Source organism: Melitaea cinxia, chromosome 24 (genome assembly GCF_905220565.1).
Source record: "Melitaea cinxia chromosome 24, ilMelCinx1.1, whole genome shotgun sequence".
In the NCBI taxonomy this organism is placed as follows: Eukaryota; Metazoa; Arthropoda; class Insecta; order Lepidoptera; family Nymphalidae; genus Melitaea; species Melitaea cinxia.
In genome coordinates, this window is record NC_059417.1 from 5409018 (window position 1) to 5616464 (window position 207447).

General features: G+C 31.8%; 5 protein-coding genes across 5 annotated transcripts in view; 1 reads left to right on the top strand and 4 right to left on the bottom strand.

Moving 5' to 3' along the window:
• LOC123665591 overlaps window positions 1-5144 on the bottom strand; it is a 6813-nt gene extending 1669 nt beyond the window's left edge. Inside the window, exons 1-6 of the mRNA XM_045599874.1 lie at window positions 5048-5144; window positions 4373-4604; window positions 2951-3140; window positions 2432-2531; window positions 1817-1930; window positions 232-356 (exon numbers count right to left, since the gene is read on the bottom strand). Of these exons, the coding sequence (XP_045455830.1) occupies window positions 232-356; window positions 1817-1930; window positions 2432-2531; window positions 2951-3140; window positions 4373-4604; window positions 5048-5144 (858 nt within the window). The remainder of the gene's footprint in view (window positions 1-231; window positions 357-1816; window positions 1931-2431; window positions 2532-2950; window positions 3141-4372; window positions 4605-5047) is intronic.
• Window positions 5145-13523: 8379 nt separating this feature from the next.
• On the bottom strand, window positions 13524-15620 carry LOC123665416 (vesicular inhibitory amino acid transporter). Its single transcript, XM_045599727.1, has 4 exons — window positions 15482-15620; window positions 14995-15154; window positions 14788-14917; window positions 13524-14708 (listed from the first exon to the last, which is right to left on the bottom strand). The coding sequence occupies exons 1-4, from the start codon at window positions 15618-15620 to the stop codon at window positions 13524-13526; spliced, it is 1614 nt and encodes a 537-aa protein (XP_045455683.1).
• Window positions 15621-20676: 5056 nt separating this feature from the next.
• Window positions 20677-24983, top strand: LOC123665426. Its single transcript, XM_045599735.1, has 7 exons — window positions 20677-20782; window positions 21712-21943; window positions 22192-22381; window positions 22845-22944; window positions 23434-23559; window positions 24143-24267; window positions 24790-24983. The coding sequence occupies exons 1-7, from the start codon at window positions 20677-20679 to the stop codon at window positions 24967-24969; spliced, it is 1059 nt and encodes a 352-aa protein (XP_045455691.1). The 3' UTR covers window positions 24970-24983.
• A 2529-nt stretch (window positions 24984-27512) lies between these two features.
• On the bottom strand, window positions 27513-36356 carry LOC123665330 (BSD domain-containing protein 1-like). Its single transcript, XM_045599643.1, has 9 exons — window positions 36268-36356; window positions 35119-35218; window positions 32724-32840; window positions 31896-31953; window positions 31586-31683; window positions 30899-31107; window positions 28755-28877; window positions 28290-28381; window positions 27513-28202 (listed from the first exon to the last, which is right to left on the bottom strand). The coding sequence occupies exons 1-9, from the start codon at window positions 36354-36356 to the stop codon at window positions 27886-27888; spliced, it is 1203 nt and encodes a 400-aa protein (XP_045455599.1). The 3' UTR covers window positions 27513-27885.
• Window positions 36357-77549: 41193 nt separating this feature from the next.
• Window positions 77550-192597, bottom strand: LOC123665610 (putative transcription factor SOX-15). The gene is made up of 3 exons (XM_045599889.1): window positions 192521-192597; window positions 176088-176476; window positions 77550-78799 (listed from the first exon to the last, which is right to left on the bottom strand). Exons 1-3 carry the CDS (start codon window positions 192595-192597, stop codon window positions 77550-77552), a joined length of 1716 nt encoding a protein of 571 aa, XP_045455845.1.
• Between the last annotated feature and the right edge of the window lie 14850 nt (window positions 192598-207447).

The window sequence follows — 207447 nt, forward strand, 5'->3', positions numbered from 1 at the left end:
GTAGAGGCTTGGGGGGCGATTTGTCATTTAATCTATAAGGACTCTCAACTACAACTGGTGAACATCAACTAATATTCATTTTAAGATTGCTCAAAGGGGGCCCTATAAAATAATTTATTCTCTTAGAGGGCAGTAGACAAAATAAGTTTGGGAACCTCTGATCTAGACCACGGTATATCCGTATTTTACTCTACCATTAGAAATTGTCTTTAAATTTATTATAATAATCACCTTATTTCCACCCGCGGCGTTACACGTAAATCTGTCGTCGTGAAGTTCAACTTGATCCAGATAACTCTTGCCAGCTATCGAGCCGTAGTTTGGTGGGTACATGAACAGACAACCATCCAAGACATCTAGTAGAAAAACACAAATATATCTGTCAGTTTCACAGTGGCTTCTTTTGATTTTTTTTTTACCATAAAATGGTAAGTCTCGTTAAATTTAGGTAAATTGAGGTCATTATTTATAATTCACAAGCGACCCGCCCCGGCTTTGCACGGATGCGATACTTTTACTAAATATAAAATAAAATAAATATAATAAATATATACGCAAAAAAGTTATTACTTACAACATCACATTAGAAACCTATAAAACTATCAGTGTTCCTTTACTATATTATGCATGTATTATAAGTACCCACATATACTTCCTCTGAAATCACTTTTTTTACTAAAGAAAACCGCATCAAAATCTGTTGCGTAGTTTTAAAGATCTAAGCATACAGACAGCGGGAAGCGATTGTTTTATACTATGTATTGATTAGTATATTTAGTTATTTTATAGTTATTAAAAGAAGTTACAATAGGAAATATTGATGAGGAATGATTAGTGAAATTTGATTTTGATTTATATGAAGTTTTTCTTATTTTTCTTGTAAAAACCGTCATCGTTGGGGAGTCGGGTACAGTTGTCAAAAATTTGACGGCCCTTGTTAGGATTTTGAATGGAATTAGGTTTTGAGAGTGTCTCTTAGCGAGAACTATAGTCGTCACAAAATAACAGGCCCGTTTGGACATTTGACAAATACCCTAGAACGTAACTTGGTACGAAACTGTAAGAAACAATAAAAGAATTATTAATAACATAAAGTGTTTTTAAAATATACGTACATTTTTTGGCGCGTTAAATAATATAATAGAATATATTAGGAGTATTCTTTTCGCGCTTACTTTACAGGAGCATGTAATTTCTAATTATTACGAAACGTCTCAAAAACAGTTACGTTCTATGTCTTTTTTTGAACACTAAAGCTGTAACGAATTAATTACTGAATGTTAACAGCTTCATTCGATTTTAATTGTAAATAAAATTTTGTGTCTTGATCTTTACTGAAAAAAAGAGCTTGGCGCTAAAAGTCATAAATTAAATTTTGATTTGGCTAATAAGTCGCGATAAAATCGGAAAAAATTGTTTCATTATAATGACTAAAATTCGTGTAAGCAATAGAAAACAATATAAAAATATAAATAAAACAAATTGATCTTTTGTACCATTGTATTATTTCAAATTACCTATAATATTAAAGTTTAAGTTAAATTTCTGATCAAAATTTTAATCAAATGCACTTTACATTGCATAATAAAATCGATCAAATAGTCATAAAAACTTGAATCGATTTATCCTGAGTATCAATACCGAGTCGTATGGTTATTTCGCTATTTACGTCCCGATGACATTTATGTCCAACGGGCTCCTTATTTTGTGACGACTATAGATGGTTTAAATCTTTGAACTTGGTCGGCAGGGGTGTTATACGATGCGCGTTGTTAAATTACTAGTGGAAAACACATTAGAATTTATTGTTACTTACAGGGAACAGTAATATTTTCCTCTTCTTGATGTTCATCTGGCTTAGGTGTAGGTTCTATGTATGGTGGTACTGGATCAATTCCTGTTCCAGGATCGCCCGGAATTAAAAATGGACCTAAAATAATTATATATTTATATTAAACATATTTTTTGGCTAGTCTTTAGATTAAGATCCGTCACTTTGAAGTTAGATATATAGACGTCCGAGCTATTTTTTTTTGTAACAAAATCATGTCAATAAACGTCTAATTTTGAAGATAGAAGATAGGTTAGGGTTATTTTTTTTTTTTTTTGTAACGAAATTATGCCGATAAGCGGTCAAATAGATAATTCGACGGGTATTAATTTAAAGACTTACCGATTTTTTAATTTTATGTATTTTAATTATTGCTCTTTTGAGGGTTTGTATTTTATGATAAATTATGTACCCAGCATTTTTCGATTTTAATCTTTTATATTTTCTTATGATGTAAGCTGACAACATAAGAGTTATTTAATAAAACTGCATTCATTTTTTGTAAAGCAATTTTTGGGGATTGATAAAACAGTCGAATTTAGTCAGTCTTACCAGCACCAACCGATTAAAGCCCGTTCTAAGGTTTTCTATAAAACTTACCGCCGTAATGGTTAGTATAATTCCACTCGCAGACATGGTGGTCGCACACTAATGGTGTATTATCCTCTTTTGTGTAATAAGTGTTCCCGTTTGGAGTTGTCTGTTGTAATAATAAATAATTTATTTTGATTTTTTTCATTTCAGATAAAAGAGACAGAAAGAATACGAGAGAGCTCACAATACTATATCAGTAACAAATTCATAATTAGTAGGTAAAATAGCTGAATTACCGAAAAGGTCTTATAAGTAAGAGATACAGTAAGCGTGTTTAATTCAGACATAGGTTTGTTTTTGATGAACAAGATGAACAAGACAAATTTTCAGTGTATTAGACATGTAATAATATTCGCGGTTATTTATTAACTTAAATACTTTTCATACAAGTCTTTCTAATTCTCATTCTAATATTAATCTTATAATTCAGTTCCTATGGCCTAAAGCTAGGCAAGGCCTCTTCTCCATATACGAGAAAGGTTGCAGCTTACTCCAAGACTGCATGTTGGCGGTAAATATACTAACCAGCAAATAATCGTAATGTCGATATCTCAACCCTTGTATGTTGAAGTCTAAGATGAAAGAACCGGAAGTGATGATACACGAAGTGGCGGTCAATGGCGGCAGCTTGTACATTACTAGACCGCATTTGACGATCGCCTTTGGCAAAGTCGAGACATCCCTCTCTCTTTGCATTAGCTTTTTAAATGGAAATCTAGGAACAATATACTGTATTATCTATTTAATTATTTTTCACCTGTTCTTGAAAAAGTTTATCTCACAAATAAGTTAGTGACAGGATTTATTAGCTGGGCTGTGGTGGTGTGGTGTACTAAATAATATAGCCACCCCCTCTCTTCGCGTGGGTATCGTAAAAGGCGACTAAGGGATCACACAGTTCCGCTACCACCTTGGAACTTAAAAAGCCAACCGGTGGCGGGATAACCATCCAACTACTGGCTTTGAAATACACAGGCCGAAGACGGGCAGCAGCGTCTTCGGTGCGACAAAGCCAGCCCTGTGGTCACCAACCCGCCTGCCCAGCGTGGTGACTATGGGCAAAACACATGAGTTCACGTTGTTTTTGGCATAATCTTGTGAAGGCCTATGTCCAGCAGTGGACTGTATAGGCTGTAATGATGATTAGCTGGGCGTAAAACAGGCCTCTCATTTAAATAATTAACTGTTACACATCTGCAAAACAATATTCCTTTCATCTACTTTGTTTACATACTTCGTTGTACTTTTTCATTAAATAAGTTTAATTTGCTTGTGTCGTTAATTTTTTTATTTATTTATTTGCGCAATTTAGTATATTATTACTAGCTGACCTGGCAAATTTTATATCGCCTTACCTTTTTCCTTAAATATAATAATTACATAATTATATCAAAATAAGATGTAGGCTATCTTTGGGTAAAACTGCACACGGTGTGCAAATTTGATTGAAATCGGTTAAGTAGTTTAGGTGTCCATCGCGGACAAACAACGTGACGCGTAATTTATTTATATTAAGATTATTTTTTCTATAAATTTCTAACAACCTACCAAACCTACATCCGTAGAATGGTTAAATAAACGCCATTATTAGATTACTAGCTGACTCGGCAAACGATGTCTTCCGCTAAACGCTATTTAAAAATACAGGTTGGTGGTAGAAGGGTGAAAATTTAGGGTTGTATGTATTTTTCAACGCCAAATCATAATAAAAGAAAAAATAAATCTAAAAATTAAAAAAAAATTGGCTTTGACTACCCTTAAAATTTAGGGGGATGAAAAATAGCTGTTGTTCGATTCTCTCAGACCTACCCAATATGAGAATCGGTCAAGCCGTTTCGGAGGAGTTTAGATTAGTTTTAGATTACGATAGAAATGTGTTTCTTAAAAAACTATAAATTTATTCGAGAGTATATAGCGTAATAGTAAACAGTTAATTTATTTGCTTACCTAAATATACAAATACCAATATGACATTCCAAGCCGTGTAAGTAATTATCAGTCGGAAACGATATACTGGGATCGTCTATCAAATAGTATTTCTGTTCATCGTGATAGTGTAAGAAACCCAGGAACACGAAGGATCGATCTTTGCAATATGGCGCTATACCTTTAGCCATGTTGTATATATCGCTGTATAGTTCGGAGAAGAATAAGTAAACATTCTTTCCGCAGTAAAACTCTGCAAACAAGGTAAAATTAAGGTAAGGTAAAAATGAATTAGAGAACATTCGCGTTATGAAACCTGTAGGTATATAACGCCCGTTGACCAAGTATGTTTATTAGTAATAAAAAGAAAGTCTGTCAGAATGATTAACTTCAACTGATACAAACATTTTATATTCAAAATTATCAAATTTCACTTTTATTTGTACGGAACTTATCATGATTTGAAATTCGCACTATTTCAGCGATAATGCAGACGCTACAATTACGGGTCACTTATAATATGTACGATTTTTATTTTTGTGTTACCCACACATTAGGAATTCTAACTCAGGGTCCTAAGTAACTAAGGGTCACTTTTAATTTAGGTAAGGCTCAGCAGGAAATATCATGTCCATAATTTTAGAGCAGGCCGACTGGGTAAGTACTGCGTAAGCTAAAAGTACTTCTTTTTCGTACCTTGACTTATATAAAATTCCATGGGAACTGGACCACCGGTGTAAGTAGATTTTCGTTCAGCGGCTATGGAGTTGTGATTCTCATACATAGTCAGCATATTGTCTATTACATCGTCGAGCGTTATAAGAAGTACCTACAAAACATATTTAAATACAAGAAATGTAAGTTCCTACTTGCTGATACTTCCTTCGATTAATATAATATTTGTTGCGCCTCGCGATGTCGCAATAAAAAGTAGCCTATGTATTATGGATTATGGATCTTTAGTTAGGTATTTACGTACCAAGTTTCATAACTATCAGTTCAGTAGTTTTTGTTTGAAAGAGTACAAAACAAATCCTAAAAAAATTTCGCATTTATAATATAATATCTATAAAAATGAATCGCAAAATGTGTTTGTAAGCGCATAACTCAACAACGCCTGGACCAATTTTATCAATTCTTTTTTTTTTAATGTTCGTTGAAGTCCAAGGATAGTTTTTATTGCGAGGAAAATTCGAATAGTTTCCGGGAAAACCCTAAAAACAACCCTTTTCTTTTTCCCATACAAACGTTTTCTAACTAAAATTTAGAGTCAATTTGAACTTTATTGCTATTCAATAAAGTTCATGTTAAATAATATATTAGGGCGTATTTTACGTAAGTTATTAATGATTAAATTTACCTTAATCGTAGACCGCATTTTAATTTAATTTACATACAGTAAAAATGGTATTAACTAGCTATTTCACATTACTTATTATATTCTTGCGGGGGCGTTAACAATGGAAAATTCCCGTTTTTAAGCTATAGCTCCTATCAACTCCAAATTTGCTACGAATCTCCTATATGTAATGTACAAACGATCAATGAGCTGATTTTAGAATAACTCATCCCCAATAAGGATTGCGGGGGTGTAACTCCGAAACTACTGAACCAATTTTTATCAAATTTTTTTAACATCTGTAATTTGGTCCAACTTGGGAGATAGGGTAGTTTTTATCTCAATTGGACCCGATAGGTGGCACTGCTATTGGTATGTAACTCTGAAATTACTGAACCAATTTTTATCAAATTTTGTACGCATCTATAATTTTGTCCAACTTGGGAGATAGGGTAGTTTTTATCACAATCGGACCTGATAGGTGGCGCTGCTATCCAGTATGTAACTCCGAAACTAGTGAACTAATTTTTATCAAATTTTGTAAGCATCTGTAATTTTGTCTGACTTGGAAGTTATGGTAGTTTTTATCTCAATTGGACCCGGTAGGTAGCGCTGCTATTGGTATGTAAGCTATCAAATTTGGTAGCTGTTTTCCGGGCAGGACAACGTCTGCCGGGTCCGCTAGTAACATAATAAAAATATATACAACACTTAAATGTCTGTTTAAATCTAAGTCAACTCACTTTTAGTTCTTGTATGTGTAGTTTAATAAAACGCCCCAAATGGTCGGTCGCTATGTGAACTCTTTCGTTTATCAAATACTGAAAATATATATTTTTAAGTAGATATATAAAGTTAAGGATAATATAGTTATATACTTATTTTAATAAGTTTTTTACTGATGAGACTTTGTAAAGTTAATTTATATTATCATTTATAAAACGTTTTAGTAAAAACTAACATAAGAAGGGTAAGCTGAAAGAAATCTGAAATTCTCCTATTATTATTATGTTAGTTTTAAGTTCACCGTGAAAAATAAAGCATTAAAGTTCAAATAATACAGAGAAAGTTTGATGTAGTACTTTTTTAGCCAATTTCTCGTTATCATTTACCATTTTTGATATACTTGATCTGTTGATTGTTCTGATTACCTTTTGCTTTATTTTTTTTTTAATAGGGAAGGATAGAAATTTACTTCATTTTTAAATACTTCATTTTTTATAGTTACGTAAATAACGCAAGAAAAATTTATAAAAATCGACATGTGTATGAGCTTAAATCTCTCTTTTACTTCACAAATGAGTAAGAAGTTTAAAAATTTTAAGTCAAAAAATGTGTATCTAGTGTATATACTTGATCCTCAGCCGTCTTAATCCTCATCATCTCGTTCTGGTAGAGCCACAAGTTATCCAGCTTGTCCGTGGGGTCATGGCCATATATCTCGAAGGCATCTATTATCATAGCCAGAGTCAAATTTTCGTTTGGTTCCAAGCAACAGGGATGGTTGCGGATGTTGTAAGGTGTCTGCAGTCATAGGAAAGTTTTATCCGAATTGATTATCTTCATGTTCATTTACTATTTGGTATTATGTACTTACCCTGGTTTTATTTACAATTTTTATAAAAGCGTTTGCACATATTATATCTGTTGGTCGCGAATTCGACTCCCACTCATGAAAAATATAGGATAGGTCATACAAATTGTTGTGGTTTGGTATTTGTGCTGTATCCAGACCAATAAGTCGACGGTAGTTTGATCTTTTAGTGGCGTTGAGTGAGATGTGTTCATTTATTGTTTTATGTATTTTAGAAGAAAGTTAATTACTGGTCATTAATGGCCTTGTTCATCAGCTGAGATAAGATTGAAATCCTTGTTTAAGGTTTACATTTAAGATTTTAAAATGTTGAAGCAAATAAGCCTATAAAAGTTAGCAACTAACTAGTAAACTTCATATTATTAATTTTCAACAATAATTTAAAAAATTAAAATCTATATATTGTTATTTTTTAACCGACATCAAAAAAGGTGGAGGGTACTCAATTCGACCGTATGTATTTTTATGTACGTTCAGGGATAACTTCGTCGTTTATGAACTAATTTTGATAACTCTTTTTTTTGTTGGAAAGGAGATATCCCAAGGGCGGTACTATGATAAGGCAACCAGGATATGATGATGGAATCCTAGAGAAATCGAGGCGAACCCTCGTAAATCGTAGTGACGACTAGTGCGCTTGATAATTTTTTTCGTCAACTTACGTTGTATTACTTGTCGATGTAATTGAAGTCGGTTTTTTTCGTTTGCTAAAAAACACAATTATTTAGACCTTTGTGTGATTTGTACACGCTCACGTACATTTTACTTACAAGCAAATAAGGGGAAAGATATGAAAGACTACTCAATTCTTATATATATACTAGCTGACCCCGCAAACGTTGTTTTGCCATATATGTTATTAACCCCCTTAATCCCCCCCCCCCTATAACTTAGGGGTATGAAAAATAGATGTTGGCCGATTCTCAGACCTACCCGATATGCATACAAAATTTCATATATTCGGTCCAGCCATTTCGAAGAAGTTTGGCAACAAACACCGCGACACGAGAAATTTATATACTATATTACTTACCAAACGTTCAATATTACATAAAATAAAAATAAATTTTACCGTTATCTGTAACATGGCGATGCATATTGTAAGCAAAAAGCGCACGTGTGTAGGACCGTCCATTTTGTCGTCATGGCGGAGACCATATTGCATTTTCTTCAATTAACTAATTAGTCACAACATATTTTTATTGCTCGTTTATTTTAACAGTTCGCTTTATCAAAGATTTGTTGTTTTAATTTTTTTTTAAACATCATTGCTCCGTCGTGTTGATAAAATAAGTTTTAGTTATTACTCAGTACTTCATCGAGCATGTCGTTCGCGACATTATTCGGTACTATTTAAAATGTCTAAGTATGACACACCATTGAGTCTTCCTTTGATGAAATACGGCTCTAACAGATATTAGTTATTTGAAACACCAGCCCACACGTTAACACTAAACCTGTGTTGATAAGCGCTCTGTCGCGTAACATATGGATTGCAATGACTCCACCAATGTTCATTGTGTACGTTAAAAACATAAAGCTTAGTAAACGTAGTCTCGTCCGTAAACAATATGTTTTTGTAAGTGTATGGCAAAAACCGCCGACAAAAATTTATTCATGGCTCATGATCGTTGGCACTGAGTTCTTCAACATGTCGAAAGTGATACTGTGTATGATGATTTTGTTTTGCTTGGTATTGCTGACATGGCTTTTATGTGCTTTTGCCTTAAAGAGTGTAATTAAACTCCATAATATTCTGAAAGATGATCCATTTCATACTCCATATTATATGTAGGGTGGATGAGGATTGCGGAAAACCAGGATATCTGGCGCAAACTTGGGGAGGCCTATGGTCAGCAGTGGACTGCAATAGGCTGAACTGAACTGATATGCTCAATCATTTCGAAGTCACAATCAGTGCACCTGGCCTAAAATTATTTTTTACCAGGCCCTATTTAGTCCTTAAACGAATCTATTTTTAACCGACTTCCAAAAAAGGAGGAGGTTCTCAATTCGACTGTATTTTTTTTTTATGTATGCTACATCAGAACTTTTGACCGGGTAGACCGATTTCGACAAATTTTGTTTTAAGCGAAAGGTGGTGTGTGCCAATTGGTCCCATTTAAATTTATTTGAGATCTAACAACTACTTTTCGAGTTATATCTAATAATGCGTTTTTACTTGACGCTTTTTTCGTCGACCTACGTTGTATTATACCGCATAACTTTCTACTGGATTTACCGATTTTGATAATTCTTTTTTTTTGTTGGAAAGGAGATATCCCTAGTTTAGTACCGTGATAAGGAAACCAGGATCTGATGATGGGGTCCCAGAGAAATCGAGGGAAACTCTCGAAAATCCGTAATAACTTTTTACTGGGTGTACCGATTTTGATAATTTTTAATTTAATCGAACGCTGATGTTTATCATGTGGTCACATATAAATTTTATCGAGATCTGATAACTACTTTTTGAGTAATCTTTGATAACGCGAAGTTGCTTGACTATTTTTTCGTCAATCTACGTTGTATTACTTGTCGATGTAATTGAAGTCAGTTTTTTTTTTTCGTTTGCGAACAAACACAATTATTTCCCATTCATGACGGTACTTCTGTGCCCTGTGTTTATCTCTCTGTGGTGTAAAAAGATCTCCTCTTTTAAACTAATTTTTTTTGAAGTACCTGGCGCTGGTCGCTTTACTACACTTTCATCACTCATTCTTGTTTGAAGTTAAACGTATTAACACAAAAAAGATTCAATATACAAATCCAATGAGGTATATAATCCAATATACACAAATGACGTACAGATCGATTTGAGACTGATTAGAGAAACAGGTTTTTGACGAGTTATCACCGAAAGGAAATAATAGTTTCGTAAGAATTCAAACAAATACAGCATTTATATGATGATTCAAGTAAAATATCTAGACACGTGTTGGGTAGTTGGGGAATTCCCCGAAATTCATGCTTGCCGGTGGATAACGTTTGTTTCATTATGAAATGTTGCCAAGTAATAGGTATATGCAAATCGTACATTTTGCGTATGATCTTAAACAAACGATTATACATGAGTAAAAATGCCAAAAAAATCGTTCAAGGACAATTAAAATCGTACATCTAGCAGGCGGCTAGGCCTGGCGGGAATTAGAATTAGTCACGGGGTCGGGATTGCGGGTGGCAAGCGGTACAGTGCAACACTACGCCGCACGCGCGACCTGCATGGCTGGAAATGTGTCCACACTTCATTTATTTAAATTGAAATGAATGGAAATTTTGCCAAAAACTAAGTAGGTACATATTTTTTTATATAATTGGAATGAGAATCATGTACCGGGTATTCTCCTAAAATATTGATAGTACTTTACCAGTAAGGCTGTATAAATATAAATTGAAAATTGTTTACTTGTCGAGATGAACTTAAAACTTAAATTATAATATTTTTGCCAGTGTCGTTGCATACGATACTTATAAAGATGTCTTTCTGTTTCAATATGCTCATAGTCTATTCGCGTTAATAAAATAGTAAATTATCGCTTCATCACTAAGCTTAACCAAGCTTCTTGACCAATTAAATGGTAGTAAATTTGAATGTCACGTTCGAATTGACAAGTTGAAGTAAGCCATTAAAAAGGCAATTATGATCCCATTTTTAATATTACATGTATTTTTTAAAAAAAATACTAACAGTATGTGGATTGTAGGTATTAATGTAAAATGAAACACGATGTAGAATAACATTTTATAATATTTAAAATACACACAGAATTTATTTCATCACAATACATGCGTAATGCGTATCGAGTATTTATATATAAAACATTATTGCACTTTATTACATTACTAATTAAGTATATGATATTATTTTAAGCGTGACATAAAGTGTGGGTATCATTCAACTGAACTTTTTCTTTAAAAACTCCTTGACCAAATACATTTATAATCAGTAGCTTTTGAAAAAAAAAGTCAAATTTGAATATAAATTTAACCCGTGATTGTTGACATTGTAATAATCAATTCCATTAAAAGTATACACATTTTACTTAATTTTTTTTTTTATTTAACAGGAAGACATTTTGGAATAATGTATAATAAATTTAACTATTTGGCTACGTTTGTCCTATATGTTATAAAATAATGTATGTTTGAAAGTTAATCGTATATTTCCCATTACTATAATATTATTGTCTCTTTATAATATTTGGCTATAAAAGATATTCAGCTGTAAAAATAAAATCAAATTGTCAAATATATTTAGAAAATATAATTTTGCAATATTCTCTAAAAGATTGTCAATTAATAAAGAACGAATTAAAAAATAAACTTTTCTTTTCTTAAATAATACACGTTTAACTGAAATGTAGTTAATTAATAAATTTTAATCGCATTCTTTACGTAAAACATTATCTGACTTATTATTAGCCGTAAATAGTCAAAATTCTAATTATGACCACATAAATATGACCTACCTAAATTTAAATCTATAATGTATAATCAACAACAATTAGGTATAGATTATGAAAATCGGATATAAATATTCTAATATAATAACACTGAACCTTTATTATACTTGATTGGAAGCGATGTTTTAAGTTCTTCTATAGCAAAAACCTTTTTTACTTCAAACTATTTTTGTTGTGTGTGTTTGTGTGTGGGTGTGTGTATGTATGTGCGAGGTTGTGTGTTGTGAGATGTATTGTGCCTGAGTCTATATCTGTTTGAGCATCATTTGGCTTTTAAATTTTTCTTAAACGCTACAATATGCCAATAGTGCTGACCGGTATAATGGATATAATGTTGGTGTTCTTCAAAAAATATTGGTTTTTATTAAATTCATTTACAGCGTGTTATTAAACTGTCCTTCCGTATAGGCCAATACAGAGATACTTGGCACGTGTAGGCATACCATAGTCGAAATTATACGTAAAAAAAATAAATAAAGCACTAGTATGTACAACTCATTACTAGGTCACTTTCAAAGTGACAAAATTTTATAAATAATAATTATTGAATAATTAATTTTTGGAAGTTCCTTACAGCAGGCTTGACATTTGACTGGCCAATCGCAGTAAAAAAAAGTGATACTAAAACCGTAAGATAGTGTGATACTAAAATATTACTGGTAAACTTTTTTTTAAATCATTTATGTAATTTTATACCGTCGACAAAAATAAATAAAGCCATATGTTTTTTATTTCACTTAATAATTTGAATTATTATTATTATTATTTTGTTTGATTTATTTTATTTTACGGTATTTGTTATTTTCTAAAATACTAAATTTCCTAAATAATTTTATGTACTTAATTAAAAAACAATTAACAAAATTTAAAAAAAATCAAGAACAAGAAAAAAAATAGGTATAAAATTCAACATTTTTTTTTTCAAAATGTGTTGCTTCTATACTATCCGGAGGAACTTCGTTTCTACCTGGTGTCCCATGACACCACATAATTTTTTTATTATTTTTATTAAAACGTTAGGGAATTACGGATATTAAGGTATAATATCGAGTCGATATCCCAGTTAATATGGAAGGATGGCAGTTTAAAAACATGTTGTATATTTTTAAATGATGGAATATTGCAGTCAAATACGCATTAAACTCTGACATATTTTAGTTATTTTTATATTTGGTTTAAATATCAGTATATGGATATGCTCTTGAATGTCTATAGCTATAATATTTTAATCCACAAAAGCTAGTACTTGTGAATTACAACTAAATCACTTTTAATGTAAAATTAAAAGCAGAAAGAATATCTATTATCACAACAATAAATGTTTCATAGAATTTTTGTTATTTATCATTAAAATATTATCACTCCACATTATTACAGTAAATGCACTATATCTTTTTTTCAGCGAATTTTCTTATAAGTTTATAAATTACACTTTTACAATGGAAGACTTCGTTGTCGAAGAATTTAAAACGTTAATTCTATTTGGAAGACATTGGATCCTTTAAATATATTGTACATATTACTTTAACCATCTAATGTATTATATATATACATAAAGGTATATAATATTATTATTGGAAGACATTTTGAACATCATAACGTAACAGCTGTTATCATTATTTAACATCTAAGAAGGAATAAAAGAAAAATCACATCAGACTAGATATTACTTGGCGTTTAACATTTTTAAGATATATCGCATCAGTGACGAACTTACACGAAGTAAATGCGTTAATCTAAAAATAGTTCAACAATTATCTAAAACACTACATATATTTAAAACGGCAAACCGATCTTGAAAGCCTTTACAAGAGCTGATCCTGAGTCGTACATTCCAATGATACCGAATAGTATGCCGAGGGCTATGATGAAGTAGTCGTAAGCTATTGTCGTACTTTCCAGTTGGTTTCCCTTCAATTTAAGATGGAAGTAAGCGGGCCATATAAAACTCAACATAGTACCAGTGAAACTGCCAATAAATCCCATGAGAATAGCGAAATGGGGAATAAATATCGCCATTAGAATCGTAAACATGATAACACCAAGTCTCCAAGCCAGACCCCATACTTTCAACTCTCCATCTAAAGCGTAAATTGTCGGGAAAATCGTCTTTGGTTTACCCCTAAATAGAACTCTTTCCATAAGATCGCATGCCGCATAATATGGTAAAGGGTAACTTAGCACCGCTTTAACTACCAAGAAAAAGTTAACCAACCCTTTAAAGCCAGCTGAACGTAAGTTATTTGTTATAACTTGTTGCGTATCGTTTTGGAAGGTAAGGAAACATAGATACCCAAAGATAGATTTAAATGCAGCGGCCGCTATATGCGACCAATTTAGCATCCACTCGAAACGCGATCGATCTTCCATATTTCCTTCCAAAGTTGGCAAAAAGATTTGGGATGTATACGAAAATACAATAACTCCCAGACTAATTGGAAAATTTTCAAAATCTAAAGACCATTTGACTTTCGACCAACCCCAGTCACCAATATAGAGAATGCAGTAACCAAGAACAATAGCGTTAATTATCAAGTGACTCATAGTACACCAAAATGATAACATACTGACACTTTTAAGCGATTTCAGAAAAGCGAGTGGTAACAAGAATATACCAGTCAACATCATCCAGGAGCGGGTATCAATCAAGCCACCAGGGAAGGTGCCAATCATAAGGTCACCGCATACAACGACGTATAAAATACAAGTCATTAGGAGCTCGATGATTTGAGCGATGTTAACAATTTTTGCACCGTATTTTCTTCCAAAACACTCCTTAGCGATGCTTACGTAAGAATCACGAACACGTACACGCTGTCCTGATACTGGGTCATCTTCATAAAGGCATTCAACGAGTATCTTACCAGTGTAGCAACAAATATGAGCAATTCCTATCATAGCAGCTATTGCCCAGTATCCGCCCTGCAGAACTGCGAACGGCAACGATACCACGAACATTCCCTGGAAAAATTAAACAAAATGTTTGTTTAATTATTTTCAATATGGGATTGTTAAATTAATCAATAATTGATATACATACCTGAATCGCATTGGTGACATTCCAGGCTGCTTGAAATTCATTAATCTTAGCGCCCGGTTTTCCACCACCTTCTTCAAAACCGCCCTCTTCAGATGAAGCATAAAAGTCGACACTTTGCATACTTTGAGTCCTGAAAGAAACGAAACTCCAATTTATCCGTCATTTATTTTTCTGGTTAAACTTTGTATTCTGCAGCTAAAAATGTACCTTGCTCCTCCATCTTGTTGCGGATAAGTGTTCTGGTAGCTGGTAAAGGAGTCCTCAGCCTGTAGTTCTCCACTTAAAAATGGGTTAGTGGGATTGGTAGATTGGTATGTGGGTGAGGTTGTCTCGTTCATAGTCGACAGTTCACAGCTCTCTCCCATATCTGACAGAAGACGTATGCTATTATTTTCATTTGAAAATAATATTATTAGCAGACTTAACAATGGTCTCACCATTAACTTGTATATTTGCTTTGATTTATCCTTATGTATTACATAATGAAAACCTAACATAGATAGCAAATTTGTTATTTTTCAAGCTATTCTGAATTCTCATGTATTTTTTGGAAAGGCTGTAATAAAAAACCCAACTTTTTTGTGTCTTCGAATATTATTCTTGACAGACAGAAAACTAAAATACTTTTCATAACTTGGTGATAAGGAAAAATTAATGTCAATATGTAAAAAAAAATGAGTTGTTAAGATCTTACCCATATTAGCAAATCGAACATTTTGCGGAGGGCGCGGTGAGGGTCCAGGTTTCTCAGGCACCTGCTGTCTCACAGTCTGCATCGCTACATCCAGCACATTTTTCAGGGGTGGAATCTTAATACGCCCGAGGTTGAGCATTTTTAAAACTTTTTTGAAAACCGAATTATAAACTGTATAGCGAATACTCTTATAAATATCAATATTCGTACGTTAATCCTATGTCAAAATTGACGTAACAGGAAGACATCGATTTTTAATAATACTTATTTTATCTTAATTCTAAAATGGAAGACTTCTTTACACTAAACTATACAATTTTTTTTTACATTATTGCTTAACCGTGCCGTTGGTTTGATCAGCCATTTTAACGATGATAATTTCTTTCCCCATTGTTAAACATTTTGACTGTTTTACTATTTGATTGGAGCACTCGTTTTTTATCACTTAAGATGTTAAATGTTGGGAGTTTTAGACCATTTTTAAATGGTTTTCTTTATTGTAATGGCTGGCACGGCTTTACTCGTATAGGTGACTAAGTTCGACGCGAGTGTGATGCGCGGTACGGCGATCGATACGCGTACCGACTTGGAACAACATTGTTCCTATATAACGTGTATAAGATGCCTAAAGGGCATTAGGCGAACATTTGTGACAATTTTTATTAAAAATATATTACAAGTGTAGGTCTACCTCATATATTATAGCTTACAAAACAACGAATATATTGAAATTTGATCAAAGTTGCATAAATAAAAATTGTTCATGATTTATTAGCGATTCTTTGCACTTTAATATACGTTAAACTCTAAAATAGAGATGTATGAAATGTTGAAAATATAGTCGCCCGCTTTTTTAATAATAATAGCAATGTAAATTTTTTTAATTTTTGTATCATTTTATTAATATAAGTATAATATTGTAGTATGATAAGTTCTCAAAAAATGTCCTGATATTGAAAAGTCCAATCAACATTTTCTCGATTACATAAACTATAAACGTTTTTCTAAATGATTGTTAGCGATGGTTAATTGGTTTTCGTAACAATTTTCTGTGAGTTACATGGTTGTTTGAAGCGATATGGGCTTACGTATTCTTCGACTCTTAGAAATATTACTGTTTTTATCATGTTTACACAAAATTATAGTAAGTAAAACCTAAAATTAGTAAATGTAACTTATATTGATACATCACTTATATTTAGTGTATAGTAAATAATTTATAAACACGTGGAAACTTGAAATGATTTCGTATTTTAAGGTTAGACTACCTACTAGTTAGTTACCTACTAGACAAATTAACTAGATCACATATATCTTTTCTGTTCCTATATTTTTAACCGACTTCCAAAAAAGGAGGAGGTTCTCAATTCGACTGTATTTTTTTTTTTTTTTTTTTTTTTATGTATGTTACATCAGAACTTTTGACTCGGTGGAGCGATTTCGACAAATTTTCTTTTAATCGAAAGGTGGTGTGTGCCAATTGGTCCCATTTAAATTTATTTGAGATCTAACAACTACTTTTCGAGCTATATCTAATAATGCGTTTTTACTTGACGCTTTTTTCGTCGACCTACGTTGTATTATACCGCATAACTTTCTACTGGATGTACGGATTTTGATAATTCTTTTTTTGTTGGAAAGGAGATATCCCAAGTTTAGTACCGTGATAAGGAAACAGGATCTGATGATAGGATCCCGGAGAAATCGAGGGAACTTCTTGAAAATCCGCAATAACTTTTTATTAGGTTTACCGATTTTAATGATTTTTAATTTAATCGAAAGCCGAAGTTTATCATGTGGTCACATTTAAATTTCATCGAGATCTGATAACTAATTTTTGAGTAATCTTTGATAATGCGTTGTTTGATAACGTGTTGTTGTTGCGTGTTTTGATAATGTTGTTGTTGCTTGACTATTTTTTCGTCGATCTACGTTGTATTACTTGTCGATGTAATTGAAGTCGGTTTTTTTTTCGTTTGCGAGCAAACACAATTATTGATATTTTTTATCTTTTCAAAATTTACTTAGTAGGATTTAGTCAGTAGGATTTTCTCCTGTGTCGGGGGTCCGAAGACACACAGAATACACAAGCACAAACGCCCAGACCACTATGTCTATACACATATTTGTCATGTGCGAGGATTGAACCCGTGACGGCCAGCGCATCAGGCAGTGCAATGCTCGCTGCGCCAAGGCGTCTTTAATTCATATTTTTTATCTACACAATAATCTGTAGAGAAATGAGATACGTGTTATTTCAAATAAATTTTAACTTATTTATAAGTGAAAGAAAACACTTAACTAGCTTTAAGGCTGAGGTGTTACTTAGTTTTTCCGCTCTAATCTAAGAGTAATTGTAGTAGTATTGAGTAATTTACTTCCGGTGCCTGTATTGAAAAGCCCTTATATTAGTGTGTCTACGTATTAATGTAATGTCTTCTAGCCCATATTGGCACCTAGAAACAAATTGATATTCGATATGTTACATAGTCGATCAATAAATTATTATATTATGTTCTGTCGCCATTTGCCATTCTAACTTCGCACTGTAATGTCGTCGCAATAATTAATATTGTAAATTATAATATTACAATACATATATCCACACTTAATTGCCTTTCATTATATCAACCTACTCAAGACAATTAAGCAAATTAGGAAATTCTGTTTTATAGACAGTTTATAGACAAAGAAATTATGTTAGAATTTATAGGAAATAAAAATGACCTACTAATTTAATAAAGACCAAATTTTCGTCATCAAGATTCAACAATAAAGAATTTTATGAATTGAGCTATTTCTTCTTGACAAAAAAAAAAAATGAGAAGGTTCTCAATTAGACTACGTATATATTTTTTTATTTTATTCACCTCATTACTTTTTGCAGGACGCACTGATTTTGATAATTATTTTTTTTAATTCTAAATCTGGTACTTTGTCATATGAGCCTTTTTAAATTTGAGCGAGATCTGACTAGTACTTTTTAGTTTTCTCTAATAACGCGTTTTTAATTGACTTAACCCTGTGGTCATCAAACCGCCTGCCCATCGTGGTTTTTTGCGCGAGCTTGTGGAGGCCTATAACTAACAGTAGACTGCGATTGGCTGAAGTGAAGTGAAGTGAATTGATTTCGATTACGTTGATGATGACATTTTATTACTTGTCGACTTGTGTTGTTGTTGTTACAAATACATATACATAATCATTAATAATTTACCTCTTAGAGATTTAGCGTCACGTTGGGGACTCGTAGATATCGTTAGCATCACGCCAGAACCGCAAAGAACCTCATTATTATGTTCAGTTCTTCTGCATATAATAACCATTGGACACTGTTTTATCCTTTCAATAAAACATACTTTACAATAACTATTTTATAACTCAGACAAGTTGTAAGAAAATTGTATTTTTCTAGAAGGCCTACGATATACGCAGACACCCATGTTGTCAAGAGCCGACCGAAAACATAACGCTGGCTATGATCATCGATGCTTATGAGATCTATGGCCACGACCCCACTGATAAGCTGGATCATCTCGCTCACTATCAGATCGAGATGATGAAGATTAAGCGAGCCCCTGATCAGGTTCTGTTCTATTTATTTTTAGTGAGAGTTTTTAATTGATTCAGCTGTAACATCCCGCTGCTGGGCATAGGTCTTTTTCCGTGTAAGAGAAGGGCCTAAGTATAATCTGATGGATCGACTGATCCACTGCATATTGGCGGAAACTTAAAGAATAAAGAGATAAAGGAACAAAAGCTTTAACTACAGTAAGTGAGAGATGATTGTGCTTAGCCGTGAAGAAGTACAACACATTTTTTTTTTTACATTCGGCAAACTTTAGTGGAGTGGCGACGCAGACAGTTTAAATTTTCTTGTGATTGAATCTAGAATCTTTTTCTTATTTACGTATCGATACGTCTCAACATTTGTAGTATGGTAAGAGACAGTGAACGGTTGTATGCGTTTTTTATTCGAGGAAGGGATATTTTTTTATATTACTAGATCGGCAAGCAAACTTACGGATCATCTGATGGTAAGCGATTGCCGTTAGCTTATAGACATCTGCAACACCAGAAGCATCGCAAGCGCGTTGCTGACCCTATCCCCAATTACCCCCAAAAGCTCTGGTTACCATACTCACCAACCGGAACACACCACTGCTTGACAACAGTATTATTTAGCTGTGATCTTCTGTAAGGTCGAGGTACTAACCCCAGTCGCGCTGCTCCATATTTTGAGCAGGAAATTTCCTGCTGCCCTACCTCAGACGAACCTACATTGTAGAAAACCGGTAAATTACCTTTTATAATGAAACAACTTTTTCGGATTTTATCAAGATTTATTAAGTTTTTTAATACCGAAATAGTTGAAACCAAAAAAGTTGTTTCATTATAATGAGTAAATTCGCGTTAACATTAGAAAATTCCCTTTTGTTCCAGACAATATATATCGTTATCGTATCGGCAATACATTTCGTCTAATGAAAATATATTATTATATTATATAAGCATCCGTACCGACCATAATTTTATTTTATATTTTTACATAAGTGTTTCTGTCTTCTAGTTCATTATCAATGAACATGTTCACATCGCAACGGATCATCTTGGAAGGTTTATCAACATGCACATCAAGGAATTGAAGGTAAAATTAATTTATTAAAAATACTAAACCTTCTTTATTGTTGTCACAGAAATCTTTAAGAGAATATTCTTGTTGGATTTTGCAAAACTGGTATTTTCTCATTTTCATTCCCCCCCAAACCAAATGAATATTTAGATATTGCGGACAATAAAAGTGATTAATGACCATTATGGTTTTTTTTTAAAGCTGTCACTATCGACCCCGGGTACTTACCGACCACATGTCAGGGGTGGTTGTGACATTTTCTCTTTTATTTCTAACTTGCTTTAACGACTTATGTATATAATAGAGAAATGAAATATAACTATTTATACGTAGCCAAATGTATGTTCACAGTAAAGAATATCTTTCGTATTGCAAATTTAATTACAAACGAAACTATTGCCGTCAAATGAAAATTGTTACTACACTCATCCAGTCTACCCTAACTATTTTTATAGGAAAAGCCTCTACATTAATATTACATAGGTAACACTCAGTTGTTCTGCATTAACACAAACATTTTATCCAGGTATTGTTGATCGCTCTGGATGATGCTATAGACAATATGCTAACAATGTATGATAATCACAACGCGATAAAGACTGAAAGAGTGGCCACATTCAACTCAGCTGCTGGCGGTGCAGTACCATCCGAGTTTTATTTAAGTCAAGGTAAGCAAAGTATCTTTTTGTTTGGAAAAAAATATCAGTGTCGCGTTCCTGTAAATAATGTCGGCGATGCTCCTTATACTTGAAGAGGAGAACTCATGTATATTTACTATCAGAATATTTTTAAGGGACACTCAAATATATATTTTTTTGGATTTTTTTCTATTATGCGACACAGATGATCACCCCACTGCCATTTCAACTTGCTGATTCTGTGGGCTATATCGGTTACTTTCGTTTTCTTTGATTATGTATGATCGGCATTTACGCACGACTCATCTAAATAATATATAGTAGTTCCGTTTTGTCTGGCTGCCTTTACTGCGTCTAAATATTTTCGTCACCATAAAACTTTATCCGGCCTTTCTACTAAAATACTGTTTCTACCTCTTTTATTATAGGAAAATACCCAAAGTTTTTAGTGATTTGTACAATGTTGATCTGGAAATAAATGTGAAATCAGAACTTTCCTATATGATACTCACGATTTTATCTAATAGGCATTTCATTTTGAAAATAAAGTTTGTGGACCACATTTCGATGAGAGCTTTTCGTAAAATCATTTGTTTATAGCACTCAAGCGATTTATTTTCTTTGCCGCTACGACTGATTACACAAACAATATTGTCTGATTCATTCATTAAAATATTACGCACAGGTTGTCGCTGAGTCAACTGAGTGTGCATGTAACTACAGCCTTTGTGTTGAACGGACTCTATGTTTATTACTTGGACTAATAACAATGGAGTCAAAATTTTCGGTACTCTTTTGTAAAAAAAAACAGACTATAAAACATGAATTCACGCTAAAATTTTCTTGGCGTTTACTAGCACTTCATAAAACCTCGTTTTCCATATATTTTTTTTATAAACCCAATAAATATATCATTACGTTACTCGTAACTTTAGTACATAGTTTTAAATTAATTTCAGAATTTTACTGCGGTAAAAACGTATACCTTTTCCTGTCTGAGCTCTACAGCGATATATACAATATCGGTAGAGGGATCACCCCTTACTGTAGGGGTCGTGGTTTCTATTTCCTCGGTTTTGTGCATTTCATGGACGACAATAAGTACTTCCTGGAAGAGGACCCGAGCGTTGCGTTTCAAATGGACAATTATATACACGGGTTGGAATGCCATCTTGGTATATGTATTTTTAGGTATGTAAATAGGTTTTTTTTTTTTATTTCACCATCAAATGGGTGGAAGCTAAAATGCTGTAGAGATTAAAAAATTTATGATTAAACGGGTGTGGAAAATTGTTCGTTAATTTGTAAAACAAAAATATCATCTATAATAAATAAATACTTTTTTATTCTTTCATATGTAATAAATTACAAAAAGAAACAGATTATCCTATATGAAAACAAAAAAACCATGCACAATAATTCGTTTCTCAACACTACAGATTTCCGTTTAAAAAGAGCCTGCAACACGTAAGAGACGTGTCAACACTGCCAAAGGCGATAGTCAAATGCGGCCTCATAATGTACAAACTACCGCCACTAACTGCCGTGTCCTGTATTATAACATCCGGTTCCTTCATATTGGACTTTAATATACAAGGGATTCGGTATAGACATTTCGATTATATGTTGGTAAATAAAATTAAGTATTATTTTGTAAATAGTACGCTTCAGCCTGTAATATCCCACTACTGGGCATAGGCCTCTTTCTCCATGTAGGAGAAGGATCAGAGCTTAATCCACCACGCTGTTCCAATGCGGGTTGGCGGATATATTCCCTACTATGAGTAACGATCGCTATCATTTTGTAAATAGTAGTTTGTAGTATAATTTTTTTTTTGTATCTCGGTCTGACAACACGACAAAACTGCTGAATGAATTTTTGTGAAAATTCACTTCATTTGAATCAACCTTACGATCTAGGATACTGGATACCTACTTTTTATCCCAAAATATTTTTAGGAGAGGTTGCAGATCACTTAATTATGTGTAAATATATTATGAGTAACACGATATTTATTTTTGTCAACATCGTTAAAAAAAGTCATCATCGTTAAAAAACGATTTTGATCATAATTTAATATATCTATTCTAGTTTTTACCAAACGGACACACCTATTACACGAAAGAGAAGTTCACACCGCTAGTATGTGATCACCACGTATGCGAATGGAACAATACTAACTTCTATGGAGGTAAATTTTTTTTTTTTTATAAAGTACCTACTGGGTGTCCACCTCTATTTTCTTGAAGTCATGTACATACATACTTATGCAGAAAATAACGAAGTAATCCTTCAAGTAACCTACGTTATGAAATAATATTTTATTTATACTTACTAGAAAACTGGGGTTCTATATTTCAGTTTCTAAAAGTAATTGTATTTGATACCTGTGATTGTTTTAGATTGACACATAGGTCATAAATCATAGCTCTGACTGTTTCGGCTTCGATTCCCGCCCACGGCAAACATTTTTACTGGTCATACAGTTGTTTTCTGTCTGGACGTTTGTGCTTGTGTTTTGTGTGTTTGACAGAATTTGTTTATTGTTGTTTCAATTGTAAGTAATAATAATATTAATAAATACTCTTTATTGTATACCACAAAGAAACATTACAAAAAAGTAGCAGTAGAAGTGTAAATTTAGCGTGAATTATATTACTAACAGAAATGTAAATTCCAGGACCATTCATAATTCCGGGAGATCCCGGCTCGGGACTATCTCCAATCCCACCGTTCATCGAGCAGACGACAGAGGCATACACCCTTGCCTCCACGGAGCCTCCTCACGACTACGCTAATATAACTTGTAAGCTTTTTTGCTAGATATTATAAATTAGTATCAATTTCAATCCGTCATATTAACAAAACTTGTTTTTTGTTACAATTGTTTGTTAATTTCTTTTTTACATTTTTAGTTGATTTTAAAGAAATAATTTGAATTAATGTTTCTTTTTTTTTAATCGAAATCAGCGGAGAAAATATCGATGTATAAGATGATTTCAGAAGTATATAAATTGATTAACTTATTTATTTTATCTATTTTTACTATTATAGATTAAAAAAGAAGAGAAACAAATCATTTCTTTAAATTTATCAATATCCACGTATATATCGATTTATCCAGAGGCCTTACATATAAAAACCCCTAAATATCTAAGCTTATTCTACGTTCTAGGCATAATTATTAATGACTAGCTTTGCGCCCGCGTGGATAGCCTTTCTTGGTAAATGGGCTATCAAACAAAAATAATTTTTCAATTTTTCGCTTAAACAAACAAATAAACTTTTCATCTTTATAATGTTAGTATAGAAGAGTAACGCCAAATATAAAGCGCATAAATACATTGTATACGAAATATTGTTTTCTAAAAACCTGTTTTCTACGATAGATACACTGGACGGGTGTTGGTTCATGTTCCCGCCCAACTACGGCTCCATTGCCGGCATCAGCTACCTCGACCCTCTTTCCGTCAACGAGTACAGATACACGTGTTCAGGCTCAGGGAATAATAAGGTAAAGTCTTAATACTTATTCAAATTAAAATAATTAAACTAAAGTCTATTTGTACACCTGATTTTAAAACTAATATAGGTATATCATATGTGCAACCGAATTAGTTGTAAGCTAGCATAGTAGTGTATCGTGATATTTACCGATCAACATAATATTATAGAAATTTTGACTAACCCGTTGGGGTAATTTGTAGTGGCCCTGCTTGCTGCTCCGGGTGTCATCATATCATTTCAACCTATATCAGTCCACTGCTGGACATAGGCCTGAGCAAGTTCGCGCCAAAAATGGCGTGAACTCGTGTGTGTTGCCCATAGTCACCACACTGGGCAGGTGGGTTGGTGACCGCAGGGCTGGCTTTGTCGCACCGAAGACGCTGCTGCTCCGGGTGTCGGTCCGATATTATTTCTATGTATATTTATTTATACCTGTCAGCTGTTACCTATAAGACAAGCATAAAGTTGCTTACCATAGAAACAGATGGCCGAGAGAACATACATATGTTAAAGACATTTATTTATTTAGGGTCTATACTGGTATCCGCAATGGATGGGGGCACCCCCCCACCATCCCTACCCACGTTCCGGGGATGACACGTCAGATCTACAAGAGTCTATGCAGGGCGCGTTCTACCCTCACATACAAGGGCAGATACCGCCGGAACTTCAACTACCCGTTAAAAAAGTTTTTGTTGATAATGAATAAAATGTATAACTGAATTTAGTATTTCATTTATTAGCGGAATTTGAAAAAAAAACGTATTCCAAATGAATAATTTTAATAGACCTATTTACAGAAAATAAATTTTCAGCTGTCTATAAAAGTGGCTAAATAGCCAGCTATCTTAAAAATGTAATTGTACGTATTTCATGTCCTTGTGGTGTACAATAAAGTAAAAAAAAAAAAAAAAACAATATTGTCAAAGTAAGGAGATCTACAACTTTGGCAATAAAATGATAAGCGACTTATAGGAAGATACAAAACAAATGAAACGAAAATTACAATTTTTATTAACTTTTATTCACATTCTTAATTTAAACAAACATAACGAAATCTAATGTCAAATGAAATTGACAACTGTGACGTAGCTATATTATTATATATTATATAATTTACTTGATAAGAATAAAAAAATCCACAATCTCGAACAATATTTCTAAACTATTTCCCTTCTGCGATCGACGAACATAAGCTAACAAAATTATGAAGACAACTTAATATTATAAATAAACAAGCTGTATATCACAATCTTAATTTATTATTATTATATTATAGCAAAATTTTTATTTATCGATAAATAAAACTAACGTTAACGCTATATATTAAATATATTATATCTTTTTTCGACACCTTCTATAAATACTACGAAAACTCGATTTATCGAAAGTAAGTAGGAGCATCTAGAGAAAATATATTCATGATGGCTATATTATTAGAACGATTTTAATAACATTGACAGGTTTTAGTAGTTGAAGCTAGACATTTATGTGTGATTTTTCCCTCCAAAACAGGAAATACGAATCAATACGTTCGTATATTATATTCCTTTAGAGGCATATAAAAATACCTAAAGTTCATTTAGCATAGTATTTATATGAATGTGTCGATATGCTAAATATTCCTGTTATTTTTTTTTATTGCATAATGGCATGGAATGGTTAGCGTTGCTTTGTATTCCGACAAGATAAATAGACGATATACTTTTTTACAATTTATGACATTTAATTTTTTTTATATTGATTTCATTATCTATGGTGAATTACATATGAATTTTATATAATTATCAAAAAAAAGTATCAAACATATTTGTCTAAGCATCATAAGATCAGTTAAAAAAATTAAAATTAAGAACCTTTGTGATTTATTAAGAGACCTTTAGTTTAAAAAAAGGAAAAGCTTAAACGACAAATTGGGTCACATAGTATTTTCATAATTTCAAATTATGTTCTATATATTATATAAGAGTGTTTTTGTCTACTGTGCATTGTTTAATGTTTTGCTTGCATTTTTTACAATTGTAAAAGAAAAAAATATGGCGGCACGTAAAATATAAAAGTAATGCTTATAAAATAAATACATTATTGTCATGTGTGTTTGTTAACAGTGGATATAATAGATAGATAAACATTTAGTTTGAACGTAAACTTCATTGCAATAGAATTGGTACGTAATGTAGATTTTTTTTTTATTTTACTTGAAAAACAACAGAGACATTTGGAATGGTAAGTACATATAGTTATTGGCAAGGATATTGAGCGCTGACCAAGATAATTTTACTTTAAAATTTCCTTGATGTATGTAGATAAATATATTTAATGATTGCTAAATACTATAACACTTTTTTTTATTTCACCGCCTTTGTACCTCTTTCATTCTACATTTCTTTCGTACAATAAAGAGTATTATTATTATTTTTGTAGTAAACAAAACTATTTTCTGTTTGCCATCCACTCTATCGCCGGGTGCTCAATAACTCATAAAGTACTACAATACTCAAACTAAATCCATAGAATGTTGAAGTAAATTTGAGGGCTAGCGTTAAATATCCATGCTAATAACCATAACCGTGTGTCGTGTGACACACAGTTCTTGGATGTGCGTGTGTGTGTGTGTTTTTGTGTGTTGTAATAATTGTAATAAGAAATTAAATATTTAACTAGTATGTTAAATAAAATGTAGTGTCTCTAAGTGATTTTATCAATTTTAATTAGTGTAATGTTACAAATAATAGTTTAGCTAAAATGCAATACTTAAACTACTGTAAATACACAATTATAATCATTTAGCTAACTATATTAAAATTAAAAATAAATTTTTGTCAATATTAAGATGTTCCTAATTGAACCTATTCCTGAAGTAGACCTTTTGAGAAAATAATTTTTGTGTAAGCTTTAGCTGTCAATGGTATAAATTCGTTCCAATAATCGATGTCAATACATTCTTTTAAAAGTAGCAAAGATTTGTCAATTGTACTAAAATTATCTTTTACACTAATAAAAAAAAATACCAATATATTTTTAAAATAGTATTTATAAAGCAGTTCATTACTTTATGTGTCTAAAAAATTTATATTATTAAAATATTCTCTAGAACGTAAATCTGACAATTATTGGTAAGTGTACAGTTAATAGTGTGTAGCTTTGAATATTGAAAAGAATCATTTCTAGAAATTTTCATTCATCAAGTTAGAAGTTTGATACAGATTTGATTATTTGCTGTAAAAAATATTAAAAATAAGAAATAACACATAACCGTTACGCAATTTATATTATTTACTTACTTAACTTTAATTTACATATTACACGTCAAACTATTTACCTTATGTACTACCTAATCATCATCTACATTTTTATTATTATATTATGTATATAGGTTCTATATCACACACTATAGTATGGATTTAGCATAAGCCATGAAAACTTATAGGCAGGCTGAAAAGGGCGTTTTATTATAAATTCTCAATATTGCCATACGTAAAAACTAGTGTTGAGCTCGAGCTGCCGGTTACATTATTTTTAATATGTTGTCGCCGTCTTAAATCTGTTTTTTCCTTTTTATCTTGAAATGGTCTCAGTAATATTGCTATTTTCTTGAATATAGCGATGAGATGTATGCCAACAATCAGGCTTTCTGTTCGACTGGTTCCTCAATTTTTTCCCAACTTTCATCTGAATTAGCACTAGCGTCGTCTTTTACTTCTTTATCATCGAAATAATCTTCTACCAAATTATTGCCACACTCATCTAGTTTTTTTACTGGTGTTTTAATTTTATTCTGTATTTCATTTGTCTTATTGTTTTGTTTACCTCTCGCTTCCTTGTTGTTGTTTGTGTTATCTTTTGATTTATTGTTTTTCTTCATTGCTATTTCCTTTTCGTATTCTTCTAGAAGTAGTATTTGCTGTTCTTCTGTCAGTTCTACATCATTCGCGAAATCTTCTGCGAAATTTAAATTTTTGTTGACGGTTTTGAATCCTAATGCTACGTGATTAGACTCAATTTAGATTATTTTAATAATCTACTTACCATCATCCCAAGCGACGACGTTGTCTATTATAACCTTTTCTTCTGGATTAACGTCCTCTGGTGTTATACCGGATAAGACTTTTTTAGGACTTCTGTAAAGAAAATTACTACAAACTTAGTAAGTTTTTATGAGAGTTACTATAAAAGACATTTATATCATTTAGAGTAACCAAATTTTTATTGTTAAAGTAATTTTTTTCTGGTAAAGATACCATAACAAATATTTGGTAACTATTACTGTAAAAATTCCTAAGAGTCAACATACTTTCTTTTAAATTTATTTTTAATTAGACTTTGTTCATTTCGATAATTGTTAATTAACTTTTAAAGATGTAGCAGAAATGTTTTTAGTTTAGAAAACATGTTAAGTCATTATTTACGTTTATTTCTCTATCTGGAACAATTTTATTTTTTGACTACGTTTGAAATAACTAAATAAAATAGCTATTATATCGATATACTGACTGTTCAATGGGAGTCTGCATTGGTAGGTGAGCGAGTACGGGGTCTGCGGTAGTTTCTTCAACAGGTTGTTTGCGAGACGCGGCTGCCAGACGGTCTTGTAGCAAGGCCACTCGGAATAGGTATCTGGAAATAATTATTATAATAGAAATTTGAAAATTTTATTTTATTATTTTTAGGAAAACTTACAACTAGACAATTATATTATAGTTTTGGAATTACTACTATAAAAGACCAATTACAAGTTTTCACTGTTAGGTAGACACTAAATAAAGTGTAAACTTACAGGTGTTGTGCTACAACAATCACTTAATTGAGTATAGATCAGTTAATGATATAGTTAAATGATTATAATTTGGTAAAAATATTTGTAACAGTATGAAACTTATTTAACTTATGAACTATTAATAGACTTTTTCAACAAAACATTATTAAATTTAACCTAACAATGTAAAACTAAACTTCGTTAAAAAAGCTGTTAGTAAAAAATTTGTTTTAGTTGTCTAGGTACACAATAGGTCGAAATCGAACTGCGTAGAAACGGCATTATTAGTTGGTACTTATTTTGCCTATAATTGGTTTTTAGCTTCAGGTATATAGTGTGGCTGATCGTCTACAAGAATATGGAAACCGTAAACCAACATCATGCAAAAGTTCGGAACAATCGATCGAACCATTAACGATCTTAATTAAATATACAAGGTCAGCTATACGCCGTCTCCTCATATAGTGGTAATATATGAAACTTTTTGCAAAACAATCGTAGTTACGATAAATACCGATTTATAATACTGACGTTAGGTAAACGTTTTTAAAAAACATTATTCAACGATACGCAAATAATAAAATTAAATAGATATTTAATCATTAATATAAAGCTGAAGAGTTTGTTTGTTTGAACACGCTGAACTCCGCAACTACGGGTCCGATTTGAAAAATTCTTTTAGTGTTTGGTAGCCCATTTATCAAGGAAGGCTATAGGTGATATATCATCACACTAAGACCAATAGGAGCGGAGCACTAATCAAGAATGTTTAAAAAAAAAACAGGTTTTTTCCCTTTTGAGAGCTTCCGTTGCCTGCCCTGTGTAAAACAGTAAAACTTTTGCAAAAATCATGCATGACAGAATTGTTCTTATTCCACGCGGATGTTTACTTCAGTCGTGTAGTCTAAGGCAGACTGGTTTTTTGTTAATAGTTTGTGTTTATGTTCCCATAATATATCTTGTTGTGTAATATAAAAGAATATTTATATTTGTAACGCGAATCATAGCGTAATATGCGTAAAATGTACATATACACGTGTAATATTAAATGTTCAAAGAGTTGATGATTCACTAAAAATAGGGTAATCTCCTTTTACTCTATAGCGTAACATAAGACAATAAAACGTACTGATGAGACAGCCACTTCAATTAGTTTAAATATTGTGATATCTCTAATATATAAAATTCTCGTGTCATGTTGTTAAACATTGAACTCCTCAGAAACGGCTCGACCGATTTTAATAAAAGTTTGTGGGCAGATCGGGTAGGTCTGAGAATCGGCCAACATCTATTTTTCATACCCCTAAGTTATAGGGGGGGGGGATTAAGGGTGTTAATAACATATATGGCAAAACAAAGTTTGCGGGGTCAGCTAGTTATTCTATAAACTAATCTAGACTCCTATACAATATACAACAGAAATCAGCGTAAAAATAATTAAACGTGGATCTAATTGATTAGCTTCGGTATTGTGGAATGATGTAGCTGTCACACATAATAAAATTATATTTTGTGACTGTAAAAACAACAAAGCTCTTTAAACATACAAAATCGTCACTTTGGTATCAAACATACAGATGAAACGAAATTTGTGACTTTAATGTAGAAAATTTTAAAATGTTAATACGTTAATTTAAAGGTTTGGATTCATTTTGACTAATGCCATTTTTAAATTAAAAATAAATTATGACAAGATGTCGACACGTCGCACGATTGAGTAGTAGGGTTCAGAACCGGGAAATCCCGGTTCTTTCGGTGTCGGGTTCTTTGGTCAAAATTTTCAATTTGTACCAGTTGTTCCAAAGATTAGCGTGTTCAAACAAACAAACAAACAAATAATTCAGCTTTATATTAGTTAGATATAATTACTCTTATTGCATACCTCTCCCAGAACTCCTCATGAGATACAGCATCCGGTACAAGTTTCTCATACTGTGCCTTTAACAAGGGACTGGATTCCAAACGTTTCACCGCTGACGTCGGCTTTATGACCTCCGAGTCTTCTAGACTGGTTCGCCAGGCATCAAACTCTGGACTGTAGGCTGGGACTATGTATGTCGCGTCAACACGTTGGAGGGCTTCTAGTTCTTTCTGAAGAAAAGTATGGAAAAATTAAAATCAAGTTAGTTATTCAATATCAAAAATGACATTGTTCAAAGCAAATTCCAATTTTATAAAATTCAATTCAATGTGTTGTGTGTGTCCAAAATTTTGTGTTTTTAATCACTTTAAAAAAAGAAGGAGGTTCTCAATTGGACTTTATTTTTTTATGTGTGGCAACTCATAACTTTTTAAGGGTAGTTCGTAATCTCGTTTGTTACCTTTAGATACCCTTTCATCTCTCCATAACTTTTTACTGGGTGTGACAATTTTGATGGTTCTTTTTTAAACAAAAAATGGTGCTTGTCGTATGGTCCTATTCAAATTGGATTGAAATCAGACTCGTTATTTTTTCGACTTCCAATGTTGTATTACTTGTTGATATAAATTGAAGTCCTTATTTTTTCGTTACTCAATTATTACTATAATAATTTGGAAATAACATAAAAGTACACATTGATTGATTTACCTTGTATGTAGATAACATAGTTGTATCACCGGATGAAAGTATCACTTCTGTGTCATCTTCATCGTCAGGTTCCGGATTCAAGACAGTGCTAACTTGACCTATTATTAAAAATAAATAAATAATAAGTATATTCATAAACTTATTAATTTAATAGTAATTTTAAACAAAAACTAATAAAATGGTTAAATCGACTCTAAGAATATAAACACGACCAGCCATTTTTATTTTGTCTCAAATTTGGATTTAAATAGCTTTAGCGAGTCACACGTCATCACTCGTCACATGTGATGATGTGATGATTAGTTCTTACCGATAAAACTGCTAAAACTTTTCTTCATAACATTGGCTGGTGACTCTGGAACATCCAACTGAAAAAAATTCATTCAATCATCAATACATAAAACATGTTTCTGAAGTTAGAAGAAAAATTATTAGTCATGAACAAAACTGACACCCTGAAGTTAGCTAGTCAACGAAGAAGTTAGCAACGTGAAGTTAGCAAGCCATTGAAGTATAAATTCTTACGTGCGTACATAAGTATACAACTATACACACTTTTTTTTTCTTTGTGAATAATAATATATTAAATAAACTTAAATATTAACGTTATAGATAATTAATAACACACATATGACGTGAAGTTTTGTCACATTCTATTTGGAAACCTTTGTCACACAAATTACTTTCCTTTTCTCTAAATGTGACACGTAATTTTTGATGTTTACTAAAAATTTACACAGTTTGATACTTTTCCTACTTAACTAGCGACTCGCCCCAGCTTTATGCAGATTATGTACATTTTGTTCTTAGCAAAGCTTTCATATAAGATCCCATTTGGTTTCACTAATTCATTCAAAATGATCATTTTCAGCAAATTTTTGCACAACTTACAAATTACACATTCAATGAAAGAGTCGTTTTATTGAATCAGTCTATATAGTATTAGTGAAAGCCGCATGAAAATCTGTTCAGTAGTTTTTGTGTTTTAAATACTTTTATGGATCTTTTTAGCAAAGTGTTGTGCATGAGCCTACAAAGGTTTCTGAATTGGTACGACAAAAAAAAAAAGCGTAGCAACGCGCGCAGTGTATAAATTGTGTAATATTTTCTAATAAAATTATGATTTTTTAGATTTTACCTTAAGAGTCTTGCCAATAACATTAGATGTGGAACTGAAGACATGACTGGCTTCACACTTGACAGCCGTGCCGATTTCATCGAGATCCTTCTTGACCATTGTGTAGACTTCAGCTGACTATAGAGAGACAAAAAAGCTATTAACATAATGAATAAAATGAAAAACTATAAATTTTTAGGTAAGTTTTTATAATTCTGGTATAATATCTATACAAATAAATGGAGAGCCGGTTCAAAATAATGGAGAGCATACTTATAAATAATACATAATATAAATAAATATACATACAATAGTCATCCGAAACTGCTGAACTGATTTTTATAAAATTTTGTGTGCATATCGGGTAGGACTGAGAATCGGCCAACATCTATTTTTCATACCCTAAGTTATAAGGGGGAGGATTAAGGGGGTTAATAACACAAATGGCAAAACAAAGTTTGCAGGGTCAGCTATTTAATTTATAACATCGCTACTAGGATAACCATCATATTTTATGATAGAAAAAGCATTGGCAATTAAGAATCTGTAAATATCGTACAATAAAAAAAGTTACAGACCTCCTCAAATAGAAACAAATAACAAGTAGGTATCATTAATAATTAAAAACAAAACAAAAAAACCCGCCTGCGTGAAGAACAACTAATAGAAAATCAACTGAAAAAGCTGGAACAAGATAAAAATTCAATATGCACACAAAGTCAGCGAAATAAATAGAAACAATATCAAACATTTTGTGCTGTACATTTAAAATATATTAATACGGTAGTCCTTCGAAACTTTATGCAACGTCGTACATAACATGCAGTCGGAGACATGCACAAAGAGAGAATGATTTGACTTATCCTTCAATTTCATGCCTCCGACTGCATATTATCTACGACGTTGCATAAAGTTTCGAAGGACTACCGTATTAATATATTTTAAATGTACAGCACAAAATGTTTGATATTGTTTCTATTTATTTCGCTGACTTTGTGTGCATATTGAATTTTTATCTTGTTCCAGCTTTTTCAGTTGATTTTCTATTAGTTGTTCTTCACGCAGGCGGGATTTTTGTTTTTTTTTTTTAATTATTATTTTATTTGTCTTTTTAGTCAGACAAATTACGTAATCGGTTCAATTCATTAAAACAGTTTACATCATGTGGTTGATTAAGTAATTTTTTAGGGTCAAGAGAACTGATAGCAAGCCCGGAGAAAGATCTCACTCTGCTCAAAGCAACGTAAGCCTGACCTTTAGCAAATAGGTGACTGCTTAAGTCAACAACTATTAGTTTTAATATAATGAAATTATTATGAAAATTATTTGTTTGTATTTGGTATTATGTATTTGTTATTGATTTTATTAATGTAATTGTAAATTGGTGTGACATTATTTTATTAATTTTTATTTGTAATTTTAATTGTGTTTTTTTTAACCATTGTATTTTATTAGAAAGGCTACACCCCGAAGTTGATCGTCGCCTAGGAGGCGAGTTTGGCATGGCATAGGCGTGGGAAAGAGCAAAGTTCACATTTTTTAAACTTTAATATTGTATTTCTTTATTAGTATTGCGGTAATAATAATCATGATATACCTTTTTAAAATCCTTGTATTGTGCCCTTCAATTTGATATCCATATTGTAGTATTCAAGAAAAAAAATTTTTTTTCATTAACTACAATGGCTTCGCGCAGCCGCTATGTTTGATTTTTTTTTAATGTCACCTATCTAAGAACACTTGGGCAGCTAAGACGAACCTAACGATACCTCAATTATGTAAATCCGTTCAGTGGTTCTGGAAATATGAGGTAGTAAAGAATATTACATACAAATATACATACATACAAGATACGCGCGAAAAACATAACCCTTCCTTGGCAGTCGGGTAACAAACAGTATAATTATATACATTAAGTGTGCATAATTTTGAATTAATTTATTTTTAATGTTACAAGTTTTATAAACATTAAATGTTTATGAAACTTGTAACACTTACACAGCTTGCTGTTCTTATTATCTATTAAAATGAATTTAATTATAATAATGTATTAAATTATATATACTATTTATTTAAAAACTGCTTTATGCACTATCTTGTTTATGCAAATACCTTCTTTCCTAAGCAAAAATAAAGTTAAATAAAAAACTCAGATCTTTCGTCTCTATAAAAGTTTTTAGAACTTAAATTATAATTCCTTTAAACACTTAAGTACAGATTGTAAAAAAAAAAAAAAAAGTACAATTGGAAGAAATCATTAGGTTAGGTTTGTGAACAACTTAATACACATTACAGCTTCACACATATGTCTTCATTTTAGGATGCAAAGGTTACATTTTTAATTTTTTACAAATAAGTTTCTACAATTTACAAGGTATAAATGTCTACAATTTTCTAATCATTATGTGGACTGTACCTTGGTTTTGGCAGAGGATATCCAAGAATCCCACCAGTTACCAGAAGGCTTGTCATCTTGTGTCGGTGAGCTGGCACTATCGGTAGGATTTGATTCACACCTAAAAAGTAAAGTCTATATATAGAAGTGTAGGAATAGTTTCTTATAGTTATTTATATATATATATATATATATATATATATATATATAAGGTTTGCCAATACTGAACAATACTGATTAATGATCAATTATCAATACAGTTATAGTTTAAGTTGGAAGGAAACACAATAAGTAATCGAGGTAGGGCACACAGGAAATTTCCTACTCAAAATATGAAGCAACCCGACTAAGGTTGTGCCTCGATCTTACAGAAGATAAGCAAAAAGCTTAATAATACTGTTTACAGGCAGTGTTGTGTTCCTGTTGGTAAGTAAGGTGACCAGAGCTCCTGGGGGGGATTGGCGAAAGGGTTGGCAACGTGCTTGAGATGCTTCTGGTGTTGCAGACATATATAAGCTACGGTAATCGCTTACCATCAGGTAAGTCGTACGCTTTTTTGCGGACCTAGTTGTATAAAAAAAAAAAAAAATGTTATGAGAAAAGAAATAACCATTTTTTTTTATATCACTAGGTCGGCAAACAAGCGTACGGCTCACCTGATTGTAAGAGATTATCGTAGCTTATAGACGCCTGCAACAGCAGAAGCATCGCAAGCGCGTTGCCGACCCAATCCCCAATCCCCCCAGGAGCTCTGGTCACCTTACTCACCAACAGGAACACAATACTGCTTGAAAACAGTATTATTTAGCTGTAAATTTAATTTAACTAATTTGTAGGCCATGTTTTAACTAGCACAACAGTGCAGTGTGCAGTGACCCTGCTTTCTGGTTTGGGTGTTGTTAATTATAATCCGTATCTAGTCTGGGTGTAATATAATAATAATAATAACGATCTTTATTGGCACGAAAACTATACAATGTAATTAGTTTTAACGGCATCTGCACTAAGCTTGTATCTTAGGTTCTTTAGACACAGATCGAGCCGATATAAACTATTTTATATACAATTACTAAACAAAATGAATTAAGATAAAATAACAAAAATATAATATTAAACGTCATAATAACATATTCTCGTTGAGTGCGTGTGTTTATAGGTGTATGTGTGTACGTGTGCGTGTGAGTGCGTGTATGTTTGAGCGCGTGTGTGTGATTATAGAAGTTTTCCCCTGTTTTATTGTAAGTTTTCTGTTTCTGCATAATCCAGTCCTAACAACCAGTGTTCAAGTACTTGTCTCAGTTCGTGAGAAGAGAGAGCCTTTTTATTTTACTATGTACGCGGTTATATAAGCGCGGTAAAAGGTAGTACGGATGTCGTTTAGCAAAGGTGGTTCTTGAAGAGGGAACCGGAATTCGGTATACTCGCTGCACGTCTGTGCTCGTGATCTGGTGAGGCTACTGCAATTTTATGCATAGACATTAAACCTCTTAGTATGAACAGTTCCCGAACTCTCAACAATTCGCAATCTTTGTAGAGTAGATCCGAACTACACCTAAAGGGCTGGTCAAGCATGACCTTAAGAACCGATTTTTCTCGACTCCGATCATAATTGACTTGACAGCACCACCCCAAACTTCTATGCAATAGAGGATAAGGGACTGACACAGTGCCCTGTACACATACGACATGATGTTTTCGGGAGCTGAGTGCTTGAGGGACTTAGAAACAAAGGTAGTTTTGCGAATTCTCGATGCCATATCGGCTATGTAGTTTTTATAGGACAAGTTTTCGTCTATTATGACACCTGAATATTTTGTATTGATTGTGTGGGTTATCGGATGAAAATCACAGTATGAGGGTATTAGGCTGCAGGTATGTAATTTTAAATATGCCGTCGCAGAGGTTGTGAAATGCGCGTTTTGTGGAAGGCTATGTGCTTAGTTTTATTAATATTTAATGTCAGCAAGTTTCTCAATAGCCAATCTGCTACACGTGACATTCCTTGTTCTGTTACTTTGTAAGTTTCCTCCCATGTAGTACCTTGAAAGAATATTGATGTATCATCGGCGCAACAAATGATGTCTTTATTCCGGATACGCCTTCAACCATGTCGCTTATGTACACAAGGAACAGTATAGGAACAAGAATGCTTCCCTGTGGCACGCCGAATCTAACTGGTAATTCACCGCTAACATCCGAACCCACTCGTACACGTTGATACCGCGTCGACAAGTAGCTGTTAAACCACTCCAATGCCAATCCTCTTATTCCCAGGCCCTCTAGTTTTTTAACTAGAATGAGTATCGAAACAGTGTCAAATGCCTTGGCCCTGTCAAGAAACACGCCGAGACAGCACTTATTTTGATCCAACGCAGTCGACACTAATGTTAGCGTATTTTCTGTGGATCGCCCACGCCAAAAACCGTATTGTCTATCCGGGATCATGCTATTACTTTCAAGGTAAGAAGTTAGTCACCGGTCCAACCAACCAACCAACCTCTCCAGCCATTAAAAAAATGGGAGCAAAGAGCGAAGGGTCGATAGTTACCCAAGTTCCTTTTGTAACCATTTTTATGAATGGGTGTCACCCTGTTTTCCAGATTATTGGAAAAGTACCGGATGATCGACTTAAATTGAATAGCTGCGTTAGAGGTTTAACTATGAAATTCTTGTTTTATGAGTATTGGTGGACACCCGTCGATTTCAGGAGAACTCATCATTACAGCCTTTACAGTCCACTACTGGACATAGGCCTCCACAAGTTTACGCCAAAAATAGCGTGAACTCATGTGTTTTGCCCATAGTCACCACGCTTGGCAAGCGGGTTGGTGACCGCAGGGCTGGCTTTGTCGCACCGAAGACGCTGCTGCCCGTCTTCGGCCTGTGTATTTCAAAGCCAGCAGTTGGATAGTTATCCCGCCATCGGTCGGCTTTTTAAGTTCCAAGGTGGTAGCGGAACTGTGTTATCCCTTAGTCACCTCTTACGACACCCACGGGAAGAGAGGGGGTGGCTATATTCTTTAGTACCGTAGCCACACAGTCAGGAGAACTATGAGGGTAAAAATCACATATAAGACTGTTTTCTTCACCTTCATCAGAAGGAGTTAAGAAGAAAGAATTAATAGGAGAATTGGTTCCTTTAATTGCCACTGTAAGAGACTCCTGTGTGGCAGCCAGCCTAGTGAGGGATTTGTGCACTAGGTCTTTTCCATCAATGATGGAAAACTCATTGTAGTGATTAAGGGACGAAACTTTATCTAGTTCGATTTCTAGTACGCATACCATACCCACAGCCTGTCTTGGATCCCTCACAAAAACATTGTCAAGGCAGGCCGTGCCTCTAATTATATATATTTGGCTAATTAATGGCTGAAAACAACTGGTGTTCAGTCAGTAACAAAATATAGTTGTTCCATTGGTCTCCAAGTGGTATGGAGCACATGTCCAAGTTAAAATCTCCTGTAAGGATGCCGTTTCTCTTTTTGTTTTTTAAATATATAGACTAGCGCTTGACCGCGATCTCACCTGATGGTAAGTGAAGATGTAGCCTCAAATAGTGCGCGCTTGCCTAGAAGATGCCTATTCACTCTTGATTTGAAAATACCCAAGTTGTAATTATTTGGAAAAACCGAAGCCAGAAGGGCATTCCAAATTTTTGTTCTCTTTCTTGTTTCGAGCTTTGGTCAAAACATTATCTAAAGATGATAAAAAATTGTCCACATTGTTAAAGGATGGAGACCGGTATATAGCTACAAGAAGTAGATTTGGATCAAAATTGATCTCTAAACAATTACTATCCTCACAGGAAGACTCTTGCACTATCGCACTCCAGGAGTCCCTGACGTAGACAACTACTCCCCCACTCTTGTTAATATCTTGTGCGTACGGAAGGCACTGAATCCAGGAATTTGCGGTATCACAGTATTCTCGCTTAACCAGCACTCTGTCAAAACTATGATATATGTACATATACACAAGCATTAAGTTGGTTATTTTAGGAACACACAATCTTGTGTGTCGATGTTAAAGATATTTACTTACTTATAATACCCATATAATACATTTCAGTAGAAGAAAATAGGCACAAAAGTTTAAAATAATGAATGATAACCTAAAATGATATTAAAATAAACAAACATGTTTTAACTAAGAGATTAGGAATACATTTTTAGATTATTATGTTTATGTTGATAAATGATTGCAATTTTCACTATAACACTAAACATTAAATATGTAGGATGTACAATGTTTAATACACAACATAGAAATAAAAAAAATAAAATTATACATAGTTAATATACACATTATGTCTGTCAGATCATATGTCCATAAGGAAGGCAACTTAATACCCGTGGTTTATGTGACAGCGGAATTGATATATAAACTAATATAATTTCTTAAATAATACAGATATTTAAATAAATAAATAAAATGCTATATATAATAAAAAAGGCTATTTATTTAATACAGGTATTAGATATAATAAACATGATACAGATATTCACTCAGATCAGAAATAAAACACATTAATTTCCCTTTTTCCAAAGTGGAAAAGAGAAGAACAATTAGTTTTTAAAATTATAACATAGTCTGTAAATTTGGAAAGGGATCACTTAAATAAATAGATGAAATTAGATGTGGTTTTCAGTTATTAAAATTTTGGATTATACTGTAAAGGTGGCGTACAAGTCTGTGGACCACCTGATGGTAAGCTCGTACCTAAATCATAGGCACTGAATCCCTATAAAAACTATTTTTAAGCATTGATGATGTAATATGGGGACTTAATAATAGTTTATTACATTTTTTAGTTCATACAAAATTTACCAACTCATTAAATTTTTTTAGATATTTGTTTTTCTATAGGCCAAAGAAAAAAAAGCTAGGGAAAAGTGACAAACTTTTGAAAGTACGACTACACAATCGATTTCATTAAAAACAAGAAGATAAACAGTTAGAATGATCTAGATAAACTACACAGAGTTATTTGATAAGTTTATATACATATTTTCTAATATGAGTCGTTAGAATCTAAAAATTGGTACCTAAATCTGTAGGTCTGTTCTCCCGTTACAGGAAGTAAAGTTTTTACTGCGACTAAATAGAGGTCATTAAAAATCGTTGCTTTGATGATAAGAAATGTTTAGTGACATGAGAAAGAGGAGCAATCAACTTATGCACTGATAAACACAAAATAAGTTTTGTTTTTTGGACTTTCAAACGTAAAAATAATAAATTTAAAGAAATTCGTTAACCTATTTCGTTGTTTCTGGTTTTATACACACGAGCACTCGAGAACAATGTTTATTTATATAATACCTACTTATCTAAAAACTTTGTTGTCATAAACAAATATATAATATAGCAACTTACTTTTCAGCCATTTTGTTTGTGTTTCGATAAACAATTATATTAAAAATTTACATGGATTAAATCGCAAATATGATTGTGTGAATGTTTATGTTTTTACACGAAATTTAGAAATATTCTTGACATAGTTTTGTTTGCGTTGACATAAGACTATATTTTTAATCTAGAATACCTCACCACAGATAAAATATACAAGAACGTTAGCATCAAGCTATGAGGATAGCATCCAAACGAGTAAGTATAAGACTAATATATACTATTTACAATTAAATTTTTTTTAGTTTTTAGTACTAATTAAAAATGTTGTTTAATAAAACTAACTCCAGTCGTTAATAAATATAAAGTAAATTATAATAGATATGTGGTTACAAAACGAAGCTCTTTCATTGGTTTTAAAAGGCGCTTATTTTGAATTTTTGAATATTCGGACTCAATTATTTTATAATACTGAACAGAAATAAACAAATATATCATTTTATGAAGATTTATGATAATTATTTTATGTAGAAAGATAAGAATTGTATTAAGAAAGAGAGACATCCCTTTGTTTAATTTTGATCGTCATTTTTACATACATTTATAAATACATTTTTGTTCCATGTATCAACTTAAAATCATCAACAAATTTTTCTCAGAGAAAATGATTAAAACAACATGTTAAAGCAAGGAGTAATTATTATAATTTCTCTTGCAAAATATTAATTTACGTTGCTGAGCTTGGTATCATCTCAATCTCGTTCGTGGATTATTATTGAAAGAGGTATTACAGAGAATACTTTTATGTTTCGCGAGCTTAGCGGTAAGATATCGGTGTTGTGATAGGTATAGGAGTGGCGTGTTTGTTTTAAACGTACCCTAGGCTGAATATGTTGTAATAAAAAATAGTTTTTTAACGCATCAATGCCACATTGATATATGTACACATTCATATTGATTATAAGATTTTTATCTCTTTAAATATATATGTTGAGTTATTATTGTAAATTTTTTTAAAATTTATTTTAAAATGTTTATTTAGTTGATTTATAACCTATTTCATAATCTATTATCAATTTAAAATAATTACTAAAATTTGTTAAATGTATATAAATATTAGTCATGTATCCTATAAGTTATAACTTTTAGTACTTATTTAAAGAAAAAAAGTATAGATGTAATTATATGTATTATTATAGTTTATAATTTTATGCATAAACTTGCATAACTTGTGTGGACCATTATACAGAATTCAAGCATCCCACTGTTAGTTTTCGATCAGATTTGTTTTGCCTTTCTTCATGTTATTAATAAGAGCTTGCGAACCAAGCTTCAACGACCGTTATATACAGTCTGTTATGAAAAAATATAATTTTGAAACAAAATACATAAATGTTCTAGAAATAACTTTAAATAAAGAAATTACCAAAACTTTATTTTATTAACCGTCGATTAATCTTCAAATAAAATCAGTGGTATATAAATTATTTCGTAATGTAACTTTGCAAATGTACTAAAGGATAGTTTAAACATATAAAAATTTACATATTTCGCAGAAGTATTTATTTTTAACTTTTAAATTGGGTAATTATCTAATCGCTTATAATGCGTAACAGGCTGTATAAAAAATCTGAATGGATAATCCCTCTGCTGTAATAATACTCCGTGATCGACACGGGCGAGTTCATCGCTCAATCAGATGACGTCACACTCGTGACGTGCCCCGCCTCGCCGAGAGATGGCGTTCAAGCTAACGACTTAACTTTACGCCGCTGTGTGTGGTTAGTTTAGGGGTGGATAACCCTTTGTCAGTTGATTTTCTTATGATGATTGTTTGCTTACTAACGAAAAATAAACCAAATTCAATTACATGGCCCAGTAATAATACAATGCAGGTAGAAGAAAATAATATAAATAGTCAGTTAAATGCACACTATTAGAGATAGCTCAAAAAGTACTCGTTGGATCTCGATTAAAATTAAATGAAACCTCGTGTCAAGTACCAGCGTTCGATTGAATAAAATATTATTAAATATTGAATAAATTATTACAAATTTGCTAAGTGTGAGTTGTTTTGGCTCTATATATATACTTTATTGCACTTAAAAACAGAATATACAGAAAATTACATATATAGTTGATGGCAAAGGTGGACTTATCCCTAGAAAAGATATCTTCCAGTCAACCAGTGGTCATGAGAGAGACTGTCATATAGCGGGGGACACAGTGCAAGAAATAACAACGAAAAGAAAATAGTTGAATAACTGTAATATATTACAAACCTACAAGTATAAATACATACACACATACATATCATATATACATAAATACATACAAATACATAACATAGGCAATAGATAGGTAATTATATACTTACATATTCATTAAGTAGATGATTGTAAATTGACTTGAGAAATAAAGTGCTCCTTTAATTTACGTTTGAAGGAAACAAGGGAAGGACTTTTTTGGATGCTTTCTGGGAGTTTGTTCCACAGTAAAGAGGCGCGTACCGCAAGTGAATTAAGTTTGAATTTGGTATTGCACTTTGGTACATCCAGCAGAAGTGAAAACGGAATCGAAGATAAGAAGGAGAGTTTGGGTCACGTAGGATATTAAAGAGAGTAGATAGGATATGCATATCACGGCGAAGGCGAATAGGGAGCCATTTGATCTTAGCACGGAAGTGAGAGATACGATCAAACTTTCGCAAGCCAAAAATGAAGCGTACGGCGAGATTCAGAAGACGCTCCATATCTCCTATTTGGAAGAAGAGAAGGGAAGCTTAACGTTGATTTTATTATTTTATGATTGATTTCCTAAGACTAAACAAAAAACGCCAACAAAGACCTTTTTGTTTTAATTTACATATTTTTTGAAAATCTTTATTAGATGCCTATCTCTATTAAAGACATATTGCTTGGGTGAATAAATGATGGATGATCGCGTAATTGGCAGGAAAGCATAGACTTAGAAATAAAGTTCCGTTGGCACACATTAAACCTTCCTTCAGAGCAGGTATGAAATTTTCATTGTTTTCATAAAGATAATATATTGACGTAGAATAATTATGTTTGCTAGCAAACGAAAAAAATAGACTTCAATAACATCGAAAAGTAAAACAACGTAGGTAGACGAAAAAATAGTCAAGTAAATACGCATTAAGATCTATAAGTACACTAGCTGACCTGGCGAACTTCGTATCACCTTATTTTTTTCTGAAATATAATAATAACATAATATATCAAAATAAAATATAGCCTATCTTTTAAGTTGGATCAAACTGCACACGGTGTGCAAATTTGACTAAAATCGGTTAAGTAGTTTAGGAGTCCATTGAGGATAAACATTGTGACACGAGATTTATATATATTAAGAAGATATAATAAAATGGTTGTGGTCTACAATCGATACCGAAGCCAAAAATATAGTTTATAGATTTTTTTTTTCTGTTTGTCTGTTTGTCTGTATGTATGTCCGGGATAAACTCAAAAAGTACTGCATGGATTTACTTCAAATTTGGCACGAATATTATTAAGAAGTCGGGTCAACATAAAGGCTACAAATTATCACGCTATCACCTACGGGGAACGAGCAGTGAACCTTTATTTCTTCAACGCATTCTGTAACAACGTGTAATCTAACGACGCATATTTGAATGTTATTATTATGTTAATAACCATGTCATAAGCTAGCTTCATACTATAAATAGACATTCTGTAGTATATTTAGTACCAGCATTGCACCCGTGCGAAGCCGGGGCGGGTCGCTAGTAATTAATATAATTCGAAAAGTACGTGTCAGATCTCGGTTAAATTTAATCGGGACTACATGAAAAGCACCACCTTTCGATTAAAATAAGAATAATTAAAATCGGTCGACCCAGTAAATAGTTCTGAGGTAACATATATAAAAAATACAGTCGAAATGAGAACTTCCTCCTTTTTTTGAAGTCATCAGAAAATATCATGAAAGCAATTTTAGGCTCATTTGTATGAGCCTTAAATTGCAGGATAAAAATCGCAAGAGAAAGAGCTAATGTCAAAAACGCCATATACTACGGGTATCGACCGGATATGCTTGTTTAATGAATATATATATTATAATATTTTATAAATTAAATACTAATAGTTAATATATGTGTAATGTCAGAGCTATGTTCGTAGTTAATACATTCAATTCTCGTGTCACAGTGTTAGGAGCAAACTCCTCGGAAACGGTTTGACCGATTATTATTAAAATTTTTGTACATGTACACTAAAAATCGGTCGTAAGATATTTTTTAAGCTCCCTAAGCTATAAGGGTGGCTCACTCCAAAATAATTTTTTTAAATTTTTTGTGACAAATTTTTCATTTTAATTTTATTAAAATTTGCTATTTAAAAATACATACAACCCTAAATTTTCACCATTCTACCACCAACCCCTATTTTTAATAGCGTTTAGCAGCAAAACAACGTTTGCAAGATCATTAGTATAAATATTGTTTATTTATTTATTTAACAATTTATGTACACTAGGATAGCAAAAAGAAATAACTCTTATAAACAATGCTGGTACACAGGTACTACTTATCCCATGATGGAATCTTTTATAATATTATATACATAAAATAAATAAATAAATTGTGAGTAGCCCACACTCATAGAAATAAAAAGTTGTATGATCTACGTACATATTTAAATAATAAGTCCGAATAGATAGTGGATTAGATGCAAACATTTTCAATTAAATTTTATACTTATCAAGTTAGGTCACCAATGATATAGTTCAATATGAAAATATTTTTGTACTCGTACAAATAATAGGATGATTCAGATATTTAAACAATAAATTCGAGGTTTGATGTCCTAATATTTGATAGCCCAGGTACAATATTTATTTTTGTGAACAATCAACTTTTTCATGTTTTGATATTTACGTTTTAAAATTTGTATTCAAAAATCTCAAAAAGAAACTTATTCCGAAAGTGTTAAAGGTATCTTTTCAACTCTTATCTCTATTGTATTATAGTTATATATGCTTACAAGAAAAACAATATTAATTTTCATTTCAATATTAATAAATCTTAGCTTAAATAATAGCTCATTGAGAGCAAGGTTAAGCTGGAACGTTATATTAAGTGCAATGTATTCCGATTGTTCCTTGCACCGCGATCGTTTTATTGATTGGCAGGAAAAATCGTGCTTAGTTGAGAAGGGTGGGTATGATTATTTGCCTCATTTATCAATTTAGATTATTAATCATTGAAAATTATGCGGAAATAGTACGGAAGATTTCACTCAACTCAAGTAGAATGAACAAGATTTATAAGTCTCAATCTTTAAATCGTTGACAGTTTTTGAAGCTCGATTATGATCGTTATCTAACCATAATAATGATTACTTACACCTTTTTTATTAAGAATTTGTAAACTTTAATGTTAACTTTGACTAGAGCTTCTTTACGCACCCTTGACTTGGGGATTTGGTGAATGCGTGACGAGAGCATTACGAAAAGTATTATCGGGCGAGGCGAACGGAGTAAGAGAGAAAGGTGCGAGCACACATTTTCTCCCTTTCTTTCTTTCATAGCCAGTTACGTTTCGTATATCTAAGACACAGTGCAGGCCTATTGTGCAGAAGTCTCACTTTAGTCGTGTGGTCTTAAGCATACACGTTTTTTGAGAACTTTGCAACTACAAAACTTAAAAACACGAATGTAAATTATTTACATCTTGTTTACACCTTTTTGTGATATGTAACTCACGCTATCTTTTCGATTACTGCATTTATTATACTTGTAACACCGTGACATAGAAACTGGTAGCTTGATTGAATTCAGTTATAGTTATTCCACCAGAACCATTTTTACGAAAAATGTTGCCAAGACGACACCGTAAGGCTAAGATTGTCAATATGTTATCGGAACTCATGTAAAGTTAAGTTTCTAACTATACGCGCCGTTACCAACATAACTATTTTGTAACAGAATACTAACGAACAGTGAATACATTTTTAAAATTATGCCCATGTGGGGCGGTAGTGAAGTCTTTAAAGCACGTTATATTTTTATATCTGCTAATTTCTGGTGTTTTTTGTCTGTTAAAGATACTAAATGAAAATACGCATTATAATTTTACAAAAAATTGTGGTTACACTACAACGTGGGCGCAACGTGGGTAAGCGCATCTCTATGCGATGTACATTAAATTTGATTGTTCCTGCAACCTGCGCATTCGAATAGATATTTGAACTACACAATTTAACATTATTTTTGCATTACGCGATTATAATGCGTTTTGGATTATCATTTATTCGTTCTTCTTTTCTAATATAACACATAATAATCTCATGTGTATGTATGTATGCTTATATACATTTGAATAACATGTGTTATATAATATATGTAATGTATGTGTCATTAATAATATCAAATTTCGTAGTTTTCCTTGGTAGCTTATTTTTGCTGGTAGCTGGGTTATTTATTTGAAAATATCGTCCTAAATACACATTGCTCAAGAATGAATTTAAAATGCGTAGAAAAAAAAACTTTAATAAAAAATTATGCATAACAAAGAAAAGCCTGTCTCACCTGACCGGGTACCAGGAGCACAGAAACGCGGCGGCGGTGGCCGCAAAGAATGTCGTCGTCAGATTTATGCGAGTGTGCGCAACCGATGACAAGTGGACAGAGGCCGGCCACTTCTCTACGCGGAATGCTCCCCTGGTACTTTTCGGTATTTAAAATCATAATAGTTTTCTTTAAAAGCTACTTGTTTTTGATGTTTATTATTTTACATTTGTTTTACACACATCCCTTTTTTATTTTGTTTTTTTTTTCAACATATACAATAATTATGCTATATTCAGTGAAATTTAAATTTAAGTACGATACGGTCTAAGTAGCTACGGACGGACTTATAAAACATACACTGAAAGAATCTTGAAACTTCAAATAAAAATAATTAAAGCCATTTTAAATTTTAAAGATAGACATAAACACTGTGATGATGACCTAAATTTTTTTAAACATTGTAATATCTTACCAGTTAACATTCAATATATAATTATATTCAAGTATATAATGTTAAAGGAAAATTATTCAAATCAAAAATTCTGGCAACATGTTAAACACCCTACTTACACCCGTGCTATCGCAAAAAACCGATGGTGGACTACTAGGTGCATACACAACACATATGGTGAGCGAACTACCGCTTATTTAGTGCCTAGACTAATAAATGACTTACCATCAAAATTGATTGAAAGTATTACACCAATTAACTTAAAAAATAAACTTAAAAATTACTTTCTTGATACTATTGTGACTTGACATATTTAGTGGTGTGCATCTTTTTATTTGAGTTTGCCAGCTTGCTTCTAATAGAAGGGTGGATAATTATGTAATTATTTTATATATATATTTAGTTCATTGGTTACTTCATAGCATTGTCATAAACCTGCGTGGTTTTTAATGCTATTTATATTAAATATGTACAATATTGTTTATTTGATGAATAAATTTAAAAAAAAAGTAATGACAACAACACACTATTATAACAATCATTGTTAAGTAATGCACTCGTCACTAGATGGCGCTACTTCAGTTACATCACGCTATCAAAGTTATACGGAATAATGAATATACCTTCCCAGCATCCAATTTTTAATATACCTTTCTGACGACGTTCTAAGCCGAGGTGCTCGCTAGGAGACGCTCTTAGAACAAGCATCTTACGTGAGCCCTCTAAAAGGGCCATCTTCCTTCGCGGCCGGAGTCTATAGTACCCGGCCCCTCTCGTCGGTCACGCTATAAAGGCCAATAGGACCAATAGTAATAATCAATCAATAGTAAAAATTATTTGGAATAAAAAAAAGCTGTCAATATAAGTAAGGTACTCGTAGTTCCGGGAGTACACTAGCATCTTCATTATGTGTAGTCGTATACTCGCATCTTCATCCTGTCGTCCGTGTCTTCGTGTCGTCGTGCCGCAACTGTATCACCGGCGTCTATCCCTCTACGACACTTTGTTAAACTATTAATTTTGACCACTATTTATAAGCAATGTAGGAAATAAAGTGAAAATTTTAATAAACATACCATTAATTTTATTTGTTTAATAGTTAACCGAATCATTCGCGGATTGTCTATGTGTAAGGCATACTTGAATAGTTACATCTCCACCAGCATTCAAGCAGTCAGCCTTATAGTGCGTATTTATGCTAAAATGGCGCGCGGTGGCCCTTAATAAACAAATGATGTTGGATTTAAGGCCGAGCATCGCAATTATTTTGCTATTTCGAAGCAGCCGAGGCGGCTTTTTACTTTACATGCTTACATGCGCCGGTGATAGCTCCTGGAAGTTAAAATCTACTTTATTAGGGAAATGCTACGGGTAAAGCATCTTAGTCGGTTATTTGGTGTTTATTGTCGCTCAATTTTATATAAAGCCCCGCGCAATTAACTAATAAAGTAAAATTAAAATTGTGCTTCACAATGTTTTTTTTTCTGTAAAAATGTACTTATGCACTTGACTTCCCATACCTGAATTGCTTTGCTCTAACAATTACGAACTCTGTCATCGTCTTTGGGTTGACTTAAATATTGAATAAAATGGACTCTGTTCTCTTGGTCAGAAATTTGTACTAAAAATAGCATTGATCTATTTTCTACAGGCAATAAAATTATTCCTGAACCAAAACCAGATGTTTTAAAAAATTTACATTTCTTAAAACTAATAATTACGCAAACTCATTCTGTTGTTGCAATGTACCTATGTTTACAGGTGGTCTATTTGGAAGTAGTGGTCAACATAAGGTGGTAAATTTCATTAAGATACATGTACTGTAAATATTCCCCTTTTGAAAGTAACGAAGAAGAAAATGATAGATTTTGTATTTTACGTTAGCCTACATTGAATTATTTACCAATCAATGAATTAATATGTGATGGCTATATTTGCAGAGTTTTTCCAAGTTCATTTCCTACAGTAAAACTTCTAGTATTGAATATTGCAAATTCATATGCGTTGAATGGCTTTGCAAAACGGGAGTATTTGTCGTACCATAAACTGAAATAAACGTCAAGTGAATTTCTTTTAGAAGGAAAATTGTTATTTACATCAAGTATCCAAAAATATTTCTTTTTAACCATATCACATAGACAAAATGAATCACAGTAAATTTTCTGATACTTACTTGATGGCACTAGTAATGGTAAGAGTAGGTATACCTGAAGATTATGAAATATTAGCGACACGGAGTATTCATGTATTATCACTAAATGATATTCATTTTTAAGGTTCTTTTCAGAAATATGCTTTACTGAAAGCAAGACCTAGCAACCTCTTTTGTATGTCCTAAGTTTGGTTGGTCAAGAACGCTAATATCGTTAAGCCCACCTTTTATGAAATGTAATTAATATGTATAATTGTCCAACAGAAATTTCAAAATAAATAAATGAAAGTCTATTGAAAATAAACTTAAAAAATAACTAAGCTTTAAGTAGGTATTTTTATATACCTTTAAGTATGATTAAAAAAATGATTGAGATAGCAACAAAAAACATAAGCGTGACATTGTTAAGCTAAGCAACAATAACTTTTAACCATACTGTCTCAGCTTCTACCGCATAATCATTTCAAAATAATAAATTGCCTGCTACAACCCAGCGACTCATCAAAATGAACATATTTGTCAAACTTAGATGACAGGAGTGTGATAACGTAGGCAGGAAATTGAAATCTATATCACTGGCCGAAAATCTGACGGCCATCTTGGATGCTAATCGTCGCGGTCACGATTTGAATATGGAACAATTTATTCGTAAATAGTATTATTTTTTTCTGTGTCATTTAGTGATGAATAGGCACCGGAAATTGTTATTACTCTTACTTTAAATGTTGCTTACAGGTGAAATATTGTTGAAAAGATTTGATAACTTTTTTTATTAAAGTCATATGCCCACATCAGTATATTTAAGTGTTTGAGGAGTACGAAAATAGTATTCTATATGTGTACAATTCCCTTCTGTTTTTATCTATGTAGACATTTATGGTTTCTTAATAGTTTAACAGGAACAACACGATAGCACGACAGTGAGTCGTACCACGATGTTTTAAAACCTATATATGTATGTCAAGGCCTTATATAAAGCCTATGTAACCTCTAGGTAACTTAGTTTTCTGTTTTCTTTTTACTTTGATTCGGCGATAATTTTTTTTTCTTCATCATTATTGTTTTTGCATATGTCAATATTTAATATCGTTTTCAAACTACCCAACATTTGAAATTACATTTTCCAACCAGCTGTGGGCAAGTATTTTGATTTATATATTTGTCAGATATTAAGAAGAAGAAGGTATACTTTTCGGCTTGAAGGTATATTTATTTCTCGTTCTCATCGTCTCAGAGTACTTAGTTTACTGTGGGCTTCAGTGGGTAATGTTGACTCAACAAATAAACACAATTCAATGATATCACCAAATTATTATAACACAGGATTCACTTAACAGAAAGATAACGCAGCACGGAAGGCGGGTAGTTATTAGTTAAGGGGGCGAAGACTAACTTCTTAGTATTCGATGGTTTTACGGTTCACCGTGCGGGTGCCGAATCCATCGTGTGACAGAGGGAGTAACTCAGAGCAGTGCCTAGGACTTGCGACCCAGGTGTAGGTTTAAGGAGGCCTCCTTTGAAATACGTATCAACGCTCACCTTCACTGCTCGAGTTATACGCCTCGCCTAGTCAAATTAATCGTAATAGGTAATAATTAATTCGATTGCACAAATTAATTATTTAATGAGTCTAGGTTAAGCTACTACCAGGATACAACAAGTGTATCGTGCCAAGCCAGAGCCAAGACTGCCTTAGCCGAGGTGACACCGTTCGTTTTATACACGTCAGAACTATTCGAGTAATATAATAATTGAGGGTAGGTGACTATCGAACGATGTGCTAGGTGGCGCGTCGATCACCCCACTACTCTAACAGCTAATAATTGACAACTGACATTATCTGAATACACCCAAGTCAAACACTTGACGTTCCGTATTCATACTCTGCGACATATTAATTTTTTTTCTGACTAAAATAAAAATAATATTTGAATGAATTCTTTAACAGTAAAACCAATAAATTGATTATAATCAAAGTGTAAATAGGACTTTAGTGTTCATAATTATTTTCAATTGTCATCGAATGCCCATTAAGCTTTCCATGATACTGAAAATTAGCGTTACTTCGTTTCAAGGTCTTCTCGAACAGTAAGTTAAACAAATGTACCTTCGATTGCTCACGTCTAGGTTAAAGGTCCTAACCAAATAAATTATTCAAGGAAAGATCGTCTTTGTGATTTATGCATAAAGTATATAATCATTTGCACATAATTTCAGTTACAAATTAGTTTTGATACACTTAAAATTAAGTTCTATAATGAGCACAAAAAGGTCGAGTTTCTATTGTACTACACAAGTAAAGTAAAGGGATTAGATTAGATAGTGGTAGAGATGTACCGTATAAGGTCTGTAAAATGGCCAGAGAGCTGTAATGTTCGGTATCATTGCGTCTGGTGATGGTTTAAAGTAATTTACTTAGATATATATGGCTTGTCGATTAGGCAAATTAAAAAGTTATACGAAATAAATTACTGCGGTGACCGTATTTGGTTAAAGTGACTCTGTATGCATTAGTATGGACACTTTCGTCATGGGTGCAAAATGTTTACGGAAATAAGGCCTTACATGTTGTTTTAAATTATCTTAAAGGCAAAAAATATTTCGAGATTTTTCTGTGGCCATATGGCTACATTTCTTACATTTTTACTAAGGTAATTCCCGATTTCTTGGGAATTACGGGATAACAAATAGCATATTTGTTGATTTTATCTCTTTATAGTTTATACGTAGATTGTGTTAGGTTTCATCGTATTGGGTTTACAAGTAGATATTAGTGATCGCATATATATGTTATTATAATAACATCTATTCTATATTATTCTATTAACAATTTTTAACATTCATAATATTAGGAACGGCGAGCGAACTATACGAGAGGCCTATGTCCGAAGTGGACTGTTAAGGGCTAATGGATAGACATTAAAAGCCGTAGTTAAAGCTGCAAGAAGAACTAACTTTTACTGCAACAAGTAACTAATTTATTTCCTATTTATCTTTTTTTTATAAATTAAAAAACGTTGGAATATGTTATGACATAACTTTGCCTTCTTAAGACAATACCTTGTTTTGTAGCACGTCTTATTATTTAGTAGGTACTTATTTAAAATTACGCACATATTTAACCTCATTATGCAATAAGATGCTTGATGTTCGAAATAAATCTTATATTGCCCCAAAATACAAGTGCATGCAAGCAAAGGGCATGACGGTTCAGATGGCATTTAGGTAGATAATACAAGAATAATTGATTTGTGTACACACAAGTAGAATGGGTAAGGTATGTCGAATACTTAATTAAAATAGTAATAATAGTATTTAACATAAAAAATCTATACAAATAAATAAAATTGGAGTGTCTGTTTGTAATATTACAATAACTTTTTACTTACTTTTACTTTTTAATATGCTTTTTACTTAATGAGTATGAATATATACACGGTAAATATACCAAAATATTTTATTTTTTACAATTTTTGTCTGTCTGTCTGTTTATTCCGTCTAATCTCTGAAACAGCTGGACTGATTTTGACGGGACTTTCACTGGCAGATAGCTGATGTAGTAAGGAGTAACTTAGAATACTTTTATTATAGTTTTATAACCGACTTCCAAACAAGGAGGAGGTTCTCAATTCGACTGTATTTTTTTTCTTTTTTTAAATGTATGTTACATCAGAACTATTGACCGGGTGGACCGATTTAGACAATTTTTTTTATTCGAAAGGTGGTGTGTATCAATTGGTCCCATTTAAATTTATTTGAGATCTAACAACTACTTTTCGAGTTATATCTAATAATGCGGTTTTACTTGACGATTTTTTTGTCGACCTACGTTGAATTATACCACATAACTTTCTACTGGATGTACCGATTTTGATAATTCTTTTTTTGTTGGAAAATAGATATCCCTAGTTTAGTACCATGATAAGGAAACCAGGATCTGATGGTGGGATTCCAGAGAAATCGAGGGAAACTCTCGAAAATCCGCAATAACTTTTTACTTGGTATACCGATTTTGATAACTTTTAGTTTAATCAAAAGCTGATGTTTATCATGTGGTCACATTTAAATTTTATCGAGATCTGATAACTACTTTTTGAGTAATCTTTTGAACGCGTAGTTACTTAACTATTTTTTCGTCGATCTACGTTGTATTACTTTTCGATGTAATTGAAGTCGGTTTTTTTTCGTTTGCGAGCAGACACAATTATTTTATTACTATTACTTTTTTGTTAAATTTCACGTAGACGAAGTCGCGGGCGCAGCTAGTATATATAATAAAAGCGTTCATTAAGAAACTAATCTGTATGATTATTTTATTTTCTTTGATATCTTGTTACTTTTCGTACACATATTTTTGGTTACTTAAGTAATCAAAAGTTGCTCTAATATCTGGAATACAACAAATAAATTACATTAAAGTCGCCAGTTATTAATTATAATCATTATACGATTTTCATATCAACGCATATTTTAATTATTTATTTTTTAAGAAATACAAGTGCAGGCATTTAATTAGATAGCTTTCAAAGTACCGCTTAAGTGGTCGAATCGGAATTAGCAGCCGCCGTGGTAACATTACCACCGCATTTGGCCTGGGACAAGTTACACTGTTGGCTTATAAACCTTAACGTTTTGTTTTAATTGGTGGTTAAAATATTTTAAAAATTATGGATGATTGGTTATTATGTGTAATTTAGGCATGTAATATTAGTATCGAGATAAAACATTACCCTGCCTTAAAATTAGAAAACTAAAGACTTCGAAAACATTGTCTTGTATTTGCCTCTTTGTTTTAGTTGCTCGAAAAATATGTCAGGCACTGCCTACAATTTTAAGAAAAAAAAAAAAAAATCGTATTATCTTCAATTAAACCAGTTTTTTTTTTGTTCCTAATAAATTCTTACCTTTTATTCTTTTAATGTGTAGGGGAGAGAGGGGCTTGTTGTAACATTTTTCATGAAAACTAATATATCTTGAAATCTATTGATTATATTGCTACTAAATAAAGATGGATGGATGCTGTAACTCTTCCTCTACCCAATAAAGTAAAAATAATACCATAACTATTAGTCATTATTTTACAATCAATTATTTTCTAGAAGAAGTGCGGTGTTACAACTTACCTCGAGCTTGGGGCAAGTTGTAACATCTACCGGGGTAGGTAGTAACGACAAAAAAAACGACACTAATACCTGTAATCATTTATTCTTTGTTTATTTTTAACAAAATTGACACCTTTTTAAAGTAGGTATTATGTAATTCTTATCAAAAATCAACTCAAATAGACTTTTAAGTAATCAACGCCTAAAAATTAAATAATTAACTGTTTTATGTACTTAAACACTACTTATAATCATCATTGCACTTTTATATCACAGTAAGTAATTAAATTATTTATATGTAAGGTATGCTTCGTAATTATCTCTTTTTAATATCTATCTAACAAAGTATTGTACTTATATAAGAATCAACATTTGGTAGGTTTCATTATAATTAAATTCAGTCTTCATCTGAGCAACAATGAATACAAATAAAAGAAATAGTGTCTCCTGTAACACATCCTACATGTGCCCACATCTTACAAATGATACACTCTACCCAATCTTCTTTATTTGAATCTGTGTAAGCTTCACCACATACCAGACAATATGTATCTATAAAGAGATACGTGACATAATCCGAAAGTCTGACTAGCTTTCCGAATACTGCATTTTTTTTCTAAAACTTTAGCTGCCGCTAATTCGTACACTTCTTGGCTTTGTTTTGCCCGGTCTGACTTTCTTTTATACACCCTCATTCTAGAAGAACATAACTTGGGGCATATTGTAACACGCTACATCAAGCCTGGAATTTTGTTACAACTAGCCCCGGGTTTTTGTTACAACTAACCCCATGGTATGATTTTTAACATTTATCAACATAACTATTTAAACAATTTAGCAACCTTAAAAACTGTTATACATTATCAAAGATAGATAAATTTGTATGTAAATAAGATATAGAAAGTCTGAAATTAGTCGATATTAATAATGCAAACCAAAATTTTACGACAGTAAAATTTTATATTACCTGGCAAAAATGATGCGCGTGCACAATTTCGCTCATTGCGCCAGCTGGCGGGACACTGGCTATGGCAACATGATGCAGCGCGGTTTATAGGTTAAATCGAGTCAAAGAAATGCGTTGATAAAGTTTAAGATCCTAGTGAAAAGAGCCTGTTACTACTTACCTCTGTTACAACAAGCCCCTCTCTCCCCTACTCTTTTTTACTAAGTAGATAATAATTTAAGAATATATTGTACGTGAGCACGTAAAGTCATATTGTCAATTATATATTATATAAATTAAATAGTAGTCGTCTGTTTAATACTTGTAATTCCGTAAAAGCAAAATGAATGATAGCTGCCTGTCTGTAGGTACGATTAATGATACGATGACATGATTTGTACAGCAATTATCTGTCCACTTTAAATTGCACTTCTAACCTATATCCTAGTTACAATATTTAAAAACGTTAAATGTATACATTTTTTGAATATACGTTAAATGTACATTGAATTATAAGTTGCATGTCGAAGAAAATTTTATGGATAAAATACTGAATAACGATGATGTTTCGATTTGATTAGTGATTTAATTTAACACGAAGCGTTGGCGCAACAGTCTCAGCACTGGTCTGTGACTGGCGGTTGCGGGTTTGATCCCCGCACATTAATGGGCCATAAAGATGTTTACCGTGGTTTGGGTGCTTATACAGTCTTTGTGGGTCTTCCCACCGTGCCTCAGAGAGCACGTTAAGCCGTCGGTTCGGGTTGTTATCATATATACCTAAAAGAGATCATCACTAATAGTAGGAAATATATCCGTCAACCCGCATTGGAACAGCGTGGTGGATTAAGCTCTGATCCTTTTCCTCCTGTGGCTACGGTACTAAAAAATATAGCCATCCCCTCTCTTCCCGTGGGTGTCGTAAGAGGCGACTAAGGGATAACACAGTTCCGCTACCACCTTGAAACTTAAAAAGCCGACCGGTGGCGGGATAACCATCTAACTGCTGGGTTTGAAATACACAGGCCGAAGACGGGCAGCAGCGTCTTCGGTGCGACAAAGCCAGTACTGCGGTCACCAACCCGCCTGCCCAGCGTGGTGACTATGGGATACAATATAATATGAAACACATGAGTTTACGTTATTTTTGGCGTAAACTTGTGGAGGCCTATGTCCAGCAGTGAACTGTATAGGCTGTAATGATGATAATAATTATTGTAAAAGTCCACTATTACATACCAGGAATATATATAGTATTCCACTACTAGTCTGCATATTATATTTTTTTATAAGTATTTTATTACATTGGTTAGTTTTGTCTAACCGCACACGTCTGAACCGAGCCTAAACTCGTAAGTAGTTCCGTTTAATTAGTTCTATCTAATTATTTACGTGGCCGCGCACGCCAGCGACCTTTAGGCGTTTGGAGTATTTATTGATTTATACCTACTAGTAACTTTTCCGTTTTCGTATTACTAAAATCTAGATAAATGTATAGAAAACTTTTGACTATAGAATTTACTCCAAAATTAAAAAAAAATGAACACTTTACTGAGTTATGTTGAAATTATTATATTTTCGTAATTAAAAATATAGTTAATAATTTTTTAATACGGTTTAGAAAGATCGCGTACCGTAGTAGATTCATAGGTCGTAATTCCATCCCTGTACTAAAGCATTACAATAAAATACTAGAATAAAATCCAGTTACTTCTTAGATTAGCTAGAAATACAAATAGGGTTTGTTTTGTTTCACGTTGTTCAGTGTTCTAGCTATAGTATGAATTAAACGTTAGCAAAACGCTATCGTGACCTATGAAATGGCTGTATTTGGTCATCGTTTGTTCCTCGGTAAATGTTTTGAATTGCTTCTTTATTTTTAAACGTTTAGTAATAGTAGAATGTTCTAGAAATTTAACTGTAGTCTCTACGGTCATGTAGATATTGTTGGCGATTAATGAGATAAAATTATTGAAAAATGTGTAGTTTTATTTTATAGTATAGTCGTGTAATGTTTTGAAACTTTTTTTTAAGCACACGACTTCAAATATGTACTTAATTAAGTTATTGTTGTCAAATGTGCCACTAATTTATTTTATGAGATTTAATTTTTTTCTTCGTATTTATATGGAATTAAATGAACCAATGTACGTTTAGCATATAGATGCTTTTAGTCTAGTTTTTTTTTCAGATTTTACATAAAAAATGCCACATTATAGCTTGTTGTAAATGGTTTAAATAAATATAAATATATCTTTAAATTTTTTATTATTATACTAAAATCGATGGAATTATTTTACTTTTGTTATAGCTTTGCTGTACAAAAATATTTATTTGGCTACTTAATCTTATCATATTAGTATGAATCATGTCATGTAATTTGCTAAAATTTATATTTAAGCGACTTAAGGCCGATATAAATACCAATTGTCGTAATAAAGTTCAAATTGTTCTAGAAATAACTGGAACGTGTAAAATTAGGTTACACTTTTTAGTATTTCATTAGCACAAAAGCGAAGTTTTGCGAGCGGATTCTTTATAAGTTAAGGATTGTGAAACCGTTCAACAAAATATTTAATTGTCTACGAAAGAATACGGTTGACGCGATCTTTTTCATTAATTTAAATTGAATTGAGGGAGGTATTTGCTGTAGTATTTTACTTTTACAATAAATATATAGAATTTTTTTGAGGTTGTTGTAATGATATTCTGTATTATTTCGTTTTATATTATTCGAAAAAAACATGTAGAGGTAAGTACAAGTTGGGTGTTACTTATAACAAAAAAAAAAGTTTCTTATCTTACTAACAGACGAGGTAACAGAGAGGTCTTTATTATAATATAAAGGAAGATCTTTGTTTAGTAAATAAGATGTCCACAATATGTATGTTGGTTCATTCACCGTCTCTTGTGATCAGCGCGACGATCTTTCATGAAGGGAACGAGGTATACAGATTCGATCTCCGTTGATACTTATGTGTAATTAGTGGATCGAACACAGAAAAAAAAACTAGTGGTCACCAAAGTATAAATTTATTTTATCGATAAAAATCAAAAACTACTTTACAAAATTATCTTAACTTTTATTTTATTTACAATGATGTACGAGTATAAATAATAATAATAATAATAACAGTCATCACGTACACTATACATTAGACACTGTTTGCCATTTTCGTTACGGACGTTTTTTGCCGGCTAGGGTACCCCTCCGTATCGTACCACACGGAATTTCGTTCCAAAAAAAAAAAAAATCGATATAAATAAAAAAAAAAGATTTGTAGCTTGTAAAAATATAATAAGACTTCTGTCTAATAAGTTCTCTATAATAAGAATTAAATTATAATCTAAATTGTAAATATAACATTACAGCGTAACTTAAAATAGTAAAAGAATAGTTATAAATGTAATAAATTTTTAAATAAAATAATTTAATTGTTTATAAGTTTATTTAAATTTATTATGGCCTTATAAAACTTAAAGGATAATCTATCATTGTTAGGATTCTAAATTTTAAGTCAAAATTTATCACTAATAATATTAATAATATGAAATAATTGTAACCTTTTTCCCGACTAGAAAAAAAAGTCAGGCCCAACCAGATCATGTATTTGGACCGGATCAGGATAGAATGAGGCATGCCAGATACGGCAAGCCCTATCAGGACTAGGTCTAGTCCAGACAAGGATAGCCTGATGTAAAATATAATCAAGCATGGTAAGGCATACTGGATTAGGACCCGGTCCGGTTCAGATAAGGATAGCCTGATGTAAAATATAATCAAGTATGGCAAGGCATAATTGCATCAGGACCAGCTCTGGTCCAGATCAGGATAGCCTGAAAGAAATTACGCGAACTCAAAGGAAATCTCATCTCATCCTGATCAGGTGCAGACAAATCTTCTGCGTTACATACCTTATCCGGTCCAGATCGGGCATGCCCGGTCCGGTCCTTCTAAGGAACACGAAAAAATTTCTACTCGGGTTATTGATTAAGATTAAGAGTCTATAAATAAAACCCAAAGACGCGGATAAACAAATAAATGTAATTGTTACCTAATACTGAATAGTCTTACATTAATTTTATACAAAGGTTTATCAATTTTAATTAAAAAATTTGCTTTTACCACTTTGTTATGTATGGCTATTGTTCTAAGAATCATAGGAAGACAACCTAGTAAATTAACTTCTTATACAGGTGAATTTGGCAATATAAGGTTGTGCTTATCTAAGGTCGAGCGGATTTTTACTGAAATTATTGTTGACTTTATCCCGATTTGTCATTTTTATATGGCTAATATTTCATTGTTAACGTGTAAGACGTAGCACGATGTTTATAAGCTTAAAACCTAATTAAACTGGTTTGAAGCCTATATTTAAGAATCCAAAAACTAAAACTATTGCCAATATTAGATTATCTCATTAAGGAAACAACAATTATAATATAATATAATAAAAATGGAATGTCTGCTACATATCTAGCACTGTGTCGTTAAAAGTCAGGACAACGTTAGGGCTACAAAGTCCACAATATCAGAGACAGTTCGCAGGCATTGGGCCGCGACAGGCGTGTGCTACCGGTCGCCGATACTAAATAAGAGTGTCACACTAGCCTTTGCGAACACCGCCGGGATGGTTTAATACGTAATAGTACGATTCAGGACTTTATATTTTTTTAATATGAAAAACCATTAAATAGCAGGTAATAAAAAGATTATTATAATAAAAACTATACGTGCATTTCTTTTTAAAATGAGAGTTCCTTTACTACATCTAAGTTTTTTTTTAAATAATTTGACATCGAGTAAGTAACTTTATTTTACTTAACACAATTAATGATTTGTGATAAATGGCAAAATATGCGTTAATAAATTATTTGATATAGTTTTTGAAAAAGCTTGTAATTAAATAGAGAAAAAATAACACCAAATAAGGATTAAAAAATTATACCATTATTACCAAATTCTACGATTACATCAAAGTTTACTAAAGAAACAGTAACTTCGGGTATATGTGTAATGTGTAATTATCAACACAAGTTTTTAACAGTAAGACGGTAGTTTTTTGTAAAGTGACTCAAGACTTCTAATAAACGTCTTGAAGTTAATACTCGTCTCAATTAGCTTTTTTCTAGCCTACCTTATTAGTATCGAACCTAGTTATTCATTAGAGACATTATACTCAGGGTACATAACTCGATTTATACAAGTATGGTGTTATATTTAATTAAACCCATCTTTATCGATATCGCATAAGACTATCCTGCGCCCGCGCACCTTTTTGTTCGATTCCGCCGTATTTCGGCTGCGCTCGTCCATTTATCGCTATCATCTGAGATACGGCTATCCGCAGCATCTTTATGCGCTTGTATCAGATAGCGGGAGATACTCTCAAAAGCTCACTGATTAGCCGATAGGTATTGATAGTGGCGTTCATATTTTATAACGATATACTTGTGTCTCGTTAATACGATATCTGGTGTATGGGCCGAGTCTTACATAGGTCGCATTCAAAGGGAGCCAGGGATAATGACAATTGTGTTAGAATAGTGTTATGTTTGTATTACTTCCATAGAGCTACCGCAGTTCTTTCTGTACTTCGAACTTCATCCAACTGATGATAGATCACTAAAGTAGTCTAAAGAAAGGCAACGAATACTAGATTTTTCAGAAGATTCTCATCAAGTTATACTTTTACCCAAATAAAGATAATATCCAAGGGATGTTATTGAAGAGATGGAACTTTTACTATGTCATCAGCCTTCTACAGCCTGGTCACTTCAGTTTCGCGAATTACTTATTTATGAAATCTGTATATTTATGTATCCACGTAAATATTGACACGTTCTTACTTCCGATTCTATTTAAGTAAAAAATAGTATTATTATTTTTTATGTATATTATATTTTATCAGTCATTAATTAATCAAATAAAAAAGCAGTTAACTAACAATAAAATGACATCAATGAAACGTTAAAGATTATGTCCAACAAACGTTTTTTATTACGTGTGGTCGTTTTAAGAGTAAGCAGTTGAGACAATGCGATCAATTTCATCCCGTATCAACAGTTTAATACCTCTTCAATCTACTCGATCTGACGAGCACAATCAAACAAGAATTAATTAACCATACAATCGAGATAAGGATTAAGATAAGAAAGGACAAAGTTTCTTAATGTTTTAACTTGTATTGTTTTTGTGGAAACCGTTTTAGTATCAAATGAAATGTTTTCTTTAGCAATCAAAAAAAAAAAAAAAAAATACGGTTGGTACTCAATCTTTTAAATAAATACTTTTTTAAGAATTTGGCGAGTGAAATATTGTAGATAAAATTAATTAAAACAGTTTTTTCAATATATGAAAGTATCTTGGCAATATGTTAAAATAATAAAATAAATAGTGAGACGTAAATAAAAGCTCTCATTTAAACTGAAACTCCTTCGAGGTTACATATTATTATCTGTATATTTTATCTGTGCGGTAGCTTGTCGGCTGTCGCGCTTTGTGGGACGGCTCCCACAGTGTATGTGCCCATACGTATTCTGAAGATTTGCTATCTGCATATCTGTTTATAGTATTATATCCATACTAATATATATCTGAATCTATTTATTTGTTCGTTTGAAATCTTTCACGTTAAAACTCTTTTAAATACAATTTTTCATCAAAAAATAAGAGTGAGTTAATGAGAAAGGACGTAGGCTGTTTTACAACACGCTAAAACATAAAGAAGCGGACAAATTTATCCGGTTAAAACACCTGAATGATTTTTTTTTTACGTTTAAAATGCAAACAAGATGATAGATTGTTTTATGTAAAGTTACCGTCTCCATTCATAATACTCTTAGGTTCATTCCACCTATAAATTTGTTACCGGCTAATGGGTGAAGGGAAATAGGAGGAGGTAATTGTGACTCTTTTCCCACTTTCCTCTTTAACGTTGTGTTGGTGCACTTTTTTTTTGTCGTCGCCTTTATGACGACGACGATTACGAATTCTCAAATAAAGGGTAAGAAACTTTATTTACATTTGTTATTTTTCTACTCTTTCATTCGCGTTGGTGCACTGGGTGTGTCAGTTTCAAGTTTCATCACCGCTTATGTACAGCAAACTCTTGTATAGGTCTTACAAAAATTGTGTCGCGTGGAGCAGCGTAATGGATTTACCTACGGTCCTTCATGAAGAAAGAGGCCTATGCCCGGCAATGGGATGTTACAGGCTGAATCGTGATTGTGTTTTCCGACTACTGACACAGGAGTAAATCCCGATTGAGAACTCTTTTGAACGCTATTTGTAACTTTATTGTATGTGGTACGTAGCAACATATTTGGATTGTCGTGTGATGTGTAATAATACAATGAAAGTGTTGTAAATATTTATTTATATATTTATAAACTTATTCTCACTTAGAAATAAATATTTGATTCGTCAAATCGGTGTCACATTATATTAATCGTTAGTCCTTCGGATTTCATCGTTTAATAATAATGAATGATTCTTTTTTAAGAAATTCTAATTTGAAGAGGATAGGGATTTTGTTACAGCTACTTTTGCTGTTAAGACAATTTGTTCAGCATATCGATCAGCATTGAGTATCATAATTAAAGGTTTTAGCAGCGTGTGCGAGTAAACATTTTTTCATTTATTTTAATTTTGTGACGGGTATTTAGATTTTAGAGCAGTAATGATGAATTAGATGCAGATTTTTTGTTTTATCGTATTCGGCATACGGTCGTGTGTTCCTAAGTGAGGAAAATAAATGTTATAAATGTTTCAGATAACAGATCGATAGATCTATATAATATTTTTTAAAATATAATCTAAAATTTATACATAATTGTGTTTGCTGGAAAACGAAAAAAACCGACTTCAATTACATCGACAAGTACGAGTAATACAACGTAGGTAGATGAAAAAATAATCAAGTAAATACGCATAATCAAAGATTACTCCTAAAGTTGTAATCAGATCTCATTAAATTTTAAATGTGACCACATGATAAACATCGGCTTTCGATTAAATTAAAATCTTCAAAATCGGTACACCCAGTAAAAATTATGTGGATTTTCAAGGGTTTCCCTCGATTTCTCTGAAATCCCATCATCAGATCCTGGTTTCCTTATCATGGTACCTCATCTGGGATATCTCCTTTCCGACAATAAAAGAATTATCAAAATCGGTTCTTATGACGAAGTTATCCCCGAACATACATAAAGAAGAATATATATATATATATATATATATATATATATATACGGCCGAATTGAGAACCTCCTCCTTTTTTAAAGTCGGTTAGAAAATTACCTCAGACTTAAAACGGGTATGCAAACCAAAACTATAAGAGCTATAAGCAGCTTAACGACAATAACGATAATAACATTTTAAAATTAATATCTTTTTAAGAGTAGTAATGTCCAGTGACGTCACAGGTCTTACTAATTTTATAGTAGTAAAAAGTTGGAAGCTAATAAGTGTAGTATAAATCAGTGTAGCCTCATTTACCTGCGTCGGCGCTATCGGGCCCCGATATCGTCGATAGGGTGCGACGATAAATAAAATAATGACGAGTACAGGCTCACGTGAAATACATACAGTCTACTTGGAAATGTATACATTTTAAATTTAGAAAAATTACCGCATAATGTATTTTTATAAAATTTATGTTTTTATTAAAAATATAGTTTGAAACATCTTTTCCACGCACCTATGCATTTGTTTATATTTTTGGATGGAGTGAGAAATTTAATACAACTGATACAGAGTGGTTTCATTTGCCAAAGTGATATCTTTAATGATGGAAAGGATAAAAAAAAAATATATGATTTTTATAGTTAAGTTGGACAGAAATATTTGTAATTTTTGCTTGCTTTTACACGAGTTGCAAAAAAATACATAAAATAAGTTTCAGTAAGGAAATTTAGCAAAACATATTCAAAATCATTTTAATAAAACCATTATTTACAGGAGTTATGATACGGTTGGCTGTCACAATGCTTTCCGATCCAGGATCGTGTGTCTAATTCTCACTTCTAATATGTACGTCTATAAGCTTTTAACTAAATCAAAGTCTTTTTACCTACATTAAGAATATATGACCGTGTGTGTTATTACAATATATTTTACAAAATAAATATCGTTTCTCCTACGCCTGTACGTCGCAGCATCCAGTTTAAATTAGCCTTCGCTACGCAGCGGAATCTGCGAGTAACCATTAACATCTCTCCGGGCTAAGAGCCCTAGCATAGCCGGGATTCACTTGCAATTAGGCTATTGATAGGACTAGCTACTGAAGCTAAAATAACGTATACTTGGTATTTATAGAGGTACGGTTTTAATTTACTTAGAATATATAAGATAAGTAAATATGGGGTTTAGAAACAAAAGAGAAGTGGAAAACTCTACACACATATGAATGGTATCTATTAATAAAATTAGTTTTTATTGTAACATCAAATAGTTGGTAACCTAAAATAAAAAACATAGTGCTTAAATTAATTTTTAATTTAATGTAAATTAATTTAGTTTATTTAATTTGTTTTTTTCTACTACTGTTTGCGCGAATTTCACTCGGACGGGAGGTCTTCCGTGACCACGGTTGCTGTAAAGTATCCGAAATGTCGGGCATTCAAAAAACTCAATAAAGCGCGATAAAATCCGAAAAAGTAGTTTCATTATAATTGAGTTATTAATGTTATTAAATTAAAAGCTTAATTATTTTAATAAATTATTATTATCAATAAATTAAATATTAAATTAATTTAAATTTTACGCAATTAAATTATATTTAAAAATGTATGATAATTTTAATGCATTTTTTGTCATAGTTGAGTGTTCCTTTATTTAAAAATTAAATTAAAAAAAGTTTTGTTGTTGTTAATTGTTTCTTCAACAATATTCTACATGCCTTGTCTTATTTTATAATTACAATACAATAAGATTTTTTTAACGAAAATAAAAATAAAAGAAAGAATAGGAAAAGAACAAAAGAAATAAAACGTTTCAATACGAATTATTAGGTATAACTCAAAATTAGTCAAATTTTGATCAAATTTAAATATGACAACGTGACAAACACCAGATTTTGCTTAAGAAGAGGATCATCAAAATCGATACGTACAGTAACAAGTTATGAGGTAACACACATAAAACAATACAGCCGAATCGAGAACCTCTTCCTGTTTTTGAAGTTGTGTAAAATATGTTGATAGTGATAATAATTTATATTTCAATCCGTGATAAGCTTAAATAAAACCAAGCTAGGGGTGGTCTGTCTGTTTTTTTTTATGAATACGTAATTTATTTATGAACACAGTGTGTCGATTTATGAATATTAAAAAGTTTTGAGTGACTATTCGAGAAATGTGTGAAGTTACTTGAAGAGTTTCTATGTTAAACGATTTTTTACTTTAACTTTTTAATCCTTCGTTTTTGGGTAGTTTAAGACATAAGTTTTTATCGCCGATATGAAATCATTAACGCTAATCGTCCGTAAATAATTATAATGCATGATATTTCAACAAAACTTATGGGCAATTTAAAAACCGGTCATGTTGGGATTTTATTGGAAAACGAAATTAATATATGTACAAATTATTAAACTTTGACACTCTAAACTCCTTTTTCTCAGTAAACAAGCGGCCTGATCCTCAACTCCTCAAACTGGTGACCCCGACGTGATCATACCCTGTCCTTACGCACCCCCAAACTGGTGACCATCAACCTGGTGAGCATCAACGTAGCCTTCGTAAGCTACGTCAACACAGGTATACAAGAACCCGACAGCATCCGTTGGGGCCAGTAGCCCACCAGACACAGCGACCGTCTGATCGGAAACTCCTCCCTTTTCAATGGAGGATGAAGGACTTCACACCCTGTTCCTCGCACCATCAGGTGCGTTCAGAAGGTCTTTTATCCATATTTTTCACAAATACAAGTAAATGGTACGAACTTGGTCGGGTCATCTAGTGTAATATAAATAATAATAATAAATATAATACCCAGTCAATAAAAAAAAAACAACGTAACCTAACCCAACAAATTAATTATCTGATTACACGGTAACAATCGCCTTGTAATGTATCTGTGCATTAGGTATTTATCAGATTGCCTGAAATCCACGTGGTATTTGATAAAGGAGTTCGAATTATATTTATGTATTTCGTCCTAAGTATTATTTATAATATGCTATTTATGACTTAATCAATGACACCTATAAGAAATAATGCTACACCAAAACATATAAATTCACTGAGCTTGTCATTTGAAATTATAAGTATTTTATGTCCAGCTAGTTTTGATATGCTAATAGGAAACATGCTGCAAGAATAGTTATTTCGGCTGCAAGAATAGTTCATTTGCTGTTCAATTAGTGTATTTTATATGAAATTATTTTATTTGCGTATAAAACAATTAGTTTGTCTTACATCTGAGAAAAAAATACAAAAAAGTTTTATAATGAAACAACTTTTTCGGATTTTATCGCGGTTTAATAAGTTTTTTAGATAACCGACGTTTTTCCTCCTCCAGTGACCATGGTTTCTGTAAAGTATTCGAAACGTCGGGTAAAATGTGAAAAAGTTGTTCTACTATAATGAGTTAAATTCGCGTAAACATTAAAAACAAGCAACTTTTTATGCTATTTTTCGAAATGTTAGTTTTAATAATCAATTGGTATACTTGCTGTAAAATAATATATTTGATGTAAAAATAATTCAATTGATGGACATATAAAGCTGAGTGATACTTTTTAGACGTGCAATTAAAATATCTAAAAAATTCTTTAAGAAATGAAATTAATTAAAAGTACACAATTTTATTATTCATACATACGTACAAACATACACATATAATGTATTTAAAAACGTGAGCAGGTAGTCATTTCTTTTAATATTTCACGGTAAAAAAATACCATAAGTCATAGCTTATGTTAATGAGATAGGCTGTGACGGACCGAGACAGGATGTCGAGGTGACGGGGCAAAAGCGGAGTTTTTGTAACGTTCTACTGATTGGTACTGAGACCAGAGTGTTATGTTCAGATATGCCAAACTATAGATATAATTTTAATTTATACATTTTAAGGTAAACACGCTTGAAGATATTTTATTTATTTATTAATTTTAAATTAAGTTTTAGGTCCATGTTTTCACTAGTGCCCGTGCCTTTGTTTTGTTACTTTATTATTGATTTGTTATAATATATTACATTATGTACGCTACACGGAAACTCCTATCCTTATATCTACTTAGCGTATCTACGTTTTTTTTTTCTTTTTTTATATAACTAGGTTAGCAAACAAGCGTACGGTTCATCTGATGGTAAGTGATTACCGTAGCTTATAGACACTTGCAACACCAGAAACATTGCAAGCGCGTTGCCGACCCTATCCCCCATTCCCCCCAGGAGCTCTGGTCACCTTAGAATAGAATAGAATAAACTTTATTGCACACCACTTGGAAAAAAAATACATAAAACAGTTAATTACACAAAGAGATAGTAATGTACAAAGGCCTTACTCACCAACAGGAATACAACACTGCTTGAAAACAGTGCTATTTAGCTGTGATCTTCTGTAAGGTCGAGGACCTACCCCCGTCGAGCTGCTCTATATTTTGAGCAGGATATTTCCTGATATGCTCTACCTCAGTTACTACGTAGTTTCTAAGTGAGGATCAAACTTCCCTCATTAATAAATATATTTTTTGGAACGAAGTTCCTTACGGCAGGCTTGACATTTGGCTGGGCGACCGAACTTAAAAAAATATGATATTAAAACCGTAAGAAAAATATATAACGGAATTGACGTAATATCAGTCACACGACTATATAATATGACGTTTGTAAAACTAAAATATTACTAGAATTTCATACAATTCTTGCGATTAAATTAGTTTAATCACTACTTAAATTTTAATTTCTTTTCGTACAACTCGGCGTTAGTGTTACAGGCGTCCATAGGTTCAAGTTTCTTTGCTAATCTAGCGGTAGAAAAAATTACCATCCGTCGTTAAAGTAACCTGTTTAAATTTATAGGTGTTTAACCACATTCGAAATTTCGAAGTACCGCGATTGTGAAAGTATCTCAATAATGCTCTGCATCAGTGTAGACCTGTTTTGAGTTAGGTAGCTAGAGCTCTTGTGCTAGAGGATACAGTCGACAACACGCTAGCAATGCATCTGTTGTTGCAGGCGTCTATAAGCTCGTTCACTTTTTTGCTAAGCTAGTGCTATAAAAAAAATGTAACCGTCAGTCGTTCAAAGTAACGTGTGTTAATCCATAAGTCCTGAACCACGTCGCTGCCACGTGCGCTATCGAAGATGTCTTTTTAACCCACATGCATATCAACCAAAACAATTTATTAATCACCCATTGTGTTAAGCGTAATACGTGTTTCCAAAACATAGGAAAATAAAAGATTTTCGATAAGGGACCGATAACGTTTGTTGAACATTCCGTTTAGGATTTTATGTGAATTAATATTAAGAAATTGTTTTAATTTTAAAATTATACTGTGGTTAACATATAAATACTTATAATTATAACAAAATTGTGAGAAATGGCATTGAGATTGACGGTATAATGAGAACAGATTTTTGAAAACAATCTAGCCAAAACATTTTCGTTCATTTTTGTCTGTCTGTCTCTATCTTGGAAGCGATACTATAATTATAATTCATCGTTATATATTATTATAATTTCATAGTAGTATGAGCTAGGACTCTAAATACTATTTATTCCTCAATTCAGTACAATTCCCTTGGGAGAAGGAATGAAAGATAGAATGCGTACTTTAGTCACTTAACGAACTTTCCTAATAGTAAAATGCTGTGTCTGAGTCTTATCTTATCTTTAGTCTATCTGTCTCCAGTCAGAGATGACGAATAGGACAGCTATATTAGTGGTTTTTGAGGATCATCTTTTATATAGCTTGTCTTATCGTTTTTATAATGAAAATGTTGCGAAGTTCAGTCTCCCAGTCAGGAATGACGAATGGGGAAGCGATAAAAGTGGTTTTTAAGGATCATTAGGGTTTTAAACAGCCTGCCTTATCATGTATATAATCTAAAGGCATTATTAATAACTAAATTAGAGAGCAGACGGATTTTACTAAGTACACCCGCCTTCTCAACTTACTTAACTGCAAATATGGCGGTGTTCAGTTTTCCAGTCGAGAATGACAAATGGGAGTTGGGACAGCGATAAAAGTTGCTTATCAGGATCACCATACTTTTATATGTGTTTTCTTATCATTTCTATAATCTAAATACATTATTAATATCTAAATTACAGGCGAGCGATTTTATTAACTACACCCGCCCTAAAAGCCTTTGGCAGTAACCGCATCTGACTGGGTGGTATTAAAATATTGTCGCTAAAATTATACACACGATATTGAGAATACAACTTACGGGAGTCTAGTTGAGTTGTTATATGTGTAATGTAGTAGTGTGTTTCAATAAAATGTTATTTTTCATTCTATAATTACCAATTTATGGAGCGGCTACAATTGTACGATATGTTATGATTTTTGGATTCTCAGTTATGCAGGCTTTACGCCATTCACTCATAGAATAATAAATACTTACGTACGCAATTTTTCTGCATATATTCACAAGCCATACTTGAGTAAGCTAAGTGAAAATTCTATGAAATTAAAGCTTTTATTAAATGAAATTATAATACCTTTAATATTTATCATGATGCTATTTTCCGACTTCAACGTTATTATATAATAAATTAGGATTAACTTTCTGACTACAAAGATCACAACCTTTTGTTTCTAGACCTGTTATATATACATTTAAATATCAAAATAAAAAACCATTCAATGTATATAATTAGCGGATTAAAACTTTCGGATTGTTAAAAGTCCGACCATTGTAGACTTCCAGAGCTCGCTATGCAAAGCACCGTCGGTAATAAATGTATCGGCGCTATCTTCAAAGAGGAATCGCTCTTTGCGTGCGCCGCAGCTGTCGCGTGCGCAGGCGCATGCGTCGAGGATCTGTGAAGTAGCTCGTGATATGCTTATGAAAACTATATTGCAGATTTTTAGAGATTGCTTTTGTGTACGTATTTTTGTAAGTCTTTTTTATTTGTGGTATTTTTTATATTTTTTACTATCGCCGTTAAGTAAGCATTCTAATTGCTAGGTAATAATAATTAATGTATCGAGTAACGAGTTATAAAACTCAACGAATTAGTGAAAATTTATATGATCCAGGGTTCAGAAGACTGTATTATTCAGAGTACCTACTGTATTATTCGGTTGATATCGATGTCTTTAAGCGTCAATAGTTTCAGCGTTTGAATACAAAACTTCCTGTATAGATCTCGTTTGACAACAGTCATATCACGACACCAACCAACACCATAGGAAGCCAACATATTATATCGCACGCTGTAGTCGCGGTGACTAGGCACACCAACACCTGTGTCTATTACACCGACGACCGTGACGACGCAATTGGTCGCTTTGTGGCGAAGGCAGCGGAAACCTCTGAAAAAGACATCCTCGAGCACAGCCTCAGGATGGCGATTCACCACAGGGATGCCGCCGTCATTGAGGGTGTGCTCGAAATGTTAAAATTGTAGCACACCTTATTTGTAGGAACAAATTGTAAATTAATGTAAGGAAAAAACTTAGGAGTAAGTTAAAAAAAAAAAAAAAAAAAAATTACTAATAATAACATAGGTTAAGTGTATATTGTAAGTAGGCCAAGTAGGCCATAAGTGTACATATACGTTAACTAGACAATAAGTGTACATATATTATAGATAGCAAGTAAGTTTATATATAAACATAGATAATAATAATTATTATAATAATGACAACAATAATTAAAGAAAGGCGCAATATAATTCTATGTCTTTTTGCATGTAAGATATCAATTAAGTTTAGCATAATTTTGGTCGGTGGACTCACGTCTGCATTAGGGATACTAAGACAGAATAATTAGGTCTCTTAATGTAAGCTGCAGTAGTGTAACAAGTAAACGATCAGTAATAAAACTAGAAATCGGAATAACAAAAGCATGGGCACTTTAAGCCTGTGGACATAAATTTATTTATAAAAAAAAAAAAAAAAAGCCAACATATTATGAATTGCAACGTGCTTTTCTTTTAAAGTTTTTCGTCAGCCAAGTATAAAAACAAAAAGGTCCATAATAATTAGTAATAATGAATTAATTAGATTAATTTAGTATAGCTGATTATTTTTCATTCTTTTTAACCGACTTCCAAAAAAGGAGGAGGTTCTCAATTCGACAGTATTTTTTTTTATGTATGTTACATCAGAACTTTTGACCGTGTGGACCGATTTCGACAATTTTTTTTTAATCGAAAGGTGGTGTATACCAATTGGTCCCATTTAAATTTATTTGAGATCTAACAACTACTTTTCGAGTTATATCTAATAATGCGTTTTTACTTGACGCTTTTTTCGTCGACCTACGTTGTATTATACCGCGTAACTTTCTACTGGATGTACCGATTTTGATAATTCTTTTTTGTTGGAAAGGAGATATCCCAAGTTTAGTACCATGATAAGGAAACCAGGATCTGATGATGGGATCCCACAGAAATCGAGGGAAACTCTTGAAAATCCGCAATAACTTTTTACTGGGTATACCGATTTTGATAATTCTTTTTTTGTTGGAAAGAAGATATCCCTAGTTTAGTACCATGATAAGGAAACCTGGATCTGATGATGGGATCCCAGAGAAATCAAGGGAACTTCTTGAAAATCCGCAATAACTTTTTACTGGGTGTACCGATTTTAATAATTTTTAATTTAATCGAAAGCTGATGTTTGTCATGTGGTCAAATAAATTTTATTGAGATCTGATAACTACTTTTTGAGTAATCTTTGATAACGCGTAGTTACTTGACTATTTTTTCGTCGATCTACGTTGTATTACTCGTCGATGTAATTGAAGTCGGTTTTTTTTTCGTTTGCGAGCAAACACAATTATTTCTTGATATCGATAATATATTTGCTTTATAAGGGGGTTGTGTGTAAGATATCAATATTAGAGATAGGACCGGCTTTGCACTTTTGTAAGTTAGAATATTGTAAATTTAAAAATGTGTTTTTTTTTTTAAAGTGCAATAAATTGTTAAACAAATAAATAACGTTTCAAAATTTAAATTTGAAATAGATTGTGACATGCAAATAATAAATGATACTAACTTGTATTTATATATCCGACCAGTCGCTGACTATGACGAGTACGTAGAAATTTAGACTTGTAGTTCATGTGTTCACGTTTGTGGATCTTATTCAATCGTGTCTTGTTTGAAATCAGTTGTCATTCCACTATCGTTTTTGAGTGATTTTGTATTTAGGACTTGACATTTATCGGGGCTATCATTTAAGAAAATCTCTATGAAGAAGTTTTGTATGTGTCTGGAAGAATTTTGAGATATTTGTTTTACTATTCACCTGATAGCTATTGTTAGTCAAAAAAGACCTTTGCTCAACTGCGAAACGTTTATAGGCTGATTATTCAGTTCAGTTAAGTATTATAAATTTTCTCATAATATTTATTCACTTTACATCCGTTCATTACAGACCATAAAATTATTAATCGTTTTTCCGACTTGTAAACAAAAAATACTTAGGTTAGGTTACTTTATTAAGACATATACAATATTTTACAATAGATATAAATATTGCACTATTCATTTAATTTGCAGTAATGGTTTAAGCCATCAAATGGTTACAAATCATTCAAAATAAAAACGTGAAATATATTTTAATACCTATATTACGCTCCGATCCTTCTCTTACATAGAGGCTTATGCCCAGCGGTGGGATGTTACAGGCTGAAACAATTAATCAATGAAATAAATTTTTATACTTTATATCGTTTACTTATCCTAAAGAAACTTTTTCAAGATTTAATAAAAGAAAAGCAAATTATTATTTCGTTACTAAAAGGTCTCAGGCTTGTGGCAGTATCCGCTTTGATTATTTTATTAATTTAAAGATTTAATAGCTATATGTTTATTTTATAAATATTAATGTAATTATAAAATTGCTGACATCTTCTTTATAATAAATTATTATCAACGTAATAAGTCTGTTTATAAACCCATTAGTCTTAATTTAAATATTTCTAAGGAATATAATTCACTATTCCTATAAACTCGAATGTTGTCGTTTCATATATTTTACCTTATAATTATAGTAATATATTTAGACGATTTTCATTTTATCGCTATATATTTACTGAAGTCGTATTAAAATCATAAACAATTCAGACTTATTTATGAATGGGACGGGTAATACAACGAAGTTCAGTGCAAACGGTAACAGGTATAATCGATTAAAACTTCTAATTCTAATGAAATAAGAGCAATTTTTGAATGTAGTCATGTATTGTGCATTTGAGTTGTGTGTGATTTTAATGGTTTTAGAACGCTTTGGCTTTATAAGAATATACTTTTTTTTTGTTTTCAAGTTTCTAGTCTATAACGATGCGTATAGAAGCAGTAATATCTTACAACTCAAGATAAAGAGTACCTCATTTATTTGTCAAGTATTTAACTTGAATAAAGACACTATTGTAAACTCTACTTACTACGTGACTTCCTACGTGACATTGGGAAAATCATCTGTGCTCATTTGGCACTATTGAAAGCCATTAACCCTAAAGAAGCAGTAGAAGAAATTTACTTCAATATTTTCTGCGGATATGGGCCATTTTTAAGATTGCTTGTTTCAATACGACTTAGGTACAAAAGTTAAATTATTAGTACTTAGCAGATCTACAGTTTTATCAGGAGTTGAAAGGTTTGTTGGGATATTTTTTTGCTCGATTATATCTATTTCTTCTAAGTATAATTCGTTTCTATATTCTGTTTCTTTTAGGTGTAATTATTTGTTACGTTGTTAGGTTTTTGAATGCCCGACGCTTTGAATACTCTACAGTAACCATGGTCACTTTAAACAAACCTAATTAACTGTGAAAAAAATCCGAAAAAGTTGTTTCATTATAAAGAGTGAAATTCGCGTATACATTAGAAGATATTTAGTTATTTATTATATTGAGGTAAGTTGGCACCTTTTTGTTTTGCAATGTTAGTATAAATAATATATAAGTGTATATAATTATATATTGGAATTTATTTAGTACGATTAAATACCTTTGAGACTTGTTGACAAGTCGCCCACGAACAGATTTTATTGTTTCTGTTAGTTGTGTAAACGATGAAAAACAATTGCCTTGGTATATTATTTTGTTAAGGTATGTTTCGTTTTAGTTTTAGAAAAAACTAGCTGCACCATGCCGTTTCATCCGCGTCCGATACGTGAGAATATCGGGTTAAAAAGTAGACTGTGTTACTCTTGATCTCCAGCTATCTACGTAACCAGTTTCTTTATAATCAAATCAGTAGCTTTTGCGTGAAAGACTAACAAACAAACATTCAACATCATAAACTTTTGCATTTGTCATATCAGTAGAATTAAATTTAATAAAACTTTTGCACCTAGGTGGAACTATTGTATTAGATCTACTCTTTGGTATATAAATTATAGTTGTATATTATGTACTTATAATAGTTTTTTTTCTAAATCTGCTTAAACTGTATTCATTGTAATTGATATCAAAAATAGGTCTCTATAAAGTATTTTTTTATTCATTTATTTATATTATACTTTCACAGAGTTGGGCCACCAAGTACCTAACCAAGGTACCTATTTAAGGTCCTAGGACGTCTTAAGTTTTTATACATTTGAATGTTTAAATAAATATTTTATCAGTCAAATTTCATTAAATATTCAAAATTTGTTAAAGAATGCTTTAACAAATTACAAAATAAGTAATGTAAAATAAAATGATACTTAAAGAATTAGTTCCTTTTATTTTCAATAACAAATTCGAATACAAAAGGTTCATTCAACTTTAGGGCGTTAACTACTGAAATAAGGGCACGATCCGGGCCCATAGCGCACAAATTACGATTTACAAACTTAAAACATTGTTTTTGCATATATCCTGTTTTGGACCTTCGATACATCAATACCGGCGAGGGCGCAAGGGCGGGTTTCGGTCCGATAATTACAGCGCATGCGCCGCGGGCCGGCGTACAACCGCGCCAAACGAATTATTTAGTAATTTTAAACTTATTTCCATTTATACCCTTGTCTGTTCGACTTAACAACTCTTTTCGCGCTCTCCGAAGTATTCGCGACTCAAACCAAGCGATCGCGCGCGTTGTACTTCAGGTATTATGATGATTAATATGTTTTGTTACTGTGTAACTAATAATTACGTACGATTTGAATTATGGCCGTATTAAGAAATTTAGTAACGTTTTGTGAATTGATTTTAGATTTTATTGTTGTTTTATTACTTACTTATGTTCTCGCCCGCGGCTCGTTACTGATAATTTTGTATTAGTGTACCTATTGTAGTATAAATTTCTTTTGATAAAGTTTGTATCTTTAATAAAATTTTAGTAAATATGTACTTTTGAGGATAATTGATGTCAAAAAATAGACTGCCATGGTGAATCTCTTGAATCTAATTAAGTAATTATTACTATAACCACTCAGTCCAGTCCAACCAGTGTCAGGGCTTTTAGTCCTGAGTATAGCTGAGGTCCCACCTTTTTGAGAGACACACTGTTGCCACGCTACTATCTTCTTTTATCGTCTATTTTTTTTTATTACTTACATATTGTATTAGACTTAAGACTTTGATTGTAATGTCTGCCTCAGACGTTATATGTATATCCATATATTGTGTGTGTTAGGATCAGTATGTTTTACAAATAAAGTTATTATTATTATAACTATATTTTTTACTGTTTCAATTAGTATCAATAAAAATTAGTATATTTTGAATCAAGTTATACCTAGTTTACTCTGTTACAATAATTATAATTGTACATAAGAACTATAAATAAGTTAGTTTCAGAAGAAGAAGGTAGTTTTTTTTTTTTGGATAAAAATAAGTACAAAAACGTTAAGAATATAATTTTTATTGCGTCTTATAAATTCTCTTACAAAACAGGAAGATCGTAGTTTCGCAGTGCGAGTTTTTTTTTTATTTGAAATAAAACTAAAGAATCGCTTAAACTAAATAATATTTCAACTAAAATTTTAGTACAAATTATATTAAAAACTATGAGATATTTTCATATATGCTCTTACAATTTATACAGACAATGTTATGATAAACTAACACTAATTTAAAAAATTTATATCTACAGTCTTACTGGAAGAACTAAGTTTTGTTTAATTTGATATTTTAGTTTTCATTTCTAAAAATATACAAAAATAGTATACAAATAAATAATCTTTTACATAGGAAACTATACCTCTTGGAGGATATGTAGGCCTTGTATATAGGCACTGTTGTGTTCTTAGCACCAATTACATCCAATACGGTAATTATTAGTTATTAAAATTTATTAGATGTAAAAATATGACAATTTTTGCACGAAAATAACCTGTAAAGATTTTAAATTCGATATTCCAAAATGTCTACATTTATATATAATTATCTTCAAATATAAACATCTATAGAATATTGGAAAAACGCATTACGCAGTTATATTTACAGTAACTTCTTAAAAAATAAACGATCACAACAATCGGACATTTACTTATAAAATACCAATAGATTTCGTAATACAATCACTCGTATATCAAATATAAAAGGCAGGCTGAAACAGCCGTGAAATAGAGTTACTATTGTCCAATTCAAATAATTTATAACAGCGTTGACCAAACTATATTATAATTTGTTTTATTTAAACATTTTTTTTGGACGAAGATTTTCAATGATAACAAAACTTATATATTTATAACGATAATACATCACCGATCTCAAAAAAAAAAATAACTCTTTGGGCTACTTTAAGAGTTTGTTACTTTCTAGTAATTGTTATAGTCAGTTGCTGTAGCATGTCTGTCTGACACCTGCCAGAATGACGCTGAACTCATCATCAGGTCGCACATCGGTGCCGGGCGGCGCTGGAGTGTAAGGCCCCGCAGGAGGAGCTCCTGATATCACAGAAGCGTAAGGAGATGGGTACATCCTGTCTGAACAGTATTCAGGCCCTGGTCCCTGTTCTCCACAGTACGGAGGCCTGTACTGCTGTTGCTGTTGCTGTTGCTGTTCATATCTATACTGTTCCATAGCTCCTTCCGTTCCGTAGTCCAAATACTTATCAAACTCCCTCGCGTCTACGTCCGACTCTGGAGACCCTGTCCGCATCTCTGAACGAGGGTTCATCATACTTTGATCCGTTTCTTGTTGCTGATTAGGTGGCTCCTCCGCAAAGTAAGTCCCACTCGCATTATACTCCTCGTACTCAGTTTTAGGTTGCTCGGGATAGTGTGAGACATAGGAATCCTCAGTTTTATACATCTGCTCGTACTGCTCGTATGATGGATGGTACTGAATGCTATATTCTGTAGTCAACGGTCCACTCGGGGCGGACGAAACTCTCGGCGCAGTTGATCCCAACGCTTGCTGATCTTGAGATGTTGCTACTGGTGGGAAAAATGTACCCGTTACCAGTGGTGGCTGCTCAGCTAATGTCCTTTGAGTGCACATCACGTACATGCCATTCGCCATACCCATGGCAGCGACCGGAGCTGGAGAAAAGGATCCAGGTGTCCGATAAGATTTGTAAGAATATGAGTCTGACATACTTGAAGCGTTTATCGCTCTTCGCCTTTCCTCGTACTGGTAATTTTCCTTTTCATTTTCTACTGGTGAAGCATCTGGGGTAGGCAAAGGAGCTTCGGCCGGTGCACTTCTTCTCCCTTGTGGTTCAGGAGATCTGGCAGGCGAGGATTCAGGAGTTTGAACATGGCCGTTGAATTGGTTAGATTGGAACGAGTCGGACGCCAGGGGTGAAGTTCGGTATGGGGAGAAACCAGCACCAGGGTTGTGTGAAAAACGTGTATCGGGTGAGTCATTGGCGGTGGCATAAGGAGATCCTAGGGTCGCTGAAGCGGACGAGGGTGCGCTGGAAGGCGTGGCGGGTTGGTTAGGTCTGGCTTTGTTTTGTTTTCGCCTACGAGGCCTGTACTTATAGTTTGGATGCTCTGTCATGTGGATAACGCGAAGTCTCTCGGCTTCCTCAACGAACGGTCGCCGATCTTGCGGTGTGAGAGAACGCCATTTTTTACCTGAAAACAGAAAAATACATTTAATCACTTGCCAATTTTTTTTGAAGCTTCATTAAATAATTATGTATATATTATTTTAAAAATACAGTAGGTATAGATTTTACGTTTGATAATTTTTTATCCAAATATCTAGCAGTGTTACGAGAGTCAAGATGGATTTTTAAAAAATCCCAACCATCATTACTAATAAAACTAGACAGTGTCGAGATAACATTCTTTAAAGTAACATTAGTGGAATTTTATGAATGCAAAATAGACACCACCAGTCACAAGTCAGGCTAAATAATCACGATAGTGTTTATCAAATAACTATAAAACACCTACCGCGAGTGTCTCATAAATAACCTTACACTTGGTTACGAGCATCTACAATTGGTAAAAAGGATATTAAACTCTATGGAATGAAGATTAAAGTATTTTTTTCATTGTAATAAAATGTATGAAGTTAGCGGAGGCATTATCGGGACCTTTAACAATCTTTAAGGATATTTATCAATGAGACGCTACTTGCTACTGTCATACAGCTTTAGTGAGGCACCGTGTCGATAAAAACTATAAATTATTTAAATTGCTGAATCATTTCTCTTTATTTAATTATTGCAATTTACAATATAAGAAATATATTTTTATTTTTAATTACTTCAGTTACTAGACAGTGGTGCTTAATATAATTTATTTAAACAGCACTTAAGAATAATTAAATTCTTATCAAATTGTGATAGTACGCTTCAGCCCTACCTTTCCCCATGTAGGAGAAGGATCAGATCTTATTCCAAATTGTGATAGTCGATGATAATTATTTAAGAATCGAGATTGTTCAGGTTTTTTGCCATTAACTTTTATTTGTACCATATTTACTGGTTTCATGCTTTAACGTTAATTTAGGGGTATGTTTTTATCATATTGTGTGTATAAAATAAACATATTCTTTATATATAAAAATATTCGAAAACATAACTGCATTACAATAATGTTTATGGAAACTTTGCTCATTGAGTCAGTATAGACTTCATGTATATGTCTGTCTGATTGTTACAGACAACTACTTCCGAAACGATTTGATTGATTAAGTAAATTAGAGTTAATTTTATATTTGTATAACTCCCTCTCGGATTCTAATTTCGTAATAATAGCAAAGTAATTTGATATTTAATACAACATAAGGAACGAATATCAGATATTTCCACAGGTTTAAAGAATTTAATAAACAAATGAAATTACATAATATTAGTACACATTGTAATTAACATATTACATAACATTATATTTTCATTTTTTATTTATTTATTTATTATAATTATTTCTTAAAAAAGGTTTAACAAAGGTAATTGACGTGACTTTTAACAAGATGAACAAAAAACTTCAACCAGGTACTAAGTTGAACCCGCTTGACTGATGTCAAATGTCAAGTTGACAAATGAGTAAGGGCTTCCTTGGTTCGAACCATTAGTGCTGCCGATCATCGATTTTTCTTTATCGATAAAACGTTAAATATTGTAATGATGTACTCATATTAATTCGATAAATAATATTAATTAACAGACACAGCGTACGTCTGTATATTTTTAAAACATTTATGAGTCACTTTATTACCAATTATATTATAGAAAATTTTTTTAATCTTCTCTGTCACTTACTATAGAGTTGTAAGAACTACTTACTTACGATTTAGATAATTATGAAGATTAAAAAAAATTCTTTTAATGCATTTTTATTACATTTCTTTAGATTTATTCTATTTTTTTTAAATAAATATATCCTTTGTAATATCAGCAATCTATACTTCTAGACGAAACAGCTGTTAAATGATTATTTTCACACAGCTAATCACACCAGCTAATCAGATTAATAAATGTGAGCTAACATTATTTTTTTATAACTTCACTTTTAAAACACCATAGTGAATAAAAAAAAACACATTACCATTTTATTAGTCCTCGATAAATAAAATTCTAAAACTTCTTGAAGGTAGGAAACATAACCAGTCTTAATCATTACATATAATCTTTATTTCCATACGTAATATAATTTGTCCGTGCGTACGACCACCGGTAGCGCATAGAAACCTAATACTCCTTATCAGTGTAATAGAGTGTCGTTGATAATAACGACGCGTGCGCTATAAAGTTCTTTCGTGAATAAAATGGTGGACCGTCTTCCTTTTTAGGAACACGATTTGTATTGTCATATGTGTTATTATTTGTTGTGTTCTTGTTTCTTATTTGTTGTTTTGTAACGTATAATAACAATTAATTACACGTTAATGGTATTGTTGGAATCTTTTTGAAGATGATGGTGTTTCTTTGTGTTATAAGATAATTTAGGCATTATTGATTTTTGAGCTATTAAATTTATATTTTAACGTTTAGTATTTTTCTTATACAAATCTAATATAGTAGTTTCCAGGATGTTCAGATGAAAATTATACAAAAAAATATCTATTTGTATTATACCTACTTAGGTTTACTAAAATATTTCTCAAAGATATAACAGCCTGCTCAGCAGCACTGTTGACAACTTGATGTCTACCTACAAAAGTCTGCTGTGATAAGTTCTAAGGTTAACTAGTAGAGAATGCTTTTAGCAGTCCGCCTTTTAAACCATTTAATAATATATTATGTAACTAATTCAATAAAGCATTTTATATTTATATTTAAATTAACAAATCCGTGTATATTAAAGATAATAAAGTTAATGGCTTATTCTTTTACAAGTATTTTATCAGAATTTACTACCAAATTACTTAATTGAAACTTTTACATTTCAGACTTGTAATGTTTGATAGTTTTATGGTAATTACGCTAAATTTTTTTAAACAGATGAAGAAATATTTATATTTAGAATTATGAGATCTAATCAAAATATTACAAGATATACGACTTGCCGTTAATCTTCTGAGATATTGCAACCATCTCAATCATATCGATATCCAGTCGATTTCAAAGAAAAAATCTTCACAATTTTTCTCGAAAACCACAAAAAATAAGGTTTATCGTAACAAATGACGTCATTAAATTAGGGGTGGGTCGATATCAGGTGGGTTAACTTAAATGATAGGAATCCGTCAAAGTGACATCTTGTCAGACTTATTTTTAAGAAAGTCGACTAAAATAAAAATTTTAGTCGTAAAATAGGTTTGTATGCCTTATTATTATTATGCGTATTAATTTTTTATCTGTGTATATGAAATATTTCTGTAATTTTCCTATATATTTTAAATATAAAATAATTAGGAAACATTTTTAGTTCTTAGACTATTAAAAAGACACAAAAAGCTGTATTTTTTTTGTATTACTGTTAAAATAAATGCTTCTTTTAGGCTTTCTTCACTGATGGCTGTTAAAGTTTACATCGCAGTTAAGTCATAGCGAGGCTTTATAAGCTATAGCTGAAATAGGCGCTTAGATATTTCTTTAACCGTAATTAATAAGCTACATCCTTTGTTTTTAAATAAATAGAAATTTAGCGTGAAATTTAAGCGTGGCAAAACACATGAGTTCAAGCCGTTTTTGGCATGAACTGGGGGAGGCCTATGTCCGACAGTGGATTGCGATAGGCTGAAGTGATGAGTGAGGAAATAGAAATTGTTGTAGAAAAAAAGAAAAAAATTCATCAAATGAAATGAAAATATTTATTGTGTCATAAGTTGATTATGCACACTTAATGAATATAAAAATATATATATATTTAAATTACTAACAATAAGTTAAAAAAAAGTAAGTAAAAATGACTATATTTTAAGTAGGTACATTACAAACTTAAGGAATATACCTAACCAGCTTTCCAGTTCCATTGTATCTCATTTATCTGTTAGATACGAAAATTGTTCGAAAAAAGGATATTTACCATGTTTACGAAAATAATAAACATGGTAAATATCCCCCGTTTTCGAATAATTTTCGTAATAGAAGTAACCACGTTAATTTAAAATCTTATCTGTTAGATACTCTCAAACATCTGATATTTTATCAGCACCGATGAAGCAGGCTTATTAGATTATAGGTTGAAAGAAAACAGAAGCAATGTTTGAGTTAACGATAGCGTATAATGATTCAAATCAATCACGCGTGTTATGACGTGCGGTGGTCCGGCCGTATCATTAATTAAAAGGTATCATTAAAAAGTTTAATGATGTTAGCGAAAGATGTTGTTTTTTTTTTTAAATACATACATCAAGACTTTTTTGAGTATTAGATCGATGTGAGAGATGCTATTTTTTATATATTTGAAATCCCGTCCTAAGCCCTCCTACGACTACACATACAATACAAATTCAAATGCCCATCCCGAGCGGGAATCAAACTCGCAAACCGTCGGTGTTTTAGGCTACACGCACCACTACACCAGAGTAGTTGTATCTTCTAAATGACTGAATTGTATGTAAAAAAAGTACCAATTGATTTTTTCATAAATATGACTGTATCAATGTTTTGAGTACTTTTGTCTTCACCCTTATATACGTATCGCACATATTTCTATATTTATTGTTTCTGCTATATATGAGGAAACTTTTAAAAACAAACAAAACAAAACATATTTTATTTAACAAAATGTTAAAATCGATAGTGTCACAAAGTGCTGATAGATGGCAGCCCAGATTTTTTGCCACAACGGATGTCCAACGCACGCGCTGCATTCTAAATTCGAAATTTCTGCCATTCCACTCTATCATCTATCTGTCTCACTCTATCTCTATAAGTTTATATACCCATTTCGCTCTCGCGGTATTTTTTTGCATTTCGATTCCAAGTGCGTTGTCATTTTTGTCGTTTTTTTAAGACCGCTTTTCTTTTAGTATTGCGGTGGCAGTGGCAGGACTCTTTTGTTTTTTTTTTTATCGCTTATAAAACCTTCGCAATAAACTATATCGGCTCGGGTTATTAATCTATCGGTAACTTTGAATATGTCGACTTGAATTTAAGACTTGTTTCACTTTAAACTTTCATTTTTTTTGTTTTATAAACTTTAGTTGCTATACACCTATAGCTTAATATCATGTATGGTAAATAGCGATTACGTACAAGTTATTTTATTATCCACATATATAAATAATAAAACAAACGTGCAAATGAATCATTTATAAAGAATAACGTTAGTGACGATTTCGCGGTAGTAAAAAAATTAATAACCAAGCTTTCATTCCTCGTCGTAAACGAGGTGACGTCAGTTCCTTTACACGTACTTAGAAAACCTCGGCAAGTATTCAAAATATTATTAGAAACGAACATTGCCTCCCATGAACGGTAGTGCCAACGTTAAAGTTACTGTCCACCATAAAGAATTCCTTTATTTTTTATCTGTGCATTCCGCGAAGTGGCCAGCAAAATAAAATTGCTGCCGAAATCCATAAAGGAGGCTTTATACGGAGACGTTTATTGACGGAAACGAAAATTTTATTTTACGCCATGAATTATGACGAAAATTAGCATTTCATTACAGTATGTAAAGAAAAAAGTAGACATTACAATGTAATTTAAACGTTTTAAAGATTTAATTATATAACTAGTTAAGATGTATTAGTTATGAAAACTAGTTAGTATAGGTCGATACGAATATTTTAATAAGGTTAAAGTTCAATTGATTTATCAGTTTAAAAATCTGATTCGCTGTCTTATAATATGATTATGATTGTATTTTAATATTATTTTTATGATTCATAAGTAAGATTATCCGGAAACTAAAGAAGTCGAGTAAATAGCAGCAAATTTGGATACATACCTAGGTATGTCTATGCTTTAATATTGAACGCGATCTGGCAGCAGTTATTTCTTTGGTTAATTTTTATTTAATGCGCAGGTTTGCTAACTTAAAACTACTATTTTAATTTCATATTTTAAACATAGCCTTTGATTTTTCCGTAAACTTGCACCAAGCATCAAAAGCAGTACAATATCTTCGACAAGTAATAAATGTTTGTTGCACCGTAAATTCTATGCCCGGAGCCGGTATTGTGCCTAGGCTGCCTAACTCCACCGCCCTAGGTTACTTGCGGACTATAATCTGTTTTATGTACTACATGAATACTACAGAAATTACGCGCTAAACTATGTATTGTATGAGTTTTTGTATTGTAAATATTTTTTGAGTTGAAAATTATTGTTTCGTTTCGTTTGATTGTATGTGAAGTGGTTGTAAAAGTGTTGGGGTTTTTGTTTTATTGGGTTGGTTATTTTTATGTTTGAGTCTTTCTATGTTAATAGTAAATAGCAAGTTTTACAGATATAGAGAAAAATAAACGGAACGAAGCCTTCAGGATCTATGTTAAAAATGGGTGTTCCGTGGGGATTGATTTTAGGTGATTTTCTTTTTTTAATATATATATATCATTTATTTATACAAGTTACTCCTTACTATATCAGCTATCTGCCAGTGAAAGTCCCGACGAAATCGGTCCAGACGTTTCAGAGATTAACCGGAACAAACAGACAGACAGACAGACAAAAACTGTAAAAAATGTTATTTTGGTATATACATCCATATGCATTTAGTAAAAAGCGGTTATTTTAATATTACAAACAGACACTCCAATTTTATTCATTTGAATAGACGTTTCATGTTATTAAATAAAAGACTTGACTGAATAAATTGTTTGCATTATTTCAATGCTGAATGTTGGCTATACATTATAAGTGTATATCTCCAAAGGTTAGGTTAGGCAGTTACATACAATTAAAAAAAATTGTCATTCGACTCTAGAATCAAGGATTTGAGTTAACAGAGCTTATTTAGCAACTTTTTTAAATTCATCTTCTGACCGAAGGTCTAAGAAGGTCTTATGGTTGAACCCTCATATATTGGAAATAGCGCTAAGCAATGTGTATCCGTCGCTCTGCTGTGAGACAATATGATGGCTAAAGCAGCAATCATTTGCGCAATCTCTTACGAAACAGTAGATTGATATGTATACTATAATTTAACCTCTTAAATAATATATAAAAAAGATTATGCTTGGTCATACAATAATGGATCATTTAACATGTATGAATATACATCAACAAACTTTTGTTCTGTAGTTTCTTGTTGCGTAACTGTGAATTCTTGTTATTCATTTAGAGCAAAAAGTTAGTCATTATTATTTACCATTTTACTGTGGGTGAAAAACAACTGGATGAAGGCAAATAACTAGCGCATATGACTAATATCATAAAGATACTTATCGCGGTATGGGGTATTTGTGTATGAATTATACGTATTTTAAAATTCCTGACTCAAGAGTCCCATCCTACTGGAGGTTGTTGAGTTTGAGGTGTATATTTCTTTAGATAATTGTATAAAGTAGATGAGTTATCACTCAATTCCAACTAATAATCTTTACGAAGTTGATCAATATACGTAAAATTGTAAAACAATATATAAGAGTTAGCATATCTAATCCGACTTTTGCTGATTCCTGTTTTGTCTAAGAAAGAAAGTTTTAATTACATTGTTTTGACCTATATCGTAAAATTCCTACCATACGTAACAAAATGTTACGTGTTCCATTCAATTTTTCGCTTTAACTTTTGACTTAGCTATATCAGATATTCCGTAGTGTATTGTATCGATATTTATTTCTCCTAATTTGACTGCATTTCTCGGTCACTGGTCGTGCCCATTAATCATACACATCTCGCTCTGACACAGAGAAATTGTATACATATCCATCCCTTTCTAAGAGTTTAGGATTCTAGCCGCGTACGCAGACGGCGACTCCGCGCGTGCCCCGACGTTCGTTTTTTTTTTTTTTTTTTCGATTGCAAGAAAAAGCATAAAATGAAGTGATTGTCGAAAGCTAGTCGTTTAAAATAGTTTCCGCTTACTTATATAAACAAAATTGATACAGATGATAGCTTCTCGAATTGAATTCGAATCGATTTCGATCGATTATAGAACTTAATCGATTCTCTGTTTCATTTAGACAGATAATAAATAACGATTATCTTGCCACCATCCCACGCGGTTATGATTTGTACATTAATTTCTCTTTTATTACCAAAATGTGTATTTATTTATTTAATGTCTGTTATATATAAGTATGTAATTAGAAAGATTTTTATTTATTTTTTGTAAACAAACAATCACATATACAAAATTTAGATGTTTATTTTAAATGAAATAGAATTCGAGAGAGCTTCTCTATGGACTCTACATTAAATACTACAACTTATTATATTTACTTCTTAACCGCTTTTCTATGCTCTGTCTTATACCCAAAGATTGTCTGGAAGAAATCGCTCTTTTAGCGATAAGACCGCCCTTGTACATCTTCCTCTAATTGTACTACTTTTGTTTGTATCTTTTAATGGTGTGCAAAAGAATATTATTATTATTATTATTTTTACAATACTATATTACAGTATCGTATACATACATAAGTACATTTATCAGAATATTTAAATATATAGGTAAATAGTATATATAGTCAAAATTATCTGAGAAGTAAAATATACTTAAAGTAATTTTGTATATAATCAAGTAATTAAGTCTTAGATCTGATTATAAGACTACCTTCAAAAATTCCTACCTACTATTTTAATAAAGCATGGGTACGTTTTTATTTGACCAATATTCATCTTATAATCGTGACATCCTCCTTCGAAATCACACCTGCATTCGATTTCAGATCGATTCCCGTTTGTCGTAGCGTAATGTTTCATAGCCTACTCCAGTAAGCACACTGTTGGACATAATAGTATTTTATAAAGTGAACAAATTTCGAGTATCTTAAAAAAAATCTTTCATCTGTATTATATTAGTACAGATATCTAACAAAAGTAAGGACGTTATTGTATTGAAGAGAGGCGCGTTCAATCATTAGGTGGGTAGTATTCGCGCCGCGTGTGTCACGTCGACAGCACGCGCCGGCAACCGTTCCCATTGTGTCACGACGAGACATATGTTGATTGATATTGTTCGTCTGTTCCTAAGATATGCATTGTAATGCCTGTGTTACAGGCAACAGCCAACAGCCAACTGAAATAGATGCTACTTTTTAAATAATTGTATATATAAATAATAGGTTTGAAATATGTAGCCTCAAAATATATAGTTGCAAGGCTGGGGGTAATGTACTGTCATTTGGTTAAGGAATTTTCATTGCAGATTGCTCTGTAATATTTCTGGAAAAATCGAATACATATATTCAGTGTACACGCCCTGAATAAATATGGATATAGTTCCTATCCTGGGCAAAAAATTTCCTCTATTATAACGAAAGGTTAAAAAGGTAATCCATCACGGTACTCCAGTACAGATTGGCAGTCAAAATGTTTTTCTTCATCAGAGAATTATAAAATATTATATAACACTACACTTGTTTAGATTAAATCTTTTTTGTTGAGAATATAAAGAGTTTATCCGAATGAGCTAAGATAATACTCTATATGTATCGAAGATTTCACTGCACATAATTGCAGCGTATCAGGTGCAGATATTTACTTGAAAGCGTCAAATCAACTTATAAGTATAAAGTTTACGTGGTTGAAGTCACTCATTATGCCTGCGATATATTCTAAATTTAAAATCTGTTCAGCACACTTTGCCACAGATCAACTCCGGATTGTTCATATAAATTATTTCAATAATCACTTAATACAAATTTAAGAATATTTATATTTATATTAACGTATTTTAGGACAATGGAAACGCGTGTATTTCGCATAGCGGCACGCACGATCCAAGCGTTATTATAAGTTATTATTAACATGTCCATATGGCGACTAATGTCCAATATTTTGCTGATAAGTTCTCATTTGATAGTTTTATTTATCAAAAACTTATACTTTATATATGTATGGAATGTATTTTGATGTTTGTAAATTTATTATAGTATTTTAACTTACATTTTTAAAATTTGAAATCGATCTTGTCGAAGTTATTTGTAGTTTGTTTAAGTTTTCGAGTGCACAGTTACATATTAATTAATGTTACTACATCATCAATACTTTATTTTTAATGTCACATAATCATCCTAAGCTACATAGTAAAGTTATACAATAAATAAGTAAATAAATAAATAAATAGGTATCTTATAACATACTCACACGAATATCTGTGCCTATGGTATGGTGGTTAATGCTTGTGTTATAGGCAACAACCGGCTGACATAGCTATTTTTTTTTAATATTACATATATTAATATATAAATACAAATATTACACCCAGACTCAGGTGGGAATCGAACAAGCAACCCGCGGAGCAGAAAGTATGGCCACTACAAACTGTGCCAACGAGCTAGTCAAGTAATATACTGTCGTTTGATGTATAAGCGACAACAAAATTTCGGTAGCTCGTTGAAATCTTTTCTATGAGTATGTCATTGCCCTTAAAAATAAATTATTCGGGTATTTATTTTGACATCAAATTTAGTATTTTTTTAACAAAATATTGTATACTGTACTATAAAAATAACGTTGAATATATGATATCCGTAGATACAATTAAATAACAACAATTTATTAGTTATATGGTTTTTTAATATAATTTCAATTATGTTTCGGCTAATTCAATATCAATTTAGTTTTTTTTTTAATGTATATATGAATACATAAAATTATTACATTATTACAGCATATAAACATATATTAATTTACCTGTGTTCGTTTAAAAAAACAGATATTTAGCGAGTATTTCACACGTACAACACATCGAAACTTTACTAGATCAATATTCGCCGGTCGCTTGTTCCCAGAAGTAGCGCGGCGTAGACAAAGGCGGCATTAGAATGCTATGTGCAACACCCAACCCTTCGTTACTGGTGGTAATCATCCGATTGCCCTTGAGAATTATTTTACTGATGTAACTGTTATATAAACTTTTTTATATGTGAGTAAAGAATCCACGTGGTTTCTCTTGATATTATTATTAATTTTTGTTTCATATTAGAGTCGTGCTTGTTGCTTTTGTGCAATGGGTGTAAACTGTAGAGCAATGTATATATTTATCTTATATAAGATATTAATTTACCTACTCTGATTAATAAAAAAAATCTGAACAAGTTGTTTCTTTTTTTTTTTTTTGAGAAGGTTCTAGTCTTCATGTATTAAACATTTGTAAACTTAATTACACTTTGTTAAATTAAAATGTAGTATAATTATAATAAGAACCGGTTATATTTGATGTTGTCTTAATGTAGAGGTGTTTGTATATACTTATTTAATTTATGTATATGAAACAAAAAGTATAAGTTACGGATGTAAAGAAAAATATAAGTATGTTTTTATATTTCCAGGAACTATTTGTCTCGAGCTTCATACTATGTTTGCAAAGTAATATTAAGCCAATTTCAAAATATTTTGAAATAGAAAATTGAATTCGTAAATTGAGATATTGTCTATTATAATAACAGATTCTCTACCATGTTAACAATACTTATGTGTGTCGCCAAATTTCAAAGACATAACAAGATAAAGAAAATTAAAAAAATTTGAAAAACAATTGAGTACTTCACTTTATGTCCTTTAGAGGGCGCCACATTCAATATAATGTAAGACCATATCCCCATAACCAGCGGACAATTAAGACGTTTCTAGTGATACCTCATTTGTCTAAATATGACAAGTGTTTAGGAGATATGAGGGAACAGATGAAAATATGTATGTGTTTACATACAAATATAAATAGACTGCTAAGATAATAACCCTCTTTTTGGCTTTGCTGTAATCGGGTAAGAATAGCGACACATTGCCAGAAAAAAAAGGGTTGAGAATAACAGGTCTATGTGGTCTATGAATAATATGACTACTGGCTTCGTAAAAAGGTTCAGCCAGCGTTAGGCAGCTTGAAATAAAAAGAGTTGTTTTCGTTGCATCCACATAGGAACAAATCGTAATCAAATGGAGCTCTAGGATAATTACTCAGCCGATATAACTCAAAACTTCCAATAGCTGAAATCCCAGTAGCAATGTCTGTCTTGTTGTCTCTAAGCCGAGTTGTCGAGGTTAATTAGAACATATGGTTATAGGTATGTTAAGGTGCTGAAATTATACTAGCCAATGGAAAGCGCGTTTGTAATAAAATATTTATAATTTAATAATGAAAGATGATTTTAAAGTGCGTCACAAGAATTTAATAGTTTTGACCATCGAAGATCAAAAATGTTTGAAAATCTATAAGGAAAGACAATGTACCAAAATAATTTGTAGCAAATTAGCTAAATTTAAAATCATTATTACCTATTTATATCGTATATGTGATAATTAAACGTATTTCTCGAAACATCCATCTGAGTTTAAATTCAGTTTCTAATATCATTAATTATGTTACAAGATTACAACAAAACAACATAATTATACAATACTTAATAAATTGTAGTTGTTACTCGTTTTAATTATATAATTACCTATGGGTACAGAAATCTTTAACATATAATTGTGTTTTCTAGCAAACGAAAAAAACCGACTTCAATTACATCGACAAGTAATACAACGTAAGTAGACGAAAGAAATTAACAAACGCAGTAGTCGTCACTACGAGATTTTAGGGTTCCCCTCGATTTCTCTGGGTTTCCATCATCAAATCCTGGTTTCTTTATCATGATACTACTCTTGGGATATTCCAACAAAAAAATAATTATCGAAATCGGTTCATAAGCGACGAAGTTATCCCTGAACATACATAATATGTATAATGTACAGGTATACAATATCTATAGCTTTTTTTTGGTATCGCAGGGGGTATCCAGGACGCCCGGGTAGGCAGATCTAGACCGTATATCGGTGTCAACACTTGGGGTTACAATACCGACCAAACCCCTGCGGGAGCCTTCAGCCGCTTTAATCGGAGGGTCCCGGATCTACAGGTAAACATGATCCCTCCAGCGACAAGCTGGCCTTGGCGAAAAGGCCAGACTTCTCTTTCGTGGGGACTGTCCGGCTCACCTCTGAACAATCCCAACGATGCCGTGTCTAGCAGGACCGGGTTCCCATCGCGGGCTGACACAGGCACAGGGGCGTTACTGGAGGCGCATTAATTAGTGCCTCCTACGCACCACCGTTCGTCGCCTGCGAAGGGAGGCCTCGTCGGCGGTCTCCCCTCTCACCCGCTGGTCATCTTCCGTCTGGGACATTACATTGTCACCGAGCATCGCGGTATTAGCTTGTTTTATATATTGAAAAACCATTATATTACGAGTAGGTATACGTTTGCTTTTGATAACTAACTATAATTTACTACATTGTAAAAACACACTGTTTCATAAAATATATTTAGAAAAAGTGTGTGCATCAGCTCTGAAGCGACTGCGACTTTACTCCTTACTGTGATCACCGTCTTCTTCTCAGTCATTCACTCTTGACAGAGTGGTCGTGGTTGACGACGATTCATTAGCTAAAGCAGCCCCCGCTATACGTCTCCACTTGATGCGGTTTTCAGCGTCTCGAGAACTCTGGACTATGGAGGTCTGTGTCGCAGCTTTGATGAGGTCTGTCCAACGCGTAGGTGATCGACCGCGTGACCGCTTGCCCTCTACCTGCCCTTGGACAACGAGTCGCTCTATGGATTGTTCATTTCGAACAACGTGTCCGAAATATTTCAGGATACGAGTTTGCACAGTCGACGACAATCTCTGCTTGATTTTTAATTCCTCTAGGATGGAAATATTGGTCCTAAACGCTGTCCAAGGGATCCGCAGCAGTCGCCGCCAGCACCACATCTCGAGTGCATCGATTTTGCGTCGGTCTTTAAGTCTAACCGTCCACGTTTCTGCGCCATAAAGAAATATCGGGAAGATTAAGCTTCTCATTAGGCGGACTTTCGTGGCTTTGGTGATATTACGGTTGCACCAGACTCTTTTTAACTTGCCAACGGCAGATCTTGTGATAGCACATCTCCTTCGAATCTCGTCTTCGCATCCTCCGGTGTTTGCAATAGTGGAACCGAGGTACACATAAGATTGGACAACCTCACAGTTGCCAATCATAGAGATGTCAGGATGGTTTAGTTCAGCTCGATCCACTATCATCATCTTGGTCTTATCTCTGTTGATCGTAAGTCCAAAGGAGAGGCTTGTTGTCTCTAGAAGTGTCAGCAGATGTTCCATGTCCTCTTTTGTTTGAGTGAGAAGAGTAGTATCATCGGCATACCTTAAGTTAGATATTTTTCTACCTCCCACTGAAATTCCCTTGTCCCAATTTTCCAGAACGATTCTCATAATACACTCCATATAGATGTTGAACAGGAGCGGAGAGAGTATGCACCGTGATCACCGTGGTATTTAATAATTTAAAGTCGCTCTCAGCGTCACTGCTCAGCATTACTTTTATATTCATTTTCACTCATAGGTAGTGACAATTTCCTTCATATAAATAACCCTACCTATAACTAAGGTAGGGCAGGTAATACCTTGTTCAAAATCTGGAGCTGTCCGACTGGGGAAGGACCTCGACTTTACAGAAAATCAGAGCTAAATTATACTGTTTTCAAGCAGTGTTATGTTCTTGTAGTGAGTAAGGTTACCAGAGCTACACATAGGATTGGAGGTAGAGTGGATAACGTGCTTCCAATGCTTTTAGGTTGTAGGTCTATAAGCTACGGCAATCTCTTACCATCAGGTAAACCGTACGATTGTTTGCCGACCTAGTTGTATAAAAAAAATCTTCTCTAGTTTCTTAACCCATATGTGCTCAACTTTTTTTTTTCGTAAAAACTGATATTTTTTCGTTTTATTCTAAGTCCAATAAGCATAAAAATAAAGGTATTCTGAAAATTAAATAAAAAAAATATGCCGTTTTGGACATTTTCACCGCCCCAATTTTGGGGCGCTGAGCACGGCAGATCACGTCTATAACCACTCCTTAATTTTTTCAATTGCATTTATTTTAAAGGGTAATATGAATAAAATAACTGTTATAGAGGTTGTAAATAAATTTTTATTACATCTAAGAACATTTATACACATCCCCACATCAGAATAATACCACTTTTTTATTTATGCTATTGCGGTAGCAGCCTATATTTTGATCTAGACGATCTACTCCGCCCATATATTGATTATACATTTGAACACAAAAGGGCTGTTGAATCGAGGGTTTTTTTTTCAGCACTTGACCATCGCTTGCGGATCCAACTGGAGAAACACCTTCACAGGTCGAAGCTACGGTAACGACGTTACTGACGTTGTATCGCACTAGGGACACGCCTGATGTTTCATCAATGGTTTGATGAAAAATCAGGCGTGTTGATCATAGCTCCCACGCTGTTTTTTTTTTTATGTCGTCGATTGACTCCAGAAGCGCATTTTCGACCCTTTCGTCCGTATTGTTCATGTCACCTGGTGACCAAAATCCTTCAAAGCGATAAGCAATCTAAACGATGTAAAGAAATTGTCTATGTAAACATGAACTGGAAAATCTGTAGGCAATTTGGCCGCCAAGTTCGTAATGACAGATCCTCCAACACCTAGATCGGGATTAGTATTACCTGTGCTACCTCTTTTTGGCGCAGAAGTGGATATATCTCCCGATAGGGATATCTTGTCGTCATCAATCGAGTCCACTTCTATAACTTATCTTTGTAAAAGTGAACCCGATTTGCGCACACATACAAGCAGCGCCTCGGCTCGTAGTTGATTGCCTGTCAAGTGATTGATATTACCTACAAGCGCATTTACTTCGTCACTATCGCAGTCTCTCGTCAACATTTGGTTGCTGGGCTATGTGTAGATAGTGTCCTCATCTTCCGTCTCCAATAAGTCGATAATTTCTGCCAAACTCAACCTAAAACAACATAATAAATATAAAAGCATAACATATAAAGTACCAATATAACTGAAAGTTGCTTTAAACAATGTAAATAAAATATAACACATATACTATGAAGTTTGAAGTCAACATGCAAGTACGTGCCCAGCGCCCCAATAATGGGGCGCTATAAATAATGCCTCTAAAAAACTAAATCTCAACCGAAAGAATCGATTTTTATCACAAAACTAATCAAATATAAAATAATACATATAAAAAAACTGCTTTACACGGTTTTACTTATAAATAAATAAAAAATAATCTTACTTTTTATTCCCGCCATCGTGAACACCACACTTGCACTTTCTATTCTTCCAAAAATCAGAAAAAATGGCGCCAGCAACTTTTCGTTTTTTTTTTTTTTTATAATGCCAAAATGTAAACAAAGCGAACAGTACCATTCAATAATCAAACCACAGTTTTAGTTCGACACAGAAAATTAAAAACCTGCCGTTTTAAAAATGGGGCGGTGAGCACATATGGGTTAAAGAGTAAACTCCAAATACAATTTTAAATAAACTCCGTGACTAGGTTAGACTAGACTCGTATCGTTATTGAGACGTAAACGCTATTGAATTAAATATGAGCGCTGAACTTCGCCCTTATATCTTCTATTCGTGCTGATAATATTGTTATTGCAAATTAAGTACAATGTTGTAAATTATCTTTCAAAGAACATCATGACTTTTATCAATGATAATACTACATTATAATCTCGAAGTATTAAACGTATAACCTAGTAATATAATTATACTAAATACATAAATCTTTAACGTTTTATGGCCTCAATTATCATCGATACATTCTTAGTGTTTTAGTCCTAGATCTAATTTTTGCCATTCTTAAAACACTTTAGTATTTTATTTCTATGTAAACATATAAAACTACGCATATAATACATACACACGTACACACATATAAGACATACATTTGCACGTAAATAATAATAGTGAGGATCTAGTGATCTGTAATATTAGATTAGAGTCTTAGATTAGATTTATAACAATAATATACACCGATTTCACACAGAAACAGAAGTGTATTTTTAATATTGTTTTACTTGAATTTCTGTTTTTATATATAATTGGTCTTATATTTGTGAGGAGAAAAAAAGAAATACTAATGATATAAAAAAATGCAAATATGTTATTAGACCGATTGATATTAATTCCTTTTAATGAGACATGTTATTGCTCATACAATGTCAGTTTACATATATTCCCATAAAACAAATGTCGATGACCTCAAAAATTCCACGATTTCATACAAAATTACAGAGCAATCGTTCGTCGCCCAAATGACACCCCATGACAAGCAAATGACATAATTGTCAAAATAGTCACTGCGCTGACTTGCACGTGACTTGACGAGTACGAGACAGACCTATACGACTAGAGAAAGTCGAAAAGGGACAGAGTAAGGCGAGTCGGTGTCAATTACAGTCGGGAAAAACTGAATTAGAGACTACAAGATGGTCGCTTACAAATTTGGAAACGTTTTATTCTAAAATCGATAAATCGATCAATTTTGTGGTCGATTTCGATTGCGTGTGGTCGGATATCTAAGAATAATTGAATATCAACATTCAGTTATAATAGTATACCATTTAGTTGATTAGTATCTGTGAACTCATGAATGAAATCATTCACGACAATGAAGTAAAATATGGTTGGAGCAATATTTCTTAATAAAGCTGCTATGGGACGTTATTATTAAACGCGTGATTTTATGAGCACATTTTATGTGTGCTATAAGAAAAATCGGTAATATATTTGCGAGGCGCGAGCCGGCCCTTTCGACGCCTGTCGTGCATAAAATCCGTGATCATTCTTCCTAATTATACCTGTGGGGACGCGATGTGGGTGTTCGAAATATGAAATTACGTTTAAGCGCGAAAGTGCGACTTTTTATTTATATATTATGCCAGTTTTATAAAAGATTTTCAAGAAGTTTTCATTATTTAAATAAAAAAAATTAAAGTTATTTATTGCGTTAACTGGACAATATTTATAGCAGGTAAAAATGTAGCGTTAAGCAGATGTCACACGTTTTTGTTCGGATCGTGAAAGCGGCGTAATTTTATTTATCGTTTTTTGATTAGCTCGCTTATACGCGGTAATTCTTAGTTGATTTTTTACCATAAATATTTTGAGGTAAATAAATACAAATACGTTAAATATTAATATAAAATCATTAAAGGAAAATAATCTTAGTAAAATATACATAATTAACTGGGCAGAATAAATTGATGCAATGAACAGCAATTAGAAGCCATTATTTTTCTATAAAAAACATGTGACACGGAAGCTACCGATAATTGCATAAAACCAATTATTGATTAATGGTTTCTGCTTTCGTCATAAATATGGAGGCGGAGTATGGGAAATGTCGGGTCAACTTTCTTTTCCATTATTTTATATGTGCGTGTCGTTTAGCACTTTACGATTTTATGTATGTGGCTTATTTTGTATTTTAGTTGTGTGTGTGTGTGTGTCTGCGTGTGTTTGAATTTGTGTGTATGGTGTTGGCGCGCGATTTAGTAACTATTTTAAAAATAAAGATAATTGAATAAATCTATACTAATATTATAAAGAGGTAAAGTTTTTAACTTTGTTTGTTTGTAGGGGGTAGGTAATCTTCGTAAATACTGATCCGATCATGAAAATTCTTTCACTAACAGAAAGTTACATTATTCAGGAGTGGTATAGGCTATATTTTATTGATATTGAATTAAAAATTCAGTGAAAAATAATAGTACACGTAAATCAAGTCGAAAAAATGCGAGCGAGATGAAAACTACTACGAGTATATATTTGCATCACAAAAATAATTAACGCCCAACGAAGTGGGCACGGGTCGGCTAGTATTAATAAAAAGGTAAGTTTTTTTGAATTAAGTTTAATTTGTTTGGTAGGTTATGTATGAATGAATGTGTAGTAGGTGCAGTGAACAGACATATATGTTCAAAAATAATAAATATAAATTCCCGACGTTTTGATACGGTTAAGGTACAAATTAACTGAGGTAGAGCACTGCAAAAAATTTCCTGCGCAAAATATAGAGCAGCCCGACTGGAGTAGTACCTAGACCTTACAGAAGATCACAGTTAAATAATGTTTTTTATTCTAAATGTTGTTTTGTTGTACTAACCCAATATGGACTAGTCTGAAATAAAGTATTATTATTATTATTATTATTATACTACTTTCAAGCTGTGTTGTGTTCCTGTTGGTGAGTAAGGTGACCAGAGCTCCTGAGGGAAATTGGGGATAAGGTCGGCAATGCCCTTGCGATGCTTCTGGTGTTGCAGACGTCTATAAGCTATAGTAATCACTAACCATCAGGTGAGTCGTACGCTTGTTTGCCAACCTAGTTATATTATTAAAAAAAAAAACAGAGTATTTATATATTTGATTGAAATAAAGTACTTTGTTTAAATTCATATAATTATCAGTACCTGGGTGACCGAGCCTAGCTCGGTATTTTTAGTAAATCGTGTTTTTTGGAATTCATATTTAAATTCGAATTACATATTTATAAAATATGAATAATATTTTTTTTAAAATAACGAGTGCAATTAAAAAAAAGGAAAAAAATAATTGATCAGGACATTGGGATTTGAACCATGATCTCCTCGGTTGATCCCGACCGGCCGATTTCCCACCGAGCTATTACAACTTTAATGACAGTTGCGAAATTTACCTTCGTATTCTAACGATATTGTAGCTATTTTTTCACTCCCTAAAAACAGGGATAAAACGTCATTTTCTAAAAATGAATCCTAGTTAGATGGATTTATCTCCCCCGAAACCTCCTATATACTAAATTTTATGGAAATCGTTGGAGCCGTTTCCGAGATTCAGATTATATATATATATATATACAAGAATTGCTCGTTTAATAGTATAAGATTAAGCAAAACGTAAGCTACTAATTTATTAAAGTGGATTTTCGAAATACTTTAGTCTTAGTGGACGGAAATAATTTGCGTGTGTAGTTCTAAAACATTATGATTAATCAATCACAAAAAAATTAAAATATAACAATTTATATATCGTTATTACAATATCCGCACCAGATGCAATGCCATCGTGAGAGAGAAAGAGAGAGTTTACAAAATGCATGCAAAAATGACAAAATGTACACTAACTGATTAACAATTTTAAAGAGAGTAACAACGGAGTTTCTTACTGATTCTTATCAGCGAAATCTTCATTCCGAATTGGTGGTAGCTTCATTTTAATTTTAATTACTGCTATTTAAATTTTAATTTTTATAATTACAATTCAAGAGTTTTTTTAAGTGTTTTTGAATAAAGAGGTTTTATTTTGGTTTTAATTTTGATATAATTATCTAATTTGTTGAATATTATTAAATACTTGCTTTTATAGATATTTTTTTTTAACAAGGAAAATATATTTTAAATATAATTTTTAAGTACAAAGATAATCCTTTTTTATTTAAAGTATTAATATAAGAACGTCGCGGTACATTACACTAAGCGTATAGAAAGAATTATTTTTCGTAAGAGTCGAGCGCGGCGACCCGTGACGTAACTTCCTGTCGGGTGCTATGACCCCAAGAAATGTTCTACACTATGGAAGAAGTTCGCTTTTATGTTATTTTTTTTTTTATTATTTAAACAGGAAATTACTCGATTTTTGGTACCCATTTAATGCTCCACTGACATTCGATTTTTTAATCGATACAATTAATGCCATCGAAACGTGATTCCTGCCATTTTGCTCATGTGAAGCGGTATTTTATTTTTTTAATATTTAACATTTTAGACAAGGTTTGATTTATTCTGCCAGTTAAAATATTAAACAAAAATTTTTAAAAATCATTTTTTTTTCAGTTTATAACAATTTTGAAAAAGCACTATGATATTCAACCAGTTAAACAATTATTTTTAAATAGGTAATCTTATGATCTTTTCACATTTTATCTCTACAATCGGCTTAACTGTAATTGCAAATAGAAATTAGGCTCTGTGAGAATTATCGGCTAGTTTTCATTCGCATGTTAGAAATTACATACAACAATTAAGAAGCATTGTTTTCTCTCTCTAAGGATATCGTTAGCGTTATAAGTTTAATTGAACTATATGTAATTTAAGTTACTTTAAAATACATTAAATTTCTGTAACTTCTCGTACACATTCGTAAAATAATTTTTAAATTTGTTTTTTGTTTTCTTTTTTATAATATTTCCTGTATATAATCCCTATGTGTACAGTTTATAAGTTTTAATAGGATATTAAAATCAATGACCAACAAAAATTGGCGCTAATTTTCCACATATAAAAAGAAAACGTTTCACAGATAATTAATAATACATATTTTTTAAATAAAATGTATTACTCGCTTCGATGGACGATACTTTATAATTATAGCAATAAATGTGTAATTTAGCATCGAAGTAGTGCAATATGCATGAAAGTCAGTTCCCATGACCGTAACTGTAAGCCGTGATTGAGTTTCATATTTCTTTTTTAGCATTAATTAGTCAAGGTTAGTGATCTTTGACCGTGCTTTTTTACAATCGAGAAAATCTTTAAAATTATAAGACAATAAAATGAATTTATATGATTTTTATATTTTAATCAGCGTTTTAATGGTTTAAGGAACTGCAGACTAGGTTTTTTCCGCTTTTTTTTATAAATATTTGGGTATTTTAAATTAATTATTTTTTAAAGTGTAAAACGTTTTATCACAAAATTAATATACTTCACGGTAATTAAATAAATTAAAGGACATCATATCGTATTTTCCAACAATATTATCAACCACTCAAAAATAATATGAATAAAATAATAGTTCAAAATTATTTACTTGATACTATTAAAAAATAATCCCTAATAAAAAAATTTAAGGTCACGTAGCACAATAAAAAAGTCACGTAGCAGGTTTGATCCCCGCTGGAACGGTCGATTTTTGATATGATATTAAAAAATGTTAATAAAAAAAGGCAAATTTCACCATTTCCATAATCAAATAATAATAAATATTAGTGTTGGTTGTCATCAAGTGAAGTGTGACCCTACGAGTGACTTTGAACCCGGGACTTCCGCGTTAGTTCACAATGCGTTCAAATATGGCCACGCAACGTGTGAGAAAACTACTCGCTATCCCGTTACCTTACCTTACTCCATAAATGTATGTGCATTTGTAATTCTTTAATGCTATTTTGATTAATCATTTGAATTTAAATATGTTCTGTTTTTTTTCGCTATTAAGGGATGTTGGATTATCTGTGACTTTTGTGAATTGACAATTAAATGATTGCCAATAAATTAATTATTTAAAAAATATATATTTCTACGCGACATTGGCGAAATCATCTGTGCTCATTTGGCACTATTGAAAGCTATTACCCTAAAGAAGAAGAAGAAAAATTGAATATTTTTAAATATGACAAAGGTACGAACCCTATTAAACGATTAATAGCAATATTTATCTGTTGACAAAACACGTTTCAAATTCAATAAAGAAACGTCTTTATAGAATTCTAATTTTTCAGTATTTTTTACTCTAACGTATGTATGAAACATGGGAAAATGACTAAAGTGTTTCATGCATGACTAAAATGTTACTCTATCCAGATACATTGTATTTAATTTATTACTATAGTGCGTAATAAAAGTATATAAAAAAAATTGTTTTGAAGTTTTATATAACTTAACATTATTACCAATTTAATAATATTATTATATTTTAAACGTAAAACGTAATATACATACTTTTGCAATAAATATTATAACCCGCTAGTCTGAAAAAAAAAATAATGAAAGCAAAATTCTGCTTAAGACAAAGCTAAGCTCTTAAGCTACAATTTCCTACAAATATTTTTTAATACAGTTGCTCAAAAAGTGGCGTATTGCAGGGACGTATAGCGTTCGGGATGTGGGCTATTACATACTCGTACTTTTTTTTTACCTTTCCCGAACTCGTGCGTTCTCTTTTCCAACTGTCAAAATAATGTCTATTAAAAAGAAAAACCAACCATGAAGTTTTTACTAAAAAAATTCATAGAAGTTTTTATGATTCATGCAAATACGTATATTTCTAAAAAGAAACTACTAATTTGTTTCAATATCAGATTTAATAATGAGTTTGGTTAGGTTTCATTTCATTTCATCTCATTAAATTTCATTCTCATTTTATATCAATAAAAAAATACTGAAGACTTGGCTGTATGGGCATAGTTCCCTTTGCCTACCAGAATGGGTGAAGAAAAAAAAAACTACTTATATTCTACGGTTGGCGCCATTTTTCAGAAATTTTCTTTTTATTATTTTATTAAATTGCTTAATTTTTTATAAATAGTATATAGAAATATACTATAACAGGAAACGAACCACATAAATGGTACATAAATAGGATATTTTGTATTATAATCAAAAACACACCACAACTAATTGCATATATGTCATTAATTCACTTACAAAGTCATCATCATCATCTCATATTACACAGTTTGATTACAGTTTGATCTGCTGGGCATAGGCCTCTGTCTACATGTAGGAGAAGAGTCAAAACTTAATCCATCGCGCAAAGATTACGATTTAAATCTTTGCCATCATGCCGTTTCACAGCGGGTTAGCGGATAATTATGTTTATTGTTTATTTTGACGTGACAACGTCTAATAAATCGATGAACGCCAGCGGCATGCACGAAAAAGGATGAGTCATTGCGTTACGCTCATTGTCCCGTTACGCTCAGTGATAGTCACTCGATTGGCCTATACGTCCGAGGAGATGTTTTGTTATGACGTTGTCACGTTAAACTATCGTCCGTAAACCGACTTTACAGATAACCAATTTTTTAATATTAATTTCTATTAAAAATATATTTTTTAAGAAAACGATTTTGTGCATACCTACAATATTATCATTATATAATCAGTTAGTTCAGACGCCGCGTTGGCGCAACGGTTACAGCCATGGATTATATCTGTTGCGCTGGCGGTTGCGGGTTCGATCCCCGCACATGACAAACATTTGTGTTGGCCATACAGGTCTTTGCCGTAGTCTGGGTGTTTGTGCAGTCCTTGTGGGTCTCCCCACCGTGCCTCGGAGAGCACGTTAACCCGTCGATCCCGGTTGTTATCATGTGCACCTGATAGCGATCGTTACTCATAGTAGGGAATATATCCGCCAACCCGCATTGGAGCAGCGTGGTGGATTAAGCTCTGATCCTTCTCATATATGGAGAAAGAGGCCTATGCCCAGTAGTGGGATATTACAGGCTGAAGCGTAATCAGTTAGTTCCAAAACCTTATATTATCATCATATCATTTGTTCAAATTTACCTATATGTATAAACATTAATAAAACAATAAAGAAACATTTTTACAAACAACATCATAATTATTCATTTATATAATATGTTTTAATACCGTGAAATTTATACAGTTTGAAGTAGCAATTAAAATTACTTTTAACACCTATATTACATGCATAAAATAAGCTATCACATACTAATTATCATATATCACAATATTTCTTACAAATGTAACCATTAACACCACCCAAGCGACTAATTTAATTTACCACCACAAAAAACATCAAACACATGCCAAGCTAAATTCTATTTTATAGTCCATTAAATATGGTTCAAATTTTGTAAAATTAAACGTGCGTTATGGATATCTGATAATGAATTAATTCATTAGTATAATTTAACGCAAATTGTGTGTTATTAACATGATATAAGGTACATTTTGATTTGTCATCGATATGTAATGAAATTATGGAAATCGATGGGCGTTTCCATTAGCTAGTTTTTTAAGAGTAACGCTAGAAAAGACAGTTTTTTATTAATACTTTTCTGATGGTAAAATAGTTCTTATAACTTTAAAAATAGAGGAGATTTTTTGTTAAGTAACAAAGTGTAGAGTCATATTCGTTTTGATGTTATCTGACACTTATTTGTTGTGTCAATACGTTTTGTTAGATAAATATCGTAATATTTAATTAAACGCCGTGTTAACTCTGTGTGATTCTAATTTATAGATATGCGTCTATTTTAATGATGAATGCTTTCTGGTTTGATATAAAAAGGTTTATATAAAAAGGTTTTATGTGTTTTTTGTTAGCTATTTATGTTGAGTTTAAATCTCGTGATTTTTGATGTATAAAATAAATAATATATTGTGGTATACTTTGAAATCTGTGCTAGGAAATGTAAATGTAAATTGATACATAGAGATACTTTTTTGTTGCATATATACGTATGCATGTAAGGTTTATTTATTTATTTATTATGATGTTTGACAACCCTTTATTAAAAAAAAAGAATTGTTTAAAAGTAAGTTCATATTTGTAGTAATACAACCGTACAATAGAGTTATGACATTTTAGCATGTGGTTTGAACTTAATTTGTTATATGGAAAACAATCATATTAATCCGCTAAGGTTATGATGTTTGCTACCCTTTTTAGAAAGAACCTCACAATAACTCCACATAAATTATATATTATCATTTTGTAGATAATTGCTTGCTCTATCGGCATCAACAACTAAACAAACTTGTTTTTGGTTTTGTAAATTAATTCATTATTAAAATTATATATATGACGGCTTTAATTTTGAAACGACGTCAACACAATTGACATTTATTATTATACTTTTTTTGTGTTTGTTATTTTGTAAAGTGATAATTATTATCCTTATTTAGTGTGAATTATTCGCACGGGTAATAGCTAGTTATTTTTAAACCTCGTTATACATATTTGACCAAGATAATTGATATTTACATCTAACTTTCTCTTTAAAATAGGTACATAAAATTACGAAAACGAAAAAACTCTTGTTGCCAACTTATTACAACTATTATAAACACCTTAGTACATGTTACAACTAGCGTAACGCAACTAAATTTTCACAATTTCGACCTGAATAACCCGAAAAAAAAAATTAACGGTAAAATCTAATTAAAGCTCAGATAGTTATCGTATTAATAACCATTACGTTAATTTGAATTGGCGACACACATAATTAAGATATTCGAGAAAGTCGCCACAATAGTGGGAGAGTCCCACGGTGGCATCACCCACTTCTAACTGGATCATGGTCTTTGCAAAAAAATGAGAGAAAATGTGAATGAGCGCGTTTGATGGTCTCGGTAGTAGAGCGTTATGGGTTTTGTAATAGTTTTTGTTTTAGTTGCTCATGTATTTTGTTGTTTTTCCCGGATTTGTCCTAATTCCTTGTGAGTTTCCGGATAATGGCGGCTAAAGGTTAATCGTAGCGTTTAATTATGTACGTTATTGGGAAGTTAACATCATTACAACAAGTTAATCGTAGTGGTAGAGTGTTAAAAAGGCCCATCTATACCCTAATATGTATGTATGTGTGTAGGCATATCTGAGTGTATGTATCATATGCAAGTTCCAGGCCTGGGTTACATATTACTGATTTTTGGAATTAATTTAATTTTTTTTTTTTTTACTTCATTTACCTGAACTTTTTCTCTTGTAGTCTTTAATTTCGTCTTTCGATCCACATATCTTGTTCTTACAGTAAAAGATTCCCATATTTATAACTATGCATGAAAATATATTATAGTGATCCTGAGTTAAAACCTGTAGGTATAATATTAAGATGGCTAAGATTGTTAATTCACCGTATCTAATATGTAATGCAAGTGTTCCATCTTTGATTAAAAGTTGTTGTTTGTAAATTAAATAACGAGAAAGAAACCACAATGATATATTGATTTAAATTATACACACACCAAAATTTTTCTGTAGACTCATGTATAAAAATCAGCTTAAGACATTAATATTCGAACGGAAACCCTACTACATATGAGAGCAATTTGTTGTGATCACCCTAGCGAAAAATATTTTCAAGGAAATATCATACCTATCTGTATAATTATAAGGTTTAAAATTGTCTGAAGATATATTATATGTTTGTACTGCGTGGTCGCGGGTGGGTACCCAACTAGAGCAAAGGTGAAAGAACAGCAAAATTGTTGTTCGAAAAAGTTTTTAGATTATTCTAGAAATTTAATTCTCTTAAATATGTTTTTATTTTTTATTTTTATTCAAACGAATTAAAAATGCTTACATAAATAACGGTTATATAAAATAGTGTTAATTTTTATCGTGAGTAAAATGTTCATGTGAAAGTTTAATGAATTATTTTTATTATTAATTATTTCGTTTTCTTGTTTTTTGTTTTTTATACTTTAATGGTTACCAACTTTAAAAAAGTGAATGTTTTTTTAATTGGTTTATTTTATTATATATTTTGAAGTTACAGAACGAAAGAATGAAAAGTAATACCAAAATATCATTTTAGAAAGTTAAGCTTACAATAAAGCAGTCATCAACACATTCAGATAAAGTACAATGACAAATAATAAAGATGCAAACTCTTTCAAATAATTATTAAGGAAGTGTTAATAATAATACACGTTACTTTTTTATACCATATTTGCGACAGCTAGTTGTAGTTTAATTAAGTTAAAGATATGTAGACTTTTTGCACAATGTCAAAAGTAATTCAATTTAATTTTTAATCTATATATTCAGTTAAATAATTATATGAATATTCTATTTCGTAAAATTTACTCCGTTATGATATAATATGATGAGACCAGCGCATAAGCCGTTCATTGGATGAATTTTAATGAACTAGTGAAAGGTTCATTTTGCAATATCTACGTGAGGTGCAAAAACTTTGCATCATAAATTCGTTGATTCGTAACGTTATATGTATAATTTAGAAGCAATTTCAGAAAATTAGAAATTTCATTCCTATTTATTACACACAAAATATGTACATAAAGATTACGCCATATTTTTTCTGTATACTTTTAAAAATGGCTTTCAGTTTTTTAAAAATCGATTGCTTGTAATAGTATTGTCATTTGTTAACTAGCACTAACTCTTTTCGCTTTAATAATAATATTTGTACAGTTTAGAGCGAAGGACTCGAATCCAGCTCTCAATAAATAAAAATATAAATAAATAAATAAAAATAAGTACTACACTAATTAATTAAGGGTACATTAGTGTTGCTTGTGCGAAAGATACTTCTATAGAGGCAGTCACAACGGTTTATTAACATCTAGCTGACGCAACAGACTAAATCCTGTCTTATGAACTGTCAAACCCCTATTGTAATATTATAGTTTTCTACACATTTTTCTTATTCTTCGTATTAAAAAATAACTTTAATAAAATTTTTACCTAATTTTAATAATAAGCTATGACAAAAATTTGAGTTTCAGAAATAATTTACAAAAAACATTCAGTACTGAGAAGTAAATATTTTTAATGGAATTGTTTTATATATGTAAAAATATTTGAAACAAACCAGGTCGGTTCGCGACCTATGTTAATACGTTTCCCAATTACGAGACACATACTGACATGAATACTAAATTATTTACTTTATTCATTAAAACGACCCTCTTGCCATAATGTGTCAATATTATTTTTTTACTTCGAACAGTACAAACTGGAAAATATAGTAGATATACATAATAGCCATGGCGCGTCTATTTGCTTACGAAGTTATAAGTAAAACCACAATATGGTGATTTCACGATGTACAATAGTAGCGTACATGTTGTTTCAAGCCTTCATCAAACTAAAAATATATGTATAATTATCCTTTTAACAAAATTTGCGGCAGTTTTATTTTATATTATCTATAATGGGTATATAAAGATTTAATTTAAAATAACTAGCAACACCCGTGCGAATAATTCGCACTAAATACGTATAATAATTGTCAATCATATTGAAGTTGTTAAAAAATTTAAGCCGTGATATATATATATATATATATATATATATATATATATATATATATATATATATATATATATATATATATATAATTTTAATAATTAATTAATTTACAAAAACAAAAGCAATAATATATTTTTTAGTTATAGATGCCATATGCATGCATGCATATAATTTCCAAAAAGGGAGTCAAACGTCTATTAGCGTATTGATGATATATACCTATGATGATTATTATATAAAAAATTGATCACAGTACACCAAAGTACTTACTATCAACTGAGGATCGAGACACGAGTTTTAGGAAGACGACTGTAGGGAGATAAATGGGCGTCTTTCTGAAATTCAATGCTTAAAGAGGTGAATAGGAAAAAGATTGTATTTGGAAAAAATAAACCACGAATTTTTCTTTTCTTATTTTGTTATGATTTGTTCTTCGTAATCTAAATTAGCAAAAGATTTATCTTCTAACTGTGCAAAAATTTAATGCGTACCGGCAAATAATAATTATTTTTTGAAATCGATTCTTACTTAGGTAAGCAACAAAACATTCGAAATTACCCAAACAAAAAAGTAAATACCCAACTTGTCAACTACCCAAAATCAAACTAAATTAAACCTACCTCAATTTCAACTTACATAAAAGTTTTAAGTTCACAATCATGATAGTGGCTGCCAATGAACCCTGAACAATCTTAGACGGTGAATTAACAATGATAATTAAATTTCGCAACAGTAATCACGGTCCAATCTAAACAAATGTTCGAACATGACAATGATCCAGCAAGTACCATATTCCCATGTTATTGCGCTATGTACCTATGCATGCATACAATACATGAATTTCGCAAAAACGTTGCACCACGTAGGGCTGGATTGTTATTTCTTGCTGTGCTTTGTTGGACCTAATGAGATATGCCATAATTGACTATTTTTTGCCATTTAATTTGTTAGGAAACGTATTTGAAGGTAAACGATTAATCGGTTTAAGTGTATTTGGTTTTTCTTTCCAATCATTGGTATTTAGGGCGTCGAGTCTACCTACTTCTTTATATATTTTGTTGAGAAATTTAAAGGTCAATACTGTGACATATATATACAATGTTTATTTCATCATTACATCATTACAGCCTATACAGTCCACTGCTGGACATAGGCCTCCACAAATTTACGCCAAAAATAACGTGAACTCATGTGTTTTGCCCATAGTCACCACGCTGGGCAGGCGGGTTGGTGACCGATGTTTATTTATTTTATGTTAATAACGATTTCGACGTGTTGCGTAAATAATTAGTAAAAGTACTAAAAAAATGTTGAAATTTGATATTTAGATGTCTCTAGCTTCGGTTTTTATCTAAAAGGAAACAAACTAAGCGCTACTTTCACAGCTGTTTTTGAGCATTTCACTTAAAAATAATAATTAATTGAGCTAAATATAAAATTCTATGATGACTGTTTTTGTTCGACATGAAATATAAATAAAATTAAAGCCACTAGTGACGTAGATATAGTCAATGAAATAAAACTAAAACGTCATCAACTACCATTACGATATTAAAATACTCCATTCGGTATGGCGTCAACTAATGACGTCACTGACAAGTAAAGTACGTTATACTTTAGAACATTTACATAACGCTTAAACTGATTTGATGTTTTCGATTATTTTACAGTAAAAAGGCCTCATAAGATAAAATAAAAAAAAATTGATATAGTTTTGAATTGAAAATATACCTTTAACTGAACTTTACTAAAATCAAATACCATGTATGTATTAAGATGAAAAGATGAACTCTTTAAGGTAATTTCCTATTTTGATTCAAGATAAACAGAAGGTACAGGCTTTTGCTCGACTTTGGCAAATTTTCATTTAGTTAAATTACATTGTTTTTTTTTTTCAATATTTTTGTTTTGTAATTGTTATGTTGGATTATTGGCTTTTTGGAGATTGATCAATTTGATAAAAAATTATTAATCTTATTAGTTCAATAAAAGTTTACCTTAAACTATTAATATTGTAGCCACCATAACACATTTTTTAAAGCAATCTAACGAGCTATTTAGTATATTTAAATAATTAATCAAAACGATCTAGCAGGTTAATTAACAAATATCTCATCCTAATTCGCGAACGACCTCTAGAATTTAGAAAGGTTTACGATTAAGAAAACGGCCCATATGGCCCGGCTATTGTCTGGGAAAAAATATTCTTATACATACATAAAACTTATCAGATTTTCGCACGGTTTGCTTGCAACTGTATTGTGTACGGGTGTTCTGTTTTATAGTTATTTTAATTTTAAACGTTTGACTTTATAATATATTCCATAAAATAGAAAATTAAATTAGTTTATCTTACTTAAACACAAATACATAATTACTATAAAATTAGATGAGGGTTTAATTTAGAATTTTCTAGAGCTTTATATAAATGTTTTAAATATATAATATAATTTTTTAACGTTTTAAAATGAATTTAAAAAGTCGTAAGAATTAGCACGAAAATTTTTTAAATGTCTTAGTAAGTAATTCGTCTTTTTAATTATTTCGTTAAGTTCAATACCATTTAATAGTACTAATTCGTGTTTTAATGTAATCGTATAAGTTTGTACAAATGATTACATTTTCGTTACTTTTTAGAATTTTTATTTTTATATTTTATTGTGCTAATAGGACAAATAAACAAATCTTTCAATATAATGCATACCTATAAACTTAAGATGTAAAATAAGACGTATTGAGAAAAAAAAATTAACAGCCTGTAGAACTCAATCTCCAGTGGTGTAATTAATAAGTTCGCAACACATTTGAGGCTCTATAAACCTTGAGTCTCTTACCTAACAGCTTCAAATACAACATTACCAAACAAAAAAGAAACATTGGTTAGTTTATTATACATACATTATTTAACTGACTCTGAAATAACACTGCTCTCAATCATTCTAATTGTGTTCAAGGCAGCTAGATCGCCTGGAGAGGATCGGGGGTCTGGCAACGCGTTTGCGATGCTTCTGGTATTGCAATTGTCCAAAGGTATAGTATCCGCTTACCGTCATGCGGGCCGTTCCTATGCTTGTTTGCCATCGTTAAAAAAATAGACTACGTATTATTAACTTTTTCATCTTTATTTTACGCTTTTTTATAAACTTTAATTTTCTAGTGGATAATTGGTCGTATTTAAAAATGTAGTCTAATAAAATTGAAAAATATGAACAAAAAAACTAATCATATGTGTGAAAATTTCAAAAAAATTCAATTATTTTTGCTACTATGAAATAGAATTAATATTTAATTTAATATACAGGTTAAGATAGTAATTGAACAAAAAATGGATTTAATATTTAATTATTAAAATTCTGTAAGTACCGTAGCTGTAAATAGAACTACATAAATTATTAACTCCGCGTTCTCTTTTTCAATCTGTCTGTCTATCACAAAGTTCTACATTTGTTACCTCAATAGGTAAATTCTAGAAACATTTTTTTAAATTTGTCTGGCAGTTTTTGACGTTCGTTCGAAAATTTAAGATTAAAGAAAATGAAATTTAAAAAACGTAAAAGAACAAGTCACGAAAGTGTATGCATTAAGTCGCCCTTCCGTGCACGTGCATAGAAAGGAAATAATACATCACTTGATAAGTCAATGAATACTTGACGAAAAAAAAAAACATATAAACGTTCAAAATCAGCAAACGAACAAGCTCCGCTAAGATCCGCTTTAATAATTACGTTTTTTTTTTTTTAAATATGTGTAGATTTTAATGAGAACTTCTTGAACGTTCTAATTTTTTTTTTTACTTTCTGATTAAGTAGTTTTAGTTAGGTACCTATTATATTTTTGTGATGTTTTTTTAAATTGCAAAAATTTAAAAGATTTTATTATTTGTCGAATATTTTAGAACGAAAAAACAAGCAAACTTTATTAAACAGATTGTCGTCAAATACTATAATTACAACAGTTTAATCGTTGCCTTCAAATATTAGGTATACGCCCTTAAAGTAATCTGCGTCGCATGCATACAAATGGATGAGAATGACTTACAAATTATAAATACCTATACGTAGGTACTATGAAGTCTATATAGGTATATATTAAAAAAAAAAATATTTGACGAGCAAATTAATAAATCAAATAAATTTGTACACGTTAAATCAATAATAATTTAAAATTGTAGAATTAATACTCAAATGATGATTATAAGGCTAAGATTGTTTATCTCAGTTGCATAGCCTGATTTTACAAATTCTACTTTCAAGCAATTAAAAAGAATGTTCATTGACTAAGATTCGAATACTACGATTTTTAAGGGTTTACTTTAACCAAAAATAATATCAATTTGGTTAAGGCCGCGTGGAAAAATTACTATATTTTATCCTTTGAAATTATCTCATTTAAATGTGTATGATAATAACGTTTTAGGTAAATAATTTAATATTTTAAAAATCTATTAAAACTATTTTTATTTCAAATATTTGTACCAGGCTATCATAAAACGTTAACAGACTTAGTATATAAAAGAACAAACAACTAATACAAGAACTATACTTTATCATAAACTTTTTTGGACAATCTTTCTGCTCGCAGTCTACTATACTTGATTTTATTCATAAACTTCAAAAGCAAGGTTTTCATAATGTTTCTGCATCCTTTAAGCCTCGCACATACTCCCGCGCATACTAAGCGTCGCTGATGCAACTTCCGTCCGCTGGGAACTTTACGCGTTTTTATTTTTTTATATATAAAATTCCATACAAATACAATATGTCTTGACTTTGCATTTAATTGCTTAAATACCGATAGCAGCGCCAACTACCGGGTTCAATTGAGATAAAAACTACCCTATCTCCCAAGTTGGACCAAATTACAGATGCTTATAAAATTTGATAAAAACTTGTTCAGATATTTCGGAGTATATCGCACACATACACCGTGATACGAAATTTATTTTATAGTATATCCATAGATATTATATATATATACATATATCTCACTTAGTACAAGACCTTACAATGTTATTACTCTAAACACCGTTAATATCACATCTTATCAACAACTTTAATCACAAATTAATCAAAGTAAACTAGCATTTAATACCACGCATTAGAGTCGGTGGTATATGCATAATTATGTGTGTGATTTTCTACAGACATGCATTGTGTGGTGTGGTGAAAACGGCTGTATTTCCCACGAAAAAAGGAAAACTTACGGTATACACGTGTGTCGAAACGTCTTGCGAAACGTTATGATTGCGTGTCACGCGGCGAGTGGAAGGTCATTGATGTTGATTTATCATTTGTTTTAATTGTAATTATTGCTTAAACTTTGTCAAAAGCCTGGTCCCTCTATACTGCGATTATGTTTCGTTTTACTAATAACGAATAGTTAGTCAAGTAGATCCCAATTCCCATATTCAGAAAACGATCGGTTAGCTACAATTTGTTTGACGCGGCTTTTTTGTAAGGAAAAAGCAAAACGAAGCCTTTTTTTATTTTGTAACAGAGTTACTTAACTGATTATTGGTTAAACTATACTGTATGTTTAAGTTGGACCAGGACATTATTTCTGATATCAGACTGGCGATACAATCTAAGAACTCTTTAGCTATTGAAGTTCGAAACTACTGAGTCAATTTTAATAAATCATTAGAGTCAAATTGAAAAACATGCAATATTTACTATTTGTTCTATTAAGTTAATATACCAACAATAAACATTATATCTGTATAGTTATGTTTCTTTGAAAAACTCATTTCGGAATCTAGAAAAAATACTTTTTAGACCACAAGAGAGCAGTTGCTACGAAAGATAATACGAAAGATAGTAAAAAGATATATAGTTTTTTTTTTCACTATCCATCCATTAAAAAATATATATTTCCAACATAATTCAATACGAATTTTCAATCATTGCGATCGATTGCGCTAAAGGCGAAGAAAAAGCCTGAATATTCAATGTGTCTGCTATATTCATAACCTCAAATAATTCCGGTTCTCAAGAAGATAATTATAATTTCAGATTTTATTAACGAATCGAGTAAAAAGTTTTAAGTTGATTTTCTTCCGCTGATAAAGATGTCAAAAACGATCAGGCACGTGTTTGTCATTTTAATGAAACAGATACTGGTTCTGGTTCGGTCTAGATTTTGATGTTTCATTATAACTTGGCTGTAAAAACTCGATCTTCGTTTATGGTATCGCTTGTATGATATTAGGAATAAATTTAGAAAAACTATTTTGGCGGTACTTTTATGACGCGAAACTTGAGCGAATTAAATTTTAATATTTTATTTTATATTTTATTTTATTTTGTAGTTTTTACATTGACGTCTTATTATAAAGGCGAAAATAGTTATATAAAAATAATAATGAATAATGAACACACTAAATAGTAAAATATTTGCTGGCCTTAAATAAAAAGAAAAAAAAATGTTTTTAATGAAAAAAAAATACGTACGTCATACTTGATAAAATTCAAACATCGACAATTAACATATATATATATATATAAGCAAATTTTTTACATATTTTATTTATAGTTTTAGCTTTTATAAAAAAGTTCGTATTTTTGTCATTGATAATTAATCTTAGGGATTTGATTTCTCTACCATTGACGGTTACAATTGATCTCTAAAAAAAAAAACAGAAAACAGAGATAAATAATATAAATCAAAGCAAATTTTTCCACAGATTAATATGTAGAAAATAAACAGTCACGCCATGTTTTTACGTTTCAAGCGAGTAGTTACGCTGACGTCTTTATGGAAAAAAAAATGTAATGATAAAGAATAAATTTGTAATTATGCTAATTAAAAATGAACATCAATACCTACAGAAATACGTCTTAAGTGTCACGAATCTCTGAAACTATAAGATATATTTATTATAAACTAGCTGACCCGGCGAACTTCGTATCGCCTAACACAAACTTTATCGTATGGTATTAAAGTTCAAATTGACTTTTAAGTATTATCACAAATCTTTTGTATGGGAGTATAGAAAAGTGTTGTTTTTAGACTTTTTCAGGAAATTTAAATTTTTTTTTCTTTTTTTTTTTTAGATTTTTTCTCTCCGTTAGAACCATCCTCGTACTTCAAGGAATATTTTAAAAAAAGAATTAGCGAAATCGGTCCAACCGTTCTCGAGTTTTGCGCTTAGCAACACATTCAGCGATTCATTTTTATATTATAGATATAGATGATATAAGCAACTTATTAAATTAATGATGTGCTTTTTTTTTTGACAGTTGACGGTATCCAACAGACAAAAATTTATTATCATTTTTCTTTTTATCTATCGAATTGTGAACATTAAAGTTGTGATTTATAAATTTCAGTTCACGTTTTTGGTTACTGCATCACTTCTACGAATAATTTGAATGAATAGGCTTTTTAAACCGAAAAAAAAACGTATTTGAAATTGATTAATATTAACTATAAAAGGAAATTTTAATGTCTTACTTTGTTATATATTACTACGAAACAAAATAATATTATATTTCTTTCATATTAAGTTATTTATAAAAAAAATAACCCGTCTTAAATATTTAATTTGTTAAGATATTAATCGTTCGATTGATTGGTTAATTATTGGTTAATCAAAGTTTCCCAGTATTGTCGACGTGTAAGTTTTTCGGTGAGCTTTTTTGCTTATCTCCCAAATCGGTCAAATTTAATGGATATGTCGCCACTTATTACGGCACCCTTCGTTTTGCGGACATGATTTAAATAAATTTAATCGTTATGTATTTATCATTTTGCACGTAATATTTTTTACAACTTCGTTTTAACCTTTTCGACATACCTGGTACATTGTATGTATTATGGTGCTGTATAGTAAGTAGTATGGCAGAATAAATACTTTTAATAAGGTTTAATATAGATCACATCAATACCAGGTAATCCTAGGAAAACGTAAACAAAGTTTGACAACATACAAGTAACAAATAGTTTTGAAAGAGTTTGCATACCTTTGATTTGTAAGAAATATATTACATATAGATTGTTTTATATATAAAAAAATGTTTCGTCTTATAAACGTATGCAAAAACAAAACGTATTTATCGGATACTCGTAGCAGTGTAAAACAAATCTCGCGATGCGCTCGCGCAACCGAATCGACCGGATCTTGCTTCAGCCTCATTAAAGATTCTAGGTCGTTGCAATCGTTAATTAGTTGAGATAAGTGTGGTATTAATTGTGTACGCCATTGGAGCGACTATCGCGCCATCTCAGAGCGTTTCGTTTTTGCTTCACTTCATTTTTACTGTGGTTTTACTTGATTTTTGTTTGGAAAATTCTTGATAACCTTCTAAACATTCTATTACCTTCGTCCCATACGTGATGTACGTCAACTTACCTGTAAAATAAAAGAATAATTTATTAGCTCCTACCCATATGGTTGTAAATATTGTAACTGTGACACTAAAGAAATTAAAATTTCTATTACAAATGTACGAACATACATTCATTGTTAAATAAAGTCTAGATTCAAATTTGTATCTTAACTTCTTAAAACAGTTAACTAAATAAATATATGTAGGTATAAGAAACACAAATATTTTGTTTCAAAAGTAAAAATATATTATTCTTAAAGTATAAAGTTAGGTTAGGTGATGGTAGTTTCATAATTTTAACAATACGATATTCGATTTCCAAAATTCTTAATCCACCAATAGCTATTCAGGTCGATCAGAACCGTAGATCCGAATGCAAATTCTAAATTCAAACCGTACTGAAACGCATCAGCGCCTATTGCGAAAACGGAACGGATATTACCCGCCATTGGCTCGTTTGAATTTTGCCGGTTAACTGGCCACTTCCGGTCGCTTTGTTTCTCGTCTCAGTTGGGCAACCGGATTGGGTGGTTGAGGCGTTAATTTATTAGTGTCAATTTGCATTTATTTACACTACTTATAAATGTATAATTAAAGATGTGTGTTATCTTTTATGACCTTTTGTATCTTGTGTTCGGTTTAATAGCGCACAGAATATTTTAGGCATAAGATATCTATAGAAATAAATAAAATTGGTGCCTGCTTGTAATAATAAAATAACCGCTTTTTACTAAATGTATATGGATGTATGTATACACGGTACACATACCATAATAACTTTTTTTTTAATTTTTGTCTGTTTGTTTATTCCGGCTAATCTCTGAAACGGCTGGACCGATTTAGACGAGACTTTCACTGGCAGTTAGCTGGTGTAATAAGGAGTAACTTTCACTACTTTTATTTTAGATTTTTTTTATTATTTTATAACTGCGAACTTAACATTAACAATTTTTTTTAATTCCACGAGGACGAAGTCGCGGGCACAGTGTGCACACGTGTGTATAGTCTGTGCTATGATATATTAACTATGATATAATATACATATATTTATAATAATAAATGTCCTACGACCATACCTTTTAGTTTCATGACGATTTATTAAGTATTAAGTTATATGTTCAATATTTCATACTTAAGGCAGTATATAATGAATGTTAAAAATTTATTGTTTTGGGTTTGAGAAGCTTTCAAGGTGTATATCTACGTAAAAATTTAGTCGCTTTCAATACTTTTGTCAGTGCCTTTCAACCTTTACAGTTTTAAGCATTATATTAAAATACTATATAATTTGTATTATGATTCAATGAAATCCCTTGAAAGCAGTGCCGGTTTTAATACTATCAGCGCCCTGGATGAGATTTCAAGGGCACCCCCTGATTGAAATTCAGACTCATATTTAAAAAAGCAATTGATTGTATTTACATAACTGTTCAGTACAATATCTCAATCTATATTGACAAAATTTGTCAATCCAGATTGAGATGTTGTCGACTGCAAATAGGTTTTTTAATATAGTTGCTCAAAAAGTGGCGTATTGCAGGATGTATAGCGTTCGGGATGTGGGCTATTACATACTCGTGTTTTTTTTTTACCTTTCCCGAACTCGCGCGTTCTCTTTCCCAACTGTCAAAATAATGTCTATTAAAAAGAAAAACCAATCATGAAGTTTTTACTAAAAAAATTCATAAAAGTTTTATGATTCATGCAAATACGTATATTTCTAAAAAGAAGCTATTAATTTGTTTCAATATCAGATTACAAAGTTGCAGAAAGTTATATTGGTGATTTATTAAACAACAAACTAGAAACTGGGAAAAATCACACACTCCAATCAATCCATCAAATTAATGAATTTAAGGTCCAGTCCGTCTCCTTCACATGTTGCAGAGAACGTTCGTCCATCTACCTTCGTTGATAATGATAATTCATCGGATCCAACTCCATCAACTAGCAAACGCCATTGTATGACAAATAGGTATACATGAACAATCATACGAAATTAATAATAGTTTATCTCAAACAGTAAATATGCAACCTAAAACTTCCCCAGTTAGTATAAAAAACTGTACCAATTTCAATGTATATGTGAATTATAACTTTTTTGTTAAGTTAGTTGAGTTTATTGTGTTTTTATTATTTTATTAAATTGCTTAATTTTTCGCAACTGTATTAAAAATAGTCGTTTAGTACACGTGCGGAACCGTCATTGCAACTTGTTCTGACTGTCAAGTAGACAATTGTCGGAACTCTTTGCAATGACAGCCTTTCCATACTTGTAATGAAATATACTATTTCCAAATGCTTAAGCTTAGAAGAACTCTTCACCTCACTAAAATCCGTTGCAGGTATAGTTAATAATATTCACAACTCAATTCATACATTTGGATATGGTTCTAATTATAATTTGCCATCTTTTATAAAAAAAAAGATTGGGTCAAACAATCAGATAGACTGTCGCCCTGACGCCCTCGGTCCTGGCCTGGCGTCCTGGCCCACTCGAACGGCCACTGTAAACCCTGAAAGTATCCCACAGGTATGTATAGACGTCTTTGTCCATCAATGAAAAGGACGTCTTTGTCCATCATCTTTTTTTACAAGGACTGCTTAGCTTACCAAACTACTTTACCTACTACAGTATGGCGGATATCTCTAAGTAAATTTAGAATAACAATAAAATAATTGTATTTTAATTGGAGTGGACGGAAGTTAATTTAAAGTACATTGACTTTTGCAGGCGTTAAGGTGAATTTTATGTCTAATGTTCTCTTCGTGGTTAAATTACTAAAAGGAATTGTCTTATTATTTTTTAACCGAATTCAAAAAAAGGAGAAGGTTACTCAATTCGACCGTATATATATTATGTATGTTCGGGGATAACTCCGTCGTTTATGAACCGATTTTGATAATTCTTATTTCGTTAGAAAGGAGATATCCCTTTTTTGGTACCATGATAAGGAAACCAGGATCTGATGATGGGATCCCAGAGAAATCGAGGGAAACTCTCGAAAAGCCGCATAACTTTTTACTGGGTGTACCGATTTTGATGATTTTTAATTTAATCGAAAGACGATGTTTATCATGTGGTCACATGTAAATTTCATCGAGATCTGATTACAACTTTTGGAGTAATCTTTGATAATGCGTATTTACTCGATAATTTTTTTGTCTACCTACGTTGTATTACTTGTCGATATAATTGTAGGCGGTTTTTCTTCGTTTGACTGCAAACACAATTTTGAATAGGCCATTTTGTTTTCTCTGTTTGTTCTGTTGTTGTCTGTCTGTTCTGTTTGTTCTGACGTATACCCACTGATTGGTTGAATGGTCAAAAATAGTGTTGACATTTGGTTGACAGTTATTTGTGTGATTTCTAACCTATATATCTACTATAGTCGTAACAAAATAAAAGGCCCGTTTGGACATTTGACAAATACCCTAGAACGTAACTTGGTACGAAACTGTAAGAAACAATAAAAGAATTATTAACAACATAAAGTGTTTTTTAAACATACGTACATTTTTTGGCGCGTTAAATAATATGATAGAATACATTGGGAGTTTTCTTTTCGCGCTTACTTTATAGTAGCATGCAATTTTTAATTATTATGAAACATTTCAAAAAACAGTTACGTTCTAAGTTTTTTTTTTAAACACTAGTGCTGTAACGAATTAATTACTGAATTTCACCAGCTTCATTCGATTTTAATCGTAAATAAAATTTTGTGTCGTGATCTTTACTGAAAAAAAAAGAGCTTAGGCGCTCAAAGTCGTAAATGAAATTTTGATTTGGCTAATAAATCACTATAAAATCTGAAAAAATTGTTTTATTATTATGATTACAATTCATGTAAATAACAGAAAACAATATAAAAATATAATATAAAGACAAACTGACCTTTTGTACCATTGTATTATTTTGAATTACCTACAATATTAAAGTTTAAATTAAATTTCTGCTCAAAATTTAAACAAATGCTCTTTATATTAATAATCAAATTAATCAAATACTCATACAAACTTGAATCGATTTATCGTGAGTATTGAAAACCGAGTTGTATGGTTGCTTCGCTATTTACGTCCCGATGACTTATGTCGAAACGGGCCTATTATTTTGTTACGACTTTAATATGTTTTATAAAGTATTCTTTATGAAACCTTTTCTTAGAAGAGATTCTTAATTTTTGTTTATTTTTTCAGTGCAAAGCGTAATTTCAGATTATCAAGAACACAAGATCACGCTACAACATAATATACACATGATAGGTACATGACAAACAGTAAGTACCATAAGCAATATTTATTTTATTTTACCATAAGCATATATTATATTACCATAAGCAATATTTATTTTACGAACAAATCGCAAATGAATTTGTAAAAGATTTAAGATTTAAAAATCAGTATTTGGAATCATTTTTGCTATTACATGCAAGCACAATGTATGATAAAGGGAATCATCTGTACAAAGTAAGAGATTTTTTTAATTAACAAAAGCCTAAACGAAACTGGACGAATTGTCTACAGCTTTCGACGCATAAAGTGTCAAGTAAAAAGCATTATGACGCGACCTCGTATCAGAACACCCAAATAATTTATCCGACTTCACCGTAACGAGGTACCTCGCCGGCCGCTCCCGCCTAACTGTCGGTCACGGGTCGCGGCTCGCAATTAGACCGCCCAGCCACCCGTGACGTTGCCCTCGCTAAGCTTATCTTTGCTTGGAATTATTTCATGACTGAGGTTATAGCTGTGTCTCTATATATTCTAAACACAAAATACTTTTATTAACATTATTTTTAATAATGAACTGAAATAATATTATGGATTCCAATGTCGAATTGAATTTAGATTTTGGTTTAGGACAGTACACCATCATAAGCATATTCGATTTAAGCATTTTTATATCAATGTATCAACTTTTAATATTATGGATTTCAAGACTTACTACTGTTATAGTTGGTATAGCTTAAACAATTTATCCCACAAAAACATTTTCATGTAAAATGTTGCCAAGACGAGATCATATGACTCGCACTGTCAAAAAGTTATCAGATCTCATGTAGAGCCAAGCTTCTAACTCTACACGCCCTAATTCTACAAGCCCGAACTTCACAAACTCTACACCTTAGTCAAAATATGTGGCTTGGCCGTTTCGCTACCGTCACGTGGGCGTAAGGTGAAAAATTTTTTCACTGTTTTTTACTTTTCTGTCATACAATAGTTCTATTAAAGAAAAAATAAAAAGAAGAAGAATAATTGATATACATATAATACAAATAAAAATAAAAATAAAAAATATATATATATAAATGAGACAGGAAAGTCGTCATCTACAACATCGGCAGCCGGTAGTAACGAAACGGCCAAGCCACATATTTTGACTAATGTGTAGAGTTTGTGAAGTTCGGGCTTGTAGAGTTAGGGCGTGTAGAGTTAGAAGCTTGGCTCTACATGAGATCTGATAACTTTTTGACAGTGCGAGTCATATGATCTCGTCTTGGCAACATTTTACATGAAAATGTTTTTGGTGGGATTTCACTTCTTTTTGTAAGTTGCTTATGACAATATTATAGTTGCATTTTACCCCCGACACATTTTATACCATAAATATCATCCAATCTTCACCATATTCGGTTTAAGCACGCTGTTTTTGATTTCATGTTCAACTGATATGCAAACGGTAATCTCCGCCAAAACTTAAATACCAAAATTACAAAATGTAAATTTTCGACATAAAATAATAACCAATTTTTATTTTTTATGTATTTTATTATTATTATTAATGACAAGGAGTCCCTATATCAATTTTCAGACCTCTAGCATCAAAATTTGCGGAAGTCTCATACAAACTTCCATCCCCTAGTTTAAGGGGTTGGGGGGTAAAAGTTCCAAGTTTTAGAATTTTTTTGTTGTTTGTGTACTAATACTAGCTTACATACCAAATTTCAGCTTTCTGGGACTTCAGGAAGTACTCTAAGAATTTTGATGATCATCAGTGAGTGACGAAATCGGGGTTTTTTAGATATCAATAAAATCTAAAGTATAAGAGCTATGCAATAGAAACTTTATATGTTTAATAAATTCACTATTGACATCATATCCCCAGAATTTTGTTTATCTAGTATAATCCAAACCCAAGTTATGAGGGTTCAAAAAAACGACGAAGCACTTCGAGAAAAGATAGGTAGTGCTTTTCGTTTTTGTTCGTCTTGGCGGGGGCACTACCGTGCCCCCAGATATTGATATTTTAGTATATCTTTTTTTAAATCTTTTATTTAATGGGAGTTTAATCACTTAGTGATTATGTCACCTCCGTTAGTATATCTTTGTAAAAGTTTCTTTACAGTATTATCTATTGTATCTAAGTATAAAATGAATTACTAAAATAAAAATTTTTATGCCGAAAACAGTGTGATATTAAAAAAAAATCCAAATTAACCGTTTCTTATAAATTTGCCTAAAATTCTACACTTCGTTATGGTTGAAGTAATTTTAAATATGGAAATCTTTAATCCGGTTCGTTTTTATAAAAGTATCGCAAAAAGTTTAATTCAAAAATACCTACTTGTATATAAGAGATAGTATAAAAAAATTCAACATGGCGGCGTATCATTGAGTGTCAACATCGTTTACTAACCACACTTACCTCAAAGATAATTTTATATTAAACTGGCTCAATTTCTAAGAACCCGTTGCATAAAAACTAGACGCGTTTATAAATCTACAGATCAGCCAACCACGGATAACTACGCTCTGACAAACTGTCCAATCATGTAATCAAGATTTCTCTTCTTATTGTACCATATAAATATCTAGAAGTTTCATAGTATTTATTTCAAAATAATTCTAGATAAAATCAGTCTGTAACCTGAAAAATGTATTTCATTATATAATTTAACTATAAATTTTTATGTATCCAAAATAGCTAAGATGTTTTATATTTTCACGAATACAACATAGGATTGAGAACATATGAGATATCTATGAAAACCCTGCTGAAAGTTCCAAATAGATCCAAATAAAAAACGATGATTGATGGGAAGTTATTGTAAACTATTGTGTGTTTGAAATAGGGATCTCCAAATACTTTATTCAAATTTGATACGTTAAAATACAATTATTATCTGGGCCTTTTTCGATCCATATAGATCTATCAAGATCCCCAATAGAACTTAACATTTTATATCGGAGTTTTTCCACAGGGAACTCGTTTAAAAACTTAGTGTATATAAAACTAGATTTTCAATTAAAAGTTCGCAAAATTATATCCAAGCTGTTTCCGTTTGCGAATTTAACAGATTATATTTGATTCATTTCTTATATCGTACTTGGTTATGAATGTATCCTTTGTAAGGAAATGTGCTTCTAGTTTTAAGTTTATTAAACCGCCAAAATGTAGAATGGTTATGCTTTATACTACGAGCATATAATTTTCACTTATGCTTGCAGTGAGTTTTCATTTTATTAGGAAAAGAATTTATCGCATAAACCGTACATTTTAGCACTCATATACTTTTTAAGTGATAAAAGTCATAGGTGACACTTATAATCTACATACATATAAATAAATTTACAATTAAATATTAGGTACATATATATATCAATTTCCATATATGTATAAACAACGCCACGCGTGGTTAGGACCGCACCTCTCAGGATGTTATGGTAGCGTTATGGCTTTTTTGTAATTTAGTTTGATGAGATCATACTGGTTTTATTTACATGTAAAGTACAAAGTTATTAAGTTTGTTTATTAGAAAGAAGAAAAAAAAGAAAGACGTTTATTCCGGACATCACAGAAATCGTAGATATTTTCTACACAAAAAGAAAAACCAGTAATATATACTACAAAAAAAAAAGATTCAAGAAAAGAAATAATTGTGTTTGCTCGCAAACGAAAAAAAAACCGACTTCAATTACATCGACGAGTAATACAACGTAGATCGACGAAAAAATAGTCAAGTAACTACGCGTTATCAAAGATTACTCAAAAAGTAGTTATCAGATCTCGATAAAATTTATATGTGATCACATGATAAACATAAGCTTTCGATAAAATTAAAATTAATCAAAATCGGTACACCTAGTAATAAGTTATTGCGGATTTTCGAGTTTCCCTCGATTTCTCTGGGATCCTATCATCAGATCCTGGTTTCCTTATCATGGCATCAAACTAGGGATATCTCCTTTCCACCAAAAAAAGAATTATCAAAATCGGTACATCTAGTAGAAAGTTATGCCGATTAATACAACATAGGTCGACGAAAAAAGCGTCAAGTAAAAACGCATTATTAGATATAACTCGAAAAGTAGTTGTTAGATCTCAAATAAATTTAAATGGGACCGATTGACACACACCACCTTTCGATTAAATTTTTTTTTATCGAAATCGGTCCACCCGGTCAAAAGTTCTGATGTAACATACATTAAAAAAAATACAGTTGAATTGAGAACCTCCTCCTTTTTTGAAAGTCGGTTAAAAAAGTCAATATTATCAAAAAAAAATATTAAAAAAATTAAAAATCCAAAATCTCAAAAAAGTTAAAAGGTAAAAAAAAAAATATAAAATAAGTAATTATAAAAGTACAAATGCGTCCGCAGCTAAGTGCTACTTTTACCTTCTTCACCCCACAACACGGGAAGTACATTTAAAATACTTGGTTGTCCGGCAAACTTCATACCGTCTTATATTTTTTCATGAATATGTTAGTATTTCCAAAATATTCTTGTATGCAAATATTGTCCTGACAATAATAAAAACAACAAAAAAGGAATTATCCATTTGCATGCAGTCGTTTGGAAGTTATGCGCGTACATAGGTACATTTCAGCGATTCATTAGTATTTATGAGATAATTATTTTTCATTAAGCACATTTAATGTAACGTTTCAGATATAGGGTTCACGTTATTATTAACTATAACTAACATTTTCATTACAATTACAATTGAAAAATAAATTAGAAAATCGAGAAAAATAATTGATACAAACAAGTAGGTACCTAACCAATTTGATCACTGATTCGACAGTGGGTGGAAACTGTCAGATAGATTCGTTTTTATCTAGCGAATTGACAATCATTTAAAATTTATGATGAATCATTAAATACACATCATAAATCATGTTTAATCTTTTAAATATCTATTTGTATATTACTTTTTACTTACAATGCTGATGATTTTGATTTGACTAGCTTCGCTTCTTGTTACCAGTAACTTTATTTATTTATTTATTTACACTTTTTGCACACCAACACAAAAGTAACATAAGTTTAATGAGGTTAAAAAAAAATAATAAACTTTCGATTTATGTCAAGTTTAGTAATAAAAAGGAACTTATATATGTTACTTTTAAGCCTGTATCTATTTACGTACCAAGTTTAATTGCTATCAGTTGACAAAAAAATATATGTGAAAAAGTAACAAGCACTCCTTCAAAAGTTTCACACATACAATGTATTTAATAAGTACGATTGAAGGTATGTTTGTAATAATGAGTCTTATAGCTAATGTCTACTTAAAGTAACCTCATGATATTACATCTGTGTTAAGTAACACTGAATGTTGTGTGGATGTGTGTATATTTTATATAAGTGTTAAAGAGTTAAAATTTAATATACAATAACGCTTAGCATAATAGTAAGAAAACGTGCGTGTATTTCTATACGTACGCGCACGAAATAGAAAAATGATAATAAAAAAGTAATCTTAAAAATAGTATAAACATGACAATAAAATCAATCTGTCAAATAAAAGTTTAAATAGCAAACGTTAGATACGTTTCGTTTTCTCTATATCTGTTTATTATTTAATCTGTGCTCGTGTCAATCGCTGGTGAATGAACTGCTTAATATTTTTACATACAGACTTTTTTGTACGCCCATACGCAATACTTCGATACATTCATTTATCATTCAATATCAATGAAATCGCCTAGCTCAGTACAATTATTATGACAACATATCATTGACATGGTTAAACTTTTACAATAAAAAATAACGGCTTATTTCCATGTAATAGAGTTTAGGTTCGCTTGTTTTTCGTTTTAGTGATAGTATTACAATGTGGTAGTAAATGTACCGGTTTGTTCATTCACAGCCCATAGACACGTGCAGAAGTATGGACGTAAAAAATTTGTGATGTTTGATTGAATTTTATAATATCATTTAAAGTTAATATTTATCTTGTAAATGTTATTATTATTAAAATAGTCAATCTATGTTGAAATAAATATTTAAGTGTGGATTTCAATAGTGCTGTGTGGCAATGGCACTAAAGAATATAGCCACCCCCTCTCTTTCTGTGGGTGTCATAAGAGGCGACTAAGGGATAACAAGGTTCCACTACCACCTTGGAACTTAAGAAGCCGACCGATGGCGGGATAACCGTCTAACCGCTGGCTTTGAAACACACAGGCCGAAGACGGGCAGCACGTCTTAGGTTCGACAAAGCCAGCCCTGCGGTCACCAACCCGCCTGCCCAGCGTGGTGACTATGGGCTACACAATGAGTGCACGCATTTTTGGCGCAAACTTGTGGAGGCCTATGTCCAGCTGTGGACTGAAATAGGCTGGAATGATGGATTTGAATAATCATCAATATCTTGGGTAATTTTTATATTCCGAAAATGTATTTAAAATTACAAATAAGTACAAATAAATGGTAATACATGTAAAAACATTGAACTGTGTGTAGATGTATGAGTTGATAGATGTGTGTTTGTTGTGTGTACTACAATTACTCTACCATTAAGACTACTTTCGATCAAATTTCAATCCCGGATTAAGATTCCAATTACCGCATAGTCTTTTTTATCCCTAAATTACTACGTAACGGTAATGATGCTGGTAAAACCACGAGCTACAGATAGTAAACGTATAAAAAATCATTTTCGTTTATCTCTGACGTGGGCGGTGAACGTTCAGTGTGAAGAGAATTAGAATTATAATTTGTACGAGAGAAATTATGTCTTCGAATTGCTATTTTTTTCTGTATACCATAATTGTAACGGGGCAGTACATATCAAATTGTAATCGGATTCATCCTTGTAAAACTTTAAATATTAGTAAAACTTAAAACGCTAAAGATTATTCTATAAGAATATACAATGAAGACTTTTTTGTATCTTTTTTACTTTTATTTATGTTTATTTTGCATGTCTCTTTACAACCAACAAATCGTTTTAGGCTAAACTTCATTAGATTTCTCTGAAAGCGTTGCTATACACTTAGATTTATATACAAATAAATTTGTCAATCGCAATCAAACTATGTATATACATTATATGTATATAGTAATATGAAAATGCATTTAAACTACTATTGCATGTGGCTGTATTAAGTACATAGTAAATCATATAAATGTTTTAAGCGACTACGCTCGGGTTTATTGCTTCGAAGTACAGTCAGCATTTGAATGGTAATAATGTGTGTAGTAATGTGTGTATTTTAGGTAACAGATGAATGATAAATATACATAATTTATGGTACATTAATGGTTCCAATTGAAATAAAAACTACCCTATCTCCCAAGTTGGACCAAATTACAGACGCTTACAAAATTTGATAAAAATTAGTGCAGTAGTTTATCGCCCATATACAACGTGACACGAAATTTTAATATATATATATTATTTTTAAAACAAATGTACATAAAACAATGGTATTTGGTGATCATGTTAAGCTTGCTTAAATATATTCGGTAGGTAGTTTACGACTTCATGTCTCCCTACCTTATAAGAACAGTAAGTATATTATTTGACGTAAATAAAAACAATATTTTTCAAACAGTTTAAAATGACGCGATGATCTCATGAAATGTCAAGTATTTAAACATTTTATTTAATAAATCATTACCATCAAGTGCGATGTCTCTTGTGACGCAATCGAGGAAAACCTGAGATTATTTTAAAGGTTGTGATTAATAAAGAATTTTTTAAATTGATAAGTCATATTAAAATTTAAACAAAGAAATGTTTTTACCTTAAGTAAATTTATCTTTATATTTAATGTAAAGAAAATAACGTAAAATACGTAAAATTTAACTAGATGTAGAACTTAATTAGATGACTAGCTTATGTGTTTTTATATACGGGTATATATAATTTTCACGATTTCTGAATGGTTCGATAAACATAGCCTAAGCTATAATGATAAAAAATGAAATAAAAATTTAATCATTTTCAGCGAAAGAAAAACAACGTTTAAAATGAAATCTTTGAATACATAACCAAGTTATTTCTTAGCTTTTTTGTTATCAAATCTTGCAAAATCTTTCGTTTGGAAATTCACCCGCGACTAGCTATTAGGTACTTTACTTTTAAATTTTTTAAATCACACTAGAAATTCTCTTCTACTTAAATGTATCACCCTATCTTTCAGTTTTTAAAAAGAATATCACCTTCTGACTTTAAATTAACCTTAAAATGTACCTATTAAATGTATTTACATTATTATATATATTTCTGCTACCATTACTACGTTGGAAGGCTGTGGTTAGGTTTCTGCGTAACATTTTTCCTTCATCGGCTCCAAGGCTTTGTATATAAACGCGGTTGACGATTTGGTCTTTAATTTTATTACTCTACGTGGAAGTAGGGAAGGGTAATGCGTTTACTAATAATGTTATGTATGTTTGGCTTTACACTTCATCTATAAAATATTATGAATTTAAAGTAATTTTGTATGTCTATCTGTAGCGCTTTCAACGTTGTTGTGAAGTCTCGGAAGGGATGTAAGCTGTATAATAGGGAATAACACGAAAACAAAAAATATTGCAGGCGTATTTCCTGCCATAATAACTTTGAGTTTCTTAAGCTGTATGCGCTTAAAATCATAATGTAGGTTATCTTAAACACTTTTATAAACAAAAATATAAATTAAGGTAGACATGGCCACTTAAATTAAAAAATCTTTTTCTGGCTTCTACAAAAAAGTTTTTATATATTATATTATTTCAATGCACAAGTAGGTATTTATAAGCCGATACTGTGCATTCATAAGAGTATAACTATTAAAAAAAAACTGTCAAACACATCATTCTCCTAAACACAACAAAGGGAACATAACACTTATTAATATTTTATCCAATTATTTCCATATAAAAGTCGACACAAAAAAAGTTAATTCATAATATTGTCAGTCATCAAAAAAAGATATTGGGCACACGTCGAGTCACGGATATGAAAGTCATGCTCAGCTCATAGATAGATAGATATAGATACTTATAGGTATAGATAAGATACATTCGAGCATCTGTCTTTGGTACCGTATGTTTATTATATCCTATAATTGTTTCCTTGCAAACTAAACAAAAACCGACTTCAATTGACAAGTAATGCGATTGTAGATAGTCAAATAAATATTTAACTAAATAGACAATTTTAGGAATAACACAAAAAGCATTCGTCAGATGTCGATTAAATTTAAATGAGACTATTTGACAAATTTTTGATTAAAAAAAAATCATCAAAATCGGTACACACAGTAAAAAGATATGAGGTTATAACACACATAAAAATACAGTTGAATTAAGAACCTCAAACTTTTTTTGAAGTCGGTAAAAAAGAAACTTAAAGATGCCTTAACAACAAAAGTTGCTTTTATTTCAATTATTTTTTCCCAGACTTGTTACGTGGTTGAAACTCGTATATTGTGTATTATATAATTATTGGTATTGTTGTTACAAATCTACATACTTCATACATACACATTATTTGTAATACAAAAATTACCCGGAGTTTCTTTATGTTTTTTTTTTTTTTGTATGAACATAGGAAGGGACCTCAGAATTTATTATTTTATTTTATTTATTTAACAATTTATTCACTTCGAAGATTCCGCAATGCTTGAAGACAAAAGTTTTCGAATAATGCGTCCTGCCTGTGTTAACATACGGAGCCGAGACGTGGACACTGACGAAGGGACTGGTCCACAAGTTTAAAGTCGCTCAACGTGCAATGGAACGGGCTATGCTTGGGATCTCTCTCAAAGACAGGATTAGAAATGAGATTATCCGCGAGAGAACGAAAGTAACCGACATAGCCCACAGAATTAGAAAGTTGAAGTGGCAGTGGGCTGGTCATCTGTGTCGCAGGACCGATGGCCGTTGGAGTAGACAGGTCCTGGAGTGGAGAACGCGTCTTGGCAAACGTGTGGGACGTCCCCCGGCCCGTCGGACCGACGATCTACGTAAGATTGCCGGTGTAGGCTGGATGAGGATTGCGGAAGACCGGGATGTCTGGCGCGAACTTGGGGAGGCCTATGTCCAGCAGTGGACTGCGATAGGCTGAAGTGAGTGAAGTGATTTAACAATTTATGTACACTAGAATAAATATAGGAAATAGCTCTTATAAAACACAGCTGGTACAAAGGCACTACTTATCCCATGACGGAATCTCTTCCAGAAGTCCTGCCACAGGAAAATTATAAAACAGTCGCAGAATTAGCGTGTACAACCTCAACATATTGAGAATAAAAATGTAATATATAATAAATATATTTTTCTTTTTGTTTCACTTTTTGCTTCACTTCAAAAAGTATTAAGTGTTTATTGTAAATATAAATGAATGAGGGATTGAATGAATGATACTTTAGCGTTATTAAAACTTATGAGAACCTTTTCAATTGAAAGAAATCTCGATCAGACAATCGATTTTCATAAACATGATGAGATCTTAAAAGATACAAAAAAATCTCTGGTTCAAATAAAGTTTGAACCTTGAATAAGGATAAGTGTCTTTTCGACGTTGTGTCGAGAAAATAAGATACGAAATGAGTGAAATTATGATTGACAAATGATATAAAAAACTATGATAACTTAAGTAGTTGTTATTTACGCTGTTAATATGAACAAAATGAAAAATGAAACTATCGACGTTGCAGACGCCTTAAACACGGATCACACCGATGTGTCCAAAGTGACAGTGAAAATTTAATTGTACCTATATTTAAAAAAAAAGAAGTTAGACCCAAAAATGGTACAGGTAGATATAATTTTGAGTGTATAGAATAAGATACTCAAAATAATATTACCCAGTATGGATTTATCGTCAAATTAATTTATATTTTGTAAAAATATTTCGATAAGTAAAAGCAACAAATATACAAGTTATTGTATACCGATTATTTATTTCAATCAATTATTCGTACCGGTTCGAAAATCATAAGTAATGTTACTTAATATCAGTTAGTAAAAGGCTGTTACGAATGATGGAACGCAGTGGTTAATATGGTAGCGCGTTTATCACTGAGAGAACAGTGATGGATACGCGGGAGGTGCTGATACCGTCGACAAATAGTTAGCTAGTGATGTACTTACCGGAAAAAAATGTGTAATGATGTCGATATTTCTATATATCTATTTGTTTTAAAATGGACAAAGAAAGTTAATTTCAACTAAATTGACTAAATTATATTATGGTCTAGGCTGGAAACAAAATAGAGAGTAAGAGAATTGAAATAATATTTTCATAAAATAATTGATTCCTTTTGTTGTTGTTAACATAAAGAACGTTAAAGTTTCAAAAGTAAATATAAATATCACAAAGAACTAAATGGCACACAAAAACTGAGTTATGATGCACTAAATTACATTATTTATTTAAATATAAACAGGCCATAATATTAAAAATAATATACAATACGCAAACCAATCAAAAGAGTCCAGTAAATTGAAATTGTCTCAAGTATATAAATATTCAAAGATGCTTATTGTAAATATAAAAATATCGACAAAAATGACAGCACTAGTACCATACCGATACAATTACTCGGTATCAAGGATCAGAGCGCGCTAACTCAACAGTTGGTACATTTGTCATGGCCGACACGGATGGTGTCCGGTGTGATTCTTTTATTTTATATTATACTCATACACTAACAGATGCTAATAACATAAAGTTTTGTTAAACTTTTTCTCTTGTATAGGTATTGCGATTTAAATATAATCTTTGGTAAATGTATTATCTGTTCAAAATAAAAAAATATAAAAAATTCCTAAATAAGTATGTTGTTTGAATAAATTTTCTACAATATGCTCTACTTTAGGTACCAGAGATACAAATGTGTATCACAATGTTTACGAAACATGCCAATCAAAACAATAATCTCTTCAAATCCTCTCCGCTCCCTAGAAAGCTATTACGTGGAATTGTTATCTCAACACGGGTCCATCTTTCATATTTGGACCGCACGGGAGGCAAAGGCGATAAGGGAGAATTAACTTGAACTATTTATCATTCATTCGTTCTTTTTCATTCACTACCGTTTGACTAACCAACCTCCATGGGCGCGACACTTGGTGACAGATACGAAAAAATAAATCAGATTTGAAATTCGAACACACTGCTTATTAAAAAATCATTGGCTCAAATGTGGTTTTCGAATTTTATAAAATACTTTGAGAATTAGAAAATAGACAATAGTACGCGATTAAGACATTAAACAATTTGAACGAAACAGTCACAGACAAACGTTTAAATCTAACGATAAACGAGTGAGAGACATCTACATTACGTAATCCGAAACAATACAATTTAATACCCGCTCCGTAGTAGACAATGCTTAAGTTCACTGTTACACCTCTCACCGATCAATGGTAGATAGAATCTCCTGAAAACAGCTGATCTTAACAATGAAAAACAAATGAACCTATTTAAATGAAAGCTAGATGTGAATGAACCATCAGTTGTGCACCTTGAGGGACTCCTGATGTTCGCGCAAATATAAAAGAACAATGCCCTATTGTTGTCGGATACGTCATAGGTCGGAATATGGGTCACAGGCCCGAATGTGGCGATCAGCTGATCGTGGGAGCGGGTGCCTTTTGTATAGCCTCCCGTGCTATTTTACCGTTTTTATAGTGCAGAGGTCATGTCGGGTTGAAGGTTCGGTTGATGGTGACGTATTTCGATTTGTGTAATATTTGTTGCTGGCTTACTGAAATTTTAATTTCAATTTCTTAAAATAATCTAAATTGCTTATACAATTCTGATCATATTAAAAGTTGAAAATTTGTGAATTTATATACTTGCAACATCATAAGATGGTTATAAATTGCCTTTGTTTTCATTTAAACCTTCGTACTACTAGTGTAACCATATTTTTAATGTCAGCATTGAAATTGTCCAAGGTAGCTTAAATATAAGCAGCAACCGTTTTCAAAACTAAAGGGTGGATTGTTTAATTTCGACAAGCGTAGTTTTGAAATTGAAATCCGCAGGTGACACTGTCAGCCTTCTCAAGAATGTCGCTTCCTTTCGGAACCGTCGGATGAATGCTGAATGTCCTCAAAGAATTTTGCCGACGGCGAGTCGTTACTGAGTTGACACCCGCGCTATATCTATATATAGCAGATCGTTTTCATCAATAAAATGTACAAGAAACTTCGCTAAAATATGCCCAATTATAACTTTTATTATTTATTTAGATTTTTGTACTTCTATTGATAATTTCATTAATCAATTTTTAGTTTAGGGTTTATTTCTAGTTCTTCTAAATCCGTTATGTCATTCAGAAACAGTTTCAAATTGAGAAGAATAATTTTTATATTTAATATCTTATTATAAATATCATCTATCAGTAAAATTTCGTAATTCCTCCAAATTATTTGGTGATCACTTTTCCGTATTTGGGTATGTTACTTGAGAAAAACATTAAGACAGGTCCGGTAGTGAACAAATGCGTCCATTTCTTCAATGTGAACGCCCTGCAGGATTCCCAGACAATGCACATTGTTTGCTTAGACCGGACCGCAATTATCTCCACGTGCTCATGTTTACCAATTGTTTTTATCTCCATCTAGCCGTCCTTGAGATTTCAATTGACATCAGACGTTTCAATTTACGTGTCTCGCTGAATGGGTGATTAATATACGTTTTATATGGTATACTTTGGTGATTTTTGGGAGTTTGAGATGTTAGTTTTAAGACTTGACTCGTAATTATTTTAAAGTCTAGTTTTTGGGATTACCTGCATTATGATTATCAGTTTAACTGGACTAAATTTTAGTTTCTATGGGTTTCTTCTTGTTTCATATTGTATATAATATGTCGGAAGTAAATTTAATTTGTAAATATATAAATAACTGTTTTTCATTACGCTTAAGCAATTTCGAACTATTCATTCTGTATAATTTTTTTAACAAAGTGAAGGGCTCCTTCTTTAAGCAATAACTTTAAATCTCACGGATAAGAAATATTCTCGTAAGATTCGACACAGTCATACATTTTTTTTTAATTTATTTATTTAAGGTCGTTTTCTAACAACTAAGGTCATTAACGACCACAATTTATAACAAACAAAATATTATATTATACTAATTTATAAACATTAATCATTTTTAAGAATTTTAATGTTTGGTTACAACCATTTTCATTCAAGCAATCTTTAAGACAATTGGGTAAGTTACATACTTGTTTTTCATTATTATATGCTGTGCATTCTATTAAAAGATGAGTGACACTTATATCCTGCCCACACTTGCATTTATTTTTTGGAGTTTTAGTTATCAAATGTATGTGTGATAAGTTAGTGTGTCCAATGCGTAGTCTTGTTATTATAACTTGATCTTTTCTGTTACTGAATGAAATTGGGGATTTATCGAAAATAGAATTTCTTACATGGATTAATTTACTTGTATTACCTGTTTTCCAATATTGATCCCAAAAACTTTTAATTTTCTGTTTGCAATATTTTTGAATTTCTGACGGGGGTGATTTTATTGTTGTGCAAATATCATTTTCATAAGTTGCATTTCTAGCTTCTAGATCAGCTTTTTCGTTTCCAGATATCCCTTGATGACTTGGGATCCATATTATTTGAAAGTTATAGTTATTACTTAGGAGGTCTAACATTTTTTGTTTAATTTCAATAATTAAGGGATTTGTATTATTTCTATTTTGCAAGGCTGTAAGATATGATTTTGAGTCATTTATAACTGTTATTAAAAATGTCGTATATTGTTAAACTTTTTATTTTTTTAAATGTACAATATAATGAACTGTCTTTTTAATAACAATATTTGTAATTAATTTTTGAACGTATATTAGGATTTCGTATTAGAAATAGCTGGTTTTTACGACAAAGTGAAGAGCTTCATCTTTAAGCAATAATTTTAAATCTCACGGATAAGAAATATTCTCGTAAGACTGGACACAGTCGTACATTTGTCACAGCAAATAATTACTGTACACTTAAATACTGTGACAAAGAGTCAAAGGATTTATTTAGTCCCCTTTATTAATGATCAAATATCTCTCTCACTGTTTTTTCCTTTCTCTCTCTCTCTCTCGAAAAAACCGAAAATGAACTTGGCTCGGAATAAGATATAGATAGATCTGTATTCATACTGTCAGTTAAATTACTAATCTTGGTTTTTAATTCAATAATTACGAATCAATTTAAGTTTATTTCAGTAAACATCACAATTTTTTTAAGTGTCAATACCCTACAGTAAAATTTTTGTAATTTTTATATAGATCTTGTATAACATTGTGAATGGCTAAGGGCAAATTTACTCATAAGATTACTATGGTTACTCATAAGATTTATCAATAGATTATGATAGGTTTTATCAGCAGGATATAAGTTGAACTATAGAGCCGCGAGAACTCACAGATAGCGAATAGAATTACTTGATATTTGATGGTGAAAAACTACATACTGCCATACATAACATAGCCACAATCAACAACCTACAAAACAAGCATTTGAGTTTTACCTGCAATGAAGTTCCATACCCTATATACATTACGTAACAAAATATAAATATGTAACCTTTTTTGTGTCACGTCAATAAAGTAACAATATATAAAGTAACAATACTAAAAAATATAGCTATAATAAAATAAAAAAAAACGATTATTTAACATATTTATTTCTACAAAGTTCTGTTACTTATCCTGTTCAAAGCGATAGGGTCACAAATACTAGTAACGGTATGCGGTTACCGGCACGCTCATGCGTTGTGTACTTTATTTGAACGTTTTGACACTTACGCATATAAGAAAATAGTTTCACAGATTATACGACATGCTATTTCAAAATAAAATATGTTAATTTTGAACGTTACAATTTATTAATTTGTCTATTTCACAGTCTGACTAATTTGTTTTATTTAGTAATACGATATTAATTGTTTTTGATTATTTTTCTTGAAAGAATGTGCTATTATTAAAAATACCTAAAAGTATCACATTTAATAGTTTCAGTTGGATTATTGTTTAATAAAAACCTTCTCAGTAGAAAATACCATGATTTTGAATATCATTTACACTAGTGTAACATAAGTCTAATGTAGTAATACCATTAATAACTGTAAAAAAAAACTCTTTAAGATCAACATGATTTATGCATTTGATAATCTCGGTTTGAAAATGCTTTTATTAAAAGTAACAGATTATAACTATAACCGTTCCTTAAAGATGAGATGGTTATATTTAAAAACAAAATAATGTTCATGAATTTTTTGATTAATATGTATAAAATTACTGAGAAAAAAAATACATTTTATATTTTTAAAAACTTCCAATCGTAAAAATATCTCAAGTAGGTATATTACATTGTAAATTTAAATTTTGTTTCCACGCCAATGATATTGAAAAAGCGGCAAGAGGTGAAAAACCACGTAAATGTCGTAGTCTGATGAATTTATTCGTACGTCAACTGCAACTCGGAATAATCACGGGATTCGGTTTTACGATCAGGGTGTGTGACTTGACCTCTTAAAACTTATTGGCTCCACGTAACTCAACCTTCATGATGTTTATTTTGTTTTCTTTTGAACGTGTCATTTGTCAGTTTATACGTCAAAAATAAGTATTTTTTGTTAATTTTTTAATATTCAAATTTGGATTTTATTTTATTCGTAGATATATCATAATTTATAACAGTTATTTGTAAGACATATTCACGAATAAAATAAAATACATTATAACATACATTTCTTTTCTTTTTTTAAGAGGTAAGGTGTTAAAGAAGTAACCTAGAACGCTTTTAAAATTCACAAAAATTGTTCGCAGAACCGATCGAATTATCTCCATGGACTTTACGTGTACTTTTTACGATGGCAACACTGTTGCTAACTTGATTTATAGGGAGTTTCATGCGCTAACGGCGCGATTTTGAAATGGCAACATTCTGTATGCATTCTGACGATTTCGCTCGGCACTTTGTACGATTATGAATAAGTTTTATTGTGAACAATTTGACTTGAACGGTGTAGGGATAAATCTTTTAGAGTCGTATATTCAGGTAGAGACATTTTTATATACTTTTACTAACTGACCTGACACACATCGTCCTGTCTTGCGAACTGTCAAACTTATGAAGTTCATATAGAGATTTTTTCACATGGTTTACCTAACCGTATAAAATATAGTTTACGACGTATTCACATATCTATATAAATACAGAACACTTAATAAAAATCGACCGAGCTGTTTCGAAGGAGTGCCACCACAGACACCTTTACCAGATATATTTTTTATATTAGACTAAAAAAATGCAACCTATACTGTAAGGACTAAACGTATTTTTCCATAACTGAAATTGATATTAGCTACTGTTTCGCTTCTACTATAGTCTGATGTTTTATAGCCTATAATCTTATCCACTAAGTAAATTATCTCATCAAAAAAGGTAGTAAACGACATAGGAGATCAAGTCAAGAGTCAATCAAACTAATTCACTGAATAAGTATACAAATGGCATCATGTTAAAAAAATATAAATAAAATATATTTTAAAAAAATACAGTCGAATTGAGAACCTCTTCCTTTTTTGGAAGTCGGTTAAAAACGCGTATGTTTCGACGCAACATTAGTGAGTAAAGCAAGGTGAACGGTCATTAATTATATAAAGTTATGTCTATACAATGTTCGATATACGAACTGATGTCATGTCAAGCTTTTAACAGATATTTTAGAATATCTTCTGGAGCCGTTGGAAGCCATCAAAAGCAATGAACGAAAATACTGCTTATAATCAAAATAGTCGTGTAGAATAAACAATATTTTCAGATTTTATCGCGCTTTATTAAGATTTTGATGCCCGTTTCGGATACTTTAGAGCAACCATGGTTTCGGGAGGGCTGTAACTACCATGTATCTATCATCTGTACCATGGTCGCTGTAAAGTATCCGAAACGTCGGGATTCTAAAAAACTTAATAAACCAAGATAAAATCCGAAAAAGTTGTTTCATTATAATGAGTGAAGTTCGCGTAAACATTAGAAAACAATATATAATAAGCGTATTTAAATGATTATAAGTAGATACTGAAATTAGAGATACGAATTAATTGTGTATAATAATGATATTAAGTGGTATAGACATATCTATAACACATTCATAAGCAATGGTGGTAGTTATGGTCAAATACGTATCATAAAGCTACATCTCTTCAGGTTCCATCTATGTTGAACTACTGACTAAAAAACTACTAACTTAACTACTAACACATCTGTCATTAACTAGTGAGTTTGTTTGATAATGCGTTAGTTTTGTGGTCATCACAATGGCTATTCCACTGGGGCGGTCGTGAGTTTGTTTTGATTGTTTCCTGATTTGGCGTTTATGCTTTTGTTTTGACAGTTTCCGGAATCCTGACAGAAGTAAATCCTAATGAGAGTGTTCAGTGGTCTTATTTTTGGTATCTCGAAAATCGTCGTAATAAAACCTACAAAGTAACACATTTCTTTGGAAGTATAGTAAGATTTAAGATTGAAAATGCGACATTTAAATAAAATAATTTATATTTTTGTTGCTTGTTCTGTTACTCGTTAAACTATCGAGCCGTGTGTCCACTTAGTGACCGGTGAGAAACTTGACGCCTGCCGTTTTTGAGCAAAATATTGCACGTTAATTTAACACAGAACGCTCACTCATTTGTGGCATAAAACTCGACACCTTAGGGTCAGCCTTTGCTAATATATTAATAAGTTTTAATACCATTAAGTATATTTTTGTTTCTTTTATTTTTGTTGTAAAAGAGTTATCTTAAAAATGGAATACGGTTGACGAATTATAATAGATATGCTTGCTACAATCTGGTCTTGCATTGAGGTTTAATATTTATGAATTAGTGTTTAACTTTTTAGGCTTAAAAAGTCATAAAATGTGAAAAAGCTTACACGATCATTTTCTAAGTAACTAATCACGTTTAATTATGTTAGTATGTATTATAATTTATTGACTAAATTGATGGTTTATATTTAATTTATTTTAAAACAACGAATCGCCAGCCCTATAAAGGCATCCGTTTTACCTTTTATAAGTCTTTCTTGTGGCACGTTTTGACGATTCGTCGATGAAATTCATAACTTATATACACAATACACATATAGTACATAAGTTATGCTTTAAATATATATTTAGATGTTTCAAAGCGTCTGCTTCGCGTATTAAAATAAGTTTTTTATACCCTTAATTGGAAATGTTGTTATAAGTGTTGAATTATTTAGTTTTAATTTTAAATGCAACTTCTTTAACGTAAAGACACGTAACGTAATGTCTAGAAAATATTGGTTAAATACGCAGTACTTAAAAAAGCCTATAACTCTATGAGAATAAAAATGAATTATTATCTTTTTGGGTCACACTATATATAAGTTGAGTAAATACAACTACCGATTATAAAAACCTTATTTTGGTTCTCTAATACTTTTTAGAAGGGAAAAATTAAGAAAATTGCGACGAAAAATTGTAAAATTTGAGAGAACTGACGATCAGTTAAATTTTAAGGACTTGGTAGTTCGCCAGACGTTGCAACCTCTGTCAGTTCAGCGAAACTACACATACTACGTGACCCGTTTTTACAGTGCTTCAGTCTCTTCCCCCATCTTGGTGACCACCCGTAGTATTATTTAGAGCCCCTCCCCCTCGGGTTTTCACGTAGTAATTCAGTAACGGTTTAAATTTTTTTTTTGCAAACAGAAATTTATAAAAATAAACTTTTGGCTCACGTTTGTCTTTATTAATACCGTTAAAGCAACACATTTAAGTGTAGCTCGAAATATGGTGAGTTTTTCTACAGGTTCTACAGGAAAACCTTAGACTCCCCGCCCCTGTGACTAAGCATGGTACTTTTAAAGACCCTTCTCCTGTCCACGTAGTATGGGTACGTTCTCTTAGCTATTTAATAACTAATAAGAATGATAAACGAAGAACACTATTTCAAGCTATATTTATAGTATGATTCATATTTAAAACATTTCGAGTCTCGATATTTCCGCACAAATCAAGCGCCATGATCATAAGCGGGCACAAACATGGCAAATATCCCGTTTTATATAACATAGTGATAATAGCCATAAATATTTGAAAAGTTATACTGATATTACACTAACTTAAAAAGGTCCTGTTTCACCGATTGCCGATGAAGTTATCTAACGTATTACGGTATCCAACAAATAAGCGTTTTCGTTTATATTTTTCTTTTCAGCTATAAATTACAATTAAATTATGAGATGATTCTATTCGCAACAGTGAATCTAAAGGTTATAATTTACTAATTGAGATGAAACAGGCTGTAATGGTCTTTTTTCTGCGGTTAAAATCTATCAGTAATTTATGCGCAGGATTAACATTATCCGCAACCGATGTAACAACTAACTGTAAAAAAATAATAATATTAGCGATTCATTCATAAACCCGTAAATGCGATAAAAGTTCTCGCATTACATTCATTCATCTCGGGAGTCTAAACAGGCGTCGTGTTACCGTCCGTGTTATGTGTTATTATTTAAAACAACGATATTAAAATAACCGTGAGAAGGTGAAATCATTGAATCACTTACCGTAGTGATATGTTTTTAAGGTGACTTCGTTTTAATTGATACAAAAAGTTATCAAAATATGTCGTTACAGTAACGTGACACCACTGACTAATGATCGGTTTCTATATTTGGTAAACGAAATATTTCGCTCACTTTCAATGGCGGTTCGTAAAACTTGTCCGAAAATGAACGGTTCGTAACAAAAACGATTAGTTTTTTAAATATAGGAACTGGGTCGGAGATATCGACAAACATACAGACAAATATAGAAACTTGTCATATTTTGACGATTTGTTATAAAACTATAATATATAAATTCAATGAGTCTCTCTATTAACTCTGTATAAATGTCCTAAGCTTCATTTGTGCTATAAGTAAGGTATTATACTTATGACACTTATTAATTTATCTACTATCTTCTACATTCAACTTGACATTGGCAAAATCATATGTACTATCTGGTAGAACTGGAAACCGTTAATGTAGATGAATACATAAATTTATGAGAAGCATTTATTTATAAAATTGTGGCATTCCTTGATATCCTATGTAAGAAATAAAATACTAAAACATATATGATTTATAAACTATCACATTTGTTAAATGTGTAATATAATTTATATGACATTAATATCATAATAAACTGTAATATTAATAATTCAGTAGTAGCAATAACAGTACTATTGAGTTAGTTATAAATCTACATTTGATCTGTCGACGACGTATAATAATCGAAATTACACAGTTATTACGATAAGATTACTAAGTATATTAATCAATTCCGTACGGCTTGATAACTCGACGCGAACCTTTATATCTTACTATTGAAACTCGAAGGGATTTTTTAAAAATATAATTAGAAAATTTTGTTATATTAAATTAACTACAATATATACATTAAACCCGAATTGTTTAGTTCACAGCCGTGAGTTCATAATATTTGACTTTCTGAAAATCTCACCGCGAGGTGCAAAAATTATACTTGAGTTTGTTTTTATAACTACCTCCCATAGCTACCTACCTACTTATTTAAAGTTTGTGTTTTCGGTACTTTTATCAAATGGTATTTGCAAGTAAACGTCTGCTTGCACTTGTGCTAATCCATTGTGAATAATATGTGTATCTTCAAAAAAAAAAAAAAAAAAACAAATAAAATGACAAGATTTTTTTTATAAAACTATTTATATATTTATATTAATTGTATATATCATACTCTAACATAATCCCCATATCAGATAATAAATCTGTCATCCTCTTTCATACAAAATCGGTTAAATAGTCACTCAAACCAATAGTAATAAAGTTTTTATCGTTTCAAAATATCCCCGAGTGTCACTAACGAAGCGTGTGTGATTCAAATGTTACAGATAATATTGAACGTGTCAATTATGAATACGCAAAATATGATTTTACGCGCTAATTTACTACCGAACGTAATAAATTGCGTTTTAATTTCATATTCATAGACTTATATTATCAAAATTACGTAAATCGTATACCTATTTTATGTAATTATGGACGTAAAGCTTCATTAGCGTTTTTAGGTAGATACTTTCCTAGGGGATGATAGGTGAACTAGTTTTTATTTGTAGTGAAATCAATTAATTCAATCAATTTTTATGTTTTCAAAAGGCTTTAAAGGCATTTTTCAAACGAATTTTTATATAATAATTTTGTTAATAAAACCTGTTTTCGTGAATAAAACGAAATAAAAAAAAAACAATATACTACGCATTAATTAGAACTGGCAATATGAGATCAATTCATTCATTCAAAGCCATTCAAATAAATTTCAATAGCAAAATAAACGTAAATTCACGAATAAAACTGATTTCCCAACAAATAAAACATATGCATATTTAAATATTAATTAGTAGTTAAGGCCATCTAGCTATTCACGACATGACGCGCGACGCGTGTCAGACGCACGGCGCATCGTGAATGGCGGCTCTTTGTACCTAGTAGGGTGACAGGAACTTGTGTCAGGCGCCGTACTATCAATATGAATGGGTATGTCATGTCCGCGTCTGACGCAAAAACAAACGCTTGTAATGGTTGGGAGATCGGACTTTAAAGAAGATTCACGTTTGGAACTTTTTTTGTCTGTGTTATGATGTGTATGCAATCATAATGTATTAAGTAGTATTATAAGGTAAAAAGTTGTTCTAAATGTATTAGGTTATAGTTAATTTTGTTTTTTACAGTTTGAGTTGAAGCATTGTAACTTTGTTTATACTAATGTGTAATAGAGAATAAAAAGTTAGTAAAAAATTTGTACGACTATCGAGCAGATTCTAATAAAATAATTTTAAATTAAACTTCGGTGGTTACTTCAAGTAATCTTTTAGAAAAAAAAAAAAACGATAAAGTACTGAAATTGAAATTTTCATTGAAAGATAAACGATTTCTAATTTATATAGTTATTTTTTTTAGCCATGCTATAATTCTATAATACTCAGATATATACAGATGCAATGAAAATTTTTACATGACATTTTAAGAAAAACTAAATTCATTAAATACTCACTTTACATTCTTGCGACGCGACGAGAAATTTAAATACGTAAGAGTTTTGTAACATTAAGCATTGTCGTATGATTAGATCGGCAAACAAGTGTACGGGCCACACGATGGTAAAGGGTTACCGTAGCCTATAGACGCCTGCAACATCAGAAGCATCGTAAGCGCGTTTTCGACCCTACCCCTGATCCTCCTCAGGAGCACTGGCTATTTTACTCACCACAGAGGCACAATACTACTTGAGTGCAATATTATTTAGTTGTGATCTTCTGTAAGGTTGGGGTACTTTGCAAGACGGGCTGATCCCAATTTTGAGTAGGATATATCCTGCTGCACCTTACCCTCATGAAATCAACGTCATATACAACGCTCTTTACAGAAATTCCGGATCTAAATCTAATTAAAACCATAATATATCTACTATTATTATTAATCATTAAAGTAAAATGTTTAGACTTTGATTTTTTCAGACCTAGCCGGCCTATCAAAAGGTAAACTAATCCAAGACGAAGGGATGTGTTTATGTATGTGTATGTTGTTGTGTGAGATCTTGATTGTGATCAGTAGAGACTTTGTGCTTCACTTAATTACGTTGGTGATGGTGATTTAAGTAAAGTTCTAATGTACAGTTTTTAATACATAATAAAAATTTATTGAAATTGAACTTACGAATTCCTACAATATATAAATTCAAACAGAATTACAGACACGTACCGCAGTTTTATTAGACACATTACATGAGGTACATTACAAGTACTTTAGGTAGTTAGATATCTTTATAAATATAAGGAAGCAGTATTATTTATTTCTTTGCTTGTAAGTTTGTAGGTACATAGAAAACTTCTAGAACGGTTATGAAAAGTATTTTCCCGGTAACAATTTAAAAAAAAATGAAAATATAACGCTACGATTGATAGAAGCATATTGAAAAAAAAACCAAACGCGAGTGAAACATAGTAGGCTGTCTGTAGTATGTAATAAATGTTTCAATAAAATAAAAACTTATGTCATTGAACATCTTAATGCTTATTTAATAATTAAATAAGTACCTATGCATTTTTTTTTGCATCGAGGCAAGGTGACCTTTATCACAATTGTAACATTATAAATTATGGAGTTTCAGGTCACGCGATCGTAATGATGAAATTACTGTGTAATTACACAAGGTATGTATTAAAAATTTTCCTAGCAATGACGTGTACAGAGTAGAAGCTATAAATTTGAAGAAGTCTTAAAATAATTGCAGCAGTAATCAAAAAATGAATGTTCATATATTTAATCAAACATACTTACTAATGTCAAAATGTCATCATGTTATCATGTCATCATGTCGTCATAATGTGACGTGATGATATTATCATATCATCATGATGATAATGACGTGAAAAAATCTGTTTGATTTATTGAAAAACTAAGCATACTCGTAGTTTCTTTCTAAAATCGTGAGTTTTATGAGAGTTTGAAGTGTATGAATGTCGAAGAAAACGTAATATATAATAAAAGTAACAATTTCGTGCGTGAAAGTTCTGAGAAAATTAAATAGCCTCATAACAATTTATAAAGTTTGTAAAAGTTTTAATAAACTAAAAAAAAAAAACCTTGAAATCTTCTTCCTCAAAAGTTTTTTTGTTTTGTTTAAAAAAAACACAAAAATTGAAATATAACTTAAAATAACAATTTAGGAACTGTTTGAACTTCAAAGTGATTCCTCAATACTTTTTTTACGTAACTAGGTCGCCAAACAAGCTTACAGCTCACCTCATGGTAAGCGATTACAGTAGCTTATAGATGTCTGCAACAACAGAACCATCGCAAACGTGTTGCTGACCCTATCCCCAACTCCCCCAGGAGCTCTGGTCACCTTACTCACCAACAAGAACATAACACTGCTTGAAAACAGCATTATTTAGGTGTGGTCTTCTGTAAGGTCTAGGTACTACCCCAGTCGGACTGCTCCATATTTTAAACAGGAAATTTTCTGCTGTGCTCTACCTCAGTTGTGTTTTTACAGTTGAATCATCATTCAGACAAATGTACTTGATAAAAATTTAAATATTAAAAGTTGTTGACCCTATCCACACTTGACTATAATTTCCAATAAGTATCAAATTTTAACACAAGTAAAAGGTCGCCTGATACCAATATACATTACCGTTGAAAACAACAATAATTTTTACGAGTAATTGCGTAGTAAATTTAAAATTAAATAACGAGGTATCCTAACCTATCGGTCGAATACATTCTATTAACAAGATTATCATACAATTTACTCCAAGCAATATCCAATAGTTGGCATGCTGTAAAAGTTTCTGTAATTACTGAACATAACGATCTAACCAGTGACTTGAACCCAACTGACAACGCATAAAATATGTAAGAAATGGCCTCTTAAAATATTAATTACTGTACACGGAGTAGGTGTTCGCGTTGATGAATAACTACGACGTCTGTGTAGGTAAAAAAAAGTATATAATATACATAATTATATTATGCATTAGAAATATAATAGAGGTTTGTAAAACAAGATGATGATAATTTATTTTTGTCGAATATTTTAGAATATTAATTAATTTGAACTTGAGATGATGTTTTCAGTTTTAGTTACTTACAATAATATATATTTATTTATGTGAGAAGAAAATACCTGAAACAAACAAAAAATTAATTAGATATATTACCCTTCAAAAAAACAAAGTCACAAAAGTTTTACTGGCAATACTTTTATCAAATAAAAAAATTTGACAATTAGCAGCTGTCATTTCTCAAGCAAAAGCAAATGTTCATCAAATCGAAACGACGTAAACCAAATCGACGAAACATTTCGATATTTATAAATGGGGTTTCAATTTGTGTTCTAGATACATAACAATAAAGAATAATTATTTAAATGTCATCGTATCATCGTTGTAAATACATAGCGGAGTTCTTCGAACTCAAAATAAATAAGTTTCATTAAAGAGGGCCATTCATGATCCTCCCACGTATAACGGTACTGGTTTTATTCCGTCTGGAATAAATAACCATCCGATGACATATAATTTTGTCTTACATGGTGTTTATCTTATCTGTTGTTAGTATTGATTAATGTAATGAAGGGGAAAAGGAAATATATACAAGCTTTTTCAAGATTTTCAAGCTTTGTTTCAATACGTTCGGAATATATAATTTGAAATATTTTTAATTACAGCTAAAACAACAAAATTGGGTTTTATATTGTGACATTGAATGATCGACACTCATTACGTTTGTTTAATTAAATGATTAAAATATATTAATTCAAATTAAAGGTATTTTAGTTTTTTTAATGAAGTATGTAGTTATGTTACTTTTGACTTATTGGACACAAAAGAACTACTAAATAAAAACCTCGCTTCGCAATTGCTTTATTCGTTTAAACATAATAAAATAATATTCTTTATTAAAATTTTAATTTAATATCACTTTATATAAAAAAAGTTGATTTGCTCATATTCCACGCCTACGTAAGAGGCGTTCGAAAATTCAAAATCTGAATTCATTTGCAATTCAAAATGGACGACCAGGTGACGTAGCAGGAAATCGAGTTTATTCCTATGCTAATATTATGAACGATGTCAGTGTTTAATTATTAATTTAATTTTAAATTCGTATTAATATTTAACCGGCTGTGTAACTCAAGATTCTTTGTGTCGAGTATAAAAAAGTCATAATACGTTTCTTTGTACCTAAAACACATAAGAAATAAAAAATATATTTTGTTATTATCAAATAAAGATTCGTATTTTACGTTTTTAACTAATTAAAATGTACGTGATTATGCCTTAATAGTAGGTAGTCAAAGTTCTGATTATAAAAGACAATAAAAACCCAGGTCCTAAAGGCAAAAAATTTACCTAATAAATGACGTAAAGAAAACATGTTAAGAGTATTAAACATTAATTATTGTTCCATATTTCGTCACTGTATGAAACAAAATAATCCATGCTTATTTATTATTGTTGCATTTTTCATAGAATTAAGTTACTTATAGTTTTTTTTTACTGTAATAATCGTATTCAGAAGTCAAAAAGGTCAATGAAATAAACGAACGGAAATTCTATATTTAAAAACCTAGATTAAGTTAAAGATAATCCTAAATTTAAAATAATTGAATTCCAAATATTAAAAATAAGTAAGCATTAGGGCAAAAAGTCGGCAGCGATTGTTGTCATAGGCATCTGACAGAAATACTCATAGTGAGAAATATACCCGCCAACCAGCGTGGTAGCCTCTAATCCTTCTTCTATATGGAGAAAGAGGCATTTGCCGAGCAGTGGGGTGTTACAGGCTGAATCAAACAAACAAAGACATTGATCTATAAAAAACCCAAAGAGCAAAAATTTTGCAGTAAGGCAATGGAGGGATTTTATAAAAAGATAAGTCCTCATTTGCATTTCGGGTGCCCTTTTCATCGATATATCGATAAAGGACACAATTATAGTCGGAAACCGGACAGTCGATGCCGATATACGAACGACATGCAGAAACAAAACGCAATACTATCGACACTTTTATTGGATACAGGAAATTAAAAATTCCGTTTTCTTTGGCTTATATTTAAATAGGTTAGGGTTTAGGGTTATCCAGTATATTTCTGTTGATAAATTTCATAAAAACTAATGTAACAAAAAATAGAGATATACTTGAATTTGAACATAACTTTGTTAATTATAGTTTTTATTATATTTTTTTCTATCATATTCTTTTTTGAAAATTCATCTCTCAAATAATTCTAGGTACTATTAAAAATACAATTGGAAAATAGGATAGTCAATAGGATAAATCAACGCTTATGATATCAAAAAATTGCGGTGAAATTATCAAAAAATTCAAATTTCGGAATCTAACAGCGTAATTACTCTATCGATACAGTTTAAGCGGTTAATTCTTGCGCGGGCGCAGATCGGCCATTGGTTGGCCAGCGGCGTCGCCATTGGCCGGTCGGCGCGCGGCGATCACAAAGCAACCGAGAGGCGGCGTCCGGCACAGAGGCTGTAATTGTCAGTTTACCTGTCCACTGCACAATATGAATATACATACGTATACTTTATTAACGTATAGCGTACCTATCAGAGTCTGATCTTGCATGTTTATATATACGAGATATAACTGAGAACGTGTATTTTGTTTTTTCTTTCAGCTCTTAAAATTATTATTTTAAAATTTAATCTTAATATATTATTATAGATATTATAAACTTTAATATTCCAGTACAGAGCTAGGACGTCTTTCCCTATTGAGAAGTACTTTATAAACTCGTAATATTTTCGGATTCGTTCAGGATTACGTTTACCTAGGTCATACTACGCGTGACACGCGTTGGCACAACGGTTACAGCCATGGATTGTACCTGTCGCGCTGGCGGTTGCGGGTTTGATCCCCGCACATGACAAACATTTGTATTGGCCATACAGGTGTTTGCCGTGGTCTGGGTGTTTGTGCAGTCCTTGTGGGTCTTCCCACCGTGCCTCGGAGAGCACGTTAAGCCGTCGGTCCCGGTTGTTATCATGTACACCTGATAGCGATCGTTACTCATAGTAGGGAATATATCCGCCAACCCGCATTGGAGCAGCGTGGTGGATTAAGCTCTGATCCTTCTCCTACACGGGGGAAGAGTCCTATGCTCAGTAGTGGGATATTACAGGCTGAATCGTTTTAGATATTATTCCCTTTAATATTCCAGTACAGAGCTAGGACGTCTTTTCCTATTGAGGAGTACTTTATAAACTCGTAATATTTTCGGATTCGTTCAGGATTACGTTTACCTAGGTTATACCACCCAACTAGGCCGTAACAACTTCGAGCAGGAGGCCGATAGGAGGATTCGGTTGGGGTGGGTGGCGTTTGGCAGACTTTGTCGAGTATTCACTTCGGAGATTCCGCAAAACTTGAAGACAAAAGTCTTCGAGGAATGCGTCCTGTCTGTGTTTACATACGGACCCGAGACGTGGACACTGACAAAGGGACTGGTCCACAAGCTTAAAGTCGCTCAACGTGCAATGGAACGAGCTATGCTTAGAGTTTCTCTCAAAGATGGGATAAGAAATGAGACTATCCGCGAGAGAAAGAAAGTTCACCTTGGAGTGTTCACCTGTGTCGCAGGAGCGATGGTCGTAAGAGCAGACGTGTCCTGGATTGAAAAATACGTCTTGGCAAACACAGTGTGGGACGTCCTCTGGCTCGCTCGACCGACAATCTACGTAAGATTGCCGGTGTAGGCTGGATGAGGAATGCGGTAACCGGGATGTTGGGTGCGATCTTGGAGACGCCTATGTCGAGCAGTGGACTGCAATAGTTGAACTGACTGACTGACTGAATATTTTGTGCCCTAAACTCTAACAAGCCCCAGATCATAGTGGGTGTTCGTTGGTATCTTGTGTGATAATTAGCTTAAATATGCCGAGCCAAGCATTCACCAACTCAATCGAAAGTTGATATTTATGCTATCGAAGCCTACATGCTTGATTCAGCCTGAACATCCCACAGCTGAGCATAGGCCTCTTTCTCCACATACGAGTAGGAAAAAGAATTGAGTTTAATCCACCACGCTGCTCCACTGCGGGTTAGCGGATGTGTTCCCTACCATGAGTAACGATTGCTATGAGGTATCTATGATAACAACCAGGACCGATGGCTTAACGTGTTCTCCGACGCACGGTGGGGAGACCCACAAGGACGGATATCCAAACCGGGAAGAAATATTTGTACAAATACATATAACCAATCTGAGCAGGAATCGAACTCGCAAACCGTCAGTGTTTAGGCAACTATAGACACTAATACACCAGAGCGGAAACCTTCTTGAGTTAAGTAAATTTTAATTTTGATTTAATTGATACAAAGATAATGTATGGGTGTCAATATAATACGTTATAGATTGCTTTAAAATGAACACAACCGAAAACAATATAATAAAACAAATAACAACACCATAACAGAAAAAAAATCGCAATCAAAACGCAATACAAAATTAAAACTGTACCAAAAAACTAGACTATATTATTATTTCATTCACGTTCACGACATCCGATGCCCTACGTCCATTAAAGAATGCATGAATCAATTTGGTTCGCTTTGTTCAGGCAATTACATATTAATAGTATTATAACATTATACTAAAACAATGTCAGAAGGTATGTGTGACACGGGGTTGCTAACAATGAGCGTGATTCTTCTGTCAGCTGTTACAAATTCTGTATTTTCGTTTAGAAATTATTTGTGTTAATCTTTTAAGTTACCTAAATATGAGAAAAATTGTGACAAAGTCAGCTTTAAATTCTGTTCGCTAGAATTTTTAAATTATTATAATTCTTACTAACTTAATCAAGAGTTATTAGCTCTTCTGCGGCCGTTTCTATTAAGAAAAATTTGATGAGAAATTGAATAATTAGGTAGATACTAACTCTATAAATAAAAAAATTAATTGCCTAAATGTATGTACGCACATAACTTTCAAACGACTGCACCAAATTTGGTAATTCGATAGAACACACTTGTTGTTATATCGTTATAAATTTTTTGCCTTCGTCCATAGGCAGTTGCCACTTTTATATATATAGGCGTAAGCGGTCGACGTTACTAAGTTAATGTTTATAGATCAATTTGACAAATCTGACTCTCGTGTAGTCAGTCACTATTACCAGTACAATGTGTACAAGTAGTACTGTGACAACGTGACTTAGGCTGTTGGCCTTTCGTGCGTTACGATTCAATAGTAATTGTATTTGAAATTTTTATTAAATTAATTCAAACGTCAGCTATACCTCTAAGTTTAACTGTTCGAGCTCTGACATTTTCCTGCACCTGTTCTTATTATTATGGAGCCTAAAATAACAATATAAAGTAGTAGTTGCAACATGTAAATATTGGTAACACAACTAATTGATTTTACATGTTAAGAACAACTACAAAAAAGAGTAGAAACGCTAAATCAAAAGGATTGCTTAATAGGTGTAGGTGTGCTACCAAACTTGCAACCATGCAAGCTGTATTATCTTTGAACAAATACCTATTTACTTTGTGCAGAAATTTTTATCTAACTTTCATTTTATCTGTTGTAAGATTTAGCGCTCCTTTTAGTAACGGTTATTCACAAGAAATGAAAAATAAATAAACATCTATTATAATTATTGTTTTATAAGCCTTTGCAAATTTTAGCACAATCAATAATTAATTTTCAAGTCTAGGCAAATTCGACCATAAAAAATCTTTGAAGCTTAATTATAAATATAAATATCTTGACATCATAAAATTCCGTTCACAAATGGACAAAGTACCTGTGAAACCACGTGGTCATGCGCTCAAGGAGATATCTCCAGGATTTTCCTCTTGCTTATTGATGACAAACATTTGTATGCAGTGTGGCATGAAAATTACAATATGGTTATACATTAGGTATGTTGTATATTAATCATATTTGTGTTATAATCGTTATACATCGCACAGTTTCACTTTAGAATGGCTACTATTAAGGCTTTTCATTCTTCAACTGAGAGTCTAAGCTATAAGGCTGGAGATTTTATAGCTTTAAAAATAAATTAAACTTCTAGTGCACGAAATACTTTGTTTTAATATCGGTGCTTGACAGGTTTGAAAAAAAAAAACTTTTTAGCTTAATAATATAAGTGCCCGAAAAACAGAAATAAAGACATTAATAAATTCTTATTCATAATCCTAATTTTATTACGTTCTAAAGAAATAGGAAAAATAAATTCTTATAAACGCTTCTGTTGTGAAGAGCATTGAAAAAGCATTTTAAAATCTGTAACATAGGTAATGAAGTAAATATTAATTTATTTAGCATATGTGTGTGTGTGTGTGTGTGTGTGTGCGTGTGTGTGCGTGCCTGTGTGTTAAATTCAAAATTATAAATTTTACCACTACAAATACCTTCACTTACCAAATATATGTTTATACAAAAATAAAGTTAACTAATTACAATTCAAGGTAAAATCACCATTAACAGTTTTGACGGAAAAACACTCAAGTAACTTGAAAACTAAATTACTAAATTTTTAAATAATATTCAGAGGTATGCATTGCTATACCAAATAGAGAAATCTTGCTATTTAGGTATAACTTCTATTCGAGTCGGGTAAGACAAGTTTTTTACTGATTGAAAAATAATATTGTTACAATTTGACAAGTGTAACGTTGTACATGGCTAAATACACACGATACTTAATTCAATTAACAAATTAGGACTGACGTGATATTATTCATGGGATAACAAATCAGCTTAGCAATTATAGATATCTAGACGTAGCCCGCGATCATATCTGCTTTGAAATTTAATAAGTACTCGGTTATAAAATAACCACGATGAGCTTTTAGTATACCTATAGGGATGGCTTATACCAGTGACGTAGCGAGCTTAACTCGAGCCCGGGGCACAATACCTTTCGACATCCCCCCCCCCCTCTTTCGAAAACCATATAGTGCGTCCAGAAATGTTTTTGTTTTTGCGGACCATTTGGCGCCCTTCGCTATGCCGCTGGCTTATAGGCTTATAATCTATGAATGAACAGGCTTTTTAGCGCAAAAATACTTCTCAATAAGAACAGCTATCAAACAACAATATATTGAATTATTCCTCACTTTTGCACCCTTCAAAGTATTATTTATAGGTTATTTTTTAGTAGACACTACGAAAAAAATAGATCCAAAGCATTGTAGATGGCTTAAGCTCTATGGGGCGATGTCAAAGGGGATTGTATTGGGGGAAGGGAGAATGGCATTCTTAATCTAACCTTAGAAGACATTAATATCTCACTACAAGGATAAACAAAATACAACAATATTTATATCATCAAAATTAAATATATAAACATTCAATTAGATACAGAAACAAAATACTACAGTATTTACGTCATCCAAATTAATCGCCAAGAAAATGGATAGGAGAATCATGAACATCTTGTAAGAAAAACTATTCGAAAGAAAAAGAGCTAGGATTTACATCCTTCTGAATCTCAAGGAGAAACGGAAAAGGATTCATCTAAAGAACAAGCTAAGAAGAAAAAGCAAGCACTCAAAACAAAAAGAAAAATAGGTCACAATAGTCAGAGAAAAGTAAAAAGAAAAAGTGTCATTTTTTTAATGAACATTATACAGAAGATGTAGAAGATATAGATATTAAGAAGCAGCAAAACAAGTAATGTAGGATTTTGTTGACTTTTCTTTATTGTTATTATTCGAGATCGTCCTGTTATTGATTATTATTATCATTTTCGATATTTTTAATATATGGCATTCTTAACACACCGCTTGGGCAAAACGCTCTTTTATATACTTTTAAAAAATTACTTGTTAAATGACCAAATAATAGAGAGCTGATTAGTTTATGTAACAGATGGCACCTAATAAAGACATATAATGTTATTTTAAATCTATTTAATTTAACAAAATAAAAAATATGGCGTATTTAACTAGTTTACCCTATGAATAGTCGGCTATATTCAAACCTGGTAGTCATTCGAAATTTGCATTGACAACTCATTATGCAAATTAATGGGTAATCATCGAAGCATTGGCGATAATCGGCGAATAACAATCTATTATCACCAAACAATTTTCCTGATGAATAACGAAATGACAATTTTCTTAGAAAAGTATGACAGTAACATACGTCAATTGTCACCAAAAGCAGTAACTGACAGGAGTCGAAGATGTCCGAATAAAGCCGATCGAATTCAAACATGGCCGCACGCATTCCGATTGCATCTAATAACCTCAAAATCGAATGCAAAATGGCGTATTGAAATCACGCCGCTTCGTTTAGCATTCCGACATGCCATAACAGAATACGCATTTTCATTTGGGGCCATTGTCTTGGCAGATATTAGTAATGATTTCAATAAATAAATTAATCGTATGCCTTTGCGAATAGCATCGGTTTGGCACGCGTCGTTGTACGGTCGATGAATCGATAAGTTTCCGATTGTGCGTCTATGGCCCGTCTCTTTATTACTGATTTTATTTCTTGACTCATGTTCGTACGTGAGCTAGGGCATTAACTTCTATGCAATTTTTCATTTAAAATAAACACTTTTTATTCCTTACTTGCAATTCACTGTGTCGATATACATAATTGCAATGTTTTGTTTATATTCAAATCACTAAATGTGCAACTTCTGAATCTATTTGCCGGACCTTAGCATATCAAATGGTGATTTAAAATCAGCAATTGTCTTTTATTTAAAATTGACAATTGAATGGCTTTAAATATATATATGATAAAACTAAACTATTTCTACGACGTCCTGTACGTACATTAAGAAATCTTTACCTCTATTCAAAATACGATTTAAATATGTATAATTTTAATTGCTACTACACCATATATTTAGGAGGATGTCTCAAACTATCAGACGTGATGTGAATAACGCAAAATAAAATTATCAACAAGAAATATGCTAAATACCTTGTTTTCCATACGAAACATGACGTTTAAATTGTATTGTTGACTAGCCCATTGGCGCAGTTTGTAGTGACCCTGCTTTCTGCTCCGGGGGTAGTGGGTTCGATTCCCACCCCGAGTCTATGTGTAATATATATATTTATTTATAGATGTATTATTTATATGCATGTTTATGGAAAAAAAATATGTAGCTATACCAGTTGGCTGTTACCTATTAACGCAAGCATTAATTTGCTTACTTTAGGAACAGACGACCGTGTGTACATGTTGTAAATATTTATGTATTTATTTCATTTTAACCTAGCTGATAGACCGAATATTTTTTTTTTCGTTAAAATATATATTTTTTAATTTTGTTGTATACATACGTTGCCCTGACAATAAAGAATATAAAATAATGTCTAATTTATTGCTTTCGTGTTGTAAATTATGCTCGTAGGTAGACACATTTTGGCGATTCGTTATCCATATAAAGTATAATCAAAGTTTGGTATTATTCATATTCATCTATTAAAAGTTGGTTAAGGACTAAATGATAACGATTGGTATAGCAAGGGTAATCTGTGTGGTATTGTTATCGACAAGCCCTTGATATTGACGACGCTCTGCATACTAAACTGACGCGACTTCACAGCTCTGTGCATATAGGTTATAGGTATCTTCTATACTTGTTAATGTAACCAGCAAATAGGTTTAATAGCTTAAGAAAAAAAAATGTGCTTTATTATTTATAGTAGCAAGACTATTTATTCGTTAGGTTAACCGAAGGAAGATATGCATTTCCATAGAAAGCATTTTATAAAAATGTAATTGCTAATGTGAAACAGGTTCTATCATTGCTTTTGTTTCGATAACAAGCGACTCTCACTTAGAGTCAGTACGAACAAACTTATATTTGGTTTCCTATAAATATACTTCCAATCACACTTTTATATTTCTGAACATATAAAAAAATGCTAGACAAGTGTCAATATAGCAAAAACATTGTCGCTAAAATCTATTATTATACAACTTAGCAACAAGTCTTAAAATGTTACATAATCTAAATGGTTTTTCAAACATTATGGAAATTTCCTTACAAAATATATATTTGTATACTTAAATGTGCAATTTGTACATATTTCCCGAACGTTTGACGATATATCTCTCAAGACCAGGTTAATGTGGTTTAAATAATGAGATTTTTGGTAACATTTCTGCTGTGACACATACACTACAGTGAGAATAATTTTAGTATATCTACTAGTCTTCTTTACGATCTCTTTCATATATTTTTATCAAAGGTTATCCACTTTTCGTCACCAGTGATCAATATGTTCAAAAATGGTTCAATATCATCACGTCTTGAGAGAAACTTAAATGAGTACACGGTATCTTAGGTTTCTTGCAGTGAGTTCATGTGGCACCCATTTATTGAGCTTTTTTGTTCAGCCAGCCTTTTTCAAAAGGGTCAAAACTGTTTTATGGTCAATTATTAGATCTTCAGCTATATCACAACTACTCAAATGTCGATCTAACTCCACTTTATCAAAAATGTCACATTTATCCGTAACTAGGCGACCAAAGTGACATGCATTTTTGACATCAAAATTTCCTGATTGAAATCGTTACTGACACTGCGTTAGGTACATAAGAGACAAAATATTTTCGCGGCTTGACTCACATTTTTTTTGTAAAACTTTAAAATGTACTGAATTTCTTAGAATTCGTTGGATTCACCTATTTTGGCGGACAGAAAAACAAATGAAAAGTGTCGGAAATATGTTTTTTTTTTTTTTTACTTTTAAATTTCATTTTTAAAACGTCACCTTTTCGTGGTATCAAAACCAGTCAGTTACAAACAACACAACCAAAAAGATTTGTTGCAACTTTTCACTAAAAAAATACGAAAAGACTTTTCCTCGACCAATTACAAATATCTGTCTCGAGCGAGGATCGAACCAGTGCTGTGACCGTTGCACTAACGCACCGTCAAACCAGTTGAAATATTCAAATAAGCGATTGGACTAAGCAAAATCTAAACGATCGTAAACTTATTATAAGACTAGTTCCAAGATTTACGCTTGACTGAATTGTCCTCCAAAGATGTTTTATGATATTCGCACAACAAAATGACATTACGGAGTTATAAAATAGTTGGATTTAATAGTCTCGACCTACTCATACGTTGGAAATAATTATCGTTTAAACTTACTGCAATATAAAGTTTAATGATAGGTTTTAATTGCTGACAAATATGATTTAAGGTAATCTGTGACTGCTTTATTGTTTTAACAAATTAATTTTTCGGTAATAAATATGTAACTGTTGAGATTTATATACCATTTTATAAATAACCTTTCACTAGAAACCTTCCCACGTTATTAGCAAAATACTATTAATCGTAGGAACTAACTAATGTTATAAGTGGGAAAGTTTGTATTCATGTTTGTTACTCTTTTATACAAAATTTACTTAACAAACAGATTGGTTAGAAAACTCATTTTTTGCCTGCGAAAATTCGATCGCATCTCTCACTTTCGTGCTCAGATAAAATGGCTTCCTATTCGTCTTCGAGGTGATATGCACATCCTGTCCACTCTCTTTAATATGCTTCATAATCCAAATGCTCCGTCGTATCTTAGATCCTGATTTCACCTACTACCTTCTCCTACTCTTTCCAGACGCCCTGAACAAAATTCAAGCTATATTCATTATTAGTACGAGCCTCCATACTATAGAACAAACTTTTAAGAGTCATTCAAACTTGTCCTTTCCTTGTTTCCTTTAAATATAAAATAAGGAAACACTTGCTTTCACTAGCTAATGTGTAAACATCTGTATAGAATATGTAGGTATTTACTTATATACTATAGTGAGTATGTATATGTTTATGTATACGTATAAGTGTATTTGTATATTGGTACGTATCTTTATATGTATTTGCTAGTATGTAGTATGTTACATCTATACAAATAAATAAAATTGGAGTGTCTGTTTGTAATATTAAAATAACCGCTTTTAATTAAATTTATTTATATATATATATATATATATACACACTACATATATATATAAAAAACATTTTGTATAAAAAAAATAAACGCTTCACACTCAACGGCCCCTAGTAGGATTTTGTCTGTCTGTCTATCTGTTTCTTCCGGCTAATCACTGAAATGGTTGGACCGATTTTGACGGGACTTTCTCTGGCAGCTGATGTAATAAGGAGTAACTTGGGTTACTGTTATTTTAGATTTTTTTATAACTGCACCACGCAGACAAAATCACAGCTAGTTTTTAAATATACATAAATTTTATCTTTTTTTGTGTTAGTTTTCTTCTTCTTAAATAAATACTTCTTGCACTGTTTGCCTCGCTATATGAAACAGGTACTCGTGACCATGGGTTGACTGGAAGAGATCTACCCACCTTTGTCATAAACCTTATTCTTTTATATTTCTACATGTATTTTTGAGTGCAATACAGTATATAATAATTAAGCAGCTGAAACCACATGGTGCAACTAGTATTATAAATTTTAATCTTCGAATGGATGTTTGTTACTCTTTCATACAAAAATTGTTAAACCGATTGCAAATAAAATAAAAGCACAAATATAGATAATTATGTATATAGATGGGATCCCAGATCAATTTGTAGATTAACAGCCATTTTTAATATTCTCTATTATCTATCTCGAAATTTGCTTAGGGGACATCCATAAGTTACGTCAACAGTAAGAGGGGTCGACAAAGAGTGATGTTGTGTGACAAAGGGTAAAGAGGGCTCATAAATTTTGTGATATCACATTTAATAATGTAATATGTCTAATTATTAGTTAAAATAAAAATAAAAATTATATCACTATTGATGTTTTCACCAACCCAGCGTGATGACTATGGGTAACACACATGAGTTCGCGCCTTTTTTGTTGCGAACTTGATTTGGCTGAAATGATGATGATGATGATGATGTTTCAATTTAATAAATAAGAATTTATAGGTGTAAAATTTTTAAATATTTGACGTCACACGAGGTAAGCGGGGTCACATAAATGTGACCATCTATGACACGGACGATAAAGTGGTCAAAAATACGTGAAATTCGTGTGACGTAGTTTATAAATGACCCCTTACTAGAGATAGAATTTTGACGTAATCTCCATACAAATTGTATCAAAAACCTATAGCTAGCTGACAAACCAGAGATAGATAAAGTTCTCCCGGAATTAGGAGTTAAGCAAACAAACCCGCAAGAAACAACTAGTATTAAATATACAACTTGATCGAACCAGATATTAGGAATCGTTTTAATTGGATTATGTCGATATTATTATTATACTCGATATTATTACACGATCACATTTATAACGCTATAAATCGATTATCTTCCGATCAATCGATTACTAGAGCATCGATTAATTTGCAGTAACAATTTGTCGTCGGTCATATCTATCGATTCGCCTACTTACAACAAAATAATGTATTCGACGCTCGAACCTCCGTAGCGGCGCAGCGTAGGCGAATACGTACTACAAATGCATCGTTTTGATATTTGACAATTATTGACTAACTCGTTGGCGTAGTGTGCAGTGATCCTACTTTTTGCTGCGAGGGTTGTGGGGTCTGGGTGAAATATATGTAATTGTTTATTATATGTATTTATTAAAAAATAAATAAATATGTAGCTGTATCAGTCGGCTGCTACTTATAATATAAGCATTAAATTGCTTACCGTAGGAATAAATGACCTTGTGTGAATGCTAAAAATATTTATTTATTATTTATTTTTATTTGAAGTCAAAAACGTGTTTTATCATAAGTATTTACATTTAACTTAAACCCTTATGACAATATACTACGTACATTTGACTTAAACAAGAATACATTAGAAAGACAACGTTTTTAAATATAAGTAATATATTATTCCTAGCCAAAAGTGTCAGGTAATACACAATATGTTCAATAATTTATTATTATATACGATATTTTTACAAAATAAAAAATTAGGGGAGGAAAGTCTTACAATTGAAGGTACGATCAGTCACTATACAGAAAAAAAGAATAAAGGAAGATCTTTATTAGATACTTTGCATTCAGCCTATAACAGGCCTCTTTCCCTATGTAGGAGAAGGATAGAGAGAAGAGTAGATACTTAGAAAAGCATAAAATCTTTGTATAGTCATAATCCAAACGTTTGTATCATTTCATTAATTTAACAGTTGTTGTACAAAACTATAACAATAAACTTATCCATGAAAATGGGCAGATTTTCGAAAGGTAACACTCTTAAATAAATTAGTGTAAATAAGGAAATAGTAGCCAAGGACAAATTTCCCTAAATTTTTTTACGACAAAGATTGTTTTTTATTTTATTTTTATTTTTTTTTTGCCTACCGTACAGGCAACTAACGCTGAAGTAATAAATTCTAAAAGTGTTTTATCGTACGGTTTGTAATAACCAGCAGGCACAAAAAACTGAGCTGATTTTGTTGAAACATAAACGATAATTTAAAAATAACTATAGCCATTATAACAATAATAATTTTGGTTACGAAACACCATGATATGACTAAGAGGATAAGCAGTCATTAACCACAAAGCGGGTCAAACAACGCGGGTAATCTAGTAACTTATAAAATCCATCATATTGCCTAGTAGGCATTTACTATTAATTTTATATAGGCATCACGTACGTGTTGCCCTTATTTAGTTAAATAATGTTTATATTATTTAAATATAGTCGTAACGTCCAACAATTTTGGTGGTATTAAAATCAATTTATCACTAAGCATGAGTACTCTAACACGAATTCGGCATACAATGGCCACCATCATAAATATAATTTAAATATTTTTTATTTGAATTACTCACCAATAGTTGATAGAATTTGCGCTATATTTTACAAATATTTAATTAAAATGTTTTAAACGAAAAAATAATATTTACTTATAATATATTTTTATTAAAGTATCAAATGTGTTCTTGTGTAGTAAATACATCGTAATCAAAACTCGGTAAGGCAGTATGAAGTATGGATATATCGGTATAGTAGGCCCGAACAGTCGTGACCCTATTGCGTGTGTGACTCATGGCGCGTGCGCAACTTTAAAATTTCAAATTTCGTATTTTATTTTGATTGCCAACGGTAGCAACGTACGTGACGTTAGCTTATTGTTGATTCCGTGAAAATAAATAGCTTTTTATATTTTGTTCCTAGTATTTCTGTACATAAATACTTCCTGGAAATGTTTTAAAGTAAATAAGAAAAAAAAGTGCTGTGTGGTTACGGCACTAAAGAATTTAGCCACCCCCTCTCTTCCCGTGGGTGTCGTAAGAGGCGACTAAGGGATAACACAGTTCCACTACTACCTTGGAGCTTAAAAAGCCGACCGATGGCGGGATAACCATTCAACTGCTGGCTTTGAAATACACAGGTCGAAGACGGGCAGCAGCGTCTTCGGTGCGACAAAGCCAGTACTGCGGTCACCAACCCGCCTGCCCAGCGTGGTGACTATGGGCAAAACACATGAGTTCACGTTATTTTTGGCGTAAACTTGTAGAGGCCTATGTCCAGCAGTGGACTGTATAATGGATGAATGATGATGATGAAGAAAAAAAATACATAAAGTCTGCATAATTACATAATACGTATATATATAGATTTTTTTTCTTTCTCAATTCAAATATGTTTTTATGTCTGTTATCTTATGACTTTTTACTGTGAGTACCGGCTAATCAAAAGCTAGAGTTTGTCATGTGATTCCATTTAAATTTGATCGCGATCTGACTAGAACCTTTTGATAATCCCTAATAATGAGTATTTAATTGATTAATTTTTGACTACCTTCGTCGTATTACTGATCGATGACATTTCAAGTCTATATATAAGGTACCCTACAGATTACACCACAAAAATCAAAGAAGTGACAGTCTTTAGCGGGTAATGCTTTTTACTAGATGTAACTCTCGCATTATCATTTGAGAATAGAGTTATATCAGTATCTTAATATCTTTCGTAATTTCGTCGTATTGTGAATCTTGATATCCTTCATCATTTCTGCACCTACTAATTATGAATACGTAATTAAAATCCGTTTAGTACCGTCAAAGTTTATCCATTACAAGCTATTACTCTTTATGTGGATGCTAACACTATGCTACTGTGTAATTGTGACAGTTATTTGTATGAGTCTACCCTGACCATCTCGAGGCATTTGCTCATTCATTAATTTACATTAACGACTTTCAATAGTGCCAGAATAGCACAGATAGATAAAGAAGACACGAAAAAAAAAATTGGTAAGGTCGAGATTACAATCTCAAATGAGTTTTAAGGTCTTAATGCATGGATTAACTGACGTAGCTTCAATACGACGACACTTGCATGTGAAACTAGATTTAAAAAAATATCATGGCACATGAGAAGCGCTCGATTTCGTAACGACAGCTCTGCGTCAATCGCTGTAAAGTCGCAAAACTATCGCTTCCATCTGCGTCTTCGCAACAAGCGATGACGGTTCAGACTACACCAGAACATTAGCATAGATTTCCTCAGACAACACTAATCATAACTAGCTGTAATTATCTACAAATATTACTAAAATTAATTCACACTTGACTAGACGTAGCGGTGTTAACGATGCTATTATACAAGAGCGTGGGTACTGTCGTATTATTTGATAATAACTCCTAATTGTCTAGTTAACAATCACGCTCGCAACGTGTCTCTCGAGATATGACGAAATTGCATATAAAAATTTGACTAATTTTTCATTTGATTGTAATCTTTATTACCTTTAAATTTAAGGTTGTTTTTAAGTGCTGCATCATTTCGTAACGGAGTGATAAAAGACGCTTTTGTTTTTAAAAGCTTAGATCTGTGTATGTATAATTGAAGAAATCGCAAAAGATAATTTTAACTAAATGAACTTTACTTAATTTATTTATATTTATATAGCTTTATTTTGTTACAGTATACTTAATTATTGAGGACAAGACCTGTCTCATTGAACAAAAAAAAACTCAATTTGTGCAATTTATGGATATAGCATTCTGTATAAAACGTTTTTCGTTCAATAGTAGTTGACTCGGGGAACTTCGTACTACCATATTTTTTCATGAATATATTGATTTTTTTAATTTTCTCTTATCAAAGCCTTGTCCTAACAATAACGAACACAAAATAAAGAAATCGTAAAACGCTTACAAATAAAAATCTATACATAGCTTACTACACGGTGAAAGATTCTCTTTATCCAATCGAATAAGGAATTCGTACATACCACACAAGAGTTAGCAGGAAATATTAAATTAGATATATCAGAACCATCTCCCGCATCCATCATACTTTTTCTCTTGACGTGAACTTGACAAGGATATCGTATGATCTGCGCAGATGCGATTTTCCTCAGGGATCACCTCCCAAGTCGACTTGACCCCCACTTCTGATTTTCTTATATAGTCTTACAAATTTATTGGAAACACCGCATCAAAAGAATTTAATTCTTATCTCATAGGATATAAAGATGTTGTCGACGTAGTTGCTAAGTTTGCGGCTTCGTTATCAGATGTGACAACGGAATTAATTGTATTATTATAGTCGACCCGTGTGGAATATTGATAAGCGCGTCGGTCTCTTTTTGTCCCGTTTCTTAGAACGGTTTGGTGCTATTCCGTATGGATTTCGGTACGTAACGTTCGTGGAAATCGATTTACCTGCCTAGGTTTCTTAGCTATTACTAGAAAATGCTATTTGTCGAACAGAACGCGTTCCAGGCTAGTTTTTTTTTCGTCTAAACCACGTAAGGATTCACACGTTCTTAGTGTATTTAATGACATAGTTTAATGTATTTTTAAGATCACGTGTATCTTGATTTAAAATAGGGTATTTATAACAAATTATAATTAAATTAGTAGGAAATTAATGCTAAGAAACTATTGCTACATAATTATTAAATATATATATATATATATATATATATATATATATATATATATATCACAGACACGCCAGCGACTCATCATAAGAATATTATGAGTATAAAAAGTTTAAGTCTGACTATTTTTTTTCTGTCTGCAATAATCAATGTAGCTTACAATCTCAACCACACTGAGCATTCTCCTTCATGTCTTTTCTATCCGACGTGACATTGGCGAAATCGACAGTGCCCCCTAGCACAACTGAAAGCCATTAAGCCCAAGAATAATAAAAAGTTTGACAGTAATACATATAATTAAGTATTTTTAGTCTTTACATGTATCACACGATTAATAAAAAAAGAAAAAGTGAAACCGTCTTTAATAAATGTTTTCGTGATGAGTTCAACCTGTAAGTAAGCAGTATCATAAAAGTCACTGTCCATACGTATTAAAAGTTAAATACTCGAAATTAATCGATAAAAGTTTAGGTTCTGTCATTTGACAGATAAAAAATATGATTTATCCTTTTTATTATACACACATCAAGATAATATTACCATAAGTTGACGTTGGCTATATTGGGCGACGTGTAAAAAGTTGTCTTTGGCCAAAAACGTTGACGCTTACCACAGATAAGCCGAAAATAGTCTGCTGTGGGAAATGTTTGAGATATGCTACTTCGTTTTAATTACCCAACGAGTTACCGTTTTGATTAAAAGTAAAAGGTAACTACTTAACTACGTAACTAGGCTTTAAGGAAATATAGTCGTGATAATTAAATATATCCATTTTTGTTAGAACACCAAAATAAATATTTTTTTATTATTTCAATCATGTCACTTATTTAGAAAGTTAATTTTAATTGAGGTAAGAAACTGAAACATTTTTGGCAATACTTTTTCGACGTTTTTCTTAATTCCCTCCAATATGGCTTCCATTATTTTTTTATGATAAAACGTCACAAGATATCTGATTGAATCACTTAGGCAGGTGCAGAATATCTGCTTCGTCATAATTCAGTGTCGCATTTTAGGTTTGATATATTAATATTGGAAGAAATCTTTTGTGGCTTATTGAACATTTAAGTGCTTTTGAATTTGCAAAAATTAAAAATAACAAATTTTTTATAGTGGACACTTTTTGTGTATTTCTTGCATCGGATTGGTTAATTTCATAAATATTGATTTCAACTATATATCACTATATTTATACGATAATTCCAAAACGATTATACATACGTATCATGCCTCAGTTATGTAAGTTTCAAATCGAACCAATTTTTTTTATATTTCTAAATAGCAAAAAATTAAATATGAAGTTAAAAGGGGAAAGAAATTAAAACAAATTTCTGATATAAATACCGTATTAGGAGCAACGTTGTTATTACAAAATATACGTAAGTTGTACCACATTTACTCCATAATAAATACATTTACGTTAAAATTTATTTGTTGTTTAAAGATTTAAGCAATCAATAATTTATTTGAAAAAAATAAATAAAAAAAAAAAAACATTCTCGAAGACTAGTATGTATTTAACCTATTTTTACTAAACAATAAGTCTACCAAGCTATCAAGTATCGAATAAAACCATCAGCAAAAACAATTAAGATAATCGGGTATATTATAGTTTAAGAAAAGCACTCAGTACTGGCCGCGATAAGCTACCGTCGCTGCTTTTCGTTGTTTAGATATTTAATTATTTATTTAAATTTTGATTGAAAACAGAGCATACAATAAAAATTATCCATTAATATACATTCATTTGTTTCATGAGTAATTGCTACTCTAATTATAAGCAAAACTTCATTCATAGATACAGCGACTAATAAAAACTTGAAAATGAAAACCAGCAAAAACAACAATGACAATTCAAATAAATGAGGATGAATTAATATAACTTAAAGATTATTAAACAAGTAAAAAAAAAACTAGGACAACCGATGGTGACATTAAAACTAATGTAATACACAATACAGTAGTAAATTCTGGTAGAGCTTTTGATTGTTTGAGTAACTGATTGTTTTGTCCACGATTGTCATTTTAAAATTCCCAATACTCTCGACTCTTTTCGACTCACCTAGTCATCTTTGACCATGTGGCTTCTGCAACTTCGACGAAATATCGGAATCAAGTGTACATACACCGAATAAAAGTTTCGACAACGCGTTGGCGCAGTACTGGCTGTTGCACTAGCGGTTGCACACATTTGTATTGGTCTTAAAGATGTTGGTCGTGGTCTGGGTATTTATGTATGTTTGATGTATGATATGTATGATGCTTGTGTATTTTGTATGTTTTGGAGTGAATTCTAGTGGTGGCCGTAGAGTGCGAGGCGTTTATTTATTTATCTATTTCTAAAATAGCCTAGCAGTTAATTATGTGCACTCAGTATGATCGGACGGACGTGGCGACCATCATACACCGCCGCTCCATACATGGTGTGCAATTTAACCAATTAACAGCAAGGATATCCCAAGGCCGATACGTGTATGCCTTGACTCTATAACATCTCGATTGACACTACACTTCCTATGAGTAATTTAATTATTGGTAATTGAAAAAATAATAAGAATTATTGCTATTAGAGTATTGTATGAAAATACTACCCACTATACAATAGTTTAGTCGAGAACGAACACTTCCAACTAAATCTTAATTATATAGTTCACGTAAATTGATGATTAAACCTAAAGATGTCTTTTAAAAAAATGATTTTACATGGTACTTATCAGTCATACTTACTCTAATAGCAATAAACACTATAGTATTCACACACAGGAGCAGAACAGTAAGTAACATCTGCCTGTTATACTCGTACGTAAAATAACGCATGCGCATTAATAGCAGAGTTTTGTTTCGTCAAAATTTGAAAAACTGTCAAGGCCAAAAAGCTTCAGAGCCTTAAGCATATATATAATGAAACAAGTTTTTCGAATTTTATCGCGGTTTAGTATGTTTTTAGATTGTTCACGTTTCGGATACTTTACAGCAACCACGGTCACGAGAGGTCCAAGAGTGATTAATTTACGAAGGTAAATTTATCGTTTCTGTTATTTTGCGTCGGTCTGTGTCAAAATAATTATACACAGACTAATTTGTATTTACAAAAATTGTATGAAAAACATAAGCTACATTCAATATTATGTACCATACGTTAATTGATAACACTTGGGAAGTCCCTAACTTTGTTTATAACGGACCATAAGTTGAAAATTAAAAATAACAATAAATTTTTCATTAAAACATATATTAATCCCCATATTTATCGTATAGTCGGATGTCTGTCGCCAACTATGTTTAGCAGAGGACTGCGATAAGCTGAACTGACTGACTTATATACAAAATCTAACTTGTAGCTACGTTTTTGTATACTGTATTCTAAAGAAACCATATTCTGAACTTTACTGAACTTAAATAGCCTGTAAATGTCTCATTGAACAAAGGTCTCTTCTCTCTAGAAGAAGAGTTCAAGCTTAATCCGCAACGCAACTCCACAGAGGGTTTGCGAACCTTTTCTACCATGAGCAGTTTTGTCATTAGGTGTTTAACTTAACAACTGGAATCAAAGGCTTATAGGCTCTCCAGGTAGGTGAGGCTAGAGTTAGGAGAGATAAGAATAAAAATTTGAAGAATTATAAATGAATTCAAATCAAAGCAAAAACCGAACCCTGGACAGATAAAAAAACGCCACACGACTGAAGTAAAACTTCTTTAGCTCCATCCAACTTATATCTGCCGCTCAACCTCCGTTCGCCTCACCCCATCACACTTTTTGTAACGCTCTCGTCACGCATTCACCAGCTCACTCCCCAAGGCAAGCGTGCGTAGAGAAGTCTTACTTCAGAAACTTAAATCACCACTACATTAGAACGGTTGTTATGACAGATTCCGAGCACCTACTAGTTATAAGTTTATATACGTCACATAATACAATTGGATTCCAGAATTCCAGACATACAATTATATTTATTTTATAATATGATTTAACTCAAGTAAATGAGAATACCGACAGTGACGTAGATCACATTGGGTTTATTTTTACATTGCTCTCCGTGTGGTTTTAGAACGAATTTATCATTAAAAACAAACATACTCTTTATAAATATTTTATTTGTTTAATTAGTTTTTTATTATTATATTATTGTACATAATTATGTTTTTGTATATTTCTAGTTATTGTAAAAAACTTACTAATTATTTATTAAATATTATAATTATCAAATTTTTTTTCTTTGCATTAATATTTTTTTAAATAAAATCTTTACCAAAAATCCCAAATATCACCTTAAACTTTTTATAGGCTTTTTAACTTATAGTTATAACTACGACTATATAGACTCTAATTATTTATTAACAAGCTGTGCCCGCGACTTCGTCCGCTGGAATTTTAACAAAAGTTAGTTAAGTTATTGTTCAGTTCGCAGAGTTATAAATTAAATCATTTTCTAAAATAAAAATAGCCTAAGTCAATCCTTACTACATCAGCTATCTGTCAATGAAAGTCCTATCAAAACTGATCCAACTGTTTCAGAAATTATCCGGAACAAACAGACAGACAGACACAACTTGTAAAAAATGTTATTTTGGTATATGTGACGTGTATGCATCCATATGCATTTGGTAAAAAGCAGTTATTTTAATATTACATATAGACACTCCAATTTTATTTATTTGTATAGATATATCTAAAAAAATACACTCTAAGGAACGAAAAACAATAAAGATACATTACGCAACTTAACTGTGCTGTAATTGAGTAAAAAAAATAAAACCTCAGGAAAAAACTCCTCATTGTTGTCGACAGTTAAAATAAAATCAGTTGTAAGAAAACTAACCATAAGCGTTTCGAATACAAACAAATACTCACAAATATTAAATAATAGCGCGGAGTGATTTCACGGAATAAATTAATTCAATGGATATAAATAAACCACAAATGTTTATATTGTTAATAATTATATACTATAAAAACAAAATCTAGCCGCAACGTCTAAAATATTTATTATTTCAATATTATTTTAATTTTTATTGTTAATTACTAAGTTTTTTAAATATTTTTTACGGTATTATAAGTTATTCAAGAGACCAGGGGTGGCCAACCTGCGGCTCGCGAGCCACATCACACACGCTTTGAAGAATTATTTGTGGCGCTCGATAAATGTTCCCTTTTAATTTTTGTGATATTTATTTTTTTATTATCATTTTTATTATATTAAAAATATTCACGATTTTATTTTTGTGTTACCCACACATTAGGAATTCTAAACATTTTTGAATATCATATCAAAAATTGACCGCTCCAGCGGGATATCCCGCTCCCGCTGGAGCGGTCAATTTTTGATATGATATTCAAAAATGTTTAAAAATATTCTTTTTTATATGTACCCTTTAAATGCGTATGTAATTACGGGTCGCGAATAATTTTAAATTTTGAAAAGTTTTTCTCGGACTATCAAGAATCTTGGCCTCCCTGGAACAGACTTCAGTACGCCAAGTTGGCCTCTAGCACCAACACGTTGTTCCAACACTCAACACGTTGGCCCTAAAAACACTTGGTCACTTACTTTTTCACTCCTGCTCCAGATTTTGAGTGATACATCCTGCTGTCCCTAACAGTTATTGTTAGTCGGGACTAGAAAAAAATAACTAAGTGATATTGAATTCTTTTATCAACGAGAGCTATCGTAGGAATGCGATCGCGATACGAAGCGACGCGAATCGTTGCGAAGTGACTCGACCGTGACGTCACTTGAATTTAAGCGATAACGTATCTACATTTACAACTATCTATTAAAAAAAACTGACTTTTGCTGCCTTTAGTCTTTACATATAAATATTAAAACCAATTAAAAATTTGAAATGGTTAAATCGATTTCTTTTATTTAAGTATAAAATGATGATTTGCAATTAAAGAATTACATAATACACACTAAAGCAGTATGCAGCCGAATAAGCTTTTATTACAAACACAAAAAATATAGTTGAATTCAGTTCTAACTTCACATTTTTTAAGTCGGTTAACAAGTACGATATTTATCTTGACTTAATATATATTTATTTATTTATTTGTGCATTATTTATAGGTAACTATCAAAAAATATTAAGTACATAGCCATATCAGTCGACTACCAGGCTTAGTCGGTACCTACAACACAGGCTTATCTTAGGAACAGACCGCATGTGACCTATAGTAAAGTTTATTTATGTAACAACTTGTTTTCTCGAACACGAGAATGACATAAATATGGCAAAACCATAACATACTATACACTACAACATAAGTATCACGACACGTAAGCCATCGGTAATTCCATATTTTGGCCGATAACTTGCACACATTACTCATACTCATATGAATAATAGTGGTCTACGACAGAATCGACTTGTAATGTTGCATCTAACATTTCCAACCTTATTCCATTCAAATAGGTCTCAATATTTTGTGATGTATCATTCTCTGTGGTAAAGTTATATTTGCATTTGGCAAATGCAAGCGAAACATGACTCTTGACTCTACTAAACGCTTCAAGTGTAAGAGAATTAAATCTATGTTTGAAATTATACATATATGGAAAATAACTACAAATAATTTTGCAGCAACTGTAAACATTTTTGTTGATTTTTCTCAACGAGATTTACATTGCAAGCTGCTGGTAGCTTCAAATTAATTGTAAATTAATAAGTATTCAAATAATAAATGATTTTGCGCGCGTTGCTACGCCTTTTTTTGGTTGAACCAACTCAGAAACCTTTGTTGGCTCATGCTCAACACCTTGCTAAGGATCATGACTTGGCCAAATGCATAGTTTTCGATTTTATAAAGGACATACAGACAAACATTAATTTTATATATATAGATAAGGACTCGTAATTTTATTGTACGAGAGTGCTAATTTACTTTAACTATTTATAAGTCACTAAAGCTAATGTGATAGTGCGTCATAGGGTAATGTTTTATAGCCTCTGTGACGATAACCTGTGATGATGATAACGAAATTTTTCAGGTAATTGTTGAAACTGATTCAGAAATTTCAGATTTTATTAATAAATAGAATCAATGAATGAATAATAAACTGGGACCGTAGGATTTTCTCCTGTTTCGGGGGTTCGGAAACATACATATACAAACGCCCAGACCACGACAAATATCTGTGTATACGGCCAATACAAATGTCTGTAAATATAACAATTATAGTATCAAAAGAATATTTGGCGGTTTTATAACAGGAGAGATAAATCAAATAAGGAAATTACTTTCAGGCACTGTTCTCAGTCCAAAGGGTAAATTAATATCAGAAATCATCCAAATTAGTTATAGTTTTATTTAGGTCAATTGTGAATAATTAAAATAAGATAATAAACAAATATTAATCTGAAATGTATCTCAATTTACAATTATCAAAACCTAGTAGTAATCCCATTTTAAAAAGTATTTAAATGATACTTAGAGTAATTCCTTCAATTTTGAAAAATTCTCGTGTCACAACGTTAGTTACAATACTCCTCCGAAACTGCTGAACCGATTTTTATGAAATTTTGTTAACCGACTTCCAAAAAAGGAGGTTTTTTTATGTATGTTACATCAGAACTTTTGACCGGGTGGACCGATTTCGACTTTTTTTTTTTAATCGAAAGGTGGTGTGTGCTTATTGGTCCCATTTAAATTTATTTGAGTTCTAACAACTACTTTTCGAGTTATATCTAATAATGCGTTTTTACTTGACGCTTTTTTCGTCGACCTACGTTGTATTATACCGCATAACTTTCTACTGGATGTACCGATTTTGATAATTATTTTTTTGTTGGAAAGGGGATATCTCTAGTTTGGTACCATGATAAGGAAAACAGGATCTGATGATGAAATCCCAGAGAAATCGAGGGAAACTCTCGAAAATCTGCAATAACTTTTTACTGGGTGTACCGATTTTGATAATTTTTAATTTAATCGCAAGCTGATGTTTATCATGTGGTCACATATAAATTTTATCGAGATCTGATAACTGCTTTTTGAGTAATCTTTGCGAGCAAACACAATTATTTTGTGCATATCGGGTAGGTCTGAGAATCGGCCAACATTCCTCATTCATATTTTCATACCTCTAAGTTATAAAGTAGATTAAAGGATAATTACGTATATGGCAAAACAACGTTTGCGGGGTCAGCTAATTTATTAATATAATCTATGAATTTACCTTGTAATTTTTTACTAAAATTAAAAGTAAATCAATTTGGATAAGGTTAAGGCTGTGGCTGAAAATGGCTTAGGGTTGGTCGCAGATTGGCTCAGATGTAATTTGCTAACCTTGAATACCTCCAAAACTAATTACATGTGCCTTACAGTAACTAACAGAACCCAACCGGATTGCAATTTCGATATCAAAATACACAAAAACCATCATCCTGAAAATACTTTGTGCACTTGCCCCTCAATCAAAAGAGTGTTTGTTACTAAATACCTGGGTATTATGGTCGATCATAGATTGTCCTGGCTACCACATGTAGAATTAGTGTCTGGTAGACTTAGAAAGCTTATGTGAATTTTTAAAACTCTCAGGCATGTGGCTTGCCAAAGGCTGTTGAAACAGATCTACTACGCCTTAGCACAGACAGTCATTACATATTGTATTACAGTATGGGGTGCTGCTTCGAAAACTCATTTAATTGTGTTGGAGAGAGCACAGCGAGCACTTTTGAAGGTTATTTATTTTAAAAAACGCCAATATTCGACCACTAGCCTTTACACAACATCGGAGGTATTATCAGTCAGAAAACTTTACATTCAGCATACAGTTTTAAGGAAGCATACCTCCTCAAATTACAATATAGTAAATTTTAAGAAGAGAAGAAAGGATAATGTTTTTGCCACTAAACGTACTCACTCACAATTCGCTCAGTGTCAGTTCGGATATATGTCATCGTTTTTATATAATACTATCAATAAATTCCTAAATATTCATCCGTTGACACTTCGTAAATGTAGAAATAAGTTATCGAGTTGGCTTAAAACCTTAGATTACGACCAGACAGAAAATCTTCTGAATAAAATAAAATCAGGCTGAACCATGTACACGCACACGCATACGTTCAATTACGCACATACACACACGCACATACAAACGCGCACGCACGCGCACACGCACACAAACACCCATACACAAACACACACACGCACACACACGCGTACACACACACATGTATATTTATGTATGAATATTTAACTACTTCTTTATTTCTTTATTGTTTATATATGTATTGTATGAATTAGCGCTAAGTACTGTTTTTCCTTGTATTTAGTTTATAATGGAAGAGCGACTCCATCTGGCTCAGGTGCTTTCTGCGCCTAATTGAGGGAGTCAATCACAATGTGTAAAATAACTCGATGGTACTGAAATAAATATTTTTTTTCAAAAAAAAAAAAAAAATTTAAAGCTATACAGCCTTCTCTCCTAGCCAAATTTGAGTGTGTAATTAAAAAGCATAGATTGACGATCAAGATGTTTTATTTTGGCAATGTCAAATATTCGTCACATAGAAAAAAAAATCTTTCGTTTTTAAACTCAGTTTGTTCCTTCGAATCTTCTGACCACACTTTTTTTACCTCTGATCCTTCAAATAAGATTTAACTTTTTAAAATTGGGCACCGCATAAAATTTGTATGGTAATTACATTTAGTCTTGAGCGAAAGCTCGATCCAGTTACCGAATATGATACTACTATTTAGGGGTACAGCTTTTTGTACGAGTTTTATTTCATTAAGTATGATACGATCAGCCACCCACGCGGTACGCCATAATGACTTGCCATATCTAACCTATGGTGGGACATTCGGCTACAGAAGTTACCGTTACCAACCTAATTCGAGCTATGACAAATGGGATCAGATGTAAAACCAGTTGATTGTATTTGTTACATAGTACTCGGATTTTAACTTTTTTAAATTATTTAAAAAAGTATTTACTATAAGAAATGTTACTGCTTGCTTGACACTAAATGTAAATGTTTCGTTAACAAGAGTTACAATATGTTGTTTTATAGCCTCAAACCTACATCCTTCGTAGATAAACAAACTCTTAAGTAATTAATAATACATTTAACATCCTGGTAGTTTTTACATTCAAATAAACAAACGATTCACATGTACTTAAGATTAAAACTAATATTTTTTTAAGGTAACAATTATATTGAAACAAGTAGTATGACCTGTAATTAACAGCTATAAATATGCTGTACAAAAAAATAGCACATACAATGACTGATTAATTAAATTCTTGACTACAAATACAAAAAAAAAACAGTATCAATTGTTATTAGGTTTTATATTATTGTTAACCCAAGTAAAGGTTTTGTTAAAATCATTAAGCAGATATAGTAAAAGCTGTAGCGTAACCTAACCTATACAGTTTATAAATTTGAGTTTAAAAATGCAGAATACAAGGGAACACTTACGCGCACGACTGTTCGGATTACATTACAGACGTTGCGTAGCTGAGTTCATGTCCCGCTCGGAGAAAGCTATAAAGGTCGCGATAATTATAAATATAACTATATCATACACGATTATAACAAAATCACTTCGGTGTATAGAAATAGTGCGTTCAGTACTGTCGGTTAAAAGTTTAAGACTTAACATTGGGTACCTTGAATAGTAAATTAGGCATGGAAATTAACCATTTAAAAAGAAAAAAATATTAAAATTTACGGAAGGCATTATTTTTTTATAGAAAAGTAGCTCACGCAGGTAACCTCTTTTATCTCCAAATATAGGAAATACACCTTAGGACATAGGTCTCCCAAGCTCGCGCTACACCCGCGCACCGCGCCGTAAATCCTCATCTAGCCTTCACCGGCAAACTTACGTAGATCGTAGTTATACGTATAATATAAGATGAATTTATTTTTATTTTGATTTTGTTATTAAAATTCTTAGCAGCAATTATTTTATTTTAATTCTTATTTTAAGGATTATAATCAAAAAAATTCATAAAACCTGGCCATATTCAAGTAACCAATCTACAAACAAAATGTTACTTGCGTTACTGGTTATTATCTCTATATCTCGCCTTACCTACTCAAATATACATATTTTGAAATACCGGAGCCATCTTCCAAATAATAAAAAAAATCCTTCACCTTTTTCATATTAATATAGATAAAAAAATCATAAAAATACCGGGGATATAACAAGCAAGAAGTATTTATATATTTTATTAAAAATATACCTCACTCTTGACCAGTTCTAATAGGCGCATACCAATGACTCTATAGTAGATTTTAATTAAGTTGTTAACGTAATGTCGCTTGGCCATGTAAGTGAAACTATGTGACTAAGTTATTTAAGGCCAATAAGGGATTACAAGACATCTCTTACAGCCTATTTTTTCAACATCGTATGTATAATTAATTTCAAGAGAATTTCTATCAAGTGATTACCGTCTGCTGTAGTTATTGATGGTCGTACTTTCGATTCTTATGACTGAGTAATACATACTTATATATTATAGAGATAAAAGATTTGTTTGTGGTCGTTAAACTGTGACATTTCTGAACCAATATTAGCTTTTTTAACATAAAGTATTAAAAAAAGTCCTGCAGTTGATATTTTCATGGGATATTTATGTGACTAAACTAATATATATATTCTGTAAAAGAAACATGTTTTTCAGCGATTTAATAGGCATTTAAAAAGTATGCTCATTTAATAATTTTACGGTGGTACGGAACACTTATAGAACCGGCATGCTCAACTCGCACTTTATATGTCCTTACTTTCTTTATGAAGTGAATTACTATCTCGATAAAGTTATTAAAGTTCTTTAAAGGTCGAGTAGAGATAAATTGCCTTGTTTGTATGTATAATTTGAACATTTTACGTACACATCTACTCTCTCACACACACACACACAATCGAATGCATACATTGGTAATAATTAAATAAAAGTGTACGTTACTAAAACTCGTCTCATGTAAATTAAATTTTTCAATATACATACGTTTTAAAATAACATTATGCTGATACAAATAACTCGGTGCGATAGATGTTACACGTTTGGGAGTATTTTTTTTCAAACTAGCTTCTAATTTGAATTTCAAATGTTCTGTAGCGAAGAGTGACTGTTTGTGCTGACTCATCAGACGAGGGTTGGTTTCCTGTGACTTTTTATCCCGTTTACTATAACCAGTTATTTGATAGTCTTATTAATATTATAATTGGGAAAGTCAGTGAGATTGGACGGATGTTGTAATAAATCTTGTGGTATATAGATATTTAGCGAATAATAAAATGCGAGACTACCACCACAGCCACTAAATCATAAATATGTAATGTTTGTTGCTTCAGCCTGTAATATCCCACAACTGGGCATAGGCCTCTTTCCTCATGTAGGAGAAGGATATGAATATAGGAATATGTAATGACCAGACATCAATTTTAATATTTACGTATACATACATATATACATATTACGTATATATACATAGGCACCCATTAGGATTTAATCCGGTTTCGGGAGTCCGGAAACATACACAGTACATAAGCACAAACGCCCAGACCACGGCAAACGTCTTTATGGCTAATATAAATGTATATCATGTACGAGGACCGAACCCACAAAAGCCAGCGCAATAGCTGTAATCCAGTGCTGTAACCATTGCGCTAATGTGTCAAAATTATCCATATATAATGCTTGATTTGATTAATTTGCTAATGTTTGTTTCGTCGTCTTCAAAATGAAACGAACGAGTTGATTATAAAAAAGAAATAAATCCCTTATATTCTGATTTAGCAAAGATAATAAGCTAAAGTTGTTACCCTGAAAATATATATTATTTACATAAATCACTTACCTAGCATTTTACTTAAGTCAGCATTATGAAGATCTGGATTCTCATCAGCCAGTTTTTTCCGCTCCACTTTCGCCCACACCATGAACGCGTTCATAGGTCTTCGTATCCTGGCTTCCTTCAACGCTTTGGCCTGGCCCATCTTGGTTGTGAATGGCGCTCTTGCATACTGCTGTGAGGAATAATCCCTTGAGGTATCATAAGGGCTTCTGTAATCATACTGCGCCCTGTAATCCAGACCGTATGGTAGTGTAGACCAGACTACCAGTTCTGGACTGGTCTGGTCTTGGACTGAATCAGTACTGTTCTCTACAGCGCCTTGGACATATTGCTCATAGCTCCGGTGATAGGTCGGTGGAGATTCAATGCCAGCGCCCCCTGAGTCCATCATGCTGTTGACAAAAAATGTGTACATTTTACAAACAGAACAGATAATAAAAATTTTACCCATAATTCGAACTAGTATTTAAATAATTTTTGAATTATATTATAAAAAATTATCGCCTAAAACCTTAGATTAAAATTTAGATATTCATCATTCAACCTTAGATTAAAATTTAGATAATCATTCATAAACACATTGCAAGTAGAAATACCAAGTTAGACACAGGTACAATAAATACAGTATGATTTGTATTTTAAGGTGTATACAGCAATTAAATATTTATTAATATATTAGATTATTCGAAATTGTAGCATAATCACAAAAAAAAAACATAAATACAAAAACCTCCAGAACAATAGGTATACTTAACGAGCTGTGCCCGCAACTCGATCCGCGTAAAACTAAAAAAAAATATTGTTCAGTTTGCAGAGTTACAAAATAAATAAATTTCTAAAATAAAAGTAGCCTAAACTACTCCTTATTACATCAGATATCTGCTAGTAAAAGTTTCGTCAAAATGAGTCCAGCCGTTTCAGCGATTATCCGGAACAAACAGACAGACAGACAGACGAAAGTTGTAAAAAATGTTATGTTATATGTATACATCCATATGCATTTAGTAAAAAGCAGTTTGATATTTCAAACAGACACTCCAAATTTATTTATTTGTATAGACTTAAAATGAATATAAGATTAATGCTGAGCTCAAAAATGCATGAGAAAAATAAATCTTCCACTTGGTTCAACTAGATAACTAAAGGCTTATCATACTAAGCTACTAAGAATCAAGTCTACTAAGAGTCAAGGAATATAAGCGTTCTATTACACGATAAGGAATGGGAAGGAATAACGACGTATTTGTGAAATCTATCAGGTGTCAGGTACATGGTGACGAGAACATAACGATATCAGGAAACATTGTAAAACGAACTATATCGTCGGCAATCGATACGCGTTATTGGAGCTCAGTTACGTCTACTGGAGTTAGCCATTAGCTCTGGCAGGGCTTGACTTAGAAAAGTTAGTAAAAAAGAAAAACGGTTCAAATATTTCTTTGGAAATGTAAGCAAAAATGATTTACGAACCTTTTTTTGAAGAAGAAGACGAACAAGATTTTATGCAAAAACATCTTTAAAGTAATAAAAATGGTAATTATTATTAGTGGGTATTATTCTATATCGTGCATATGATGCTGCCAAAAATATTATCAAATATTTTCTACTATTTAGGTTAAATTAAATTAAAAATACCATTGATTAGAAATTAAGGATTTGGTTCATAGGCTCGTACTGTTTCTTCAAAATCAAAATTTTTAAATCCTATAAATAACGTCTTAGTCAACAGATATATTTAATATCACAATTTAAAAAATACATATCCAGTTTACTGCAGTTTGTAATAATGCCTAGATTAAGTTAACACAATTTCTAGGAATAAAGGCCACACATTACTACATACCTACCACATGTTACTGGCAAACATTGCCACACATAGAGTAACTTGAGGCGATACGCGATTCCAAATTTAAAGGAAAGTGCGCAGGCGCCGCATTTGACACCGTGTTTTCTAAGAACGCCGCTAGCGGCGCCACTGTGGGAATCAGGTATTGTTAGGCCGTTTTCTCTTTGATGTTTCTTCTTGTAGCAGAAAGCTGCTAACTTTTTATAGGATGGTATATAGACTTTGATAATAAGGTTTTTTTTTTGGTGTTAGTTACATAATGTAAGATTAAAAAGTAATGTTGAATGTCCCATATTATTTATGTAATTATTTAATTGTTAAGGTACTAAAAATTCCTTATTAATTATTAATTTACAATTTCTACACTAACCAGAAATTAATTAAGTATAAAATAATCTTAATAATTCTTACAATCGGTTTACATAACTGGATTTGAACCGAACGTTTCCATCAAAAACTAAGTTTATTGACCGATTCTTAAAATAATTAAACTTGAAATAAATAAAATGTATAAAGTATTAAATCATAAGTTTAAAATTATTTCACTTAAATTGAACATCATATAACCTTATTTTGTAAGAAATGTCTAAGTAAGTACTCATTTACATAAATGATCGTACGTATCATCATGAGAAATATTGTATTGTGAGCCTTGCATTTTTCTTTTCGTTACAGCCTATACAGTCCACTGCTGGACATAGACCTCCACAAGTTCACGCCAAAAACAACGTGAACTCATGTGTTTTGCCCATAGTCACCACGCTGGGCAGGCGGGTTGGTGACCCCAGGGCTGGCTTTGTCGCACCGAAGACGCTGCTGCCCGTCTTCGGCCTGTGTATTTTAAAGCCAGCAGTTGGATGGTTATCCCGCCACCGGTCGGCTTTTTAAGTTCCAAGGTGGTAGCGGAACTGTGTTATCCCTTAGACGCCTCTTACGATACCCACGGGAAGAGAGGGTGTGGCTATACGTATTCTTTAGTACCGTAGTCACACAGTACTTGCATTTTTCTTTAAAGTTAAAGCAATACTTCTATGTGGTTTCAAGCCGATAAACTGTCGGCGCAGTTTGGCGGGTTAAGAAATTGTAAAGTATTTGGTCCAAATAAAGAATTTATTGTTATTTATTTATTTATTTATTTATTAGACGTACGTCGATGCTTATGACATACATCTACACGTGCTTCTGTGAACGATATTTTTATTTACAACTAACAGATAAACAGTTTATCATTCAAGATTCCATTGTTTTTCTCTATTCTTGTGTAAATATAAATAAGCGTACAATCGCAACGATTCATTAGAAAACGCATTCCGCACTCTCTAAACAAATAATTAAAAAAAACATAGAAACATGTTTATGTTAACTAATGGTAACAACACTATTATAATTAAAATATTATTTTTTACATAATAAAACATGCGTGATATATAAGAAATAGTATTTTTTTTTTCAAATAATCTAGAAATTATTGATATTTTATAGTCGTTAAAAGTTCTGCTGTTGAGTGAAAGGAATTTTTCCTGCCAATGGTACAAACTTCACTAAACTTTTTACTAGGTGTTATAGAGTTAGGGTACAGCAGGAAATATATTGACAATAAAATAAAATAAAAATCGAATTTACAACAAAGTTTTTTGAATATATATTTATCCGTAATATAAAACGGCGCTCATTCGACAAAATAAAACAAAAATTTCACTTGTTCTAACATAAAAATAAAGTAACAGACCAAAACGTAAAAATGTTAATACATTTTCTACTTTTTTTATTTAATATATTTGTAATTACAAAATTCGTAAATTATAACAATCTATAAGTTATGACTTGCTCTCATTAATAAAAAAACGAAGCTGTGCTTTAGACCAAACGACTGAAGTAAAATTTCCATAGCAATAGGCCCTCACAATAGGTCTGCCCTGTGTCTTAGATACGAGACGGCTATAAGAGAAAGAGAGAAAGAAAACATGTGCTCGCATCTCTCTCTCTTGCTCCATTCGCCTCTCCCGATCACATTTTTCGTAACGCACTCGTCAAGCGTTCATCAGTTTACTCCCCAAGTCAAGCATGAGTAAAGAAGTTTGACTTCAAAAAATCCTTTTTCGATTCCTTATTTAATTACTAACAACAAAGCAATATAGAACATAGTCGATGAGAAATCGACATCATTGATAACATTAAAAAAGCGATAATTAATTTCGACTGACGTAAACAAAAAATCTATATTAAAATCGCAACATCGAGATGATGTGACGAATATTTTCAAATATCACAAGACAATACCCATTGTAAACGGCGCGTCGTCAGCGTTCAAACTAAGAACGATACATGCTTCTCTCACAATCGATTTGATGACCGTTTCCTACTTCCGAAGATTTCGATTTCACGAAACGAGATGGGAATATGAATCATTGATGAATTATTTAATTGACAATGATTACAATTTTTTTTTTATTTCATAAATAAAATGATAAAAGTCTGTTGTGTGCATATCGCTAATAGACTTTTAGATGCATTCAAATTAAGTCTTCGTTTTATTTCTCTTAGTAAAGTTATAGTACTTGATCTTAATCTGAGTCAATAATTAATGTAATTTTTTATTAAATAAAATTATTAAAAAATATACGAAATAACGATTTTTAAAAGCATTATAGGTTTTTTTATACAACTAGGTCGGCAAACAAGCGTACGGCTCACCTGATGGTAAGCGATTACCGTAGCCTATAGACCTCTACAACACCAGAACCATCGCAAGCGCCTTGCCGACCCTACCCCCATTCCCCCCCAGGAGCTCAAGTCACCTTACTCACCACAGGAATAAAACACTGCTTGAAAGCAGTATTATTTAGCTGTAATCTTCTGTATGATCTAGGTACTTCCCCAGTCGGTCTGGTCTAAATTTTGAGCAAGAAATTTCCTGCTGTACCTGACCTCAGTTAATTATATTATGAATATTTAACTAAAAAATACTATTCGATCTCCATATTACCACCTCAGTGAAATATAATTACAGCGAGTTATACATTTTTTTCCATTTAACATAGAATAAATTTTCGGGTTGTCTGGAAGAAATGGCTAACTAGCCATAAGACCACCTCTTGTACTACACATTCATAAGTTGTCTGTATTATTATTATTATTTTGTATTGGCAAATTGTGGTGTACAATAAATTGTAAATAAATAAATTTTAACATAATAAGTACACAGATGAAGTCACTCTTAACTTTAAAACTTTATAAATGCAATGCTTTTTATTGAACATTTCAAAATTAAAAAAATGCAATATTCAAAAATTGAAAAATGCAGTCAGTCTTATCACTTCAACGAGATTCTCCTAAATGATTAAACTTATTTTAAGGTGAACCCTTTTTAGTTGCCATTTAACAAGTCATAGTCAGATATTTTATAGCCTAGTTCGTTATACAGCCTTGGTTTCATACTTCAGGATCAGTATTTCAGGCTCGCACAATGTCTTTGTTATGAAAGTCAAAGCTGTAAAATAAATTTTAAAAGTAAGTCAGACAAGTATAGATTTCCATGGGATGGGAAAAATTACGCAGGTAAAACTGAGACGAGCAGTTATTTAATAAATGAATGATTAATTTTTGGCTCAATCGATTACGCAAAAAATTTACTGTTCCTACTTTAAATGTGTTTTTATTTGTTTATTTATTTTTAAACCAGCGAACCGCCTCGGTTTCGCACGGTTGCAATGCTGATACTAAATATAAAATAAATATAATATATAATATATGCGCAAAAGATGTGTTTATTTACGACATCACATTAGAAACGTCTGAAACTATTAGTATTCTTCTACTTAAATTATGCATGTCTTATACCATCCTCTGGAATCCTTCTATTTACTAAAGAAAACCCCATCAAAATCCGTTGCGTAGATTTAAATATCTAAGCATACAGACAGCGGGAAGCGACTTTGATTTATACTATGTAATGATGTTGTTAGTTTTCAAGCATTCAAAGCGCTTAAACTGCTTAAGCTGCTAAAATATACTCATGATTGATTGATTCAGTCTGTAACATCCCATTACTGGGCATAGGTCTCAAAGTTTCGGAGCTCAGTCCACCATGCTCCACTACGGGTTGGCGGATATTTTCCCTACTGTAAGTAACGATTAATGTGATGTGAATAACTACCGGGACCGACAGCTTAGCGTACTTTTCGGGCACGCTGGGAGTCCCACAAAAGCAGAAAACCAGACCAGGAAGAAATATTTCTATGCTTCCTGTGACAAGTGATACAAGTCGTTTTAAGTGATACAAGTTCAAAAGAAATTCTTGTTCGTGAACTAAGTGGGCAAGAATTGATTAGAATATCTTCCTTTGTAGATTAAAACACTCTCTTTCAATATACTTTTAAGTTAATTTGGTAAATTTTTCTTTTTAAAGGTGGTTTACGAAAAAACTTTTGGGTTGTATTTTTTATAGCAATTATGAAGTGTTGTACGTGATAAATGAAATTTGTACTTTACACCTATAACTTGTCTTTATATAAACTCAAAAAAATCATCTTAAGGAAATCTGCAAACAAAACATAAAGAGATATAAGGCTCTTTAGACTTTTTTTTTTGTTATTACTCGCCTATTCACATAATTTACCTGAATTTTACCAGTTTACGAAAGTTTTTGGTTTAAAAGGATATAAAAATGCACTGAAAATTAAATGTTAAATTCAATATACTCGAACTTAAATCATAAATACGAAAAATATTGTTGGATACTTCAAGTGATTTATTACTGATGAAGGGGGGGACAACTTGACAAATATGGATATTCAAGAGTTATATCAATTTGTAAAAAAAAATCCATAACTATAGCAGATATAAGAACGTGAATTAGTCCAAAAAATTCGCTATTTTTGTCCCAAATTTTTTGATATTGCCCACATTAAAATTTAAAAAAGGTTATAATTCGATTTATATAACTTATTACATGAGGTACAGGTTTGAACAAAAGCATATAATCCATCCCGAGCGGGAATTTAGCCCGCAACTGATGGTGTTTAGGCGCCTAAAAATACTGTTATTAGAATAATATCAAAAGGTATTTCTGTTGACTGCGCGCTCCGCTGCATCCGATAAAGATCGCTTATCAGATACGTTATCAGCGCCGGCGCATGTCTACATTGGTTTAGTTTAAGACTAATTTACTGAATAAACCGGCTTTGTGTACTTGTGTACATTTCCCTTTCAAATGAGTACCTATTTTAATTTTAAGCATTCAAACAGACTACTTATTTTTTTTTTTTATTTTTTATTTGCACACACAAAAAAGAAGATACATTTTAGAAAGATTAGATACAAAAACAAATAATGTATACAAAGGCGGCCTTATCGCTTATAGCGATCTCTTCCAGGCAACCTTTTTAATATTTTTAATGAGGTAATTAAATTTTATATAATTATGAAAATGGACGTCTTTTATACATAAAAATACGTATACAACGTACACATTTATACAAGTACAAGATTGGATGATAAGCAACAATGTACTGTAAATTTAGCAGCGTTTCATCAATCGTTTTATTTAGGAAATATACGAATAATATATATTTAGTAGTAAGAATTACTTTATATTTCTTGTTACTCTCGTATGTTGATGGTGATGGTGATATTTAGATGAAACTGTTACTTATTAATTTGTTTGTTTAAATACGCTGATCTTAGTATCTTCTGGAACGCTCTTCCAAACTCTTATCAAAAAGTAAATGAAACGCACAAATCGAAAAAAAAAAATTAAAAAATCAGTTTTAAATTAAAATACTTAAAATAAGTTGGCTATACTACATTTCATTGTATTTCATAGGAGTGGAACCGAAGCCACATACTTTGAACGTAAAAGTATAAAATATTAATATTTAATTAAAAGCATACTATTCGATCTCCATATTAGCACCCCAACTTGACCCTAAATATTTACAAGCCGACATGTTAAAACACGAAACATTCGCGCAACTAAAAATAAGCACCGCCGTGGAAACAAGGCATTGTCAACTATCATCAACATCGAGCTGAGAGAAAACAATAATTTCTCAGTATGAATACGACCACGTTACGTGGAATGTAACAAGGTGTAATGGTTGCAAGATTTTAGCGAAGTTACTTGTTGTTACTTTATTAACATTTTAGTTTTTTTTAAATAAAACTTCTTTATATACGCTTAACTTGGGGAGGAAGCTGGTGAATGCGTGACGAGCGTTACGAAAAGTGTGATCGGCTGAGGCGAACGAAATTTGAGAGGGAAATATAATTTAAATGGAGCTTAAAAAGTTTTACTTCAGTCGTGTGGTCTAAAGTTCACTCGTTTTTTTTTGTATCACTATGATGAAAAACAAGCATATAATCCGACTTGGTAAACATTGACCGACCTATCAATGGCTGCAACATCGCGCATTGCGAGCCATTTCTCAACCTTTTGAGAAACTGTTCTGTTATTCCATTTGAAATATTCCACTCCATATAATCTCCAATATACAGTTCTTTTGAAGAATCTTTTACAGCAAAACTTTTTAAAAAGTTTCGAGTAGAAGATGACGAAGTATCACACTAATAAAATGTTGAAATTGTTAGTAGCATATATCCATAACAGCTAATTTTATAAATTTTTGTACAGCCAAGCACATAGAAAAATAAAATCGAATTTTAATAAAAATCAAATAAATTCGTTTACAGTTTGAAGTTATCTTACAAGAACTGAGTTGTACTGTAACAACTTTTAAATGTCCTGAAAGGCAACAAAGAAAATGTTTGCTAATACGTGCTTAATAGAAATTTTATTCTTCTTTATAAACATATAAAAGAACGTCAAAAAAAAGGTTATTGATGAATGAGTGCTAATATTTGTAATTGTGTATGTAGATACATGTGTGTGTGTCTGTGTGTGTGTGTGTGGTAATGACAAAGTAATTAAAATTGCATCAAAAACATAAAATGCACACGTGCGTTTTAGATGATTAACACTACCTTTAATATATTGCAAATCTTCTTATCGGGCGTGGAAGGACGACGCACTTGCAGTGATAATGATAAGTATGCACTGATAACGTATTACCTAACAAACGAGCTGTACTTCTACGATGGTTTTAATTAATTCTCTTTTACAACATCTTATATCTACGCCATATATCTATCTACAATTAATATGAATACAATAGTGTAAGTACAATAGTTAGCCTTTATTGTGCATGAAAAAAAAATTACTGAAACAAGAAAATGTACAAAAGGTGGCTTTATCGCATAAAGCAATTTCTCTCAAACAACCTTTGCATGAACTGAAAATTAAGACTTTAATAGCTGTATCGACCGCAAAAAATCTAATATTTTTACAATTTATAATACATACTAAAATATTAAGTATGAAACACACACAAATTGTTCATAACAATAAATTGTTGACTCCAATACAAAGAGGATGTTCGAGTTATGTTTTATTATCACATTATGACAGCTTAACGCTACTATAAAAATAATTATAGGATCATATAAAAAATTGCGTCGTATTCGTCGACAATACGTTTTTTATTTACGCAATTACAGGAATCATCAGATCGACAATAATTACGAGTATATACGCGAATCACGTTTGTATGTTACATTTCATATAAATGCGTTTGATAAAGTTACAAGAATAATCTTAATATTATATTAAGATCTATTTTCTGATAAATGGAAATCATTACAGCCTATACAGTCCACTGTTGGACATAGGCCTCCACAAATTTACGCCAAAAATAACGTTAACTCATGTGTTTTGCCCATAGCCACCACGCTGGGCAGGCGGGTTGGTGACCGCAGGGCTGACTTTGTCGCACCGAAGACGCTGCTGCCCGTCTTCGGCCTGTCTATTTCAAAGCCAGCAGTTGGATGGTTATCCCGCCACCGGTCGGCTTTTTAAGTTTCAAGGTGGTAGCGGATAAATGGAAATAATAATCCTAAAATTGGCTGTCAATCGATGCTAAGACGTCGAAATGATTGTTTTGGTAAAATAGCTTGAAAAATAGTAAAGAACATATTTTCCTATTAACAGAAAACAACAATGTACTTGCTGTATTTTATGTATAACTATAACTTTTTTTTGGCTCAACCTTACGTGAACAGATTTCTTGCTGATATATCTTCGATCAAATATTCTCGACGCTAATTCTCGACGTTTCATTAATTTTTTTTTTTTTTTATATAGTAACCAACCATGTTAAAATGTAAATGTTAGTCGACCGTGATATTAATATTTCATTTTAAATAACCAGTCAAAGCTCGATAAGGACAATATCAATAATAAAGAAAGCTATAATATCGATCAGATCCAACTTTAAATTACGTTTTTTCATTTTTTCAATAAACTGGAAGTGGAACCGTGTCGCAGATACTTAACATCGAAAACTCATTACGATCCTTAGCTACTGTTGTGATAAATTAATGTGACATAGTGCTAAAATATTGCCTTGAATAGACTGGTAGGTGGGTTCTAATAGCTGGCGATTGAACGTTTATGACTATTGGACTTGCCTGATAAAACGGAAACAGCTTTAGAAGGAATAGCGAATTGGATCTATAATTTTTATTTAAATTTCATAACTTATTAGGAAAGGTTAAGGATCCTGTCAATAAAATATAAATAATTAAATTTACGTTTTTTTTGGGAAGAATTTTTTTATTCGACAAAATTATTGACAAATTGATAAAACTTGACAATAATGAATGGGGAACTCTTTTATTTTTAAATTAATTTTATAATAGACGATACGCCTTATGTCTCACTAATAGAGTTTAGATAAGTCTGGCGATATATTTTTTTGGATCTCTATAAAATATAAACACAGTATTTACTAAGTTTAACTTTAACACATAGTACTTCTTCAATATCATAGATATTTCTAGTCTACAGAAGTATAAGAAATAATGGCAATTAAAATAGTTGCTTTAATATACATCTGCCGCGTTAAGTATGAATTATTTATCTATTTGAACGCAGGATGCTCCGATCTTATCTATGATCTAGGACAGTTGTTTTGAAACTGTAGCTGTTACTTGAAACACGTTTTCTCGTGTTGTTTTATCATTAGCGCGTATCATCAGTCTTATATCAAGTTATTGTTTTATATCAAAATTATTAAATTTCTATTCTTCGGTATATGCCTTTTAGCTGTGTTAATTAAACATATTAAGTTACTTAGTAAATGTCATCTGAGGATCAAAAATTAAATTATTGAACATATGTTCGCGCCATTTTTGATACTGACATGTATAATTTTTTAAAATGTGAATAGACAATAAATACCCATTAAATAATAAAAAACCTAGTTTCAACGTTTATCGATATAATGTCAAATGGGTTGGGTAGATTTTTTTTTAATCATATCAAGCTAATTGTGCTTAAGTTATAATATATATATTAAAAAAAAATTAATAACAAATAAAGCCTTAAACTTAAATCTAATTAGTACAGATAATGTAAAGTCGAATTAATCTTCTAAATTATTATTTGCTGTTCGTTTTGTTTTGGAGCGTTGTGCTTAATATATGGTCAATATTGACTGGTATTGCAAAGTAATCTTGAAGTTATATAAATATTAATATACTATTTATTTTATATTCTTTTTTAATTTTTAAAAATTAAAATTATTATAAGTTTATTCATAGTTTATAATGAAATAACCAATAACTTTATTTTAATATAATAACTAACGCTTAATTACCTCACATAAACGTCTCTTAAAAATGTATAATTATAGGTAAATAGTTTTTACTGTTAAAAATTAAAATGCTTTTGTCACCATTATTGAAGGTATACAAATACCTTCAATAAAATGTCAACTATGCAAACATTCGAATTATGAAACGTATATTTTTCAGCTTAAGAAATTTACAACTAATACCGACAGCGTGTCCCATAACTTACGAGCTGAAACGAAAAAAAAAATACAAAAAAAAATGCAAAACGAAAAAAAGTTTGCAAACGCAAAATTGAAAGTTACCAGGCAACGATGTTATCGCGAAATTATTTCCAATTTCACCGTTTTGCGTCTCCAAACCGTTTTTTTATTCAACCGATGGCCGTTGGGCCGCCCATAAATTATAGTTCGGTAGCTCTCTTAAAGGGTTTTTCTGATTTTTTATTTTGTTTAGCCTTTGAAGAATTTATGTCCCGTCTTACTTAGTAGCGGTCAGCCGACTTGTCTGCCTCGATTCGAAATGTTTTCTTGCTTGCCCTTATATTGATATACTTATGTTTCTTAACTATTTATACTATTATTTTTTATTTAAAATATCAAATTGCAGAAAACATAGGGACATTAACCTTTAGACCAAGCAATCGCTGCCTATGTAACGTCGATGTTTTAAAAAAAAGCATAAACTTTTGTGTTAAATCAATTTTCAGTAACTTTCGCCGTGTTTGTTAACATTCATGGGTATGTGTACCCGCCTGCCCAACGTGGTGACTATGGGCAACACACATGAGTTCATGCCATTTTTGGTGCGAACTTGTGGAGGCCTATGTCCAGCAGTGGACTGCGATAAGCTGAAATGATGATGATGATGATGGGTACGTGTGTGTCTGTGTTTGTGGGTGTGTGTGTGTGTTCGTGTGTGTGTGTATGTGTGTGTATGTGTGTGTGTGTGTGTGTGTGTGTGTGTGTGTGTGTACTGAACTGGCAACGCTAAATTTTAAATGCTATTCCAAAAGCTACGAATAACAGGTATCGTGAGAAATTATAACCTATATCGACATCAGAAGTGAAGCGTTGAGACTTAAGGACTTTGCCCAGCTGTGGGAGGTTAACAACCTTTATAATTCAATGCAATATGTTCACCAGTGCTATGTATTGCCATTTTTAAGCACTTAGTTTACACAAGTCTTTGAACCTTATACATATTACACTGTATTTACCTTATACACACTGAGTTAACGAAATAAACTTGCAACATCGAAAATGAAAATACCTACTTAGTATAGTAATCTCCTGGGCATTTTTTAAGTTACATTTATGCTTTATAAACGTTATTATGGCCTGAAATAATAAGATATTGCTTACAAGTAAAATGCAATAGCTTAAGAGTCAAACTGTGCGTGAAGAAGTTGTAGTAGGTTAAAGAAGAATGTAATAACTTCATAAAAACATAACTGATTTCAGCATTGTAAAACTTGCATGACATTTTCAAAGCTCTTAAAATGAAACTAGCTAGAATAAAGAATACGGGCAAACACAACTAAACAGTGTTTTAGTGAAACAAAATCCTCCGTTTATTGTTAGATATTTCTGCAATCTCCATCAATGGTTTTTGAAGTGTAAACTCTAATGTTCGAGCACGTTTAGAAAAAGTGAGCCAAACTTTATGGCAGACAAAACGCATTCCGTACGCTGGCAATTGGAATAGTTTTCGGTTTTTTTTTTTTCATCTTATTTTAGGCCCCGCAGGCATCCTAACGGTATCCACCAAGAGACATAACTCCAGACGGACCGCGAACACGACTTTTTATATTATTTTTCCGTTGACCTCACTTCGTTCGTTCGATTTTTCGAATGTTAACTTTTTAATCGAAGTTTTATTATATGCGTTCAAGTTTTAGGTAATATTACTTTTAATAAATTATTTATCAGTAGGTACATTTGTTTTTTTTATTTCTTAATTCAAGAAATTTCGAATGAATGATTCGAACTAATGCATCGAGTTAAAGTGATAACTATTCACTACATTATTTAGAGTACACATTTTTTAAAATTATAACCGATGTAAATCAGCATACCGAATAGGGTACACGATTCAAACAAGAAATACCTATCAAATTTCAATTTTAATGACAAGATAAGGATAAACTACCATTATTACCCTATAAAGTCTAAATTAATTTGTTGAATGATGTCCATGCTTAGAAAGTTCCTTACTCTTGCGATCAAACTAGTCAAAGATTGTTTTGTTAATTAGCTTATGTTAAACAGATTTTATAATGACTTTTATCGTCAGAAACGGAATTAAGACAAAAACAATCCTGGCAACTCTAATTGCGTGCAACGTCGGCCAAAATTAAAAAGAAAAGTCGCACGGCAAGAATCCCGCCTATTTTTAAAAATGGAACCCGACGATGATTCGCCTAATTAATAAACCAATCACGTACAGTCGAGACGCGGCGTCGAGGCGCGGCGGACGTGCGGGCGCGGGGGATGAACGCTCGGAAATTCGAATACTATATTTTTTTCTGAACTCCAAGCATCATAACGATACATGTAATTGGCTTAACGGCAAGGGACAATGAATTTAGTATTAAATTAATTACCGATCATTAATAATATCTTACCATATCTATGCTAGAAGATAATTCGACAAAAACCCCTCTGAGCTATTAAAGGAATCATTAAGAGATACCAGCGCACGCCCGATCTTTATCTACAATACAAATGCATCAATTAAGATGTTTTGAGTACCCAAAATAGAAATTGCACCGAACAGTGGCATAAATCATTAAAATAATTCGACGTTTCATTAAAAAATTGAAAAGTCAAAACATAGATTATATTAACAACATTTTTTAAATTGAATCTACGTGAATGATTCCAACAGATTACAACAAAAAATAACCTTTCAATTTTGACACCGAAAAATTATATGAAAAAACCTGTGCTTTGGTTTCTAAGAAAAAAAACATCATTTATCAAATAAATGCATTCCCGGTTATGTCCTTGCTCAGCGTGACTGCAAAAACTAGTTGAATAATAAATGCTTCGGTTGGCAGCACTGAGTTCCGAGGAAGGCCGAAGCGACGCGAAAGACGGCGAAGATTAGCGAGCGCGCGTTTTTTGCTTGCATCAATCGATGCGCTCGCGCATTCGCACGATGAATTATTCAAAAATTGACATGAAATGGCGTATGGTTCTTTTTTAAAATGAAAGGTGCCCGATTGAGGACTGTAACCGCCTGACGAATTCATTGGTCAACGGCTTTTTACCGTCCGTAATTGCTCTGTGTTTATTTACTCGAAATCGCTAAATTAATTGATACATTTGCATTACTGAACGAATTTCCTGACCTTTGAATGAGTGTTTATGTGTCTGAGCTCATTTTGTACCGACCGTGAACAGCTATAAGCAGTTGGCTATAAAATGTATTTACTGTCAAACCGCAAATAAAGTTCCCTTGCGAACGATTTAAATCTTAAAGGAGCTATTATTGCCTCTTGATGTACAATTTTAAGGAAATGTTACTGTTATTATAATACTATAACTGACTAAAGGAATTTTTAAAGTCAATTTCGTAGTTTTTTACCCATATACAAGAGCTAAGGGAGACTGGTTGACTGATATATCGGGACATAGTGCAAGCCGTTGAATAAATGAATACAAATTTTTGAGAAAACATTTACGTTTAGATTAATATCTTTTCAGTTTTGAAAATTAGTTTTTTCTCAAAATGGTTGAAAGTTTTGTTACTATTGTTACAATATGCTATATATAATAAAAATGTAATATAAAATTTGAAAAACATTTAAGTATTTAATTGATTAAAAAATCCCTACAAAATAAGAACTACGCAAGCTAAAGTTTGTAGCTTGCAGAAATATATTTTTTAACAGTTATTTAATATTAAAACTGCAGAAGTTTTTCTTGAGTAATTATCTTACGGTACCTAAAATATTTCGCAGACGTCAAATATTTCGCAAATTACTTTATTGCAACAAAAAATGAATGCCGGATGTAAACCAGAATTTATTACAATTAATAAAATAACATCAGTATTATTAAGACAACAATTCAAGACTAAAAAGTAATTTCGTTTATCAGGAATTGAGAAGATGAAACGTGGAAAGCGATTTCACTTATTATATTATGTGAACACATGGATATAACAGTATTTAAAATGAAAAAACTAAAGATTTAGGGGAGAAACCGGGGCCTCATCCTGGACATCAAATTTCAGAAGGCGCAAAAACTATGATGGTTTACAGAAAGGAAATATAAGAATCAAATTTCTACGTACGGAAAAATAGATCTAGGACTGTTAAGCTTACTAATTGATGAAAAAAATTGCGACTACTTACCATTATAATTAATTAAAACCCGATTAATTAATTCGGATAGTGATGTTAATTACGAATCGAAATCCGAACGCGATTTCCAAGTATAAGTAATCATTCGAATTCTGCATCGATTAAACAAAAGTTCTTGTCTGCGCATTTTCGTAATGTCTTCATTCGACCATACGGTAATGTCACTTATGGATATGATGACTTTACATGGACTTTGCCGAAAAACAAGGCATTCTATCAATTAATAATATTATATGTAAAAGCAGATATTGTTTTTTCGTCCACGATCATTATAATTTGGGTTATCTTAATCAGGTCCAATATGGATTTAGATGTGTTAGTATGTTCTGTTTAATTTCTTATACATGTTTAAGGGAAAGAGGCAATGTGTTTTATGGAAGAAAATTACTGCTAGTAAGGAAATAGTTGGTAATTTAATGGAGTGACTTTTAATCATCAAAAATTTTATGAAATAAAAAATCACAAAATTGTGATGAATTTCGAAAACATTCAAACAACTAAATGAAATATTAATTTTAAAAGTTTACTTACTTGTAAGAAGAAAAAGGCATATTGCCGTCCATGGGCTGATCTTCCACCGTACCTGTCGTCAGCATGAGTGTATTCATTCGTTATTTATTCACGATTTTATGGACTATCGATATTTTCCTCAATTGCACTTCACTAGTTCAACAGTCCGTTGCGTCTGAGTGACGCGACACCACATTATGTACGTCACATCACTAGTATTCGTTTTGTCCTTGTCCCTTACCTGTAATAAAAACCATAGCTGTAATAAATATTCAAAGTAAATTTAAGTAAATAGAAAAAAACGTCAGATATATAAAGTCAAGGAAAAAAATCGTTTTTAAGACTAGTAACTGCTTAATTATTTGATTTTTATTTAAATGTAGTTAACCTTGTTTTTTTAAATCCTTTTTTAATTAATTAGTGGTTGTAGTAAAAAAAATAAATAACATTGGTCTGATAGAGTATAACAACCACTGTGGTGTGGTGAAAATACCAAAAATGTTTCGATTCCCGTTTGAAACATATCTTAGTGTTTATAAAAACATTTGTTTTTGTTTTGGGTATAGTTATGGATCACCGCAATGTCTCTCGAAGAGCACGTGCAGTCGTCAGTCGCTTAACGTTACCAAACAGTGACATTTTACAGGCTTTTTTTATGTTAGTACAGAATATAAATCAGTAAAGATTTTTCCTAACTCTTTATTATTTTATAGCTAGAATTTTAACAAAATCTACTCTTAGGTACATTATACATATTAGGCCGTGCTATTTTTTTATTTTGTTGAATGTTAACTAACTCAAATGTAAATACATATTATATAAGATTCTTACACATAGACTCGATATGTTTAGTCATAGTCAAACTAATAGTAGAATTATGAATTAAAAAATAAGCTTTTATTAAAATGATTGATGTTCTAAGTACATCGACTGTCGCTAAGCCATAATCCCCGAAATGTTCTTGTTACAATATATAGCTTCCTCAATAATCTAATACATCTGGTATTGAACTGGCATCAGATCTGAGATAGCACGGCCTGTTTGTACGGGAACCGGCTGAACGGCCATATTGAATGTGATTGACAGCTGTCAATGTTGGCGGCACTGCGACGCGTCGCCGCGCCTTCACGTTACGAGGAACACCACTAATTTCATTTATAAAATAACATTCTTTATTTGAGATCATTTTTCATTCAATAAAAATAGGTTTATTTACAGTAGTGTTTTTTTTAAATGCATAATTATTTAATATTAAAACCTCACTTAACAATTTTTTTTAATATTACAAAAGTATAGATAAGGAAAACCGCCAAATAATTCATTATTATACGTATAATAAATTCTGATTTACGATCGAATGACGTCACGAAAACGTGTGTCCACTTATGTGACATTAAACACCTAAGAACGCGTTACTACACACTAAATAACTATAAAAGACTAAAGAACTTTCGACTTTATTATAATGACATAGAATATTTATTTATAAATTTCTAAATTTGCTCGTATGCAAAATCATCATTTATTCTTTAACCGACTATGACGGTTATGTAGGCAATTCATAATAATATAAGTAACGAATAAGCATTGAATTTTATGGATATCGTAACAACAAGGTTGACTTAGCTTCGTTTGATTTTTTACCTAAGCCTTCCAGGCTAGGTGAATTACTCTAGGAATCATATTCATGTCATTTTAAGAATAAGCTTTAACTTTTTGCTATATATTGCCAATAGATCAGCATTCATCACTTCATCATCACTTCAGTCTACCGCAGTCCACAGCTGGACATAAGCCTCCACAAGTTCGCGCCAAAAATGGCGTGAACTCATGTGTGTTGCCCATAGTCACCACGCTGGGCAGGCGGGTTGGTGACCGCAGGGGCTGGCTTTGTCGCACCGAAGACGCTGCTGCCCGACTTCGGCCTGTGTATCAGATCAGCATTGGATAAATATATTTTTATTTTTTTGTAAGTAATTATTTTTTAATCGTAATGAGTTCTTAATTTAATTTCAAGTTTTACCCCCTACGTTTTTTATTCGATTGCAACACCTAAACAGATGCGTATGTATTTTACTTTTTTATTTTTAAAAAGAGATTTCGCTACAGCCTATCGTAGACTCGCAGTCCGCTGCTGGATACAGGCCTCTCCTGGTGGCGCCAAACATCCCGGTTCTCCGCAACCCTCATCTAGCCTCCATCGGCAATCTTAGGTATATCGTCGGTCCAGCGGGCCGGAGGACATCCTTCACTGTATTTAGCAAAACGCGTTCTCCACTCCAGGGCACGTCTGCTTCAGGGAGCATCAGCTGGGGCAGAGGTGCTAGCCCACTTCACCTTGCTTATTCTACAGGCTAATTCAATTCTTTCGTTCTTTCTAGGACAGTCTTATTTTATATTTTATCTTTGAATAAGACCCCAAGCATTTTCCTAGCCTATGCACTATTCTACTTTGCTTCTGCCCTTTACCTACTAACATACAGGAGGAAGAGAACTTTGCGCTAGGTATTTTTGATACGACTCACACAACTAGTCTCCGCTCTTTTTGTCTTAAGGACAAGGTAAATAATTGATTAATAATTGATTAATACACCAAAAAGGAGATAAAGAGGAGGTTCTCAATTTGACTGAATTCTTTTGTGTGTAATCTCATAAATTTTTCGTACCGATTTTGATAATTCTTATTTTAATCGAAAATAGATATATACTTGTCACGTGGTACCATTTAAATTTGATCGAGATGAGACGGGTACTTTATATTTTTAATCGACTCTAAAAAAGGAGAAGGTTCTCAATTACCCTTTTTTTTAATTTATGTATGTTGTTACCTCAGAACTATTGACTGGGTGTACCGATTTCGACGATTCGTTTTTAATCGAAAGATAATTCTTGTTATGTAACAAGCAATAGCCCCATTTAAATTTATTCATAATAATGCGTATTTACTTGGCTATTTTTTCGTGTACCTACGTTGTATTACTGGTTGACGTAATTGAAGTCTGTTTTTTTTTTGTTTATGAGCAAACAATTACTCATGGAGTGTTTCTAATGAAGATATGTTTTACATCTAAATAATAGAGTAATTGAACATCATATTTAAAAAAAAAAAATTGTATAAGCGTTTGCTGTTTATATGCATACATTTATAAAGACACATTGTCCTAATAATTATATTATTAATATTTTCAGTTGTTTCATGGCGTATTGCTTTCCTCAAAAAACAGGATATCATACTCATAAAGAATTTTTTAAATCAAACTTACTCTTGAGATAAACGAATACAAAGTGCAAATAAACAATTTCAGCAAATTAGTTGTTAATTAATGTTTTAATTGCTGTTATATTCCATATTTATTATCCAATTGTAACAATATTTATAGCGATCTACATACATAAAACTGAATCTACTCCCACACAACTGCACCAAATATGATACGTACTTGTTTTTTTTTTGTTTTTTTTTTCAGATCAACTTTTGTATAAAAGGAAATAAAAAAACAGTTTCGCCAGGTCAGCTTTTAGCAGTTTAGTTAAAATTAAGAGTAATAAGATGAATTTGTCATAATTTATTTAATTAACCTTTTATTTCGAACATCACACTGGTAGCAGGTAATTGATCTTTCACTTTCAATTTCCACAATACAACATCGATATAATCTCACGGTTATCGATAATCTCTGTCACAGCACTAGACAGCTTCCATCGATAAAAATCTAGTCGATCCAACAGAATACCGGTAGTCGGACGGAATGCCAATTAAATTATTTTTTGTATATTTTTTTTTTGTCTAATAAACACTAACCATCATTTATATATGGCTATTAAAAAAACTCTACATCGTTGCAAAACATGATTTTAATTAATTTTTTTAGAAAATATTACGTAGATATTTTTTCGTGTTATGTAAACTCGTCAAAAATTAAATACATTGAATTACGTGTGAAAGATTTTTTTCAGTTTTTTTTTTTTTTAAATCAATTATTATAATTCTACGCCTATACGTCATATGTATTATTTATATTCTATACATCGTACACTTTACTTTTTTAATTAAAATATAGTCTTAAAGTATCAAAACTAGCGAAAAACAGTATTCTTGCCCTTTATTTAATTTCTTTTATATTCGCACTAAGAATTTTGGTTTAATGTCGATTTTAAATTATATCAAAGTAAATTCCCTAATTTAATTTCGATATTGTTTAGCCTGATTGCTTGAGATTTTTGATTACTGCTCTACCGTTATCAGTCGGAGCGAGATGTTTCATAGCCTAACCACTCACATCCACATTTTGAAAAATAGTCTCCATTCAAAAAGGCATTCATACATGCTGAGATTATTGGTTCCAAAAAACAGAGCTACCTACCTACTCCGTTTTATCATTTTTACGATAACATAATATACGGAAATGATCTTTAGAATTTCACGTTTTTAGATTATCTTAAATATATACAACCAAGTTAGTCTAGAAAAATAATTGTCAAAATTGAAATATTTGTTTACATTACTATAGTCTTTCTTGTCGCCTTCGATAAACACATCAGTCAATCAGTAAGTCAGTTCAGCCTATTGTAGTCCACGGCTGGACATAGGCCTTCCCAAGTTCGCAACAGACATCCCGGTTTTCAGCAATTCTCATGCAATATGTCATCCAGGCCTATTGTAGTCCACGGCTGGACATAGGCCTTCCCAAGTTCGCAACAGACATCCCGGTTTTCATCAATCCTTATCCAGCCCACACCGGCAATCTTACGTAGATCACAGAATAATCATAATCGACAAACAAATATTGCACTAGAATACTAAAATAAATAATATTCTGATACCTATTCTAGTTTTTGAAGACAAAACGATTTTACATTATTGTACTGCTCTCAAAAAAAAACTGACTACAATTTACATTGACAAGTAAGTATACCTACTACAATACACTAATAACCCGCATAATTTTCTTGATCAAATCTCGAAGAAACAAAATATTTTTCAACTTGTTTTCCGTATATTGTAATTTTAATTACCTACCTGTCCCTGTATTTTTTAAAGCTATATTAACATAAATATTCCAACGTCATTTTTCATATTTTAAATCAAAAAATTTCAACTAATAAATATTAAGTATTTTCGAGTTATATTGTAAAAGATGTAATAGGTGTATAGTAATTAGGTTTTGGTGGACATATTAAACACTAGAATAGTTTTACTTTTATTATATGTCTACATAAACCAGGCACCGCTCCGGAACGTACGTTCAATTAAAACAAATGAAATGTTTTGATTACCGCACAGAGCTAATAAAAACATCGCTGTAGGAAGTGATCGTGTCATGTTGGATAATATTTTACACATATTTTTCTTGTGATTGATAGAACAATCTTGAATCTTTAGTTATATTTGTATACCTATTAAATTTGTTTATTTTCGTCTTAAGCTCGACTAAAACTTAATATTTATTTCGATGGATTAACCACATTTGGTAGTTTGTTGACAATTTCGATAGCTGTTTCTCTTTAATGAGTTATGGTTGACGGTTTAGGTAATGAAATAGTAAAATACTAGCATCCTCTGTCCGTCCATATTTTTTACACGATAAGTAATCACCAACAATATCACATAAAAAAACTTTCTCCGAAACACTTCATCTTATGGTATAAGTATTATTCCGATCCGTAGTTTTCGCAGTATAATCGAATATAAAAACCGGCTCTCCATTTATTAGTATAGATATTATTAAAGCTATATATTACTATGGGAAATATGATGAAGTTAAATTAAAATAAAATAACAAATTAAAGACGTTGAAACGTTTTGTATATGCATTTAAATATGTTGTTTATCATCAATACATATAAAAAAAATTAATGGGTCGTTGTCTGTACATTTAAGATTTATTAGATAAAATATTATTGGCACTTATCAACGCAAATAGCACCCAAAACAACGACTGTTAGAATTTTTGTCTGTTTGTCTGTGCGTTTGTGCAAGCTAATCTCAGAAACGGTTTATCCCATTTTGATGCGATTTTTACTAATATATTCTGGCAACCATAGCTGAACATTTAGAGTTTATGTCATGTCAATCGGTCTATAAATAAAAAAGTTATGTCAATTTAAAGAATCACGTTGAACATATAGTCACACGCACACGCTTGTCTGCTCCTAAGGTAAGCAACTTAATGCTTGTGTTATATGCAACAGCCGACTGATATAACTAAATACTTTTTTTTAATATTTATATAAATAATACATATACCTATAAATAAAAAAATACAAATATTACACCTAGACTTAAGCGGGAATCGAACCCGCAACCCGCGAAGCAGAAAGCAGGGCCACTACAAACTGCGCCAACGGGCTAGTCATAACCATTGACGCAGAAATATAAAGGAATTAAAAAAATAAGCAGGTGTTAAAAATAACATTAGTCCTCACATCATTGTGACTCGATCATTAAAAAACTTTGAAAAATTCTAGATGATATTAAGATATCTTCGTGCTAACATTCTATTGTACCTAATAGTAGTTTAGGGAGGGTAGAACGTTTGAGTCTGCTCGTATGTGCAGATTAATTCATTGTTCAAGTGTGACTGCTCAGGGTTGGTCAGTAGGTGATGGAAAAAAGCAATATTTGACGAACTCTTACATTATTAAGAATTAGATCAGAAAAGTGTTAACCATTGCAGACCAGATATTTCAAAGCATCGTAAACCAAAAATGACGAGAATGACGAATACAATTAACGATACAAGGCATAAATATATTTTATGAAAGTCTATTGTTAATTTAAATATGTATGAGTCAAATAGATACAAAAAGATACCTGTATATCTGAATGGAGACAAAATCTTCAAATATTTTACATCCATTTTTATGGTTGGTGGCCTTTTTGGAATGTTAATGATACATGCAGTATAAAGACAATAATTAAATAAGCCATTGTTTTTTTTGTATGAATACAACGATTGATAATTTAAATTGCTTTAATAACTATATATATATATATATATATATATATAAAATAACAATAAATAGCTTTTTATGTAAGCAACTAGATGACACGTGCCGTTTTACCCTTTCATATTGGGCTACTAAATAATAGCTAAATATACTAAAACTGGACCAGAATACATTTGGATTAATACTTTTAAATATCTTACTAAGCAAAGGGCACCAAAAAAATGATTTTATAGTTTCTGTTTATAAAAGATAATGTTCATTTTTTTAGTAATAAAATAATGAAAGTGTTTCTTAAATGTTTAATGACTGAATACGATCCGTGAAAAACCCTATTTTTACTTATAAAATGGCGGATAAATCTTCTTAGACCAAGCTCAATGTTAGTTTAATATGACAGCCCGTAAATGATCCACTCACGATTTCTATGGGAATTATTTTGTGAGTTTATTTTAATTGACGCCAAAATAATAGAAAGGCTCTTAACAAAAACGCATAAATGTTTTTTTTTTAAATGAAATATTTGTTATTTTTGACTGCAAGTTCAATATGTTATTAATTAAATAAATTCATTTCCATCCTCCTACTAATGTGCTCATATTAATAAAATTTTCTAATGTAAACATATCTAGAGAATTTTAAAACCAAAATATAATTGAGGACAACATTTGATTTAAAAAAATTAAACATTTTATAAACTCGTAGAATGTAGATACAGTTAAGCTTATCTTTTGCTACGTTGGAAAAAAGTCTGCTAAACGTGTGTCGAATTTACAAAATTTACTGGCTTTAAGATGTTCCTATTTTAAAATCGGAAAAGCATAATTTTAGCTCATATGCGTAAATTACAGCTACAAGTGATTACAACATTAACAGGATTAAAAAAGTACCCTTAATCAGCAAAACAGCCTTTTTTGTTTTTAGAAACAAGAATTTCCGCCATTTTCATCAACCAGCATTAGAGTAACGTAAAAAAATATCTATCTTATCTACTACTCGCTTAATAGAAGCGAAGGTATTATTACCATTCAGCCTGTAATATCCCACTGCTGGGTATAGGCCTCTTTCTCCATGTAGGAAAATAGTCGGAGCTTAATCCACCACGCTGCTCTACTGTGGGTAGGTTGGATATATTACTATAAGTAACGAGTGACATCAGGTATTTATGATAACAACCAGGACCTACTTAACTAAGCTTAACGTGCCCTCAGACAGACATCAAAACCGGAAAAATTTCTTTTTAATACAAATATCCATCCCGAGCGGGAACCGAACATTACCCTACAGTGGTGGTTAGTAGCGGCCAGAGCGGAAGGTATTATTAGTGCATGACAATTATTGTATCGCTTGGAGGACAATTCGTCACCTACAGCATTAAGTAACAATTAAAGGCTAAAACATGAAGCTACCGTTGATAGAGATGTAAGGAGCTATGAAAGTGAAACCATATGGTTTGTACGTGTTCTTGTAAAACTATTTCTGTAATTATGCTTCCTATAAAGACCGCTTCAGAGATGTCTTCACGGTCGCTTAAGATTGAATTCAGGATTTGAATTCATAATGTAAAATTTGAAATAAATAACAATTATATAAATTAATTGCTCTAACTTATATATTGGAGGACACCAAGAAAAACATATTAACACGCGTTGGCACAGTAATTACAATAACCGGCTAATGAGCTAGTAGTCGTGACTTCAATATTTAGTTGGACAAATATTTGTTTTGTAATATGTTTCCGGTATTCTAACACATGATTCACGTCTTATATAGTAACTGAGGTAGGGCACAATAGGACATATCCTGCTCAAAATCTGAACCAGCCCGATTGGGGAAGTACCTTGAACTTAGAGAAGGTCACAGCTAAATAATACTGCATTTAAGTAGTGTTCACGTGGTGAGTAAGTTGACCAGAGCTCTTGAGGAGGATCGGGTATAGGGTCGGTAATGCGCTTGCGATGCTTCTGGCATTGCAGGCGTCTATAAGCTACGGTAAACGTTTATCATCAGGTGAGCCGTACGCTTGCTTGTCGATCTAATTTTATATATATTAATAAAAAAAACTATTTAAGACTATTGAGTCAGAGGCGTTTTTTTAACTGATAAAAAATGAGGACTTCAAATAAATGTCGAAATTAAAAAAATGTCGAAATTAATTTAATTAAATCAGGGTTCCCGCAAGGAAGTCCCGCTAAATTTTCAAGTGTTAAAATTTACAAGCTTACCGCGTTATTAGTGGTAAAAAAAAACTCAACTCTACTAAGTAACCTGCACGTATTGGTACAAATTCTATAACATGTAGAGTCCACCAGTTATTAGTTCTGCACATGCACATAATCTCTGCGAGTGATTTTAACACTGAGATAATTCCATTAAAATGCCTCTGCTACTGAGAATAATTAAACCTAATAATTGAAAATTGTTTTCTATTTTTTCACTCGGACATCACATTTTTCAGATCGACACTTTGTAATGAAACCTATTAAACTACTAAAATTACTTTTTTTTAATTTGACGTCATCAATTTGTTACAAATTTAAGTTTGCAATATTATACATATTTAAATTAAAAATTTGCTATTTACAATAAATTTGTTTAAAGTTATTAAAATTACTCCCGCATGCGCTTATTCCGACTCAATTACGCTTATTTCTTGTATCGGGGAAAATACCTTCAGATTTTACATAACGTATTTATATTTCAGGTATATCCGTTATTCTAAAAACAAAGCGTTATTCATTAAACTTCAAACAATCTCCATTAATAGAAAAAGAAATAGAAAGAAATAGAAAAGAAAATGAAATAGTACAGAAGTGGTATTATTTAGGTACTCATCAATTTATAATCGTAAGAAAATTAAGCTTGCAAATTTTCCGGTAATGTTCACGTGTACTAACACTGATATGATACAATTATATCTTATACTTTAAATAAGTACGTGTAAGTCATGTTTATTTTATCAATAAGTCATCTAGTTTCAGGATCCTTGTCAATATTCTTATTTTATATCGCTTAGGTAAATAGATAGAGTCGTCGGTTTTAATTGCAATATATTTTGTTACTGGTAATGAATTTTAATTAAGTAGGTAAATAGGAACGTAATAAAATATTCTGTATTCCCTGTTTTTTTACAATAACTTAAAACATGCGAATATTCGCTAGCAAACTCGGTTACTGTAGGAATTAATCCGAAAAAAATATACCTATTAGATGTATGAAAATTCTAAGCTGTTAATAAATTAAAATACATTTCGGTTTTTTAATTTACCATTTTTATAAAACCGGTACCTACATTAATATTTATGCTTTTTGTACAATTATTTAATGTATTGTTCAATAAAGTATTAATAAATAAGTAATAAATAAATAAAAATTTAATTTATGTTAGGTACTTAAATTTCGCATTCTTTGTTTCACTATAAAGTTATTTCTACATTAAAATGTAGGACTAATACTTTACTAATACTACTACTTTTTATAAATATAATTTATACGAACACTTGGAGTTGTAAAATTTATTAATTATAACAATATTAAGACTTAATAATATACCTCAAAATATATTCTTTTATATATTATTAATAATAAATATATTATTACATATATATTTATAAATGAATAGTAAATATGCTTTGTAAAATATATACTTTTTTTTTTTTTTTTTAATTTATTTATCAAATAAACAATATTGTACATATTTAATATAAATAGCATTAAAAACCACGCAGGTTTATGACAATGCTATTTAGTAACCAATGAACTAAATATATATATAAAATAATTACATAATTATCCACCCTCCTATTAGAAGCAAGCTGGCAAACTCAAATAAAAAGATGCACACCACTAAATATGTCAAGTTACAATAGTATCAAGAAAGTAATTTTTAAGTTTATTTTTTAAGTTAATTGGTGTAATACTTTCAATCAATTTTGATGGTAAGTCATTTATTAGTCTAGGCACTAAATAAGCGGTAGTTCGCTCACCATATGTATTGTGTATGCGCCTAGTAGTCCATAATCGGTTTTTTGCGATAGCACGGGCGTAAGTAGGGTGTTTAATATGTTGCCAGAATTTTTGATTTGAATAATTTTCCTTTAAGATTATATACTTAAATTGAATATTAACTGGTAAGATATTACAATGTTTAAAAAAATTTAGGTCACTAAAGTCATTACTCATAAACTCATTACGGTCATTTACTTATAAACTCTACCTTGTGCTTTAATGTTATAGATGATTATTATTTACGTTGTTTTTTTTTTTAATTCTCGTCTATAAATTAATATAGTCTAGTTATTATGTATTTTAAAAGTTTAACGAATTGTATACTTAATACATGGTTTTAAGTTAAAAAAATAATATTTCGAGTTTGTTCAACCGTGCTATTTCCTATAAATATTCATATTAGGGTCGAAAGGTTGAATTTGTTAGCTTCATGTGTTTTACATTAGCTGTGATATAAATTTAGTTTCGGAATGTGTGTTAAAATAATTCAATGTATAACTTTTTAATTAATACTATATTTAATGGATTATTATTATTTGATTACTTACTAACTATTACTTATTCCATATTATATAAAATCCTGACACCTGTACAGTTGTATCGTGCTAAAAACAAAACAAAAACTTATAAAAACAACTAAAATACATACTAAAACAGGCATTCAATTATACGTACCATGTGATTTTAACTTCAAAATATTCAGAAGTACTGTTCTCTCGTCACAACACAAACTTACGTGTAATACAACTAAATTCGTATATGTAATATAATTATCTAGTACATCCACAGTTCTGAACTTTAACCGTAACTTGTCACATTAACTCTACAATACACAACAGCATCACGTTTAAGATAAAAAAATATTAAAATACACTTAATTACAATAATCACTTTTCACTCAGTTTTTTTAACTTTAATTTTTTTTATTTGAACGTCAATGTCTGTTCTCGATGGAGGTACGGAGATTTTGTTTTGAGTAAGGAGCGTGGTATCACGCGTCGGCGAGTGAGCACGGTACACTGGAGCGCGCGCGCAGCTCGAAGCGGGCGACCGCTGGATCCAGGGGACTTCAACATTTTAATGAGGGACAATCGTAACATTCATTGCAGTACCTTAGTTTTTAAGAAAAAATACACAAATAAATTTTATATTCCTTATTTTTAATACGTTATTGCACATATAGAAGTTCATTAAATGAACTAAATTAATAAAGTGTAATGTAGTCTAACCACAATAGTGATTTTTTGCAGAAAACCATTGTTTACAGAGGAAAAACTAATAAAATGCTTCAAATAGGCAAATAATCTATTATTATATTCATTGATAATAACAATTGTCTTATTGTATTCATAGATTGTACGCCTAAAATTTTATATTTAGTAAATAATTAAACTATCTTTCTTTTACCTATGCTAAATAGCTTCTTTTTAATAATAAAGTTTATTAAAAAAGCTCTACCAAAAATAGTTGACGACACCTGGAAAAACCTGTTGACTCAACAAATATATGCATCAAGCTTCGTAGGGATATAAACAAAATATAGCTGTCTCTTTTACGCATCATATTCTTTGCTGTAATTAAAAGAGTACAACTATAATAATGCAGGTGATTTTACACGGACTATTTTCTCCTGCTTTACGTCAGATACAACTTAAGTACAACAATTTAATATAAAATCATTTTAAACTCAATGACTTAGACGATAAGCTTTAAATTCCAAAATATTTATCTTAAGAATAAAATTTCGACGTTACGAGATAATACAAGCTTCGAGTAATTTTATGATCAAATTATTAATACAAATAGTAAACATGTAAAACCAAAAATTATAATATTCAAGGTTCAATTCATTTGGGTGTCAAATTAAAAAAAAATCAATAGAATTATTTGGTAGAGACAATTTTGGCACGAGATGCGTAGGCGCAACCGGACAGTGGTTACGTTTCATTAGCTGTGAAACTGCATCTCGTAATTCTGTCTCGCTCTATCGTAGTATTAACTGTGATGTAGAAAAGAGACAACGCGATGTTTACATCTTTATGGACCAAATTGTAGACGTGGCGTACTGAGGCTCATCCCATGGCTATCGGCCAATTTTTGTAGGTAGGAGTAAATATAAACAGTTTTACATAGCAGATACGGTGTTTTTATTTTATTTATTGTTGAAGTCGAGTACTTGATAGCGATCGTTTATTTTTTTGAGTTTTCCTTACGTTTTGACCGTGATTAATTTTATGGTATTTTTAATTATTTAAGATTTGTAAAAGATTATGCGCTTTTTGTAATTGAATTTTTCAACATGAACGTTTTTGGTAATCTTTTTTTATACATATAAATTAAATATACGTTTGAATTACATTCATTACATTTAATTAATTATAAACATTTTTATTGTATTTTTTTTATAACAGTTACTGTTTACTAAGATCAAAATGGACAATTTTTATTACGAAAAGAAGTAAACGTAAGCTAGGTAGGTAGGTGTACCTGACAGGTGGGTATTAATGTTTGTCTCATAACAAAAAAATACTGTTGAAAGTTCTTCCTATCAGAAGCATTTTTAAAACTTTTATCTACAAAAAAAAAAAACTAATGTCTGTAGTAGAAGTCTATACGTTAAAAGCAGGTCCCATAATTATTCTACTAGAATAATCTTTCCACAGTCGTAGATACGTGACTAATAATAACATGATAATGGTTTTAACAGGGTTCAATCAAATAAATCTGACGTAGTACGAATGGACACTTCGCTTAAGGCATCCTTAACAACGGCAATACCATTGTCTTATAGAAGTTCTTTGTGATGTAGCTACTAGTGTTAAACAATTTTTCATACTTTTCATATTCATAACTAAGTCTATATTGTTTATTACAACTAAAATAAGTGTATAATGTAATTAATGTTTGTTATATCTTGCATTACGTTTTGCCGTCTCTACATTTTTAACTCAGTTGCTCGTGATGACTATCAGGCATCAGGGGATTGTTTTTTTTTAACACAAAAATAGTTTGTAGGTGTTGTTAAGTCTAAGCGAAATTTAGCATATTATACTATTCGGACTGTAATATCCTACTGCTGGGCATAGGCCTCTTTCCCCATCTAGGAGAAGGATCAGAGATTAATCAACCACGCTGGTCCAATGCGGGTTGGCGGATATATTACCTACTATGATTAACAATCGCCATCAGGTGTATATGAAAACAAACGGGACCGAGGGTTTAACGTGTTCTTCAAGGCGCGGTGGGGAGACCCACAAGGACTGCACAAGCACCCAGACCACGTCAAACATTTGTATGGTCAATACAAATGTTTGTCATGTGCGGGGATCGATCCCGCAACCGCCAGCGCAACAGCCACAAACCAGTGCTGTGACTGTTAGGCCAACGCGTCGCCTCTTGAGCAATATGTGCACTGGCTCGCAAATACCGATGACTAAAGGAGTAGAGTGCTCCTTGGTGTATACATACTTATTGTACATAGAACGAAAAGAAATTCCTGTTTGAACAAGCATGCAGAATATATGAAGTGTTGTGTTCATCATCTAGAGCAGGTCCAAGAAATTGCTAAATACACGACAGCGTGCCTCATGCACTAGTCAATAGACCCACGAACACCTCAGTCCACTACGCCAACAACGATGACGATGCAACACCGTTGTAAAACCATCTATTGATTGATGTCCAAAAAAGGCACTGGCAACTAAAAGCCCGTACAGCCCTAGATGTTGTCTCACTACAAAAAAAAAAAAAACGGAAAAGTTTCATGACTCATAAAAAAACTGCTTGATGCAATAAATACAATTAGCCTTATAAATTTCGTTTTTAGATATTGATTTTTGTTATTGTATATTGTTTTTTTTTTTATAATAGGTATGCAAAAATATTTTTAAAGATGAATCTTAGTCTTTTCTAAAACTTTTCCCCTCCTATATGCAGCTCTATTCAGTAATGTTTTTGTGGGTGGCGTTCATATCGTAACATCAACAGTGAAA

Coding starts and splice junctions, on each gene's coding strand:
- LOC123665416 (XM_045599727.1), bottom strand. CDS start 15,620: ATGCTCAACCTCGGGCGTATTAAGATTCCACCCCTGAAAAATGTGCTG. Junction 15,155..15,481: donor TGTTCGATTTGCTAATATGG/GTAAGATCTTAA, acceptor GTCTTCTGTCAG/ATATGGGAGAGAGCTGTGAA. Junction 14,709..14,787: donor ATGTCACCAATGCGATTCAG/GTATGTATATCA, acceptor TAATTTTTCCAG/GGAATGTTCGTGGTATCGTT.
- LOC123665426 (XM_045599735.1), top strand. CDS start 20,677: ATGCTAACAATGTATGATAATCACAACGCGATAAAGACTGAAAGAGTG. Junction 20,783..21,711: donor CGAGTTTTATTTAAGTCAAG/GTAAGCAAAGTA, acceptor AATTAATTTCAG/AATTTTACTGCGGTAAAAAC. Junction 22,382..22,844: donor GACATTTCGATTATATGTTG/GTAAATAAAATT, acceptor TATCTATTCTAG/TTTTTACCAAACGGACACAC.
- LOC123665330 (XM_045599643.1), bottom strand. CDS start 36,356: ATGCAGAAACAGAAAACTTACAATAAAACAGGGGAAAACTTCTATAAT. Junction 35,219..36,267: donor ACACGCACTCACACGCACAC/GTACACACATAC, acceptor TTTACTTTTTAG/GTGTGAATCAAATCCTACCG. Junction 31,954..32,723: donor TTATTGGCAAGACTCTTAAG/GTAAAATCTAAA, acceptor AATTTTTTTCAG/TTGGATGTTCCAGAGTCACC.
- LOC123665610 (XM_045599889.1), bottom strand. CDS start 192,597: ATGAATACACTCATGCTGACGACAGGTACGGTGGAAGATCAGCCCATG. Junction 176,477..192,520: donor ATGCCTTTTTCTTCTTACAA/GTAAGTAAACTT, acceptor TTTTGTCAACAG/CATGATGGACTCAGGGGGCG. Junction 78,800..176,087: donor TGACTTAAGTAAAATGCTAG/GTAAGTGATTTA, acceptor TTCTGTTTTCAG/GTAAAAAATGGCGTTCTCTC.